This window comes from Lepidochelys kempii, chromosome 3, assembly GCF_965140285.1.
Source record: "Lepidochelys kempii isolate rLepKem1 chromosome 3, rLepKem1.hap1, whole genome shotgun sequence".
Classification (NCBI taxonomy): domain Eukaryota; kingdom Metazoa; phylum Chordata; order Testudines; family Cheloniidae; genus Lepidochelys; species Lepidochelys kempii.
The window spans coordinates 155,461,904-155,750,261 of NC_136382.1; the positions used below are offsets into that span (position 1 = coordinate 155,461,904).

At 43.8% G+C, this 288,358-nt stretch overlaps 4 protein-coding genes across 8 annotated transcripts in view; all 4 read left to right on the forward strand.

The window, feature by feature from the left end:
* Positions 1–11,588: 11,588 nt before the first annotated feature.
* PLB1 (phospholipase B1) lies at positions 11,589–147,720 on the forward strand. Of its 4 annotated transcripts, XM_073338612.2 has the most exons (58): positions 11,589–11,673; positions 17,490–17,548; positions 21,602–21,665; positions 22,534–22,592; positions 24,698–24,738; positions 25,868–25,911; positions 26,702–26,786; positions 28,133–28,184; positions 29,319–29,405; positions 31,544–31,606; positions 33,152–33,234; positions 34,579–34,657; positions 35,359–35,463; positions 40,468–40,563; positions 48,797–48,865; positions 49,394–49,474; positions 52,114–52,180; positions 54,828–54,886; positions 57,710–57,783; positions 59,857–59,900; positions 60,760–60,868; positions 62,482–62,533; positions 64,062–64,142; positions 65,702–65,767; positions 66,804–66,904; positions 69,039–69,120; positions 69,934–70,038; positions 71,564–71,659; positions 72,171–72,242; positions 73,584–73,706; positions 77,769–77,829; positions 78,615–78,673; positions 80,056–80,129; positions 81,672–81,715; positions 83,775–83,883; positions 90,151–90,202; positions 90,350–90,430; positions 91,712–91,777; positions 92,151–92,251; positions 92,880–92,961; positions 93,389–93,493; positions 95,536–95,631; positions 96,636–96,707; positions 100,143–100,220; positions 102,846–102,906; positions 103,646–103,704; positions 107,132–107,199; positions 108,097–108,140; positions 109,262–109,361; positions 110,392–110,443; positions 112,666–112,746; positions 114,807–114,872; positions 117,151–117,245; positions 118,801–118,882; positions 120,295–120,399; positions 121,660–121,755; positions 127,017–127,091; positions 127,607–128,704. In XM_073338612.2, exons 2-58 carry the CDS (start codon positions 17,507–17,509, stop codon positions 127,826–127,828), a joined length of 4,467 nt encoding a protein of 1,488 aa, XP_073194713.2. In that variant the 5' UTR covers positions 11,589–11,673; positions 17,490–17,506; the 3' UTR covers positions 127,829–128,704. The 4 variants fall into 4 exon arrangements, with proteins under 4 accessions (XP_073194713.2, XP_073194716.2, XP_073194717.2 ...); XM_073338615.2 differs by lacking the exons at positions 120,295–120,399; positions 121,660–121,755; positions 127,017–127,091; positions 127,607–128,704 and adding an exon at positions 147,211–147,720; XM_073338614.2 differs by lacking the exons at positions 11,589–11,673; positions 17,490–17,548; positions 21,602–21,665; positions 22,534–22,592; positions 26,702–26,786.
* A 32,293-nt stretch (positions 147,721–180,013) lies between these two features.
* Positions 180,014–182,275, forward strand: LOC144930387 (uncharacterized). Its single transcript, XM_078851944.1, has 2 exons — positions 180,014–180,875; positions 181,463–182,275. The coding sequence occupies exons 1-2, from the start codon at positions 180,293–180,295 to the stop codon at positions 182,002–182,004; spliced, it is 1,125 nt and encodes a 374-aa protein (XP_078708070.1). The 5' UTR covers positions 180,014–180,292; the 3' UTR covers positions 182,005–182,275.
* Positions 182,276–196,912: 14,637 nt separating this feature from the next.
* On the forward strand, positions 196,913–257,629 carry PPP1CB (protein phosphatase 1 catalytic subunit beta). Of its 2 annotated transcripts, XM_073338619.1 has the most exons (9): positions 196,913–197,199; positions 214,560–214,790; positions 219,371–219,502; positions 228,476–228,706; positions 229,078–229,182; positions 244,452–244,523; positions 250,261–250,412; positions 255,097–255,231; positions 255,872–257,629. In XM_073338619.1, the coding sequence occupies exons 3-9, from the start codon at positions 219,403–219,405 to the stop codon at positions 255,974–255,976; spliced, it is 900 nt and encodes a 299-aa protein (XP_073194720.1). In that variant the 5' UTR covers positions 196,913–197,199; positions 214,560–214,790; positions 219,371–219,402; the 3' UTR covers positions 255,977–257,629. The 2 variants fall into 2 exon arrangements, with proteins under 2 accessions (XP_073194720.1, XP_073194718.1); XM_073338617.1 differs by lacking the exon at positions 214,560–214,790.
* An 18,926-nt stretch (positions 257,630–276,555) lies between these two features.
* The window catches only part of SPDYA (speedy/RINGO cell cycle regulator family member A), a 16,134-nt gene continuing 4,331 nt past the window's right edge, over positions 276,556–288,358 (forward strand). The window contains exons 1-5 of the mRNA XM_073338621.1: positions 276,556–276,722; positions 280,590–280,836; positions 282,087–282,145; positions 282,439–282,524; positions 285,643–285,814. Of these exons, the coding sequence (XP_073194722.1) occupies positions 280,608–280,836; positions 282,087–282,145; positions 282,439–282,524; positions 285,643–285,814 (546 nt within the window). The 5' untranslated portion in view covers positions 276,556–276,722; positions 280,590–280,607. The remainder of the gene's footprint in view (positions 276,723–280,589; positions 280,837–282,086; positions 282,146–282,438; positions 282,525–285,642; positions 285,815–288,358) is intronic.

The window sequence follows — 288,358 nt, forward strand, 5'->3', positions numbered from 1 at the left end:
CTCACCTCCACTCCACCTCCTCCCCTGAATGCACCGCCCCGCTCTGCTTCTCTGCCCCCTCCCCCGGCTTCCCGCGAATCAGCTGTTCGGCGGGAAGCCGGGGAGGGCTGAGAAGCGGGTGGTGGCTTCCCGCTTAGGCCGAGGGTGGTGGAGGTCATCTGGGGCGGGGAGCGGTTCCCCTGCATGCCCCCCCAGCCTGGGTTACCTGCTGCGGCACGGGCGGCCCTCCTTGCCCCCCCCCCCGCCCGAGCTCACTTCTGCCTCCCTGGGCCTGAGTGGGAAGCCGCCGCTTGCTTCTCAGCCTGCCCTGGCTTCCCGCGCGAACAGCTGATTCGCAGGAAGCCTGGGGGGCGGAGAAGCAGAGCGGGGTGGCACGTTCAGGGGAGGAGGCGGAGCGGAGGTGAGCTGAGGCCGGGGGGGGGGGGGGGGAGATGCCGGTGGGTGCTCTGCACCCACCAGATTTTCCCCTTGGGTGCTCCAGGGCTGGAGCACCCATGGAGTTGGCGCCTAAGGCGCCACTTTTGGCCGGTTAAATTTAGAAGCCCTTTTAGAACCGGTTGTCCCTCGTGGAACAACCAGTTCTAAAAGGGCTTCTAAATTTAACAACCGGTTCTAGTGAACCGGTGCGAACTGGCTCCAGCTCACCACTGGGTACCTCCACATATGATACTTTTTGAATAATTTTATGTTTTTGTATTTCTCTAGCTCGTTCTGCTACTGCACATCCTTTATATGCTGCACTATGCTTTCCCACACAATTGCGGCATTTAGGTTCTATTTCTTCTACGCAGTTCTCATACGAGCAATTCCCTCCACATGTACTGCACCTCACTGTTCCCTTCCAGATAGCTGCCTCATGTCCAAGCCTTTGACAATTTTAGCATCTCATAGGGAGTGGGGACTATAAAGGTTTAAACCCAGAAAGATTGATACGCCATTTGGATTCTTTTCTTCTTTTTCCTGACTCGAGACCATTCCTTATACCAGAAGTGGAAGAAAGTCCCTAAAAGTGGAGGGGCCCCTGATGCCCAAACCATGGCTCTTTCCCCCGAGGCCCTGCTCCTGCAGTGCTCCCACTCCCTGAGCTCCTCTCCGCCCCATCACTCACCCTTACGGCCGGTAAATGGGGGGCCATGGCCCCCCTGTTCTGGCACCCCTGCCTTATACCCTACTTCTTCTCCTTCATAGTCCAAGGTAACTTCCTTTCCCCCACTCCTCCATGTTCAGTTTCAATGTTCAGCCTCATTTCAGCCAGGGGCCGCTGCAGTCCACAGCCCAGCCTCACCGTCTTCAGCCAGACACCAGCTGGCCCTGAACTGGTGAGTCATCTGAGATAATTGTGCTAGGCCTGTGCCAATCAACTAGGGCCCAACCAATCCGCAAGCAAGGGCCTAACCAGGTGACTCCAAGGCAGGTATATAGGCTCATTATGGAAGCAGCCACTTCAGTCTGCATAATGTTGCTACCTTGGTGGGAGAACTCCCATCTGCTTGGTAATTTTGACAGACTGCCCCAGCCTGTGCCTGCTCCAGCTATCCAGACGCATGTCTCACACTGAGCCGTAGGAAACTGAACCCACATTCCAGGCTCAGAAATGATTAGAAACTCACTTGTCAGCACTGAGATCCTCAGAACAAAAGGCTTGCAATTCTTCAGTGGGGAGTTCAGCAAGGTCAGCTGGCCCCTGTGCAGCACCATTTGTGAGGGAGCATTTCCTCACCCAGCATTCTGTCCACAGCCTGGCGCCCAGGGGCCACGTGTTTCTCATGAGTGAGGTGAAAGGAATGTGACACTGCTGTGGGTGTAGCTTGACCAGATAGCAAGTGTGAAAAATCGGGATGGGGGTGGGGGGTAATAGGCACCTATATAAGAAAAAGCCCTGAATATCGGAACTGTCCCTATAAAATCAGGACAGCTAGTCACCCTGTGTGGGTGGCCCATGTAACCTAGGCCGACAGGGTTGGAGACTGCTGTTTTTGCCCAGCACTGAGGGGAACTATGGTGACCCAGGAGGTTCCTGAAGTGTGGCTAGCTGTTCTAGCCAGTCTCAGAGAAGACAGCATCCAGACAGGCTGAACCCATGGAGTTACTAAGTAATTGCCTTCTCATGGGGGAGGGGCTTTAGGGGCCTTTCAACCCATTACTGCTGTCACACCAGTGCCCAGGGGCTCTGAGGGAGAACAGGTCCCCGTTGTGTTAAGCACTGCATATACACAGAGTAAGAAACAGACCCTACTCTGCAAGGCCGGCCTTAGGGAAAATGGTGCTCTGGGCAAACTTGTATTTTGGTGCCTCTAGCCCCCATGGGTGTGGTCCCCCCCATTGCTCCTGCCCCTGTGGGCACTCCCCATTTCCTGGGCCCCCATGGGCTCCTCAGGCTCCCCACCCCCTTTTGCCCATAACCCATGCACTGTGCCCCCATGCCTGCACTCCCCTCCTGCACCCACATTGGGAAACTGGATGCACAGAGCAGCTGGCATTGATGCTTGCTCCCCCCCTCAAATGCTGCTTCTTCATACACCCCTAGATGCTGTGTGGGGGGGGAGCAAGGGGAGTGACATCAGGGCTTCCTGCCTCCTGGTCACTTTCCCCACCAGGGCTGTGTAAGGGGAGGATAGGAGAGTAGCCACCCAAGTGGAGAAAGTGACCTGGATGCATGGTGCACTTGGTGTTGCTCCTTGCTCCTGCCTCCGCCCCCCTCTGCCACAGCTCCCAGAACGTTGTGGTGGGGAGCAGTCACGACTTGCCTCACTCCCACCCATGGTCCTCTGCCCCCAATGCGGGACTCCCCTTCCAGCTGGTAGCAACTTCTGACTCTACACCAGCAGTGCACACCTGTTGATCAAGATGCCCCGGGTGGCTCACCCCTAAGGCTGGCCCTGCTCTGAAGAGCTTGCAATCTAAACAGTCAAGGCAGACAAAGCGTGGGAGAAAGGAAGTCTATCCCCGTTTTATAGATCGGGAACTGAAGCACATAGAGAGCAAGTAACATGCTCAAGGTCATACGGGAAGTCTGAGCGCAGACAAGAAGGGACCCTAGATCTCCTGTGCCCTCTCCGGTGCCATAACTATAAGATCATCAGAGGCAGAAAGACTGGCTCCTTGTGCTATGCCATTGGTCTCCTTCCTGTCTGCCAACATGGTTCTCTCAAAAGCTTTATTACCAGAGGCTGAGTCCTCCGAGGCTGCAGAGAGGACTCAGAAAGAAGTAATGATGCTTGAAGTATCATTAATAGTATTGTCATTAATGGCCAATTAGATATCTGAGAGGCCAGTGGGGGATGATGCCGTGGAAACTGCTTGGTCCCTGCCTTTTCCCTGCCCACAAACCCTCAAATAACCAGCTTCTCAGAATGCACCCACAGTCAGACTGCTGCCTGGGATCCCTGGGTTCTGCTACTTCCTGGGCCTTCACACAGAGTAGTCTGTGCATGTCATAAGGTGACTGGCCCCTTTAAGAGGTTATGGGTGCAGCCCCACCTGTGCCTCACTCAGCTCTACTCCCCAGGTGGGGAACGGTATCACTGTCTCATGACAGGTAGGTCATGGAGCTTCTCTTTTACTAGACACCGTGGTAAAAGAGAAGCTTCCAAAAGGCTAAAGAATGAGAGAGAGGGTAGCCAGCTTGGAGGAGGCCTGCTGACCTCCTCCAGCGCAGGGGGGATCAGAGAGAGTAGAAAGGGGCCACCTTGCTGACGGAGCACTATAACTGGCTTGAGTTATCAGTCCAGAGCCTGGGAAGGCGAGCCGTGGGACTCCTGCGTGCGTTATCCCTACTGACTCCAGAAGGAAGAGAACAAAGGTTGGACTTGACTAATGTGACATACGAGACTTAACAAATGAGATCCCTCACAGGGGAAATCTCAGTTTAAAGTATTCTGGCCTGGGAGTGGCTTCTTACAAGAGGCGGACAAGGGACACGGAGGGCAGTGCAGCTGCAGGCCCACGCTGTGCTACGGGGGGTGTCGGAGAGATGGCTGTCTGTCACAGCACCCGTAGCTGAGCATCTGCTGGATCCCAGGGAAGAGCGAACAATATTGCCGAGGCAGCACTCCCCTGTCCCACACCCCCAGGGGGAGTTCCAGACGAACTGGGCTCCTTCTGTTCCCATAAGTGGAGGGGACAATTTCAGCCCTTGAGATTTTCTGTACTTGTGTGACTCTGAAAGGGTCTCTGAGCCCCACTGAAATAGACTCTCTGTGTGCATGGTGTGGCAGGGGACATGTCTCATTGCACAAGGTTTACAATTCCATCTGGGCTCAGGCTCCTGAAACCCCTGCCTTTGCATCACATGATGAATTATGAACAGCTCCACAAAGGGAAAAGGAGAAGTGGAGAGAGGGGAATTAATTAACTTTTCCCATCGACTGAAATCTCTGTGACCCCCTTATTTCCCTATTGGAGCACGTTGGGCGTGCTGCTTCAGGCTCCTCACACAAGGGACAGCGCCCAGTGGCAGGGGAGAGAGTGGAGGCTCCTGACACAGGATGTCTCCTCATGCCGAATGCCCCATCGGAGCCTTCCAAGAGTCAGATTTGTTCTTGTTGGCAAGTTTTTCCTCTGGGACAAATATATCAGGCTTAGAAGCAGCTCAAAAAGGCAATTAGGAGAGGCTCCAGCTTTGAATGCTGAGGTACTCCTGGCTCTCCCATGACTGCAGAAGCTGCAGTCGCTGAAGGGAGCGTGTAAAGGGTCTCTTGACTAGTAGCAGGTCCTACAGAGGGCAGATGAGCATCCAGTGGGTGAAGGAGGAAGCTTGCTCTGAGACAGCACCTGGTACATGACAAAAGGCTGCACTATGCATTCCTCCAGGACTAGCCTCACCCCTTAAATCAGTGTCTAAATGGTGTGAGGCCCTAGCCAAAGCAGCCGGTTTCTACACCTGTGGGTTTTTCTGTTTAGTTTCACTTGCTCATTAAAACTGGCGCTGAGGGTTGAGCTTAACTGTTCCAGGCCAATGATGGGGAGCTGTGGAGGTCTTGGGAGGAGGAGGAGGGCGTGAGTCCCCTATAAATAATGGTAGGGGTGGCTTTTTTTCCGTGGCGCCCAGTAACTGTTGCGATATTGCCAACCCTGAGTGTTCAAAAGTCATGAGCCAAGCCCTCAGAAACCATGAGACTTGAAAAAGAATAAAGTTGGATTCTTTTTATTTGCCTTCTGATTTTTGAGCCCTTTCAAGCTTTTTCTCTGCAGCCATGAGCTTTAGAAACTTTTTCTTTTCAGTGGTCACTGGGATTCTCCTATAGTCCTTTAACCACCACGTTTTTCAAGACTCATGATAAAATCATGAGAGTTGGCAACTCTGCCGAGTGGTTCTATTCTACACCATTTTGCAATGGCTGGACAATTCTTGACTCCTTCAGTTCCCATAGAGCATTCCTATTACCTCCAGCAGATGGTAGCAGTGTCCTTTCAAATGTCTCTTCACCTAAGTAAATTATTAGCCCCTCCTGGTTGCTGCTGAGGGTTCATGCATGAGGTTGAATACCCCCGTCTTTCCTTGGATCAAAGTGCATCACTTATCACTTGCATGGGATCTCTCAATCCTGGGTTCTGCTGTTTACAAATCATCCAGGGACACATTGTGGTCACTGGATTTACCCCCAGTATGTGGCATCACATTGTCAGGCACTGACACAATGTTGTGGTGCAAAGATTAAAACTGTTGCTATGTTGAGATAGGGTGATTTTGTCCTGTGAGTGGCTCACAGTGTTACAGCACTTAGCCCATTGTATGTGTTAGTGCAACAGACAGAATGATGATAAAGGAAAAGGTTTTCATAACAAAGAGGTATAAAATACCCAATCAGGAGTAGACTGTAGGCTTTGAAGCAGCTGAGGCACACACCCAGACCAGTTGTGTCTGCAAAACAGGTGCAAAACAAGCCTACCCTCTGCTTCTGCAATAACTCTCCTGTTGTGCTGATATAATACACTGGCTTAATGTACACAGTTATGTTGCCTCCTAGTCAGTGAGCCCAACAAGGATCCCAGGAAGCCTCTTACTCACAGCGCGAGCTGGTTGAAACTTGGAATTTCCATTTAGCCAGGACTAGGAGTGCCACCATTTCAGTTTTTTTGCTTTTGTTCCGAATCAGAATGAAAGCAGATATTTTTGAAATTTCCTGTGAAATGGAATGTCTGAAAATGTTTGGTTTTAGACCATTTTTGTTCTGGAATTTAAATAATTTTGTTTTGAATTTTTGTTATGGCTTTTTTCCTTGTTACATATTTACACTATTTCATGACCTGTCAGTAGTAGTAGTGTATAATAGGATCTAATAGTTGAAATAGTCTAGTTTTATTTTATTTTTAATACTTTTTATTTTGATGCTTTTTGCAGTGTCAGACCACTTCATTACACCACAAACAGGAGACCGCTCTGGAGCGGGGAGGACGATATGTCAATCACTACTAAGTAGCAGCTGCTTTTAATGATTTTACAAATAAAATAAAAATAAAATAGGTCAACGATTATGTCGTATTATGACCTGACAGTAGTAGTAATGAATATTCTTTTGTTTCAAAATTAGGGCCCTGCACACAGGCACTACTGTCATACAAATCATAATAGCATGCCCAAAACTAACATTCTGCATGCAAGATGGGCATTCTATGTAAGCACTCAAAAGTGAGGGGAGGGTGTTATCAGCAAGGTAGTGGGGACCCGTGAAATACATGGTAGAGGTAAAAGGGAAAAACATATTGACTTTCTATTACAAGAGGGGGAAAAGGCACTGAAACTGGTGGGCATGCAATTAATCTATCTATCTCAGTATTTATATGGCCCCATGACCTAAGCACCTCACAGTCTTTAATGGATTTATCTTCCCATTCCCATTCTGAGGTAGGGCAGTGCTGTTGTCCCCACAGATGGGGAACCAAGGTACAGATGATAACATGTTTCAAAAGCACTTCAGTGACTTAGGGACTGGGCACTACCAGGGAGACGGTTTTGGGAAGATGCGACTGGTGGGGAGTTGGTGTCACGCTGCAAGGAGTAACCAGGCTAGTGGACGCCATGGGGAGGCCATTGTGCTGTGAGCGTGCTACAGGTGGCAGGCCTCTGAGCCAAAGCTGCACAGCACAGAAGTAGCCATGGTTACAGGGCAGGTGCTGAGGTACACCCTGATTCCACCATTTGATGGAAACAACAAGCTGTACATATTTTTCTTCCCTCCCACAACTGTCGAAAGAACGTTTAGCTTTTGCGGATGACTTGTTAACCTTGTGGTGGCATTTTTTGTAAAATCCATGAATGCCCTCCCTGCCTTTCAACTGCTGGCACTTTGTGTGCAATGGTGGTCCCTTTCTGATGGGATTTTAAGTACACACAGCTCATGAAGGGAACTAATAATGAGACCTATTTGGTGTTGGCCTACTTCCTAGTGACACATGGACCCATTCAAAGAACACACTTGGCCTGAGTCTCATTTACACTTAGCACTCTCTTTGCACTACTCTGGCAGTGAAAAGGGGCCTTTAAGGGGAATAGGTTATAATTAAATGTTTTGTAACAGAGCAAGATATGTCTATCAAACTGAACTGCATCTTGGATTGTAACCTTCATTTTGAAGTGTAACCTCAATTTTGGATTACAATATCTGTTTTGTATTAAGGGTTTGGCTCCTAGTTGATTGACTGGCTGAGAAGCCATCACAGAGCAATCTCAGCTTGGATTGTCTCTCAACCACTGGCCCATTGCCGTGGGATAATGGACTCTCTCCACAGAAGCCTGTCTGGAGGAAAGGGCTGGAATTTCTCAGCTGGAGCACATAGGCCAAAAGGGACAGAGGTTGTATTTAAGTGGTAGTGGGGAGTGAATATGAGCAAGAGGACCAGATGACCACCAAACACAAGAAGAAGTCAGGAAGGACTGCTTAACCTATGGACACTGACCAAACCAGGACTTACTGAAGGGGTTAGCTCAGACTCAGGGGGTTGTGTTCATGGTTTTGTTATTCTTCACAGGTCTAGAACTCTCTAGGGGTTTCAGGAATAAAGTAAGATAGTCCGTTACTAATCTGTGTTCCTGCCATGTTGTCCCTGAAGAGTTTAACTAGAAAACAGAGCTCCCATAGCCAGACAGACTCTGGTAAAAATATATCTAAGCAACTGGGAGTTTGGGAGGGCAGAAGCAGTGGCTTAAGGTGGCTGGACTGTGGGATCCCATGGCCCAAGAAGGGTGTTGGACACAGGGTCTGCACTGGGAATGTGCCTGAGAGACCCAGAGTTAGGAACAGTGATCAGCCACTTCCCAGACCCAGCAGGCTTAGCAGCATAGCGGACCCAGCAGCTGGGTTCACTTACAACACACTGGAGCCCTTCCAGGGGTGGACTGGGTTGGGAAGACCTTTGTACTGCTAGAATGGCGTAAAAGGGACCTTAGTGTAAATGGGAACGAGGTCTAACATGTGTGGCAGTCTCTGAGACACCCCCCCCCCCCAGACTGAGTGGGAGCACGTGGACTGAAGTGAGAGGAAGAGGTCCAGTGGTTAGGGTATTGGCCTAGAAGTTGGGAGACCTGGGTTAAAGTTCCTGTTCCACCATAGATGTCCAGAGTGACCTTGGGGAAAGTCACTTAGCCTCTCTGTGCCTCAGTTCCCCATCTGGGGATAATAACACTGGGTGTTCTGAGGATAGATATATTGAAGACTGGGAGGCACTCAGATATTATGGCAATGCGGGGGCATGTAAGTAGCTAAGATATCTGGGAGAGAGAATTCCCCTCTCACAACCAGAAATGGCCCTGTGAGCTGGGTGGAAGCTCTTTGGCTTGCCCAGAGATGGAAGCAGTGTATGTCTCCACTGCAATCAGAAGAGTGACTGCAGAATGTGTAGACATATACAGCCTAGCTTCAATCTGTATAGCCTAAAGAATGATAGCAGTGAAGCTGTGGCAGCATAGGCTAACTGCTTGAGTACTTACAGAGGATCCCAGCTAGTACAGTGCGTGCTGCTATGGCTTTACTGCTATTATTATTGGAGCTAGCTAGAGCAAAGCTAGCTTGCTTATATCTACATGTGCTGCAGTCACACTTCTGATTGCAGTGGAGACATAACCTGCATTGTACCTCTTCTAGGGTACGCTTCGTTCTCCAAGGCGTACCTTTCACTATAATTTCCACAAACAATCTAAATAAAGTAAGGCCAAGATGAGGCTGCAAAACTTACTTGCTAAACTTGGAAATAATCTGACCAGAATAGACAGCAATGTTTAAATGATAGGCTGTTTAGGATAACTGACATCATTTACTGTGGTTCACACACCAGGGCAACTATATTTAGTTTACCTCTCAGAAACTTGACATTTTAACAAATTGCCAGCCAAACCAACTTTTAAGAGGAGGTTTGTACAGCTATCCTTGGCATACAATGGGTTAATCATTCATAGACATTTTTATGGTCTTGTATTTCATTGCTATGAACATTGATGATACCCTGTATTACTGCGGAAGTTAATCTATAAAATGTAATTACATGATATACTATGAACAAAGGACACCATAAATTCTAATGCCATGTACTGTCACTCTGAAAATGACATAGCAAAAATAAGTGTGATTCCCTATTGCAGTAAAACAGGTCTCAAAACAACTTGATCTGAAGAAGGAAAGAATTTGTAAAAGATCAAACAAATCTTTCTTGGCTCCTCATTCTCCTACCTTTCCCCATGCTGCCTTTTATGCTTGGGATAGTCTTCCATTGCCCATGTACCAATCAACCACCCTCTCTTGGTTCAAATCCCTCTCATCAATCACCATTCTTCTCAGAGGCATTTCAACAATACAAAATAATGTGAGCTTCTTTTTTGGTGGGTTAAACAGTTGTGCTGTTTCTTCCCCACACAATAAGACCAACAACGTTCTTCCAACTGAACGTGACTTGTTTTAGACTGAGGACAACAGCAATATGAAAGTACAAAAGTAAAGTTTCTAGGAGAGAGCACAGTTTGTTTGTCTTATCTGTAACAATTCTGAGAACAAAATGGCTGCTGGTTCTGCACATAGGCTAAGGGGATCCGCAAAGGGAGTCAGGTGCCTAAGTCCAACATTTAAACACCACTGAGATCCTCAACTCTCCTGCTCAGCTGCTTCCTAACTCAGTGGGCACCTAAATTCCACAGTTGCAGATGCGCCAAACTGTCCTGATTCTGCTGATCAGCTCAGCATCCTATCTCACATCTAAGCCCCGCCATGGCATTCACAAACTAGGTGTGGAACTGGGTCTGGTAGGTGTACCCAGTCCCTGTGCTCTGCAAAAAAATACAACTGGGAGCAAATGTATATTTCCTAATATAGCCAATAGCCCGGTGGTTAGCACACCACCCTGGGATGTGGGAGACCCAGGTGTGAATCCTCACTTTGCCTAATTTGGAGCAGGGACTTAAACCCAAGTTTCCCACTTTTCAGGAGAGTGCCCTCACCATTAGGCTATTGACTGTAATGGAGTGGGGAGGCAACCACTCTCATAACAGGCCTAGCTTAGGTGCTACTCAACAGTGGAATGTCTAAATCTTCTTTAAAAACAACGGGGAGTCCGGTGGCACCTTAAAGATGAACCGATTTATTTGGGCATAAGCTTTCGTGGGTAAAAAACCCCACTTCTTCAGATGCCTGGAGACATCCATGCATCTTTAAGGTGCCACCGGACTCCTGGTTGTTTTTGTGGATATGGACTAATACGGCGACCCCCTCTGATACTTGGTACCACGTAAGTCGTCTTAGTGGATCTAGCCCCAAGTTCTTAGCAGATTGTACAATGCTGTTGTCTTACCAACATTACTGTGTGCCTCGGCAACGTGGGAGGTAGTGGCATGCACAGCAGGACGCCGAGGGCTCTTCACCGGTGTTATTTGAGAAGGATCTTGGGAATTCATTGGAGAGATCATGTCACCAATGTGGCAGTGTTGTGTGCACAGGTCAGCAGGCTGTGGACTCAGTCATCAGACAGAGATAGCTATGAAGGTTTGGTCCTGTCATCAGGCTATCCCGTGGTGGAAGTGCTAGGTATGTCTTAGTTTGGATTCCACCTGGAGGGAAGATAGGCTGTGAAGGAGACAGAGTGACCTGCTGCAGGATAATTGAAAGGATGCTGTCCTTACGGAGACAAACATCTTGCTCTGTGCAGTCAGCAGTGGGGGGAAAATGGGTGGCCTCATGTGCCACTAGGCCCAGGAGATTTTAAGTCTTAGCAGAGACGTGGACTTCTTTATTTGCCTGTAAAGTGCTTCACACATCTACCATTATGGTGTATTATAATAATGTTACCTCTTTTGGGTCGAGCGGTTAGCCAAAAATTCTGAGTCTAGGAGATTGTTCCGGTTGGGAGTGGAAATTGGTGGTGGTGCAGTATTGCTTTGAAGCAAGTTTGTTTGCACACAGAACTCTGTACATTCTTTGTGTGTCTGAATGTGGAAGAAACCAAGACCAAAGGAGTTTTTTTTAGCTTACAGCCAGGGCTGGCCTTTGACCAAGGCAAACAGGGCAGTTTGCCCAGTGTGATGAACTGAGGGGGGTGCATTTGATACCTCCCACATGACGTGACCTGCGGACCGAGAGCCAGCTGGGCTTAAGGAAGCAGTCAGCCAGCCAGCCTGGCCAGCGCCAGGGAGATAAAAACACACATAGCTGGAGAAGGAGGCCTCAATCCGCAGCTTGACTAGGCACTCAGGTAACTCCTCCAGGTAGGAGCAGCAGCAGCTGCCCAGGGCTCCCCACTCTCCTGGGACAGAGGGCCCCCTGCGTTAGAAGCCATGGGGAGTGGGCAGAGCTGTGCTGAAAGGCTCCTGATCTGATGTCTGGGGTGGGTGGCTGACTGAGGAGGAGAAGGGATGTGTGCGCCAGCAGCTTATCTCTATATGTCCCGGCTGGGGGCTTGGAGCAGCCTTCCTGCTATCTAGTTTGTGTGTTACTGTAGCAGGCCCACCCCCATCTTCCCTTAAGAGCCCCACTTGTCCAGGAAAGGGCTTGCTCTTTCCCCTGGCACTGCCGGAAGGAGCGCACACTTAACTCTGCACAGGTGAGCACCACACGAACCGGGGGCGCTGCTGCAGCCTGCTCCCATCCATCCCTTCCTTGCAGAGAGGGGACACATGGAGGGCCATGCAGGGTCACATCCTCCCTCCCCCCCCCCAGTTTTCTGCCAGGGTTTCCCTGCTGAGCCCTCGCCCTCCCTCTCCTGCTTGCTGAAGCCCGGGACCGGGAGAGGTGAACCAACAGCACATGCACCAAATGGCTGGGAGCAGTAGGGAAGAGCTGCTGCTTCAGCGCGGCAGGGAGAGGTAGGGTTGGAACAGCTGCTTTCCCATAGGGCAACTGAGGGTTAGGGGGAGGGCTGCCTGGGGGCAGAGGGCATGACTTGAGCTGTTGGGGGAAAATCTTCAAATTGCACCTCCCACCCCCCGCATCAGCAGGTGAGGGTCCTCCCTGCTCCCCTGGCTCAATAGCTTCACTCCCTTGGTCCCAGGGGCTGCCTCCCCAAAGTCAGGCAGGTGGGTGCGCAGGAGAGATGAGCGTGAGATCAGCTCCCCCATGTGCCTCCCCCGCATCTGAACAGGAGTGGGAGTGGGGACCACAGTGGGTAAGGGAGTAGCATGCTGGCTCACTGCGCTGTGTCCTGTCCCAGGGATGTTCCCAACACAGTGATTCTGTAGTTTAGTTTTAATGGCAGATTAACCAAGGAGTTTCCTTATTCTTGATGCAATATAGAAATGTGCATAGCACTTTGCCCAACAGCTTAAGCAAGGCCCTGCCCCAGGGAATTTCAGTATACTGCTAAGTACAAGTACTGGAAACAGAAAGTTAAAAAAAAAAGAACCTGAGGGTGTGGATAAGCAATCAGGGATTGAATGAAAGGTAAGTGGGTTTCAAGGAGGTCATAGCAGGTAGGCTGACACCACGTACTTCATTTCTTTACTCCCATCTCTGACTTAATCCCATATTCTGCAACCTCATTCATCCCCTGGAAGTCCCTGGGGTTCCTGCTGTTAGTGTGAGGAAAATGTGTGGATTGGCTCTGCCACATCTCCTCTCCTTATCCCTCCCCCCACTTCAACCCTGCTGCTCTGGTGGCTTATAAATAGACTTGCTATAAGGCAATTTTTATTTTTTATAACTTTGATATGTAATATCAATTGTTTATTTTTAAGCTTTTTAGTATTTTTATAATTTTTACTTTTCAGTTGTGGGAAATTATGGGGGAGGCCAGATAATTTTTTAATGACAATAGAAGTTGAGAGTCAAAGAGTTCAAGCTTTGAAGCTGTTAAAACACAAACAGAGAGACAAGGGGGGTGAGGTAATAACTTTCTTTTGACCAACTTTGGTTGGTGAAAGAGAGAAGCCCTTTTGAGCTCCACAGACCAGGAGAAGAGCTCTGTGGGGTTCGCAAGCTTGTCTCTTTCACCAACCAAAGTTGGTCCAATTAAAGATATTACCTCACTCACCTTGTGGCTCTCATATCCTGATATCAACATGGTTACAACAATACTGCAAAAACCACTAAGTGTCAATATCGCACGTCAAAGACATACAAAATGAATATCCTAGAACCAGAAATGATTAGTTGATTTAACAATTCATTCACTAGTCCATTTGTAACAAGCCCAATTCAGAAGTATATTTCACTGAATTTTGACTCTAACAAGTTCTCAAGCCGCATTTTTCTTGCTTTCCCTATCTGCAAATATTAATTATTACTGATGGAAATATGGTTGTGGATTTGAGTGTGTATGGTGAAATCAATAGCTAATTTCTAAGTTATCTGCAAAAAAAAACAAACCCTAGAGTTTTTGGGTGCCTCAGTATCCCCTGGAATCACAGTAAAAGTTTGCCTCCTCCCTCCCCCACCAAAATCTGAAGAGGCATCCCTGGCGAGCTAGGAGTGGCCAGAGGGCTGAGCCACATGCTAAGCACCGGGCACCACAAGCCACTACAGCAGCGCAGAAGTAAGGGTGGCAATACACCATATACCATGCCACCCTTACTTCTGCACTGCTGGGGGTGGTGGCGGTGCCTTCAGAGCTGGGCCCCCCTCCAGCACCCACCAGTATCATGTTGCCTTGCCAGTGCTTAATTTGTGCCAGGGCTGAGCTCTGGCATCTCTTTCAATACAATTAAACACTAGGGGAGGCAGCAGGGCCCAAAGGTGGTGGGGTGGGAGAAACCCAGGGGGCCTGGGGTGATGGGGGGGAAAGGAGGGGGCATCAAAATACAAGTTCGACCAGGGTGCCATTTTCCTTAAGGTTGGGCCTGCTTGCAGCCCACAAGTCTCTACAGACAACACCAAACCTGTCTCTTTCTCTCTCTAGGTCTTTACAGGATCACACTGTACTTACAGGTTCCTGCTTGGGTTGCTTGCCTCTCCCTTCTTCTCTGTTCTTCTGTGCGTTCTCTCTCACGCTGGTCACAACAGTTAGTGAATCCCCCTCAGTCCAAACTCCTGGGAAGGTTCACAACTCCCTTTTGGCTTAGGGGTGAGTGTTTGGCAGGGGCGACAGGGGCTCCTTATTAATTCATCCTGACAGATATGTTATGAAGGATGTGTTCACACCCGATCTCCAAGAGATTTGTGATTTATGCAGTACCTTTAAGCATAACAATATTCATGCATTGGGTGAGTGATAGAACTACAAAGATTTATATATGGTTTTAACTGTCTGCCATGAATGTGCTTTTAACATGTAGGAGTAAGCGGTATTGTTATTTGGTATGGTATTTGTTATTTAACAAATGTTAGTTCCAACCATAGTACCCACATATTGGATTCAATGACTAAAACATACCCAAGCTGTACATATTATGATCCCTTGCTTTTGGTGGTACATGCAGCATTCTTATGGTTTTATATTGTCACCAGGAACCTTTCAGGGTAACACAGATAAGAGTATAGTTTATTTCTTGTACCTGCAGACTGAGAGAGTGAGCTACTTGATTCAGTGACACAGGTGGGGTACCAACCACTGCACTTGCCTGGGAGGGGGTGAACTGAGGATGAGCGCTGCGTCAAGAGACTGGGCAACTCTCCCTGGACTTTTAGTAGAGGAGGAGTAGCAGTACTCCTCCCGCCTTGCTCCCCCTTACTTTAACTTCCAGGTGCAATCATGTATAACATACAGCACACGTCTTTATTTTTTTGAAGTACAGCACTGAAATATTATCGTTATCACTTTAATTCAAAGGCTGGGTTTACAAAAGTGAGGAAGCCAATAAAGTTTATGGCTGCTAAGTTAGCAGTTTGCTGAAGTATAAAAGCAGGAGGAAGGAAAGACATTTTCATTGCTGACAACCCCTCCACCTCCCCATAAAGCCTAAGTGACATCTCTCCTAGAATATTCATTTCTCAAATAGCTAACCATGAAGCTTCTATCAGAGCTGTTCTTTCTTTGGCTGCTATCTTTGAAAGGTAAGGTCTTTGGACATTGAAAAGTCTTGTTAGAAAATGTGTGGAAGCTGATATTTTTCTAATGGTTGAAGTGCAAAGATCAAGTGAAAAGCAGACGCTTTCAAAGCAGAAAGATGAATGGTACAATCTGCATGTATGACTCTGGATGGCACACATGGCATGGTTATTGTTGATCATCTTAGGTAAATGTGATGGTGATGATAGTGTATGGTGTGTTTGTATCTTTCTGGAGACTGACCTCCCAGGTCTCATTCAGTTGGTGTACTGAAGTTTCCTGGAGGGAAGAACAGCACCAAAAGGTCAGACTATACATAATCCTTGTACCTTTGTGAATGTAGGCCTTAACGTCTCTGTGTTTTGGTTCCTCATCTGCAAAATGGGCAGAAGAATAATTCCTTTGTCATATCTACTTAAACTGTAAGCTGCTCAGGGCAGAGACTGTAGCTCACGGTGTGTGCACACAACACCTAGAGTGTCCTGATCTTGGTTAGGGCCCCTAGGCAAAAAGAAGGGTGTGCATCACACTTGTTAGAAAAAAGTTATCTCCCAACATTCTAGAAAGTATGGCAAAAATGTGTGTACGGAACCAAAAATAGGTAAAACACATGAAAACTGCACAAAGATTGGTCAGTCATATAAAACAATTCATGCTTTTACATGTAATGCCCTTATATTTGTCTAAGAACATGGATGGATAGCTAGACAAACACAAGTATTCAGAGGAAATTCTTGAGTTTCCTCTCTCTGTTGGACTCTAAAATGCTATTGTGCCAAACACAAGAAGACTCTAAAAACAGGCACCAACATCCAGGGGCTTGGAAGTTCAGACACCTGACTTCTATTCCCTAATCTCTTGGGCAAATCAGTTCACTGCTGTGTACTTCTGTTTCCCCGTTTGTAAAATGGAACCCTCCTGGGTAAAGCAGCTTAAGATATATGCATGAAAAGCATTATATGAGAGCTAAGTATTATCATGAGATTGACTCTACACTAGTGCTTCATAAGGAGAGGTGGTTCTGAACGCCCTTGAGTGGTTGGGAAGTGTAGATGTGGATCTAGATTCAAACTTTGCATCTAACCCCTATCTCATTAGAGCAAACCAAACCCAGGTATCCCATTCAATCCCTTGCCACATGAATTCTGAGAAATTCTGAATATAAACTGTTCTTTATTAAGAAAAGAGATTAATTTACATGGAAATGAATGTAGATGCAGTCAGGAGAGGGAGGACCTCAGTACTCTCTGGCTCCACAGAAACTCCATCCATTGAAGCTCTCCAGTGGCAGATGAAGTTTCAAGTATTACATCACCAGAGCAAACTTTCATTGGCTAACCATAACCTCATGGGATGACACTGTTGCTTGCTGACTGTGAAAGGAGTAGCCTTATGTAAATTACTCCTTTCTTGGGAGTTATACCATGTACCTGTTTGAAATATTAATCTAACTATTCTAAATGTGTGTGGAATAAACAACCAAAGGCATCTCATAATGTCATATAAATTAAAGGCTGACTCAGACATTGAAATGTATTCTGGGTCGCAAATCTCATTTATGTTCTTATGAGAGAATTATTTATTTATACAGTGCCCTAGGTGCTCATTGCACTTTACAAATCAAATAAAAAAAGTCCCTGGCCTGAGGAACTTATAATTAAATTCAAGCATAACACAGCAGGGATCTCAATAAGTAATGTGTGGTGGCTATGGGGAGGACAAAGGGTACAGAAGCTAATGAGATCTGTTATATACACAGATCATAAAGTTAAGAGATGAGATTCACAGCTGTTGTAAACGGCTTTCCAGCATTTATTTTAATAGTTATGCAGATTGCATCCACAGAAGCTATGGCCCAATATGTTTAAAAACAGAGGGCATACATTTGGTGCAGAGTGACAGGCACTGGAGTGGAGATCAGCTTTGGAAACTGTGTGAGAGAGAAGAGGTGAAACTCTCTCCCTTTCAGAAATAGACACATTTAATTGTATCTCTATCTATTGAGGAGTTTATGCATGTTAGCAAAGAGTGAGTGAAATTCATTGCTAATGGATTGTTGGATTTTTCTCCACCCCCATCCCCTTCCCAAGGCACTGCAGCTCATCCCATGATGGAAAGTAACTACCTCAAGAAACAAAAGAAACTGGAGGTAAGTCCCTGGCATGAAGAAAGCTTTAGTTTTTTCCATTCTCAATACCATACCTGCCACCACCTGATGTCCTGCTACATTGTTGTGATGTAACCCCTCAATGAGAGAGAGAGAGAGAGAGAACAGAACCCTGTGGTCTGGATTATTAGTAACTGTGCACAGGGCTGGCCTTACCATGAGGTGAACTGAGGCGGTTGCCTCAGGTGCCAGACTGTGGCGGGGGCACCACTAGGACCCAGAGTTTCAAAGTTTGGACCCAAGCGAGTGGGCATGGGAGCATAATTTGAGCTCCCCCCCTCAGGTGCCAAAATGTTGTGGGCCGAACCTGACTGTGCAGAATTAAATGCAACATAAATAAATACTCTTAATGTTACGTTAATGCTAGATCAGGCCCTGCAAAGTCAAGAAGTTCCAAGATAGCTTGGGCAGGGCTAGCAGCACCACCAATTTATTAAGGTTGCCCTACACTTCCCATTGTAAGACCCTGTTTGTAATTGCTTACAGCTGCCAATCTTGATTCGTTTGGACTGAGATTTTAAATGCGGCATATTTGCCCTAGGCTAAATTTGTCTGCAAGATTTCAGCCAAAATAGTTCAGCCATTTCCGGGAACAAGGTTTAATGTTGTTTTATCGTCTTAAAAAATGGAGACCTTTCCTTTGAAATGCTGCAGCACCCCCATGCTTTTGGAGCAGGGCCTTGAAATTTGGCAGGTGGGGTGGCCTTTGTATCAGGGATGTGCCCTTTTGCCATCCCCTTGCAAATCCACCCAAATTTACCCAAGACATTAAGTCTTTTTAAAAAAAATGCAGTTTGCACATGCTCTTACTAGATCTTAACAACTAAAATCTGAGACGATTCCATCCTCACTGAGCACAGTCTAATCTCTCTCAGCTCCTATGTCTGACTGAACTGTGCATGTGACCACCCTCCTACACACAGAGTGATTGAGCATGCTTCTGCCCAGGGCTTTGGGAGCTCAAAAGGACTTTCCTTGTGGGGTGCAGCCTGGTAGGAGAACTAGGAGCAGGGAGCCTGTCTCTCCTGTGCTGTCAGTGACCCGCCCTTTGCTGGTACTCAGGCAGCATGGCGGAGGAAGCCATCTAACTCAAATGCAGAGGGGACAAAAGCTGGACCTGGGGAGAGGGAAAGGAGTAAGTGGGACAAGGAGTGTGATGGGACAGGGACTAGAAGTTGGAAGGAGAGAGAGAGACTGGGACTGGTTGCAATATTGCTAACCCCAAATTTTCCAAAATCACAAGTCAGACCCCAAAAATCAAGAGATTTTTTTTTTAAAGTTTGTATTGTGTTTTTGGTCTGCCACAACCATAAGATCATCGGAAGCAGAAAGTCTGGCTCCCTGTGCTATGCCAGTGTTCTCCTGTGTGCCTGCCAGAAGAGCTCTCTCGGGAGCTGCATTACCATGGACTGAGCTCTCCAAGGCTGCAGACTAGTGGCTGTAGAGAGGGCTCGGCAGGAGGTAATGCTAACTGAAGTATCATTAACAGTATTGCCCACCTCAAGAGATCAAAACTCATGCGTCAGACTCCATAAAATCCATGAGATTATTATTTTAAAAAGATTATATTGTGTTTTGTTCTGCCTTTTGATTTTTGAACTCCCTCTGCCCACCCACAGGGCGTGTGTGAGACAATTAATGTTGCCCACTCTTCCAAATGTATTGGGTAAGGTGATGTTGGCCCTCGGAGCTCTCACCCTCACATTTGCCTGTCCTCTGCCAAGCAATTAATTCTGCCCCAACCCAAATCAGTTCTGCCACCCAGCCTCACCTCTGCTACTTCTGCAGGTACAGGGCTTTTCTACCTCTTGCCAGGCCTGGGTGAGGCAGTTTCAGAGGATCTTCACCCCCTCTCAACTCTTTCTTAGGCTTGGTGTTGCAGGCAATGGGGAAGAGCAAAGGAGCCATCCCTGTTGCTCACAGGGGAAGGAGAGAACAGAACTGCAGGGCTCCCTCCTCTCCCTCCCTTTCTGTGAGACTGATGTTGGTTCTTGAAGGGAGGGGAAAGTGCTGTCTGCTTCCTGAAGCAGCTTTTACTGGCTGCTCTTCCCCCTCTGACTAGCTGTTTTCCCCCTTGCCCCACCTCCTGGGATTTCCCCCAGACAGGGATGACATTTGCAAGAGGGCTGGAGCTTCTCCTGTCATTGGGCGACTGGCTCAATCACACCAATGTGCAACACTGTGGTTGGGCAGAGAGACTGGGATTAGAAACCAGAGCTGGGGAGACGGGGCCTGGAAGCTGGGGAAGGAAACAGGAGGACTGGGAGCCAGTTAGCTTTGGGGGCGGAACACTGAGATCAGACGAGGAGCTGGGGAAAAAACTGCACTGGCTGGATGAGGAGACTGGGACTAGGAACCAGTGTGGGGAGGGAATAGAGGCAGTACAGAGAAGAGCCTCATCTGACGGGAGCAGGGAGGAGAATTGGGACAAGAAGCCAGGAAGAATTTGGGGGTGGGGAAACTAAGTCTGGATGAGGAGTTTGGGGAGTGAGGTTAGGAGTGGGAGCCGTGTAGGGTGAGACAGATTGCGCAGGCAACCTTAAATCTGCTATTTCCTAACTTTTGAATACTGGACTTTGCTATATTAATAATATTCTTATAACTTAGTTTTTTGTGCATAAGAGATTTATGCTGTGTGAAACAGCTTTCGATGGATCCTTGAGTTATAGCTTGGTATTATGTTTCTGAAAGTCTGTAGAATATCTATAGATGAAACTCGCCTTTGTCCAGAGAGTGGGACAAAGTCTGTGCACCACCTAAGTCCTCAGACATGGCTTAGGTGTTGCACAGGTCTTGTGCTGGCCCTTTACACAGTGGTAAGCACACCTTATTGGAATAACCTATAATCCTGCTCTAGACCCACCAGCTCACTAACCATGCCAGGGGGCTGGGGAAATCCCTGCAAAAATGAACTGGGATCACATCTGTGCAGACTTTATGGTCGTCAACAAAAAATGAATCTGAGGACCTACCACTCCCAATGTACAGCTTACTCCAAAGGATGAAACTAATATGGTTCTTGAAATTTCTCTAAAAAGCTATAGAATTTAATAGAGAGGGATCTCATTTCTATAGATTTATTTTGGAACCATCCTACAGAATTCTGTAGCAGGGTGTAATTTTCCCCTTAAAATCCCTTGTTGTCAGAGGGTATGTCTACACTGCAATTAAAAACCCATGGCTAGCCCAGGCCAGCTGACTGGGGCTTGTGGGACTCAGGCTAAGGTGCAGTTTAATTGTGGTGTCGCTGTTTAGGCTTGGGCTGTAGCCCAGGCTCTAGGAATCTACAAGGTGGGAGGGTCCCAGAGCTCGGGCTGCAGCCTGAATGTCTACACCACAATTAAACAACCCCTTCGTCTGAGCCCCAGTCAGCTGGCATGGCCCAGACGCAAGTGTCTAATTGCAGTGTAGACATTCCCAGAGAGACGTTGGACTGAATGGGCCATGAATTTTGTACTAGTTTCATCCCTGTGCCTCTAAGGGTGGTGAATATTGGTGGGACAGTATGAGGGGAATCTGATTCTGCCACTAGCCATGATTAAGGCTGCAAGTCTGTCACGGAAGGCATGGAAATAATGGATTCCGTGACTTTCTGGGACCTCCAGGACTTCTGCAGCGGCTGGTGCTGACCCCAGGGCCACCTGAGTAGCTGGGGCGGCCCTGGAGCCAGCTGCACTGGCCACTGCTCTGGTGGCCCCAGGCACTGGGAGCAGCAGCGGGGCCCCGGGCCACCCCCCACCCATAGGAGCGGTGACGGCAGGACCCCAAGCCACTCCCCACCCCTCAGCACGCAAGATTTATTTAGGGGTATTTTTAGTAGAAGTCATGTGCAGGTCACTGGCTGTGACTTTTTTTGGTTATTGCCCGTGACCTGTCTGTGACTTCTACTAAAAATACCTCTGACTAAATCATAGTCTAAGTCACATGCTGTAACCATTTGGTGAATAGAGATCTTTAGGCCTCTTGATCCAACATTTTACCTTAGCCTAAATTCCCTTGTTAAAAAGAAAAGAACCCATCTGTTTGCTGTTACAGCCTCTGAGAAGATTCCAGTTTCCATGTGAGCTAGAGAAGCTGTCTCATTCTCCTGCATCTTCAGGTCTGTGTTTAAAAATCATCCTCTTGGAGGCTTTTCCTCCTCTAAGCTTGTAGAGAGACATTGACTCCACACTACAAGGTTAGGTTGACGTAAGCTGCTTTGCGTCAACGTAGCTGTGGGAGTGTCTTCATGTAAATTTGGCTCCCCCCAATATAAGTGCCTCTCTATGCTGATTTAGTAACACCACCTCTCTGAGCGCTGTACAGTCACAGTCAATGTAATAAAGTCGATGCAGTGTCAGTACAGACATTGAGTTGCTTAAGATGACTGTTACTGGCTTCCAGGAGCCATACCACAATGCCCCATGCTGACAATACAATTGGTAGAAGCGCTCCTGGTGAGGACGCACACCGCCGACACAAGCAGCCAAGTGTGTGCACACAAATGATTTAATAACTGTGGTGGCTGTATGCTGACAGAGGTTAGGTTGACATAATTTTGTAGTGTAGACATGGTTATGGACTGAGTTTGAGTCTGGGAGCTAGGAATTCCTGAGTTCTAATCCAGACGTAATAATAGGGCAAGTGACTTTACAAGTCTGCCTCAGTTTCTCCATCCCTGTATTGGGGATAATGATACCTATGTCAACAGCTCACAGGACTGTTGTGTGATCTTTTGTTATTTGCAAAGTGTTTTGAGGATGAAGGCTGAAATTTCCGAAGGAAGCTAAGAGAGTCAGGCACCCAAATCTCATTGAAAATCAATGAGTATCGGACTTTGGCTGCTTTAAAACTCCCAGCTGAAAAGCCCAATATAAATGCCAATAATGATTATAATTTACTCTGCTGTGTTTTCACATCGAAGAATGTAATTATTTTTTCAAAGCCACTGATCTTTCTAACATGAAGACCTTGATTTATCTCTGCAGTTCATACTCTGAGGCCATCTGACATTAAAGCAATTGCTGCCATAGGAATTTTGCAAACTGTAAGTATAACAGCAAGGTGTGTTGACTATAATACTTCACCGTTAAGAGCTCAGTCCCGTTTCTGTTGAAATCAGTAACAAAACTCCTGCTGAGTTGAATGGTGCAGAATGTGGGCCCTAAAGGTCTGTACTTGCTGGTGGTGTGATCAAGACTCAAAACTTTTCACATGTTTTTAAAGGTTTCGAGTAAATGGAGACAAGAGGTAGCTGATATTAACCACTTACCATACGATAGCTCTGATTCTATCAGTACCCAACTGACTTCATGCAGGAGGAAATGCAATCAGGGTCTATAAACACTTGCACAGTGAGAAGATATTTGATAAGAGGACTCTTTGCAAATATAGGCATAACAAAATCCAATAGCTGGAAGATGAAGCTAGAAAAATTCAAACTGGAAATGAAGTGCAATTTTTATCAGTAAATAACTATTGGAACAGGTTACCAAGAGATGTGGTGGATTTTCCATCATGTGAATTCTTTAAATTGAGATCGGATGCCTATCTAAAAGGGATGCTCTAGTTCAACCACAGAACTGTGGGCTTTTCCTGGGTGAAATTCTCTGGCCTGTTCTATGCAGGCATTTAGACTAGTTGATCATAATTTTCCCTTCTGGCCTTAAGAATTTGAGTATAAATCTATGGAAGAGAGTTGGACCTAAACAGGAATGTTTGATCAGAACTCCCTTGAGTGCTAGGGAAGCTTGGATACATATCTGGATCAGAATTTTGTAGCCCAGGCCCATAACTACAAAATAACAAAGTTGTTTGTCACAACTACCATATATTTCCTACTCTGTATTCCTAAATACTTTAGAATCAACAGTGAAGGATCTTGTGGAGGTGGTGAGTTTTTTTTTTTTGCTTCAAAACAAGATTGAAATCCCAGTTGCTGAAATATGAGGGAGTCCATTTGGGTAACTATCCTTCCTGTTGAATCTGAGATGCAGAATACAATATTGCTGCAGCACTAAGAACTGGAAATCCCTTAATTTCTTTGTTGTGCCCTAATCAGCCTGAAATTTATATTGAATGTGTGTTGTGGGATAACTGGAGATGCACAGAGAGGGGAAAACGGGGATAGGAGAAACCAGAAAGATTTGGGGGAATCTCAAACTTGTAGAAGTTTCACAAACAATTTAACATTTTAGGGTCTAATCCTGTGAGGTGATGTGCATCCTCAACTCCCTTTGCGGCTGGCTGTGCTTAGCATCTTGTAGGAAATACTTAGAGCCTCACAGAGTTGAGATACGTATTTGTAAAACATCTCAGTATTACCCATCTATCTGCCATAACTTCCTATAAGGTTTTGGGTTGCAGAACTCATGAATTTCTAACAGTCAGAATTACTGTATTCCTCCTGATTTCTCCCCTTTTGAGAAGAAATTATGACACTTGGTCTGCCCTAACTCTTGAGTTTCCTTTACCAGAACTAAGAATCCTTCTGTCTTCCCTTGTATCTCTGCACATGGTCTTCCATATTAAAAAGACTCTTCTTATGTTAATACCTTGAATGGCATGGGTGAGAGACGCTATAGAAAGAAATGTATGAATGGTTTGCATTTAAGGCATACAGCCTTTGGGAAAGGAGACATCTCTAGGTCTGTGTCGGTTCAACCAAAAGCCCACTGAAATCAGTGGGCATCTATCTATTTTAGGATTGTACACAGCCTCCCATAACTGTAGAAGCTGGGCACCTTCCATATAAAATCAATACTAATAGCTAAGTCCCTAGTGGACTTCACAGAGTCTTGATGACTTAAATGGACTTTGGATCATGTCCCCTGTTGGAAAGAGATTGGGCGAACAGAAACTTCAGTATAGTTTAAAAAGCAGTTCATTCAGCTATACAAAAGTGTGGTATTTCATCTTTTAAAACTCTTTTGATACATAGAATGCACCGTTAGAATGTACCAAAGAAATGGTCTCCAAACTGTAAGCGAACTGCAATAAGGAAACCTTAATTATGTGTTGTAATTTAAAATGCAATGGAGAAAAATGCTATTTACCACAGTGAATATCTGAAATACAAAACTGGACTATGACAGAGGTAGTCTACTATTTGCTTTATTAATAGCACTTTTCTTGTTCCATGCTTATTTACAGACCCCAGATTCTAGGATGGATCATGAAGATTTACTCGAAAGGTAACAGTGAACTTTCATTGGTTAGCATTGGCTACTGCTATGATGTCAATTTACACAGCTGCACATGACAGGGATGAAGACCAGATTCTAGGGAGTACCCAATTTTCATCCCATCCACAAAATTGTTCTTGTGCCTGGGTGTGCAAGAGCAGGGTAGCGGACTTCTTTGAAAAATTAGAATCTGAGCCATTATGTCCCTACTCATTCTTAGTCAATATAGTTTTTGCTTAAAGAGCACCTTTTACCCCAGGATGTCAGATGTTTTATAAATGTTGAGTAAGCCTCATAAAAACTATGATGAAGCCTGTATAGTTAGTGGTATCGCCTCCTGCTTACAGATGGGGAAACAGGGAAGGGACTTGCCCAAAGGCATGCGGGGAGTCATTAGCAGAGTGAAGAATAGAATCCATGAGTCCTGATGGCTAGTCCCCTGCGCTAACCTTGAGACCACATTCCACGGATGCTGGAATGATCCACCGTGCTCCTTGGCCATGTTTTGTACAGTTTTCCCACTTGTCAGGGTTGTTGTTACATTTGAAGTAAAATAAGAGTCTGACCCTCATTTGGTGCAAATATATTTAGCTTCATTGCAGTCACTAGAGCTATGCCAGTTTACACCAGCTAAAATTCTAGACTAAAATTTAAAAATGATACTTCTAACCGTGCATGTACAAACATACATGCTCACTCACTGGTGTGTGCCATTGCAGGGCCAAATGCATCAACTGGGCACTGAAATTGTTTATTTGCATGCATAAATGCAGCTACTTGCACGCACACTATTTATGTAAATGTTTAGCAGAGGGGTTTAGGTTAGATGGGAATAAGGTTGATAAGTTACAAACAAATACTGTTGGTAAAGAGTTGACAATTACTACTTCCTTTACCTTTATATTAAGCCCTGAAATCAGTGTTCTGTTGTGACTCAGCAACAGCGGGTGGCATTACTAAAATCTAGGGAAAGTGGGGGAGACAGATCCCATTCCGATGGGGGAGCAGGTGTAGTGATTTTATCAGCTGTTAGAAGAAACACAGAGCTCTTGAGAAGAAATCAGCACTGTGCTGTAACATGATTTTGATTTTTGAGAAATGTGACAAAAATCAACTCAGGTTTTTCTTCTATTTATAGCCCAGAAAGGACCCTCCTTCAGGCGAGCATGGGAACACTATCAGGTGTGTCTTGCTGTGTTGTTCTCAACACTGAACTCTAAGCAAATCCATTGCCAGGTATCATTAAATGTGTGGTTGGTCCTGCAGCTTTGCTAGGCTCTTTAGAGAGGGTGCAGCATCAGTGCGTAGTGCAGCCATAAGTGGGGTGTCAGAGTGAGCTAAGGGAGGGCCACTCTGGAGGCAGAATGCAAATCCCCTGGAGTGCAAGGGAATTTCACAGAATAGCTCTCCAGTGACCTCTCCAGCTGACATTTTTGGATAGCACTGATTTGCTGTGGAGAGCATTGTAGCCACCTCTCCTCGGGTGCAGACAGGATCACCACAACACTGGGATTAGGGAAGGTACTCTTTCCATCTCCCCAAAATCTTCACCCTAACAAGTTAATGTCTTCTTCATTTTCCATGGGCACAAATGGGGCTCTTTTTAATCTTGGAAATCCCTTCAGTGCTGGGGGAAGTTGGTTGTTCGTACTCCCTGTAAATATCCTCTCTTCCATATAATGCCCCATGGCGGCCTAAATCCTCTGTGCACAGCTCCTGTTGCTACAATTGGGAGATACCCAATACCCAGGCGGCACCAGGGCTAGAACAGATCATTCCAACTTCATGCCACTGTTTCAAAACTCATAACACAGAGGAACAACATCACTGATAAGAGCGGAGGGTCCCTGATGCCCACCAAGAAGCCTGAGATCCTAGCAGTTTGTGGCTGATTTGATTCTGTTACGGGTGAAGAGGCAGAGTGGTAGTTCCCAGGATCTGGGAATGTACTGACTGTGTGTGTGTTGTTCAGCTCTTGTTAGCAGGTTTAACCCCTCTGTACTGCATCAGCCACTTCCTCCCAAAACTAGCAGAACAGTGTCCGGAACCAAAGCTATGTAAGTTCTTTTTTTAGCTGAACAATGAATTTAGTGTTGGTGAAAGGTACAGGGCTGAAAGCCCCATGAGAATGAAATCCTTTAACTGTACTCAGAACATGTAGAGCAGGGACAGGACAAGCTTTCCTAACACCAAACCCCGCCAATGTGACTCAACTTTCTCGTATCCGGAACAGGAGTGACAAGTGGCTCTGTGACCCAGGGCTGGATTAACTCTCCTGTGGGCCCTGGGCTATTAGATTTTGTGGGGCTCCTGTATACAAGTCTTTTTCCTAATTTAAAACAAAATGATCACAATTATGGCATGGAGGCTATTAACGCTATACTAAACTTGCCCTTTAATTAACATAAAGCCGTTCTGTGGTTACATTTCAGTCTTAAAACATGTGGAATATAGTTACATTAGTTCAAAATAGCCTACTTCTTACCTTAGAACAGCTATTATATTAGTTTCTTTCTGGGAGGGAGTTTGGGTGCAGGAGGGGGCTCCAGGCTGGGGCAGAGTGTTGGGGTGCAGGAGAGGGTGAGGGGTGCGGGCTCTGGGAGGGAGTTTGGTGCAGGAGGGGATTTTGACATGGGGTAGGGGGTTTGGATGCAGGAGGGAGTGCAAGGCCACAGGCGGCTCCCCACTGGCGGGGCAGCAGAGCTCAGCCTGTTTGCCTGCCTGCCATAGCCCCACGCCGCTCCTGGAAGTGGCCAGCTGCTGGCACGTCTCTGCGTACCCCTGGGGGAGAGGGGGACAGCGTGTCTCCATGTGCTGCCCGTGCCCACAGGTGCCAACCTGCAGCTTCTGCGGGGATGGAGCTGGGGGCAGGGGCAGCGTGTGGAGCCGCTCTCGCCCCACAGGGGCTACAGAGACGTGCCAGCAGCCGGTCACTTCCGGGAGCGGAGTCGGGCCATGGTGTGCAGGTAGCCTGCCTGAGCCCTGCTGCGCTCCTGGATTTTTAGCGGCCCGGAGATCGTGATCAAGTGGCAGAGGCTCCAGGATCAACCAGTCGATCGTGATTGACAAGTTGGTGACCACTGAATTGTATATAATTATGGATTTATTTTTTCGGGGCTCGCCTTAGCTCAAGGCCCTGGGCTGCAGCCCGTAAAGCCCCTGCGTTAATCCGGCCCTGCTGTGGCCCATTTAACACACCAGATCTTTTGATTTCAGATGAGCCCTTCCTTTTTGCATCAGCTAAACAATTTAGTGGGTTGAATGGGGGTAAACAGATGCCTAGCAACCTGACTGTGTCTTTGGATTTGTACCTAAGTCCCATGCTGTTCTTTTCAATGATTAAATCTGCCAAAGTGTTCTTTAAAAATGACTTGACAATTTCTGCTTTCCTTTTGTGCAACAGAAGCATACTGGATCAAGCTAAAAAAATGGTGAAATGCATGAAAGAGAAGCAGGTATGTTTAAAACACTCAGCATAACAATGAACACCAGCACTTGGGGGTGGGGGGTGGAAAGGGGAGGAAAGAAATGAGAAAAAATAATCAAATTTCAAAACATTTTGAACTTCAAAATGTTGATGAAATTTTGAAGTTTAAGATATTTTTGACCAGTTCTATTGAACACAAAACAAAGGGTCTGTTAGATATGGAAAATGCTGCCTTAAAAAAACAAAACAAAAAAACAGTTACTGAATTCCGGTGTTTCTATTAAAAACAAAATTAGTCTTGCCATCCCAAAGAACCTACTGTTTGCTTCTGAAGACGTTTCTCCCTATTTGTCGTGGTGTTCAAAATATTTGGTTAAAGTTAATCCTAGTTTGCCTCCTGCTAATCAAGGATGCTTGATCCCTATGATGGCATGTGGCCTGCTTAGGAATCCTGCTGGAATATAATAGAACTCAGTAAGTCTCTCCCATTTCCTCATTTCACCTTAGGGTGGAATTATCACAAACGCCCACTGAGTCTGCTCTCACTAACATCAATGGTTGACTTCAATGAGTGCAGAGTTCAGCCAATGCTGGGTGCTCTGAAAATCCTATCCTGAAACTTCATGCACTAATTTCCTTGTATCCTGCCCCATTGTTTGGGTCTAAGCATTTGGAGACCTGTGACTTGGTAAAAGGGTCTTGGCCTAACTGGCAAATGTGATTGTTCAACTGACTCTGTGGCTCACTTACTATTTTCTGTGCTGGGAGCCCATGGTACTGCATGGTCCTTGACGTTATGGGAGCATGGCCCACAGGTGTTTGGGATTAGACTTAGCATAAAATTTGGTGAATTCAAATCTCCTGTCCAACTGCTCTTTGGTATGTCTTGTGCAGCACAAGGCTAATGTGGGTCAACAGGCCCCGTACACCCATGTTCTCATGTCTCATGGCATCTGCATCACTCACAAGTGTTCAGCTGACTTGAACTCAGCTGATTCTGGTGGTTTCGAGTTTCTGCTAGAGGCTTCACCTAAACCCACAGGAAAGAGGGCTAATGGTTGGTGGGTGGGGAATGCAAGTGATGAGCAGGGCTCTTATCTTCTCCCTAGTGCCATTGGTACACAATGCACCAACTGCTTTCTCTTGTGCTCTTTCCTTTCAGATGATAGATTTCCAAAATGACTGGAAGCTAATCACAGTTTTTTTTAGTGCTGAAAACCTGTGTTCTTCCTGTGCCTCTACCCACCAGGTAAGCTGCCCGGAGTGTGGTCTAAATCTGAGCAAGGAATCCCAGCTCTGACTATGGGACCTTGGGATTATTATGAGCACTGACCTAAAACCTCAGCCATACTAGAACCTGGAACCTGAATCTAAGAGTTACTCATCCAGTCAGGAAACAAACATACCATAAGACTCAAAACAACTTGAATTAAGAATATCATACCAGCTGCAGAGCAAGACTTACCTGCAGATGCTACCGGTGAATAATTTCAATAATGAATGAGAAGAGCATGATCTCTTTACACAGATATTAGAGTGATGTGAACTATGTAAGTACCAAATACATTCTGTGAGCAGAAGAGGCATAAATTAATTCAGTACGTTATTCATTATGAATTTCTTGTCCACCTCAACCCAGTACTCACGGAAGGAAAAGTGCTACTCACTAAATCTCCAACAGCACCTCCGACAGCATGGCTGTTTTCCTTAGGGATCTCCCATCTCGTCCAACTCAACCTAGGCTGTGAGAGCTGACAAAATTGAAGACCTAGATGGAATGGCTGAAGGTGGTTGGTATATCCAATCGTTTGCTTTGAGCAGCCAGTGTCCCAAGTCAGATTCTGATGTGAAAGCTAAATAAAATGAGATGTCTTGTGTGACTTAGGGTATGCCTACACTGCAGCGGGGAGAGGGTCTCCCAACCCAGGTAGACAGAAGTGCACTAGCTCTGCTTGAGCTAGCATGCTAAAAATAACCATGTGATCTTTGTGGCACAGGCTAACCACGTGAGTATGTACCCCTGTTGGCCTTGTGGGATAAGGGTTAAGGTTTGGTCTCAGGTGGACAGCAGAAAAGGAACAAAAAAACCAAGCAAACAAAAAAGTCTCTTTAAAAGTGTAAATATTTTTCTTTGCCCCTCATTTTTCATCAGGCTACAATGTTACCTTCTTGCTTCTCTTTTTGATGTCTTTATTCTATGTGGGTTCTGGTACCACTCTCATGTCCATAGTATCTGAGCACCATCTAGTAGCACATGTGACAGTTCACTGCATCTTCATCATCCTTCCGAGGAGTTTCACCATTTTGGGGCACTCTGTCCACTGCAGTTTTACATTTGAGCATTTATATTTTGAACTCACCACTAAGCACCTTCCTGCTTGCCCAGCAAATTCAGCTGAAAGGGGTCAAATTCAAACTGGAGAGATGAGTGAGTGGCAGATTCTCCTTCTTCTGGTGTCACTTGTCTCCTTGCTGAACCACCCCGGCTATTGAGTACTTTTGTTTCTGGCTCATAAAGATCCTTTGAAAAAGCAATTTCTCGGTGCCTTTGGTGTGCATCAGGTTGTATTAAATTGTCTGTTTTTTGTTTTTAAAAAAAAATCCCATGAAATGATAAAGCCTGAACCATCTTCTCTCCCCCAGGGCTTTAATCAATCCTCTGAAAATTACTCTATTCAAGGAGTGGAGAGGAGATAACAATCTATAAATTCTTGAGAGGCAGTAACACAAAAAGAAAGAAGGAATCATTGAAGAGGGTTAAGGGGGCATAATAAGGAGTGAGCTGAAAAGGGGAAATTTAACTACGAGGTCAGTTAGACTTAATGGAACATGTACTAAGGAAAGTCACACAAGCGCTTTTGCCAGAGGTGGCCAAGAGTGAATTGGATGAGGCATTTACAAGGTTAAAATAGAGGCATGCTACACAAGGAGTGGATGATCTGTGACCTGAGTGTGTCTTCCCGCAAGGAAGGTAATATCTGTATGAAGATCATTTTCTGTTAGTAATGGCTTTATTGAGGTAATCTGCTCCAAGGATGGCATAATAGGTCTCTTCCATTTCAGAGTCTTCAGATGAAAAAACTCTCTCTTTGAGTCTGTGATTTTATGTTTAAATTGTCTAATCATACCCAGTTAAATCATATTATTGGATCCTAGATTCCTCTTGCCTTAGGTGCTGGATAAAGCTGAATTTACAATGTGACTATTACCAGTAGTATCTCTGGTACATTAACTACATGAATGGAGCCCATCACTTCTGAGAAACATGTGACTTTTTTGCTTTTCCTGATGGTCTTGATGATGGCTTGAATGGTCTTTTCCAGCTCTGTGCCATGAGCACATGAATATTTCCACACACCCTGTTCTAAATTATTTCTCTCTTAACAGGATAATCGCTCACTGGACAGCATGGAAAGACTTACCGGAGTCTTGGACTTCTTGTGTCAAGAAGTAAGATCTCTTCACCAGGTTTAAGCCTGTACGGTACCTGATTCATTTGCCAGGTTCCCCCAGGTTCCCTTACTGAGCTACATGTACAGCTGCAAAGCTACTGGGTTGGATTTTCAAAAGTGGCTACGTCACTGAAGGTCACATATCTCTCCTTGAATTTAATGGGATTTGTGCTTCTAAGTCAGTCACTTTTGAAAATCCCACCTATTGTCAACAAATGTTTTATTCACATACACTTTATAGATGAAAAGACATTTAAAAATGGGGATATATACAAAGAGATAACTAGATGTTTGGGTGTCCAGCTAAGGCCTATGCACCACTTAAGCCCTGTTTTGACATCTTAATTGGTGCATTAACCTTGTGACCCCTCTGCACAGGAGTAAATTTCACTCCTGTTGAGCCAGGCAGTCCACGAAAATATCACCATGTTTATTCATTGATGTACATAATACAGGGTTATTGGGGACTAGTCAAACAATCAGACTAGCTAACACACAAGATGTCAATCCTCTAGTAATGACTGGTGCCGACCAAAGATGGGCGTCACCCATTTAAAAAGATCATGTTGAGTTTTTTTCCCTTTTCCATTTTCATCTGAAGACCACAGTGCAAGTCATTTCCTGCTTGTCCATCCACTGCTCCAGGCAAATCATTATTTCAGTGAAATATGCTGAACCTAGACCATACTGCTTTATTAATACAACTAGCATTTATGAGTACATCTCAATGGTAAATAGAACCTTTCTGTGTTTACTGTGAATCCTAGCTAAGGTATTTGTATAGCACCCATCAAGAATTTTGTTTTTTCTCTAAGGTCTAATACATATGCAAAAACTATTACTCTTTGAATGTATTGGGCCAAACCCTGAAGCCTTTTCATCATTTTTCACTCAAATCTCACTCCACAGCTCAGCTGTCACCAGTTTCAGTGAGAGTTTTGCCTAAGTCCCATTGGCTCATTATCATCAGAATCTCTTCCCTTCCCTTCTTATGTTTCTGTTCATGTCACTCACGCTCATAACAATGAGATATCTTTATGCACGTCCTTTAGGAAAGCTACGTCTTGATTTGGGAGAAAGGAGGTATGAGAGATTAGTACTCCAGTGTAACAAGGAACATTTCACCTCTAGGCCTTGCATACTTCACTATCTAAATGGTAATTCACCTGGTCAATTGCAATGTAGGTCAGTAATAAATGACAGCTGTCATCACCTGGTGGTCTTTCAGTGATGTATGTAAAATGAGTTGATTGGCCGCAGTTCACAACCACATCACAACCCATCTTCTCAAATTAATGTTACCCTGGCTGGCAGTCACAGGAGGAGGGCCATGGACTGAATCAGCCATGACTGAGATCACTGATTCTTTGAGAGGGTCCCTCCTGGTCAAGGGTAATGCACATTGATGAGTTTGAAGGAAGCTGTACCAGTTCTGTGAATAAGTAGAAATCTTCACAGGCAATAAGAGAGTACTATTTTAAAAATGAATAAAAAGCTCTAATTGCAAATACTGCAAGTTAATTTTCTACCTTTGTTGCTGTAGGTCCCCAAAGCCTTTGTAAACCTGGTGGATTCCACTGAGCTCACAATCTTCTCTCTTTCACACAGTGATCAGAATAAAATCAGGTAAAGAGATGTTCTTTGAACTACGTAAGGGCCATGATCTCCGTTTAGTGTTCCTGATTGCGTATTGCATTTCCACACACCCCAGAGACATGGCAACAATGCCTACATATTGACTGCGCTGGATGTACTAAGGTCTTGTGAGCAGTGCATTTTAAGTTTTTTCAGATGCCTTTAGAACCTAGCAAAATGAAATTCAGCACATTAACACTTGGAATGTTTTCCCTGCAGAAAATTTCTGATTAATGGCAAATAAATTCTAGATCCCAGAAGCCATGAATCTCTGAAAGACTCTAGGATTCTAGAGGCCACAATGTTCAAAAAGGAATATTCTTTGGATTAAAATATTTTATAAACAGCCGTAACTACTTATATAGCCATCTTGAAGTACTTCACAAGCTTGCATAGGTGACATTCCACCCATCAGTGAAATGCTCCATGCCAAAGGAGCGCTGGCAATTACATAACAGCTTAGCAATGCTACACTGAAGTTTGGGTCAAGAGCAAAGCTATTTAAGTCAAGAAGAGAAAGATCCCTTCTCCAGTAGAGATTGCAAGTGGAAATTAAGAAGGCAAAATCTAATGACCAACATTTGAATTTGGCCAGTACACCATGTTCTACCCCTCTACTCTTGTAAAAAGTGCCATGTGATCTTTAATAACTACAGCTATTCAGGACATCAGTTTTACATTTCACTCAAAAAATGGAGTAAATAGCCATTGCATAGAACTAGGCAGGTAGAGAGGCCAGATGTGCCTGCTTTAGCCACCAATGAGACTTCATTGAGTTATGGGTTGAATTTGGCACAGTGTTTACTAGCAGTTCACAAATGATAATCAGTGTAGTATAACATATGGTGTGAGAATAATTGCACAGCTTGAGGGCTGCTACCACAATATTAAGGCAATAGTTCCTGTGCAAAGTATTGCAAGAGAGTTCAGTTTGGTAATGCGACAGAAAATGGAAATGATTGAAAGCTAATGCTAAATTATCTGCGGCAGCTAATTCAAGTAGGAGTGTTGCCAACTTGACAGACCCTGAACTAAACCAAGCCTGGTGTATTTGCCATCTGAATAGGTTCAGAAGCCAAGAAGCTGTCCAAAGCATTGGACATGGAAACCAATAAAATTCTGGCATAAAGTGGAAGAGCAAGGTGTCCCATGTGGTTTCTGGTCTTTGTCAATATTCAGCCTTCTGCACTGATGCTTACTGGCCTTCAAACATGTTCTGACACATGACTGTCAGTGGCATATTAGAGTTCCAGTCTTGTCCTCATCAAGCGAAAATTGTTACCTGAAAGCTTGGGTTTATTTTGTTTCGTTTTGGTTTTTTCCCTCATTCTGCAGTAATGCATCCAGGAAGCCATGTAACTGTGTTGACGAAGACTCCAAACTTGATGACATCATATTGAGATGGTCCTACCAGGTATGGCTTTTTCCATGTTTCTTGTTTTTTGTTCTAGGGTGGTAAAGGTAGACTGCTATACTCATGTTCAAGGTGAGGGAGGTGTGGGGTTATTTGTCTAATACAAATTACCCCATAATCACAGCTCTGCTGACATCTATTCTGGCTCAGTAGCATGGGAGAGTAATATAACATTAGTATAATTAAGCAATCTCAGCACCTTTTGTAGATGCGAATTATTTTATAGCTCATAGTAACATAGGATTTGCCATATCTAATTAGAGCAATGGTCCTGCTAGTCCAGTATCTTATTTCTAGTACTGACAAATGTCGGATGATTTAGAGGAAGCTGGAAACTTTCTATAATACAAGTGGCTGAATGTGCTGCTGTCTCATGTTTCTCATTCCTTCTACAAGCTGCAGGGAACCAGTTTTTGTCCTTAAGCGTGAGATTTGATTACCTTCCTTAGCTGCTACTCTTTCTAAGAAAATGGTGTTAATCCAATGCAATTCTCTCAGAGCCACAGGGAGATTTCTAATTGTTGCATAACATGTTTTAATTGAATTACTCCTTTTGTCTTTGGCTACATCATTTGATTATCGTGGTTTATTAGGGATGGAGATGACCTTAAATTCATTTAAGCCATGGATAAACTGTACTGTGGTCTCTCCAGCCAAATGCTGGAGCTGATCCTGTGAAATCATTGTTATCTATCATTTAGAATGACTTGGAAAAGCTGCTGAAATCTGGGAGGTATGATTTGAGGGATGACTTCACCATTATTCTGCAGCCTTTCCTCCAAGAAATAAATCTGCCTCATAGAACGGTGAGTGAACATCAACCATTCCTTCCTTTCTGGATCACCTTTGGTGACAAAGACAGGAATATTCAGCTGGTCCTTTCCTTTCCTTAAAGGCCTGATCCTGAGATGTGTAACTCTGGTTAAAGTCAATGAAGGTCAGGCATATAGAACACACCTCAGGATTAGCCACTAAGGGCCTGAGTGTTAATCTCACTTACAACAATGTCAACCAGAAGTCACTCTGATTTAAGTCACTTGTGTAAAACAGGTGGAAGTGATCACAGAATGCACCTAGAGGCCTGATTTTCAGAGGTGATAAACCACCCTCCACTCCACATGTTTCACGGGGCACTCTTCCTCCAGGACTTACTATCTACATTGCTGCCTCACAGTCACGGAGTGGGGAGGAAACCAGGCCAAGACAGTGCATAGCTGTGGTAACTCTGAATGAGCCAGAGAGTAGCTTGTTGAGCCTGGTCCATGATCTGCAATCAAGTAGACAAGGAGGCGGGTGCAGTGATGGACTCCTGAATTTTCTTAATGTGTTAGACTCTCTGACCAATGAGACTTCCACTTTGTAAGGACATAGTTTTCAGCTCCCTGGCAGTGCTGATCATCCATATAGGGTAAAGGGCCACCAACGCTCTTGTCCAAGAATATATGAGCTGCTGTAGCAAAGGGATGTCCAGAGACCAGCTATGGTGCATCACCCCAGTCTGCAGGGATGGGATTTCTCCCCTGGATAAGAGCTGACATTAGAGGTGGCACTGCATATTGTTTCCTGTCTGAAAATGGGCCATCAGTTGCAGGTGTAATAGGTTGGTTTTGTTTGTCACAGCTCTCCTGGCGGACTTAATGGTCATGGCATCTTACCAAAGGTCTGGGGGAGTTATGTGTTATTGTATGGATATTCATCTCAAAGGCTCAAAGAGTTAAAGGTGTCTTTAGCCTCTCTCACTGTCCAGCATTACAAACTGATAGATAGGTTCCAGGTTGTTTTTAAACAGAAGCCTTGGTTTTACTCAGTTACATGGCAAACCCCCAAAAGCATCCATTCAAACTGAAAGTTTATTGATTAAACACAAAGAACAAGAAATTAAAACAAGCATTTATACTGAAAATGTGATTAAGTGTTTATGCAAAGCAGCTTAGTCAGACCTTATCAAAATCTTTCTCCTTTTTGGAGTAAAAGTATTGAGTCTCTTATTTTCAAAGCAACCTTTATTTGAAGAAAAGGAGCAGGTTAATTTTACCTTCAGTCCTGATGTGAAAGGCATTCACTCATCCTGTTTGTAACAGACAGACAGGATAGAAAAGATGGGTGAAACATGGCTTTTGTTGATTTTTTTTTTTGGCACCCTGACCCACTGGTTAGTTATGAGTGGATGCTTGGCTGGCAAGTAGACCACAACATCTACTGCTTGAACCCTGATTAGTTACAATCTGGTCAGGGACATCATCCGGTTGGACCTTTTGTACTTCGACAAGGCAGGTTTGGATGGATGCAATATGATTTGACTTCAGGATTCAATGAAAAGCCAAGAGAATGAGAAAGAATAGGAAGAAAGAAACAGTGGGGCAGAAAATAACCCAAAAAGGGAAGGGAATACAATACAAGATCATACATGCCTTCGAGGTGCTGAAAATTAGGTATCCCCCTGGATGGGATGAGGACTGGATGTCATGATAATGTGACGGCTTTTAGCACTCTCAGGTGAAAACAAAGTTCCTTAAACAAGAGGTAAGACAGCTAGCCTTCCTCTAAGGAAGAAAGTCTTTTAGATGAATCAAAACGAGTTGGCAGGTTGAAGGATGAGCTGGGATGCAAGGTGGGACAGGAGATGAGAGGGAGAGCTGAATTGCACTGATAATGTTTCTTTCAAAGACTCTTTTCTTAAGAAACCCAAAAAGGGGAAAAGTGGGTGGCATAGTTCATCCCCCTCATTATTTTGTCCACTGATTAGGCCTAATATCTGTCACACTAATTTTGGTCTGTTAACTTCTGACTCCACATCTTCAGTTTTTACCAAGCATGATTTCAGCAGTCCTGGGATTATATCAAAATGGCCTTTTTGCTTTAGACTAATCCAGCCTCTTTGTCTGGTTCTCTTGCACTTGTTAAACATTCAGTGTCGTAAACAAGTTGACCTAGTTTTCATGGTTATTTTAACATCTGATGAACTTCCACATACTTTTTACATTTGAGTTCACAATGCGGGTACACTTTGCAACCCCAATAGTCACAACAGTGTGTCATGCAGACTGGGGGCTGGTGTATAATTCAAGCAGCCATTAATAATATGCGTGGCTGAACTTGGTTCCGTGTTGACAAGCTCAGCATGGCAGCTGCTCCAGCTGAATACTGCTCTGTGGTCTGAGGGTGCAAACAGCAGGGTTAATGCAGATGTATGAAGGATTGAAGGGTCTGCTCCCCAGGAAGCTCCCCAATAGTTTTTGTATCAAGGCAGTGTCGGAAGAGAGCTTCACATTCAGGTGTTCCAGGTGAGGTTGGTATATCAGGCTACAACTGAGTTTTACTCCCAAGTATGTGACAACTGATTGAAATGGCTGTGGCTGCCCTTGGACACTGATGGAGATGGGTTGATTGGCAAGATGATTGTTGAGATGGAAAGTAGTTGCCACAGTCTTGGTTTCACTGAGATTTCTGGAAGAAAATGGACAAAGTATCTGTGTCTTGGCTGCGATTCCCTTCAGTTCTGTGGAAGTTGTACCCAGCGTTGGAAATAAGGCTGTCACCAACATACACATTGTTCTCTGCTTGTGTATTGGGAAGGTCGTATGTGTGTATTATTGAACAAAATGGGAGCCAAAACTGATCCCCGTGGAGGATCATTGTAGAGACGCTTAATGGGACTGATTTTCTGCTCGACTTGCAGGATGCATTGTCAGTTACTAATAATCTCTTAGATGAACCAGAGCATAGGCCTACAAGGAATCACTTGCAACACTTTGGCAATCAGGCTGATATGCCACATGGTGTCATAGGCTGCCATGAGATCAAAAAGGCCTGCACCAACTTTCTTTCCTGACTCAAATGCATGTTCCACATCTTGAGTCAAAGAACCTGATCTTGGGTGCACCATCCCCTCCTGAATCCAGCCTGAATGCGAGGCAGCTGGGGATAGATGACCTCATTAATCTACATCAGAATTAGTTTCTCCAGGACTTTGTAGGTATCACGTAGCAGAGACAGTGGTTGGTAGCTCTTGGGGCCTATCAGTGATTTACCTGGCTTGGGAACAGCTAGGATCTTTGCTCTGCACTGAACTTTTGGGGAGTCTGCAATCCTGAGTCCAATGATCAGAAACTGAAGCAGCCAACTTTTGATGATTTGGCCCGAGGTGAGAGACAAACTCATTGTGGATATTATCTGGACCAGGAGTTGATGTACAGCCCTGTCATGCTCTTGATTGGTAAAAGGAGCCATCGGGTTCATGTCCACTCCCAGAGACTGCCATCTCTCAGCAACCAACCATCATTTTAACTGCACAGCTGAAGGCTTTATCTCAGTTAGGAGTTTTGCCATTGGCCACTAGCTGGGATGCAATGGAGTTTTCGGTGATTGGCAATTCTCTTTTGTCCAGACTAGAATCTCTGTTCAGTCTCTTAATAATTTGCCAGGCTTTTGACCACAATGCATGAAGTTCAGTTTGGAAACAGTTTCTTTCTATTGCTATTGCCTGCTTTGATCTAGAAGATGAAAAAGGTCTCTACTTTTATAACCTTGTGTTCATTCTTGGGGGATTTAAATTCCTGATATAGTCTGGCTGCATCAGGTGACCATCTAGGAATAACTTCTTGATGGAATCCCTGAAGTATAAATGTCATTCATAGAAGATTAGGGTTGGAAGTAGGGTGACGAGATGAAACGGACAAAATATTGGGACACATGGGGGAAGCCAAAAAAACCCCCCCAAAAACAAAAAAACACCAGAGTGGCCAAAGCTGCAATATCGGGACAAATGGTGTCCCGACCGTGCATTGATTGGGACACGGGACAAAGAACTAAAACTCGGGACAGTCCCGATTTTATTGGCACATCTGGTCACCCTAGTTGGAAGAGACCTCAGGAGGTCATCTAGTCATTGCAGCAGCTAGAACTTTATCACAGAAAGGTTAGGAATAGGGAGGCTGTGGAATCCCTGTCATAGGTTTTTAAGAATAGATTAAATAAATGGCTATCAGGGATGGCCTAGATATATTTGGATCTGCCTCCGTGTGGGAAGGATGGACTTAGTAGATGACCTCTTAAGGTCCCTTCCAACTCTAAATTTTTATGATTCTACCACTGGAATTTGTGGTCTGTTGCTGTCTAGTTTTTAAATTTTCAGCCCTTTTCAGTTCTTTGACACACATGATTTTAAGAATTACACTGTGACAGCACAGGCTTTCCGATACTAGCTGTTTTTAAATGTAAAGCTATATTGCACTTGTTTTCTTCATTTGCTTTGATATATGACAGAGCTGCCTAGACCCACAGGATGTTGTGCATGAGCTACTAAAGTCTGTCAAACACTGTGGCTTTTACTTGAAAAATATTGCACAATATGTGCTATCAAAGGGTCAAGATCAAGTTCTTTAGGCCAATGCTTTAAAATACCTTTAAACATCAGCTTAGAGAAATAGCTCTTTATTCCAAAGCAGGCTCTGTTAATCCTATTAGCATATTCTTCTTCAACCTGCACATGTGACTCTCATTATCACTACCTGCTTTGCAGTTACTCTGATCTTCCTGCTATATCATAGAATGTATTGCCCTTTCAGAGCTGCCTCCTAGTACCAAGTACATCAGTCATGTCTCTGAACAGTGTCCTGTTCTGTCTCTCTACTCAGAAGCTGCAGTGGAGGTCGGCTTCTGGTGCATGTTTACTTGTTCAGATTATTTTATAACTGGGTTTTTCCAGTGCTGAGTATCATTTCATCCTCCAAGCATTGATTCCAGGCCTAATGCATAAATGAGGTAGCGCTGTTCCATCATGTCTTATTCTAAAATGTTTTCTCTTCCAGGGCTGGCAGGTTAATGGCAATTCCGTACCAAAGACACCAGAGGAAATCATTGAAGAGGAGTGCTCTGCCTTGGGCGTGGGTCTCTGGAACAACATGGTAAGAAGTGTTGAAGATGTTAGGGCTGAATAGGCTTAGCACAAATGCCTGGAACCAAGAAGCCAGCCAGTCCTTAAGTAGGGAGGGTTCTGCCATTAGCAGTACTGCGAGGAATGGGGGAAGCTGATGAAAGCTCCCTCATAGCTACCACCCTCAGACAGGTAGGGAGACTACTCTATATTTAAAGGTGTCCAGAATGACGCAGTCCAGAATGACCTCTCCTTTCAGTTACAAAGCTATGTACACTGCAGTAAGCATTTTGAAAATTCCCTGAGATGTCCTCCTTTCAACATCAGAGTCTCCTAAATATGGGGCAGGCACAAACACGCATAAGGGTACAGAAAAGTAAAGAAAAATCCCTTCTGTTGGTGAGCCTGACTTCTCTCACAGGGTCACAGATCAGCTACACAGAACCCCATCCAAGAGAATGCATCCGGGTCTTGGCCTGGCCTTCCAGTTCCTAAACGGATGTTATAACAGTTATAACACTACAGCGCTGAGCATAATGGAGTCCTAATCCGTGACTGGGGCTCCTAGGTACCACAGCAGTACAAATAATAATAAACCCTTTTATAAAGTTTTGCCAAAATGTTCCTATTTTGAAGGGGATGGTTGGTCTGGAGGCGCCTCCATTTCTGCCTCAAGGCTTGCATTGGATCCAGGATAGACAGACTCCTTACAGCTGCAGAAGGCTGAAAATGTCTCTTTCTGGGGACTGGTGCTTCAAAGAAATCCGGACATTCCTAACCCCAGAGCATAAGCACCAAAAGGCAATTCGCATTCTCAACATTTGTGCATGTAATTGAATTTGGGCAGAGCTCTAGGTACTTCCACCTCCAACTAGCTGATGGTGACTGCAGATCAATGAGTGTGAAGGACAGAGCACTCTGATTTGTGACTGCAGTTAATTTAATTGGGGGCAAAAATTCAGACACATTTTTTGCACCTGTCTAAAGTGAAGTCTGGTCCCAGTGCTTTGAAAATGCTCCCTTTAGTGTATTTGCTGTTTAGATGTATCTGATCTGTTACCAGAATTTCAGTTTAAGGCATTTCCCCCCTTTTTATTTAGAAATTTGCCTCTTCCTTCAAAATTTTCCAGCCTTCTTGTTTGTTTCCCTAGTCATGCCAGCAGCCACATTTCAACACACACACATATTTTTAAAAAGGATTAAATTAAAGCGAATAAATAAATGGTGGTTAGCAGAGCTATGTTAAAGAAAACCACAGGGATTTGTTTTGTTTTGTTTTCTGAGGAGCAGATATTAATGAATGAACCAGATGCTGGCATGTAAAATTAAATGTTGTAGAAGCTTTTTTTAAAACAAAGGGCTGGGGGAAAGCCAACAGGTGCGGAGGAGCACACAGTTCAGGTGGAGACATCCCCTAGGGATGAATTTATTAAAGGGGAAGCTCTATAGCTTAGTAAAAAGGATAGGAAAGAAGTTGGTAAAGTACAGGTGGGAACTAGTGAAGAAGAGTCAAACATAAGAGTCCCATTTAAATATAACACATGAAGGCAAAGAACTGAATATTGACAAAATGTACTCGTGCTTATATACAAATGTTAGAAGTCTAAATACTAGGATGGGTGAACTAGCGTGCCCGGCATTAAAGAACGATATTGATATAACAGGCATTTTGAAAACTTGGTGGAATGAGGATAATCAATGGGACATGGTACTACCAGGGTTCAATATATATGGGAATGACAGAGTAGGTTGGGCTGGTGGGGGAGTGGCACTATATGTGAAAAAAAGCATAAGTAAAAATCTTAAATAAATCAAGCTGTACCATAGAATGTCTATGGATAGAAATTTGATGCTGGAACAATAAGAGTATAGAAGTAGGAATTTATACTGACCACCTGCTCAGCATGGTGACTGTAAAATGCTCAGGGAGATCAGAGAGGGTACAAAGGCAGAAAATGCAATAATAATGGGGGGTTTCAATTATCTGCATACTGACGGGGTATGTATAACCTAAGGAAGAGATGCAGAGATAAAATGTCTAGACACTATAAATGATCACTTCTTGAGCAGCTTATCATGGAACCAACAAGGGGAGAGGCAATATCTTAACAGAGGCTCAAATTAAATGTATACCGCAAATAAAAAAATAAACAAAACAGTAAGAGAACAAAAAAAAAATCTGAGGAACTGTCCCAGATTGAGGTGTGAATAGAGGAGGTTTTTGAACAAATTCATAAATTAAACAGTAATAAATAATGAGGTCCAGATGGTATTCATCCAAGAGTTCTGAAGGAACTCAAATATGAAATTGCAGATCTAACTGTGGTATGTAACCTATTGCTTAAATCTGCTTCTGTACCAAATTACACCATTTTTTTTAAATGCTCTAGAGGTGATCCTGGCAATTACAGCCAATAAGTCTAATTTCAGTACCAGGCTAATTGGTTGGAACTATAGTAAAGAACAGAATTATCAGACACATAGATGAACATATGTTGGTGAACAGTCAAAATGGCATTTGTAAAGGGAAATCATGCCTCGTCAGTCTACTAGAATTTTTTGAGGTAGCCAACAACTATGTATACAAGGGTGTCCAGTGGATACAATGTACTTGGACTTTCAGAAAGCCTTTATCAAGGTCCCTCACCAAAGACTCTGAAGCAAAATAAGAAGTCATGGGATAAGAGGGAAGGTCCTCTCATGGATTAGTAACTGGCTAAAAGACAGGAAACAAATGGTAGGAATATATGGTCAGTTTTCACAATGGAGAGTGGTAAATAGCAGGGTCCCCCAAGGTTCTGTACTGAGACCTATGTTGTTCAAAATACTCATAAAATGATCTGGAAAAGGGGGTGAACAGTGAGGTGGCAAAATGTGCAGATAGTTAAGTCCAAAGCTGACTGCAAAGAGTTACAAAGGGATCTCATTAAACTGGATGACTGAACAACAAAAGACCGATGAAATTCAATGTTGATAAATGCAAAGTAATGCACTTTCAAAAAATAATACCACGTACACATACAAAGTAATGGGGGCTAAATTAGCTGTTTCCACTCATGATAGTACTCTGAAAACATCCACTCAATATGCAGCAGCTGTCATCAAAGTGAACAGAATTTTAGGAACCATTAGCAAAGGGATAGATAAAAAAACAGAAATATCATAATGCCACTATATAAATCCATGTGTGCAGTTCTGGTCAGCCCATCTCAAAAACAATATATTCAAATTGGCAGAGGTGCAGAGAAGGACAACAAAAATGATTAGGGCAGTTGGGCAGCTGCAGGGGGTCCCCCATCCACCCACTGCAGCTCAGTCCCCGTGCCTGCCACGGCTGGAGAGCTGTGGGGTCCCTCCACCAGGGCAGTGGCTGGGAGCTGCGGGGTGTGGGGGCTGGCTGGGAGCTCCAGTCCCGGAGCAGAAAATATCACGGAAGGCAATGGAAGTCACAGATTCCGTGACTTCCATGACCTCCGTGACATAATCATAGCCTTAATCGTAATCAGGGTTGTAACCTTGGAACAAAGGGGCTGCATCTCTGTTATCCATGAATGCTCATAAGGATAATGTCAAAGTTCATATCTCAACTCTTCTTTTACTGCAAGGCAGATGCCATGATAAGATGTGTTGTGCTCCGGTGTCATTGTGTTTGGCTCAGTTTCACTAGCTAAATTAATAGGAGGACTGAAAGCCAATTTAAGCACTGTCACATAGTCTGCCTCAGGTTCCTCAGGTTCCCCACCTATAAACCAGGGCTGATGATACTTGCCTAGCTCGCACAAATATTACCAGCACTAATTAAATGATTTGTAAAACATCTGAAGACAGAAAACACTTCCTAAACTAAATATTATTTTTGAATGGGTTTAAGTGCAAAACTACTGAGGTTATTCACACAAATATGAAAGAGTTAGGGCAAAAATCTGCCTTTCCATCTGCTAAGCACAATTTTTTCCCTGTGAAATGTCTATGAAAGAGCTTTTTTCCCACTGGGTGCAAATAATGAGTTTACTTGAAGGGGAGGGAGCTAATTTTGCCAATTTTTGCCACCAAAAATTGCACTTTGCTAACAGAAGGTGGAAACATTTTGTCTGGGATCGGCTCGGCCAATGTTTTAAGAATCCTGGATTTCATTGGCAAACGGCATCAGGTAGTGAAGCCATAGGAGATTCTTATTAAAGCCTTAAACTAGAATCCGCCTTCATACCTCTCATCCCCACCCCACATCTTTACTGGACTATGCAATTAGCATCTCAGCAGCTAAAATTAGAGAATGTATTAGAACTTTGTCATTCCTGGGTTCATGTGCTCATTGCATCTAGACTATTAAGCCTCCCTTCCCTCTAGTCTTTCCAAATCCCAGCTCTCCAGATTCCAGCGTGTGCAGAATGCCACACGCTGCTGTCTTTCTCACACGTATTGTACAAAGAAGTGTGACCTCTCCATCCCCATCCTGAAACAACTCTATTGCCCCCCCCCATTCATTGCAGGGTCCAGTACAAAACTGCACTCCAGGGGCAAAATCCTGGCTCCACTGAAGTCAATTTATCTCCGTATGTTCAAAGCTCTCCATGGATGTGTACACAGCTCCCAGACAAATCACTGCCCTCACCTAGCATCAAACTCCCCTGTCTGCCTTCACACAGTAATCTGGTACCTGTTGGTGGGAGAGCCTTCTTCTCTGCAGCTCAGGCCATTGGAACAGCCTCTCTGTATCACTCTGCTTCACTGACTCTCCATATAAATTCACATCTCTACCGAATACATATCCTTTATTTGGCCCCCTTGACTACACCTCTTAACACTCCCCTCTTCTGTAATTTATTCTTGTCACTTTAATTCTGGAGACATTTTGGGAAACTCATGTGTGTGTGGCAGACGTTAAGAAAAATGAAGTTGTAGTGTCAAAGATGGGCCTTTCCAGGATTTGCTGTCAGCTTCTTATATTTTTGGAGATGCCATTTGAGTCGATGAACTGACCTAAGGCTGTTCATCTCCATGCCTCTGCTCTTTCAACACTGAAATCTCTTAGTAAAGCTGGAGATTCTCAGAAAGGCATCTTTCTGAGTAGACTTTCTTATCTGCAATCCCTTTATGGTTGCCTACAATTGCATAAGACTATATGACAGGTAAGAATCTCTGGAGTTCAAAAGGCACAGAAGATTTCTTTATCTGATCAGCATCTCTGACAAGGGGAAGCTCTTACTATCATCAGAATAACATCCAGTGATATCTGCTAAAAAACAAACCCACTGCAGCAGGAGCTGATACGAGATATAAATCATGGCCAGTGTGGCAGTAAATACTCAGCAGAGTAGGAAGGAGCCGATTTTTTTGTCTCCAAAATGCTCTGCTCCTTCCACTTGATGTGTGAATTCCAGGTGCCCTGTAGATGTTTTTACAAAATACTTAATTGCTGGTCGGGAGCAAGGTTCCAACAAACTTTATATATTTAAGAAAGTGGTTTGTTAAAAATTGGCAGGTGGTTGAGAAAAGCTGTGAGTAATTATTTGTATATTTAGTCCACCATCACATTACCATGCCGATATCTACAATGGACAGTTTGATTAATTTGGGTAAATGCTTTGTAACATTATCTCTGGAAATATATCTAGGTGCTAAGTGCCCTTCATTTGTATTAAAGAATTTAGACAAGAAGCTTTTGCTCTTGTCCTCACTTATGATTCATGTAACAAAATAGACCATGAAAAGTCCAGCCCTACAAGATAGGGAAAAACAAGTCAGTAAGACAAGAACCCTAATTGGGTAGCGACCACAGAGGGATTTGTACTATCCATCATCCTCTATATGCTCATTAAACATTTTACTTCTATTTTGGGAACATAGGAATTGCCCAACTGGATTGGACCAGTGGTCCATTTAGTCCAGTATCCTGTCTTTGACATTGCCAGTAATAGAAAATTCAGGGGAAGATGAAAAATTCTGTGGTGGACCAAATAGAATAACCTGCTCATGGGATAAATACCTTTCTATCTCCCATCAGTTAAGGATTAGTTTATGTCCTAAAGTGTGAAGGTTTATATCCTTTCTAATATTTTTTAAATCTTGTCTAATGTAACTGTGGTTCTTCTCATTATCCATACAAATGTCTCATCCTTTCTTGAAATCTACTAACCTCTTGGCCATAAGCCTGTGACCACGTGTGCCACAGGCTATGGTGTGTAAAAATAACATTTCTTTTTATCAGTTTAATTAAATGGCTCCTCATTCTTGCTTATGAGAGAGTAAGGTGGGAGCTCCCAAATTATTTTTACTCTACATTCATTGTATTCTATATTTCAGTCATGTTCCTTCCTATTCCTCTCCTCTCTAAACTACACAGTCCTAACCTTTCCAAATGCTTCTCCAACAGAAGTCTTTAAGCATTTGTAACCCTGTCTCTGAACCCTTTGTCTTATTTCCTTTTAGATGGAATGACCAAAACTGAACATTCCAGGCGAGAATGTAACAATGACTTATATAATAGTATTATAATATTTTCAGTGTTTTCTGTCCCATTCCTTATGCACCCTTGCTTTTCTGACCATGGTTGCACATTGAGCAAAGACTTTCCTTGAGTGATCTACAACGGTGCCCAAGTTTATTTATTGAGTGTTTACAATGAATTTACAACCCAGCAAGGAGTAAGAGTAGTCCAGTTATTCCTTCCAATATTCGTCTTGCATCTGTCAATATTCAGTTTCATCAGCTGCCATAATGATGCATTAATAGTTGTCCCATCTTGTGGGAAGAGAAACAAGGGGTAGGAAAAAAAACAGTCCTGTATCCAGCCTTGAGGTGCAACACATAGTGCTTTTGTAACAAGCGGTGGCTGCGTGTATTAAAAAAATGGGAGTAAAAAGCAGTACCATCAAAAGCACAAGCCCCGCTCACCTAAGATAAAAGAGCAAATCTATTAGCTGTGATAATAGCAAGCTTGTAATTCTGTGGGCTTTGTTCCCCAGAAGGATGGTGCACATGCAGTAAGGGCATTGTATTACACTTCTGTGACTCTTTATCACAAAGTCAGATCACAGGGAGTGATTAAAAATAGCACCCAAACAAAAATGAAAGAATCAGGGTGGTGCCATTGCTCCGTCAGAGTTAAGATTGTGTTCCATTTTGTACTTAAATGGAAAGTTCAAGGCCCCCCCCCTTTTTTTACATTAAAAACAGTGTATCTGCCCAAATTTTCAGCATATAATCTCTCAGGAAAGCTTGAATTTTCTGAGCAGTTTCAAGAAAATCAGTTAATTAGTCTGAGCTCTAATCAATTAAAAATTGGCCCCTAAAAAAGGTTCACATTTTGAGTCTTGTGATTTTTGTGGGCTTGTGACAGGGGGTACCAGGCTTTCTCTGCCCCTTGCTGGAGGCGTTGCCTCCCTGACACAAAGGTGTCACTGGGGAAAAAGAGACCGTGAGTTTGCACCTCTGGGCACTGCTTAGAGAAGCCACTCAGGCTCTTGTACTGGTTGAGTCAACAGACTTGGTTCTCCAGGGGCTAAAAGGGTAGAGAGGAGGCAGTAGCCAACCAGGGCCTACTAGATGAAATAAGAAGGATTGCCTGCTTCTTCTGAGGGTGAATTCTGGTTGATGCTGGGACAAGAGAAGAGCTCCCTTAACCTAACCCAAAGAACCCAGGCCTGCATCAGGGCCGAATAATCCAGCTGATTTGCGGTTAAAGCAGGCAATAAACTGGTGGTGGTGGAGTTTGAAAACCCTAGGGGCCCTTTTGAGTTGAATTTCAATCAATTGATAAATGACTAGCAAGGGGTGCTGGCACGAAAGGCTTTGCTCCTGGTGAACTTTGACAAGGCCCCTTAAAAACTATTCACTGTAGAAAGCCATCCTGCCTAAACGAATGAAGTGTGATTTTTCCAGAATATAAGGTAGATGGGGGAGGGAGGGAATTCTTGGGGAAGTGTGACCGTTAATGGTAGTGGGGAGACTGGGGAATGGGGTTGGAAGGCTGGCATCCCTACTGGGGCAGAGTTAAGGAGGTGGTGTTAGCTCTAGTGCGGAAATAGGTCATCTCCAGGTGGAGGAGTACGAAGCTGGTTATGTGAGATGCCTTAACTTTTCATTTCCTTGCTTTTGTGGTTTGATGTTATGCATAGAGCCAGCTTAAGTCACACACATCACAGTGTTTTTGTGTATTGGTATGTGACAGAGATGGGTCTGCAGTTAAACTCTAGATCCTAACACACTTGATTTACGGCTGCATCCCCTTGAGTATAAGACACTTGTGTTCTGTCCTCTTCTAGATGGAACCAGTTGGGAAGAAAGAGCATTATCATTATACAGAGATGCTTCGGGCCCAGTGCCCATCTCAGGTAACAGGACTTTCTTTTTAATGTGGGATTTTAACTGCCTCTTACAGAATTTCCAAGTTATCTAATTGTTTATACAGATGGGTGCCTTTTTTAAGAGACTACGGCTCAGTCCTAAATGTGTGGGGACACAGTTCCTGAGTCTGCTCACAAAGCTTTAGGTTACAAATGGCCTCTAAGCCTCTTAAACTATTTTGTATTGTTAAAATGTTGAACCAAGGATTTTTGCCTGAAAACTGGACTTCATGGCAATGTGTAGTTAAACCACCTTGCCACACTGGATCTTTCATAGTTGTTCAGATGCTGGGTGCATCTCGTCTGAAATGAATAAAGTGAATTATTCTTTAAAGGGAGAGAAGTGTCTGTAGTTGGATCAATTTCAGCAGTAAAATGGAGTCCCACACAAAGTGAAGCACTTGGATGAGTGGTGACTTGAATCAATTTTTTGTCTGATCTGAAAGTGGCCAATTGTCTTCAACAGCAGCTGATTGTCTTTCTGTTATGGCCATTAAATGTATCTTCTCTCTGCAGGAGTATCCATATTTGTTCACATACAGAAATAGTAACTACTCGTCTTCCCCTCGGACATCGCAGCCTGAAGCCCTGTCTCAGGTACAAAAAGCCTTGGCGTAGCGTATAAATTAATACGTGACTCCACTGGGTGGGTGGGGTTGGTACAAGAGTGTTGTTGTCTCATGAACATTATTACATGGGGACACTTGTGAATCCAAAGCCTGAGACTCTTTGCTTCCATGCTGTGAATGGCTGAGGACTAAAAGACTTATACTGTTGCCACATCCTTACCTAGTTGGATTTTTGTCGCATGGGCCAAATTGTCTTTAGTCAGCCTGAGGCCTTGTCTTGGCTGCTAAAAAGGGTGTGTTTTTTATCTCAAGGTAACTAACACAGATGAGCTATCTTGAAGTAAAAACACAGGGAAGGCAAGAAAAGTTAGGTTTACTGCAAGATGAAGTAGGCAAGGTCAGCCTCAGGCTAACTGTTGTTGAGCTTAAATCAGGGGTAGGCAAACTATGGCCCGCACGCCGGATCCAGCCCATCAGAGCTTTGGATTCGGCCCACAGGACTGCCGCCCCTGTGGCACCGCGGGCCCCATGCCACTCCCAGAAGCAGCTGGCACCACATCGCCCCTAGGGGACAGCGGGCAGAGGGCTCTGTGCACTGCTGGAACCCCGCCCAATGGGAGCTGCGGGGGGTGGTGCCTGCAGGCAAGGGCAGCTCACGGAGCCCCCTTCCTCCCCTGCACCCCAACCCCTTGCCCTGAGCCCCTTCCTGCACACCGCAACCCCTCCCACATGCAGCACTCCCTTCTGCACCCCAACCCCCTGCCCCAGCCCTACATTCATGGCCCTGCATGCAATTTCCCCACCCAAATGTGGCCCTTGGCCAAAAAGTTTGCCCACCTCTGGTTTAAATTGTGGTCCAACTGAGTTGCCTTGTTATCACAGTGGTTTTACCTTGGGATAGCTCACTCATCTTAGTTATCATGAGGTTAAAAAAAAAAAAAAGAACCTTTCTGGCCACAAAGACAAGGCCGAAGTGCAGAGATCCTGGGCAATGTTACTACAGTGCTGAACATTGCAAAGGTGATATTATCCATTGTCACGAGCAAGAGTTCAGTGTGCATCATGGACCAGCACCCCTAGGAACCCACGTGAGATGTGGGCTGGTACTGCATGTCCTAGGTCTGATTCTCATCTCACTTACTTTAGTGTAATGCCACAGATTTCATTAGTTACTCCTGACTTACACCTGCATAAGGAGCAACAGTATCGGGCCAGTCACTTTTCAGGGTGTGCAGAGATGAGAAGGAACAGTATGGCATGATGAAAAGCAGACCTAGAAGAGAAGGATTGGGCAAGTCATAAGGCCAAAGCACTCTCACTCAAACCAGATAACTCCCCACTTGGTCACTGTACTGGAGAGATATAGGACACACCCATGCTGGAGTCTTGTCCCAAGGAAATACTCACACCTAGATGCCAAGGGTCAATCTAAAAGTTACACCCTGCTGAGTGGGTGGCGGGATCCCAGGCCTGTCCATCAAAACCTTTAAGGAGATTGACACTAAAGGAGGTAACCGGATGGATAGGGGGCACTACACAAGTTAAGCTATATAATTGTCTAAATAAATGTTAATCAATTTATTTTATCCTCCTAGTTAGCAAAAAGAAGCACAAAATTCACAATAAAGGATATATTTAGTTTCAAATCAACATATTTTAATGGTTATCAATCAATGAGGATCCATCTTTCTTTCAGAAAATAGCTAAAAAGTACAAATGCAAAACATGATTAGAAATCAGTGATTTAAATCAAGTTTTCCTGCTTGTTGATTTGAATCATTATTAAAATTGGTGATATAAAAAAGCTAGGATAAAAAACCAAGGGGGATTAACTTTAGGACTCTCACTATCAAAAGCACAAGCCCCTACCATTTGAGACGAAGGAGCAATTCCGTTAGCCAGGGGAGGCTCTAGCAAGTTTGCCACCCCACGCAGTCGCCACCGAATTGCCGCCACCACCACAGCCACGGAGCTGCCGCCCAGAAGCCTGCCGTTAGCTATGATTGAGTAGCAGGCTTTTAATTTTATGGGCACCATCCACCAGAAAGGTGGTGCATACACCCTAAGTCATCCTATAACACTTCTGTGACTTTGCCCTTAACTAGGGTTACAGTGCAGGAGTGAATACACAAAACAAACAAGACAAAATGAAAAAATCATGGTGGTATTGCACCAGCAAAGTTAAGGTTGCTTTTGGTTTTGCACTTGCAGGGGGAGTTCTAGCACGTGACTATGGGTGTTGATTATCCATGTTGGACGAAGGTTTCTGATACCCTGAGAGAGGGATTGGTGGTAAATGACCTGGTAGGAAGGCCGAGCCTTCACAAGAAGAAGGGGACCCCTGGACATCCAGAGGAAGCACTAGAGAGGTGGAAATTTAGCTTAGTCATGCCCAGGAGTTAGGGGATGCTCAAAACAGTGGGTCATCCCCTAACAGAAGCAAATCAGTTTTGAAGAGAGCCCAATATATAACTTGCCAAAAGCATAAGCCACCAGGTGTGCCTATTTATGTGCAATAATTAAATGGTGTGGAATTCAGTTTCACTCTAGGAAATTCAGGAAGATCTCAGTTTGTTTTTATATATAAATCCCTTGGGACACCAAACATTTATCACCATCTGTCCATAAAAAGCATCATGTAATGTCTCATACTGTGTGTACTTCCAGGAAAGGAGTTATGGGACAAGCATTCCCTGTTTTGATCAAAATCCCTCTAATACAGTTCCTGTTTCAGGTACAGATTTTTTTAAAATCTTTATTGAAGAGCTGTTTCAATTGATCTTAAAGGGACACTGTCAACTAGTTTTATGCACAAAATGTAACTTTTTTTGAAGTATTAAATGATTTCATTAATGTAAAAAATACTTCAGTAATAAAAGACGCAGCTTTAGGTAAGCTATTTAAAATTTACCCTGTGGTGTTTATAAAGCCACATACACAGAATTGGCCTTAAGTATAGGTGAACTACAAAGTGAAACTGGCAAAAGGCAGAAAATGAATCTAACCAGTCTGCCCAAGTAGTAGCATATGCAGTTATAATAAATCTGTACATCTTTAGCCCCATACAGTCAATGATCTCAAAGCATTCTCTGAACAGTAATGATTTAAGCCTCCGAGCGTTCCAATGAGTCAGTGAACTCTGATTATCCCCACTGGACAGATGGGGAAACTGAGGCACAGATAGCAGGCATAATGTTGCACAGGATAAGGAAGTAAAGGAACACCTAGGTATCTAACAACCCAGCTTACCCGCAAATGCCACCACCATCTCCAAAAAATTTAAAATAAAACAGTAAAAATGATGAAAAAAATTAGATATTTAGCGTTATTTCAGTTTAAACAGCCTAAGCTCAAGGAAACATATTTGAAACATTTTGGTTTTTGTAGTCCTTATCCCTTTACTTACAGGTAGTTTTCTCAGAGGTAGATGTGAATTACTGACAGATGCTTCCGGTATCACAGGTTTCTCTGACCTTAACCTTTAATGTGTTCTTGAGAGCTCCCCTGCAGACACAGAAGAGAAATGGATCATTGCAGACTCCTAGTATGGTTCCTGCTTTGCCACAGAGGGAGTTCTTTAGATAAGATTGAAAGACTCTTCAGTCAAATTTTGGTTAAATTATCTGGTTGGCTTAATATCAGTCAGGTTTGTATCTAAGTTGGATGTACTCTTCCCAGCTAAGTCACAGTTCACTAATCACATTGAATGGTCCACTCTGTAAAATACCTTGGAGTCATCAGCCTGCCTATAATTGCGGATGGTAGTGCTATCTAACAGTTAGTTCTGCTGACCATGGGCAAGAGAAATGGTAGTTTAATTTCCCCTATGTTCAGAACCGAAAGCGCTTTCAGGAGCCTGTAATGTTGTTCTGCAATTCAGAATTTACTGCTGTGATCTATTTTGTTCCTTTGGCAATTACAATTTTATGTGTTCTTTTTTCAGTATAGTATATTTTAATGGATAACTTTTCTATGTAAAGGTTCATTATGAAAGAAATAAATTAAAAAAGAGGCCAGTTATAGACCCAGGATATATATCACATTTTTAAGAAGTCAAGAAATAAATCAGATGAAGGGAAAACAAATGCTGTGCATATAGAAGATTTTTAATGTATCAAGGTCAATATATGCATATTGGTGCATTGCCTTATATTAAAATGAGAATCTTCTTTCAGTTTTATTTGTCTCACATCACAAATTGAAATATAGGTAGGCATGGCAAAATTTGACTTTTATTTTATTATTTAGACAGATATCTTTATTTTAAAGCATTTTTCTATTTTTATGAATTTTAAATGTTCACAGTTGTGCAAAATTATGGGTTTTAAGCATTTCACCCCCTATTTTTATCCATTTAAATTTTCACAGTTGTAGGAAACCACAGCAGGGGGAATCAGACAATGGGGATGGGGATCAGACAATTATTTTATAGTAGATGGTGAGATTTAAAGCTTTATAACTGTTAAAACGCATATCAAAATGTACCAAGTAAATATCCTTAACTCAAACTCTTAAGTTCTCAAGCTCCTTTTTTCCTTTGCCTATTGGTAAATTTCAACTATTGATGAAAATATTTTCTTTTGTCAGTTTCTGTGTACAGTGAAATTGACGTTTACCAACACTTACCAATAAAGATCTAATCCTTCCAAGCCTAAATGTAGGCCAGATTTTTCAAAAGAGCTCAGGGTTGAATTTTCAAGTGCTCAGAACTCACAACGGGGGTCAGATTTGCAAGAGAGCTCCGCTCTCATTCAGGCACCTAAATGTGGGTCATATTTTCAAAAGTGCTTAACTCAGCACTCACCATGCTGAACTCTTGAAAATTATTATTTTGTTGCCTAAATGGAAGAATGGCTTGCTTGAAAACCTGGCTTATAATGATAAGTTAAATGACAACCAGACAATAGGAGAAAATATGTGATACTTTTTCAGATCCAGCCTGGAATCTTAAGACTTCTGTGTGTTTCTCTCCCAGATGGATTTTGGTTTCCTTTTAAAAGCTGTAGCAATACCAAGCACCATTGCTGTCAGTGGAGCTGTGCCTGTCATCAGTCCATTTCTTGGGGCTTAATAAAAACCTTACTTTGGATAGATGTGGAGGGAAATCCCTTGGCCTTCTCACTGTAATTGGTTTGCAGCAGTGGGATCAAGACTTGGTCCAATGACTGCCCTCCTAACTGCTGAGTATTCTGATCAATGCCAGTATTTGTCAATTTATCATTCGAAGCATCTAGGGTCATGATGACCTGGCATGATGACCTGGCTTAACATGACTATTGAACTGGAGTCTCTAGAATGCTTCATACTTATCCCAAAGAAAAGTTCTTCCACTACAGTGTGATTTGACACTTCCCTTCTCCTCCCAATCTTTTTTTCCTTAGTTCACCGTTTGAGGCCGGCAGACATCAAAGTGATTAGTGCGCTGGGAGACTCGCTCACAGTAAGTGCAGATCACTGGATAACCATAGCTGAACTGAATGATATGTTGGGGGATATATGGGGGGAGGGATAGCTCAATGGTTTGAGCATTGGCCTGCTAAACCCAGGGTTGTGAGTTCAATCCTTGAGGGGGCCATTTAGGGAACTGGGGCAAAAATTGGGGATTGGTCCTGCTTTGAGCAGGGAGTTGGACTAGATGACCTCCTGAGGTCCCTTCCAACCCTGATATTCTATGATATGAGGACAGATGTGAATTCTAATGAAAGAGAATAGTACAAACACTGTTTTGCTCTGTTTGGCTACTCGTGTTCTCCATGCTGTCTTGTACCATGGTCCAACTATAACTGTTAATCATCTTACAGGTCTAATCTTTCTATGTGCAGAACTCCAATTTAAGTCAACAGGAATGCTGCACACAGAGAACTGGTGGATTATGCTGCACATCACATAAAAATGGTCAGGGTGAATTTGCTATAATTGCATACGTTTTTACAGCTCATAGCTAAAATCCCTAGATACTTACCTTCCTAACAAATAATAAGCAGCATAAACAAAATGTGCCAGTTCTCCAGATGGTATAAATTGGCATCGTTCCATTGGAGTCTATGAAGCTACTCCCATTTGCACCATCTCAGTGTTTGACCCAATGACTGAAGAGCCAAAGTAACATAGATCAGGTGTTGTGTATACTGCATCTCCGTGGAACAATAAGCAGGACTTCTTGTTCAGGCAGATTGTAACTGTCACAGTTCAGGGCAACTGTATTGCCCCATCCATGGTCTAGCAAGGGCACCCACTCTAGGCTCCCAGTTCATCAGCTGTCACCTCTCTTGGAAGAAGACCCGTTATTCTCTTCCTCTTGACTGGGGTTGTTCCAGGCTGCATGGTTCACTGCCTACACTGTGAGTTTCCCAAAAAGCCGGACTGCCTAAGCAGGCCTGCTTTGCTTTCTCCTCAGAGGCTATAAGCAGTGTAATTGCCCACAGTTATAAGGTACCACACAGCCCTTTCTAAGCAAGCACGTTCATTATTAATCAATACAGAGAAAACATATTACAAACAATACAAGGACATGCACTCATGCTAATAGACTTACTAGTGATCACTCCCAACTCAACAAGGACTCTGGCAGGTGATCTGTCTTTCAAACCCCACCAAGAGGTGTTTCTGTGGTTACAAGTTCATAACAGCTGTTACTCAGAACAAGCACACAAGAAGTAATTCTTCTGCTCTACTCCATGCTGATAAGGTCTCAACTGGAAAACTGTGTCCAGTTCTGGGTGCCACATTTCAGGAAAGATGGGACAAATTGAAGAAAGTCTGGAGGAGAACAACAAAAACGATTAAAGGTCTAAAAAACACAAGGAAAGATTGAAAAAAATGGGGTTGTTTAGTCTGGAGAAGAGATGACTGTGGGGTGGGGGACATAAATTTTCAAGTATATAAAAGGTTGTTACAAGGAAGAAGGAGAAAAATGTTCTTGTTAACCTCTGAGCACAGGACAAGAAGCAATGGGCTTAAATTGCAGCAAGGGCGGTTTAGGTTGGACATTAGGAAAAACTTCCTAACTGTCAAGGTAGTTAAGCACTGGAACAAATTACCTAGAGAGGCTGTGGAATCTCCATTATTGGAGGTTTTTAAGACAAACACCTGTCAGGGACGGTCTAGATAATACTTAATCCTACCTTAAGTGCAGGGGACTGAACTAGAAGACCTCTCAAGGTCCCTTATAGTCCTATGATTCTATGCATAGGTTAGCATTTTCCTTATACAGCTGGTGTCTTTGATATTCAGAGACTGCAAATAAGCAATCAGCAGACAGTGCTTTTCTCCTCAGAGTGTAGCATCCATAGCTTGGGTCTGGAGGTGGGAATTTGCACTTGCTTCCCTTGAGTATTTCCTAGGAAATCCACACAACTTTGTTTGCCCCAAAAGTTCCTTCTTGTCTGGCACGTTGTGTAAAATGGTCTTTTAACACTCATAACTAAGGCTGCGTGTCTGTCACAGAGGTCATCGGAGTCACGGGAGGGGTCTCAGGGCTGGGGCAGGGGGTTGGGGTGCAGGGTGGCACTTACCTTGGCGGGGAGGCTCCCCGAAAGCAGCTAGCATGTCATTGCAGATCCTAGCTGGAGGGACCAGGGGCTCTGCGGTCTGCCGCCTACAGGCACCGCCCCCACAGCTCCCATTGGCTGCGGTTCCCAGACAATGGGAGCTGTGGAGCCGGAGCTCGTGGCGGGGGCAGCACCTGGAGCCTCCCTAGCCTTCCCTCCCACTAGAAGCTGCAGGGACACGTGGAGCTGGGTAGGGAGCCTCCCAGCCCCACCAACTCTCTCCCCCCAGCACCACCAGGGGTCCCAGGCTGTGCACCACCACCTGGCTCCCTCCCAGCACCAGCAGGGGTCCCGGGCTGCATGCTGCCGCCTACCCCACCCCACCAGCAGGAGTCCCGGGCCATGTGCTGCCAGTGTATTTATTCCTTTTATCTTAAATGAACTTAGAGCTGTTTTGGAAAGTTTCAAAAAACAGGGACAAATTGTCCTTGAAAAAGTTCCCATTTTTGACAAGCTCTAAATTAACTTCCCTTAGAAGTCAATCATGTCTAATGTGGGTAACACCTCTGCGTCATCCCATCAAGAATAGACAGGCTAGATATGAGTCAGTGGTGTGGAACTGAAATACCCTCAATCCTTTTAAGAACAAATACTGAATCTGGAGGGTAGCGTGGCTCATTAACCCCCCTTCTAATTGCTTTCATTATGATCAGATAGAGTGGATGGCTTTATCTGGAAGGTCTGTTCACTCTCTCCCTTTCCCTTGGTAACAGGCAGGTAATGGGGCAGGGTCCAAACCAAACAATGTTCTCGATGTTCTGACACAATACCGAGGTCTCTCCTGGAGGTGAGTGCCCTAAAATTCTGTCCCATCTAAATGTTTGTTTTTGTGCTTGGGGAAACTGTCATGGTGTCTGAACTCTGGGCCCTATGGCTGCTGAGATACACTTCTTGTCTGGCATAAGAATCTCCCTAGATTACTACTGAAAACACTGGAGAGAGCTTGTTGTGACAGACTGACAATGTCTTCCTGAATTATCCTATTCAGTTAGTAGGTGTTGATCTTATTAGGAAATAGTTAAGTGGGTTTTCCTGACTTGGGTCAGGTGATAGTCACCTGCCTCTGAATATAAAGGAAGTGCTCTCCTGAGAGGATCTAAGGTGTGGGCTGAGCACTCCCAAGGAGCATCCCAGCTTGGGGAGGAGCCTTGAGCTAAACTTTGTTCTTATTCATTTCTTTGTTGATAAAGCCAAATCCAAAGAGGGGAGTGCGTTTGGCTTCACTCTCTGTGTGGACTTTGTTTTAAAGCAGGCTGGGAGTGGCACCTGTTCACGTCTGTATTCTTGATAGGGAATAAGATTTTTCATTCATTTGAACAAACTTCAGCCCTCATTCCAAAGCTCCAGCCTTGCATATGCACACCTCCCATGCGAAGTCAACGGGAGTTCTACCTGCAAATGGACTGCAGAATTGGGTCCCCATTGCTTCTCTCACTCCACAAAAGGTCAATATTTCTCCTGACCCTTTCCCCACTCTAGCTACATTATACAATCCGTATAGGCCTGGACTTTTACATCTGGCACTGGTATTTACTACACAGTTCAAAAGCGCCATATTGAGAATAACAATATTCTCTATTTTTTGTAACTATGAAAACTTTTATGTTTTAACTGTAATCTCAGCATGTTTTTCCCATCATTTTCACTTGTGCATTTGTAATTAGAAATATCAACTAGTGTAGTGTATTAAAATACCCTCATTCCAGATTAAAGGAACACTGTACAAGTAATATAGGCCCAACTTTTTAGGCTTTATTTTTTAAGGAGGAATTTGAAAAGGACATCTTTATAAAAATCTAATAACAGATGGATCTCCCTAATTTTTTTTTAGTACAAACACTTTTTAATAATGTAACATTCCACATTATTAGAAGCAGAATTACAGAAGAATTACTAGTGCAGGAGAAAGTGTAAATGTATAGAAACAGAAAGTGAAACTGACAAGTCTAGTTTCTTTCTTCAAACTGAGTGAAATAGAAAAATATATGTATATAGTGATCACTCTTTAATCCAGTAGACCCTCAAAGTTACAAACACCTTGGGAATGGAGGTTGTTTGTAACTCTGAACAAAACGTTACAGTTGCTCTTTCAAAAGTTTACAACTGAACATTGAGTTAATACAGCTTTGAAACTTTACTATGCAGAAGAAAAATGCTGCTTTTAGCCATCTTAATTTTAAATGAACAAGCACAGAAATGGACCTTGTCAAATCTTTTTTTTAAAACTTTCCCTTTTTTTTTTTTTTTTTTAGTAGCTTACATTTAACATGTACGGCACTGTATTTGCCTTTCTTTAATTTTTTTAAAATTTTTTTGGCGGGGGGTCTCTGCAGCTGTCTGCATACTTCCGCTTCCAAATGAGGTGTGTGGTTGCCTGGTCAGTTCATAACTATGGTGTTGGTAACTCTGAGGTTTTACTGTCTTTACAGTGTTACCTATTTACTAACATTACCAGTATACAGGCATAGTATGAATACTATAGTCATGATAATAACTCACAAAGGATAATTGTATAGATTTTAAAGGGGAACACTATAGCAGAAATGGTGGAAACTACATTCAGTGTTTAAAATTCTCTCATTTCTTTCACTTAAAAGACTTTGACATTCTGTTTACATGTCACCTTTGATTTTCTTGTGGCAAACGTACAATGTGAGGCATGCACAGAGAGTCCGTCTTTAACAAATTTTATAACCAACAATAAGGATCGCAGCCTGTAATTTTCTTCGTCTGTGTATATGTATATACGCATAGAAACACCGTTAGGGGACGCTCTATTACTTATTCCAATACCTTAGAAAGTAAATACTGTTGACTAAAATTTTTGAAATATTTTTGCTTGTTTATTTTCATATAACAGTATTGGAGGAGATGAAAACATAACCACAGTCACGACACTAACAAGTAAGTACCTGTTTCCCTAACGTTGGCATATTTTTTGAGCTGTTTAATAATTTAAAGAACAGACATGAAGAAAGGTTTGCAATTTTGCAGCACGGCACACTCAATCACTTTGCATTCATTATCCAGTGGTGAATAAACTTTGCTTAACAGCCACCACAGTAATTTGCTGTGCATGACATAACAGTATGTTTTGTAATTCCCTGGGATTTTGGATGGTTCAATATTATTCTCAGTATATTATTCTGTCTGAGGTACTTTTGGAATGGATGAATCAAATTGTCTCAGTCCTTAGACTATAGAGAATACTTACTTAACTTTTCTCCTTTGCCCATTAAAAAAAAAATCTTAAATAGAGCTATGCTGCAAGATTTGGAGTTCATATGCCTGAATGTTCAAGGGTGATTGGATTTGGAAGGTTTTCAGTTCACTATAAAAGATAAGATCCATTTACAAAATTCAGATCCAGATTAGCACTTTGGTTTTTAACAACTCTGAAGATCTGGGAAGTTTGGACATATCCAAACCCATCTCTAAATTTACAGTGAGTATGTAAGAGTTTGTAACTTGATTAATATTACATAGTCTTGTATTACTCAGCAAACTGATCAAAATGACATTGCCGGGCATACTGCCCATGTTGTGCAACCAGTTGAAATAGACATCTGAATTCATTAAACTGAGTAATCTGGAGGTGAAACAATAATTGAGTGGTGAGATTTTTGCACCCACAATATATTAACGACTACCTTCAAGTTATTAACTGGGATCTGCTAAAGTCCTTCTGGGGCAAGTTCTGGTTTTGGCTCCATCTCATTAGCCACTGAATTAAGTTGCATTTCATGGGTCTCTTCTTTTCCAGATATTCTTCGTGAGTTTAATCCTTCCCTTCAAGGCTACTCCATTGGCACAGGGAAGGAGAACTCACATAATGCCTTCCTGAATCAGGCCGTGTCAGGAGCTTGCTCTGAGTAAGTGAGGACAGATAAATACTTTTTTTTTTTTTTTTTAATGGGGAGTAGATTTTTTTTTTAAGTTCCAATTAGAGAAGTGCCAAACCTGGAATGTTCTTACAGGTCTGTGAATGCTCCAAATGTCAGTAGGTTTAGACATAAAATGGAATGTAGACACTCCTAATGTTTGATTTTGCAAACGTGGCCAATAAAGATGTGTAGAACCCAAACTCGTCCTCCATACTTCATCTCTAGTCTGACAGCTAAGAAATTTGCCAAGGGCCAGTGTGGCTTTCCTAATCATAGTAAAGGAAATCTTAGCAGTAACAATATAATATTTTGCCCTTCTCTAGCACTTTCATCCAAGGAGCTCAAAGTGCTTTACAAACATTGACTGATGAAACCTCATAGCCCTATGGTGAAATAAATTGTTATTCCCACTTGACAGAGGAATGTGTGGAAGGAGGGGGTGGAAGAAATCCTGGTCCCATTGAAATCAGTGGGAGCTTTGCCATGACTTCACTGATTTCACCCAGGGATACTAAGGGACAGAGAGGGTGTTGAGCTGCCGAAGGTCAGGCCATGGCAGAGTTTGGAATAGAACCCAGTTAGACTACGTTCAGTCTTCAGTGAAATTCATGTCAACCCTTTCTCATCTTATTGTAAAGGTTCTTTGTTTGTATTAATACATCCAAAGGGCTCGTAGTTCCTTTATTCTGCCCAGAGGCGGATTTTGGAATTTATTTTTATGTCAGTGTGTACCGCGCAGGTTGATGCCATATAACTTCTTATAACAGTAATCTCACAGAGGTAGATAACTCCCAGTAAGTGAGAGATCTCTATGGCTGCTATCACTCAAAGAGATTATCCTGGTCGGCTGTATCCTTCCAGTTGGCTGTAGGTTGAAACAAAATAAAATCGAAGTATAAAGAGGGGATTTTTTAAAAAAAGATGTAACTACAAGAAATGAAAGACTGTTTCTGGATGCAATTCACTGGGAGGCCATTTTTTAAATTCCCTTAAACCTGCACTGCTCACAGTGACCCATCGTCCCATTGAAAGGGGCTGGATTTCTCTCTCTCTCTATCACAGCTCATTGTCATTTTTCTAACAGCACTGGTCATCGGCAGGGATGATGCAAGGCAATCTCACAGTGGCACTTCCAGCCACCAATAGTCCAGGGAGGGTATGACTCAACTCTAGTCTTAAACTCACACACACTGCTATTTGAGGTCCTTTGGCATGGGTAACCTTCTGCCTGACCAGGAACCATCCTCTTAAAGCTAAAACCTTCAAATATGCTGAATTACAATAGGCCAGTCCCACCCCAAAGTCGATTCTAATGTATTTCTCTCTTCCATCGGGGATGGTGCACTATGTAGCCTTCACACAGCACCCACAGTGCCAGATGCCTGATGGATGCTAAATGTTTCTTCACTGTTTCTCCAACTCCAGATGTGGCTTATTTCTGTAACTATATTTAGTCCAATAAAAGCTGCAACTGGAGTCTTCAGTTCAATACCACGTTGTTTGAATGGGTTTTCATGGACTCTGCTCATTCATCTGCTTTTCTCAATGCCCTATTTATCATGAAGTGTTCATCGGTCGACTTCTTCTTTTTTAATATTTAGGAATGTCCCTTCGCAGGTGAGGAGACTGGTGGACCTGATGAAGAATGATACGGTGAGTTTTGGCTGGCATGAATATCTTTAAGTATAATGCAGCTGTCTTGGGTCATTAGTCTCTAACAGCACAACAGATCAACAGTAGATGTCAGGCAGAAATCTATGGGTAGGGCAGTGATAAAGTGAATAGAATGCAACATCCCTCTGTGCAGTGTATGTTTCAGCATACCATCAAGTTGGGCTTTTTGTCTTCTTTACATAAAGGGGTTTTTTACAGTGAGATAACTAATGCACGCTACTTACCTTGCTGTAAAATCCTAGTGGAGACAAGTTTTTACCATTAAGAAGTTAGGCAACTTGGTCTACGCGATACCCCAGCTGGTGGTTGACTTTGTAGAGCTTAATTCACAATACAGCTATAGCATCTTGTCTCCACTGGAATTTTACAGCAGGATAGCCAACATGTTAGTTATCCTGTGGTTTAAAAAAAAACCCAACTTCTTTGCAGTGAAGACATAGTCTGAGTTCCCACAGCAGTTGCCTCCAGCCATCACTTTCTTGGAGTGTTGTCCTGTTCTTCCCTCCTGCCAGACCGGGACCTTACATTGCAGACCTTTTCAATTGACTGTGATCACCTCAGCAGACCTGACCTGCAGCTGTATTCCCTGAGAGAATGACAGGGTTAGCCAGTGACCAGCCAGTTATCACAAAGTTTGTTTTATTCAGAACAAAAACAAGTCAGACAAAAGGAGTTCTTGTGGCACCTTAGAGACTAACAAATTTATTTGAGCATAAGCTTTCATGAGCCGATGAAGTGAGCTGTAGCTCATGAAAGCTTATGCTCAAATAAATTTGTTAGTCTCTAAGGTGCCACAAGTACTTTTCTTTTTGCGAATACAGACTAACACGGCTGCAATTCAGAGAAAGCATATCTTAAAAACAATAAACAGCTTCTACACATGCCTAGCTTAGTAGGTGGTCACCCATCTTCCACATGGAGACCTGGAAGATCTAAAAATACTTCAGGTCTTCTGCAGGGCCTGTGTCTGTGGTCACAGTCTTATGCCTGTCAGTTCTTGATAGTGTCTGACTCTCCCCAGGTCAGGGCTGCCATTCTATACAGATTCAAGCCCTTTGTGTGTTTTGAACCAGGTCATACCAGTGGTGTCTCTTCCTCAGGGTAAACTTAACTGACTTTTTATCTGTATTGTTTCTAATGGAGATTTGCATTAATTACCCTCCATTGCTTTTAGTTCCTGCAGGAAATTTACTTATCCATTTAGCCAGGAATACAATCACTAACAAGCTCATAAAGATACATAAAATAAAATTGAACAGCAGACTTTGAATATTCCATGATTCCATCGCATCACATCTGTCACCATAGTGCTCAAAGCCCCTCAGCCATGACCAGAACTCCATTGTGCTAGATGCTGTACAGACACACAGAAAGACATAGTCCATGCCCCAAAGATAAACATAATTCTCTTTTAACTTGTTGCAGGGCAATTTTTTCCTTATCTATCTTATCTTATCTTTTTTATTTATTTTATTTTATTTTATTTTATTTTTTCCCCTGAATACAGAAAATAAATTTCCAGGAAGACTGGAAGCTCATAACACTCTTGATAGGAGGAAATGACCTGTGCAAATTCTGCAACGATCCAGTAAGTCACGAGGGATCTTAGATCTGTCTCTTATGTGAACTTGAAATGTCATTGTTATTTGGTACATTTTGGAGAGTGGAATAGTGGAGCTCAGCTAGGTAGATTTAATGGACCAAACTGGCTAGGCCGCATATGGACAGCTCTCAGCATTCTTCTGAGACTTGACGGTCATTCAACCTGAGATTGAGATAAAGTAATGTAATACTGTTAAGAACGGCTACTGATTGTTTTATTGTAACTACTTTATTTTGCTACAAACTAAGATAACTTTCTGTTGATCAAGTTAGTTCTTTCCATACATAGATAAGATAATAAACTGTCAAGAATATTCCCCATTTCATCTTACCAGCTATATCTTTTTTCCCCCCCGCATGCTGCCAGAGTCCAACATGATGTGTATACTATGAGATACATGGACATGAGAGAGGTTCTATCCACAGTTCATGGCAAACTCCTGATTAATGTCCAGCCTCCTCTATGCACCTCTCACACAGTGGTGGTACCTTGTTGTTTTCCCTGTACACTAAGAGCACAATGTGTGCTTTCCATTCTAGATGACTGATTTCAGATAAAGGAAAATAAAGACTGTAAAGTATCCATGAAAGAAAGAGAGCAAACACAATGACTTACTAACATTCTGCATCTGAACTGAAACACAAGGTGGCAGGGGTCTGTGCAGGAGGGTGGGAGCCTCCTCTTCCATTCAGAGGAACATGATGTTTCCTTTATGTTACAAACTAGAATGTGGCTTGGTGAGCAGAGAAACAGGAAATACATAAGGGAAATGAGTGTGTTGTCTGGATTTATAGAGTGGACTAAGGGGGTGTCATTAGGAACAATGGGATGAAATTGAGCCAAGCAGAATTAAGGGTGAATATCATGTGATGGGGGTGGAAACACTTTTAACAATAAGGTCTTATTAGACTATTCCGTAATCTCATAAAAGAAGGGGTAAAGGCCCAATTACTTGATACAATTAACAGAGCTATTCAAGTATATTGTAGAGGGAAATCTTGCCCTGGCAGAGGGAAATGGACAAGGTGACCTAATAGACTTTATCTCACACTAATTTCTCTGTTTGTCCGGTACAATTTTCTGCATGGGATGTACTTGCAACTGAGATTTCATGGAACTCAAGGACTAAATGGGAGTCAAGTTGCTAATAGCCCACACACCTGACTTGTAAAATATTAAAGTATTTTCTATTATATGAGAAGAATGTTTCTTCAGACTGACCTCCATTGATGAAAGTCTTAGTGATGGGACAGCTGTGCTTCTGATACTACCTGATAGTGAATGTGGAGGAAGTTGTGACATCTTATCAGTAAGCCCAGTGGAACTGGCTCAGTGAATGGCCTCTGATGGTGGCCAAATCCTTCTTTCCTATGATGATACTCAAGAAGGGAACTGGGGAAGCAGAGATGCTCCAGGGCTACATGTTGTGCCAATGTACCCTGAACCAAGAGTCCAATCACTGTGGTCTAAGAGTCAGCTAGTAGCTTCTGTATATGCCTGAGGAAACAATGCCCAGAACTAAATTCAACCCTTTGTTTCAACAGGTGCATTTTTCTCCTGATAACTTCATCAACTATATAAAAATAGCTTTGGACATACTTCACAGAGAGGTAAAAAGAAATCTTTACTGCTAGCCTAGGGAGAGGGGTCCAATAGGAAAGACAAATTTCTTGAGCTTCAGTGGTTACTTCTGCATGTGTAGATGTTTCATAGAGTAATCTCTAATCCAGGGGTTCTCAAATTTCATTGTGCCGTGACCCCCTTCTGACAACAAAAATTACTACACAACACCAGGACCGGGGACTGAAGCCTGAGCCCGGCCAAGCCCCGCGACCCCAGATCGGGGGGCCAAAGCCAAAGCACAAGGGCTTCAGTGCTGGGGAGGAAGGGCTATAACCTGAGCCCTGCTGCCCAGGGCTGAAGCCCTTGGATTTTGACCCCGGGCAGTGGGGCTTAGTCTTCAGCCCCAGGCCCCAGCAAGTCTAACACCAGTCCTGGCAATCCCATTAAAATGGGGTCATGACCCACAGTTTGAGAACCGCTGCTCTAATCTGTAGGAAGAATTTAAGGAAGTATTTTACAGAAAGAATGGTGATTGCGGGGACTGGAATTCCACCTGATGTGTTGGGAGTCAAGTAATGTAAATATATTGACAAATATATGGTATTTCATGACAATCATGTAACTATGCCTAGCAGTAGCATATCTGCCCACTCACTGTACAGCACAGCCCCTATTATTTTTATTAAGGGACATATTCTGATATCCTTTTCCTAGTTGAAGCTAATGGGACTATTCATGGAGTACGGGGCTCCTCAGCATGAGTGAGGATATCAGACGCTTGCCTCAAGAGAGCAGCCGTTTTGGGATCTGGCCTTGTTAGAATCATGCGTCTCAGGGGCTGCAGCTCTGTATTTAAGGTAGAACAAACCCAATTTAGGATTTCCTGTTGAGATTAATACTCAGCCAGCCCACTGCAAACCTCTAGTGGAAATAGTAAAGGTTGTTTGGATCAGCAGATTAAGGTACATGTTATATTAGCAACAAAAAATCTGACCAGCCCCTGACCTGCTTGCCTGTGCTCGGAAGAGCAGGGGTGGCACTACTGTTCTCTGTGAGCTTTGACTTTGTTTATTCTCTTGGCAGGTTCCTCGGGCATTTGTCAATCTGGTGACAGTATTTCATATAGTAACCCTCCGGGATTTGTACCAGGAGAAGACCATTAACTGCCCAAGGCTAATCATGAGGTTTGACAGACTTATGTTCCAGCTCTCACCCGTATTCAGGAAAAGCTGTAAGATCTTCAGTGGAAGCCTTCCCCTTGAAGGAAAAGGATTACAATATTTCAGATAACTAAGTACTATTTTCCTGTGTGAATATAAAATACATACACAGTATAGATTATATTTTCAAAGCAGTGTTTAAAAATACCTGTCTCTCTTTCACTGTCTCCAGCTTGGACTACTGCTGATGGAACTGCCATTTTAATTATACAACAGCAAATTAGACTTCCAACTGCAAAATTGATTAAGAGCTAGCACACACAGATCAGCATTACATTGTTTGACAAAGGCAGCTAATTTTCAAAATTATTAAAATGAGAGTTTTAAAAAGCTGATTACGTTAACCCAGTTTTATTTAAATTGCAGAATTTACCTTTCAAAGTCTTTTGCTTTCACATATGTTCCAGTGTGAGCTACATTCTTTGAGCCCTAACCTACATTAGCTGTCTCTCACCAACTGGTGGTTGTTAGCTGGATTGTTAATTAGTCTTTCAATTACATTTGTGGGATGTTTAGTTACTCATTATGTTGCTTCCAGCAGTGGGGAGAGTAGGAGATCTTTCTCTCCCTGTATGCATATACTGAGTAACCAGGAGATGTGGGGAAAGAAAGGAGGTTCCTTCTCTGTAGTGTAGTTAGTAGCCATTTCCATTAGTGGCCAGGCCAGGATTTAGGGAGGCCCTGTGTGTTGACACTATGCAGCACAAGCCGTGACAGCCCGAGAGCTGGAGAACCACAAGATTGGTCTGTGCTCAGCACCCTCAGTAGCAATCCCTGTTCTATTCATTTCAGCTGCGTCCCTGAGGACATCACTCTGACACGATAAGGTGGTGGGAAAGATCGGAAGGGCCCTGTTGTTCACTGAGTGGAGTTTCACAGAAGGAACATGATGACACAGCATTTTGCTGTGATTTAGCGGCTCTCTGACTGTCAGTGACAAAGCAGCTCTTACAGACTGAGTGCTGTTGGCTTAGAATATCGTCTCTATTTTGCTGCAGTTTCCCTTTAACAAAGTACAAGCTTATCACAAGATCCTAATCACTAGGACAAGGCCAGGATGAGAGCCTGTGAGATTAGAGCTGAGTTTCTCTGATCCCTCAGAAATATATCTTTTACCTTCCCATCCTAACCAAATGTCCTGCTGTAGTACATTTGGGTCTCTCTGGCAGCAAGGGGATTTAGAGGTCTGGCAGTGAGCCAGGTATACAGAGGTTTAAATAGGCACAGTGTAGAAGGCTCATGAATGGCATGTTACTGACCTACATTTCAAAATACAACTTTGTACTATGTCTTTTGAACTGTATCCCAGAATGCCCTGTAGAGGTAAATAATTTATCTCTGTCTTGGCTCCTCTTTATTAGGACATATAGGCTAAGTGAGCATACATGTGCTGTTTCTTTAAATCTGTAGCAGGAGAAGGGCTTGGGCAAGGTTCTAGGTAGACACTATAGTGAAGCATTATTTATTTGTTTATAATTATAAATAGAGAGAGGGGGAGAGATTAGCTTTAGGGATTGTATCTTTTTCCTTTTTCTGCCAAAGTTCTTTTTCCAGTGTTAGAGTAAGCTACTCTTTCTGATGTTCTTCACTGTAGTGACATGATAGAGGGAGAAAAGAGATGTTTTCTGCGGAGATTTGTAATGAAATGGGGAGTAGAGGTGTTGCCAGGTGATAGGAGCAGCAGGGGTGAGATTGCAAGGAGTTACTGACAGGGCCAGCAATGGATGAGGGGAGATAGATACAGGTGAGGGGGAAACTGGAGCAAGTCTATAGAAATTTTGCTCTTAATTATATCTGTGCAATCCCTCTGAAGTGAATGGGGCTGCGCAGAATTTGGCCCACAGTGGCATATCTGGCACAGTAACAATCTCCTCACCTTACATGAATGCATCTATCCCTAATAAATGTGCTTAAACTTCAGTGTGTCCATATTTATTGGGAAGACCTAGATATTGGAATCAATGTTATCATGGATGAGCCTTTCACAACAATTCACCTTTGGAGGAGTCCATTACCCTTTGGGTTCTTGTACCTGTTTTCAGGGGAAAAAACCCAGTAGATTGCAGCACAAAAATAAAATATCACTTTCTTCCTGCAGGAATCTGTGTCCTTGTGTATTGAACTATGATGACAATTCCACTGAAACTAAGATGCTAGAGTCTTTTAATAGAAGGTATCAGGTAAGGCAGAGGAAAGTATTAAGAGATTTAGCAGAGAATTGCTTAATAATCCTTTTGTTCTTCTTTTTTAGCAGCAGTCTCCCTTTGTTCTTCTGGGAATAATAAATTTTTCTAGCAGTGATAATGCTTGAAGTGACTGACCCAGGGACCTGTCAAAGCCTAGAAACTACCAGATATGGGGCACAAATTGTGCTCACATTAGTCAGCTGCAGATTCATAGAAGTCACTCTGAATTGAGTTGGAGGGGGCAGGTGAGGATCAGGCAAGGAATAGGGGCAGATCTGCTGCTCAAGATCTTTAAAATGTGATTCAGAAAGGTGCTAAAACAGAGTGGCTCTTTCAGACGGATCAGAGATTCCGTTGAAGCAGCAGTTCTGGATACTCCTCTTGCTGGGAAATTGGATTAAATTGCGGAGCACTGGTAGTTCAAGAAAGAACTCTTGTGATGGAGGACAGCTGAACTGAAAGCATTTTAAGTGGTTCAAGAAAAATCCCTGGTACCCCATGATGGGAAATCCTATTAAAGTGGGGGTCTCCCTAGGTCAGTCAGCTGGCTTTTGAGCAGTAGGTCATCTGCAGCCTCTATGGTGCCTTTCTGATAAGGAACATCAAATGAGTAGTTTTCTAATTTGGGTTTTTGCAAGCCAATGTTTCAAGAAGCTCATGACTCACTAACTTGTACAAGAAGGGAGTCGCCCTTGGTTTCAGGTTTTGCATGTTCAGATGATGAGACTTCTGCAGGAGGGTCAGCCTGGGGCCTAATAAGCAGAATGGAAGAAAAGGAGCAGTGAGTGATTGTTCTGCCTTCTTTAGGAGGAAACCCACCAATTAGTTGAAAGTGGAAGGTATGACACCAAGGAAGATTTCACAGTGGTCGTGCAGCCATTTCTGCAGGAAGTGACCATTCCAAAGACTGAGGTAAAAAACCGTGAGCCAGATCCAGACCTGGTACAACTCCTCTGGATCATTAAACTTGAACCCCTTATACCAACTCTAAATTTGGCCCTCGGTATTCTGCTTTGTTAGTTTGTCCAGTTCAAGTGAGCCATGATCCAAAGCAGCGGGAAATGTTTTTGGAGGGGATAAAGATTGTTGGTAATACTGCTGAGTGCCCATGTAACCTTGGCCTCAGACATGGCAAATTGTATTAGTTGTAAGTTTTAATCATATTTGTAAAAGTGCTACAGTACTCTTTAGTTCTAAGTTAATGGCTTGGTCTGGCCCAGGATGGTAACTGCCTTGTTCTCAGAGGCCCTCAAGACTATTTTCAAGGTCTGGGGTAACGGAGTTTTTGTTGGAAGAAGAATGTGATAATACATCATATGCTGGCATTTTTGGTCATATACTTACCCCCAGTGGTGAGCTGGAGCCGATTCGCACCGGTTCGCTAGGACCGATTGTTAAATTTAGAAGCCCTTTTCGAACCGGTTGTTCCGCAAGGGTTCTAAAAGGGCTTCTAAATTTAACCACTGGCCAAAAGAGACGCCTAAGGCGCCGACTCCACGGGTGCTCCAGCCCTGGAGCATCCAAGGGGAAAATTTGGTGGGTGCAGAGCACCCACCGGCAACTCCCAGCCCCAGCTCACCTCCGCTCCGCCTCCTCTCCTGAACGCGCCACCCCGCTCTGCTTCTCTGCCCCGCCCCCAGGCTTCCTGCGAATCAGCTGTTTGCGCGGGAAGCCGGGACAGGCTAAGAAGCAAGCGGCGGCTTCCCCCTCAGGCCCAGGGAGGTGGAGGGGAGCTCAGGCGGGGGGGGGGAGGGGAGGCGCAGGGGAACCTCCCCACCCCAGCTCACCTCCGCCACCCTCGGCCTGAGCGTGAAGCCGCCGCCTGCTTCTCAGCCCTCCCAGGCTTCCCGCCGAACAGCTGATTCACAGGAAGCTGGGGGAGGGGACGGAGAAGCAGGTGGTGGCTTCACACTCAGGCCAAGGGTGGCAGAGGTGAGCTGGGGTGGGGAGGTTCCCCTTCCCGCCCCCCCCCCCCCCCCCGCCTGAGCTCACCTCCGCCTCCCTGGGCCTGAGCGGGAAGCCGCTGCTTGCTTCTGAGGTGGCTGCTCCCCCTCAGCTACGCTCCCCCGCCCCTAGGAGCCAGAGGGACCTGCTGGATGCTTCCTGGGAGCTGCCCCAGGTAAGCACCGCCAGGACTCCCCACCTCGCCCCCGGCAGGTGCCTCTGGCTCTTAGGGATGGGGTGGGCACCCACTACGGTGGCCCACGAGAACCTCCTGCCCGGTTCTGGGGGCAGTACGGGACAGGGGAGGGGGTGGATGGGGTAGGGGTCCTGAGGGGGGCATCAAGGAATGCGGGGGGGTTGGATGGGGCAGGAGTCCCGGGGGGCGGGGGTGGGCAACGACCCCCTCGTGGGGTGAGGAGGGAACCCGTTGTTAAGATTTTGGCAGCTCATCACTGCTTACCCCTCTTGTAACAGTACCTGTCTCTTTCCCCAGGAGGGGTTGCCCGACAGCTCGTATTTTGCCCCAGACTGTTTCCACTTTCACCAGAAGACTCATTCCCTGGCTGCTCGTGCCTTGTGGAACAACATGGTAAGACTGCAGAAGATATCAGTCTCTGTCTCTGTCTTCTCCACCCTGTCCTTTTGCAGCAAAGAACAATGACCCACTATGTAGCTGCTGAACCACCCTTCTTCTGTTGAGAACAGAATTGTGTTTCCTACAGGTGGGCAGTATTTCCCTTTGTAATGTAAAGTCACCTGGACACAAACTGGCTGTGTCAAAGAATATATCCTGGGGTATAGTCTCGTAAGCACCTAGGACCCTGCACCAAGAGATGATCAAAATGTGGGATATTGCATCATGCATGCTACATACGTAATATGGAAAGTAGCCAATTTAATATGTTTTAAATCTGATAAAATCCTGGGGCCCTGAGTTTTGTGGGTTGAGCTGCTATTTCAACATAGAGAGATACAGTACATAGCAAATTTTCTTGCTGTTCTACTTGTTTCCATAGGCTGATAATATTCAGCTGTTCATGATCTTCCCTTCTCGATCTCATTTTATTTCTTCTCTCCCATGTTTTCTTTCTGCCGTGCAGTTGGAACCCCTTGGGAACAAGACAGACGCACATTTTCTTGAAACGGTGATCACTCTCAAATGTCCAAGTCAGGTAGGTTGAAAAATATTCATGCACGTGCCACATGCCTCATTGCTCATTTGTGAAGCAGGGTTTCTTGTGCAGTGCGTTCCAGAGCAGTAGCTCCACTACCTTGGAGAGGGTGCTGGATGCTCCCTGTCCTCTCTCTTCCTTCCTCCTTTTGGGTAGTTAGCACCTAGGACATATATGCTTCCCAATGAGAGTGGACTGCAAGAGGGAGGAAAACTCCTGGCACCCGTGCCCTCACAGGCTGGCACAAAGACAGCAGCTTTATGTTAGTGCATAAAAGCTGGAAATCAAACCTGCTTAAACAGGCCAGTCTAAGATTTCAGAGCAGTAGCCGTGTTAGTCTGTATCAGCAAAAAGAATGAGGAGTCCTTGTGGCTTACAAGAGAGACTAGAGACTAACAAATTTATTTGGGCATGAGCTTTCGTGGGTTAGAACCCCCTTCATCAGATGCATGGAGTGAAAATGCAGGAGCAGGTATAAATACATGAAAGGATGGGGGTTGCTTTACCAAGTGTGAGGTCAGTCTAACGAGATAAATCAATTAACAGCAGGATACCAAGGGAGGAAAAATAACTTTTTGAAGTGATAAGAGAGTGGCCCGTTATAGACAGTTGACAAGAAGGTATGAGTAACAATAGTCAGAAATTAGTATTGGGGAAATTAAGTTTAGGTTTTGTAATGACCCAGCTGCTCCCAGTCTCTATTCAGGCCTCCAGTTTGCAAATTAATTCCAGTTCTGCAGCTTCACGTTGGAGTCTGGTTTTAAAGTTTCTTTTGTTGAAGAATTGCCACTTTTAGGTCTGTTATTGAGTGACCAGAAAGATTGAAGTGTTTTCCTACTGGTTTCTGAATGTTATGATTCCTGATGTCAGATTTGTGTCCAGTCTAACTTCACCATCCAAGCTGAGTATTTATTTTTCACACTTCAAACAGCATCAATGGGGAAAGTGAAGGGTCGGATTCTCGGCTGGTGTCAGTCCGCATAGCCCCACTGAAATCAGTACTGCTACCCTGACACCAGCTGGTCCAGAACGTTTAACAGCCTTTGCTATAATAATCAGATGTTAGTCAAACTGGTAAAGGGCGCTGAGAGTGTCCAAGAGCATGTGTGTGTAGTTATCATAACATTACCCATATATTTCAGATGTTTCCTTATTTCTATGGCTCATAAATATGTCTGCAAAACCAGTTAGAGAAGGGCAGGGCCCTTTTTAATTCCTGAGAATAAGAATATGCAGTAATTTTAATGGTCTATAGGCATATTTGAATTGGTGGCTGGGGAACAGATATCTCCATATATTCTTCTGCAGCTTCATGTTGACTCACATTTCCTTATTTCATAGGCTGAGTCATTCCTTAGGACGTACAGGAACAGCAATTATACGTATCCCAACCAAACTACGCCAGACATAACAACACCGCTACCATCATCTTCTAAGCCGACCCCAGCACAGGAACCAGATCAGGTAGAGTCTGCACAATCATTGATCACTGAAGGCATTTAGGAGGCTAAGGGTACAAAAAAAGGAAGGTAGCTCTAGGGCTGTGGAAAAGGCTTGCATCACCAACCACAGCTGCATGTATTCAGATACCACATTAATCAGCCAGGATTGCTTTTCCAATCTGAATAAAACTAAAGGCTCCTCTACATTTCAAATGTATTGTTTGACTTGTGTTATCTCACATTAAAAAGTGCCTTGCATCCACACACACGCTATTTTCTTGTGAATCATCTGGCCTTTTTAACACACATTAATAAGCACACTTTAGAAGTGGGTTTGCTGAGATGCAGGATGAGTTTACCCACAACCGAGTAGGTGCGGATACATCTCCATCCCGAAACAACTGGTGCACATCTACCATGTCTACCTACTAGAATCCCACACTGCTTTGCCAGCTACCTGTGTTGGTCTGTCTAGTCATCCTGAACATTCCTGTTTCAATCCTGGCATGCAGCGAGGTGCTGTCCTTGGCAATTCCAGCTCCAGTGGAGTTCACATATCCGTGGCATACTCCGGATTATTCAGCAGTCATGCTTCATGCTTCACTGTGGACCAATACTAAAATCCTGGACTTCATTGCCTTCTTGGGAGATGAATATGATCAGGCCCATCTGAAAGGCTGTCACACAGCATAGGTCTGCAAGCAGGGGCGGCTCTACCAATTTTGCCGCCCCAAGCAGTTGCCAGCAAGACAAATGTAAAAGAGGGGGGCTCTCCAGGACCGCAGTAAGGCAGATGAGCTGTGGCTGGACTATAGGAACGCTACGTGTAACAGAACCCCCGGGAGAGCTAGCACAGTCTGCTGGATCCATGAGGAGCTGGACCACATGCTGGAGATACTACACCCAACCTCTGCATTGTGTGGACTCCCTGGTTGACCCATGAACCCCAAGTAGACAGTCACGGATATCCAGGTTACCTCTTCCCGTGAATCACAGCCAGAGGATCAGCCTGAACCCTAAACTAGGGAGGGGCCCATTTCCAGTAAGTACTGAATGATATATTAAAATACAGCTGTACAGAGAGGGAGTTAAACAACTTAGCTGAGGATCCTGTAAGGGCACTGCCATGTTGATCTACCTTCTCTCTGCCTCTTGGGTTTTTAATCCCCTCCCCATATCCACCACTCAAAATGGCAGCCCTGCCAGCGACAGTAGAAACTCTCCCGGCCTTTTTTCCTATGACTATGCAAACGCGCACACACATCACTTAGTCTTGTCTCCCACGGCACCCCCTCCCTGTCAAACACACTGCTTGTTGGCCTCTTCCTCCTGCCCCACTCCCCCAGTGGTTAATCCATGCAGTGCCTCCATGAGGCTCTTTGAAGGACAAGCTCTTTTATTGTAGCAGCACATAACAGAAAATCAGAAGTTATGTGTCTGGCTCACAATGTCACTAATGCCTTCAGCCTTGAGCCCGCATGAGGTAGAAGGTAAATAGCCTAACTCACACTACAAACGTTTTCAAAAAAGCAAGACTGTAAGGCACTTGCTGTAAATCACCCTCCCTCCCCCCACTGTTAAGGTAGAACTCTATGAATTTTGCGGAGTACTGTATGCTCAACTGTAGGTGTTAAAAACAAGACATTTAAAAATAGAGCACTCTTTGGCTTGGCATGGAGATTGCACAGCAGAGCAGCTCTCTGGGAACTGTCCATATAACTCGTGGTTTCCTTCCACTCCTGCGCCAGTTTTGGGGCACCATCCCGGCAAACAGCCGCCTGGCATATCTTCCTTGGTTTCTGTTCAAAAAGACAATGGGCAAACTTCTCTGCCTTTTGGGAACATGCTCAGGGTAGCATCCTCCAAAGTGTGGATAGCCTGCAGATGTGCACATGCAATTATTCGCTTAACTCTACTGCGCCCTGTTTTAGCTAGCCATCCCACACAACCCACCTGACATTTATTAACCCTTCCCCAAAGTTTCCTCTCCCCTCCCTCGTCCCCACCTACCCCCCACACATAGCCACCTTCTCCCACTATATGCCTACACAAACCTGGAAGATTGCAAACTTCTAATGATTGCCAAGCTCCGCCAAGACTGGAAAGAGCCTGTGGGAATAAAATTCCAAAATCAAGGAAAAAGCAACATTTTATCACTCTCACAATGGAGACTACAATTTGGATAAATGTTCGTTTTTTCCTCTTTCCATTAACGTGAGGAAGGGGGAAAAGAGAGGACAGGCAAATGGCCAGCACAGCAGACACATCTGCTGTGGATGAAGAGGCAATCAAACCTCTGAAGCACATGGCCCTGAAAGTGTCTAATTTTGCACAGCTTTATGAATGTTCAATCAAGTTCAACTTGGTGTATTGATTAAATAGAATTGAAAATGTCTTTATGGTCATAGTTGAGTCTTGAATCATTCACTGAAATGTCCAGCATCAGTGTCATAAAATCCACATGAACAATAACATCAAAACAAGCCCTATTTTACAAGGCACACATAAAATGTACTCAAAATGCCCATAAACTGCTGTACGCACTTCAAGTATAATTAAATCCTTCTACCAGTACACATACAGAAGACATGAACAGTAATCCTGATAAATGCCTTATACAAAAGCATGTACATTCTTCACAAGTGGCCCCTCGACTCAGAGTATGAGCACAGTGTGTCCTCCACTCTGTGCCCATGAGTAGCTGCGTCATTTTGTAGAGACCTCTTATCTGACCAAAATTTTTGTTTTGTAAGTCTGCCCACCTCCAGCTCCTATCCATGTACGAGGCTCTCTTCCTTGCTGTCACAAAGGTTGTGCAAAACACAGCAAGCAGCTACTGTACCAGGATGTTTCTCGTCAGTCTCAATGTCAGAATCTTCCATCTACCTTTCAGGCTTCCAAATGCACATTCCATTATCATTCTGAAGCTGCCCAGGGTATAGTTACAATTTCTTTTGCTTAACCACGTGTCAAGTAAAAAGCTTCATAAGCCAGGGAAGCAGTGGGTAAGATGGGTCTCCCTGCATGAGTAGAAAAATGGCAACACCATCAGTGTCCATAGAGTTCATGGAGCAGAAGTTCTATTTCTCATTGCAGAAAATAGGCTAGAGTTTCTAAAGGTCCTGGCAACATGAACCTTTCCAGACCACTCTACATTTGTATTCGTGACCCTTTCATGGTGACCAAACAGGTTTGTAGCACCATGGAGAAATATCCCTTTCAGTTGATGAACGCTGAAGCCTGATATGGAGGACGGGAGCGGCACATGGATCCCATCAAAAGTCCCAGTAGAGTTCAAAACCCCAACTGTGCAAACCCATTAATAACCTCCTCTGCATTGCCCAGTCTTGTGACCTGGGGAGCAGAATCTTCTTGATAGCAGGTGACACCTCTATGACAAAAGCCCCAACAGCTGATTTACCTGCATCAAACTGGTTAGCTACTGACTGGTAGCAATTGGGGTGGCAAGCTTCCAGATGGCAATAGCCTCATACATTTTCATACTAAGCTCTCATGTAGGTGTTTTGCTGCCTCGACAATGTTTCTCTATGCTGCCTGGCAGTGCTTTGAAAAGGGGAATGGCTGGCTCTCAAAAAAACAGTTGGATCATGGGAATAAACAGGCAGGAATTATGAGAATTATGCAGTTTGACCTCAAGCCCCAGAATTCTATTGTCTGCCAGTAGGCATTGCACAAAGCACGGCCCAAAAAAATGCTAGAATGCATACAGCACAGCAGCAGAGCAGTGCACTGTGGGATGGCTGACCATAACACTGAGCACTTATTTTCTAACACTGCTGTGCTGTGCAGCTGCAATAATACCAGAGAAAGCTACCTTAATCGTGGCTTAACAAAGTGGTAGGCACTGCTCCCACTAGAGTTATTGCCAGTCACTTAACAGACACACATAACCACAACAAGTTTCAAGTGTAGACATGCCCTGAGTGTGACCGATTGAATTCAGTGGCCAACGTCTGCCTGATTAATTACAGACAAACAGGGATATGATTTATTACGTTGGCTGATACTATGTTTCCTGGTCTAACATTATTCTGTTCCTTTTGCCTGTCTTCTCTTCCTTTAGAATTATGGGAGCCAGCTTCTGTGTGAGGACAGGGCTCCATCCAGCTCTTCTCCAACTTCAGGTAACCTGGTCTGCTTGGGGTAGGAGATTCTTTCTTTCTCTCTTTCTCTCTTTCTCTCTTTCTCTCTTTCTTTCAACAGCATCTCAAGGAATGTTTCGTTCAATTGTGCTTAAATAATTATTGGACTGTGGAAAAATTACGCCAAGCAAGGACATTACTTTCTATAGCTAGTTAAGAGTTATGATGCCAAATCATCCTTGTAGGGACTAGTCAGACAAAGTGATTGCAGTTAACTTATTTACAGCAGATAACTCCTGCACTGTGCAAAATTTAAGGGCTGACACATCCTATAAATCGAGTGGTCTAGTGCTTGGGGCAGTGGATTTGGAAGCAGGACTCCATAGTTTGTGGTCCGATACCTGGTAGTATTCAGCTTTTTTTGAGCGTTGTGCCTTTTTTCATACTCTGCTCTGCCTTGTTGCAGCAGTTACTGTCAATGCCCCTGCTCTGTAATAGTGAATCACCCTATCCTCATTCTGGTCTCCATAACACTGGAGGTTGGTCACTGGCCTCCAGCAATGTGGCGTGACTCGCTCCTTGCTCTTCCCGATTTTGTCAGTGGTCTTAAGCAGTAAGAACTTGTTGCTAACTCCATGTGACTGCTCAACCCCGGCAAGACGAGCTGAAGAAGTCTCCTGTTTCATTATCTGGGCATTGCAAAAATAAAAATACAAAAAATGCGGGTAAATACACAAATACATAGTGGAATAATTTATATTTAGCAGTGATGGGAAAGCATGGTTCTGTTCCCTGTCCAGGTTTAACTGCATCTCTTTGCCTTACAGTGCATGCCCTCAAACCAGCTGATGTGCAAGTGATAGCAGCCCTGGGGGATTCTCTGACTGTAAGGAGCTTTGTGCTTTTTCTGTCTTGTTTTTTTTTTGTTTGCTGGTGGAACAACAAAATGTTTTGCCTCCTCAGACTGGGGTCGGGGGAGGAGTTGAGCTCTTGTTCTGAGCTAGTGAAATACTCGTTCATAGGCAGAAGACAGAGGTCTAGAGCAGGGGACAAGGTGTCAGATCTCCTGGATTCTAATCCTAACATTTCAACTGAATTGTATTAATTTAGGCAGGTCATTTAAGCACCTGTTAAAATCCTTTGCTGGACCTGGGGCCAGAGGGTAAGTCCCATTGAAATCAGTGGGGCTTAAGCACATGCTCTAAGTTAACCACAAGGTTGAGTGCTCTGCTGAATAGGATGGACTGCTGAATCTGTGTCTCAGTTCATTCTGCCTGATAATTATCTATTGCCTTCTCTTATGGTGTAGGGGTTTTTTTTTCTAGTTAAGTAAAATGGCTTTTGCCTGTTTGGAGATGAGTGTGAAAGAAAAGAGAGCCAAAATATTCAGACTCTTCATTGTGCTTGATTAACTGATAACCAGTTTCTTTATCAAACTCACCATGGACTTAGTCCTCAGTGAGGATGATCTCCTTTCATGTGTGTAGTAGGCATTTCACTTCCAAATAATGGAGTCCTAAGAATATTTGTGCACGCACACCACACAACTTTCTGGCAGGTATGATGTTGCAGATTTCTGCATCCATGAGCCCACTGAAATCAGCACAAACATTTGAATAAATACATACCATGTTTATCCCTACAGTCAGCATTCAACTACAGTTGCCATGTGATAGTATCAGATACTACCTGATAGTATGAGATACAGCAGTTGTTGCTGCTATTTTGGTATCTGATACCCTTGTGTAGAATCTCTGGGTACATTTAGTCTTTGGAGAAATAGCAGTTACACATACATATCTGAGGGCAGAGTTTGGCCCATTGCATGGCTGTTTTAATGTTCAGTTTCCTGTCATGTGGCAAAACTTACATTCAGGGGAAATATGTGATGGTGTGATACAGCCGCCCCGAAGGTTTTATTGGCTGGAGCTTGAGATGGCTTCATTACTTGTGAGTAGTGAAACCCTGAATTAATTATACAGCTCATCCAAACTTGTGCCAATACAACCTTTATATACTACGTCATGCACTCATATATTTTGTTTATGCCATGTGTACAGCAATACTATGTAAAGAATTTATTGACGAATTGGTGCTATTTTTCATAACACTGTTCCTGAAAAGCCAGGTGCCAAAATATCACAAGCCCAAATGTAACAGACTTTTAAGGAGAGACCTGTTTATGAAATAAAAATTTAAGATCACCAGAATATATGAATGCCCAAAATGTTAATAATTCAGTCTTTGTCTTGGTTCATTTTTTTTTAGGCTGGTAATGGAATTGGTGCTGACCCAAACAGTATCTTGGATATGAACACACAGTATCGGGGGCTGGCTTGGAGGTAAGTCATTAATAAAGGAAGTGAAGAAATATATTTTGTTTCTCATGAAAAAGGTTGTTTTTTTTCCCAATTGTCAAAAACTGGAAAAAAATATTCATTTGTCGGGTTTGGCATTTCTTTTGAAAATTTGTTTTTTGTCATAAATGCAATTTTTGTTTTTAAAAAAAATTCAGCAATACATTTTCAACCAACTCCAGTCACTAGCTTTTTGACTTCTATACACAGAGGGTTTCACACACTGGATGAATAGGTAGGTAAATAGATATCTCTCGCCAAAGCCAGTGAAAAATCACCAAGGCAAATGAATCACAGCTGCTGTCATTCGAGAGGGCTGCTCAAGGTTTGCTCTTTTTAAGCTTCTGTTAACAAAGAAAAGAAAAGGTTCTGTATAAAAACCACCTATTTGCTGCTGCTGTTTGGCTGGAGATCTTCCTTCCACTCCTCACCACCCTCATAGAGATAAAGGGCCAGATTTCCTGGTACAACTCAGCTGTGCTCAGTGCAAGACCAGAGAAGGGGCCAAGGAAGCTTTGTACTGTGTTGGCCCCCTATTACAAGTTAGAGCAGCCAAGTGCCCCCAGGCACAAGGAGTCATTCTGGCAGCTGAGAACCACCGGGGCATAAGAATGTTCCAGCCATTCTTCTCCCTGGACACGCTTCTGCTATGTAGAGATGAATAAGAGCCACTATAGCAGCTATCTGTCACTCAAGGAGTCCTCAACACAGGTAGAATCCATAGGGGGCTGGTTGAATTGGCTTTGGTGTTGCTTTGTACTGCTGGAATTGAGACTGATCCTTCCACCATGTAAGATTGTAACTCTTGCTACCATGAATAGTCCCATTGTCCTGTAGTGTTTGCAGGATCAGGCTTCTAGGTAGAACCACTCAATGGAAAACAGTCCAGATATAAATATTATATATGTATACCAAACTCTTTCCTTTCCTGTGTCCCTATAGACTCCTTAGATTATTACACCCAAATGAATGTTAACAGTCACGTTTACTTTTCACTATTTAAATTGTGTTTCACTCAGCAGCTTGGACAGAGATACTAGTCTGGCCAATTTCACATTAACATGTTCTTGTGTACCAGCCCAAAAATTCATAGCTCAGGTCATAAACACTGCAGGGGATGTTTAAATCCCTTTGACTTCTGCAGACCTGGGATGTTTAAATCCACCTGCAGTTTCTCCCCTCCCTAAAAAAGTGACTTAATTCCAACCACCCTCCCAGCAGCCAGGTGTTCCTGCATTCCCACAACTAATGACCTGAAGTCACATTCTTAGCTGCAAAACACACACATGAACCCTTCTGACAGCATCAGTGCTACCAAAAATCTCACTAAAGCCCTTAAACAAGCACTTAGACCCTGATCCCTCCACCCAGTTGTGAAACACCTCTAGTTTCCAAGTGTCATGGATCCTTCATATCCTCCAGGCAAGGACAGGAAATCTGTCTTAGGTACTTGTCATCTATCGCCTTATTGTCTGAGCAGCGCTAAAAGATTAGTGACTTAGCCTTTGCTTCTCTTTCCAATTGCAGTATTGGAGGGGATGCTTCTTTAAAGAATGTAACAACCCTGCCTAGTAAGTAGAAGCTTTGCTGTTGTCAAGATTCAAGGGAGAGAATGGACTGATTGGTACACCATGACTATGATGTGGACAGCAATTTACCATGAACTTCTCTTAACCTTTTAAAATCTATGTTGGGGTAATTCACAAGACTGGACATTCATGGAAATGGCCCATATTTTCACTGATCCCCTGGGCTGCCTCATCAGTGAAGCTGCGAGGAGGCTGCAAAAAAGCCTCAGTGAATATTAATTTGAATTTTTAAATAAGTTTGCTGTGACTGCTTTTGTGCCCTGTTTGTGTTAGCTTTCTGCAAATGCTCTTGCAAGTCCCTTTCCAGACAGGGATGTTTGCCAAGATCAGATATTTTAAGTCAGAGGTGGGCAAAGTACGGCCCATGGGCCACATCCGGCCCACGGGCCCGTTCTACCCGGCCCCTGAGCTCCTGGCCCGGGAGGCTAGCTCCCGTCCCGTCCTCTGCAGCCTCACCTCACTGCACCACTGGCACAATGCTCTGGCAGGCAGTCAGGAAGGAGGGGGGCGTTGGATGGGGTGGTGGGGGGCAGTTAGGGGCGGGGGGTCTGTGGGATGTCAGGGAGAAGGGGTAGTTGGATGGGGCAGGGGTCTGAGGGGGGCAGTCAGGAAGGAGGGGGGAGTGGAGGGGGCAGCAGGGGGCAGTTAGGGGCGGGGGGTCCAGGGGCAGTCAGGGGAAAGAGAGCAGGGGGAGCGGATGGGGCAGGGGTCCCGGGGGGGCCATCAGGGAACAGGGGGGTTGGATGGGACAGGAGTCCCGGGGGTCCATCAGGGGTGAGAAGCAGGGGGGCTCGGATAGGGGGCGTGGGCCAGGCCATGCCTGGCTGTTTGGGGAGACACAGCCTCCCCTAACCGGCCCTCCATACAATTTCTGAAACCAGATGCAGCCCTCAGGCCAAAAAGTTTGCCCGCCCCTGTTTTGAGTGAATATTGCTGAATATTTGCATGTCTGCACTGCTGGGAATTGTGGAACTTTCCTGTCCATCAACTTCACAACTATTCTCAAAACTCAGATTGGTGGTTTGGCACCTGCTACATCTGGCTGTGAAGTTTCAGCACATTTTTTGAATGACACTTTATATTAAGGTTTCATTTATAAAGGGCTAATCCATGTTATAAGCATATTACAGACCTTTGTAGTAAGTGTATAGCAGATGGCTAAAAGCACATCAGTAGAAGGAGTTCTAGAAGGTTATAAACCATGGTTGTAAACCATCTATTGATTTATGGCACACTAAAATTGATTTATCATTTATTAAAACTTTTTATTAATCCCTTTAAAATGATATATTTAAAATGAAGCCATTTATTAATCCTTTATAAACAGTCTTTAAATGGAACCCTTAATATAATTGTGTCTTTCTTTGTTTCGACTACCAACACATTCTTTGCCCCCACAGACACAAAGGTGTTGGGGGCGGGTATTTTTGAGCAACAGTATTAGGATAATGAACAGAGAGGGGTGTGAATAATTCACTGCCTTGCATGTAAGCATTTAATACACAGGTCTGCGATCAGAGCGTGATGTTGCATAGCTGTAAAGATATGCACAATAGAACTTCCAGCTAAGATAAGCTTCTCACGGCTCCTTCCAGATCAGCCAGGCCAAGGGCCCTTCTGGCTCCCTGACAGAATTGCCTGCTGACCAGGGGGTTTCTCATTCAAGCTTTAACCATGGTAATGTGCAGGATGGTCACATACAATGGGCCTGTACATACTCTGTCCACCTCTCCTCTTCGCCCCCCCTGATTGCACTTGATGTTAGTGGGATTGCACCAGGTCTGAGTCAGGAGGCAACTTGATCCAGTGCTGTCTGACAATCTACACTAAGTGGTTAAGCCTCTGGCATCACTTGACTGAAACAGCAGTGCCCAATATTCTGCTTCCCCTGGGTGGGCACAGCAAGGTAAGTGGAGAACAAGCAGCAGCCTTCCCCTAACACAAACCAAGAATCTAGGGGGGCATGGTGAATGCTAGTCTTCTCCCCTGTGTGATGAGCAAATGGGCTCACTCCCTTCTCATTATCCTCTTCCTCCTTCAGATATCCTTTGGGAGTTCAACCGTAACCTCACGGGTTACTCGATTGGCACAGGGGGAGCCAGTGAGCCGAATGCCTTTCTCAATCAGGCAGTTCCTGGAGCAGTGGCTGAGTATGCTGATTTTTTCCCCCCCTTTGGGGTGCTGGGATGTGGCTACTTCATATAACTTCCTTTGATGTGTCTCATGTGCTGTTATAACTTGCACTTAATAGCGAGCAAAACCAGTCTAGTGGGTACTTCAAGTTGGTGCCTGGCTCATGCTCCAGAGCTTCTGCTGTATTGAACATAAACTGAATGGCTCACTTGATTTTCATAAGATAGCCATATGATATAATGAAGCATGTGCCAGGACCCCTTGGATCACAACAATGGTAAGCACACCAGTGGAAATACCTTGTCCCAAAGGACAGCTTTATTGTACGATGAAAGAAGCAATACAGCTGGGAATACAGATTGGAGGGAACAGTGGGTTAGTGCATTAGCCTTTGACTTCTCAAGACCTGGGATCACCACTCACTGGCAAAAGTGAGTGTGGTGACCTTACCTTAGTCCACAGGAGGCGTTGCACAGTTCAGCACATTGTCCATTAAAAGCAAGAGAGGGCAGCAGCCCACCCTGGGACACAGCTTTGCTGGAAAAACCATTACAGGAACTGAACTGTTGTCTAGTCTTCATACGTGCCCCAGGAGCAAGAAAGTGAAGAAATTGTTTGGTCTCTTATAAGCTAAACGTTAGGGCACGAAGGGCTTTTGGGAAATGGTCTGCGTGTGGTAGAAAGTGAAAGTGTGTTGAATTTGCAATGAGCAGCTGGGGGAGAGACTGCATGAAATCTTCCATGATTAAGGCCTCAAACATTTGGAAGGGTCGGGAGGAGTGGTTGAGAGAGACAGCAAAAAAACAAAGCAACCAATCAGGCTGCTAGAATCTTATGAAGAGATGAGGACAGGTGACAGCCAGGCATAGGCTTTAGGCCAGTTTTAGACCTGGTGTAAGTGGCTGCAGTTCCTTTGATTTCAATGTGGTAGCAGCCTCATGCAGTTTGAATATGTCCTGGGAGAAGCAGCCTCATGGAAGGCGGCTGCATACTTAATCCCCGGTGTTATACTTTCTAGGAAGAGAATCCAAGTTTTCATCTTAGAAGTCTCAGCTTCTGATGTGGAGATAATGGGGCAGGATGGGAGGCTTAATACTGTATTTAAATAATTAAGCAGCTGGCCGCTGAGTTGGGCACAGCCACTGACGGTTTGGGCAGGATTTCTGGTTGATTGTGCTTGTATTTGACATTGGTAATTGGTTGTGCTAAAAAGACTCTTGTTTCAATCTTTCTCTCTCTCTCTTTTTTTTTTTTTAAATCCTCCATTTCCCCAGCAGCTCCACTTGGCAGCTGAATCGGGAAGCCAAGAAAGCTCCTGCATTTGCTTTCCCTAAGTGATGACTGTTAAGGTTTTATCAGTGATCAAGATCTTGTTTTAATGTTTCATGAGTGATTTCTCCTGCAGGTTGCAAGAATGATTTCTGACTCACCCTAATATTCACTGACAAAATGGGAGTCATTGGCTAGATGCTATGAAATATCTCCCTCTGCCTACTACTCCTGCAAAAGGAGGGATTTTCATTCTATAATGAATTCATTTTTATTTCCAAATGAAGTGACTCCCTATGTGAACAGGAAACTCCTGCAGGGTTTAGGGATCTAATATCCTGGGCTGATCTTACAGCATAAAAATCAGATAGCAATTAAACCAGCTGTCCCTACCTTATTTGGTGTAAAAGGCATGTCAGGTTGGCTGATTATCATAGGGGATTGGAAACAGGATAACAGAGTCTTTCAGTTCTAGGTCACCAGTGTGAATACAGCTCAGGTCAGCAGCAATCATGTCTTTTCCATCAGGTGTCTGTCTGGTAGCCCATCTGAATTGAGCTGATATGTGTCAGTCTAGTCCCTAGGGGACAGTTGTCCACATGACGACAAAGGCCATCAGTACAGCTGGCGCTAATTGGACCCTTGTGAGTAGTCTCAACTGGGATGCCAAGAGTGCCAGAGGCATAGAATCTGAGCTACCTTCTCTCTGGATGTTCAGTCCCTACAGTTCATGGCTGGGACCAAACTGTCAAAGCCTGCACTGCCAGAGAAGTAACTGCGGGGTGGATGAATAAAGAACTTCATTTTCCAGGGCTCTTAAGCCAGAACCTTTCAGGGAACATACTCTGGACCCTTAGATAAGTGAAAAACTCTTTGCAACTGATGTTAATGACCATCTCTAGCTTCCTGTGAAATTCAAGATGGTGGCAAATCTGAGTCAGTTACAGACACTGCTTCATTTGGAAGTTGAATTTGCAGCTAAGTATCTGATCCAAATTCAGATCTGGTACAAGAGGGTGCAACTTAATACTCACTGAAGATGAGATGATCACGATGGTCCCTTCTGACCTTAAAGTCTATGAAGACAGTTGAGCTGCATCCTCTTACATGAGGTGTGAGTTAGGTCCATAGTGTAAAATCAGAAACTTAAAAGGTACTAAGTACTTCTCAGGTACTTATACTGCAAAATTCAAACTCTTGTACAAATCTCGAGAAACAAGTGAGTTCTTGTACACTTGCTGGGTCACCGGTGTGAGGAAGTGAATTTCTCCTCTCTCCACCTGCCACACCAGAGGACCTGGATTGGGCAGAGACAGGAAGTAGAGCTGCTCAGCTTTCCCAGCAATATTTTTACTTTTATAAATGTACTTTTGTACTTTGTCCTTTTATAAAGGGGGTGAAGAAAACAACACTCACAGACTCCTTCTGGTTCTCCCACTGCCCAGCCGCGCCACGCCCACCAGTCCTTGCCCTTTCCCACCATCTCCTCATGTGGAAGGCCTATGACAGTGAAGGAAAGCAGCACATGAGTTTGTTTTCTGTATAAACAGACACTATCGTAATGTCCCTGAACTCTCAGAGGCACCCATCTTAGAGTTCATTTCTATCACACTTTATTTATAGCCTTATCGAAGGAGATAAGTTTATCTCCATGTAGTTCTCTGATATCACGGCATTGGACATAAAGAGGAAAGAATGGTTTCTCCTGGTTCAAATATGTGGCTCTATTTTTGTAATGCTCCTAAGGGTTCATTCTCGGAGCCAAAGAGATTCCTCTTCCTGTCATCCAGAGGTAAAAAGATGGGCTGTAAATGAAAGCTAAGGCCAAGAGTTTCAAAATTGAATTATTTGGTGTGCCTCAGGTTTTTGTGCTAAGCCACCTGCTGATATCAAGTGTAGTGGTGGGCGCTCATCAGTTCTGAGAATCAGGCTCAAAGTTTTCTCAGGCTGAGGGGCTAAAAATCAGTGGCTGCTTCTGAAAAGGCTGGTTTTAATGAACGTGTTGGGTATGTGCAGGCTTGGAAGGAATAGATTTTTATCAGTAAATGCCAGCACACACTGATTTCACCGCATAAGCACAAACCAATGAAAAAATTTCTATCGATAATTGAAATTCCAGTTAGATAAAGTAAAAAAAAAAATGTTGCTTGATAACTTATTAGTGTTTGATTTGAGGGTATTTACTTCATACATTTTGATGGGATGGTGACAGTTTGCATTTTAAAATTTATAAAGCTTTAATTTTTAATCATCATCTACTGTCTTTAATTATGTTTGTCCCCCCATAATCTCCTGCAGCCATGAAAATTTAAATAGATAAACATAAAAAATGCTTAAACCCCATAATTTTGCACAACCGTTAAAATTGAAATGGATAAAAATAGAAAAAATGCTTAAAAATAAAAGTTGATATTGTCTGTTGGAATTATAGAAAAAATAAAAATTGAATTCTGCCAAGCCTAGATACGTGGAAAGGGAGATACCTTCTTAGGTCCTTATCAGGCAAAAGCAATTAAGCATGTGCTTGACTGTAAGCTGTAAGCACATACTTAAGTCCATCCCTATTCAGCCACAACACTTAAGCATGTCTCTTATGTTAAGCAACAGAGGGGTAGCCGTGTTAGTCTGGATCTGTAAAAGCGGCAAAGAGTCCTGTGGCACCTTACAGACTAACAGATGTATTGGAGTATAAGCTTTCGTGGGTGAATACCCACTTCGTTGGATGCATCCGACGAAGTGGGTATTCACCCATGGAAGCTTATGCTCCAATATGTCTATTAGTCTATAAGGTGCCATAGGACTCTTTGCCACTCTTTTATGTTAAGTGTATGCCTAAGTGCTTTGCTGAATTGAAGCCTTAGAGGACATCTCAAATTTTACTTGAAAAATGAAACTAAAAAGTGGTCCTGACTCCTGACCACTTGTGGTTGGTTGATGGGACTACGGCAAGCGCACGCTATGGAACGTTTAGTCTGCAGTAGCGGTGTCCACATGTTCAGAAAGTGCATGGCAAGCTAGTGCACTGCAGATTTACACCATGGCTAGCCATGCACTAACTTGCTGTGTAGACAAACCCTTAGTGAGAGCTGTGTGTCAGATTGGGGGAAGAGGGGAAATACCTTTTGCTCCTATGATATATGCTGTACAGCAAAGGAAAACACTAAACTGGGAGGAGAGGTAGATACGCTGGAGGGTAGGGATAGGATACAGAGGGACCTAGACAAATTAGAGGATTGGGCCAAAAGAAATCTGATGAGGTTCAACAAGGACAAGTGCAGAGTCCTGCACTGAGGACGGAAGAATCCCATGCACCGCTACAGACTAGGGACCGAATGGCTCGGCAGCAGTTCTGCAGAAAAGGACCTAGGGATTACAGTGGACGAGAAGCTGGATATGAGTCAACAGTGTGCCATTGTTGCCAAGAAGACCAATAGCATTTTGGGATGTATAAGTAAGGGCATTGCCAGCAGATCGAGGGACGTGATCGTTCCCCTCTATTCGACATTGGTGAGGCCTCATCTGGACTACTGTGTCCAGTTTTGGGCCCCACACTACAAGAAGGATGTGGAAAAATTGGAAAATGTCCAGCGGAGGGCAACAAAAATGATTAGGAGACTGGAACACATGACTTATGAGAAAAGGCTGAGGGAATTGGGATTGTTTAGTCTGCGGAAGAGAAGAATGAGGGGGGATTTGATAGCTCCTTTCAACTACCTGAAAGGGGGTTCCAAAGAGGATGGATCTAGACTGTTCTCAGTGGTAGCAGATGACAGAACAAGGAGTAATGATCTCAAGTTGCAGTGGGGGAGGCTTAGGTTGGATATTAGGAAAAACTTTTTCACTAGGAGGGTGATAAAACACTGGAATGCGTTACCTAGGGAGGTGGTGGAATCTCCTTCCTTAGAAGTTTTTAAGGTCAGGCTTGACAAAGCCCTGGCTGGGATGATTTAGTTGGGGATTGGTCCTGCTTTGAGAGGGGGTTGGACTAAATGACCTCCTGAGGTCCCTTCCAACCCTGATATTCTATGAGTCTATGAAAACAAAGTTCCGATTACCATGTAAAGCATATGCATGTCAGGTTCATTAGTATCAGCAGATGTATGTCATGAAATGATGTACAGTAGTGAAGTATTTCTAGCAAGGGCCCAGAGGGAGGTGCATCTCATTCCAAAACCATGGAGCTGCCTGCAAGGCCAAAGCTTTCCATTCAGATTCTGAGCATATTAGAGGATCAACGTAATGATAGAGCAGCTAAATGAGGTCCAGCAGTTTAGTGTAGGTAACCTAGAATCCACGGCAAAGCTTTTTATAGATCTAGCATGGTTATTAAAAGGCTGTCTTGTTAGCCCCCTCCTGAGTGTCCTGGATACTTGCTTCAGTTTTCATCAGGGCCGAAAAACTTTTGGAAACATTAATTTGCACAATATAGAGTGTGAAGTGCTGACTCTGAGCTGTGATCCTGGGAATGTCCGATGTTTATTTCAATAGTTATTGTGCACATTTCCTTCGAATCAATGTAGGTTTGGAAATATTCAGTGCACACAAATGTTAATGCAGGGGATTGTACAGAGCTCTGGGTTTGGCGCTCCCTTGCTGTTTTAGTCGATAAGAAATAAACTGATCCAACAATTCTAATGATGCTGTCAGCTGACTAGCGGTTTGCTGCACCTGGCATCCGAAAAGCTGGCGGGGGTGGGGGATTTCTCAGCTGCTCTCTAGGGAGTCAAACAAGGTGAAGGAAGGATGGTCTTGAGGTTAAAACACTGGACAGGACTGAGATCTGGATTCAATTCTTTTCTGACACAAACTTCCCATGCGAACCTGGACAAGTCATTTAGTCTCTGTGTCTCAGTTCCCCATCTATAAAATGGAGAGAATGCTACCTCACAAGAATAGTGTGAGGATACATTCACTCATGAGTTTGAGGTGCCCCGGGGCCATATCGATATCTAGATAAATATTCTTCCAATGGATGCTGGTCTCTCCTAAGACTCACTAATTGTCTTTTTCCACAGGGAATTACCGGACCAAGTAAGAGCCCTGGTGAGACTAATGAAAAGTGATCCGGTGAGTTGACTGGAATGCAGCATGTTTAATCTCACAGCATGAAAAGGAACAGATATTGCTTCATGGAACAGATCTGCCTCCAAAGATACCCAGTGTGCACATCAGTAGGGAACATAATGAACTTACACTTTTTCTTTCTTTATGCAGAGAATCGATTTCACCACTGACTGGAAGATCATCACTGTGTTAATTGGAGCTAATGATCTGTGCAACTACTGCAAAGACCCTGTAAGTAGCAGGATTGAGGAGCTGGCATGGCAGCAAGGCTGACTGGTGTTGGTGTAAAAACACCAGTGTAAGGAGAGCCAGCCTCTGCGTCCCATGAAATCCAAGGTTGCAGGTAGGGGAAAGGAAGTCCCTGAGTTCTGAGGGTCACCCAATATGCCAGACAAAGCTGAATTTTGTGGAGTACTGTGGGGTCTGTGTGGAGTGATAGATACTCTTCTGGCAGTGCCTAGTTTTAAACAGTTAGCAGTAGCAGACTAAGATTGTTGTGGTCTCTGCTTGCTTGCTGTGGGGTAGGAACCAGCCATTATGTGGAAGTGAGAGAGAGAGAGAGAGAGAGAGAGAAGAGCCTGCCTTTCTTGACCATGTCTGGGGCATGAGGTGAGGGAGAGAGGGCGGGATTCTTTCCTCTCGGCTTTGGTGGTATACAGGGGCTGGAAAAGCCCCCCAGCTAACCAGGGAAGAATTGTCCTGGTTCAGCAGTGTGTTAGGCCACCACAAGTAGTCCAATACCGCCCACCTCACCTCGCCTCCCCTCCCCGCACAAGTCCTGGCACAGGGTGGTGTTGGAGGCAGGACGGAGCACGTTGGAAGTCTCTGTAATGGTCAGTGCTACAGAGATTTTTATGCTGCTTCAGACTGTGGCTGCCAGAAGGAGAGCGTGGGACCTCTCATGCCCCTCACCCCCAGTTCTAAACCTGGCTCTGAATCTCGGGTGTAGTCTCTTTTGTACACAATCCTTTTCACTACCACTAGCACACTGAGGTCCTCTGCCCCCCCCCAGGGTGCAACAGAGTGGGGGGATCCTTGTGGCTAAACAGGCCTAGTCAAGCTCCTGTGCTGCTGCCAGATGTTTATGGCTGGTGTGTCCTTGCCTGCTAATGATGTCAATGGATAGCAGTAGAATGACACACCCCGGAAACATTTGTGCCTCTGTTTTCATCATATTTTGGCTGACCCCATTCGAACACACTTACCACTTGGTTCTTTCCCTCAGCCAGAGATGAGGGGCCCATTGGACATTGACTCAGTCTGCTACAGCTCAACAGGGAGCTCTAGAAAAGCCAAGGTTGTACTCCGCCTATCTACATTTGAGGGCGGAGTAATGGTATAATTGAGCCACTTGGTTTCTGGAAGAGAGCAAGAACATTCCACTGACCACAGCCTAGCATGGCAGAAATAAGGGGATGGGAATGAATGCCCAGTGCAATATCTTTTTGTTGTCTCAAGCCATTTGTGAGACGTCATTGGCAGTAACTCCTGCTTCTCTTCTTTTTCTGTGAGGATTACTATTCAGCTGTAAATTTCACCAGCCGCATTCAAGAAGCCCTCGATATTCTGCATGCAGAAGTAAGTGGTTTTAGTAACTCATTGGTCAGCATTGCTTCTTCCTCCCCCAGTTCTAGTAGCTGTGGGGTAGCCCAGGGGTGGCCCCTTGAACCAAATGTATCCCAATGAATTCCATAATGCAGCCTACACTGCCTTCATCTCTAATGCTGAGAGAGAGCCTGACAAATAAGACACCAACATACAACCAGGGGCAGGAGGAGGGCGAGTTCAGTCAAGTGAGGTGGAGAGGAAAGATCAACAATTGGGAAGGACTGGTTGAGTAGTTAACCAGGGCAGAAAGGGGGAGCTGCACTTGTGCTCTGCACTTTAAAATAAAGGCATTGCAATTTGCATGACAAGCTCCTGCCAAGCAAAGCTCTGACTTTCCTTTCAGGTTCCCAGGGCTCTGGTCAATCTGGTTGAAGTAATGGACCTCCTCCCCTTGAGGCAGATGTTTCTGGATAACCAAGTACAGTGCACCACACATCTCACTGGGTAAGGCAGCTTTCGCCTACTCTGGCGTCTGCACTGACTCTCAGTGGGAGAAAAGACAAAATTTGGTTCCCTGCTTCCGAGGCTAGTAGGGCTCTCCCAGCGGGGATCAGGGTTGGGGCTGGAAGGGTTCCCTGGATTTGATATGGGTTTTGGCATTGGGGTTCTTTGTCTGGTGGAGTCTGTTGGGCTCCCTGGGGTAAGCCTAGAGTTATAGAGGATTGGACTCCACTGGCTATGGTTATGGGATACCAAGAGTTAGCACACATACATCTACCCAACTTGGAATTGCATGTCCCAGCTGCAGTGTAGAGAACACCTTTAGGTGCCCCAAAATAATGGGACATAGGGTGACATAAGTGCAGTTCATATCACCTTGATATGCTTAGCAGTTGCCAAACTGATATGTGAGCTGCACCACTCATGTAGGGCAAAGGGACAGGTAAAACTGTGGCTTGAGATTGTGCAAGATGGCAAAGGCCATTTGGCACTCTTATAGAAAGGGTAATATATAGACATCCAGCTCAGCTCCCAGGTGGCGTGGATGCTGAATGGCAATGGGTGAGTGTCTCTTGAATCTACACTCTTTGTTCTAATGCTGTTTCTGTCACTTCTGTAACCTCTTCTGCAGAGATCTGTGTAGTTGTGTTTTCCCAGTGACAGAAGGGTCACAAGAGCTAGCGATGGTGATGGAAGCTACCAGAGCCTACCAGGTACATCTGCCAGGATGAGTGCAGTTGCTTTGCCTACAACTGAGGCAGGGCAGAGGGTTTGCCAGCAATCTGTCTGTTGCAATTTATAACAACATATACAAAAAGTGCCCATCTACTACTCTGGGTACCTTTGTTATTATTTAAAATATCAGTGTGGCAAAATCAGCAGGAAAACTCTATCCCTAACACAAACCCATAAGTGGGACTTTCCTCACCCAGCCACCATCCCTCACAAACAATCACTCCCATCATGCTCAAACCTCTTCAGCCACTAGGGCAAAAAGATGGGTTTTGCCATGTGCCCTGAAGGTCTGTGATCCCTGATTGTGTCGGCCCAAGGGTGGAAGTGCAGCTACATGCCCTACACACAACTTAAGGATGACAAAGTGGTTGGTGGGTGGTTGATGGTCTTTTTTGTCTCTTACAGAACAGCACTTGGAAGCTAGTGGAGTCCGGCAGGTATGACACCCAGGAGAATTTCACGGTCGTACTGCAGCCTTTCTTCCGAAATACCAAGATTCCTCTTCTTCAGGTATGGCTATAGGTCACTCTCAGTAGTTAGGTTAGATGCATGCACTCACCCACCCATCTAGAGTATATGAAAGTATCAGGGTTTGCCAGGTGCTCTTGAAGTTCCCATATGAATATAATTTGGTTTGGGTATATTATGCTGTTGGAATTCCTTGAACAGTTACCAATACTTGGATTTACATAATTTGTTTTTATACCGATTACTGCTTTAACTTTTGAGAAATTATTTAAAGATTACATTTAAGATATATCTACACACACTTGTTCAGCAAGGGCAGGTGTTAGCTAAAAGGTGTTATTGTTATACTCTTATATAGTGCTTTTAATCCGTAGATTTCAAAGCACTTTGCAAAGGACACCAGTATCATCATCCCCATTTAATGATGGGGAAACTGATTAATCAAGCAGCATATGCAAATACACAGAGAGCCCTGGCCATAATGTTAGAGCTCTTAAAGCTGTCTGGCAATAACCCTCACTGTTAACTAACAGCGTCGTCATCTCTTTCTGACCCATGATCTTACTCTTCTATGCCTGTGCAGAGAGAGAGATCTACATAGTAATCAGTCCAAAATGTAATCTTAGGCAATCAGCCCTTCCCGCATCTTTGGCTGTAGGATGGGGCTCCAGTGCCTGAATAGTGACTGAAGCAAGCTAGTAAATCCAAGAACTGACACAAATCTTTTCTGAAACTTGAAAACCATTCACTGATTTTTTTCACACATCTGTGCTTCCTGATTTCAGCTGGAACTGGAAACAGATGTAGTCAAATTCCAAACAGGAGGAGCTGTGGTATTATAGGGCCAGAGGGAACCAGAAAATGCCAGAAATAACTGGTGACAAGTTGCAAACGTTCAGCTTCTTCTTCTAACAAACCTTTTCTGAGACTGCAAAAATTGGGCTGAAAAATCTCACAAAATCATAGGCTTTGATTTCTGCTCAGATCAGCCTTTGTTAAAAGCCCTTCCTGTGGGTTTTGACCCTGGCTAGAAACTTGTAAATGAAAAATAATAGATGCAATTTGTTTCTGAAAAATGTTTAGACCTCAAAAATGATTTTCTTCCAGTTTTGCAAAAAAAAAAAAATCAGATATTTTTCCATATTATATCCAAACTTGAAATGGGCCTGACCCAAAATCCTGGCTACAAACTTGGTGGAAGATCGCATACAGATCCAAAACTTGGCAGCGGGTCCTTACTTCTCTAATGAGCCAACTCAAAACACTTAATCAAAACATCCTCAAACCTTGAGGAAGTTCAGTTCTGGATCTAAACTCTGTGGCCTTAATCCATCTAATCCAAACTCTTTTATCCACCCCTAAAATCTCATGAGAAAACCAATCTCTTAAAACTTCCAAACCCAAACTGTTTCAGATATTACAAAATCAGTAATAAACTGGAGTTCCGCTCTGAAAGGTGACACTGTGGGTATACTCAGTTATGTCTGCTAACGTCAGTGACAAACAACTCTTACTGCTTTTTACTCCTGTTAGCCCTGCAGAACTGACGCTGCTGAAAAAGAGGGAGCTACAAGAGATGGAGTTTCTTCTTCTGTTGCTTCTTGTGTATCAACCGTAGACTTGTGTACTAACTTCCACCAAGCTATACCTGAGCAAACCCACTGAGGAGCATTGTGCGGTTTGCAGCACCCTTATTCCTGGTGGTGATGCATGAGAAGGAAAAGGCCCACCTTAACTCTCATATCCAAGCTGAGTTTGTGGCTGTGGCACTGGAGATCCTAGAGAGAAAGACAAAACACAGAACCCAACAATGCCATTTTTAGAGCCAGGATAGAACAGCACATTAAACATCTGAACTTTAGGGTGTTTATCCTTTTGGGGTTGGCCCATTGCTCGTACTTGGTGATCCTTCCTGGTAGTACCCCACTTCATCTCCCCAGATGGCCAGTAGGCCTTCCACATGGGAGTGTATAATGGGAATGCCAGTTACTACCAATAGGCTCTGCTCCAACTTCAGTGAACCAAAGTAATAAAGTATAAACGAACTTCTTGCACTCAGATGTCCTTTGCACTTTCCTTTTCAGGATGGGCGTGCAGATATCTCCTTCCTTGCACCAGACTGTTTCCATCTGAGTCAGAAATCCCAGTCTCAGCTCTCCAGGGCTCTCTGGAACACCATGGTAGGGATGGCATGAACTTGTATATCTGGCTCATCAACCAGAACTGATTCAAAGTATCTTTAAAATCATCTCCTTTGTGTAATAATTGCGGGACTGGGTGGCTCAGGCCACTGTTGAGGGGACCCAGACCATTCGTCTTGAGGTCACCTATTCAAATCCATCCCAGGTCAGTGTTGATTAAAGGTCTCTTCCATCTGTTGGCTAAGAGGTGAACTGAATTTGATGCATCTCAGTTCACATCCTGTTGGACAGGTGTCCACATCAACAAGAATGAAACCCATGGAATGCACTAGCTAACAGTCTCCATGAAAGAGACATTGAACACTGCCTGGGTCATGGAGACTGACTGACCTTCCTTCTCACCTTCCAGGTTGGGGCTGAGGCACATTTGTATAGCAGTGTAAGTGATGCTTGTACTGCTGTAGCCTTTGCTGTACCTGTTCTGTGGAGAAGCAGAGGACTGTAGTCTCCATGGCTGTCAGCCCAGAACCTTTCACCTACTCTAAATTCACTTTTTAAAAGGAGTTTAGTCAGGGAGGATCCCGAGTTTTTATCGAGGAACCCCTGCAGTGATGCTTATCTTTCCTTTTACTCACTGGTGCTATGACAAAAAATGGAAGATTTATCCTCACTGCCTGTCGCACTTTGTGGTTGATGCCATGTTTCAACGGAGACATAAAGTTAGACAAGGCCTTAGCCCTGGTATTCTGGTCAAATTCCAGTACAGCTACTTCTGCCTCCCTAAATTCCCCCAGCAATACAGTATGCTCCTTTACTTCCTGTTCTAAACTACTGCCTAGTGTTACTGTGCTCTGTGACACAGCTGCCACGTTCCTCCCAAGAAATGGCTGCATTTCAATCACATGCAAATCAAGAGCTATGCAATTACTGAATTTAATTAAATTTTTGAAGCACCTTTCAATTCTTTGGGTTTAAAATTGCTACAGAAATGTAAGATGAGACGACACAGCTACAAAACTAATCCTCCCCCTTTTTTTCCCCAGCTTCAACCTCTAGGGGAGAAAACTGACTTCTTTGACCTCAAGGCTAACATTACCCTGAGTTGCCCAACTCCGGTAAATTCTGTACCATTATGGAAGCAAGGGGTTGGGATGGGTGGGTTCTTGGAAAAGATCCAGTATTTTTGGAACAAGTCTGCTAAAATTCTGCTTCTCTGTTAACTGTATGTGAATATTTTCTTGCATAATAGCTCTTCAGTGTTTCTGAGTCTTATACCGTCTTACAAAAACTGACTGATAACATGGCTGAAGCGGTTTTTAGATCTTTGGCCAGATTTTTAAAGATGCCTAAAGATACAGATAGGTACCTAGTGGAATTTTCAAAGGGATTCAGAATGGATTTTCCCTTTGAACTCATTGGCAGTTAGGTGCCTAGATGTTTTTGGAAATCCCACGAGGCACCTATTGGTGTCTTTAAATGCCTTTAAAAATCTGGTCCCTAGTGACTAATACTGAAGAGGTTGCATGTATGCTTTACATGTGTATGTAGCTTTCCCCCATTGGGTGTATGGATCTAGGGAGTTTCATGTTTCCTTCAACCTCCAACACATGCATTTGTCATTGCACACCAGCTCAGCAGTTTCTTCTTTCGACAATTGGACAGCTGCTTCTCTCCCTTTCCCCCAGCCCTTTTTCTAACTTCTTCTTAAAAATTTGTGATGTATAAACTCTACTCTGCCGTGAGTTTCAGAACATCAGTGCATTCATGGACTTTTGAGCTGCTATATGACAATAGAGGGAGATGCTACTAGTTTCTTTCCTCCTTGCCCTGTACAGCAATTACCCATCTATGAATTTTTCATGTGTCTATCACCATCATCTGTGTTTCTGTCTTTCTTACCTACCTTCATTACATGAGTTTGAGCCTCCAGCCACTATTTAGTAGTAAAATCCCTACAGAGAAATCACTAGCATAGCTGATTGTCTGGAACATAACAGGAACTGCTGTAACAGATCAGACCATCTGTTCACCTGATCCAGTATCACACTTTGGGACATGACCTATAGCTGATGTTTTAGGTGAAGGTGAAAATAACAAATTTGGCCAGTTGTGCAATGAGTGAGGATTTGGGAAATTCTTTCCTGACCTCTGAAGAGATGAGCATTGAAGTTGGTGATTACCTTTATCTTACCAAGGATAACTATAAATGCTGTGAGTCAAAACTTATCCATTCCTTTTTTAAAGCCACTTCCGCTTTTTGTCTTCACCCCCTTTGACACTTTCTCAGGGTATCCAGGATTATGAGTCACCTTGTGACACCCATGCCTCAGTGAGAGAGACACTTGCTGGTGCTTACCTGGGTGTCAGCTCTTTGACACCACCACCTTGAGGCTCTGCCAGCCCTTACTTTGCCTGGCAGGTTAACCATAGGTGCACCTCAATCCCTGAGCCCCCTCGAAGCAGTCCCCTGCAGTGCCAGCCACTGGACACGTGCAGAAATTACCAGGTAAACTGCCCCCAAAGGAACAGTGCATGCGCCAGCTTGTTTGATTCAAGTGAGGATCAGCTCCAATATAGCAGCACAGCACTGAGATATGTTTATAGTGAAAATAATCCTATGTTTATTATCCAAGGCTAAGATTTAAGGGATAGCGAATAAGGATAACAATGGAAACAGAAACAGTTACATATCAAACAAAAAGTAAGTAACTTTAGACTCTAAGAAGTGTGTTATAAACAGGCTTAACCCCTCATCATCTAAAGTTGCTTTAGGTGAGAGAAACAATTTCCCAGCATCTCCAGCCAACATGTCTGGGATCCCTCTTTCATGATTGCAAAAAGCGCTGTCCTGTTTTCTTCCTCTCTGAAAGATAACAAAATATCTCCTTGCATTTTTTTTTATATTCTTCAAAGCTCATTTCTGAGCCCCAGAGACAGGACAACCCCTGTTGGTTTAGTCTCCAGTGTCTTCTCATCCCCTTGTTGACCTCATATGTAAATTGAGCTCATATTATGTTGGCTTACAATGCTTAATTTACAGAGATAGACAGGTGAAAACACATCCTAACTTCTCTCTGGAAAAAACTTGTTTTTCTCTTTGGTTGGTGACAGACTTTAAAACATATGTTCAGTACATATACACAATTACTTAAATATTCTCTCTACATACATGATGCAATGATTGAGGATCAGTATGACATATGCTTTTATTAGAGACTTCACATGATATTCTATATGGATAAATACTATGAAAGCAGTGTGCTAGGGTGGTGAGTGTCAGGCCTGCTAACAGTTGTTGTTACAGAACAGTAAACCCTTGGCCAGTTGGCATCAATGGGCTTCTGTGTCACACCCCTGAGACAGTGGGTTCCACAGATTCACTATAAACTGTGGGAGGTATTTCCTTTTTATCAGGTCCAAGTTTACTTGGTATTAATTTAATAAGGCGACCAGTTACTCTCCTTTTGCAGAAGAGTGAAAATGAATGTTGGATTTGTTTTTCCCTACATCCCTTACAATCTGATATTCAAAACGCCCTGGAAACTGTTGCCTTGCACTGTTGCTGTCTATTCTGGACCTATTCTGTGGACAAACAGGGTTTTGAAATGAGTCTTTAACATGGCAAGCCCATAGCACTTTGTGGAAGCCGTGGGTACGTGCTCATAGTGGCACTTTCCCTACTGAGACAGCTCTGATGTGAAGTCTTCATAATTGCAGTACAGTAGCTAAGTTACACGAGAGGCTGTTTCTGGGGAGTTCCATCTGTCATTTAGCATATCTGTTATTACAGAAAATGACTTCAGATTCTGATGTTCATGGGCTCCATCTGTTCCGTCCCTTTGCTTCTCTAACTCAACACAGCAGATGTTGTGTATGTGTGACTGTCATATGTGCCAGGCTATAGAGACGAAAGGTCTATAGCAAACCATTTATAAGCATAATGGGTTAATTTAAAGGATGAAAGTCTGCAAGTGAGAGGGGGGTGGATTTCTGATTTAAACCATTTGGAATAACTCTGCTCTTCCAGTAGGAAAGTCTCTTTGACCCTGCGCCTTCAGATTCTGGGTTCTGTATTACTAGTGTATTAACAATCGTGCAATTCTCATTAGGGAGAAGCAAGCCTCCTGGTAGGGGTGTTTAATCTATGAGAGTCCATGTTTCCTGAGGTAGATGCTGGGTACCAAGACCACCATCCAAATTATACAGCCACTGTGGGAAAAGGGTGAGCCGTGCATGCCAGGCTCCTCCCCGCTGAGGCAGACAGAGCTTCCCAAACTTCTCCACTCCCTAGACTGGAGTGGATAACAGATACAAACAGCCCTGCACTCTTTGAAGGGATCTGATGTGTGCTGGTGGGCTGGACCAAAGCCCCCAGATCTGAATACCCCTAAATTTTAGGGGAGGGAGTTTGTTTCAAAATCCAGATCCACACTTTGTAGCTCAGGCCATCTCTAGTTATATTATCTTTTGGCAGCAGAAATCCTGATCTATTTGCTGTCTTCTATGTCCTTGTTTGCTGCCTGATCTGTATTTCTCTCCTCACTCATCAGCACAAACCCTTCCTGGGAACATACAGGAACAGCAACTACACATACCCACCTCTGGAACCTACTAACAAGCCAATTCAGGTAATTGCCTGTATCGCTTACTGTACATTACACATACACACATGGATGCAAAATTGCTCCTGTCTAGTGGGTGTTTTCACATCATTTGGAATTTGTAAATGGTAATTTCTTACTAGGCTTTGAACATACAAATCTCCTCCTATGTCAACAGGTATTTAAACACTTCATTTTCAAGTGTTTTTTTGCTAACACAATTGTACCAGCCAGTGCGGACTGGGAATAACTGTATTAAAACTGTTCTCAACACTAAGTCATGACAGTAACAAATCCAGTCAAGGGACACTACTGTAAGTCAGCTGCTCCAAATATACACAGTATTGGCAAGAGAACTTAGGACCTGTCAGCCCCAAAAATGCAGGCTTAGGTCACTTGTTTTAAAGGAGGGTTTATAGCCTCATCAGGCATCCAGCCACTAGAGGCAATGTAGACGGAAGTGGTGATAACAGTATGTTACATAAACTTGCAATATGTCTCCAGTTAAGATCTACTGCCTCTTAAATGAAGGCTTTACATTGCCCCATAGCAGAGAAACTACAGCAGAGGAGTTAGCGTAACCAGTACACAGCTAATTCCGGGTAGGAACTGAAGAAATGTGGTGGGAACCTGCGCTTGCCACATGGCTGGAGGAGGTGTGGAGGCCTCCTAAGATAACTGAGCAGTTCTGTTGGTGTGAGTATGGCTGGGGAAGATGATTGTCCAAAGCAGTGGTCTGAGTGGCTAAGTTAGGCCTTCTTAATGAGGTCACTGCTGTTGTATAGCTCCAAGTAATGCCCAGCTGGGACTTAATTTCCAAACAAAATAGAGTGAATCCCTGCATCCATTATGGATTATAAATAAGGCTAAAATTTTGTCACAAGTATTTTTAATAAAAGTCATGGAAAGGTCACGGGGCAATAAACAAAAATTAACGGCCCCTGATCCCTTCTTGACTTTTACTATAAATACCCATGATTAAATCTGCTTTGGGGGCCTCAGGGGCTGATGGCTGTCCTGTGCTCCAGTGGCAGGGGCTGATGGCCACCAGCCCCCGCTGCCCTGAGGCTCCTGACCCCTGCTGCTCCAACAGCCTCTGGAGCGGCCCCCGGGACCATTGGTGCTCTGGGGCCGCTGCTCTGGGGCTGCCCCTAGGATCCCTGCTGCTCTGGCGGCCCGCAGGGCCACTGCACTGGGCTTCCCCAGCCTCAGCCGGTGTGGCTGGCCCCGGAGCCAACTGCTTGGGTGGCCCTGGGGTCAGCCGCACTGGCTGCTGCAGCTGTAGAAATCATGGAGGTCCTGGAAAATCACAGAAGCCATGACTTCTATGACCAGACTCGCAATCTTAGTTATAAAGAACAACAGGTGATACTAGCAAGTACTGCTTCAGACTGTAACTGAAAAGGAAACCACCATTCCCCCTCCCGGCTACAGTTCACAGCAGCACCCGGGTTGCTTCTAGAAAGCTAAACAGAGAACTGGAGAAAGCCTTCCAGTTCATGATTCTTACACTTCAGTGGCCAAGTTGGAAGGATACCATGGAAGAGGGCAAGAGAGCGGCAGTAGAAGGAAAAGGAGAGAGTGGAAACTGCTTCTCCCCCCGACCCCAAAAAAATTAAACCAGCTGACCTGTCTTGGGCCTTTATAACACCCTCTAACTGGATTGTAGTCTCTCTGAGCCACACCACTGTGTTAAAGATGAGGGCAGCTACATTTGACTTGAATTTTTTTTCTGCAAATCAGGTGATACCCTCAAACTCTCACACAGCCACTGGTCAACATGGCCTTTGTCTGGGCAAGGAGTGGACACCCTTGCCCCTTATGGGACTTGCCCACTGTATCAATTTCTTTTCCTCACTGGCACATCTCTGCTTCTCAGAACACACTGTTGCTGACGTTGAGAGGCAGTGTGGGTAGAGAAGTGGGCACAGGACCATGACTCAGGCATTTCTAAGTTCGGTTCCAGGCTCTGCTACTGAATTGGCACACTATGTGACCTCTGGCTGACTACCCATCTGTGACATTTCAGAGGATAACACCTATTCTGCTTCACATGAGTACTGTAAGCATTAATTAATTGGGTTGACCGGACAATGACAATTCCATTTCATAGCAACTTTTAAGGTTTTTGAATTTGGTTTCATTCTGCATTGGAGTGAAAACAAACCATTTCAAGCATTTTGCAAAAATGATAGGGCACTGGTTTGGGAGACCCAGGTTCAATTCCCTGCTCTGCCTGATTCAGGCCAGAATTTTTCATCCTAGACCACTCTCAGTCAGGCAGAGCAAGGACTCAACCCTAGGTCTCCCACTTTCTGCGTCATTGCCCTAACCACAAGGCTAAAGAGTGTGGGAAGTTTTCTTTTCTCCTCTGCCCTCCCTTCCTAAAATAAACTATGTTGAAATCAGTACATCTCTTGACAAAACAGTATGTTTGGGTGAAATTTCATTTCACCAAAAATATTCCGACCAGCTGAATTAATCAGTATTTGGACAGCATTTCAGGATGAAAGGCAAGAACTGCCGAGCTCTCACGTAACTAGTTTGGAACACACTGAACGAATATTACAACCAAATCAAAATCCAATAAAAAATAGTTCCTAAGTATACTAATATCTCCTAACCATATGGCTGTTTGTTTTGTTGTTTAAGAATTGGGGCAGTGACCTGTCATGTCCTGCACAGAATCCATCTGAAAGTGTCCCAACATCAGGTGAGAGAGAACTTGCTTTGGGCTGAACCACTGAGAGGAGTGGTTCCTAAACTCTGTGCTTTTTAAAAGCAAAATCTTAAAACTGTATTACCGCACATGTTCGGTGAAAGGAAAACAACCAGGTTAGGCATTGTGTATCCAGCAGATAGCAAGGGCATTCTACTTTGTCAAACCCCGGCATCTTCACCAGCACAGCGGCTGCATTCTAATGGACAGACAACAGCTTGGCTGGCTTGATCTAGCCAGATGTGCCTGGTACATTTGCAGCAAAGCAGCTTTGACCAACCTGGGTGTACCTGCTTGATTAGCAGAACAGGTGTATTTTGTCCGGACATAGCCGGAATGCTTTACATCTGAGCAGTTAATAGGAAACCTATATCTAGACTTAAAGCCAATTGAAAACTGAACAGAATGAATATATGCAATTTTAAATCTATCTAATCTATTTTGGGTTTTTCTAAGGTGACATGTGAAAGGCAGTGTTAAGCTCTGTTTACTTCCCTATTACTCAAGCACATGATTTGGAGCAAGCCAGGAGGCAGAAGTGAATTGCAAGAGTTTATTCCTCAGGCTAGTTGATGACTAAGTTTGTGTAGAACCCTGGGCCCACTCCTCCTGAAGTCAGTAAAGTTTTTGCCATTGTCTGCAATGGAAGCAAGATCACCAGGCCCTTCATCCAGGATAAGATTTTCCAATGATCACTGGTAACCCTGCTTTTTTTCTTTCTTCTTCTGTCTAGTACATAAGCTACGGCCAACAGACATCAAAGTCGTAGCAGCGCTGGGAGATTCCTTGACTGTGAGTAGTAGTGCTTCCCCTGAGCCTAGAATGGGATGGGCAATTCTAGTCTCCCTGGATGTTATGGTGTCAGGCACCATCCGATGGAGAGCAAATTGTTGTGACTTGCCTAGCTGTGTCCATTTGCAGCAACAATATCTATGAGTGAATCTGGCAATTGCGAAACTGAGTAATAAATAGCCCGGACTAAAGCCAGAGGTGAGACCCAATCCTGCCAAGGTGCAGAGCTGCCTCAACTCCCCTTGGCTTCAGTAGGAGTTGAGGGGACAGAGTAACTCAAAGGGTCAGGCTCATATTGCAGATGAGGGTTCTACATGTTTCACCCTTTTGAGAGCTCTGTCGATCCATTTCAGTCTTGACCTACGGGAACCTTGGCTACTCCCACACTGAGCCTTGAGCTTTTCTTGGAGGACCTCAGTCCTGACCTACAGCACTCCCTGCTTTTCCAGCCCCACGCCCCTGAACAGGTCACTGCTTGAATTTTCCCAGGAAATCTTCTTTTTGTTACTTTTATTCTCTTGATTCATGAAACGTTTCAGAGAGAATGGAAAACCTACCCTATGAGATGAGACTCAAAGAGCGTGGCGTGTTTAACCTAACAAAACAAAGGTCATGGGGAGATAGGATTGCTCCCTATAAATACATCCGAGGGATAAATACAGGGAGGGAGAGGAGTTATTTAAGTTAAGCTCCAATGTGGACACAAGAACAAATGGATATAAATGCCATCAACAAGTGTAGGCTTGAAATTAGGCGAAGTTTTCTAACCATCAGAGGAGTAAAAAGAAAAGGAGGACTTGTTGCACCTTAGAGACTAACCAATTTATTTGAGCATGAGCTTTCGTGAGCTACAGCTCACTTCATTGGATGCATACCGTGGAAACTGCAGCAGACTTTATATATACACAGAGAATATGAAACAATACCTCCTCCCACCCCACTGTCCTGCTGGTAATAGGGGAGGAGGTATTGTTTCATATTCTCTGTGTGTATATAAAGTCTGCTGCAGTTTCCACAGTATGCATCCGATGAAGTGAGCTGTAGCTCACGAAAGTTCATGCTCAAATAAATTGGTTAGTCTCTAAGGTGCCACAAGTCCTCCTTTTCTTTTTGCGAATACAGACTAACACGGCTGTTACTCTGAAACCATCAGAGGAGTGACGTTCTGGAACAACCTTTCAAGGGGAGCAGTGGGGGCAAAAAACCTAACTGACTTCAAGACTGAGCTCGATAAATTTATCGAGGGGCTGGCATGATGGGACTGCCTACAATGGCACATAGCCAATCTGCCGCTGCTAGCAGCCAATATCTCTAACGGCCGGTGATGGGACACTAGATGGGGAGGGCGCTGAGTTACTACAGAGAATTCTCTCCCAGGTGCAGTGGCCCTGGAACCCTTTTAATAGTTGGGGTGCTGAAAGCCAGCCCCTTGCCCCTGTTAACCCCTCTCCCCCAGCTGGGGCCAGGAGCAGTGCTGTGTCTCTAGGAGGGGGAACCCAGACAGGGGTAAGGGGACAATAGTTGGGGGCAGGCATTAGGCCCGCAGCCAGGACCCTGCGTGCGGAGCCAGTATAAGAGCTCTGGCCACAGGGCCGGCAGCCGGGACCTTGGGAGCAGGGGGGTGAGTGCGGGGCCCCAGGCACATGGGGCCAGGGATCGGGGCTAGTGCCCCAAGAGTAGAGCCCTGGGCACAGGGCTCCGGGCACAGGGCCAGTGGCTGGGAAGAGGGCTGGCAGCTGGGACCCGAGCCCCGGGCGTGGGGCCAGTGGATGGGGAGCATGGTTATTGGCCAGGACCCAAGCCGTGGAGTGGGGAGTGGAGGCCTGGGCATAGGGCCAATGGCCCCGCGTAAAACCTGGGGGTGCTGCAGCACCCCGCGTACCCCTACTTCCCGTGCCTATGTCCAGGTGTCTGGCTGGCAGGTCTTACCCACATGCTCAGGGTCTCACTGATGGCCATATTTGGGGTCGGGAAGGAATATTTCTCAGGTCAGAGATCCTGGGATTTTTCCACCTTCCTCCACAGCATGGGGCACGGGTCACTTGAAAGTTTAAACTAGTATAAATGGTGGATTCTCCGTAACTTGCAGTCTTTAAACCATGATTTGAGGATTTCAGTAATTCAGCCAGAGGTTAGGGGTCTATTACAGGACACGCTTCCATCCCTGCTCCGCCCCCAGAACAGCTCTGCCTCCAATCCCCTTCAGCCCCCAGTCCTGCTCTGCTCCAGGCCCAGCTCTGCCTTCATTCCCTCTCTGCTCCTACTGCACCTCCATTCCTCCCCCTGCTCCGGCCCCAGCCCAGCTCTGCCCTCAGCATTCCTGCTCCACTCCCAGACCAGCACTGCCTCTAGCCCCCACTTCTGCCCCAGCCCTGCCTTCAGCCCAAACTCCACTGCTGAGTAAGCCTTGGCTGTGTAGTAATGGAGGGGGAGCATGGACAGATTCCACTACTAGTAAAGGAGGGCACAACTGAAAATGTTTGAGCACCACCAGCCTTGAAGACCCAGCTAAAACACTGGGTCAGGCAGTGTCCTAGGTGTCAAGTGGATAGTGAACCAGAGTTTAGTTTTCTTGGGTGATTAAAAATAGTGTGAATTAGTAATGGGGATGTCTTGTCTCTTACTCCTCTGTTGACTTATTCAAAACTAGAGCATGGTGGGAATTTTTTCCATCAAAAAAAATTTTTGATTGGGAAATGTGATTTCACCCACCCCTCAGGAAAATGACAATTTTGCTGAAGTTTGTTTTATTTATTTCCATCAGGAAAATCAAAATGTTCATTTAAAATCTGATCAACATTAACCTACACCCCTCTGAGCTGCCACAGTGCCTCATGGAGTTGTAGTTCTGGAGCTTTGTGTCCCTATTCTCCCCTATGGGCTGACTCCTCGACTGGACTACATCTCCCATGGTACACCACAGTCTCCTTCTGGCTCAGCTACCATGGTACATCATGGGAGTCTCATGACCACAGTGCATAATGGGAAATACAGTCCTGCCAGGGAATCTGGTGCTTAGGGGACAATGGGGGCATAAGGCATCCAAACTACAATTCCAATGAGCCACTGCAGTGGCTTAGGAGAATGCAGAATAATATGGAACTGAGCCGAAACAAAATGTTTTAACATTTCAAAATGAATTTTTCTAGTTTTCATTGCACAAAAATATTAGCTATTTTGACTTTTCTTTCTGATTCAGGACTAAACCAAATGTCAAAATATTGGAATTTCCTGTGGGACAGAAATTCTGGTCTTTCAGCCAATTCTATTCAGTACATTTCAACTAACCCTTTAAATGACCCATTCAGTAGCAACAGCGTAGGCCAGTAGAGCTCAGCCCACGGGAGGACAAAGCCATTCCTGCTTCGCGCAACTTCCTCTGCTTGTCATCTTGCCATTTCATAAATGATTCTCACTGTCCTTCCAGACTGCTGTAGGAGCCATAGCAACCAGCCTGAATGACCTGCAAACAGCCTGGAGAGGACTTTCCTGGAGGTGAAACACACAGCAGCTCTGGGTGGAAGTGCGTGTATGTGAGAGAACGGGAGTTTGCCTGGAATGTGCGTGCGCTGCCGTGGGTGGCTGCTTCTGGATGAGTGTGACTGTGCCCGTAAACATGTTGGGAATGACAGATTTAGAGGCATTATTCTACAGTCCATATAGCAGAATCCCAGATAGCTGCTTGGCAGGCATCAGTGCAATCTGTGCACCTTGAACAGCTGCTCACAAATACAGTAGGTACCAGTGAGGTTAGACTGCACAGCTCTGATGGGGCAGTGTGCGACTTGCCTCTTTATGATGGGCAGCATCAGAATAAGTGGAAAATAAGTGCTCTGTTGGCAGTCTATAAGGCTGTCTACACTACAACCTGTGTCGGCTAACTTATGTTGCTCAGGGGTGTGAATAAACCACCCCCACGATTGAGATAAGTTACACTGACATACGTGCTCATATGCACAGCGCTGTGTTGGCAGGAGAGCTTCTCCCACCGACATAGCTTCTGCTGTTCAGAGGTGGGTTTTTTATGCCAGCGGGAGAGCTCTCTCCCGTTGGCATAGAGCGTCTTCACCAGACACACTGCAATGGCGCAGCTGCATCAGTACAGCGGTGCAGATGCAGCGCTGCCCATTTAGACATGGCCTAAGGCTGTGTGCACTGCCTCAGCTGCAGCCCTGTTTGACTTGATCTGAAATCTCCCTTTCAATACTTTCCCTGAATTCACACTTGACCTGTGGTTTATCCCCTTATTCCTGGTTGAGGCTTTTCTTTTTTTTTTTTCTCCCTGAGCTGATACAGCAGCAACTTATGGTGACCAGACAACGGATGGTATGTGCTTACAGTATTAACCCCGCTGACTGTTTGATTCTGTTCTTTCCTCCCACCGCTCTGTAGCATTGGAGGTGATGGAACTCTGGAGGCTCACACGACTTTACCCAGTGAGTATTTTGAAAATCCCCAAAGTTGGGAAGGGGAAAGGCACTCTTTGCTCCAAGACTGGGCCAGGCAAATGCTGGAAAGTTTGTGCTGGCTTCCCACCTTCCTTGGACAGGACACAGGATGCACATCTGTTGTGGATCTGAGGAATTTATTCATACCCCAGGTCAACATTAGGGAGAACTCCTCTGCTAAAAGTTTGAGTCAGTTCCTCCGTTTGACGGTTCTGGATGGGGCTGTAACATCAGCTCTGCTGAACAGATGAGGGACAGATTACAGGAGGAAATGACTGACATGACACAAATCCAAAGCAGATGCTCTTCCTTTATTTCTATCTGTTGCCTCCAGTGACAAAGTGGAAACCTTGCAGGAGCTGTGGGCTACTGATGCACTACAGAGCAATTGATGGTCCATGGAGTGCTGGTCACATGATGATGGCTCACCCTTATTTCCAGCTCCTAAACTGGTCTAAAAGAAGCTAATAATAATTTAAATATTTATCTAGCACTAGTATTATTCTATGTACGCAATTGTTGTAGTTGCCATGGAGATTACAAAAGGGAGGGGAAGTGGTCCTTGTGACCATGAATTGGAGGGAGCTTGGTCCATGACAGTTCTTCTATTAATATGCGATCCATGCTCTGGAACAGTCTGACAATGCCTGAGAGTGTGTAGGATTTTATTTCAATCATTATCTTATATCCATGTGCCATGGGCATCACTCAGTTTTAAAGAAAAATTGGAGTCTGTTTATACTGTGTGAAGTATTGTAAATGTACTGCTAACTACAAAGAGGCTTTGAACTCCACCTACTGCATTATAGACACAGTAACAGTAATAATAATTTGCATATATAATACCTTCCAGCTGAGGATCTGAATCAATTCTACAAACATTAATTAAAGTATTGTTTCACCTTTGTGAGATAGGTGTCATTACCTCCAATGTGTATATGGAGAAACCGAGGCACAGATAGGTTAAGTGCCCAAAGTCTCAGTGAACATGTCTTGACTTTTAGCCCCATGCCTCAACCACAAGACTGGCATGTGGGTTCTGTAGGAGGGGATGCTGATCCTTGCTCGCAGTGCAAAGGATAACCAGCATGTCTTCTCCTGTCTTTAAGATATTTTGAAAAAGTTTAATTCAGAACTCTTCGGCTTCTCCACTGGCACTGAAAAGGAAACAGCCGGGTTCAACTCAGCCGTGGGAGGAGCCAAAGCAAAGTAAGCATAATCACACCCTAGTCAGGGAGATAGTGGGATGTGGAGCTGGTGGACTGGCAGCATCCCAAGCCTGTGGTCACTCTTGAGTTAATACTAATTATCAAACTTTAAAGGCTGATCCTATCTATACTGTACATAAATCTCTATGGTATAATATTCTTTCTTCTGAATATTTGAGGAGTGTGTGTTTGTTTATGACTTTTTCTACATGGGAGAGATGTCATCTTTTGACTAGAACTTCCTATCCCATATCTTCCGAGTCCAATACCGGTGCTTTAACCACAAGACACTCCTTATTCCCACAGTGAATTTTCCCATAAGTCTTTTACATGTAGGTCACTGGCTCAGTGTCAGACCAGGGCGGTAAAGACCCGAAAGCCACTGCCATCTCCCAGCTGTTGAATGACTTCTGGGTAACGAGATGGAATGTCACAGCCCAGTGCCTAATGAATAGGAGCCCATTATCAGCATTAAAAGCTATCCTGGCTAGCAGCACCAGCAGAGCAGCAGAGGATTGAATGAGCTATGGAGACTGAACTCCCCTAACCCTGGAGAATGACTCCTTCAGAACCACTGATAGGTAAAATGTGCAGGCAGCCTCTATTGCCACTGCACCCAATCTATGGCTACACAGAGGACTTCAGTCTCCAGGACTGTCGATCCAGTGCCTTTCACCAGCACTCCATTTACTTGAAAGCAAGTTAGCCAGCAAAGCTCGCATGGATGTGAAATACCTTGTCTCCAAGAGCAGGTTTGGGAATTGAATGTTTTCTTCCAAACACAATCCATTTGCGCCAGTCCTTCAAGAAGAATAACTCATCTCAGTCGCTCATGGCTGGAGCCCTTGCAGCTCAGATTATTCTATAATTGTTCTCTCATGTACGCCATCACTTTCCCTGCGTGGCCCTGGTGGTCCTGAAGTTCCATAAAATGGGGCCAGGAGGAGAAATCGAAGCCTTCCCAAGTTGTGTTCATTCTGCTCATCATTTCAGAACAAGGATCTGAATGCTCTTCTTTCCTGTCTCCATAGCAGTATGTCAACCCAGGCGCGTGAACTGGTGGAGCTAATGAGAGGCAGCTCAGTAAGTGCATAGCTTCTATAACCTGTGTAACATGTTTGGGTGGTGGGGAGAGGCGGGTTTCACAGCTGGAGAAAGGGTAAAGGCATTTCTCACTGGTGTCAAGGTGTGTGTGCAGTGCGTGGATCACGGCAGCCAGGAAATTGTTACTCCGTTCTCTATATTAACCCTGATCGGGCCTGGGTTCCCATTGCACCAGCTGCTGAACAACCACATAGGAAGATGCAGTCCCTGCCCTGTAGAACTAAAAATGTCATTTAAGACAAGGTGCAACAAATGAGTGTAACAAAGAATAGGAGAGAGATGGGTACAGGACCCAGAGTTACAGAGGTGAGCAATGGCCTAACTTAATGGTTCTGAGCCATTCAAAAGTTGGAGCAAGGAAGATGGGAGGGTACACAGGTAGGTTGGAGAAAAGGGAAGGGACTGGGATACTAGTATGAATGGTGGCCAGGGGACTGGAATGGGGAGGAGAGAGTTAAGAGCAGGGGCAAAGATGAAAGCAGGTGGCCTGGTGAGGATGTGGAGTCAAAAACCTGTGAATTAAAACAGGCAGAAGCAGTGAGCCACGTGTCTGGTGTAGAGGAACTGCCCCTCACCCCTGGAGTCCCTGCCCCGAGGAGCTTGGCGATGCTGGTATGCTGTGCTGGTGAGGGGATGGCTGTAGCCTGGCCAGTAGGTCAGGCCACCTGAAGCTATGGTCCTGGCCAGCTGAGTGACACAATACTGTGCAATGTGTTGGGGGAGGGGGAATCCTGAGGATGTCACAGGTTTTCTGGAAGCATGAGGTGGCCAGCTGCTCGTTCCAGAGTGGCTACTGTTCCTGGTCCAATGGGAGCTGGGAAGGGGATTGAAGGGCTCCCTGGCTTTTATTAAAGTCATAAGTGCTGCTCTTTCTGGGGTGTGTGAAAGACAGGAGACACCTGTTGGTGGGGCCTACGTGGGATGCTGGGTGCTGGGAAGAGACTTGTTGGTCCAGGAAGATCACCATGAGAGAATGGGAGTGCCCAGTGCTCCCTGGCTCCTGCTGGATGGTGGGTCAGAGTATTGAAAAGGCAGGGCTCTCCAAAGCATGTGTCCCTGTGTAGCCGCACAGATGCCTTGGGCCAACGTTACTGTCTGTTATTCTGCATTATTAATTTTTCATCAGGGTGTCTTCCTCTCTGAGAAGAGCTGAGTGGAAAAACTGGCATTTGAGCAAAAGACTAAATTGTTCTCAGATTTAGCAGGGTGTGTTTCCAATCATTCACCCCTTTAAAAACAGGGGGCAGGACTTTGTCCTGCCTGGCACCCCACTGGAGGGCAAAGGGGCGGGAATGAGATGAGAATTTAGCCCTTCGGTGATTCCCAGGCCCTTCCTCTATTTGTGGGATAGATTCACAGCCGTTAGTTATGTAAACTCTCTGCTCTAAAAATAGATGCCTTCCATTCCTTTCTTTGTACTACATGTTACAGAACGTTTTCCACTGAGTTCCAGCTCTCAGCAGCCCCTATTGTTGGCTGGTGGTGACGTGGATTTAGCAGCTGCCCTTATGAGCCCAGTAAAGTCACCAGCCTCCTGGACTCTTCTGTTTTAATCCAAATGTCTATCCCCACAGAGCTTGCCTCTCTCCTTTTCGGCATTCCTGGTAGTACTCACTCAGCTGGCAGGGATTTCCAGTGACTCATGTTCCACTGAAGCAGCTTTAGTGCATCATCGTCTAATCCTTTTTCCCTCCCCTGCTTGCTGCTACACTGCACCCAGCATTTGGCACTAACTGGTAGATCTCCCCATCCCGACCCCTGCTGCCAAAATCCATTTAGAACTGTGGTCTCTGACTCCCAGTAAACAGAACTTTGTACAGCAGCTACCCTGACAACCTACCAGGCAGCTGCTAATTCCCCTTTCTGTTGGGAATTTCATAACAAAAGCCAAGATGTATTGCACCCACCACATTTTCCCTCGGGGAGACACACACACACACACACACACACACACACACACACACACACACACACACACACACACACACACACACACACACACACACACACACACACACACACACACACACAGTTTCCTGACTTCACTTTTCCCATTGTTAATTCCGAGTGGCTCATTTTCATTGTTTTGACACTCTTGATATATACCCCATTTAACTGTATTTGTAAATGTTGCCTCTGCGTCCCTAAGCAATTTCGAGCTGTTAGAACATTGCACTCTATTCTTTTTTATGTGTCACTAGAAAATTAACTTCAAGGAGGACTGGAAACTGATCACTCTCTTCATTGGAGCCAATGACCTGTGTCAATACTGCTTGGACAGGGTATGTGTTTAGAAACTGGGCACATAGTTCTGGGTGCTTGGCGGATGAACAAGGTGAGCAGTCCGTTCATTTCCCCTTTGTCAGACAGTCAATGCCCTTGTACCTCTAAAAAGCAGTAGGAACTTGTGTTCATTTAATATCTCCCTTATCTGAAATGAGTGTGCTGTTTTTACAGTGGGAGATTGGCACTCCAGACCAGGGCTTCATTGGTAGTAGTCATTATTTAAGAGCTAAAGATCTATCCAGCACCGTACAGTGCAGGAGAAGAAGAGACAGTCCCTGCCTTGAGGAGATTGCAATCTAAATAGACGAAACAATCCAAATGTGAAAGGCCACATGTGTATTCTTACTGGGACATTGAAATGCCATTGTGTTCCGGAAAGCGACGCCATAAAAATGCCATAGGGGGATTCCATGTTTCTGGTCTGTCTTAGTTATACTTGCCAACCCTCCAGGATTGTCTTGGAGTCTCCAGGAATTAAAGATTAATCTTAAATTAAAGATTATGCCATGTGATGAAACCTCCAGGAATACATCCAACCAAAATTGGCAACCCTACAATGGCACCAGAGCAGGGGTGGACAAACTTTTGGCCCAAGGGCCACACTGGGGAATAGAAATTGTATGGCAGGCCATGGATGCTCACAAAATTGGGGTTGCGGGTGTGGGCTCTGGGGTGGGGCTGGGGATGAGGCGTTTGGGGTGTAAGAGGGTGCTCTGGGCTGGGACCGAGGGGTTCAGAGGGTGGGAGGGGGATCAGGGCTGGGGCAGGGGTGCAGGAAAGGGTGCAGGTTCCAGCTGGGGGTGTGGGCTCTGGGGTGGGGCTGGGGATGAGAGGTTTGGGGTATGGGGTACAGGAGGGTGCTCTAGGCTGGGATCGAGGGGTTTGGAGAGCAGAAGGGGGATCAGGGCTGGGGCAGGGGGTTGGGGCATGGGGAGAGGCTCAGGGGGTGCATGCTCCGAGCAGCGCTTACCTCAAGCAGCTCCCGAAAGCAGGGGCATGTCCCTTCTCCAGCTGCTACATGGAGGTGCGGCCAGGCAGCTCTGCAGGCTGCCCCATCCGCGGGAACCCCTCTGCAGCTCCCACTGGAGTGCGTAGGAGCCGGAGCAGGGCCATGACACAGCTTCTAGGAGCTGTGTGGTGCGGCCCCCGATCCAGCACCCCGGCCGGAATGCCAGAGCGGGTCCTAGCCATGTGGGCCGGCTTAAAATGGTTTGTGAGCCGTAGTTTGCCCACCCCTGCTCCAGAGCAAATATGATCATGTTACAAGTAGAAATGTCTTTTCCTAACTACCAGCCATACAAGCTTACCATGCTGATCTGAGAGTCAGCCTGGGTTCTTTCCTTCTCACATATCATCCCCAGTAGTAAAGGTTCTGTAGGACAAACTATCGGCCTGAACCAACACTCACTGATATAAATTGAAGTCTTTCCATTGACTTTCAGTGAGGCCTCAATCTAGCACCATGTGTCCAATAACACCCTTACAACTCCACGTGCAAAGTGGGGTTGCATAGGTATCACTCAGTACCTAATTTGGCTTGCAGAAACATTTATTACTGGAGATTATGTACTGGAGGAAAGAACCCAGCTTGATTCTGAGATCCCAGTTTTAATTTCCAGGGCGGGCAGTTAGGAAAACAAATCCTTTTGTAAATGGAGCAAACTTGATCTGCAGTCAGTGAAACACATTAAACATGATTTATTCATTCATTCTTCAGAGTAAAAATGCACCTTAAAAGAACTCTGACAAGAATAGTTATAAAACAAGATTGAATTTGGATTAAGGGGTCAATCTTGTCACATGGAAATGCCACAATTACTAGACAAGCTGCACATGTGTCACAATAGGAACAGAACTCAGTAGCTATCTGCTCAAAAAATACAGGCCTCTGCTATTGGAGATAAAAAGGAGCATTTGGTCAATAGTATAGAATCTAACCTCTTGCAGTCTTTGCTAGGGACTAGAGGTCATAGAATGGACCCATTGGTTTTTTTTTTTCCAGCTATAGTTTCTTGCACACTGGAAAAATGACTGATCTAATTTTCCTTTTATACAGGAGACCTATTCAGTAGAAAATTACGTAAAACACCTTCAGGACGCTCTTGATATTCTACACCGGGAGGTAAGGTTTTAAGATACTCTAGCAGGCTGAATTCTTGGCAATCACACTCAGATATTTCTCACCTCTGACAGAGTATCTCTGATTATGTTTCATTCAAGGCCTTTCTCCAGATAGCTAGAGTAGCAAGGTGAACACTGACTAATAGTCCAATGACCTTGCTAGCTAATGGGCAGTAAAGTGGTGGGCTGCTGCTTTGGGGAAAACTACAGCATAGGGCTCCTTTTGGTACCAGGAGTAATTCCCACATGTGACTGGCATGAGCTGGGGAAAGAAAATAAAAAAAGAGAATGAGCAAAAATGTCATCAGATCGTGGACTACCTAGCTCAGTTGAATTTAGGAGATGTTTCCTGAGGAATCAGACTTCCCTGTATATGTCAGATAGTGCCTCCCTCACCTCTCCAGAGAGAAAGCACAGGAGCAGAGGAAGAACTGGCTGTTCTTGATTTTCACATTTCAGTGAGGGGAGGGAGGGAAAAGGCTACACTAACACTGCAGAAGCTGAACAGTAAAATTATGGGCCCTATACATGATGCAATCATGCAACCACAGGACTTCTACAGAATCCTTCTCTTGCCTACTCTTCGCCTTGGCATTTTGCTCCAGAATCTAAACCATTCTTTTAGGGTTTGGGTTTTTTTTAAATTGCATTTCTAGCCCTTGTGATTGTGAAAATAACCATGAGAGGACAGAAGAAGAGGTCAGTGGTTAGGGCACTAGCCTAGGACTTGGGAGAGATGGGTTCAATTTCTTACTCCATCCCAGACTTCCTGTGTGAACTCGGGCAAGTCACCTAGTCTCATGCCTCAGTTTCCCATCTGTAAAAAGGGGATAATAGCACGGCCCTGCCTCATAGTGGAGGGGGGAGTAGTGAGGATACTTTAAAGACTGTGAAGTGCTCAGCTACTATGGTCATGGGACCATCCAAGAACTGAAGAAAGATATATAATTGTTTGTTTGTGAGTATATACGTTCCCTGAAGAATATTTTGACTTAAAGGCAAGGCACTCATACACAAGCATATAATACATTCACAGACCTCTGCACACTGATCCCTACACACTCCACTACATATGAACCTATAACCCCATATTCTCACACACGTACCCACACATAATATTGCAGTGTCTAATAGATAGCATCGGAACCGACTGTAACACAATGGCACCTGATCTCTGCTACAAAGAGCAAGAGGTGACCATATGGCCTATCTGTACCATTCCTGGGTTTTTTAGTCCAAGAAAACACACTAAATTAGCTACTTAATATTTTGGCTAAGCCATGAGGGTGGAGTCAAGTTGCTGCAGCTAATCATGGGACACTATCCATATTCTCCATCATCAACATGAGGAAGAAACTTTCCCTTCTGACTCTGCCCTGGGCTTAATGCTTCAGAGTCAGAGGGTCTGGACTGGAATGCCTATTGCTAGTAATGATGCAGAATGCTGTGTGGGCAAGTCACACAGACAAATTCTGAATACCACAGTCAAAGGGTTAATAACATCAATGAACCATATATAGGGCCAGATTGTGATCCTTTTACATGGGTGTAATTTCTTGGACTTCAGCAGAGTGACTCCTAATTTACAATGATGTAACAGAGAGCAGGATCTGGTTTGTTGCTTTGTCCCTCAACACCAGCACTGGCCAGGCAGGTGAAGAGAGATGGTTTTAATCCTACTATGCCTAGGGCACAGAGGTGTGTGGGACCTTGGTTGAAATGCAGGTCAGTGCACCAAGCATTTCTTCTCTGGGCTGACTCCAACTTAACTTACAAATTATGTTTAAATGGTTTTCTCCATCAAGCCCCCAAGAGAGATTTATTCACATCAAAAATCTGGCACAGCTGGTGGTATCCACTCAATGATAGTTCAGGATTAGCACAGGAGGTGGTGTTGCTGGTCAGGTTGGAGATCCCTGGCAAAACCATGTCGTGGCACAGGGCAGGAGTGCTGCAAGTCAAGACTGAGCCTTACATAGATTCAGCACATACAGCACAGCCCTACGTACCATTCTGACTGCTAAACAAAGTGGGCAAGCCTCTATTTACTGTAGAGCAACAGAAATGCTCCAGTGAGTTAGGCTGCAGTGGCAGCCAGTGAATTTGTTGATTCATATCCACTGTACATCTTCCTCACTCCTCTACACTGCCCTTGTATGTTACTAATCTCTCTCAGTGCAGCCTGTACTCACTCTTTCCTACAAGTAGCCTCCCTGCCTTGTTATGTAACTGTATTGTGCTCTGTGCATTAACATGCCTGATTTTTTTGAACTCTGCAGCTCCCTCGAGCCTTTGTCAACCTGGTGGAGATCATGGAGATCGCTGGACTGCGTCAGATAGAAAAGGAAACTTCGAGGTGTGTCGTTCCAGGGACGTAAGTGCGCAAATCAAATATCTATTTCTACTGGATGCTATTTTTAGGCATAATCAATATCACTGGTATTAGTAAGGCAACCATACAGGGCTTAAAAGCCTCTACCTTGTTGGATTTTATTGAACCTGGGAATGATGATACTACAGATACTATACATCATAATGATGATATTGAGTCCAATTCTTCCCTCTCCCATTGACTTCAACAAAAGTAGCACGCACTTAAATGAGGGCAGCATCGCAGTTACCGGATTCCTGTTTATTCAACTATAAAGTTAGCTTTGGGCTGAAGCCACAGAAGATGAAACTGGATCTGAACATCATCAACATCCAGGAACATTTGGAACTGGAGTTCTGGCTCTGATCCATCTCTATATAACATTTTATTTTGGCAGAAACTAGATCCTCAATCCAGCAAAGCACAAACACTTTATCTTGTTGACTCAAGATCACTGAACTAGTCAGTATGGGAACACTAAAGGCTAAAGTAAGTCTAGGCTTACAGAAACCTACCTCACTGTTAAAAAGCTTCTGCACTCTAGTGAACATCAGCCAAACATCACCACCTCTCTCCCCGGTACTCAATGAAGCTGGGCAACATGCCACAAACACAGTATAATTTTCATATTGCTAAACTTCAAAGCCCTTTTGCACCTGCCCCAATTCCAGATCAGGGTCCTACAACAGTCAGTGGAATCCCCAATGCCTGAATCCACACTCAGCTTCATTCCTTACCCTGCTGGTAGGACCAACAATTGTAGTGCAAAACCCTGCACTCAGTTCTTTGCAGGCAAGTAAATAAGGAACTGGCTTTCAAATCAAAAAGAGTTTATCAAAAAAGATTGAGAGGTGACTTGATATATGTGTATCAAATATAGAAGTATAAGTAACTTCACGGGGAGAAAATACCTGGTACTGAGATGCTCTTTAATCATATGGAGAAAGGCATAACAAGGACCAATGGCTGGAAGCTGAAGAGAGACAGATTCAGATTAGGAATTCGGCACAAATTAACAGTGAGGGTGATTGACTTCAGGGGAAAAAACCCCAAGGTAAGTGGTATATTCTTCATTACTTGACGTCATCAAATCAAGACTGGGTGCTTTTCTGGAAGGTGTGTTTTAGTCAAACACAAGTTACTGGGTTCAATACAGGGATAATTTGGTGAAATTTACTGGCCTGTGATATACAGGAGGTCAGATTAGATGATCTAATGGTCCCTTCTCACCTTAAACTCTATGAATCTATGAAATGCTGCTTTAACACGTATTTGTAGATTTTTAAAGTCTAACACATGTTGTCTGCTACTGCTATGTCATGTTAAACAGTTTGGATCTGATTTTCAAAAGAGTTGAGCACCTGCAACTCCTGTTGACTGCAAGTGGAAGTTGTGGGTGTCCAAAGCTCTTCTATCTACCTTGAAACTAGTCTAGTGATTTAATTTCTGCATTTAATAATTTAAGCCATCTTGAGCTTCTTGGAACTACACCATGTTATTAATGAATACACAGGCTGTCTAGGGTTGGTGTTGATTTTGGTTTTTTTTTTCTTTCAAGGACTGTTTGCCCATGTTTCTTAACCCCCCAGGAAAGCTCTCCTGAACTACAAGAAATGAAAATAATTAACAGAGATTTTCAGGTATCACCTGGATTCTATTTCCTTAATTGTTCATCTCTGCCCTGCCCCGCCACATCTCCCCTTTTTGTCATGTGTCTCATCTTCCACATAGAACTGTAGCATATTTTCAGATGTGGTTGGTGATGGCGAAAGACCCCATTTTGATGTATGTGTAGACTGAAGACCCAGCTACTGTCTGGGCAGTGGTGATGCAAGTCTCCTCATGCTTCCCTACCATTGTATTTCAATGGGGGAAAGAACTGGCCTAATTAGACTTTGGCTCTTTTGTTTGGACTGCCAGACAAGGGCTAATTATTGCCAATGTAGTGGTGTTTATTTTGGGTTATGTTCATTTGTCCAGTATTAACTTAACTAAGATCTAGTCAGATTTCACACAGGCCACCCAATAGCTATTAGATGAGAAGAATTGTCAGTCATTATTATGAAAATAGGAATTACCATATCAGATCAGACCCAGGCTCCAACTAGTTCAGTATCATGTCTCCAAGAGTGAACAGTATCAGATGCTTCTGAGGAAGATGAATGAATCCCTATACCGGACGATTATTAAATAATCCACCCATAAGGGAAAATTCTCCCTAACCTCAGGAGAGGGGGAAGATACAGTTGATCTGTGACTGGAAGCATCAGGATTTATAACCATAAACTATTGTCCTATCTAACATAATAATGGATATTCTCACTTTCCATATAAGCATCTATGGCCAAAATTTTCATAAGTGACTACTAATTTTGGGTGCCCCAATTTTTGGGTGCCAAAATTGACACCGTTATGGGACCTGATTTAAAAAAAAATAACAACTGAGCATCGACCCTTTGAGAACCAGGTCTCTTTAGATGTGTCAGTTGTGTGAGTTGAGGCACTCAGACTTACTAGTCACTTTTGAAAATGTTGGCCCTAACCCTTTTTTAGAATCCTAGAATATCAGGGTTGGAAGGGACCTCAGGAGGTTACCTAGTCCAACCCCCTACTCCAAGCAGGACCAATCCCCAACTTTTGCAGACCGACCCCCCGGCCCCAGCCCTTTCCGTCCTCCCCTCGCAGAGCGTGGGGTGGGAGTCCGGGTGGAGGGGGCAGAGGCAAGACGGGCCCCGGCCTTTCAGCCCCAACACAGATGACTGATGTCATTTAGCGCTAAGTTGCACAAGTTAATTTATGCATTGTGTTTATTAATAGACATAAAATTTCTTTTTATCCACTTCAGAATCATTTATCTTTGCACATTTAATCTATTCACATTCTCCTTCTATGAAAGTCTCTCCACATGTTCAATAGTTTTCTTTGCTATCTAGGCTGGATTTATACTAATGATCTAGAGAGGTGAAAGGCTCATATTTTATAACCCTTGTTTGATGGGGGAGATAAATCTTGTAAATGACCTTTTTGTTTTGCATCTTGCAAACCCACATAGATCAAAAGCATGCTGACGGCTAACAGCGGTCGCTATGCACAGCGTGAGGATTTTACTGTTGTGGTGCAGCCTTTTTTCCGAAATACCATCATCCCCCTAGACAGCGTGAGTCCTGTTTCATTACCTACCTTTTTTTGAGGCCAACGTGAAGATTTATTTTGGACTGTAATATCTGTGGGGCAGGGACCATGTCTTCTTTTATGTTTGCACAGACTCTAGCATATTATGGGCACTGCAGAAATATAATAATGAAAAGATGAAAGTAGGAAAGAGTGTATTGCTTGTGAATCTGCTGGAGACATCAAGTGACTTCAGGAAATATGTGAGCTGGGAATGCACTGATTGACGCCTCTCTAAAAAGCCATCGACCAGCTCTCTTTCCATTCTTTAACCTTGTATCTTGCATGCAGTGGTAGTTAGGAATGCAAAAACTCAGCGTGAAACTCGGCACAAACCAACCAGTTTTGCATAATATCTACCCTTTTGCCTTATCCCCAAAGAACTCCAGCACATTTTAAGAAGTGATCTTAGGTTCTACTGAAAGGTGCAATATTGACATCTGGAGACCAAAGAATAGCTACCATGTTGGCAGTAGTAGGGCAAGCTTGCCCCACAAAACCTTTGTGCTTCCACTGTATCGATCCACAGTCTTGGGTGTTCACTTGAAAAGCAGCCCAAATTTGCCTGAAAGGTTTAAGAAACTGAAGCCGAGCTTCAAGAATTCAACAAACAATAATAAATAGTTGCAATCTTTCGAACTTGAATGAGATTCAGCATTTGGGTCGATACTGCAGTGATTGGTGCCCCTATGATCTCCTCGATAGTTAGATAGTTAGTTCAACCACAAGTTCTTGGGTTTTATGCAGAAATTACTGGATGAAATTCCATGGACTGTGTTATGCAGGAGATCAAACTAGATCTTTGGTTCCTGAGATGCAATCCATGAGCTGCGATGAGATGCTACTTAGGTTGGTTTACAGCATCAGAATAAGAATGCGTTATCTCCACACTGATTAGAATGACTAAATTGGTTTGCCAAGTATTTCTGGCTTTTAAGTGTGATATGCTGGGTCTCAAAGTCTGAGGAACCGCTCGGGTCAGTTATCATGATGAGCCCTTCTGGCTTTAAATATCTATGGATGTTACGCAAACAAGCACTGCCTTTTGATTGGTTGAAATTGTAGGTTCTGCTTTATATGGACTAATCATGTGGACTGTGGCCCCCTGGAGGTGGAATCAAGATGTGTGTTTGCCCCCAACTGCAGGAAGAAAGGAGCCCAATGAGGCTGAAATAACAGTCTCATTTACCAGGTGGAAAGGATCCTTTGGCGCTGGGGTGAATTATTACATTTTTTTGAATTGCAGAATGAGAAGCCAGACCTGAGTTTCTTTTCCATGGATTGCTTTCATTTAACTGAGAGAGGCCATGCTGAGATGGCCATAGCGCTCTGGAATAATATGGTAAGAGGTCGTAGAACAGATCCATATATATATATTTTACAGAGAAGCCCAGAAGGTGCATGTGAGAAAATGCTCAGATACAACGAGGATAAATGAGGTATAATTGGATAGATCAATAAGTGTTTAACTTCGTTAATGACCAGGACTCCTTTCTGCCTTTCTTGGCCTGCAGTCCTTGGCAATTGCCTGAGATAAAGCAACCTCATCCTAGCAGATGATCCTTCTTCTTTCTTCCAGAGGAAAATGAGAAATCCTTATAGTCCTGTTAATATGCCCGGCAGGAAAACGTCTTCCCAATTGGGCAACCAAGGTTCATTAAAGCAACATTGGTAAACATTTGGTTCTGTATATCTGCTAAGATTCTGTTTCTCTTTAATGGGTATTCCCTTCTTTCAGAGAATGGGATTTCCTAATGAATCTGTACAAAACCTCTTTAGCTCCCCAGCAGCCGGAGTCCTGCTTTCTGTAATAATAAGAACGTGTTCCACCTCACATTGCAGAGCTTATGCCCCAGCATCCTAGATACTGCTGCTATCCTGCTAGTCATGACAGCTACTACTTTGGAAGTTCGGATTTTACTTCCCTGCACTGCAGGGGCATTCACCCCTAGGGGACGCGCAGGAGATATTTATTCTTCTACCCTCCATCAGCCTAGTTTTGCTGGGGGAATGGCAGGTTTAGAATTCTGCGGGAGTCCCGTCAGCAGACACTGCAGAAGGAATGTGCTGAACGAGCCAGCGCATTCCCCGTTGCCCAGAAGGTTTGGGGCAGGGCTGTTCCCCAGGGGCCCTGGGCTGTGAAGAAAGCTGCGGACACTTTGTTCCACCCCCACATACCCCCGAGAAGACTTTATGCCTGCAGGGGTCCTGCACCCTTGTTTATGCCTACAGAAGCTGGGATAAATCAGGGATGAATCTAGGCCATTCTAAAATGAAGTTAGACTTGGGTTACATAATAAGTAACTGTGCAGGATCCTCTAGCATTGAAAGTAATAAATTGATTCTGGATGTTTGCTGCAATGTGGAAAACCCCTCTTTAGGGGCATTCGTAAGTTCCCACTGCCCCTTATTCATTACCCAGACATGATTGCCCTTTACTCCACACTACCAGGGTTTCTCATTCTGTCAAGGCTGCTACTCATCTCCTACACAAATTAGAACAAACCCTTCCACGGGGGACAATGAGCTCTTATTCTTTTTAAAAAGAACTGATCTGGGGGCTAGATCCTCAGCTACTGTGAATCAGTTCCCCTGATATCAACAGAGCTTTGTTGATTTATGCCAGCTGAGGATCTAGCCCTTTGTTGTTTTATATTAGTGGTGTTCTTGTAACCCCTTGTCCCTGCACTCCAGTGCGTGTCTGTGTACGGAGTGGCTGTGTGTGATTCTTGTAAGAGAGTATTGTTTTTCTGTTCTGCTTTGCTCAGCAGCCCTGTCTTGTTCCCTGAAAGAGCTCAGCACGCTGCTGGCCAAATGAGAGGAGTTCTCCTCAATACACATAAATGGCCAGATTGTCTCTAGCCCCACGTGTGAGTATGCAGGGATGGGGCAGGCACAAGAAGCCCTCCGCATCCCTTGTGTTCTGTCTCTCCTGCTCTGTGCAAGGGCTAAACTCGGTCCCAGTCCCTGTGGTTGCAGGGGAAATGTACAGGGGACTGCTCCTCCTTCACAGGGAGATGTAGGAGCCATAGTCCTAGGACTATTTCCCAGTGCCCATCCCCAGACTATAAGACTTTATACAGCTTTGGGATTTGTGAAAGTAGAATGAATTATATTGAAATTATAATTCATTAAAGAAATGCTACTTGAAGGGTTTGTTGAAATATAGTTGTCAGGAAGAGAAACATTAAGGCGCGTGAGACAATGGGTCCTCAAACTAATTAACTTAGGTTTCAGAGTAACAGCCGTGTTAGTCTGTATTTGCAAAAAGAAAAGGAGTACTTGTGGCACCTTAGAGACTAACGAATTTATTTGAGCATGAGCTTTCGTGAGCTACAGCTCACTTCATCGGATGCATACCGTGGAATACATACATACATACGGTATGCATCCGATGAAGTGAGCTGTAGCTCACGAAAGCTCATGCTCAAATAAATTCGTTAGTCTCTAAGGTGCCACAAGTACTCCTTTTCTTTTTTTAATTAACTTAGAGCTCCTTCTGAGCTAGGAGATTGGTGAACATTAGTATGCAAATAAGATATGTATGTATATTTGTCAGTTTTTGCTTCCTTTTGTCTCTTATGTTAAATTGGCTTTGGCTTAGCTGTATAAATAAGTTATCTTTAGCCTCAGAGAGGGGCTCACATCTGGGTGCATTGGCAAAGCGCTTTGCTAATAAACAGAGTGGTCTGACAAATTATGTGAGTCCTGAATCTGACTTTGACAGATATTTGTAACCATTTTGGAGGGGGTTGTATATTTTTCTTTTTATTCTCTCTCCTGATTAAATAAAGTACCTCAATTCTGTTATGGAGAGGTCAGTCCTAGAGCTGACAGGTTAGTTCAATTCAACCTTGGCTTGTACACTGCCAACGAAAGGAAACTAGTTAGTAGAAATAGCTTTGGTGATGCTGGTAGTCTTCAATGGATACACAGATACTTTGGGTGTGTCAGTGAAGGCAGAATGTATCCTTTCATTTGGAACTTTGTTTTACAAATCTGTGGCTAAAGCCACTTTTGAACCGTATGTACTGTCCATATGTACTTATATGGCCTCCAGTGAACTCAATGAGCTATACTTGTTTACATCAGCTGGGGAGCTGGTACTGTTAATCATATGGACAGGACAAATCCTGTGTGAATAGTAGGTGGCTGCATTTTGGTTTATAAATCAGGCTCTTAGTTACTGTGAACATGTTCGTTATATAATTGGCCTGCGTAAATAAAACTCAACCCCTATAGTCTCCAGCCCCAGAGGATTATGGGATAATGAAAAACTAAACTAAACCAATCAACTGAAGACATGGGGGAGGGAGAAAATGTAGGTCTGGGTTGGGTTTAAAAATAGTTGAGTACTAGTTTATGAGAACACAAACAGACTATGCTCTCTTCAGTGTTTCCATCAGGAAAATGAACTTTGGAACTACTTTAGAAATGGAAAACATGGTATTGACGTTGAAACAACAATAAGCAGCTGTTGCCTCTCTCCTGCACCTGCCTGTTACTCATAGAGAGTAACATCTTAGAAGGGCCGGCTGACAGCTGATAGAAGGTCATGAAGGAAGGGGGACAAGGGTAACCCTTATGGAAAAGTCCGATGGGGATGAGGGCTATATAAGAAGCAGACAGATCTCATCATAATCTATTACACCTTACACATTAACTCCTTTTCTTAAATTGCATGCCAGCTGTGCTTTAATCTACATCACAGAGCTGGAAAGAGTAAAACTTTGATGGTTATAGTTTACTAGATAATATTGCGCCATAGCTAGTGTGTTCTAATTGATTTTATCACCATGTGACAAATCGTGCACAAACAGGTTCAGGCAGTACATAATAAAGCAAGCAAATGGTCCCAAATGTAGCTGCCATCCCACAGTGTACAAGAAGACTGGCCTTATCCTCAAATATTAGGATGCCTTTGGAACGGTTTTTGGAAGACACAACATAGTTTTTTCTCCAAGTGGCTGAAGTTGCTGGCTGTGGCAGTGCACTAGATCAAGTCCCACAGGGAAATCATTCTGCTTCCTGACATTGGTGTCTTTCTCCAGCTAAAGAAGGGCCAAAACAAGTGGGAAAATGTCAGGAGCATTCAATCTACCGCTTTATTATCTGTCCTTTTTTTCTATTTGCAAAATATAGCAAAGTTAATATACTATATGTAAGGGGTGAGACAATAACTAACTTTTCACTGCTAATGGTACTGATTTGACTGTGTCTCACTAATGTAGAAGTTACCATGCCATTGCCAATCATTGATCTATCAGGTCTACAACCTCGCTCACCTCACCTCCACAAGCACACTGAGATGGCCAGTGGCATGGCAGAGAGCAGGCTGCTATCCAGAGGGTTTGTTCAGCATGTGCACTCTCTCTGCATGCTGAGGAACTCAATGGGAATTGTGCCTCTCCCACCCAGAGCACACCTGTAACATAGGCTGGGCCTTGGGAGTGCTATCAGGCCCCAGGTTAGCAGGCTGGAGCTCCAATTTCACAGTGAGTGACAAATGTGATATGGATCTGCTTGCTGAAAATCTCCACACGTGATCAGCCCTTGTTCTTGACTCCATGCCAGATTCTTTCCCACCCTGGCACAGGAAGTACCAGGTGTACAGATAGCCAGGGGACCGCAGACAGAACACCCACCATGTAGGTTACAGGGAACTCCCCTCGGGATGCTTGCTGCCCTCCCCCAAGGCACAGAAAAAATAACCTATGCTCCAAAGCATGCACCAGTAGGCAAGCCAGAGGGTTTAGACTCCTGTGTGATGCTGGCCTTTACCAGGCAGCAGAATTCCATGATAGTCAGCAAATCTTTGAATTCATTGGTTCGCTTCACATCATCTCTGCAGGGTTTTTGTCCATGTAGCTTTCTCCTCTGCTGTTGTCATCAACACATAAGGCACTATCTCCTGCACCTCACATGTTCCTTGGCTCACCTCTCTCATCTTGCCTTCAGTTTCTACTTTTACTTTTTCACAATACCATAGAGCCAGGAAGCACTCCCAGTATTAACATATCTGAATCTTATTACTGGAGTCCCTTTCCCTGTCTCCTCTCTGGGGCTATAATGATGTTATGTCTCTCTAGCATGCAATTGGCACTTTCTTCCCTCCCGCCTCTCTCATCACTTGAGGTCAATAGATGCAATACTAGGTGGTTTAAGGGAGTGGCACATTCACCCTGCGCTGGTTTTTATTCTCTCCAGAAACTGCTGCAAGAGAAAGTTCTGCCTCTCTTTATGGACCAAAGCCTGCAGTCATTACGTAAACAAAATTCCCAGTGAATTCCTTCTCTGAGTAAGGGCTGCAGAGATTGATCTATTCTATTCTATACCACTACTATCCCCTTGGTATCTGAGCACCTTCCAGTAGTGCATTGAATGAGGTAACTAACATCTGCCACAGATAGGACAGTAGTTAATTCTTTTGGTCCCGGACTTGAAAAATGGCAGAAAAATTGTCCTGTGACCCATCATATTCTAGAACCCCTTGAGGGTGCAAAGGAGTGTGTGATTTGATAGAACAGTATAACCCACCAAAATCAGGAGAGTTTTGGAGGAAAACATCACTTTTAGGTTTGCTATCCCTCTTCTCTCCCTCAGCTGGAGCCAGTTGGTCAAAAGCAGAGCTACAATAACTTCTCCCATGACAGATTCAAACTCAAGTGTCCAACCTCAGTAAGTAAACACCACACTATAGCCTCACCCATGTGGCCCTTTTGTTTTCCCTTTCCTTCTTGCCAGCAATATAATTCAAGCATATTAAAGATTGCATTTTGCGGGGGGAGGGGTTTAAATAGCACAAAAACATCTCTGGTTTTCTGACAAAAACAGGTTTTCAGGAAGGTCTGCTCATTGGGATGTAGTGAAAAACTGCATCATTGCCCCAGTGAGAACCTCTCATTTCAACCAGTTTTATTTTTTGCATTTGGTTATCTACAATAAATGGGTTCAGAAGCAATGCCAAAGCTGCAGTGATCTGAAATGTATAAAAAGGAACACTTGGGGGCGGGGGGAATATAAATCTGTTCAGGGAGGGGAGCTTTCACAACAGACAGAATGTAGAAATGGTCAATTTTTATTGCTAAAGAAATAAGGACTGTCCCGTCTCAATAGGGGATGGGTGACATATAGACTGAATGCTGCTCAGAAGTGTTTTGTGGCCAGTAAAGTCCTCTCTCCTTCCTTTGTAGGAGAATCCATTTCTTTTCACATCCAGAAACAGTGGATTGCAAAATACAGCTCCAGTACTGGGAGCAGGTGACCCATCGGTACCTTACTGGGCTGTGATTTTGGCAGCAGTAGGTGGAGTTCTGGCGGGTTCTGTACTCATTGGGGTTTTGATGTCAAGAAGACTCAAGAAACACCAGCCTGGGAGAAAGAAAGCAACAGAAGTGAATTTAACAGCTCTGTAAACCAGATGTATATAGAGAACTTACATCTTCCTCCACTGGGACTGAGGTGATGGGGAGAACAGGGGGAAGAGCAGCTTTTGAGATCTAACTTTTTTTTTTAAGCTAATCAAACTTGCCAATTTAAAAATGGAGGTACAGGTATTGGCCAATGATTCTCTACCCAGTCACCATGATGACAGAGGACAGTACAAGGTTTGCTTTACCTGGCAGTGTCTGCTGCACATTGGCCATGTCTAGGAAGGAAACAAACATTTCTTAATGCATGAAGTCTTCCTCCTTCGAGATGCACTAATTCTCTGTATGACTGATATTGCTTGGGATGCCAGTTCCCTGCATGGAGTGAGAAAACTATTCATGTATGCTTTAGCCTTATGAAGTTCATGCTCCCCACCTGTTTTGTGAGGGACACTGGGTTGAATATAATGGTTGGGCATCATTGTTAGGGACTGTTAACCATTCCCCCCAGTAGGGTAATACATTCAAAAAGAAAGGCAGCAACATCTTTTGTTGGAGTCAAGTGAGACCCCTGTGTTAATACAATAAGACTCGGTGTTAAGAAAAAGGAAGCTTTATTCAATCATTTTAACCTGGCTAAAGGTCCAAATAGAACTGACTAAACCTTTCTCAAAGGACCTGTTTCAACATGCGCAAACCCCAACCCGGAATCTTTGCAGTCTGTTCTTTATTGAAGTTGTCCAGAGATTCAGATCAGGAACATGGAGGAGATCTTCGGTGGACATTACAAAGATCACCTGTTTCACTGTCTTGTACTTTTCTAACATAAGGGAGATGACTGAGACAGACTGTCTGGGACCTTGTTTTCTGACATCCCTGTAATTTCCTGTTATCCGTTTTAATTAAGAAATTCTAATTTTATGGAAGCCAAAGAGCACTTTAATTTGCTGTGTTTTTGCAAGGGATGTATTGTTCCCATGCTAGGAATCATGAATACTGGGGGTGAGGTGTAACTGGAATGGTTCCCAGTGCAAAAGGTGTGCAGCTTTGGACACTCAGTCTGTTCATCATTCACCCAAAAGATACTTTTCCAGACACACACAGATGCCCTGATTTTCCCATCTCATCCCTGTGTGATCTTTGCAGGGATGGAGATAGGACATGAAACACACTGGGATAATCAGGTTTGCAGAATCACAGCTCCACTAACGCCTTCTTTTAGTCTGTTCTCAAAGCTCCTTATTGTGAATAAGATTTGTGTGTTTGTGAGTCTCCTTGCTAGGAATTTCATCTTCTTTGACAACCGTTTATGCAGCTTCGCAGCAGGAAGCATCAATGCATTTGAGATATAGACTAGAAGTAGTTGTGCCTCACTTGCACGAAACACAGAAACATTGTAAGTGATCAACCAGTGCTATGCAACATCACCCCTACCCTCTTGCTTGGTCACCAGTAGTCTGTCGAGTCCATTATCAGGGCTAGATCAGGGAACAAAATGGGGCCCTTAGTTTCTCTTTGGTGGAAATACTTCTTGCAGATTTCCCGTGTGGACTGAAGTAAATGAAGAGCTCTACTGACAGTTAAAAAACCCCAACGCTCATACAGTTTGCAGCTGTTTCGTGTGCAAAACTGTTTCGTTGCAAATATGAACGCAGAACATTCTCTCTGTCCTTGTTAAGCGGAGGTAACAGTCAGCTGCAATGAATGACAAATTGTTCATGTTTGGCTCTTAGTCTGACTGCACTTAGGGCAGGGGTGGGCAAACTTTTTGGCCCAAGGGCCACATTGGGGAATAGAAATTGTATGGTGGGTCATGAATGCTCACAAAATTGGGGTTGGGGTGCGGGAGGGGGTGAGGGCTCTGTTTGGGGTGCAGGCTCTGGGGTGGGGCTGGAGATGAGGAGTTTGGGGTGTAGGGGGGTGCTCTGGGCTGGGACCAAGGGGATCAGAGGGCTGGAGGGGGATCAGGGCTGGGGCAGGGAGTTGGAGAGAGGCTCAGGGGTGCAGGAATCGAGCGGTGCTTACCTCAAGTGGCTCCCGGAAGCAATGGCATGTCCCCTCTCCAGCTCCTACATGGAGGCGCGGCCAAGTGGCTCTGCACGCCTCCCCGTCTGCAGGCACCATCCCTGCAGCTCCCACTGGAGCACTGGAGGAGGCCATTGGAGCATGTAGGAGCCAGAGCAGGGCCATGCCGCGGCTTCCAGGAACTGTGTGGTGCAGCCCTGACCCTGCACCCCTACTGGAGCACCAGAGCGGGGCCGAGCCGCATGGTGTGGCCCCCAACCCAGCATCCTTGCTGGAGTGGGGCCAAACCGCGTGGTCTGGCCCCTGACCCAGCGCTCTGGCTGGAGCGCTGGAGCAGGGCCAAGCCGGCCCGAGCACCGGAGAGGGGCTGAGCTGCATGGTATGGCTCCCGACCTTGTTCCCCAGTGAGAGCTCATGGGCTGGCTTAAAACACTGGCCTGCGGGCCGTAGTTTACCCTCAGTGACTTAGGGTATAATCTCTGCTTGTGACATTTCTCCATTTACCACATCTCCTTCATTTTTCCTTTAATAATGGTCCATGTGTTTAGATTACCCTTTAGCATTTTACCTCATTGGATCAGCTAAGTAGACAGACTGGCCTAGTGAAGCAAAGTAGGATGAGAGACTTTGGACGGACGTCTGAGTTTCTAAACGGACCCACCAGAAATTAATGAAATTTTAGTTAATTCTGACCCATCAAGCCACTGAAATGTATTTCCTCATTTACAGTGCATTTTGAATTGTAATCTTATGAAGGACAAATTTTACAGATTCATTCCCTTTGGAGGGCCCTTAACATCCCGGTGCTGACTGCTTGTGCGTAGTAAAGATCCCAGGACGCTTTTTTGGGGCATGAACTTTGCTGTCTACATCAAATTCCAGTGTGGGTAATTATTATTTTCTGCTAATTTAAATTGTCTGTGCAGTTCAATTGGATATAGTATTTGTCATTTCCTGTCCTGAACTTTTGTGTAGGGTTGTTGAGTGCTGTTGACTTCTAGGATGCTGGCTAGCCTTGAGGAGTAGTCCCATCTCCAAAATGGAGATAATACTATTTATAAAGAAAAGTTGTGAAGCCTAATTAATATTTATAACATAGCTATGGGTAGTCAATGGCAGAGGTGGGAATGGAACTTAGGGATTCTAGACTCTGAGGTCTGTCTGTTCTGCTATAATAGCCGACATTTTGCTATATATGATCAGATGGTTCAGTGGAGTAACATTAGGGATAAATTTGGCCCAGAGTCCAAAGCAGGTGCTCATTTAAGTTGGGCAAAACACAAAAAGAAGGGAGAAGATTTAAAATAGTTGAATTTATAAGGGCACCGGGGATTGGTAGTGGATGTGGCCCTCTCACTTCCAGATCACTGGATCCGTGTAGATAGTGACTAAAAGTTACCACCTTCTAATGGCTGATAAATGGCCTACGTGAAATGTATAAAGGGTTGTGAGAAGCACATTGTTGTAGACTGGGAAATCTGAGAGGGTTTTGTGCAACTTTTGGGGAAAAGTTTGGCCAGAGGCCTGAGGTGAAACAAGACTCCTTTGGAGATAGGGAGCTTGGGAATCACATCATTCAGACATGGATGATATGTAGATTTTCACAGCTGTGTAATCAGGATTTAAAAGCCTTTGTAGGATAGCACATTTTCAGCAGTTGCTCGTTTTCAGCCTTTCCTGCATTGAGTCTGTTCCTGCCTACGCTCATTGAAGCCAAAGCGAGTTTTGGGTTTTAGCAGCAGCCGAGCCTGGATGAAACCCTTTCCAGAGGGTGATTCGTAGGTTACCTAAGGGAAATAGTGAGTTCTTGGGACAAGGTGATAAAAGTACAAGCACCATCCCACATTAAAACCACTCCCGTCACAAGTATGAATTGTGATGATCCAAAGAACTGAGAGGAGCTTCAAAGGGCTGCAAAAGATGAGGCTGTGTCAGCCCTGCACGTGAAAGGAAGGTGCACAGCAATGTCAGCAACTAAGCCTTCATCACCGCTTAATTTTCATGGGTACCAGATGTCATGCCATCTTTTCTCTGTGTAATGCATATCTTGATTCACTAGGCATCTGACACACTTTTTCCTCTAGTGCTTTTTATTTGAGGATCTCACAGCACTTTATAAATGTTAACAATACACTGATGAACAAACTATATATAGGGACTGCTGAAATGATCGTACATCATTGAAATGCAGCTATCTTGGCACTAGAATATGGCAGCTGTTTAACATCTCACAGACAAAAGACACCACAGTGCAGGATAAGAAGCAAAGGAAAAATCTATCTACCTGAAACTTCAGGGGGATTTTAAATCAGCAGAATTTTAGCCCTAGTTCCCCCTGAATCCACCAAGAGGCACAATGGAGACCCTAAAACAGGGTGGGAGGGAAAAATCGGGAATGAGCAAGAGGGCAAACAGCCATCAGCAAGGATCAAACCCACCATAAGCCCCTAACACTTGAGCAAAAAGAGTAACTATTAGGTGTGAACAATGAGCTGGCTTTCTCTTTCCTGGAACCAGCCACTAGAGGAAGAAATGCTCACACACTGAGCCGCTGAATTCGATATGGACACACCTAGATGGATTACATGGCCATGGCCAAGTTCTGAGGCAAACGAGGCAAGTGTCTATTTGGGGCTTTGCACTTGGAGGTGTAGTGGGCCAGAGCAAATACCGCAGCAATTCACGGTTCAGCACTCTGTTTGCCTCCCAACCTGCTGCTGGAGAGGGAGAAACTGCCACCAGACTCCCTCCCACATGGAGATAAGAGACCCCACTTGTTTGAGGGTCCTATGGTAGCTTGAAGACCTGGAACGCTCAAGGTTGGCCCTGTTCGTGGTCTCCTTAATCCTACTCAAAATGTTACCAAACACATTAAGCCGATTTTACCTCCTCCCTCTTGTCCCCAGGAGAGCAGCTGCCATGTCCTTCCAGGTGGAAGGCACGGGATTAGCATGATTGGGCCAAAGGCTTAAAAGCCTAGGAACCATCTCACTTTCACATGCACACATGAGTGCTATGAATAGGCTATGATTTTGTCATGGAAGTCACGCTTCCAGAGACCTCCGTGACTTGAGCCCCCAGCACCTGAGAGCTGCAGGGTCCCCCACCTCCCCTGGCAGCTGGGAACTGCAGGGGCGTGAGCTCCCAGCCTCAGAGGGAGGCAGGGTTGACCCGCAGGCAGCTCCCAGCCAGGGCAGAGGCAGTGGTGCCTGCAGCTCGGAGCCGCCACAGGCATCTGAGGTGCCCTGGGGCTTGGAGCCTCCGCGAGCACCCCAGAGCACAGAGCCTGCGTGGGCAGCACGGAGCTTGGAGCTGCCGGTGGCAGCCAGGGTGCCCCAGAGCTCAGAGCCCTGAGCTTGGAGCCATTGCGGCTGGTGGGGGAACCCTGCACCTCCAAGCCAGTCCCCCCTGGGTGATGTACAGAGCCTGCAGATCCCCATTCTGTCACACATATTTTTAGTACAAGTCACAGACAGGTCACGGGCTTCCATGAATTTTTCTTTATTGCCTGTAGGGTGACCAGATGACAAGAACAAAATATTGGGACATATGGGGGGGCAGCCACAGGCTCCCCTCCCCCACCCCCCACGAGGGCCGGCTCTAGGTTTTTGCCGCTCCAAGCAAAAAAAAAAAAAAAAAAGCCAGAGTCCCGCTGAAGCAAAATATTGGGACAAATGCCATCCCAACCATACATTGGTCAGGACACAGGACAAACAACTAAATATCGGGACATCTGGTCACCCTAATTGCCCGTAACCTGCCCGTGATTTTTAATAAAATATGCGTGACAGAATCTTAGCCTTAGCTATGAACCATGGCTATCTGTCTGTCTGTCTCTCTCTCAGACACACACACAAGTGCATGTCTCCTCACACTTTCCCTATGGCATGGGCTGAACGGTTTCTGCTGCTCTTGCTGCACCAATTGAACAACCTGTTCACCTCTTCGCCAGCTTAAGCTGCTTCCTCTGTGTAGCTGCCAATAATCTGTCTTGCAAAGTACATAAATACAGCAGTCTGCTAATTAGAACACGTAGCCAAGTCGCATTCCCAGAGCTGCCACTTGTTTATGCTCAACAATGACATACTCAGCTTTTCAATAACGCCGTTGTCTGAGGATCCCAAAGCACTTTGCAAATGCTAATGATTGTAATTATGCATCCCAACACCCCTCTGAGTTAGTATTTTGACATTCATTTTCCCGGTGATGAAATGTAAGCGCAGAGAGGTGAAGTGACTTGCCCAAGATTACACAGTGAGTCAATGGCAGAGCAGAAACTAGACCCCCCGCCAGCAGGCCTGATTCCACATGTGCACACAGCCCAACTTCCTGCTGAGTAACTACTGCACAACTTGCGTGACTAAACCAGGCAAGATACCAGTTTTAAGCATGTTTTTCTCTTAGCTGGTTAATGTAAATACAACAGAACATCCTTAGTCAGCAGCAGTAGAGAAGAAAGCAGGAAGCTGCACTCTATGAAGCTTGCACATGACTGAGAATCAGAGCAGTGCTGATGTCACATTCCCTGGGAGGGAGCATTCAGCACTCAGCAATGCTTTGGAAGAGGTCCAGCCTAATTACAATTATTGCAGGGTGGAGAGGAGAGACGCAGAGACATTCAGTGGCTGCTTGTCATGCTCCCACTTGCTTTACCCACACCCCAGCAGTTACTTAGCCAGCATCAGCCTCCTGTCAGCCAGAAGGCAAAGCTGCAAATGGCATCCTCATGGGGCTTACTCAGTGCTGGAGGGAGTGTGGACTGGTGTTTAGATCAAAGAACTGGGGACCAGGCACTAGTAGGGTCTGCACCTAGGTCTCACTGTGAGGCTAGAGTGGGATGAAAATGTTACAGGAAAAAAACGTTGCTGGTGGAAAATGTGGTTTTGTTGAAATATCCTATTGGAAAATGTCACTTTGTATTTTTTTTTCTAGTTTTCCAGTAGGGAGAGTCAAAATAAACCAAGTCATTTCAAAATGTCACTTCAAAAATTATCTTTGGAACAAAACTTGTTTAGATGTGCAAAATGTCCTGATGTGCTGACTCGCTTTGTTTTGACTGAAAATACGTTTTTAAAAGGTTTTGATATTGCCCAGTTGACACTGATCTTTTGACTTTCTGTGCTGCTTTGAAATGGAAAATTATTTTGAATTGTTAACATTTCCCCTCAGATGAAAATTCCATTTTCAGAACAGCTTTTAATTTCATTCCAGTGTGCAAAGCGCTTTGGGTGCATCCTCACTGCAGAGTTAACTTGAGTGATTTATAGTTGGGTGACTTTGTGTTGGCAACTCTCACTCATGCTAGGCTGCAATGACTTGTATCCACATTGGTGTTGCACTCCTTTGTGGGGTGCACAAAGACTTCTGAGGGGCATATCGCATGGTTCTTAGTGCTGCACTTAGCTGAGCCACTCTAGTCATTATTTCCCAGTATTGTGGGAGCACTTGACTTTCCTTTTTGAGTGTGTGGATGGAAGTGGTGTTAGCTTAATTCATTAAAGTCAACCAATTCCACCTCTGAATGCTCCAAATTTCTGTCCAGGGCCTTCGTTTTAATCAGTGGTAAAGCAGGGATCCTAGTCTGAGCAATGACCTGTGCCAAATGTTGGCATTCATGTCAATCTAATTTTGGAAAGAGGAGGCAGGTTCAGGGGTCTGAGGTATGAAAGACACATGGATTAGCTGTGGTAGGGGTATTGCCCTTTCACAGAACCAATTTCCCTACTTCCACCCAGGTTCCTGTTGCTGCTTCGGATGCACCGAATGGAACATATAGTAAGAAGCTATATATACATACAGAGAACGTGGAAGTTGCCATACAAAATGTAAGAATAGAGACTAGGAGTGGCTGGGTCATTACGCAAATTGAATCTATTTCCCCATGTTAAGTATCCTCACACCTTCTTGTCAACTGTCTAAATGGGCCATCTTGACTAGCACTACAAAAGTTTTTTTCTCCCGCTGATAATAGCTCATCTTAATTAATTAGCCTCTTACGGTTTGTATGGCAACTTCCACCTTCTCTGTATGTATATATATATATTCTTACTATATGCTCCATTCTATGCATCCGATGCAGTGGGCTGTAGCCCACGAAAGCTTATACTCTAATAAATGAGTTAGTCTCTAAGGTGCCACAAGTACTCCTTTTTGCGGCTACAGACCAACATGGCTGCTACTCTGAAACCTTACAGTATGTGGGTGTGTGAAACGGTGTTACTGGCCAAACATTTCACAGTGTGTCTCAGCTGCAGCCCAGAACAAATAAAGATGCCTTTCCATATAAGGCTGAGTCCCAGCTGCCTGTCTCATCAGGGAGCATCTAATCTCAGGGCTCCCATCTTCCGACAAGCCACCCCACGTGACCTAGTTAGCAGGGCCATCCTCAGCCCATAATCCTGCATTATGGAAGTAGGAAAGTATGAGGCATTCTGGTTGCTGGTCTGTTCAGAGGAAGGGAGATCTGCTTTAATGGTTACCATAATGCTCGTCCCGCCTAGCCTTTGACCTGAGAACGGAGGCTCAGTCAGGGAATTACTCCTGTGTTTTCTATAACCCCCCTGCTGCTGTGTGTTTGGTGGAAACCTGATACATCAAAGGCTTTTATTGTGTTAGATCAGACTTTAAAGGAAAGCACTCCTGAGATGGAGGGGATCCAGGCAAGGGCCCTGGAACAATTTTTACAGTGGGGATGCTGATGATAGAAACCACGTATTTGGTGTTTGTTAGCACTATTTCAAGCCGGGGGTGCAGCAGGACCCCTAGTTCCAGCACCATTGGATCTGAGTGACTGGAGTTATGCCTGCATCTATCAATTATTCAGTCATAAGCTTGCGTTATGCACCAGTGTCCTTTCATGCAATCATCTTTGGAGCCTTACCACACTCCCCTTCATTATTACATTCTAATTATAGCTTAGCTTGGCTGCTAGCAGAAGCGGCCTTTGGTTTCTTTTTTTAATTGAACTGGGTAATTGAAAGTTAGGTCACTCTGGAATCTTTCCCTGTATAAAGCCAGAGGAGTCCAGAAACCTATTCGAAATGCATTAGCTTCCTCCCCCTTCCGCCCACCCCTTGGAGCCCATCCAGATGGAACACAAACAAGGAGAGGACAGATGAGCAGCTCTCTCTGCCTCTCTGAAATGGCTGATGTCAGCTCCCATGAAGTGGCACTTTAATCAGCACACGAGGAATGGTTCTCCCGCTCTAGCCTTTCCCAGCAATTCTTGGTACAGAAAGGCTGGGAGGGAGGGTTTGTTTTTTTAATTGCTTTAAAAACAACAACAAAGTTGCGACTTTGTTAGTGCTTTTGTGAGATGCTAACCTGGCAGCCCTGGAGACTGAAATCCTCTTTTTTTATGCACAGAGCTGGTACAGCATGGGCAGCAGTAGGGCAAGCGCCTACCACATAGGCTCTGCCAATACATCCTCAGCCTGATCTGAGAGACCAACCTCAGAGGTGAGCTGCTGGATCAGTCACTTTAGTGTCTGGACAAACGAAAAGCGCTAAGTAATACAGTGCAGGGTACACTCCTGTGTTAGCCAGGGGATGGATGGACTAGATGGCTTAATAAAGCTTAATGAGACATGAAGGTAGCAGGAGGACTGAGCGTCATTGGACCTGAGTTCTGTTCCTAAGTAACGTAACAACTCTCTGCCTCAGTTTCCCCATCTGTGAAATTGGGCTAAAACACTTATATAGTTCATGGTGCTGGGGTGAAAAGGCTTAATTCATTCACGTTTGTAAAGCAGTCTGAGATCCTTGCATGAAGTCTGCAGTAGAAGAACTTGCGATGCTGTTGTTATATAGTTTTCTATTTAGATTTAGTCCAGACTCTTTCCTTTACAACATTTCAAAATGTTTTTAGTTTTTTAAATTTTCCCAGTGCAGTGAGAGAGCGCCTGGGAAGCAGGTGTATGATGCATCCAGCATCTCGTGGCTGTCTGCCCAGAGGTGTGCCTGCAGGTAAACTGCCCTACTGTTTGCTAGCTTAATGGCTGTGGTACTGGACAAGCTGGGGCAGATCTCAATGGTGTAATTTAAAGGCAAATTTTCAGTCTCCAGGTGCTGGTGGATTACCTCACCCCAGACATTTAGAAGCATCCCAGAAAAAAAAAAAAAGATCAATAATACTAGCAGGCTAGTGTCTGTGTAAAGGCAGTCAGCTGGCCTCATCAGCTGCTTTTAATGGGCAGCCTGCTTCACAGTTAAGTGGTTTCCTAATTACAGTCTACACTGTATATTCCCCATACTGCACAGCTATGCATCATCCGTTGCTGCTGCCGCCTTTATGGCTGCTGTGGCCCACTTCAGCATGGCACTGCCTCAGCTTTAATGCTTTACTCACCAGTGCAATTAAAGGAGGATTAGAAGTGGATTTGTGGCAGCTACCTTCCTAACTTCCTCAGGCCCTCTGCATCTGGCTGCTCATATGTCTCTTCTCACGAGGCCTGGAAGTGGCTATGGGCCTTGTGAGACTTTTTAAAAATAGCTCAGCGAGCGATGCGCTTCACAAATGCCTGCAGACAACGCCGGGGCATGTGTGAGAGAGCTCACAAAGCCTCAGGGGGATTTAAGGCTCAGGTAGGATCCACCCCACTCTTCCCCCTCTCACCCCAAAAATGAAAAACGTTGGGATACCTCAAACAGATTGTTTTGCACAGCTCAGTCACCACCTCCTCTTCCCTTCACTTCTTGCCAGCACAGACTTCCCTTCTCAGCCCCCTCAGTCTCATTCCCAAATGAAGAAATCTAGCCCAGGCAAGCTGCCAGCAGCAATCAGCTGCAGTATTGCCAAAATCAGGTATCCAAAAATCCTGAGTCTGGCCCCCCCAGAATCATGAGATTTAAAATTAATAATAAAACTGTTCAGATTTTTCTTATTTACCTTCTGGTGTTGGAGCCTTTGGTGTTCACATGTTCAAGCTTTTCTCCACAGTCATGAGGGGCAGAAACATTTTTATTTGGGGAGGGGGCACCGGTCTGTGATTGGTTCTCCTTCCCAAAGCTCCCAACTCATTGAAATCCACAATTTGGGGTATTTCTCTCGTGCGCCCTTCCCTCCAAATTTCTTTGATCATCAAGGAAGGAAGTCAGTGACCAGAAGTTGAAGGTGAGCAGTTGAAATGTCTTATTCAGGCAAGATTCCCCACCTCAGTCGGCTCCCACTTCCCTGAACTTCTGGGGAAATGAATGAACAGGCAACAGGGCTAGAGCAGTGCAAGGGAAAATTACCTATGCTGTACCTGTTCTGTGGATACAGCTGGCTTCACTCTTTCCTGCACCTCTTCTTCTGTGTATTCCCTATCCATTGGCTCAGAAAGTCCTGAGATCTCCCCATCAACCACCTCCTGGCACTGGTCAAGGTGGCCATCCATCTGTTCAGGAGGAGGAAGTTGGATGTGGGGGAAGGGTTTCTTCGCAACTCTGGGGCCTTTTGCCAATCCCTCGTTTGTGCACATATTGGGGCAAAGTTCCTCTGGGCAGCATCCACTGACTCCTTAGATTACTTCTCAGGGCAGTAGGTGTTGTTCAGGGTTCTCTGCTCAAGTCCCCGTCTGGATCCCTTGTTTTGACACAGTGACCTACACTCCTGTCTCTGTTTTTCATTTTTGTTCCCTGCAATCATTTATCTGCTGGATCCTTTGGCCCCTTCCAATGGGCCTTTTGTTGCTGATGTTCTAGTGGGCTCTGCCCATCATCCCCGAATTTAAATAGGCTGTTTTTCTTCTTTATTAAACAAAGATGAGGAGAAACCAGAACTGAAGCTAATGTCCATCTAGGCATCTCTACAGAGCCTGAAAGTCTTAATCCTTCCACAACCTTTTCTAATTGGAACGGTATGTAAAGGGCAGCTGAGTGAGACTTGACTTTCTGTAGAGGATCCCACCACAAAAAGCATGTCACAGACACTCTGGTGTGTTATTTTATTCCACCGTTGTAAGGTAGCTGTGCTGGAAATAAGCAGCAGCATTTCTATGCCCTGTTGTACAGTCCCATAGCTATACCCTGCTATCCAATGCCACTGCTATAATAAAACGTAGCCCATAAAGTGCTTCTCATCTTCAAAAATGCCTTACAAGCCCTTACAACCCTCACTCATGCATGGGGAAGCCCTATTTCACAGATTGGGCCCTGGGTCTGAGTTTCCCAATCTCTTTTTGCATTATTGACATGGGCCTGTTGCTGTATAAGGTCATACCACCGGTAGCCTACATTATATATGCAGAGACTACTTCTTGTCTGAATGGCTAAGAGCAAACGGTGAAGCTGCACTTCTCCAACCACTCTGCTGCTGCACAAAAAGCCACCATGTCAGAAATTTAAAAAAACCCTCTGACTGTGGCTGCTTAGCAAGAGCTGTAGTTCACATATGTTTTGCGTTACAGACTGTAGACTTTCTTCTAGCTGAAGCCAAACAAAGGGATCCCAGCTGTGACCAATTATGGTCAGAGAGGCATTTAGGTTAGAGTTTAAAACTGGTGTAAGATTTCAGGCTCTCACTCTAGCTCAGAGAAGTAGCTAAATCCCTGTTTGGGTTATACCAGGTTTGAAGACTTGGGGCCTGATTCTGATCTCACTTTCATTGGCTTTACCCTGTTGTCACTCCATTGACTTTAGTAGACCTACTCCTGATTTACATGGGTGAAGTCATTATCAGGCCCATTCAGTACAATATACCAAGGTAATCTGGAGGGATTGGAGCTCCCTTAACATTGCCCCTGTCTCGTGGCAGATACGAGTGGTAAGGCTTGAATCTGGATCCAGATCCAGCCTTTCTGAACTGTGGGGAAGTATTCACATCCAAGGACTTGAGTCAGAGTCCATCTCACCATCATTTTTCTGAGCCCTTTTGAGAGGCTTGAGGGAACACCTGCCCTTTGATCATCAAATCTCTCTTTCATGTACTTGAGGAGCTGTAGAAATAATGGTTCTGAAAATGTATTTTAATTGCACAATAGACTGTTTAACATGCCATTTTCAAAGGGGCTTTGATCCAGCCTCTATACCTAGGCCCTGATCCTGCAAATACTTACTACCCAGCAGAATTCTTACAGTCATGAATTGCCCCACTGAAGTCAGTTGAATGCACCCCATGGCAGAGACCACAAATTCCATTTGCAAAGGGTCTGCAAAGTACCCGCATAGATTCCCCCAGGGAATATCCAAGAGGCCTTCTGTGAGAGTTACTGAACTGGCTTTGTCCCCTTCCACCTTGGAGAAAGCCTTGGCACAGGAGCCAGTCTGGGACAGGCAGGAGAGTGTGTCGGGGAGGTGGGAGAGGGATTGGCTGGGGCATTCTTATGCTCAGGAAATTCTGTGCTGCTGCCATGGCCCCTGGGGCAGCAGGGTTGCAAGGTAAGGCAGCCCTAAAGGCTACTTTAGTCTACACTGGAGGACTGAGCCTGTCCCTGGCAGTCCCAAACCAAGGGCGACACAAGCTGCCTCCCCTCTATCTCTCTTTCTGCCCGAGACTTAGCACTGGTGCAGGGATGAATTTTGTCCCACATCACTTTCTAAAACTGCACCCCCATGTTGCTGCAGAAAATGCACAGCCAACTGTGACTTTCAAAAGGGACACAATCAACTTGCATTTATTGAAATGGACTAATTTTTAAAAATTCTAGTTTCTTATCAATCACCCTTTAAATAACCTGTTCTGATACTTTTTAAAGTTATATTTTAAACAGATGGTATAGGTTTACCTTTCCCCCTGTTGATGTTCATAATAGTATTTTCAAAAATGAAGCAAATTACTAATGATGTGATGATGCAAGGGGAGCAGTGAAAGTGACTATAAATGCTCTCAAAGTGTAAAAAATAAAGGACCCAAAAATAGAAACAAATCCTTTTGTACATACACACCTTTTTTTCCAGTCCAAAATGTGAGTTTTCCAAGCTGACTGTGCCTCCAAGAGTTTGTTCTGGTGTATTTCTTGAATACAATGCAAACACTGAAAAGCAAGGAAATTATAAGTTAGAGTGACATTCACACACAACACAATAGAAATCTCTAAGCATTAGCTCACTACCATCACAATACTCAACCACGTCAGCTCGCTGGGGACGCTGAACTTATCAAGCAAAGTACCTTAAGCACGAGAGTAGTCATAGATTCCTAGAGTTTAAAACCAGAAGATGTCCTTTTGATCATGTAGCCTGACTTCCTGCATAAGGCAGGCCCCTGATCAGTATTGAAGTCAGTGAGACTACTCATGCATAAGAGCTTTGTTGGATCAGGGCCACGTTGCAAAATCAAGCCCCAATACCCCCTGTAATATACTCACTTTCAGTTCAACAAGGCTGTTACTTACCCCCATGGCACGTATCAATGAACTGGCTGGGGGGCTAGTGGCCAAGGGAGTTTTCCAAGCTGTTCAGCAGGGTCAGTGCAGGAGCTTTCCTCCCATGGGCTTCCCAAGTTACAGGAGACAGATTTGGGGAACAGGTCTCTGCTTATAGTCTCAGAGCTTGTTGCCTTCTCCCTCAGCTTTCCCTGGCATATGCGAAAACAGCTGTGTTGAGTAACAGGAATAACTCTTTCCTTTTTTTGATGGTAGATTTTTTTTTTAATTACCCTGGGTGGGTGGGGGGGGGAATCTCATGAAAAGTGGTAATAAATGTTGAAAATCTGAAGTCTACATTGTGTTTCTTATGCTATAGGACTCTGAAAACATGTCAGAAAAGGAGTGATTTTTACAAGTGTGTAGAATAGGAAAAACATTGATTCATTTAATATAATTGTATAGGTAATTGAGTGTGGCTCTGCTAAGTAACTGTTGTATTTGGTGATTAAATGTGTTACAGTGAGATTTAAATTCCTTCATTTTTCATTAAAATTAAGAGAAAAAGTCTGTATAACAAGTGATGCGTCCATAATACATTTGTAGCTACAACTGTACTGACAGTTATATGACATCAGTGAGGGCAAGATCAGACTCTTTTTATTTGTTACATGTTGCACATACATCAAACACCCTGGTCCTGAACCTGCAACTCTTACTTGCGTGAGTTGGTCTCATGTGAATGGTTTCCTTGAAGAGAATGGAATCAATCATGTGAGTATGGACAGCTCGAGTAAGGACTGTAAGATTGGGCCACATTTAATGATTTTGTTTGCTGCGTATTTGGGCACATTAATTGATGGGATTACACTGGGGACAAATTGGGTCCTTTATGAGTTTATCTGAATTTATTGCAGGAATGTAAAACAGATTTGCCTGGTATATTCCTAAAGCATGCGCTCTCACGGCAGCATAACGTTTGTACTATTTTGCCAGTTAACCTTTGAATACTATGTTCTTGTTTTTTCTTCTGGAAGAAGCCTTTAGCCGCTGCCTGCAGTGTTTTTTAACGAACGACTTATCATTTGAAACACGCACCGTTTAACTTATGTGCTTCTGTCCCTGAAAGCATGGAATATTGATGTCCTGCTCTGCTTGTACATTGCAGACAAAACCAAAGTCATTATGGCTAAAGAGATATTAAATAAATATTTAGAAAGCAAACAAACCAACCTTGCATGCTACCCATGTTACATCATGTTGCTAAGAAATGTGTTGTATTCATATTTGCCTATATGAAGTCATTCTATTGGGCCATATTATGCAAGAGAAGCACAGCCAACATACTAATCAAGAGACAATGGCGTTGAATGGACTAATGAGAAGGCAGGAATAATAATGCTTGGCCTTTCTATAGCACTCTTCAGCCCTAGATCTCAAAGGAAGGTTAGCTGTCATATCCCCATTTTACAGATGGGGAAACTGAAGCACACAGAGGTGAAGTGATTTGCCAAAGCTCAGACAGCAGGTCAGTGGCAGAGCTAGGAATAGCACTTAGGTCTCTTGAGTCCCAGCCCAGTGCTCTATGCACTGAGCCATACTGACTCCTGCTCAGTTGTTGTCCCAGCTCTGACACTGGCTTCTTCCGTGTCTTCTTCCTGCATCTGCAAAATAGGGATAATATTTACTGTACTTGCCTCCCTCCCTCCTTCTCAGGGATGCTGTGGGGATGAACTCATCAGTGTCCAAAATGTTGTATGGATCTAAAGCCCAGTATAAGTGCTGAGTGTTATTAAATATGTTGATAATACATTTGTAAGTCTTACGTATATTTGGTATGTATAATTAATGACAGGTTGGAAATATAAAGGAGAATTTGCTTTTCTACAGCAGTTTTCTTTGTCAGGGTCGCTCAGTTTACATTTAGGGAGTTAGTACCAGATTCTTTAGTTTGCTAAGGTCACTTTGCAATACCTAAGTAACCCAAACTGACCTAAAAGACCTGGGGTGGTGATTAGGGGAGAATTTCCCCTGTGCTGGGTAACTCCACCCACAGAAAATCGGTGGAAACGGTTCTCTCCTCTGGTATGTCAGCCACCTCATCATCTTGATGTAAGCAAAGGGAGAAGGTGTGTGAGATTGTTCCTGGGGTACCCAGGACGGTGAGTCACCTTGTGACCATCTGCCTCTAGCAGGAGGGAATCTTGCTTGTGGTAACTGGGTATTAGCTCCCTAACACCACCAGACCTTCAGTCACTCAAACACTCTCTTCTGGGCTAAGCCAGCCTTGTCTTTGCTTTGCAGGTTAACAAGAAGTGCACCCTAGTTACCAAGTCCTTTTGAAGCATTCCCCTGTGATATTCAGCACCTCACACTGGCTACTCACAGAAATCCCAGATCCTGTGCCCCCAAAGTAACAGGGTGCCCCAGTTTACCAATTTTACTATAAACAATCATTTCTTATATCATACAGCACTTGTAACGAAACAAAGGAAGGTTAATTTAAGAAAGCATAGTGATTCCCCTAGAAACAAGAGAGAGTGATGGAAACAAATGGTTACAATGGAAAACAAAATCAGAAAACAAGAATTAGGGCCTACACTTATTAATAGTTACCATTCCTATCTAATACACTAGGCTTTCCCCTCAAAGTTCAGTCTGTTGCAGAGCTGGCTGGTTTCACAGGAACTAAGATGCAAACTTTCATGATGTCTCCTTGGTGAATGGATCCAGAGTACCTTTCCCCATTCTGTATTCTACGGAAACACTTGTTTGTCTCTATTCATAGGCAGGGCAATCCCCTGTCTATTGTAATGGTCCATTTTTACCTCCAAGTGGCTTGGACTGTTTGCAGGTGTCTTTGATGGTTTGTCATTGACTCTTCTGGGATGAGGCAATGGAAGACAACTGAGCCTGGCATTACCTCACCAGCTAACCAGGGAGGAGTGGCAACTCACTCCTGAATGAACAAGCTGTCACCGAGTAATATCGCTCTCTGGTGATGCCATTTAACCTTAAGACCGTAAGGGCATAAACCTCAATATAATTACATTATTCCTTACATACCACCTGTACCTACATCAGACCATGATAGTGAACATTGATAAGTTGCAAGCTTTCAACAGAGACCTTTCATGTTATTCTTTGTGGATAAATACCCTGTAAGCAATGTACTTGATGTAGTGAGTTTGTCAGGTCCGAGACAAGAGTTGTTTGCAAAGAACAGGGGACCCTTCCCCTGGGGGCCTGTGTCACAGCATGGCAAAGGCCAAAGCATAGGTCAAAGAGAGAAAGGTGGGGAGAGGAGGTGGGGGTGGCTTGGAGCTTTGCTACACTTGATTCCTCACAGCTGCAACCAATGATTCTCAAATCTACTTCTCTGTTCCACATCTGTCTCCCTCTGTCCAAATTAAAATCTTGGCCTCTTTTTCCGACAGCTCCTTGTGGAAGTCCAGCTACCAACCTAAGCTCAATAGGGCCAATACTAAGCTCTTGATTTTCCCCCACAATCCCTCTCTTCCCTCCTTTCTTTGTCACTATGGTCTACACTTCCACTCACCCAGGCCTCTAATCTACTCAAAATGCTACTGCCATAATAATTGTCCTGTATTGTCACTTTGACCACCCATCTCCTCATGCCTCCGCTGGCTACCCCTGCACCATTATCAAACACAAGCTTCATACCGTCACACTTACAGCCCTTCAAAATTTAGCTCTACCTAACTTAGTTGTTCTATTAATCATCATGATTCAAACACCACTCTCTCTCTCTGCCAGTGCTCCCAGGCTTCAGTGCCCACAAACACCTCCATGTTTTCTTCCAGACCTCGCTATATGCATCAGAAAAACTGTTACAAAATCCATCTAGCCACCACTGAATCTGACTTCAAATCCTTCCATAAAACACCTCTCCCATGATGGCCAAGACTTCACCCGCTGACAATGGTGAGCGCTGACTAATGCTCATTTAGCTCAAGTTATGCTTGATTTTACTGTTACCTCATCCTCAACCTCTCCTCCCACCCTGCCCCACATGCGTCTGTATTTGTTCATGTCATCCACTTGTTGTATTCTGTTGTAACCTAGTTCGTGATATGTTTGGGGCAGGGATTGTCTCTTTAATGTGTGTGTACAGTTTCTTGCACAATGGAGCACTAATTCATGGCAGAGGTTGCTAGGTGTGTTACCATGTACACATAAATTATTATTAATAATAATAATTAATAATTAATATATACAAGCATATTAACCAAAATTGGCAAATGAAGGTTCAATTAACTCCATCCAGGGGCTGTTTTCAGGGCAGTGCCCTTTCAGTAATCTTGTTGGGTCTGGCATTGCCCCATAAATTACTCTGGCACTTCCCTGTCAAAATCTGACTCAGTCCCAGTGCTCTAAGTTTGACCAGGGGCTGGATGCAGTGGTCCAGCCAAGCTGGCTCAGCATAGGATGAGGGACAGAGGAAAAGGTGGCTTTATGTTACCTTTCTACCTCCCTGATCTTGGGGCCTCAGGGCTGCCCTAAATTGTACCTGGTTGCCCACAGGCCCCATGGGCCATCCCAGCAGCCAGGGACAGCTGCAATGCAGTAGCCATGCACTCTTTTCCACAGCCTTGCACCTTATGCCACCCAGGGTTCCCCCTCCTCTGGATGAAAATTTAGGGGTCGCTAGGCCAGATTTATGGCTCCTTTGTGCTACCAAAGTGGTGTAAAAGAGCAGCAATAGGACCAGGGATCTGGCCCCACATATAAGTAGGAGTAATTCCACTGAAGCCAACTGAGCGGCACCTGCTGACACCTGGTCTGATCTTGGCCCAAAGCTTCTGATTCCAAGTCATGCACAGAGTGAAGGGAGCAAAATATCCTACAGCAAAAGGGTTTTACATGAGGACACAAGTGGGCTGCTGTATGGAATCGGGGGGACACTTTAGGATATCATGAATACCGATATTGTAAAATTGCAATGAGTTATGTCAGATATGCCGTGTAAGGTATCTGAAAAAATGTTATAATTTGCCAGGTATTATAATCTCGTTTATATCACCTTTGTATTGTAAGTAGTATGTATGATATGTCTGGAGTTCCAAACTTGTGCTGTGCATTTGGGTGACCCCTCAGACAGATTGCCATTAGCTCTGCCTAGCCTGCTTGATGGCGCATCAAGGGACATCAGCTACACAACTGACCCATTGAGAGAAGGCAAGGGATACACCTTATGACTCAGCAAGGTATGCAGGGACATGCCTATGGACAGAACTCTGAGACTTCCAGGCCATGGGCTGGGCAGCTTGTGTCTGGAACAAAGAAAATACAAGCTGCATGGAAAAAGAATATAAAAGGCAGCTGCATGTTCTCCATTTTGTCTTTAGTCCTGCTTCTTACCTCTGGACTAACCTTTCTACAAACAAAGCTCTGAACAAAGGACTGAATGACCTTTCCAAGCTTCTAAGGGGACTTTCAAGCCAGCAAACTCAAGCCAGCAAATATTTTCAAGCCAGCAAATATTGCTAAGAACCTGATATATGGACTTTGAAGTCTTTGTATGTATGTGACTGCTTTACCATCTAACAGCTGTTTTCTTGTTCTTTCTTTTTTCTTTATAATAAACTTTTCATTTTAGATGCTAAAGGTTTGTCTGGCCATATGGTATTTTGGGTACGATCCAACCTAATATTGACCTGGCAATGTGGCTGGCCCTTTGGGGTCAGAAGAACATTTTGTATATGTGAGAAGAGTTTTTTAAATAACTTCTCACTGTACTGGACCTAGGTGCTGACTGGCAGCCAGAGAACTGGAATGCAATTAAGGGGGCTGTGTGATTTCCTTTTTGCTTCTTGATAACCAGTGTGGGGATTAGAGGCACAGTTTGTGACTGGTTGGGGAATTTAACTTCAGAGTTACCCATTAGTCTTGGGAGGATTTGCTCTCCCTTTTGCAGCCTGCCCTGACCTTGGCATTTCCAGTGAGGGCTGCTCTAGGCACACCGGGTCACAACAAACTCATGCTATTTGACCCACAGGCAGGTGCTGCTCCATCACTGAAGGTTCATGGCTCTCCATTCCAAGGTGAGTCACAGAGAAATTAGGCTGTTGTATATGATAGACACTTAGAGCACTTAAGTGCTTAGTTTACTTATTGTCTCTACAGCTGGGAGACTATTGTAGAGACAAATTAAATAATTAATTGCTAATTGCCTCAGACAATGCACCCTAGTTATCTCAAGGAGCTCACTGCATCCTGGGCACCACAAGGAGTGGTTGAGACCTAAAAGCATAGCAGTAGAAGGTAGGAAAGACCAAGATCTACCGACTCCACTCCCACTGTAATTGCTCACATCAGGAGGAATTGGGTATGGTGTATGACAGGAGTGTGGGGGGAGGGGAAGGGTGTGTGCTGGGGGAGGGTGGAGAGGAAGAGGCATGGGGGGGATGGCATGTGCATATGGAAAGTGGAGGAAGGAGAGGTAAAGAGAAGAGAGTTTAGGGTAGGAAAATAGGGGTGTGTCATGGGAGGAGTCAGGACTTGTGTCTACACCGGGGATAGAAGAGGGCTGTGATGGCTAGTGAGGGAAAGGATGAAGGGCATTTGAGTAGTAGGTTGGGGGAGTGATGAGCATGTTCACCTAGGTATACTGGGCAAGGGTTAATATGGGCTTGAGAGGCCAATTTACCTGCCTGCTTGCACCTGGAGGGTGGGCCAGGCCTATATAGAAGTAAAGCCCAGCTGGGGGAAGAATAGAGCTTGGTTCCATAAAGAGCTGGGTGAGGTAGCTTGGGGGAAGGAGACCTAGTGGAGAGTTTCCTCTCTTTAATAAAGAGCTGAAAGAAGGCTGAGAAGGACCGCACAATAGCCAGGCTAATCTAGGGGAAAGTAGAAGTCTGAGTGGAGGCAGGGGCCCTGAGGAGCTGTCGCCTGCCTGGTCATTGGGACGGGTGTGCCAGCCTTAGGGTGTGGGGTTGAGGAGTAGAAGCCTGGGGTTAGACAGAAGGACATCCCAGAGCAACAGAGGTATGCCTAGGGGGAGATGGTTGCTAGTTGGGCTGAAGGTTTGGTTTGCAGGCAGTTCTGTTGGGCTTTGGGTAAAGGATTTGGGGGGGCAGGATGCCCAGGCCCTCTTGCCCAAGCTCTGATGGCTGCAGTAGGTCATAGGAAGTTGCTGGAATACTACTGGCAGCCAGGGGCCTTGAGGTAGCAACTTGTTCACAGGGAGACACCTCTTCATCGCAGCTGCTTCTGTCTCTACCTAGTGCTTACCTTGTGCCTTCCAAAATCACTTCAAGCATATGAGTGATCTTAGCCCTATGCATTTTACTGTTCTTCATTTGCCCAATGACAGCCTTCAAAAATAATTTTAATAAAAGGCAGGGTAGTAGGCAAGTGTTGCTGGTAGAAGCTGCACAGGTGGGTAGGTATATCAGTTGGGGAGAAAGAGAGAGAAGCATCCCAAGAAGTCTATAAACAGACTTGATCAGGCTGGTTTGCAGACTATAGTAATGATAATTAAGTCCTGATCCTGCAGACCTTTAATCACATGTGTAAACTTACTCATGTGGGTAGTCTGACTTCAAGAGGACTAATCACATGAGTAGCGTTATGAACACATTTACAGTATCAGGGCCCTAATAAATAATTTTCTGTACATGATCGGCATTTATTTCTCCCTGGCTCTGAGATTATTACTCTTCTGGGTAAATTGCAAAATATATCTGTTTAACATTGCTTTTTACTGTGGTGAGGGCTAAATGGGGAGAATCTTAATTTTTGTGACTGGGAGAATTTTTAGTGGACATCATGTCACTCAGATGTATTTGTAAAATGTTTCCTTAGGAACTGTAGATGGACCTAGTGCATCTTTGACAGGTGCATTATACAAACTGAAATAACAACCAGGGATCTAGGCAGTTGATTTGCTTTTATAGACAGATGTGATGCTGTCAGGTGGGTTACCCAAGAGGTAGTGCAAAAGGAAGGGGCTCTTGATCTGGAATGGGAAGTGGGGGACAATGGAAGTTCCCTTGGGTTGGAATGGTCTCTATAAGAGATGTAGATCAGCAGGAGAAGCAAGAACTCATGTTTTCCAAGTTTCCTAAGACCCTGTGGGCCCTTGTGTAAATGGTCATAGTTCAGCTGAAATCAAGGGCTCTGACACTTTACACTGGCTGGTGATCTGGACCAGTATTTATTACTTCTTGTTGGTGTGCATCTCTTAGTGTCATCAGAAACCAGTCTAGTCTGAAGCACAACGCTTAGCAAACAGGTTTGTAAGTCTTGTCTCTGCTGTAATCAGTGAATCTTCCATTGCAAGCCCCTGGGGCTGCATTTTCTTGCTGCCAGATACTGTAACTATGGAGATCTTTGGTACACAGTTTGATATTTAAAAATATGACCTGGGAGACACTTCTTTCAATTCTGAAAATGAGCATATGCCTTCTGTAGATTGGTGTGAGTCCACAATGTCTGAATTTCTTGATAATCCCAGGAGATGCATGTGTGATGTCCTATTTGGCTAGTAAACACTGGAGCTATTGGAGTGTCCCACCTGCAAAATCCTGAGAAACATTATTTTAATTCTCCCTGCATCACACAAGGAGGTAAGTAGTTAGTATTATTACCCTGTTTCCCATTGTCTCCCACCTGTAAAGTGAATGGCCTGAGGTCATGCAGCAATTCAGTGGCAGAACCAGGACTGGGGCTCAAAGGCTCCTGTGACGGATTCAGTCACAGAGAGCCCCTTGGGACTGTCACCTGATGTGCTGAAATTACCTCTGAGCCCGTTTTCTTTGCCAGCTTGGGACTCCCGAACCCTGTCTTGTTGTGCCAGACTCGCTAGCCTGCTGCAACACAGACCAGGGTCTGAACCACACCCCCAAAGCTGCAGAGTTAACTGAAAACAGCTCAGCAAGTACTCGTCTCCAGCACCCAGCTCCCAATGGGATCCAAACCCCAAATAAATCTGTTTTACCCTGTATAAGGCTTATACAGGGTAAACTCAAAAATTGTCTGCCGTCTATAACACTGAAAGAGAGAGATGCACAGCTGTTTGCTCCCCCAAGTATTAATCACTTACTCTGGGTTAAATAATAAACAAAAGTGATTTTATTAAGTATATGAAGTAGAATTTAAGTGGTTTCAAGAAATAACAGACAGAACAAAGAAAGTTACCAAGTAAAATAAAACAAAACATGCAAGTCTAAGCCTAATACATTAAGAAACTGAATACAGGTAAATCTCACCCTCAGGGATGTTCCAATAAGCTTCTTTCACAGTCCTTAATGTATTAGGCTTAGTCTGGGCCCAATCCTTTTCCCCAGTACACTCCTTGTTAGTTCCAGCTCAGGTGGGAACTAGGAGATTTCTCATGACTGGCAGCCCCCTTTGTTCTGTTCCGCCCCCTTTGATCGCTTTGGCACAAGGCGGGAATCTTTTGTCTCTCTGGGTCCCCACCCCTCCTTCTAAATGGGAAAGCACCACAAACCTGGATTTGTGCTGGAAATGGCCCACCTTGATTATCATACACATTGTAAGGAGAGTGATCACTTTAGATAAGCTATTACCAGCAGGAGAGTGGGGTGGGGGGATAGAAAACCTTTTGAAGTGATAAACACCCATTTTTTCATGGTCTGTGTGTATAAAAAATATCCTCACTGCATTTTCCACGTTTATGCATCCGATGAAGTGAGCTGTAGCTCACGAAAGCTTATGCTCAAATAATTTGGTTAGTCTCTAAGGTGCCACAAGTCCTCCTTTTTTTTTTGCGAATACAGACTAACACGGCTGCTACTCTGAAACCAGGTTTAAGATGGATTCCAGTACCTAGGTGACGTGGTCACATGTCCTGTGAGACCCCAAGCCTCCATTCTTCCCAGCCTGACTCACAGGATTGCAGGAAGGCTTGATGGAGCCATTTACAACCAACTCTGCTAGTCAATGGGAGCCATCAAGATTCCAAGCCATCATTAATGGCCCACACTTTGCATAATTACATTAGGACTTCAGAGTTATACTTCGTATTTCTAATTTTAGATACAAGAATGATACATACATACAAATAGGATGACCACACTCAGTAGATTATAAGCTTTGTGCATTACCTTACAAGAGACCTTTTCCATAAAGCATATTCCAGTTACACCATATTCACACTTATAAACATATTTTTATAAAGCATATGGAGTACAACGTTCACAGCTCCTGAATGGACTTCTCAGGAAATAGTCTCTTGAAAAGACCATCCCCTTTCTCACATAAATGACCTCTCTTGATGCATGGATGTGAAAAGCAGTGGGACTGCAAATCACTGGCTGTATTTTTAGTTCCAGTGACCCTCTCCCTCCACCCCCCAGACCACTGGCGTTCATATTAAAGCCTTGGAGGATTTTAAAGCCATTGACTCTGTGTGTGTGTTTCCTCTTCCTTAAAATGGAATAGTATGTCCCTGTCTCACAGGGAGTTCTGAGGCTTCATTCATCAATGTCTGCCAAGCCACTGAGCTCCTTGGATGAAAAGTGTTATAGGAGCGTGATGTCTTGCCATTAAACAAACAGTGACAGCTGAACAGTGGGGCAGCTGCTGCTTTACGTGTTGTCAGAATTAATTAATGGTTGCAAAGAACTCTGACGTTTGAAGCATTGTATAAAAGCTGCATGTTATCAGGTGCCAGTCATGAGTCTCAGACTGAATAAAACAGGCCTGGACGGTGAGGTGGAGGCAGTAACATACTCGCCCGTTCTGCAAGCGGTAGGCACAGCTGGCACTAGGCATTTGCAGTGCTAGTCACCAGTGTGAGACCTCCCCAACAATCGGAGTGGGATTGTCAACTAACTTGAAATTTGGCTTCTTCATGGCTCTGCCCTCCAAATCTAGGATTACATGTTGCAACCCCTAGTTCTGTTGATTTCATTGTTACTGCTCATGGAGTTAGATACAATGAGTAGCAGTGGCAGAATCTGCCCCTTCATTTATTCTGCAAACTAGATCCTAAATCGATTGTGGGTTTCAGCACATTGCATACGGGGATATGACCCCATCATGTAAACTTCCTGGTATATAACAACGGGGCTGAGTTAGAGGGGGCCCCAAAATCTTAAAGCCAGTGCTGCTGAGGGGTACACTGCCACCCATCTCCCGCACGCACTTAGAAGCACCGGAACATTTCCAAACCAACGTAGCTGTCTCCAATTGCTCATCTTAATGTTTTCAGTGAAATGTGAACTTTTCACAGTCGATGGTAATTCCAAGGTCACTTGTCTTTTGCATCTAAGCCTGTGTGATGACTCACTTTCTACTCCATTTACCACTGATGAATATGTCATTGTTAGGATTTTATTCTCCCTGGAGCTTTCTGGAAGCTGGGCCCCAGGTAATTAATTTTTATTAGGACAATAAATTAAAAAAGATGGACCATGTCATTCTTTTTTGGCAGTATTTTTTCCAGAGATGACAGAGCCATCACTTACAGGCATATGGAAAATTCGTAAACGTAATCAGTGGACTTGCTGTGCTGGGCGGATGGAACAATAATAGTGGTGCTAATAGATTTAATCAGTGGAGTAGCATGCAAGCTTTAACAAGCCCTTAAGTCAACATTAGGGGCTGTACTGTATATTGGATAGCCATTTGGACCTCGGAGCTCACACTGAAACCATAAGAGACTTTTAAAAGGGCTAGCTGCTCTGTGCACCATTGTAAAGGATCTCTCTTCATCTATTAACATATTTAAGGAAGATATGACTTGCCTTACTGGGTGGGACCTTTAGTCTGTCTAGTAACTGGACTTGAATACTGGTCAATTATGATAGATGAAACAACAACAAGCAAACAAAAAACCTCACCAACAATCTATAATTCCCCTAACAATTGTGGCTTGCTGTACGTGGGCAGGAAAAATTCCTTCCTGATCTCTCTGGTGATCAGTTTCCACCCTGAAGAATGAGATTTGATTACCCTTACTTTAGCTTATACAACTGCAGATGGCTCTGGTAATATTATCTAGCCTCTCTTTTTTTCCCCCTCTGTCTGTCTAGAAAGCTCTAATCACCCACCCCCATGTATCGAAATAGCATCATTTCTATAGTATCTTCCATCAGAGATGCGCAAGGAGTTAGAGACATTCACAAACATGGCCTCGTAACATTCAACTGCTTCACAGAAGTGTTACTTATTTCCTCATTTTTGCAGACTTTGAAACTGAGAGAAATAAATCAAATATTTGAATGTGTGTTTATTTTTTAAGACCAAAAGGGACCATGAGAGTCCTCTAGTCCGATTCATGCATAGCATAGGCCAGAAGATTTCACGTGGTAAGTGCTACATCAAGCCCAACAGCTTGAGGCTAAATAAGAGCATATGTATTTAAGACATCCAATCTTAATGTAACCATTTCAGGGAATGGAGAATCCCCTCCCCACCCCAAAAAAAAACCACTGGTAAACTGTTCCAGTGGTTAATTACCCTCACTATTAGGAATTTGGGAGAAATGAAGTGGTTTGCTTGAGGCCACAGGGTGAGTCATTAGCAGAACTAGGATCTGAACCCACATATTGTGATTCCAGTCCCATTCCTTATGTACACGAATATCCTTCCCCTTGAGACTCAACCATAGTATTCACTGAAGGTATGTCTATGCTGTAATTAAAAACCCACAGCTGTTCCATGCCAGCTGATGCGGACTCACAGGGCTCCGGCTAAGGGGCTGGTTAATTGAGGTGTAGATATTTGGGCTTGGGCTGCAGACTAAGCCCTGGGATTCTCCCTCCTTGCAGGGTCCTGGAGCCAGGCTCCAGCCTTAGCCCAAATGTCTACGCCTCAATTAAACAGCCCCTTGGCTAGAGCCCCGTGAGCATGAGGTCAGCTGGCATGGGCCAAAAGCAGATTTTTAATGGCAATGTAGACATACCCTCAGTCACAGTGAACTCCAAAGGTTCTTTTTGTTTGTTCTAAGAAACCTATTAATTTCATCCAGAGCTGCCTTTCTCCTCCGATTATGTGGCATTTGCATTGTGATATTTTGAAGCACGATGACTACATCACACTCGATCATATTGCTGTCACAAATAGACATGTGGTGATGTTGCTTTTAACCAACAGATGGTTCTTGTAAGACTCTTAAAGCGACAAGCCACTTAGTGTTGGGAACAGGAGAGCACCTTGTCCAAGATGAAGATTGTCCTTGCAAAATAGTAGAGGGCGAGGGGTACTGTGCTGCTCTTGTTAGCCTGGACTGAAGTCTAGTAGGCATGGCTACACTCTAGAAAACCAATGTCCACTAGCAGGGGCACAAGATAGAAGTTGTTCCCCTATTTTGTCTTCCTACAGTGCAGAGGCTGATTCACAGGCCTCCATGAGAGGAGGCATTCTGGAACATTGGGGCTGTGATTTGTCTGTTTATATGTGTGCCGCCCCTAATGTGGCCTCTAAGCACACACCCCCATATAGACAATTTGTGCTCCTGGCACTGATAGCCACATGGAGGGTGCTGTATGCATGGCACTGCTGGCCAGAAAACAGGAAAGCATTGGGTTCCATCCTGATCCTTTCATTCTTACTCAGGCAAAACTCCCACTGATTCAGGATTTAGCCTGTTAACACTGCTTTTGGTGCACATGTATTGTACCTACCCATTTTAAGGGACAATATGTGGTGTTCCAGAATTCGGGCCATAGGCTTTCAGGAGAAAAGCTGCTTAGTGGTTAAATTATTTCTAAAACTGCTAGTAAATGTATAGAGACAAAGTATGACAGATGCACACATGTGCCATTGAGTGAATCATTACACACACAGAAGAATCATCCATCACAGTCACATGTTCTCCAGTTCACATGACTCACTTGTGGCTTTTTTGGCACTGTCCTTGAGACATCTACCTTCAGTGTTTTCCTACTGTGATGCTCCTAGTTCTAATCTTTTCCCTGGCTGGTGTTGCAGTCTTCCTTTTACTGGTGCTGTGTTTAAATATCTGCCGCACGACCATGGTAAGGAACCACAGAAAGAGTCACTTTCTTCTAACAAAGAACTCGGATAGAATCAGGAAAACAACATATTCCCTAAAGATGTGCTCATGCTTGCTCTCTCTCTGCTTTGCTACAAAGCTTCTAGAACAGTGGTTCTCAAACTTCCATGCCCAGATCTCCCTTTCAAAGGGGTGGATTACTCCCCACTGCCGCATACCAGAGCTCTAGCTGGGACCTTCCCCTTCCCATTTACTTATATGGGTAGGGTAGACACAACCCCCTGACAGCTGGTTGTGACCTTCCAAAGGGGTTGCCACCCCCTGCTTGAGAGCCCATGACCTAGACTCTTCCCAGGCCCACTACAGCCTGGCTTCCTGCTACAGAGTTAAAGAAACAGCATACATATTATTGGAATTGTGGATGCTCCAGATGTCTAAGTTGGGCACCCAAAATTAGATGCAACTTTCAGAAATGTTGGCCTCAGCATTTAGACCCAAGGAGCAGAAATTCTGCTCTCAGCTACACGGAGGCTGGAGCCAGCACCTGTTTGGACCTGAGCAATCTGGACAGAGCTGAGATATCACTTACTTTCTGACTGTACTTTTTGCTGTAAGCGCCAGATGTTCCAACTTGGCACAACAGGTGCTGTACCAATGAGGGGCTTTGTGGGCCCTCATTTTCAACCTGAGGTAGAATAATTGTTCTCAGAAGTTAACTTATGGTACCAAATCCTGCACTCGTGCACCTAAAAGGAATCTGAGATTGGGCCTGCTGGAATATTACAGACAGACGCTGCAGGGTAGGCTAAGCATTATTATATAGCCTTCGCTTTCTCCAATAGGAAAACAGTGTCACCGTTGGAGAGCAAGCTGCACCTCTCTCCCCTTTATGGGCTCCCTCAGTTGTGCCCCTTCAGGTATCAGGTCTTGTGCCTTTACTTACCCCAGGGTGGAATTCCACCATTCCTCCACTCTTAGTCCAACCCGGGGTTACAGTACCCTGCATATCAACCATGCTTCCCCAGCATGTCTGAGTTCACGTACGCCCAGTTCTTCCCTTCGGGAGTCTGTGACGAGTGATTATAGAATGATCAGTCAGCCTGTATAAACCAAAGCACTGTTGATTTTGCAGTAGGGACAAAGCATGTAGAGAATGCCACAGGCTGATCTCTCTTACCCAAAAGTATACCATCTCCTTATGGCAATCTAGGCAGCCCTAACTCCTTCCAACACCTCAGTGGGTGTTTCCTCCTAGTTCCCCTAAACAGCTGCCTTCTCTCTTGAGCGCGTGTTCCTTCTTAAAACTGCCACAGTTCTTTGGATCTCGTGTGTCTGTGGACCTCTTCAAACTGTTTAGTAGGTTAGCTAGAAAGAAGGGAAACTCTTCAAAATTAATACTCCTGGAACTGTCCCCTAAATACGCTCTGAAGGGATGCTTACCCTGAGCCATTCTTTCTCCCTTCCACTTATTCCCTCCGCCCCTTCCCCCACCAACACATACACACACAATATCCCCTATTAAACTAAACCAATATATTCATATGGTAAACATCCCAGTAACCAGGTCAGCATGCAGTGTTCACAAATGAATGCACAGCAGCTCCAAATCCATCATAGCAAGGTATGTATAACTTCCCCCACAGAGGCAGCCTCCCCAGAGACAGTAAGGAATTCAATGTACTTTCTGAGCTCACCAGTCCCTCTAGGAACACACAATTAATTGTACTCCCTGGTATGGCCGGCTGACAACCATAGAAAATAGCGCTCAGAGGAAACTGGCACTCTGAAAAGCTGAGCTCTGGTGCTTTTTCCTGGCAGGGATGGAACATCAGTCCTTCTCCCTGTTCTTGTTTCTCTTGACCAAGAAAAATAGGGGATCATGATTGTGGAGGAAGTAAATGAGAAAGTTTGAAGAAATACAGTTAGAGTTTGAGCCACATCCCTATGAATTCAATGGGAAGATGTGCTGATTTCAAGAGTTTGGATATAAGAAGGCAAGGCAGGAAGGGAAGAGACCAAGTTGGGGACTGATCAGACTCTCTTCACTTCTCACTCCTCCTTTACTCTATCTATTCCCCCTTATTAGAATTATTTGTATTGAAGTAGCACTTCGGAGCCACGCTCCCATTATGCTAGGGACTGTACAAATTTTGAACAAATGAGATGGTCCTTCCCCTAATGGTTTACAATCTAAGGGCCTGTCTACACTTACATTTTATAGCTCTCTAACTTGGTGGCTCAGGGGTTTGAAAAATTACCCCCCTGAGCACAGCAAGGTTGAGCACTTTAAAGCTCTACTGTGGACAGGCTCCGAGAGCCGCGCTCCTAGTGCTCGGAGCTATTCCCCTCGTGGAGGTGTATAGCATTCATGCAAGGTTCATGCACTTGGCAACATTCAGGGCACACCCGGAGTGTTGTGTAGGAGCAGTGCACACATGGCTCCTCTCAAGGGCATGAACCTTGGAATCTCGCCCAGATGACATGAACCATGGGAAGCCTCCCAGGACTGGGCTCAAGGCCCGAGAGCAAGGAATACGGTAGATAGAAATTGGTAAATAAGAATGTTAAACAAAGCCAGTGTATTCCTTTTATCTGTTGGAGAATGTAATGCGCTGGGAGAGAGAAAGAATAAAGGAGAGGGTGGAAAGCTGACAGGAGCAGCCCGTTGGCAGACCAGCCTGCTTGCTTGCTTAAAGCTTGTCCTGTCTTGTATTTGAACTGCAACAACTGGCACCCAAACGTGGGGCCCTCAGCACTCACCTCGCCCAGCAAGGGTTTCAGATGCGTCACTCATCCGCTTCGCGGATCCCAGTGAGTATTTTTCGTTGTGGTAAGTATGGGAAGCTCCCTCTCTGCTTTGCAAGTGCAACACCGCAATGAGCTACAGTATTTGCTGCGTAAGGCTCAGCATGACTGCCCGGCTCGAGAACTCACTCTCCTGCTACAGGAGGTGAGTGCCCAATGCCCGTGGTACCCTGAAGCCGGAACCCTTAAGCTAGCGGACTGGGAGCGGTTGGGCCAGACATTGCACAAAGAGCCTCGGGTGCCTGTGTAGGCTTCACATGCCTGGCACCTCTGCCGTGACGCGATACAGTGTGTCGCCTCGGAAAGGCCCTCCCTCGCGCAATAGAGAGGCTGGTGATCTCGCCACTCCTGTCCACTCCTGCAGCCATCCCCCTCCTGGTGATGCGACACAGTGTGTCGCCTCGGAAAGACCCTCTCCAGCGCCAATAGAGGGGCTGCCGATCTTGCCACCCCCATCCACTCCTGCAGCCATCCCTCCCCCTGCTTCGCCCCCAGTGCCTCAATTACTGCTGCCTCCTTTGTCTTCCCCTCTGGAGCCAATGAGTGGTCACCATCCCCCTGTGGGGTCCCATGCTCCGGGGCCCCCCGGGGGTTGTCCGCGTCTGCTCAGGGGCTTTCGCTGGTGCAACAAATGGTTCACGCAGCGAAGACTCGCCCAGATCTTAGAGCAGAGGAATTAGCTGATCTGGTCTCAGTTTGCCCTGTGACCTGGCAGGATGATGGCCAGGGCAACCAGCTTGCAAACTGGGTCAGTTTGCCTTCTCGGTGATCAGAAAGGTAAAGAAAGCGATTCGCGAGTTCGGCCTCACTAGCACGTATGTACGTGGTCTCCTTGAAGGGCTAGGTACTGGGTACACCCTGGTCCCTGAAGATTGGAAGGCGCTGTTGTGCATGATGCTGACGCCCAGTCAGTATGTTATTTGGCTTAGTGAGTATCAGCAGATGGCAGAACGCCAAGCCCAGGTATATGTAGCGCACGGTGTCACTTATGAGCAGTTAGCAGGGGAGGGCCAGTTTGCTACCGTTCAGATGCAGTCTCAACTCCCTCAGGCCGTCTTCCCCATTATTTCCGCCTGCGCCCAGCATGCTTTCCGGAAGGTCCCGGATTCAGGCAAGCCTACCAAAAGCTTTGCCAGTATCCGTCAGGGTGCATCAGAGTCCTTTATGGATTTTACCAACAGATTGCAGGAGGCTATCCTCCGACAGGTGGATAACCCTGCGGCAGCTCAGGAGATTCTGTTAAAAATGGCGGTTGAAAATGCGAACGAGGATTGCCGCCGTGCTCTCCAGGCGGCACAAGCCGCTGGCGTTCTAGAGCTGTCGGACATGCTGCGGGCATGCCAAAACATCGGCACACAAGCACATAAAGCTGGGGCTCTGGCCACCGCCCTGCAGAAAAGCAGGAAGGAGGGGAAGCGTTGTTATTGCTGTGGTAAGGGGGGTCACTTTCAGCGGGAGTGCCGCTCATCGACGGCGCCCGCCCGCCGCTCAAAGAAGTGCCCCAAGTGTCGGAAGGGCTATCACTGGGCTAATCAGTGTCGTAGCGGGTCGGGAAACTGCATGACGGGTCTCCCCCGAACCCAGGGCCAAACGGGGGTGTTTCCCACTCAGACAACTGTTCCTCTGCCTTAAAATCCATAGATTCCATGAGGGCGGCGACTGCCGGAAGTGCAGGGCTTGATTTGATTATGCAGGAGGACGCTGATTTTCAGTTGCCGGGGGAGGTTTGCGCCATACCTACACAGGTGACGGGACCTCTCCCTGCCAGATTTGTGGGTCTGGTTCTCCCTCGCTCACACGCTGGGAAACAGGATTTTTTTGTCATCCCAGGGGTCATTGACGCCGATTACACCGGTGTTATTAAGGTTCAGGTGTGGACCCATCTTCCGCAGTCCCTCCCGTGTGGACGGTCAATTGCACAATTGATTTTAGTCCCCTATCAGGTGCCAGCCGCAGAGGATCGAGCCCAGGGCGGAGGCGGCTTTGGATCGACGCTGTCTCAGTTGCTGCCTCACGACATGTCCTCTCAATTTGTTGCTCTAACAATGTTGCTCCGCCCCTCGAAACCTCAGTTAACACTTCTCTTAAATAATTTTCCTTTTACAGGGCTGGTGGACACTGGAGCTGACGTTACGGTGATTCGTGATCAGGACTGGCCGGTCAGTTGGCCAACAGTTCCTTCTAAAGAGTTGTGGGGGATCGGGGGTAGTAAACCCAGGCGCCAAAGTTTGTCTTGGGTCACGGTCTCTAAACCAGGAGGCCGTGCCCTTGCTACGATCCGCCCTTTTGTGCTCCCTGTCCACCTCAATATTTGGGGCCGTGACTTATTTGTAAAGCTGGACACCACCCTCGATATTAATATATAATGGCCCAAAACCCTCCCCCACCCACCTTGCCCTCCGCATTACCATTGATATGGCAATCCTTAGAGCCCGTATGGATTGACCAGTGGCCCCTCCCCCTAGAAAAGCTGAAAGCGCTTCATTCGCTTGTGCACCAACATTTGCATGCACAGTGCTTGGAACGCTCCACTAGTCCTTGGAACACCCCGGTGTTCGTTATTAAGAAAAAATCGGGTGCATGGCGGCTGTTCCATGATTTAAGGGAAATCAATAAACGCATCCAACCCATGGGCCCCTTGCAGTTTGGGTTGCCAATCCTCAAACCGATCAGCTTTGTGTGTTAGATTTAAAAGACTGTTTTTTCACAATCCCCCTTTGCCCACAAGATCGTGAAAAATTTGCGTTTACGGTGCCAGAATATAATAATCAGTGACCCTCTCAAAGGTATCAGTGGAAGATCTTGCCCCAGGGAATGCAAAATAGTCCAACCTTGTGTCAATTTTTTGTGGATCGGGCCCCCGCCCCTTTTCGTGCCCGATACCCCACACTAAAGGTCTCTCATTATATGGATGATATTTTGCATAGCAGTCCCCAGGTCACAGCACAACAGCTTGAATATTTGTCTCAGATTCTTGGCCAAAATGGCCTGTTAGTGGCACCAGAAAAAATTCAACGCTCTTATCCCTACCAATATCTCGGGCATAAGGTTTTACAAACCTATGCTGCCCCTGTTCACCCGGAAGTGGTCCTACCCCAACCCCTAACCCTTGTTAAATTACAGCAAATTTTGGGTCATTTAAATTGGATTCAACCCTATTTCCGTCTCCCCACATTGATGCTGCAGCCGTTGTTCGAGCTCCTACGTGGAGCTCGGGCACCGGGCGCAGTTATTGCCATCACTGAGGAGCACATGACCTGCATTTGACAGATCAATGCAGTGTTGAGTCAGCAGTTTGTGGATAGACTCACTGAGGTTCGTCCCCTGCGGTTAGTTCTCCTTGCCACCCCTCATATGCCTACTGCGGCTCTGTTTGTACCTCGTACAGACGCAGCCGTCTCTATTATAGAGTGGCTATATTTGTCTTCCACTCCTCCTCGGAATATTTATCCTTATTTAGATGCCCTCTCCAACCTTGTTCGTAAAGCCCGCCACCGTGCAGTGCAACTCATGGGCACTGATTTAGTTGCCATTGTGTTCCCCTTGTCACGTAGTGAATTTGATTCCTTGTACCACACCTCCTTGGCCTGGCAGGTTGCTCTTTGTGATTATGTGGGAGAGATTTCTTATAATCCCCCAAAAGATCCTCAGTTGGTGATCACACAAAAGGTGCCACTAATCGTACATCGTCTTAGCCGCTCTCAACCTATTGTTTCAGCTATCACCTTTTTTACTGATGGCTCTTCACATCGCGGTGTTGTCACCTATCAATTAGGTGACCCCCCTCGCTGGCATTCTCGTTTTACGCTGCCTCAGCGTTCTGTGCAGCACTCAGAACTGGCTGCTGTTATTTTGGCCTTTCAATTTTTTGCTGATTGTCCCTTTAATTTAATTGTGGACACCCATTATGTTTATCAGGTAAGTGATCATTTACCCCTTGCCCTCATTACCCCTCAGGTCGATGCGGACCTTCTTCGCCTGTTTTTGTCCTTACAGTATCTCATCACCACTCGTAATTTCCCTTATTTTGTTGCTCATATTCGCAGTCATACCCCTCTGCCTGGGCTGCTCACTGAGGGCAATGCGCGCGCTGATCACACGTTACATGGTCAGGTAAATTCCCTTTTTTCTGACCCCATCGAAAGCCATTCCTTTTTTCATCAGTCTGCCTCTGTTTTGGCCCGACAGTTTCACATTCCTGCTGATCATGCACGTTCTATTGTTCGTTCCTGCCCCCACTGTGCCGCTGCTGCCCCTACCTTTTCTTATGCCATTAACCCCAGAGGTACCGCAGCAAATCAGCTGTGGCAAATGGATGTCACTCACGTGCCACAATTCCGCCCCTATTCGTTTTTACATGTTTCCATTGATACCTATTCGGGATTCCTCTGGGCGACCCCACAGCGTGGGGAAGCCACTCCCAAAGTTATTCACCATTTGCTAACCTGTTTTGCTGTTATGGGTCACCAGAGCCAGATAAAAACGGATAATGCCCCAGCCTATTGCGCCACAGCCCTCTCCACCTTTTGTGCCCAATGGGACGTCCATCTCAAACACAGGATCCCTTATAATTCCACAGGCCAAGCTATTGTTGAATGTGCAAATCGCACGCTAAAAACCTTGCTCGACAAACAATTAAAACAAGGGGAGCTGCGTCTCCGAACCTTAGGAGACATTCAGCAACAATTGCATGTCCTTTTGTTTACTTTAAATAATTTAACACTGAATACAGATCAGCAGACCCCCGCGGATTGGCATTTTCATAAGTCCGAGGTACTGGAAAGACCGTGTGTCTATTACCATCAGCTGCCCACTCCGCAATGGTTGGGCCCAGTACCTTTAATTACTTGGGGTCGGGGATATGCTGCTGTGTCTCTCCCTGCAGGACCATTGTGGGTTCCGGCCCAGTGTGTGCGACCGGCACTGAAACAGCATGGCGTGGCACCAGGGGCTATCGAACCCCATACCGGAGCTTCAGCTGACCTTGGAGGAGAACGCGGTGCCTCCCGGGTCGACAATGGCGGGACGGAGACGGAGGAGACGTAGCGTCCCAAGCCAGCCCGTGACATGGGGAGCAGTGAAAGCATTGGTCGCCGCGGCTCAACGAAGACTGGCAGCAAACCAACAGCCAGAGACTCCTGAGACTCTGTTTGTGGCCATTCTCGCCCAAATCACTGCTAATTCTGTATTGATTGCGTGCCCTATGTGCTTGCTATTTCCTGTAGGAGTTGACTCGGGAGCGTCTCCTCCGTTACGGGCCCGAATGACATATAACCTATGGGAAAGATTGGCTTCAATAGCAAATGTTACCCACTTTTGTTTATTTGATTTTGTAGCAGCTGAAGAATTGTTAGGTACGGGCCTTATTCCAGTATGTCATCACCCTGAGGAAATAGGGAAGGAGACGATGCTCGCTGCTTACGCGAATCTCTCTTCCCAGTACTCTAGCATGGCTAATTGGGGCCCAGTCAATTACACTTTACCTTCTTGGGCTTATTTTTTGCTGTTGCTGTGTGCAATGTATTTCCTTTTTGTTAAGGCTTTGTCGAGACCCACCCTGGCAGGCTCCATGAGTTATGACCTTGTCTGTCCGGGAGTTAATTGGCTTGCAAAAGCAAATTGTTGGCTACCATGAGATGGCCGAGCACAAATAAACAAAAAAGGAGGGGATGTAGCATTCATGCAAGGTTCATGCACTTGGCAACATTCAGGGCATACCTGGCGTGTTGTGTAGGAGCAGTGCACACACGGCTCCTCTCAAGGGCATGAACCTTGGAATCTCGCCCAGATGACATGAACCGTGGGAAACCTCCCAGGACTGTGTTCAAGGCCCGAGAGCAAGGAATGCGGTAGATAGAAATTGGTATAAGAATGTTAAACAAAGCCAGTGTATTCCTTTTATCTGTTGGAGAATGTAATGCGCAGAGGGAGAGAAAGAATAAAGGAGAGGGTGGAAAGCTGACAGGCGGAGCAGCCCGTCGGCAGACCAGCCTGCTTGCTTGCTTAAAGTTTGTCCTGTCTTGTATTTGAACCGCAACAGAGGTGGGTTACCAGGAGCGCGTGACCACATTCACTCTTCAAAGCCCTGCCACGGGAGCACTCCTGCCGCAGCACTTTGAAGTGTCTAGTGTAGATGTGCCTCAGTGTTGCGCTCTCCTGTTCACACGTGTGGCATAGGGTTGCCAACTTTCTGACCGAACAAAACCAAACACCCTTGCCCCACCCCTTCTCCGAGGCCCCGCCTTGCTCACTCTCCCCCACCCTAACTCACTCTCTCGTTTTCACCGGGCCCTTTGTGACTGGCTGTTTGGTTGAAAACTGGACATCGTGGCTCCTCACAAGAGGTGAGATGAAATCTCCCTCTCTCAGATCTCCCCTGCAACATTACAGGTAGTTGTCTAGGGCTTTGCCCTTTATCTCAGACCTTCTGGGCAGCATTACAGGAGCTACTCAGACCTATGCTGCTGTGTTACAGTCGTTCCCTCATGCCTTTCTTCCCGTTATGGACACTGTAGTTCCTCAGTAACACAGCCAGCCAACAGCAATGCCTTTCCCTGAAGATTCAGGACAAATTGGGACATAATCTGTTTGTATAAACAAATGAATTTCTTTTGGCTGAGATTGGATAAAAGTCTCCTTTGTTTTCTTATTCATGCAAACACTTTATCTGCTGGAGCAGCTTTCTTTGCCACAGAATAAGAAGTTTATCTTCAAGCCTATGAATACTTCACATTTTCCTTACTCCAAACTGAAATTTAGTCTAGGTGAAAATGTGTCCTGCTCTGTGTTATGATCGTCAAGTTTTTCAGTTGCATGAGCTGAACTGTTTTCTTTCTTGAGGCCAAAGACCATTCTGTGTTTCACCCGATTTCCTCCATGGTTTTGGGAGCACTGAAGCTTGCTAAAGCGTATAATTGCATAGCACTGCTGCCCGTGTGGCTAGTAAGCGTGGAGTCTCTAATCATAAAGATGGGTATTTACGGAAGAAAATGCTGCTTGAAAGCCCTGCACTTTACTTCAGTAAATCAGTCACTGGGAGCCATAGTTGCTAAGCTACAGGGAAAGTAGGGCCGTCCGCGATAAAGAAGCGTTTTAGGGTGATCAGTCAGATTACTTGACATTAAAGTCAGTAGATAAGTGGGTGCTCCCCCCAGAGAGAAGCATTTCTTTGCTGAAGAAAGGCCTGTACGTGACGTTAAACCATTTAACACTGTGGATCAGATGAGCTGCTTTGGGTTTTTTACGTCTTGTGTGTTAAAGACTCTTAGGAGATAAAAAGCTACCTGGCACCACATTAATATTAATGGGAGTTGCAGAAATGTGAAAGGGAGCCTGAAGCTTCTTGCTCAAGGATGCAAAAAGGCACATCTGGTTACTATTTACTACTCTGATTTTGGTTGTTGTTTGTTTAAAACACTAACAGTGGAAACTAGCCAGTTATCCTGGGACTGTGGAATATTAGTTCTTTGTTGTTCTGTTTTTCTTCTTCTGTGAGGAGGAGGGACCTTCCCTTTACTGACATTGTCTCTCCTCACCCTTCCTCAAATATCCTGCTGCACTGGAAGCTCCTATTCACTTCTTCCATTTGGCTTCAGTGGCATTATGCAGGCACATAATTTTGTCCATAATGCCTCCAACACGGTCAGACATAGGTTTCGTTCCTGCTTCCCTCGCCCACAACTCAAGCTATTGGAGGATTGTGCCCTGTCTCAGGCTGGGGAGATCTAGCACCCTAAAGGGAGGGGGAGATTAGGGAAACACTGAGTAATATTCAAGTTTAGATCAGTTTTTTAACCCCAGAAAATCTGTCTCCAAACTATGTATAAACCCAGACCCTACTAATTATGTATTATAACTTTAAATTACAGGTCAGTAGTTACAATACTCTGTTGCTTTGTAGTATTAAAAAAACCCTGCTGTGACTAACTGAATGATGAAGCAGGGCGTGAGAAGATTTTATTCGTTCATTTCATTAATCAAAAAAGCTATTTATTATGTGTGCCAAACAATAGAGATTATTGTTTTTCAACAAGACTACAATACCTTTCCTTTCCTTGAGAAGGTTAGAAAATTATCTTCTCCATATATCTCATAATGTATAGTGGCATATACGGCTTTTCTTTAGGCTTTTGGCTGACAATGAAGTGTAGTATAATATTGTTTAATACCGAGCAGTTATCTCATAGGGGACTATAACCTATGTGTCCAGTAGAATGGACTGCATGATCTTTCTAATAGGTCTCCTTCATCTATATATGGGAAATCCATAGAGTTTTAATTTAACTGTAAGATTGTGAATAGTGTGATAAATTCTTTTCATAGCTACCAAAGGGTGAAAAGTACAAAAGTAAAAGGACTTGTCCATGGATTTATGGAGACATACACACCCAGAACAAAACTTTAAAAGCATTAGTCAAGCAAAACTGACACAAAATCTAAAATACAAAACAAATTACTAAATCCATATACATTGTTCAAACACATGGAAACCTGAACAAATGTCTGAATTTGCGATATGGCATATCATCCGGGTGGAAAAAGACATTACATTCAGTCATTGTGGGGGGGAGGGGGAGTTTTAAACTATTTTATATAAATAGATCCACTTTTTTAAAAAAGTTATATTTAAGAAATATATGTAGCACTCATGAAAGTCCTCAAATTGACAGCTTGACACACCGGCATTGTGTGGCAGACTCCCTAGCTAATGCAAATGCTCATTGCTCCATTGAAGTCAGTGAAGTTATGACAATTTACGCCTGCTGAAGATCGGTCCCTGTCTTTTTATCCATAAAACAGGCAGTGGCAGAGCAAGCTTGCCCCACATTGCCATAACCTCTCAACCCTTATTGAAAGTCATTACCTCTAGGACAGGGTTGCAAGAGGTGTTCACTCTCCATGGCTCATTCAGTTCTTGCTTGGTGCCTCTGCTGAGACTGACAAAAGGTGTCCCTTAATGCTGACTACAGTGGCAATTTTCTCAGGTTGTCACCTGCCCACTAGAAACTGGACTGAGAAGCACCAATTCTCTACCTAGGCCATCTATCAGTCATCAGCTAACCTTCCGCCATTACTGACCTGCCCTGGATTCAAACATTACTGACTGGAGAGCAGAACTTTGGAATCTCATGACTAAGCAAAATGAGTCACCCCATCCCCCTGAAAATATGTTGCTTAAAAATATTCACAAAAATTACAGTGTTATTTTAATATAAGGTTTCTGCCTGTTCACATTCTTCATTCTTATTATGTCCCCTTTTAGAAAACATTTCATCATTACTATGATTATTATTTATTATCTCTACTGGGAAATCAATTTGTGCTGCAGTTGAAGATGCTCACATGAAAACTTACAGCAAAAGAGAAGGTTCCTCCCCTATGGTGATATAGGCTGGCACTGATAAGTGGTAAGTACATGGTCAGAGACATCCCCACAGTTAGCCTTTCAGGAATGACAGTAAGCAACTGTGCAGCTCTTTATATTATTTTCACTTCAGTCTGCCACCAAAGCAGAAACAGCTGGGTGCTGGAGATGTGTAAGGGGTTAGATGCATTAACGCCACTTCTGTTTGTTTTCATTAAAATGCTCTTGGGTCTGCTTGCTTAAGTAGCGAGGTAAGAATTTCATTGTTTAGTGTAAGACCCTTGGATTGAAGAAAGATACTAATACCAGTAACTCCTGTATTGTTCCCTGTTGTAGAAAGGAACTGTGACAGGATCCCCAGGGCGCAGCCTGGGAGTGTGGGACCGCTGTGCTCCCCTGAACTCTCTCCAGCCTGGGCTGTCTCTCACAATGCCTTGCTAGTGACCAGCAGCAAACCCCTCCGGGCGCTGTGATCACTCAGTACAACAGCATATGGAGCCCCACAGACCCAGCTAGATTGCATGAATGCTCCCAGAGCCATTCATGAATCTCACAGAGAAAGGCACCAGAGCCAAATCCCCCCAGCTCCCAGCACTGTACCTCAGGAATATACTGTCTTGCACTGCTCAAGATGAGCAGTGCAAATTTATTAATTGGTTCACCACTTCATCAATGGAAAATGGATATACACTAGACTTTGCAAACCTGAGCACATTTGCCATACACTTCAGGCAAATTCACTGGTAAAGATAAACAATAAAAGAAGTTTTTGACTACAAAATATAGATTTTAAGTGATATTAAGTGATAGGCAAAAAGTCAGAGTTAGTTACCAAAAGGAATAAAATATAAGCATGCAGGCTAAACTCTCAATCCTAATAGATTGGGCTACACTTATATTAAGCAGTTTTCCTCAGCCCACTGGATGTAGCAGTCCTTAATATACAGATTTGTCCCTTAAATCTGGGTCAGTTTCCTCTGTTGGAGTTTTCAGTCTTCTCAGTGTCTTTATTGCTTGCAGCATAGGTGGGGGCAGGAGAAAGGCCCTGCATGTGGCCTCTTTGTCTGTTTTATAACCTTAGTCCCATGTGCTTGGGGAACAGAAGTCCAGGAATATCTGGGGGCAATGCTGAGTCTCCAGGCAAGGTTGAGCAATTCCCCTGGTGTGGCCTCAGGTCTCAGGCAGCTCCCTTGCTGGACAATGGTTGTTGATGGGTTGATTGACACCCTCCCCAGGTGGCTACTTTCCTTGCTGTTGCCTCTGGGAAGGTAATATCTGGCTGATTCCTCAACTTACAGCGTGTTTCAGTGACAACTATACAACACAATTCTCATAACTTCATATGCATTAATGATACACATATATAGATAAATGACTTTCAGCAGATCATAACCTTTCCCCTGATACCTTACAAGGCATGCTTTATATGTAAGATCATGATTACATAAAAATGAGAAATATGGGGGTTCCAGGATGCTCCCCCAAGGTATAGGATGTCACAGGAATAATACTAGCATATGTAAGGCCCTACTTGAATTGCAGGATGATTGTCAAAACCTTGTGGCTGAGTTGCGAACAAGCCATGGAAAATTGCAGAAAAGAAATAACAAACCTTATTATTTATGATACTTCTCTGCGATTTTCCGCTGTTGACTGCCTGGGACTGAGAGTGAGGGTTCCTGCTGTCAAAACTTCAGTGGAAGCCTAATATTGCAGAATCTGCAATTTCCACAATATTGCAAGTTAAGTAGGGCCTTAAAAATATACCAGTCTGTCTGCACTCCCCATTCCTGGCAGGCCCATCTACTGTGTCTAGCATATATCCCATAATTTATGGTGACGTGCTAATGTTCCATCACAAGTCTGGTCAGTACTTGGACTTCAGACCTCCAAGGAAAACTTAAGTTGGTGCAAGAAATGGGACTGATGATTCAGGAAATGGCACTCTTCCCTCTGAATGATTCTGAATTCATGTCCTCACTGTGACAATTATGGTAATATCCTCAATTAAGTATTTTAGGAGTCCATTGTATTAAAAATGCAAATATTTATATATTGTGGGATTGCATGGGACTTCTTTAGGAGGACAACAGGTTGAATGCATTGTCTGGGAAGCATTGTGGGCTTCCAAAGACTATGATGAACAATGTAACCAACATGAATGACCTTTTGGGACTCTACATGGGAAGTGGAATTCCTGGGAAGTACTTGGGAGGAAGAGATTGCAAACTCCTGCCTGCAGACTCTGCCTTTGGAGCTTCACCCTGAGGGGGAATCTTTTGTCTGCTGATCGCTTGCTCCAGGAGGACAGTTCAAAGACAACCGGTATAAAGGCATAACTGACTTACTCATGAGTGTGCAGATTCTGAGCTGATGCTGTGAGGAACTTGTGACCACGGGGAAAGCCCTGTATGGGGTTTAAAGGACTGTTCACCAGCCAGAGTCCTTGTTGGAATTGGGGGTGATCGTTGGTAAGTCTATTAGCATGTATGTAGATTATTTTATTGTTTTTAATATGTTTTCTCTGTAATCTTTTTACCTTAAGAATACATGTGCTTGCTTAGGAAGAGCTGTGTGGTAGCTGAGCTGTGGCAATTGCTCTGTTTACCATCCCTGAGAAGAAAAATAAATCAGGCTGGCGTAGGCTGCCTAACTTTACTGCAGAGGTCACAGTATAGGCAGGGAGCTGTACAGTCTGGAAATACCTGATCAAGAGGGAGAGAGACGTGGGTCTCTGCCCAAGAGACTGACTGCTGCGAGGCCTTGAGGAGGGAAGACAGGTGCAGTTGCCCTGAACTGTGACACAGGCATTGTTTGGAAGACTTCCATGCTGCTGGAGGTGCCCTCTTTCAGGTAATTATTTTCTTTATTATTTGTACTGAGGTAGAACACAGAGGTCACAATCAGGGCCTGATTGTGCTAGGTGCTGTACAAACTCATAGTGCCCTCAAATGAGCCATAAAACCAAGAAACTGACCAGTGTGTGGGTCAGATCCCATAACACACTTCTACAATAATAGATATGGGATTCCCTGTCCTGTCTTAATTCAAGTTTGAGTAGTTACATTTTGCACATCCAAATTTTCCAGTAGTTTTAACTGGATGCATTATTCTTCTCTTACTGGTGCTGTACAACTGTTAAACGGTGCTTAAATACTCTGTGACACCTATTATAGAAATAGCTAACACAGGTAGATTTGATTAAACAGCTGCCACCTTCCACCCAGAACTCAATACAATTCAGTGATAGATAATTGCTTATGTATATTTAGAAATCCTGATTCTACTCCCTTTGAAGTGAATGACAAACTCCTGGAAGCAGGTGCTAGCCCATAGTTATTAAAGAAGAGTGTTGTGCTCCTTGTGGATGAAAGGTGGGTTTTTTTTAATGCAATATAAAATAACAATATTCTATGACTGCTTCAAGTCCTACCCCTGGCAAGTATAAGTCTTCTGTCCTTCATTTTCTAATGAACAAACAGTTGCATCCTGGAAGGGAACCTAGCAACAATCACGAAAGATAATATATGTTTCTACATCTCAGCATGCCCTGCAAAGAGTTATTGTTGACTTGGCTTCAAAGCAGAGGTGGTTAGTTCTAACAAACTTTACTGAGATGGCAGCAAAAATTAGATACAATGGGGACAAGTTTGGAGTGAATCCAAGGCCTGGTCTAAACCTAAAACTTAAGCTGACCTACTAACTTGGATCTTCTGGTACTCTGCATATGGTATATTTTATACCAACTTGACTTCTCTGTCTAGACTACAAAATTTGACTGTTTAAATATAACTATGAAAAATCAAGTTAGATGACCGTGATTATATGAATAGGTAACATGATGCTGAACATGGCTTTCCTGGCCTTTCACTGTTCCCTCCCACCTAGGGTGACCAGATGGCCTGATTTTATAGGGACAGTCCTGATTTTGGGGGCTTTTTCTTATATAGGCACCTATTACCCCCTACCCCCTGTCCTGATTGTTTACACTTGCTATCTAGCCACCCTAATCCCACCCCCCCACCCAGCCCAAGCCAGTGGCTCACCAGGCTGACACAAGGAAGTGATTGTAGCCAGCATGACATCCAACTGCTTTTGGCTCCCCTCAACCTTATATATGCCCTCTGAGTTTGGCCCACAGTATCTTGTGTTGAGATATTAATATTGCCATATACAGAATTTAAAGCAACTGCTAATATTGTGGTGTGGCTCCTCCACAGGAAAGCCACTCATGGTGTTACATTTGATAGGCTACTGTTTTCTAAATAAGTTTGTCTTCCTCAAAAAAAGTAATCCCCAATCTCTTTAATGTTCGAACAAATTCAGATAAATTCCATAGCTACGTACTTGCGCTGGAGCGAGAAGGGAAACGTCAAATTTTGGAGACCAAGTTGTGACAGAGGAAAAAGAAATGCTTGTGAATGCAGTGAAAGCACAGACAGGCATGTGTGTGCAAGCAAATCAGGTAATTACATGACATGGAAATGGCACTTAGGCCTGGTCTACACTAGAAAACGAGATCAGTTTAACTACATTGGGCAGGGGTGTGAAAAATCCACACCCCGGAGAGTCTCCATGGTGACAGCGCTAGATCAGCAGAAGAATTCTTCCATCAAACCTATACAGGGCCTCAGGGAGGTGGACTACCTACAACCACAGGAGAATCCCTCCCCTCGACAGTCTACGCTGAAGTGCTCCAGGGGTGCAGCTGTGCTGCTGTAGCTTTCTAATAGTGGACTCTCCCTGACCTCAGCGGCAGATGGACTGTTCACCTAGCTGGGGGATGTAGCCTTGGATGGTGTATGTGATATACTGCGTCAGCCTCTGTAAGGCAGGGATGGTGGGAGACAAAGGGTAAATGAAAATCTAATATAAAAAAGTGTGCTCATTATCCATTGGAAAATTCTAATTATCTTAGCAAAACTTGATTCAAAAATCTTCTGGATCTCTGTGAAGACATAAGGCTTAACTAAACACAGAAGTTACTCTAGTTTGTTTAACTACAGGAGTGATGTTGCACCAGTTTAGTTAAACCAGTGCAACTCTGTGTCTGGGTGGACACTATTACGCTGGGTTAACTTGCCTCTGTTAAATAAGGGCTTTGGGTGCAGTGGGTTAGTATGAGCCTCTTCTCTTCTGGAGCCTGAGGTCAAATCCTGACAAGCAGCAATGGGTTGGATGGTCTCCTCCTCGTCCCCATCTGTGCACTTCACTCAAGTCAATTTCATTGACAAGTCTCTTATTCCTGAGAGCGACAGGGTAACTAAGGTCAGGTTTAAAGTCCATTAGCAGAGCTGTGCAGTGGAGCTTGCACACTGTCTGCCTGCACTCTTCTTGGCTTTAGCCCCTGCTATGGCATGAGCTTTAAATTCATTCACACAAGTGTGTGTGTGTTTGTGTGTGGTGCGGGGGGGGGGGGAATATCTATTTTTGTGCTTCTTCCATGCTACCACATAGACATTTGGACTAAAGCAGGGAAGAAAAACAAAATACATCTTTGAGCCTAGATGCTATGGTGATTGGCATCATAGAAATCTACAGATTAAATGAGAGAGAAGATTGTTTTGATCAGTAGTAGGAGCCTGCGAAGAACGTGAAGGGAAAGTCCTTTATAAAGTTTCAAGTAAAGATAAACAAAATTTGAGGCAGAAAATTAACAAGGGAAAAATAAGTCTCTGTTCTTCTGACTAACACGAAGCAAATGTATCCAGTTGCTTCCAGAGTGGGCAAGGGAATTCTACATTTCTTAAACATGGGACTGCTTTGGAAAGAGATGGGTAATGGTGTATTGATGGGCATGCGCAAGGATAGAAAGTGTGCAAACTTTTTATTAAGGGGTAAGATCAGAGGTGCAAGTAGGGTGGTCTGGTCCGGTACACCGTACCAGCAAGATATTTATAGCTGGTACGGTGTACCGGAAAGACACAGGAGGAGCAGAACGTGGGGCTGCTAGCTGGCCCCATGCCGGCAATTCCTCTGGTGCAGCTGTACTGCCCTGAACCCTTCCACACAGGGTCTCCTCCGTCTGTACAGCAGCCAGCCCTGCTGGAGGACAGGGCTGTGTGGGGTGGTGTTGGGGGGTGGTACAGCCGTGCTGGAAGAGCTGCTGGCATTCTGCCCCTTTCCCCGCTGCGGTTCCCGGGAGAGCCCTGGGAGGAAAGGAGCAGAACGTGGGGCGGCCCCACACACTTGCACCACTGGTATGCCCACTGTTTGCCAGCTCTGACTAAAAGCTTTACATAGCAAAGCTGAATCTCCCAGGTGAGAAAGAGCGCTGATTGTGATCTGAGGATATCTTTTTTCTCCCCCTTGCACTTGTATTTTGTTCTTTAAATCTGTGTACAGCAAAAAATAAGGCATTAGTAGCTTAATCGTCTTCTGTTTGTCTTCAGTAAAATCCAGGCTCTGCAACAAGCTTTTCTCTGAAAGCTGTGACTAAGCTTGAAACAATTTTGCATTTCTTTATTTTTAATAGCATATTCCAATGTAGTGCTTGACCCCCTCCTTCTGCCTTATCTGTTGCCAGTCTGAATCAGACAATAAAATCTGCTGGCAAGGACCTTTCTCACTGCCCAAGGCTTTCCTATAGAACCACCCAGCAATATTAGCAATTGTTTTTTTAATTGCATATATGATGCTAATATACAAACACCAAATGCAGTGCATTTCTTTAACAAGCTCAGTGATGTTTATTTAAATGTCCCTTATTGGATTTTTGTATATCCCAAGGGACATTTTCTCAAACTACACCTCTTCTCAGGGCAAGCCGAAACAAAGAAATTTCTCACAGCCACACTGCTGATCATAATGTGCGAATGGAGACTCTTACTCACTGGTACTAAGTTTTAAAGCACCATCTCCCTAGATGTGTTTTGAAAGGTGTTTGCTCCAGCTGGTAGCCCTTGTGTAACAAGTGTGATGCTGACCTTAGGCAGAGTGAGCTGAGTGCCTATCACAAAAGTCAGAACAGCTGAGCAAATGTACATAGGTGCTGGAACTAGGGGAGCAGGGGGTGCTGCAGGACCCCCTGGCTTGAAGTGGTTTCCATTATATACAGGGTTTACAGTTTGGTTCAATGGCTCTCAGCACCCCCATGGTATATATTGTTCCAGCATCCCTGCAAATGTATGGACTTCTGCCATGAAAGAGCCTCTGGGAACATCTCTCTGGGAGAGAGAAGAGATTGTCCCTCCCACTCTGGCATACAGAGAGTCAGCTGATCTCTCTGCCTCCCAGTGGCAAAAGACAATGCTAGGCCTTGCCACTGATGCTGCAGTGGTGAATACGGCACTCATGAAACAATTAATCAGATCACTAATTGCAACCTAACAGTGTCTTGCCCTCGGGATCACTGTTAGCCAATGGCAGTTTTTTTCTGATGATGTAATGCTTGTATTTTGCCTTTCAATGGATGAATGGTGTGGGGGGACAGGTAGGGAGAGTTTTGGTGGATATATCTAACTGGACAAAACTGTCACTAGCGGTCTCTCCTGTTTATGTAATTTGAATTAAGTTACTTAATAAAGCAGTCAATTTTTTAGATTCTTAGCTACTACACCAAAAACAACTTCCCCCTCTATTTCAACCCCTATGAAAATCCTGAAAATGTGTTACAATCAAATTTCAGAGTCTCTGTTAATTAGCTGTATGCTCTAGATTCACAAGCTCTATCCCACTAGAGATGTGTTCCTAAATGTTAAATTTAGGCTAACTGGAGGCACTCTCCTTTAATTTAGGAAATTGAAGTTACTAATACAGATGGAAAGATAAAAATTAGCAGTGGAGATGAATACTGAGCCCTAAGTGATAGCGTAACCTATAATTACTCAAATTCTACTAATAGTGAATAATTCAAGTTTTAAGAGATTTCAATAGTCTAAGGGGCTGTAGTTATTTCCAATTTATATTACCGTTGCTAGGTTTCGTCAAGAAACCAGCTGTATAATGTAGCAGCAGAAAACTAGTGTTTTTAAGTTGTCAACTGGGATTCAAAATATAAAATTTAAATTAGAAAGCATCCAACACAAGGATACCAAAGCTAACTGAATACTAATATTTGTGTCTCTTAAATACTACACAGATCCTATCATACGATGATTCAGAATACTTTGCAAACACTAATTAAAGCTCCCAACATTCCTCTGAGGTTTCTAACTATTATCTCCAATTTCTAGGTGGGGGAAGGGGGACTGAGACACAAATACAATAAGTGGCTTCCTTGAGGTCATACACTGAGTCTGTGAAACTCAGGAGTCCTACCCTAGCCACTAGACCATACTCATCCACATCCTTATGGGGAGTTAGGCACCTAAATAACTTTGAGGATCTACATCTCGGTTACTGAAGATAGGCCTAACTATAGCAAAGCACTTACGCTCATGCTCAGTTTTAAGTTCTGATGAGTCAGAGGATCTACTCACATGCCTGAAGTTGAGTACATGCTTAGGTGCTTTGTTGATGTGTGGCTTGTTTCAGTATGAGAGGTATCAATCTTTAACAGTCAAAGGAATATGGTATATCCCAACTTCTGCTCTATTGTCCCCTGCAGCTTTATATTACAGAAAAATCCCCTGTTTTAGATGCATCTAGCATAAATTATATTAACTGATAATGAAATCAGTGGGTAAATACATAGGAATGATCTGTTACAGCTCTACAAATACCAAGTTATGTGATACATTGTGACTTTTAAAATTGGATGTTAATTTCTTGTGATTCTTCTCGTGTGCTTAGAATATACATGGAAACATCGCTTCTCATGAGCAGGTTTAAAGACTAAAATGTTCTTTATCTAAAAAAAAACAAACAGATAATCTTCTCTGCTCCAGTGATTAATTTTACTCCTCATATCATTTCAACTTTTGAATCTAAAGGGGATTTTTTCTAAACAGGCTAAAAATATTGTGATCTCTAGATTTCAATAGCTAAAAGCATTGCAGCCTGCATATTAATAAACCAAAGCAGGATCAAGAGATATAGGTAAACATTTCTTTTTTATATATATATTTTTTTCTAAACATTATATAAGTGTCTGTGCTTTCTCCCCACTTCCTTTTTATGTGAAATAACATATTACCTTTGACACTGAAATACATCAATATTGTAAATAAACATCTGCTGGTTAACCAATAGCAATACTCCATGCAAACATTGTACATGTTCCCCCAGATTATCATTATATAACTGTATACAATAGAAAGACGTAATTCAGACTTTTAAAATGCAGAATATGAAGAAGCTAGACCATTTCAGTAAAAGTGCCTTAAAGTTTTGTATGATTCATAATAGTTCAGATACCCCTATCCGTCTTCCAAACTTTTATATAAATCTTGTATTCTTTACAGTATACCTAACTTTTCTCTACAGACTGAAAATGTATTTCTAATGGTTGCTGCCCTGGTTTGCTCCTGGATTATTATTGTTCATTACAACACCTAAAAGTATGCTGGGCAGACTTTTGAATAGAGGCTTTCACTGAAAAGAGAGGAAATAGAAATTCCTCCCTCAAACCCCATTTGTATCCAGCAAAGAGGACTGTGATTCAGTATTCTTAGATTTGATACCCAACTCTGATGATTTGCACTGTGTGACCCTGCCAAGTCACATTACTCTCTGATATTTTTTCAGGAAAATATATATAGTTTATGTACCTCTCAGGGTTGTAAAGTTTAATTATCTACTATTTGTGAAGCCGTGTGAGAATTGCTATATTGGTAAAGAGTAAGTTTTTGTCAAGCATGAAAACACAAGTCACTAGGTATATAGACTCCTTCATGCACCTAGCACCTTTCACAACTGCCACTGGTGATTGGGTTTGAGGATTGCTTGCAAATCTCTTTCGTGCAGTATAAAACCTCTGAAAGGGAACTCAAATTGCCCAACTATGTTACCATGCTATTAAAAATAATGGCTTCACTTTCCAAAGTAATGGCCTGGGCACACAGATGAGGACAGGGCACACAAGGGATTAAGTAGCAAAGAATGGTTTAAAACAATACTAAAGAAAATTGCCTAGGGGTTAGTGCTGAGGACTCAGAATTGTGACACACTGTATAATGGTAGGTAACTCCCTTAACCTATCTGTGCTGCCTTATATCTTTCTTACAGCTGGATAAACTAATACTTAACTACTGTTAACTAATACTTAACTATAGGGCTGTTGGAAAGTTTGATTAATAATGTATATGAAGCACTGTGAGATCAAAGGATAAACATCGCTCACATCGCTGGAGCTTAGTCCCCAAATTTAAAGGATTTCTTTCAGAAGCTCACCGTACATTTAATTTTTGTGAAACTATAGCTGCTAGTGTCAAATGCCAGCAAATTTGCAGCGCATAAACCATCTGTTTTCCCTGAAATTGACTATTCTTACATTTACATAGGAAAATGAATGCAGACACTTTTTCGGTTCCCACAGCTGTTTGTTCCTAGGAGATACAGCAAGAACACTTTTCTCTGATGCAAAGGAGTGGTATATTTGAGTATCATGTCATGCCAGAGACTTGGTCTGAGGCCAGAATCATCTGTCATGTTTTGCTTCAAGAGCCCATCCCCCAGCCTGGGTTGTGGAATAATGCAGCAGCAGGTGTCCTTTATTTATGACAACCGGTGGGCAATAGGACAAGTTGGCAGAGGAACTCAGAGTGTATCATAGTCTAATAAAAACCCTCATCACACTTTTAAATAGTTCTGACACTGACAGCTGAAGTAGTCTGACACACATGCGGTTGTGTATGCCTTACATATGAGTTTTTCACTGTTTTTGTAGGGGACTCCTGAGAGACTTTATGGTCTCTTCAGGGCTGTGAGAGCCCTGCCCAATCTCTATGGGTATATTGGAAATACTGGGATATAAGGCTGCAGCTGATGCATGATTCAGTCATTGGCTTTTTCAAAGCGAGACTTACTGATGTGTTGCTTAGGGGAGCTCTACCTCTACCTTTTTTACTCTTTCATCGTTGGTCCTTCGTGGCTACTGTCATTCTGCGAATGTTCCATAGCAATTAATGGAATGTCTAGACATACCTGAGGCCTGTGATGGGTTTTTAGATGGGGTAAGATCCAAGTTACCCGGGAAAGAATTTTCTGTAGTATCTGGCTGATGAATCTTGCCCATATGCTCAGGGTTTAGCTGATCGCCATATTTGGGGTCGGGAAGGAATTTTCCTCCAGGGCAGATTGGAAGGCCCTGGAGGTTTTTCGCCTTCCTCTGTAGCATGGGGCATGGGTCACTTGCTGGAGGATTCTCTGCTCCTTGAGGTCTTCAAACTACAATTTGAGGACTTCAATAGCACAGATATAGGTGTGAGGTCTTTTTTAGGAGTGGTGGGTGAAGTTCTGTGGCCTGCATTGTGCAGGAGGTCAGACTAGATGATCATAATGGTCCCTTCTGACCTAAATATCTATGAATCTATGAATCTATGATTGACAGCAAAGTACGTGGCGCATGCAGTAGGAGTAAAGGGGCGATGATACACACCTCTACGACAGATAATGTCGTAACTCATGTTGTGGGGATAATAAATACTTGCCTTGTGTTTGAGGATGTCTGTTTTAAACACAACAGGAGATGCCAATGATAGAGGTGTATCCGAAGCACTGGCCTTCTCAGCCTAAAGCTGAACTGCAGGGAGGCACCTCTGCTAGCAATCCACAACTGGGAATCCTCTCCTGGAGTCCGGTCAGGAGGCTTATGTGCCTGAGGCCATGTCTACACTAGATAGCTTAGCCCTGGTCTACACTAGGACTTTAGGTCGAAGTTAGCAACGTTAAATCGATTTAAACCTGCACCCGTCCACACAGTGAAGCCCTTTATTTCGACTTAAAGGGCTCTTAAAATCGATTTCCTTACTCCACCCCTGACAAGTGGATTAGCACTTAAATCGACGTTCCCGGCTCGAATTTGGGGTACTGTGGACACAATTCGATGGTATTGGCCTCCGGGAGCTATCCCAGAGTGCTCCATTCTGACCGCTCTGGACAGCACTCTCAACTCAGATGCACTGGCCAGGTAGACAGGAAAAGAACCGCAAACTTTTGAATCTCATTTCCTGTTTGGCCAGTGTGGCAAGCTGCAGGTGACCATGCAGAGCTCATCAGCACAGGTGACCATGATGGAGTCCCAGAATCGCAAAAGAGCTCCAGCATGGACCGAACGGGAGGTACGGGATCTGATCGCTGTTTGGGGAGAGGAATCCGTGCTATCAGAACTCCGTTCCAGTTTTCGAAATGCCAAAACCTTTGTGAAAATCTCCCAGGGCATGAAGGACAGAGGCCATAACAGGGACCCGAAGCAGTGCCGCGTGAAACTGAAGGAGCTGAGGCAAGCCTACCAGAAAACCAGAGAGGCGAACAGCCGCTCTGGGTCAGAGCCCCAAACATGCCGCTTCTATGATGAGCTGCATGCCATTTTAGGGGGTTCAGCCACCACTACCCCAGCCGTGTTGTTTGACTCCTTCAATGGAGATGGAGGCAATACGGAAGCAGGTTTTGGGGACGAAGGAGATGATGATGAGGAGGAGGTTGTAGATAGCTCACAGCAAGCAAGCGGAGAAACCGGTTTTCCCGACAGCCAGGAACTGTTTCTCACCCTAGACCTGGAGCCAGTACCCCCCGAACCCACCCAAGGCTGCCTCCTGGACCCAGCAGGCGGAGAAGGGACCTCTGGTGAGTGTACCTTTTAAAATGCTATACATGGTTTAAAAGCAAGCATGTGAAAGGATTACTTTGCCCTGGCATTTGCGGTTCTCCTAGATGTAGTCCTAAAGCCTTTGCAAAAGGTTTCTGGGGAGGGCAGCCTTATTTCGTCCTTCATGGTAGAACACTTTACCACTCCAGGCCAGTAACACGTACTCGGGAATCACTGTAGAACAAAGCATTGCAGTGTATGTTTGCTGGCATTCAACCAAAATCCGTTCTTTATCTCTCTGTGTTATCCTCAGGAGAGTGAGATATAATTCATGGTCACCTGGTTGAAATAGAGCGCTTTTCTTCAGGGACACTCAGAGGTGCCCATTCCTGCTGGGCTGTTTGCCTGTGGCTGAACAGAAATGTTCCCCGCTGTTAGCCACAGGGAGGGGGGAAGGTTGAGGGGGTAGTCACGCGGTGGGAGGAGGCAAAATGCGACCTTGTAACGAAAGCACATGTGCTATGTATGTAATGTTAACAGCAAGGTTTACCCTGAAAGAGTGTAGCGACTGTTTTATAAAATGTGTCTTTTTAAATACCGCTGTCCCTTTTTTTTTCTCCACCAGCTGCATGTGTTTCAATGATCACAGGATCTTCTCCTTCCCAGAGGCTAGTGAAGCTTAGAAAGAAAAAAAAACGCACTCGCGATGAAATGTTCTCCGAGCTCATGCTGTCCTCCCACACTGACAGAGCACAGACGAATGCGTGGAGGCAAATAATGTCAGAGTGCAGGAAAGCACAAAATGACCGGGAGGAGAGGTGGAGGGCTGAAGAGAGTAAGTGGCGGGCTGAAGAGAGTAAGTGGCGGGCTGAAGACAGGGCTGAAGCTCAAATGTGGCGGCAGCGTGATGAGAGGAGGCAGGATTCAATGCTGAGGCTGCTGCAGGACCAAACCAGAATGCTCCAGTGTATGGTTGAGCTGCAGCAAAGGCAGCTGGAGCACAGACTGCCACTGCTGCCCCTCTGTAACCAACCGCCCTCCTCCCCAAGTTCCATAGCCTCCACACCCAGACGCCCAAGAACGCGATGGGGGGGCCTCCGGCCAACCAGCCACTCCACCACAGAGGATTGCCCAAAAAAAAGAAGGCTGTCATTCAATAAATTTTAAAGTTGTAAACTTTTAAAGTGCTGTGCTTAAAGTGCTGTGTGGCATTTTCCTTCCCTCCTCCACCACCCCTCCTGGGATACCTTGGTAGTCATCTCCCTATTTGTGTGATGAATGAATAACGAATGCATGACTGTGAAGCAGCAATGACTTTATTGCCTCTGCAAGCGGTGATTAAAGGGAGGAGGGGAGGGTGGTTAGCTTACAGGGAAGTAGAGTGAACCAAGGGGCGGGGGGTTTCATCAAGGAGAAACAAACAGAACTTTCACACCGTAGCCTGGCCAGTCATGAAACTGGTTTTCAAAGCTTCTCTGATGCGTACCGCGCCCTCCTGTGCTCTTCTAACCGCCCTGGTGTCTGGCTGCGCGTAACCAGCAGCTAGGCGATTTGCCTCAGCCTCCCACCCCGCCATAAATGTCTCCCCCTTACTCTCACAGATATTGTGGAGCACACAGCAAGCAGTAATAACAGTGGGAATATTGGTTTCGCTGAGGTCTAAGCGAGTCAGTAAACTGCGCCAGCGCGCCTTTAAATGTCCAAATGCACATTCTACCACCATTCTGCACTTGCTCAGCCTGTAGTTGAACAGCTCCTGACTACTGTCCAGGCTGCCTGTGTACGGCTTCATGAGCCATGGCATTAAGGGGTAGGCTGGGTCCCCAAGGATACATATAGGCATTTCAACATCCCCAACAGTTATTTTCTGGTCTGGGAATAAAGTCCCTTCCTGCAGCTTTTGAAACAGACCAGAGTTCCTGAAGATGCGAGCGTCATGCACCTTTCCCGGCCATCCCACGTTGATGTTGGTGAAACGTCCCTTGTGATCCACCAGAGCTTGCAGCACTATCGAAAAGTACCCCTTGCGGTTTATGTACTCGGCGGCTTGGTGCTCCGGTGCCAAGATAGGGATATGGGTTCCGTCTATAGCCCCACCACAGTTAGGGAATCCCATTGCAGCAAAGCCATCCACTATGACCTGCACATTTCCCAGGGTCACTACCCTTGATATCAGCAGATCTTTGATTGCGTGAGCTACTTGCATAACAGCAGCCCCCACAGTAGATTTGCCCACTCCAAATTGATTCCCAACTGACCGGTAGCTGTCTGGCGTTGCAAGCTTCCACAGGGCTATCGCCACTCGCTTCTCAACTGTGAGGGCTGCTCTCATCCTGGTATTCATGCGCTTCAGAGCAGGGGAAAGCAAGTCACAAAGTTCCATGAAAGTGCCCTTACGCATGCGAAAGTTTCGCAGCCACTGGGAATCGTCCCAGACCTGCAACACTATGTGGTCCCACCAGTCTGTGTTTGTTTCCCGAGCCCAGAATCGGCGTTCCACAGCATGAACCTGCCCCATTAGCACCATGATGCATGCATTGTCAGGGCCCATGCTTTCAGAGAAATCTGTGTCCATGTCCTGATCACTCACGGGACCGCGCTGACGTCGCCTCCTCGCCCGGTATCACGTTGCCATGTTCTGGTGCTGTATATACTGCTGGATAATGCGTGTGGTGGTTGATGTGCTCCTAATTGCCAAAATGAGCTCAGCGGCCTCCATGCTTGCCTTGGTATGGCGTCCGCACAGAAAAAAGGCGCGGAACGATTGTCTGCCGTTGCTCTGACGGAGGGAGGGGCGACTGACGACACGGCTTACAGGGTTGGCTTCAGGGAGCTAAAATCAACAAAGGGTGTGCCTGTACATCAAGGAGTATTTCAGGCAGGACTGCACGGAGGGTTCCAATAAGAAATGGTGCACCTAAGTTATCGTTGTTATTGGAACAAGGAGGTTAGCCTGCCCTCTGATTGATACATGGCTAGATTTACCTCGCTGCGCCTTCTCTGTGAGTGACTGCAGTGTGATCTAGACAGGGGAGGAGGAAAATGAGTACAAAACAAATCTGGTCTATTTCTTGTTCTGACCCACTCCATCTATCTTTTACATCTTTGGCTGGCAGCAGACGGTGCAGAAGGACTGCATGCCATCCACATCTCATGGCTGCTTGGCAGAAGATGGTACAGTACGACTGCTAGCCATCTTCATCTCTTGCCTGCCTGGCATAAGATGGTACAATACGACTGCTAGCAATCCTCATCTCTTGCCTGCCTGGCAGAAGATGGTACAGTACGACTGCTAGCAGTCCGTATCGCCTGCCCGCTCACCATAAGACGGTTCAATAGGACTGCAGGACTAAAGAGAATGACCTGGTCAAGTCACTCCAAATTTAGTCCCTGCGCCCATGTCTGCCCAGGCGCTCCCAGCCGACGTGGCCAGGAGCACCTCGGACACGACGAGGATGACTACCGATCGTACTGCACCGTCTGCTGCCAGAAGGCAATGGGTTGCTGCTACTGTGCAGCAAAGCCGTACCGCGTCTGCCAGCACCCAGGAGACATAGGGTGACGGTTACCTGAGCTGGCTCCATGCTTGCCGTGGTATGGTGTCTGCACAGGTAACTCATGAAAAAAGGCACGAAACGATTGTCTGCCCTTGCTTTCACGGAGGGAGGGAGGGAACGGGGGCCTGACGACACGTACTCAGAACCACCCGCGACAATGTTTTAGCCCCATCAGAGTGCTCCATTGTGAGTGCTCTGGACAGCACTCTCAGATGCCCGATTGTTTGCCATTGCTCTGACGCTGGGAGGGGCGCTTACAGGGTTGGCTTCAGGGAGCTAAAATCAACAAAGGGGGTGGCTTTACATCAAGGAGTATTTCAGGCAGGACTTCACGGAGGGTTCCAATAAGAAATGGTGCACCTAAGTTATCGTTGTTATTGGAACAAGGAGGTTAGCCTGGCCTCTGATTGATACATGGCTAGATTTACCTCGCTGCACCTTCTCTGTAAGTGACTGCAGTGTGATCTAGAAGAATGAGTCCCCTAGACAGGGGAGGAGGGGAAGCAAATCTGATCTATTTCTTGTTTTGATCCACTCCATCTATCTTTTACATCTTTGGCTGGCAGCAGACGGTGCAGAAGGACTGCATGCCATCCACATCTCATGGCTGCTCGGCAGAAGATGGTATAGTACGACTGCTAGCAGTCCGTATCGCCTGCCCGCTCACCATGAGACGGTTCAATAGGACTGACTGCAGGACTAAAGAGAATGACCTGCTCAAGTCACTCCAAATTTAGTCCCTGCGCCCATGTCTGCCCAGGCGCTCCTGATCGACCTCACAGAGGCGACCAGGAGCACCTCAGACATGACGATGACGGCTACCAGTCGTACTGTACCGTCTGCTGCCACAAGGCAAGGGGTTGCTGCTACTGTGTAGCAATGCCGTACCGCGTCTGCCAGCATCCAGGAGACATAGGGTGACAGTTACCTGAGCTGGCTCCATGCTTGCCGTGGTATGGCGTCTGCACAGGTAACTCAGGAAAAAAGGCGCGAAATGATTGTCTGCCCTTGCTTTCACGGGGGGGAGGGAGGGTGGGAACGGGGGCCTGACGATATGTACCCAGAACCACCCGCGACAATGTTTTAGCCCCATCAGGCACTGGGATATCAACCCAGAATTCCAATGGGCAGCGGAGACTGCGGGAACTGTGGGATAGCTACCCACAGTGCAACGCTCCGGAAGTCGACGCTTGCCTCGGTACTGTGGAAGCGCTCCGCCGAGTTAATGCACTTAGAGCATTTTCTGTGGGGACACACACACTCGAATATATAAAACCGATTTCAAAAAAACCGACTTCTATAAATTCGACCTAATTTCGTAGTGTAGACATACCCTTACAGAGGCACAGCTGTACCGATGCAGCTGCACTGCTGTAAGATCCTGTGGAGCCGCTCTATGCCAATGGCAGAGATATCCCATGTTGACGTAATTAAACCCCCACCAATGAGCGGTGGTAGGGTGGTCGGTGGGAGAGCATCACCCATCATAGCGCTGTGCAGACAAGTGCTTATGCTGGTAAAACTTTTGTCACTTAGGGGAGTGTATTTTTCACACCATTGAGTGACATAAGTTTTGCCGACATAAGTAGTAGTGTAGACATGGCCTGAGTCAGACACCTGTTTCACTCCACTCAAAATGGCCAGAGGAAGAGGAGGTGGTGGTGCCACTCCCACCACGCTTATAACTTTTATCATAGTGATTAGAGCATGAATGAGGGATGTGGGAAACTCAGGTCCATTTCTCCCTTTGTCTGATGGGGAGCAAGGGTCTTCTACCTCTCAGGAGAGCACTCTAACCACTGAATGATGGGATAGTCAGATGTGGGACTTGCTCAGTCTAGCCTGTTGAAGCCGTTCCACTGAATATTTAAAAATCCTTTGGAGCAGGGGCATTGTACTCTGGGGGTGGGGTATGTCTATACAGCAAAAAAAACCTGCAGCAGCAAGTCTCAGAGCCTGAGTCAGTTATCCTAGGCTTGCACCAGAGGGCTGAAAGTAGCAGTGCAGATGTTTAGGCTCAGGCTGGGAGCCAGACTCTGAAACACAGGGAGGGTCTCCGGGCTTGAGCCTGAAAGGCTGCACTGCTATCTTTAGCCCTGGTGCATGAGCCAGGGGCGATGGAGCCTTCCCAAAAGTGGGTGTGGGGGCCCCCATACTTTCTGTGGCCCTGCCCCTGCCCTGCCTCTTCCCCCAAGACCCTGCCCCTGGCCAAGACAGAAGCTGGAGCTGGAGCAGGGCTAGGGAGTCTGGCCCCCAAGCCCAGGGCACATGGGTCCAAGGCTCCCCACAGGTGCCTGCACAGCTCTTACCCCGACCTGGCTTCAGCTGGGGAGGCGGGGCCTCGGAGCCACAACCCAGGCATGGTAAGAACCATGCGGGCAGCTGTGGGGAGCTGAGGACCACCTGCCTTGGGCAGGAGGCCAGGGGGCAGGCATCTGGGCTGGGGGCTACTCTCAGGCCCCCTCACCCCAGGCACGTGGAGGGTCTGTGGCTCCCCACAGCTCCAGCTGCCAGCCTGGCTGGGCGGGGGGCCCGGGGGAGGGAAGAGGAGGGGCTGGGACGGAGCCCGTGACAAAAAGTGGATGGGCTGGGCCTGTCCACTTTCAAAAAGTGGGAGGGCCATGGCCTCCTGGTCCTCCCCTGTTTCGGTGCCAGTGGCGTGAGCCCTGTAGTCCTGAGTCAGCCCTGGCCCAAATTTACTTCTGTGTAACGACATCGCTCGGTGGGTGAATAATCAACTCCCTAACCGACATAGTTATACCAGCTTAGCCCCCCGTGTAGACAGTGCTATGTCAGCGGGAGAGCTTCTTCTGCTGACACAGCTCCCACCTCTCAGGAAGGTGGATTAACTAGGCCGACGGGAGAGCGCTCTTCCGTTGGCTTAGAGTGTCTGCATGAAAGGGCTACAGCGACGCAGCTTTGCTGATACAGCGTTTTAAGCGTAGACCTGCCCTCACTTGACACAGGCTCTGAGACTTGAGGAGGTGGCACCAGCGTGCGTGGGGTGTTGTGTGCTGTGTAGACATACTCTGAGTCTCCCATGAGGCTACAGAGTCAGTCTCTTTCTCAGGCCCATTCACTCTAAGTCTTTCTCCAAAGTGGAACAGATTTAACAGGAGAGATGGCGGGATATCCCATGGTTCAGTGGTTAATGCACTCTCCTGAGAGGTGGCAGAACCCTGTTCAAATCCTTTGTGCCCATCAGACAAAGGGAGGAATTGAACCTGGATGTCCCAGGTAAGTGCTCTAACCACCAGGCTAAAAGTTACAATGGAGACAGCACCACTACTTCCTCCTCCAGCCTGATTTTGAACAGGACCTGATCCAACATGTCTACTGGATTGGGCCCCATGGTAGTGGTGCTGAAACAATTTTTTAGTGGGGATGCTGAAGGCGGAAACCATGTATTTTGCGTTATTACTACTTCAAGCCAGGGAGAGTGGCAACGCCCCAGCACCCCTAGTTCCAGCACCTCTGCCCCATAAGTAAAATAAACTTCCCCAGTTTGAATTATGGATTGCACTGGGGTTTAGGCAGGAGATATCTATGAACAAAATCCGGAAAGTCTCAATCCCAATCATCTGCTGTAACCACTACACTGCCTCTTTAGCTCTTTGATGTGGATAACAGAAGTATAAAATGTAGGTAGAATATTTACGGTTTATTCTCCTACAGTAGTTTAATAGACTGCCACTAAATTCTTGAAAAAATCCTGACTTTAGCTGGGCATCTATAATCTCATGTAAGGTGTGCTTTCAGAATGAGATAGTGATGTAATGTATTCTGCAGTGCATCAGAACAATTCCAGAACAGCTCTCTGCTAATAAAAGCAGACTGAGGAGGAAAGGGAGGAGGGGGAGAGAGATGGGAATGGGAATACAGCTTGGTAGCTGGAGGGGGGGAAGAGCAATGCTTTACAGAAAGTCAAGGTTTAGGTGTTGTTTAGTTTAAAATAAAATACTACTGTAGCAAAAGGTGCTAATGGTCACTGATTTTTGAGCACCACCCAGGATGAAATGCTCCATAAAGGGAGTTAAGGATGTCATGTAGTAAATGCAGTCAAAGAGTCTTTAAGGGTAATATATAGCTTTAAAGGAATCCTCTTTGCCTCAGTCTTTAGCTTCTGAGCTTCCTTTCTGTTGCAGAACAGATATCTAGAAGATTAACAGTCAGGGCACCTTTCCACACCATTTGGCCTGAGCGGGAGCCTTGGACTAGGCATTTCCCAGTCCATATATAAAGTACAGGGGCTGAGGGAGGAAAAGGACAGAGTGGGTGGGTGGCTGTTCAGGTAAGCAGTTAGATCTGTTTTGAGTTTTGTGTTAACCCTGGACAGAGCTAGAAGCACAAAACAGGTGTTTCATTCTTGGACAGGGGAATGGTGCCATATCTGAGGTTTCTGCAAAAGGCATTGCCTGTTTGCAGTTTGTTACCACCTCTGTTCAAAGAAACAGGGCTTGTATACATAGTTTTATTTATTTACAAAAAGAAAGCAACTAACTCTGCATCACTGATTTGTGTTCCAAACAGGAAACTGACATACAAGGGCCCCAAAATCTCCTTTTGCTCAGCAAAGGGGAAACAATAGAGATAATCTGTAGAGTTTTGAACCAGCTAGTAGAATGCTGCTGTATATCCTTATAAGGCAGACAATAACAGACAGGGTTAAGGGAACAATGCTGCTGGGGCTGCTGCCTTTCAAGTAGCAACTGAGAGCCTGAGTAAATACAGTACCCTTAGAGAACTTGATCTTGGGGTGATTAATAACTGCTATGTCAATAAGATAGTGACTGACTGGGTGGGCCAGTGTAGTGTTGTTCCGAATGACTAGAAGTAGTTTGAGAGGTTGAAATAATGCTGTGAAGGTGGGAATGGGGTCAGTCTCATGCTATTTACAATAACATGGAAGCTTGAGTGTGTTGAGGACAATATTACTAAGACCCTGTCTACACTGACAAGTTTCTGCACAGTAAAGCAGCTTTCTGCATTCTAACTCCCAAGGTGTACACATTGCCAAGCCACTTAGTGCGCAGAAACTGTAAAAAAAAGCCATCCGGCCGAGAGGCGTACAGCTTTCTGTGCAGGGGGTACAGCACCCTGGTCGATTACAGCACTGCGATTAGCCTGCGGAAGGTGTCCCCAATGCCTGTTCTTGCCTCTCTGGTCATCGGTTTGAACTCTACTGCCCTGCCCTCAGGTGACCAATCGTCATCTCCACCCTGTAAATTCCTTTGGAATTTTGAAAGTCCCCTTCCTGTTTGCTCGGTGATGTGTGCACTGGTCTCAGCACATCTTTCCAGGTGGCCATGCCTGCTCCATGCACCAGGTGATCCCCCGCTTGGAGCAATGCAGTCTTTGAGAAGACCCTCCCTTGATTCCCTGTTCACCCTCAGAAGTGAGATATCTTCCATAATGAACACAGCTTGTGGAAAATGTGGGGACAGGAATGATTATCAGCCCCTCCTACAATGCTGGCTCTACCCAAGAGCCACGTGCCCAGTGTACAGTAGGGTCCAGAAACATTGATTTACTCTGCCCCTGCAGCTACTCACCATTTTGGGGGTCTTGTGGCTCATGTGTGCTGGCCTAGGGTCAGCCAGTTAGTGACAGGTATGTGAATACTGGCTATGTTTTAAATCACCGAATCAGTGTTCTGTGCGTTGCAACAATACTGCTTCTGTAAAATGTTGCGTTTTGGCTTCACAGAGATGACCTTGGGAGCCCAGCCTCCCTCTTTGTTATTGCTGGCTGAACAGCTGCACAGAATTAGAAAGTGGCCAAGAAGAACTAAGGAGGACTTTCTGCGTGAGGTTATGATGCACTCTGTGGCCAAAAAACAGGAATTGAAAGAGTGGTGGGACAACGGGGAGAGGGACCGAAAAGAGAACACGGCACGCCAGAATGAAGTCATGGAGCGGCTCTTAAATGTTATGGAGAGCCAAGTGGACATGCTCCAGGTGATACTAACACTGCAAACCAAGCAGCTCCGTGCCCGCACTCCGCTGCAGCCGTTGTCACAAAACTCTTTCCCATGATCCCGTCCAGGCACTGCCAACACACTCTTATCAACCTCCTGGCTCCAGTCTGTACCCGCTGCATTCCACTCCTGCCCCGTCACAGTCCAGCACTGCGGACTCCCAGTACCCACTGCACTCAACACCCGTCCCTCTGCAGTTTAGCCCTGTTGGAAGTACAGTACCCGCTGCACTGTACTCCAAAGCAGAAGGTTGGATATGATCCCTGGACATACACAAATCTTCAACCATCCAGGACCCCATCTCCTCCTGGGACCTTCCCTTCCCCCAATCCCCCGCAGTGTTGATATGTTTTTTTTGTTTGTCTCTCTCCTCCAGTTGTTGTTTTTTAATAAAAGAATTGTGTTCATTTGAAAGCAACCTGTATTCTATTAATTGAAAGCAAACAGAGCCCTGGAAAGCAACAGGCAATTTTCTTAAAGCTTCATATTGCATCATCTGCACCAATCACAATCACCTCCTAACATTACAAGCACTGCACTCCTGAGCATAGCAACAAATATTAGTGGCTTTCAGTTTCAAATTGCTGCCTCAAGGCATCCCTGATCCTTATGGCCCCTCTAATAGCCCTGGTCTCTGGATGTTCAAATTCAGCCTCCAGGCACTGAGTCTCAGCGTTCCAGTCCTGAGTGAAGCTTTCACCCTTCCCTTCACAAATATTATGGAGCATACAGCACGCAGCTATAAGCATAGGAATATTGTCATCGGTCAGGTCCAGCTTCCCACATAGGCAGCGCCAGTGGGCCTTTATATGGCCAAAAGCACACTCAACAGTCATTCTGCACTTGCTCAGCCTGTTGTTGAACTGCTCCTTGCTGCTGTCAAGGTGCCCTGTGTATGGCTTCATAAGCCACGGCATTAAGGATCACAATGGGCATTTCGACTTCCCCTACGGTGATCTTCTGCTCTGGGAAGAAAGTCCCTGCTTGCAGCTTCCTGAACAGGCCAGTGTTCCAAAAGATGCATGCGTCATGCACCTTTCCAAACCAGCCTGCGTTAATGTCCGTGAAATGCCCACGATGATCCACAAGTGCCAGGACAGCTATAGAGAAATACCCATTCCAATTAATGTACTTGGTGGCTAGGTGGTCTGGTGCCAGAATTGGAATATGCGTGCCATCTATCACCCCTCCGCAGTTAGGGAAGCCCATTTGTTCAAAGCCATCCACAATGTCACGCACATTGCCCAGAGTCACGGTCTTTTGGAGCAGGATGTGATTAATGGCCCTGCACATGTCTGTCAACACGAGTCCAACTGTGGAGTTTCCCACTCCTAACTGGTTAGCAATCGATCGGTAGCAGTCTGGAGTAGCCAGCTTCCACAGTGCAATCGCCACATGCTTCTCCAAGGGCAGGGCAGCTCTCATTCTCATGGCCTTGTGCCGCAGGGCTGGGGAGAGCTCCTCACACCGTCCCATGAATGTGACTTTCCTCATCCGAAAGTTCTGCAGCCACTGCTTGTCATCCCAGACGTGCATGATGATGTGATCCCACCACTCAGGCCTTGTTTCCCAAGGCAAAAAGTGGCGTTCCACTGTGGTCAGCACCTCCGTGAATGCCACAAGCAGTCTTGTGTCGTAGGTACTACACATGGCGAGATCAATATCTCACTCCTCTTGCTTTTGTAGCTTAAGGAATAATTCCACTGCCATTCATGATATGTTGGTCAGCGCGAGCAGCATACTGGTCAACAGTTCAGGATCCATTCCTGCAGACCGAAGAGGCAGAGTGCGCAGTGCAAAAACCATTGAAAGATGCCACCAAATGCGGACAGAAGCACAGGGATTGTTGGAATGCGAAGCAATGCATCACAGGGCATTGGGACAGGAACCAGGATGCCCCATGTCCCCCTCCCCCCCCGCCTTCCCACAACTCTTAGCAGCAGAAGAGGAAGAGATGCTCCATGGGATAGCTGCCCAGAGTGCACCGCTCCAAATACCGCTGCAAGTGCTGCAAGTGTGAACATGCTATTGTGCAGGCAGCTGTCAGTGTGAACACACAACAGCAATTTCCTTAAGCGCTCTCTGAATGGTGCTGTAACTGCCGGCACCATAACTCTGCCAGTGTAGACATACCCTTTGGAACACCATTTCCCCCTGAACCCTCTTTTGTCCATCTCCTTTAAAATATGAGTCTTTCGTAAGCTTATAAAGTCCCAAGTGCACCATGGCAAAACTATATGATACTACGGGGAAGTTTGCTGACCAGAAAGGAGAAGCAGGGGGAAAAATAGACTGTTTAGGGTCAGTGGTAATGAAGCTGAGAAGGGGAGAGTAAGGAACAAAGAGAAGTGTGGGATCAGTGCAGGCAATTTAAAAATAATAGGAAATTAACAAAGGGGAGAAAGATTAATGGGAATTTACATCAGTATATACTCAGTTCCTCCTTCCACACGAAAGACCAGTAAAATATCTCTGCTCTGCATCCTTGCTTGGCAGAAGTGGCTAAGCACATCTCCTTGATCAATGAGAGTTAGAATTGCATAAACTGCACCTATGGGCTTTTTTTTTTTATTGTTTAACCAAAATTAATAAACTTAATAGTATGCAAAGTGAACTCTGTGATTCACAAGATTTTTTGGCATATTACTGTTTAATTTTAAATGGTACGTCACAGTTACAAAGTTAGAGTTAAATAACTTTATTCTCTGAAATTAAAAAAATCTCAGTTTCATTGTACTGTGTAATAAATGCATAGAATTCTAACTTTCTCCCCTGTAAATTTAATTTCCTTAATTGAGCCATAATACCACCAGACAATTATTTTCTTTCAACAAGCAGATTGAATTTGTTTCCCTTTTAAGACCAAGCATTTTTTTTATGGAGTCCTTAATGAACCATGTCGCAAAATGCTTCCTGTATTGCAAAATGCTTCAAATTATTTCATGTAACTATATAATATACCATGATCTGTGCTGTGTTTGATATAACTTGAATTGTGGTTGCCAAGATTACGGTTTGTACAGTATGGATTTTTAATGTCCCTTGTACACACAGCTACCACACAGTTTTGCCCGGAGCAACAATCGTTTGCCATCTTTTGGAGTTTGTGATGCAAAACGATTTGTATCAGTGTCACAATGCAATATCACTACACACCTCCATCCTGTCGTCGTGCAACATTCTATCACTGTGCAACATCATCATGCCACTGCACAATGTTGTGTTGACTTTCAGGGCAGTTCAATAATGCGGGACTGATCCACTGAAACTGGGATAATGCTTTAAAATTCAGGATGGGTAGCATATCTACTACATTGGGCAGCGCTGAAAGTCCTATTTTTAAAAGCTGAATAGTTACTTTTTCTAACTTGACAAAAAAAACTAATGTCCAAGTGTCGTTTAGCTTTTCACTGTTTATGGAAAAGACTGATAATGAAGAGAGTTTGTATATGCATATAAACTTTTAGCAGATGAGTTGGAATTACATTTTGGTGTCTATCTCCAACTGGGAATACAAAGTCAAATTTTGAGCCTTTTTATGGGCTCTTCTTTTCTTTTAGTACAGCCAAGTGAAACTTTATCATCACCCCACACATTTTGAAAGAGCTCTTTCTCACTTTAGTTGCCAGGCCCCTTAACATAGATTCCCACATATTCATTGAATCATTCAAGAACTTTTAAAGCTTTGTTCATACTAGTTTTTCCCTGATCGTGACATGAAAATGAGTTCTTGAAAATCATGTAAGATTACATGGGCTGTGTGGACCTAGGCAAAAATTCAGACTTGGGCTCCTAGAGCTAGGAATCTAAATCTGCATCTATATTTAGGTATTTATGTGGCCTGATTTTTCTAGAGCAGCTGCAGTTTGCACAGCACCAGTGACAATCAGCTACCTTTTAGCATCCTACATACAATTGAACATATTGGCCCTACTCTTGAGAATTTTTAACTGTTGCTTTCAAAAGTATTTTATGTCCATTCGGGAAAAGCACCAGTTGGCAAAAGCACATACATTGAAATGGTCAGGAAGTAATGCTGAAAAATATTTCAGGAATGAGAAAAATAATAGTGTTAAAGATCCCATCCACACTGGAGCATAGACTAGCTGAGCTAGAAAATCATTCCTGACACCTGCATTAGAACATGGGTGTAGTGAACACAACTTGGTATTTCAGTGTGGACAGTTTGTTTAAATAAATTGGGACCTAAGACCGGTGTGGTTTCAGCAGGTGGATGCAGTGGTGAGCTGGATCCAGTTTGCACCGGTTCACTAGAACCGGTTGTTAAATTTAGAAGCTCTTTTAGAACTGGTTGTTCCGCGAGGGACAACCGGTTCTAAAAGGGCTTCTAAATTTAACTGGCCCAAAGTGGCGCCTTAGGCGCCGACTCCATGGGTGCTCCAGCCCTGGAGCACCCAAGAGGAAAACCAGCAGCTCCCCGCCCCACGCCCAGCCCCAGCTCACCTCCGCTCCGCCTCCTCCCCTGAACGCACTGCCCCACTCTGCTTCTCTGCCCCCCGCCCCAGCTTCCCGCAAATCAGCTGTTCACGCGGGAAGCCAGAGCAGGCTGAGACACAAGCGGCGGCTTCCTGCTCAGGCCCAGGGAGGCAGAGCGGAGGTGAGCTCGGGCGGGTGGGGGGCACGAGGAGGGCTGCCTGCGCTGCAGCAGGTAACCCGGGGGCGGGGGGGGCGCAGGGGAATCGCTCCCCGCCCCAGCTCACTTCCGCCACCCTCTGCCTGAGCGGGAAGCCACCGCCTGCTTCTCAGCCCTCCCCGGCTTCCCGACGAACAGCTGATTCGCGGAAAGCAGGGTTGGGGGCGGAGAAGCAGAGCGGGGCAGTCCGTTCAGGGGAGGAGGCGGAGGCGAAGAGGAGGTGAGCTGGGGCTGGGTGTGGGGCGGGGAGCTGCTGGTGGGTGCTCTGCACCCACCAATTTTCCCCATGGGTGCTCCAGCCCCAGAGCACCCACAGAGTCGGCGCCTAAGGTGCCACTTTTGATGTGATCAGTGGGAGAGCGGCCGCTCCCCCTGCTTCCCCCCCAGTTACGCCCCCCCGCCCCTAGGAGCCAGAGGGACCTGCCGGATGCTTCCTGGGAGCTGCCCCAGGTAAGCACCGCTGGGACTCCCCACCTTGCCCCCTGGCAGGTGCCTCTGGCTCTTAGGGGTGGGGTGAGCACTCACTACGGTGGCCCACGAGACCCTCCTGCCCGGTTCTGGGGGCAGTCAGGGCACAGGGGAGGGGCATGGATGGGGCAGGGGTTCTGGGGGGGCATCAAGGAATGCAGGGGGGTTGGATGGGGCAGGAGTTCTGGGGGGTGGGGGTGGGCAACGACCCCCTCGTGGGTTGAGGAGGGAACCCGTTGTTAAAATTTTGGCAGCTCATCATTGGGTGGATGTCTGGTGGGAGGCTGGGTCAGCCTATTTGAAACATACTTCTAATGAAAACTGAGCTTCTCAAACGTGGTCCCAGGAGCTGGGCCTTTCAGACAAGCATAAACGAATGTGATGCCACATCAGATCACAAGAGCTGCTAAGGGCAGGTGTGAGCACGTGAGTTACAGCTGGGAAAGCCTGGGGATGCCTGACAGATTCCCTGCCCGGGACCTGACTGCCAGTAGGTGCCTCTCTGACTACATGACACTCAATATTCTGGATTCAGAGTAGCAGCTGTATTAGTCTGTATCCACAAAAAGAAAAGGAGTACTTATGGCACCTTAGAGACTAAAAAATTTGTTTGATCATAAGTTTTCGTGAGCTACAGCTCACTTCATCGGATGCATGTAGTGGAAAATACAGTAGGGCGATTTCATATACACAAAGAATGTGAAACAATGGGTGTTACCATACACACTGTAAGGAGAGTGATCAGGTAAGGTGAGCTATTACCAGCAGGAGAGAAAAAAAGTCTTTTGTAGTGATAACCAAGGTGGGCCATTTCCAGCAGTTGACAAGAACATGTGAGGAACAGCAGAGGGGGAAATAAACAAGAGGAAATCGTTTTACTTTGTGTAATGACCCATCCATTCCCAGTCTTTATTCAAGCCTAGTGTAATGGTGTCCAGTTTGCAAATTAATTCCAATTCAGCTGTCTCTCGTTGGAGTCTGTTTTTGAAGTATTTTTGTTGTAATATTGCGACTTTTAGGTTTGTAATCAAGGTGACCAGAGAGACGGAAGTGTTCTCCGACTGGTTTTTGAATGTTATAATTTTTGACGTCTGATTTGTGTCCATTTAGTCTTTTACATAAAGACTGTCCGGTTTGGCCAATGTACATGGCAGAGGGAGAACCCGTCCCTGCCCCCACCGGACTCCAGCTCGGCCCGGCCCCGCTTCCAGCACTGGGAGGCCCAGTTGGTTACTAGACCCGGGGCGGGAGTGTTGTGGGGGAAGGAAAATCATCTCAAACCTATGCCCACCTACAGGAGGGCCTGAAGTGCAGCAAGACCACCCCGTTGCGCCTGCGCAGTAATATTGGCCTAGAGGAGTCCTTTGCGCCTGCGCAGTTGCTGAAGTTCCGAAGCGAAGCAGCCACGGCCGGGGGAGCGGGGTTGGCGCATGCGCAGTGGGGGTAGCCTGATCTCTGAGGCGGGGAGGAGGCGCGGGGGTTGATCTCCCCCATTTAACGGAGCGGGACCGAGGCCGGCGCTTTTGGGTGCCAGCGCTGGAGAAGCGAAGCGCCCGGCGGGTTTCTTGGGGCGAGTCGCCACCTCCTCTAGTCCGTGAAGCCCTCTCCACCCCGCCTATCCCCGCCCGGGACTACTGAGTCCGGTGCACACAAAATGGCGGACGGGGAGCTGAATGTGGATAGCCTCATCACCCGGCTGCTGGAAGGTGAGCGAGCCCCACCCCCCAGCACGTACACACGGCGGGGGGGGCGAGGCAAGAGATCCCCCCCCCCCCCCAGGCGAGCACACACACACCGGGGGCCGGCATCCTTCCCAACCCCACACCCGGGAGGGGCGGGAGAAGAAGGGGGTTAGGGGGCAAGGCGGGACCCTTCCCAACCACACGAGGGGGAGGGGGGCGCAAGGCGGGACCCTTCTCAACCCTATGCGCGCGCAGCGGGAGATGGGGCTGAGGCTCTTGGCCCCGTGGGGGAAGGGAGAGCAGCGGCGAAGGAAGGATGGGGGGGGGGGGGGTCACTCCCGCGGCGCTAGGTGCGCTAAGCTATTTCAGTGATGGGCTGAGGGGACACCTCGTACTGCTACATACTTCGCTGCTGAGACTGAGAGGGGTGGGGGAGGTAGGTAGGTGATGTCCTGGGTGCACTGGCCCCTTCGCCATCAGCGTGTGCTGTTCTGTTAGAGGGGCCATCAAGGGCTAGTGCTTTGAAACATTATATTTGCACCAATATGCAGGAGGGGTGTGTGTGTGTGTGTGTGTACACGCGCCCTCTTGGCGGGGTCTCTGTAATGCGAATGCCTGACTCGTATCAGTGTTTAAACCCCAGGATTGTCCTGCTAAAGCTGCCAGGGTGATGGGTGAGATAGAAAAGCCTAGCTAGTGGGAGGTCTCTCCCTCTTTCCCATCAGGTTAGTAGCACTTTTTCATGGCTTACAAAAATTGACAAATGTTAGGGATGGGTTTTTGGTGGGTGTGTGTAAGGGGAGGCAGAAGGAATTTTGTCTAATGCAGTTCCTCTGCCCAGCTCTGGGGTTATTTCTAATGTGGCTATAGTGTGAGAATAATCGGTGAAGGGGTCAATATGCCTTTTTTCAGTATTACCAAATATATTTTTTGTTAAGGTAGGGGAAAACAGTTGACTAACTTCCCATTTGCCAAGGAGCAGGATACTACTTCTATCCTTAGCATCATCATTTGATGATCTTGGATTGGGACTATCCAGTCTTCCCAGCCTCCTCCTCTTGCCCCCGACAAATATCTGGTCAGGGAAGAGAACGGGTACGGATGTGTGTGGTTCCTTTTTAAAATGGATGTAACTTCTGGATTTGGAAGGCTACCAATGTGACATTCATACAGGTTTTGTTTTGGAGTGGGGATTCTTGGCCTGGAAGAGAGAAACAGAAGTTTAATAAATCTGTTTGAATTTTGTATATCCTCTAATTTTTGGGTGGTATCTTGTTTAACTACATTGGTAATGTAATGTAATATATAGGTTTGTGAATATCCTATTGTAGTCATTCTTCCATCCTTCTGAGGGTGAAATGGAGTGGTAATGCATTACTAGGATGTTATCGAGTGTATAATGAGAACTTGCAGGCACCTGTATTTATAATGAAATGTAGGTAGATATTGTTGTCTGTTCGGCATTAGGCAAGAGTTCATTTCTGTGAGTGACTTGAAGCTTGAAACACTGCTAACAAGTTTTAACAAGTCACTTTTACCAGTGAAGGCCGTATTCTGTTTTGTTTTTACTCCTATAATTACAGATAGGCCCATTTGTGACCTAGTCAGCATTCACTTCCTACCATAAGCTCAATTGTGAGGGTGGGGTGTGTGGGGAAAATGCTCTGGCTCAGATCTTTGTCTGGGATAGCACTTTCTAATATGTTTTAATTGTTTTCACTTTATTCATCTATAAATTGTAGACTTGTGTTTTTAAAAAGTTGCTGTTAGTGTCTAAGCCTGCCTGTTACCATTTATCTTAAAATATTAGCCTATTAAAACAATAAAGCTAAAATCTTGTGTATATGTCCAGTAATTGTTTTAATTTATTTGAGCATGAGCTTTCGTGAGCTACAGCTCACTTCATCAGATGTTTACCGTGGAAACTGCAGCAGACTTTATATACACACAGAAATCATGAAACAATACCTCCTCCCACCCCACTGTCCTGCTGGTAATAGCTTAGATAAGCTATTACCAGCAGGACAGTGGGGTGGGAGGAGGTATTGTTTCATGATTTCTGTGTGTATATAAAGTCTGCTGCAGTTTCCACGGTAAACATCTGATGAAGTGAGCTGTAGCTCACGAAAGCTCATGCTCAAATAAATTGGTTAGTCTCTAAGGTGCCACAAGTACTCCTTTTCTTTTTGCGAATACAGACTAACACGGCTGTTCCTCTGAAACCAGTAATTGTTTTGTTTTTTATCTGAAGTTCATATCCATATTAAAGTAGTTTATAAAATAATACGAAGTGTTTCAAGGGTGTATGTGACTGTTAGTCACAGGTCACAGCCACCTTGTAGGTTACTTAGATTCACAGTCAAGACTGTATTGGGGAAATTCGTGCTTAAATCTTTTCACAATATTAAAATGTGTGTGATAAGGCAAATTTTAGACTTAACTGTTCAAATTTGTGCAAGTCTTTGTACAGACAACTTTTTCTAAACCATCTTTAAAATCTAAGATTTGGTTTACTTTTTGTTTGACTTGAGTGTAAACAAAACAGATTTTCCTTAACTTTGAACCAGAAAGATTTTTTTTTCTTCACTTACCTCCCACTAAGTTTAACAGAGAGCTTGTATAACCTCTCTCTGCATCAGAGGGAAAATAGATTCCTCTATCACTGCATTGTTCTTGTGTGTGTGTTTAAGTGTCTCCAAACAGGTGTGGGGTTTTTTGCTTTAATTTAAATTTTTGCTTATATTTCACATCTTCCAGTTTCTGCACTATGAATGTACCATAGGATGAATAAAAGCTTGAGTACTCCAGTTTTAACTTTAAAGTTTCTTATATGTAATCAGATACTTAGCAATTTATAATTTGTTATGGCATTGCTTCTGCTTTGGTAAAGTTGCAGTGTAGATTTCAAGCAAAAAGTAAGCCTGTTAATTCTCAATCTAGGAGCAGTATGTTACATATTGTCAATTGTCTTTGCCATTTCCACTTAGATGGCCAGAAATAGTGGTTTTATAGTGTAAAAATGTTATTAAAAGCTTTAAGAGAATCTTATTGCAGTGTGAAGAAAAGGAGTACTTGTGGCACCTTAGAGACTAACCAATTTATTTGAGCATGAGCTTTCGTGAGCTACAGCTCACTTCATCAGATGTTTACCGTGGAAACTGCAGCAGACTTTATATACACACAGAAATCATGAAACAATACATGTGTGTTGCAGTGTGTTGGTCCATAGCATGTTCTAGGACCTTCTGCTCCCTTTAAATGAAATGGATGGTTTTAACTCTGAACAGCAGTTACAGTAGTCTTTCAATAGCTGCTGCTTACAGCTCATTTTGCAATGTACTAACTCAGGGTTTCTCAAGTATCAGGGGGTAGCCGTGTTAGTCTGGTTTCAAAAAAACAACAGAGTCCAGTGGCACCTTAAAGACTAACAGATTTATATGAGCATAAGCTTTTGTGGGTAAAAACCCCACTTATTCAGATGCATGGAGTGAAAATTACAGATGTAGACATAAATATACTGACACATGAAGAGAAGGGAGTTTTTACCCACAAAAGCTTATGCTCATATACATCTTGGTCTTTAAGGTGCCACCGGACTCCTTGTTGTTTTTTTTCAGGGTTTCTTAAACTTCATTGCATTGCGTCCCCCTTCTGACAACAAAAATTACTACATGATCCTAGGAAGAGGGACTGAGCTCACCCAAGCCCTGTTGCCCTGGGGTGAGTGGGCCAAAGCCCGAGCCCTACTGCCACGGGAAGGGTGGGGAGGGGCAAAGCTGAAACCCAAAGGCTTCAGCCCCAGGCAGGGGCCATGTAACCTGAATCCCGCTGCCCAGGGCTAAAGTTGTTGGGCTTCGGCTTTGGCCCTGGACAGTTTGGCTCAAGCTTCAGATTCGTCCCTGGGCAGTGGGGCTCGGGGTTTGGCCCCTGGCCTCAGCAAATCTAAGCCAGCCCTGGTGACCCCATTAAAACGGGGCTGTGACCCACAGTTTGAGAGCTACTGTACTAACTACCGGTACTTATAAAAATAGCAGCAGTAGCTATTGAACCAAGAAACTTCTGCCCTCTTTAGGTTGCTGGATGACTACACCTGTTTTTGAACATTAACCTAGCAGTGATGATCCATGCACTTTAAGACTGGATTACAGTACTATAATTGCCTGTGCCTTAGTCAATCAAGGCCAATTAAACTCTGTCTTGTACAACACAGAGCAACCTGTCTCTCTTGATCAGAACTAGCTGCTGAGAGCACATCAGTTGATTCCACCCTCCACTTGCCTCCCTTTTGTTGCTAGGTCCTAGTTCTCAAAGATCAGAAGCATACTACCTCTGAGAATGCCTTACCATCTGAAGCTCATGGACACCTGCACTCATGACCACACACACACTCATTTCAGAGAATGGAAACTCTTGAGATCTGGAAGGCAAGCTTCTTAATGCTGGATTCTAGACTAAACACTCCTCTTGAAGAGATCAGAGCAATTCTTAGATTGGCTTGTCAGCGACCATTGCAAAAACCCACCTTTTCATAGCATTAGATTCCCATACATGCTAGAGAACTTAGATTCTTCGCTCCCCTTTTAAGTGGTGAACTCCAGGATGCAAAGAAGAGCCTATTTTGAATTCACTTTCTTTATTTGTAACTTGTCCAGAATATAAATGCTACGGTTGTTGGTGCCTTAAAACGGTGGTTCTCAACCAGGGGTATGTGTACCACTGGGGATATGCAGAGGTCGTCTTGAAGGTATATCAACTCATCTAGATATTTGCCTAGTTTTACAACAGGTACATAAAAAGCACTAGTGAAATCAGTACGAACTAAAATTTCATACAGACGACTTTATACTGCTCTATACGCTGAAATGTAAGTACAATATTTGTTACAATTGATTTATTTTATAATTGTATGGTAAAAATGAGAAAGTAAGCAATTTTTCAGCAGTAGTGTACTCTGATACTTTTTGCATTTTTGTCTTTTTTTATAAGCAAGTAGTTTGTAAGTGACATGTAACTTGGGGTATGCAAGACCAATCAGACCCCTGAAAGGGGTACAATAGTCTAGAAAGGTTGAGAACCACTGCCTTAGAAGTACCTATTATATAAAGAAAACAAGGAGAATGAATTCTGCATCCAATGAAGTGAGCTGTAGCTCATGAAAGCTTATGCTCAAATAAACTTGTTAGTCTCTAAGGTGCCACAAGTACTCCTTTTTTTTTTTTTTTTTTTTTTTTGCAAATACAGACTAACAGGGCTGCTACTCTGAAACGTGCATGCTATGAGTAAACTGACTGGTTTACAAATTATGCTGCTAGCACAGAACATAGCAGGCATGCCTTGTCCTTTGTCTTGTTTCCCTGCCCTCCAGCTCCTAAGAGCTGGCAGACGTACACCCCTATTCTTCTTGCACTGAGATGGGGAGAGAGACCCTCTGCTTTTTCACTTAATGCTTGCAGACATGTGCCATAAGTCTGGTCTTTGAACCTGGTGGCTGATATTGAGTTACAGCGACTAGATACAGGTTGTGTGTTGATTAGGGGGCTGCTGAGAATCAGGGCTGGTCTAGACACAGAAGTTGTGTTGGTCTAACTTAAAGCAGTTTAAAACTTAAGCCAGTACAAACCTCTCTGTGGACACACCTGTTTGAAATTGATTGTTTGTATTGTAGTAGCACTTGGGAGCCCCCATCATAGAACAGATCCCCTTTGTGTTAGATACTGTACAAACACAAAATAAAGACTGTTCCCTGCTTCACAGGTAGCTTCAGCCTGTAAATTTACTGAAGTAAACTAAACATAAGAGTTTCATAGATCATAAAGCCAGAAGAACATTGTAATCACGTTGTCTGCCATCCTGTGTAACACAGAGTATAGGACTTCCCTAGATTAATTTCTGTTCAAACTGGAGCATTGAGTATATCACTAAGGTATGCTTTTCAATCCTTTAATCCAGTGGTTCTCTGAGTGTGGGTCGGGACCCCATTTTAATGGGGTTACCAAGGCTAGCGTTAGACTTGCTGGGTCCTGAGGCTGAAGCAGATGCATGAGCCCCACCGCCCAGGGCTGAAGCCCTTAGGCTTCAGCTTTCTCTCCCACATCCCTTCAGGAGTGGCAGAGCTTGGGCAGGCCGAGGCTTCAGTCCCTCCTCCTGACAACAAAAATTACAATACGACTGGAAGGGGGTCGCGGTGCAGTAAAGTTTGAGAACCGCTGCTTTAATCATTCTTATGGCTCTCTTCTAGACCCTCTTCAATTTTCAACATCCTTCTTGAATTGTGGACACAAGTACTGGGCATAGTACTACAGCAGTGGTTGCCTCGGTGCCAAATACAGATGAATTGTAACTTCCTACCCCTGTTCGATATTTCCGTGTTTATGTATCCAAGGATTGCATTAGGCCTTTTGGCCAGAGCATCACCAAACAGTCTTAAATCAATATAAGGCCTGATCTACACTTAGGTTTGCTGGAATAGCTATATTGGTCGGGGTGTGAAAAATTACACCCTTGAGCTCTGTAGTGAAGCTGACCGAACCCTGGTCTAGACACGGCTAGGTCAGTGGAAGAATTCCTCTGTTGATCTAGCTAATGTTGCTCAGGAAGGCAGATTAACTACAGCGGTGGAAGAAAACCCTTTGTTGCTGTAGAAAGCATCTACAGTGTGGCGTTTACAGTGACACAGCTGCAGTGCTGTAGCTGTGAAACTGTAGAACCCATAATGTAGATCATAGGTAATCAAGAGGCGGATTGCAGGCCAAATCCAAACTGCCAGGTGCTTTTGCGTGGACCATGAAGTCTTTTTGTATACTTATTATTACCAATATTGATACTGTGGTATGAAAAATGTTTTTCTGGAGTCTGGACCTTAACTATAACTTGACCAAGAAATTTGGACCTTGACCGAAAAAATAAGACTGTTCCCTGGTATAGACATACTCTGTGTGACAATTTTTCTTTCTAAACTCTGATTTTTAGACTAGGCATAAGAAAGCTTACTAGTTCTGTTAATACTAATTCATCAAACTGTCGGTCACCTGATAAGTTGTGAAACCTTATTCCGTAAAGTCTGAGTGTCTCTTAACTTATTACCTTTGTTCAAAATTTATGTAACATTTCAGAAGCTTACAGTTTAAAGAAAGGTAATGGTCTCAGCTGGTTCCCTCTCTGGTAAAATCTGAGACGTTTGCTGATATAAGACTTGTTTCCATATTCAAGAAAAACTGCAAGTGCCCAATCAAGTGGAGAGAACTTACTTTAGCCTCCTATTTTAAAAATTGATTTTTTGGGAATTTGACTTCATTGGACAGTTGTAGCTACTTGAATGTAGAAGCAAGAAAGTCTGCCAGTAACATGAAACTCAAACAGCCTCTCATATAGTTCTGAGAGAGAATTGCAGCCAAGGTACATTCTTTAGAAACAGTGTCCTTTTCAGCAAAAAATTACAATTGTCTGTTTATCTAAAGGTTACTATAAGATTGGTGGTCAAAGGTCTCTTCAGCTTTACTTGGTGCATTTGCAACGCTCCAAGCATAGCCAGCTTCCAGAGCAGCAATGGGAAGAAACATTTTTTTAAAATAATAAATTGCATGTAAAAGCACTTACCTCCCAACCCCTTATGCCATGTAGCAGTAGTTTCAAATTCTTTGAAATAGGTGAAAATCTAGTTAGTGATGTCCATTTGTTTTGTGGAACTGTTAACATTTTGTGTAATTAAGGTTCAATAACAAATATTGAAAAAACAAACTAGGTTACACATGGCTTTAAAATCATGTCATTTAGACTACTCCATCCTTTAACTACAGTTTCATCAAGACTCTAGGAGTTCATGAAGACACAAGTATAGAGAGAGACACAAATGTTTTACTATTGACAGAATACAAGTTTTTATACACTATACAACATTGGTTCTAGCTCAAACAATTTTTGAGGTAGAGGTCACTAAAATCAGTTAGGAATTGTAAATATGTAAGGGAGAGATTTTTAAGCTGTACATTACAAACCCCCATAGCTGAAACTAATCCTTGGAAAGATGCAACTCCAAACTTTCTAATTGCTGCTGTTAGTTTCCATCCCTGGTGGCGTGAGATAATTTACTTAAAATCACTGGTTCCTCTGACTAGATTTAAAAAAAGAAAAAAAAAAAATACAGGCAGTCTTCAGATTCTTAGTCATTCTTGTCTAGTCAGCCCTTGCTACACAGTACCAGTAACTTGAAAAAAAAACTTCTTGCTTGTCTAGATTTACACCTAAGCTGCCATATTCTGAAGTTGTTACATTTTTGTCTTTTATATTTGTCATAGTAAAATAGTGTGCATTGTGCAATATTTGTACTATGCAATGTTGGGACCTAACCCTACAAGGTACTAAACATCTTTAATTCTTGTTGATTTCAATAGGAGGTAGACACCTGGCACCTTGCAGGGTCAGGTTTTCGTGCAAAACTCAAACTAAAGGCTGAGATTGGAATAGTTCCAAAATGAAAACTAAGCTAAATTCAAACCATTCAGTATTATGGAAGAAAATGACAAACTGTTTTGGTGGTTTTGAAAGATCACTTTTCTTCCTTTTCACAAAGCACTTAAGCATAAAGGAGCCACCATGCTTTTTCACTCTCTTCTCTCGTACATTATTGCTCCAAAAATGTTTTATACTTGGCTTGTGGGGAAAATAATTTGGCAGTCTGGGATAATGCTGTTGTATGCCATATCACAGAATGGATCGTCATAGATGTGGGAAATGAGGGACATTCTCAGAAAAGAAAAAGAGAACTAGAAAAGTTCTATCACAAGGATACACAAACAAATTATGAAAAATAGACTGCAAGGAACAAACTGTCATTTTTGATTCAGACATAAAGTATCATAGATACAGCCGAGGGAGGGAGGGAGAGTATAACAAGGAAAAAAGAAGCAAGATACCAGTTTGCTTTATCTTCTCCCCCTGAAAAAGAAAACTTCAGAGACAATTGTAATAGTGTATTCAGTTTCAACTGATAATATTGGGAGGGCAGGCGTATCTTGAAATTAATATTGGGTGTGGAGGGTAACAAAAAGGTGGGAATCATATTGCATTTTAAACATCAGTCCTGAAGGGCATTAAAATCATAAACTAGCCTTTTTTTAGCAGTCTGTAAATCCTGGAAACGTTGAATTGGGGGGGAGAGAGCATGCTAAAAAGCTTGTCCATTTGGATGACCTCATTATTGTAAAATTAAGGAAAATTTCAGTTTGCTGGTTTTGTATCTCATTAAGGTTGTAACAAAGTATTGATCATTTAACATATCTTTCTGTTTATTTATTCTATGGCATGTAAATAAGTTTTAGCCTGAATCCTTCAACTTTCTTGCATTCAGAGTATAGCTACATTTTAATAGAGGTGAGGAAAAAGTAATTATTTAATTTTAATAGAATGTGCTTTTTAAGTGGACAATTGAGCTGAATTTTTTTATTTAAGTCAGTGACCTGGGATGTGGTTGTGGATTTTAGAAAAATTCAATCAATGCAGTTAGTACTGTGTGTTCTAGCTAATGTGAAGCATACTATATTTGGCAATTAGGGAGGTCAAGTTTCATATGAAACTGACCTCATGGAAGAACATCAGATCTTACTGATTAACAATGTAATGTGTAACATGTTCCTTCAGAATTTTTAGGGTATTTGAAAAACTTCATCTTAAGCTTGTCTCCAAAGCATAAGGGATTTTTTTGTGTTTTTTACTTTTGTAGTACAATTTCATGCTTTCCTAATGTAGACTAGTTCCTTTTAGTATTTCAACAAACCCCACAACTCCTAAAAATAAATAAATAGCAAGTTAAAGAAGTATGGGCTGGATGAATGGACTACAAGGTGGATAGAAAGCTGGCTAGATCAGTGGGTTCTACAGGTAGTGATCAATGGGCTCCATGTCTAGTTGGTAGCTGGTATCAAGTGGAGTGCCGCAAGGGTCAGTCCTGGGGCCGGTTTTGTTCAATATCTGTCTTCATTAATGATCTGGAGGATGGTGTGGATTGCACCCTCAGCAAGTTCGCAGATGACACTAATCTGGCAGTAGTGGTAGATGTGCTGGAGGGTAGGGACAGGGTACAGAGGGACCTAGACAAATTGGAGGATTGGGCCAAAAGAAATCTGATGAGGTTCAACAAGGACAAGTGCAGAGTCCTGCACTTAGGATGGAAGAATCCCATGCACTGCTACAGACTAGGGCAGGGGGTCTCAAACTCAAATGACCACAAGGGCCACATGAGGACTAGTACATTGGCTCGAGGGCCGCACCACTGACACCCACCCCTCTGCTGCCCCAGGCCCAGCCCCCACTCCACTCCTTCCATGAGGCCCCACCTCTTCCAACCCCTTCCCCAAAATCCCCACCCCCAACTCCTCCCCCTCCCTGCCCCCAGGGGGTGCAGGAGGTGTGGCAGGGGGCTCAGGACAGGGTGCGGGGTGCAGCAGGGGGCTCAGGGCAGGGGGTTGGGGGTGCAGGAAGGGTGCGGGGGGCGGGCTCCGGCCCGGCACACACCGGGGGCAGGGCAGGTTCCCTGCCCCTGGGCCACTCCGGGAAATGGCTGGAACCTGGGGGAGGGAGGGCAGAGGGCTATCTGTGTTGCCCTGGCTGCTCCTCCCAGGTACCTCCCCCGAAGCTCCCAATGGCCACGGTTCCCTGTTCCTGGCCAATGGGAGCTGCAGGGGATGGTGTCTGGAAGCAAGGCGCCGCCAGTGAGTGCCGGGCTGAAACCGCTCTAAGTAAGCGCGAGGGGGGGGGAGGTGCGGGGAGCTGGCAGGCCGCAGAAAATAATCCCGTGGGCCATGTGTTTGAGACCCCTGGACTAGGGACTGAGTGGTTAGACAGCAGTTCTACAGAAAAGGACCTAGGGGTTACCATGGAAGAGAAGTTGGACATGCGTCAACAATGTGCCATTGTTGCCAAGAAGGCTAACAGCATTTTGGTCTGTACAAGTAGGAGCATTGTCAGCAGATCAAGAGACGTGATCATTCCCCTCTATTCGGCATTGGTGAGGCCTCATCTGGAGTACTGTGTCCAGTTTTGGGCCCCACGCTACAAGAAGGATGTGGAAAAATTGGAAAGAGTTCAGTGGAGGGCAACAAAAATGTTTAGGGGGCTGGAGCAAATGACTTACGAGGAGAGGCTGAGGGAACTGGGATTGTTTGTCTGCAGAAGAGAAGAATGAGGGGGGTTTTGATAGCTGCTTTCAACTGTCTGAAAGGGGGTTCCAAAGAGGATGGATCTACGCTGTTCTCTGTGGTAGCAGATGACAGAACAAGGAGTAATGGTCTCAAGTTGCAGTGGGGGAGGTTTAGGTTGGATATTAGGAAAAACTTTTTCACTAGAAGGGTGGTAAAGCACTGGAATGGGTTACCTAGGGAGGTGGTGGAATCTCCTTCCTTTGAGGTTTTTAAGGTCAGGCTTGACAAAGCCCTGTCTGGGATGATTTAGTTGGGGATTAGTCCTGCTTTGAGCAGGGGGTTGGACCTCCTGAGGTCCCTTCCAACCTGACATTCTATGATTCCATGAAATCTTAACATTAAATAGTTAGCTCTGCACATAGTATGTATGCTTAGCTGACTTGCAAGCTACATATCAAACTAGCAGGTTACAGACAACTAAGTCAAAGAGCCACAGGAGAAAGTTTAACTAACAAACCTTAGCTTGTATTTAAAAGGTGTCAAGAATTTTTTCCCTTACTTTCTACCTTCTAAAAGATTAATAACTTTAATTGCTGTCTTTCTGTTTTGTAGGCATTGTACTCTCGCCATTCTCTAAAAATGGAGCTGCAATTATTTTTTTTTAAGCTTTGAATTTACATATTACTTGGTGAGCTTTTCATGCAGTAAGGTAATGGGGAGGGAAGTAAGCCAAAGCCAATAGTAATACAATTAAGAAAATAGAGTAAATGCAATCATAGAGCAAGCACTAGATTAGAAAGTTAGACTTCATAATTGAGTTTGTGTGGGGTTGGCCTTGAATGTGATGAACTTCTCCCATCTGGTGAATTAAGATTTTTGTTTTGATCACTAAAATCTTGATTATTGCATACCTGTCTCCAGTTTAGTTTTAGAAACTGTCAAACACTAGACTGCAGAATTGGGAGTGGCACATCATTGCTTTTACGCTAAAAGGCTGTGGTGTGTATGTGTAAGGGCCAGGGTCCATTTGCAGTATAACTGCATTAGCTTGACTCCAAAGTTGGAGATATAGTTATAAAAATGTTTTGATGCAGATGTATTCTAACAAGTTAAGTGGACTTGGGGCATGGGTGAGAATTTTTGATGCATTTACTAGCCAGTAATCCTAGAAAAGAAATGGTCAAAATCAGTCTTCAACACTTTGCCTGATGTCTCCAGAATTTGTATCCCCTTGCACTAAAATGGTAGCACCCATCAGAAGTCCCACAGATAACATTCTTGTTGAACTATAGAACCCACCCCCCCTTTTTTTTAAACCCCCCCAAAAAAATACTCCTTCCCTTTAAGAATTTCTTCTTTTTTGAAAACTAAAATGCCAAAACAGATCCCCCACTCCTCAGCATGTTGGCATAGAATCACAAAGAGTACTCCTTTCCATAGGATAAGAATACTTAGTGTACTCATGCTGTCTAACACATGTATGTTGCTGAGGTTGGGGTTAAAATTGTTGTTGTGTAATTGTGAAGAATTTATGTTTTGACTGTCCATGTTGGTGTACAGGATTTGTATAAGGACAAAGTCAGTCAAAGTGGTTAATATGGTGTGGAGGGGTTGTGGTATGTTAAAGGATATCTAGCTGGACATTTCTCTGCTTTTATGGGTTTGCTTGGGTGTGTGATTCCTTAAGCATCCTAAATTGGCTTTAAATGATTGTTCTTTGTAGGAATAAATGAGTTCTGACAGACAGATCCATTTTCTTAAAATTACAGACTTAAATTCTACTCATAAAGAACATCTTGCATTCTTTCAGTAAAACAATCTTGCTCTGAATGCCTTCCTTTTCTTTTTGATTGTGAGTTTACTGTAGGCTTGGATTCCATCCCTACCTCTTCCACAAATCTATTTAAATCACCTTTGTCCAACAGTGGCCACTTGGTTTTTCAGTAAAATGGGGATAATGCTATCACCTCACAAATCTCTTGTAAAGATTGATGTTTAGAGTACTTGGATACTATATTGTGGTGGTTCATAAATAAAGCCATAAGAACATTAATCTGCATTCAGTGTAGGGTATGGATGGTGTGCAGTAAATAAGGCATAGGGTCACATGGTATATAAACAAATGCTGGTTGACAGTTGTCAGTCCTGTGCTCTGAATGAGCCAAGAATTTTGAGAGGTGAGGTGGAGGGAAGAGAAAGTGGTATGTGATCATGTAATTAAAGACTCTGTCATGCCTACATGAAAGAGGGCCAAGTTAAGGTTGCTCAAGTCACCATATTTCTGGCAATCCTAATTTTTAACTGCTTGACTTTGCAGCTTTGACCCTTTATTAAAAGTTACATTAATATAGGCCAAGGACACTTAGGATGACAATTGTACAATTTGTTAAAATAACATAAAAATACTGATGTTTGGAGGAGAAGCTGTCATGCAGTAGGGAAAAACTCATGTTCTCAAGTGTCAAGTCCTGAGTAGTGAGGTGTAAAGCCACTGTAGATGCTGAAACTAATCTAGTGTTGGTCTCCATCCCAAGCCTGATTTCCCAACACTGCACCACTTTATATTCTTCTAAAACTAGAGGATGCAAGCATAATATAATCCGTTTTAACCCTCCTCCCAGTGACCTTTGTTTACTGTAGTTTTTTGCTGTTTAATGCAGATGAATCTCCTTGGGGGCAGGGATCTATTCTTAGCTGTCTAAACACCATGCACATGCATAGCATTACATAAATAGTAATCTGAGTCCCTATCCTTACCTAGGAACTTCTGAAATATAATCAGTGCCTTGGTACTGCACTGGTCATTATGTATAAAATAACACCTTTTTCTGATTCAAAACCATGTTGAAAAATGTTTGCTTAATCCTAAAGCTTTGTATTACAGTACACCTGGGAAAATGGCAATGGTGGATTACTGTTGTGGATTACTTTCCTAGTGTAGTTGGAGGTTTCTTGTGTGTTTTTATTTCAATTTAGAAGGCCTCTTCAAGATTTATAGTATGTAGAGCAATTTTAGTTTCGTATGGCTCTTTGAGAATGATTACATAGTTAACTATTTTTTGAATAAGTTTGAAACTTGTGTTTAAGTATAACGAAGCTTATACTCTTGATTTGGTTGTTTTTGGGCACTTTTTGAGGTTAGCAAAAAAAAACAAAACCAAACATTAAAACTGGATCAAAGCTTTTGTGGTCATATCTGGAATTCTTGAATTTCCTTGAATCCTGTCAGCGTGATATTGAATTGAAATTGCACTAGTACAGGGGTTCTCAAACTGGGGGTCAGGATCCCTCAAGAGGTCACAAGGCTATTACATGGGGGGTTGTGAGCTGTCAGCCTCCACCCCAAAGCCCGCTTTGCCTCAAACATTTATAAAGGTGTTAAATATATAAAAACATTTTTAATTTATAAGGGGGGGGTCACACTCAGAGGTTTGCTGTGTGAAAGGGGTCACCAGTAAAAAAGTTTGAGAACCACTGCACTAGACACACAGTTCCATTTCCTAGTGAAAGATGAGGCTAGTGTCCCTGTCCTGATAGACTAAGGGTAGGCCTTCACTGCAGAGTTAACTGTGGTAATCAGTACGCTGGGGCTTACCCTGCATTGGCCTAACTTGGGTGTGAGTGGCAGCTTCCACAGTGGTGCTGTACTTGTGTGAGGTGCTAGGACTTCTGGGGTCCTATTCATGATTCTTAGTTCTGCAGTGAGCTGTGCCACTTTGATTCCCCCCCCCCCCCCCTCGGTGAATTGTGGGAGAGCTTGTCAGTCTTTCCAGGCACATGAAGGGAATTGTGGGATGGCATTGGAGTACTATCAGCAGGGCCATCCTTAGGCATACACAGAATACGCAGCTGTATAGGGCACCATGAAATTTGGGGCACCAAATTTCATGGTGCCCTACACAGCTGCGTATTCTGTGTATGCGGCAGCGCCAGCAACCATCCCCATTCCCCAGCTGACCCACCTATGTGTTCCTACGGGAGTGTGGGCCCAGGGACAACTCCCTCCGCCCCTGCCCCTCCTCTTCTCTCTCCCCCACCTCTTCTCTCCCTCCCCTGCCCATTTTCCACCCCTTCTCCTAAGCCCCCTCCCCCAGCGCTGGCCTGGCACTGGCAGCTGGGGTCATGGCTACCCACACACTCACTGGCGGTGGCGGGAAGCAGAGAAACCCAGCTCGCTCTGCTGGTTCCCCGCGCTCCACTCTGCTGGCTCCCCACTGTGTCGTTCTGCTTCCCACCGCTGGTGAGTGCGGCAGGAGGCGGACCTCTTCCCCCGAGCAACACTGCTGGGGCAGGGGGAGCGTAGCGGTCTGGGCTCGGGTCGTTCTGCTTCCTGCTGCTGGTTCCAGGATCCCCGCTAATCCTCTGGCCTCTGGGCCCCAAAGTGACCCCCCCACAGCTTCTGCCTCTGCGGCCCTGCAGGCCTGGAGCACAGCCCAGACCCCCTGCAGGGGAGGGAAGTGGGGAGAGAAGAGCAGGTGTTTGGGCTGCATAGGGCACCATAATAGTTAGGGCTGTCCTTACCAGTCAGCATTTGAGTGGTTTAGGCTATGCTCACAGTGTAAAAGAAGGTTACCAGCCTGAGTATAAGTAGTGCTCAAGCTTTAGCCTGTATTCCAGGATTGGCCAGCTACTTTGACTATACAGCACCACAGTCTTGGGTGAGGTTTTGTGTGTGGATGACTGTAGCAATTGTACTGTAGATACAGCCGGAGTTAACTCTGCAGTGAAGACCACTCTTGGATGTGTCATCTGCTTTAAATTCCACTGCTTATGAGGTGTTGATGCAATTGTGGTCCTGGGTAGATTGGTCTCTGAAAAAGTCTCATCCTTTATTCTCTGAGTCCTACTTCTTCCAAAGAAAGAACAGTGATAAGTCTGTCCGAGAGCCCTTGTGCAGAGTTTCAGTCTATCCTCTAGCACTAGAAGCTGCTTTGAAGTAAGGCTACAATTTTGTCATGGAAATTTTAGTAAATTTCACAGCAGGAGTGCCAGATAAAAAGATAAGTAATTGAAAGGTCACCAAATGATGTAGCTTCACAACATTAGCTTACACGAGATTGTAGTGGGAGTGCTGAAAGGTGAGGCCAGGGGAAGGCAGGCGGGCAGAGTTTTGGAGAACGAGCCTATCCCCCACCTGTCTTGCAGTGGCAGCTCCTGTCTTTTAAGGCTGGGTACAGATCACCATTCCAGGCGTTGACCCTGTACTTCAGGTTGCAGTGCCACTCAGTTTGGGGCCTAATCAAAAGTGTTTTACAGATGTCACCAGACTTTATTCAAATTCATGATTTCAGTGACAAAACTAGCCTAGGTAAGGAGATAAAAGGAGGAGTCTTCAGTGTGCTGAAGATGCTCAGCTCCGTCTCCCCCTCATGTCTGACTCTGCATCTATACAGTGAAACAGATAGTGCAGTGCCCATATGAGGTCTGTATGTTTGGAAGGTTGCCAGATGGTTGAAGCCCAATCCTGCTAAAAACTGTGTTAATATTGGTAGGCTCTGAGAAGCAACAAGAAATGGTGAGAGTCATGCTGGTACCCAGTTGGATGGATTAGTGTGTAATTTATAACTGTCTAAATGGGCCATCTTGATTATCACTACAAAAGTTTTTTTTTCTCTTGCTGATAATAGCTCATCTTAATTAATTAGCCTCTTACAGCTTTTATGGCAACTTCTGCCTTCTCTGTATCTATCGATCCATTCCATTTTATGCATCCGATGAAGTGCACTATAGCCCACGAAAGCTTATGCTCTAATAAATGTGTTAGTCTCTAAGGTGCCACAAGTACTCCTGTTCTTTTTGCGGATACAGACTAACGCGGGTGTTACTCTAAACCAACCATTTATAACAGATGTACAGTTTAGGGGTATTAGATCCAAGATTGCTGTTAGATGTTAAGGTAACATGGATGGCAGTACCCCTTTTCATCTGCATCTGGTAAGGCAAATGCAACCACTTTTTTGGGAGTGGACTTTGCTACCGATATCTGTGTCTTTGAGCTTGTGTGTAGGGAAGTCTTATACTGGTATAAGGTATGAATTCAAACTGTTATACCAGTATAACTCTCCATGTGGGGGGACAAAGTATGAGTGCCTTTTTCCCAGTTAGCTTTTATCACTGGTGGAAGGTAGTTTACTTCAACCTGCTAACTTGAGTTGAACCTACAAAGCTGCCTTATCTTCACTAGGATTTAATTTCAGTTAATTAACTAGTTTGCTAACTTAAGTTAAGAATGCATCTTTTTTTTTGTAGAGCCAATGCCTGAGTGATTTGGTACCAGATGACCTCAGATTACATCTATCCATGCTTGTATTGCCTCACTTGGTCTCAAACTAAAGTTTTTCTCAACTGTAAATCCATGGAGGCTGCTGGCAGCATATTCTTCATGAAAAACCCTGTGGTTCTGAAGTTTGCTTTTTCCCCTTTCCAGTCTTCAAGAAGCCCAGACCTTGTAAAACTGATAGGCATTGGTCTGCTGGGCAGGTAATTAATGAGTTAAGAAGTTTGACATTGTATCTGGTTTGATACTGTGAATTACATAAAAGCTTACTGTGTTTACATATTTAAAAAACTCCTTTTTGTGGATGTAATAAGTGCCCAAAGAAATGGGCAGTAGATGTGCTTAATCTACAGAGGAGCATATTTTTCTGGTTAGGATATAGTCTCATGTGTTTTTGCTACATATCTGCTCTTTCAGTGTTATCTGTAGGATCATCAGCATCATCAGTAGATGAAGCAGTATACATTGAAAATGAGATAAGAACATGCCAAAACTCTTTTTACTCCCAAACTAGAAAAGGAAGGGAAAATTAGACTTTAACATTCTTGACCAGGCAAATTAAATCAAGAGAAACAACAGTTTGTTGAAGGAAAGTGCAGTTCAAGCTGTATGCAGCCTATGACTCAAACTATAGTCATTGATCTCATTCTTGGACAAGAGCCTTGTAGGTAGAGCTTCAAAATTAATTCTTAATAGCTTTTCTATTTAAAGCCAACCATACTTTATTGAAGCTTTATAACTTTGTAAATTCTTCAGGACAGGAACTCTTTTTTTGCTGTGTTTATACAGTAATTCCTTAGTACAGGTCAATACTGGCCCATGACTTGGGGTCCTATGTGCTACCACATAATACAAACTACTAAAACTACTTGCAAACTGAGCAAGCAACACAAGTGCAAGGGCTGTTAACTGCGAGACCTTTACCATTATTCATCACTTCCTTTGGCGGGAATACTTGCAGAATGTGTGTTTACATAAAATGCTAAAGGCAAACATACCAAAGAATACTATTCAGCAAGCATTCTTAATATGTTCAGAACTGGAAGCCCATACACCCCTGTGGCTCGTGACCCACCTCTTGTGTTTCGCCTCTGGCCTTGTCGTTACTAGGAAAAGGTGGTGTTAGCACATAAACTAACAGATTGGGTCATGTGCTAAAACACTTATTCCTAGTGAATGCAAGATCTGAGTTGCCTGTTTATATTTTATTTCTAATCTTAGTATGGTTATGTGACTAAAAATTCTAACTAACAAGATGTGTGACATGTTGGCATTGTTCTTGTCGATTAGTATAACAGCTGTCGTGCGTCAATAGAACAAAGCAATTTCTAGCTTGTGTTTGGGCCATAGCATATTTAATCAGTTTATTCAGCAGTTTTTTTTGACCCAGGAGCCTATTGTTGTAAACTTAACAGTCCAGTTGTCCTACTCCCAGTCCTGAGGTCTGAACTATCAGCAGTATAATACTATGGTTACATCTACACAGCTCCAATACCCAACCACCCCCATGGCAGTGACACTCAGAACCTGGCTCAAGTGTCTGGGCCTTGCATTACAAGACTGAATAGCAGTGTAGACATTCCTGCTCGGGCTGGAGCCCGGCTCTGAAATCCACCAAGAGGAGTGAGGTTCTTAGAGCCTGGGCTCCAGGCCAAGTTGGAATGTCTACTCTGCTATTTTTAGCCTTGTAGCTGAGTCCATGTCAGCTGATCTGGGCTCTGAGATTTGTTTCCTAGGATTTCTTTCTGTTGTATAGACATACCTTTTGATGATTTTCAAAACAGCAGCCAAATAGGAAAAATCTGTTCTTTTTAACCAAGTATTATATACTTAAATATTGCAACTTAAAAATATGCGTATGTCTATTATAGGAACATAATAGAAAACAAGTGCAGTGAAAATTAGTGTTTTGGTGTTCACGGAAGCACTGGACTTCACTAAATGTACAACATAGGAATACTGTTCTCCCAACTATACTTCAGGAAATTTTTGAAATCAAACTAAAAACCTGTTTTGAAAAGAATGAATTCCTTTTGGTACGTACTTGAAGAATAACAGCCTTGGTTTAACACTGGCCTAACTAATCTTATAAGACTTGGTGAATTGGTATTCTTTAATAGCTTGCTTCTGTAGCTGTATTCTTATGTGTAAGTTTATATACATATAGCTCTGTGTAACATAAAGGGACAGTGAGTCATTCATGGCCTGCGGTCTTTAGGTGTGATCCTGTAAGGGAAGGGCTCTCAGCAAATCAGAAAATTAAGTCCCATTAAAGAATGCCAAGACTGTAGCTTCAGTGGGGCAAAGGTATGGTTTTTAGCTAAATGTTAGCTAAAGTGTAAAATGCTAGTGGAAACAAGGTACAGACTAGTTTTACCTTGATGAAACTAGTAGAAGTGAAAACTGATATTTGGAGTGTGTGTGTGTTGGGGGCAAGGGGTGTCTAGGATTCACCTCATCTAACTACATCAAAGTAAAACTACCAGTGTCTTGTTTCCACTAGCATTTTGCTATAAATTAACTTTTTTTTTTTAAAGCACCTTATTTTTTAGTGTAGACCATTCCTGAGGAGGGAACACTTGTGAAGGTTAATGTAGACTGTCTCCCAAACACTTATTTCTGGCTACTTTAACTTGGGAATCCATTAACTAGACAGTCATGCCTGACCTTATTACACAGAGGACCACACAAACCTCAGCATGACCTTGTTCGATCCAGACAGATTCTACATATTTTAATAAGATTTAAAGTTAACTATTGATATTTTATATTCATCTTGTTTCATATGTATTAGGTTATTTCTATATGCAGTATTATCTATACACGTGTAAACTAAAATGATATAACATGACGACAAAACTCTAATGAATCTGCCATTAGTGTATTGTGCTGAAGCAAGTCATGGGCCTTACAAAATGCTCTGACAGGCCGTAGGTTAGGCACCTCTGAAACGTAGACATATGCTAGTAAAACTGTTAGAGTAGAACCTCAGAGTTATGAACAACTCGGGAATGGAGGTTGTTCATAACTCTGAACAGAACATCATGGTGGTTCTTTCTAAAGTTTATAACCATTGAAATAATACAGCTTTGAAACTTTACTATGCAGAAGAAGAATGCTGCTTTTAACCATCGTAATTTAAATGAAACAATCACAGAAACAGGGCTTTGGAGGACTTTTGGCATTCAGGGTTTGGTTTGGTTTGTGTGGGGTGTTTTGTTTTTGTTTTTTGGGCCTATGGCTTCACTGCAAAGTGGGTGCATTCCAGCCCTAGTTTAAACTGGAGGTGGGCTCTAATCTATACCCTCATCTTAAAGCACCTCTGAACCTGGGGCAGAGGCTAACCCTGGGCAAACTTCAGTGAAGACATACCCTCAGAAAGCCGGTGTTGCTCTTCCACTATCCCTTCCAGCAAGTGATAGTCTTTTGTCACCTTCCTCCCTGAGCTGTTAGAGAAAGAGGCCTTCAACTTTGTCCCTTCCAGCCCCTTTGATTCCACTTAAAAATAACCCCATCAGTATTGACCACCAGATATTAAGGGGCTTTCAGCCCCTATCTTTGTATTCCATATTCTTCATCAACTATAGGAATATCCTTTAGCCTTGTTTGCATCCACTTTTGATCTACCATTGAGTACTCTCTTACCCTACCTTACTAGAACAGCTATCAGTTTCCTCTGGTTTCTGGATCCTGCCCTTGAAGATAGGGTGAAATATTCCTTGTTCTAAACTACATATGGAACGCTCTGTAACCTGTCTGGTTAGTTGGTTGAACTTGCGAGGCCATAATGTCTTGATATTTTTCTGGCTAATGTGATAACTCTTTATTGGGCATGTGATCAATCCCAAAATGTATGGAATGTTCTAGGCATCAGTAGATAGAACCCTATTGATTTCTGGGGAAATCAAAACCCCAAAAGAGGGGAAGTAGGGGACATGAGTGCCTTTTCTCTGTTTAGTAAAGCCACAGCTTCAAGCTCCCTGCAATTGTCTGCAGATCAAAGAACTGGCTGATAGAACTCCTTATTGCCTTCTGCTATCTCACCTCTGCCCATTCTCCCAAGAGCTGACTATATGGGGAAGGGGCAATGGTGCTGCACACCCAATTGCTGGCATGGGTATTGAAAATTGGGGGGGCGTGTTGGTGGGCACAACACATGGTGAGGGGAGAATGGGGTTCACAGTAGTTCTCAGGCATCAGGGAGAGAACATGGGAGTTGCAGGGACTTGTGCGATAGAGAGAAATGGGAGGATGGCACTCCAAGGAGGATGGTGGGATGCAAGGAGCCCTGATGTGTACAGGAAAGAAGTTAAGTGTTAGACTTCTCCCCAGTAGATATTATTTCATAATAGCAGGAAATAAGCCAGCTCTTCAATAGGAAGTGGAGACTAGTCAGACATGTTTGTGTGATACACTTACTTTTTTTTTTTTTTAAAGGTGAGTCTTGGCCTCTTTATAGAAGTTCCTCCAATTAATCTTTCTAATGTTGCTTTAACACAAACCATGCTAGAACATAATTTGTTTCAGATAAAGGTTAAAATGAAAACTAAATTGTTAAAGTTCTCGATACAGTAAGGATGTGTGTACTCTAAATACTCATGTCCCCCCCACCACAATAGTCTAAACATATAATACATTTTATTCCTGTAATACACTGTAGTGATGAAAGTAGTATAAATGTGTGGATAAAAGGCCAGTCATATGGCAGCTAGGCGTCCACTGTGCAATCCTCCTAAACAAAAGTATGTTTTGGTGATATTTACATGCAAAAATTTTGTTTCAGTGCGAGGATGTCGTCCTGGCAAGATCGTGCAGATGACAGAAGCAGAAGTTCGGGGCTTGTGCATAAAATCGCGAGAAATCTTTCTTAGCCAGCCTATTCTCCTGGAACTGGAGGCACCCCTGAAAATTTGTGGTATGTAAATTAGGTATATCTTGTCTTATATCTCTAGTTGTATACTTCAAAATTGGCATTTTATTGGGGATGGTGGAAACATAATAAATTGAAGATGGTTTTGTGGTGGTTTTGCATCTTTGTCTGAGTGACATGCCAAATGGCCTTGGGTAATATGGATTGCAAAAACGGCGGTCTTCACTAGCTAGATAAGAAATTACGTTGATTGAATACTGAAGAGCTTATTGACAGTTGGTAGAGCATTTACTCTGAAAGACTGTCAGCATTTAGGGTGGAGTGTGGTTAAATCTAACCGTCTGTAGTGAAAATTGTGTGGCTCCACACCTAGAGGAGGAGAGCCACTAGGCTGGGGTGTTGATCTAATTTCAAGTGTATTTCTGTAAATTGTGAGTCACATTAAAACACAGAATAAACACTTATATCATAATACTAGAACATGTTCGTTTCAAAATATATGCAAAATGCAAAGTCTTTTAACCAACATTCATTGCCACATTTAATTAATTCAGTTGTATTCTCAGAATGGATTCCCATTCACTTCAAGCAATTTAAATGAAATTTTAAAATTCCCTGTCTTATGTAATTACACTGGATGTGTGTTTTTAAACCAGTTTGATTTTGTTCTACGTAATGAACTCTTCAAGCTTTGTAGAAGACTTTGGCAGGTCCTTTCAGATAAATATTGGTAAACCTAGAATCCATGTAATTCCTTATTTAACTCTTTATAAAATTAATGCTGGATATTTTCAAAAACAATACTTCAGTAATTATTTTTTTAAATGGGAGTCTTGCAGTAATTGTTGTACAAGCACAATATCGTTCCCAATGCTGGTTAGTAAACACTCCACAGTTTTTGTCAGCCTTTTACATAGGGCGGAAGCATTGCATGTAATGAAAAGGCAGCATCATAGTATTGTTCAAATCCTGAATTTCTTGAATTAGGTATTCAATACTGAAGTGTCATGGTTCAAATTTGCTCATGTGTGTGCCCAAAGACTTTCATGGGCCATCCCATCCCTTAGATTAGACCAGTCATGCAGAAACCATCAACTTTCGTAATTTGTGCTATATGATTACAGGGGTTTTTCTAATTACCAATATCCTAATATTAATGGCAAACTCATCTTAAATGGCTAGGTTTTTTTTCCAAAGCATGTCCTGTTATACGGATCTTAAAACTGAAGCTTAATCTAGTTTTGCTGTTAACCCTCTGTACTTCACTTGGTATGAACAATAAACTGAGTTAAAAAAAAAGCCAATGTGAAACTAATGAAATTATGTACGGGAATATTTTAAATCCAAACTGATTTTAATTGAAACAGAAGACACATTATACTAGGCAAATCTGCACCCATGCCCCTTTAAACTAAATTTTGGATCTGATTTTTCAGAGGATGTTCTATGTAGAAAATGATGAGGCAACAAATCTGAAGCTAAACTTTAGTAGTAACTTGCAGGAGAACATGAAATAAGCATTAGGATGTTTCTGATGTTTAGGGAGCTTGAGCCCTATGTATGGGGACTAAGAAAAGCTCTTGTCCAGGTAGAAATAATTTTTAAACTAGTCTTAAATAAAACAATGTGCAGCTACACTAATGATCTGGCCTAGTAATTTAATTTTATCTCAAGACAAATCAAAGGAGCTGCTATGGGATGAGATTTTATACTGTCAAATCAGATTAAAATGTAGAGCTAAATTAACTCATACGTTTGGGATTTATGTGGGTTACATAAGCCAATACCTTTCATATAACACACTTTCATTTTATGCCAGTTTTCTCTTTAAAAACAATGTAGTTCTTGTTCTGGCAGGCTTCAGATTTGACTTGCAGTTTAGCTCAAAACTTGTATCTATCAAGCATCTTGAACAGATTACTAAATGTGGAGTCATGGCCTACTTACAAAATGGTTTCTGCAAAATATTGTCCAGTTATCCTCTTTCAACACTTGACTGTGGGTCTAATCAGTGATGAGCTGCCAACAGCTGAAGAACCGGTTCCTTCAGTCACTCTGGGTCTTCAGTGGCACTGAAGGACATGCTGCCGAAGACCCAGAGCGAGTGAAGGACCCGCTGCTGAAGTGTCGCCGAAGACCCAGAGCGCCGCCGGGGGAGTAAAAATTAAAAAGGGATTCTCAGGGGAGCCTCGCCAGCCGAGAGCTCAGGTGGGCTGGACAGGATGGTCCCGTGGGCCGGAATTTGCCCACACCTTTAACAACCGGTTCTAAACCGGCTTCAAAATTTAACAACCGGTTCACACAAACCAGTGCCAACCGGCTCCAGCTCACCACTGGGTCTAATTCCAAACAAAATATAATGAAACGTTACCCAAATATTTTATTGATTATCCATGTAATATGCTTAGTTGGTGGCTGACAGTTAAGTTCCATATCCTTAGTTACGTTGTTAAATTAGGCTTATTGAAAGTATGGATAGAATATGTATACCCATTCACCTAATACTACTCTGCCCTAAATATTGGTCTGAAGGAGCGTTCTGCTCCAGTTTATGCCCTAGTGGCCTACAAACGTTGTCATCTTTGCAGCATCTTTGTGATCTTTGTCAGATGCTAGTTCTAGTTCAATATGCATCTAGGTATTTGTCTACAAGGTACCAGGCTGTAAAGGAAAACTTAAACAAACAAAATCCCTCTCTTCTTCTGTGACCATTGCCTTGTATATCTAAGGGAAAGACTAACTGTATCAGTATGCACTGTAAGAATTTGCTTACTTTGGCTTAACCATCTTTCTCTTTAAAGGAATCAGTAACTAAACTAGACACAAAGTCAAATAATAGAGTTTGTCTAGTATTATGACAGATCCAGGATAGCAAGTGTCCTCAAACACCAAATTGGCTTCTGGGCCCCTCTTCATACAAGCTACGTAACTTTCTCTGGAATAAGCAGCATAAATGTTTAACCTAGTGAATTGTGTACAGCAATAGCTTTAACTCCATACGCTAGTTGTTTTAAACCAGTGGTCCACGGACTCCGCAGGGTCCACAGACTAAGATTTCCTCCATTTGAATTTTTTTAGGAGTTTTTTTTGAATTTTTGAATTTGTGTCCGCAAATGAAAAAAGGTTGAAAACCACTGCCATACACCAAGCTAATAAGCTTGTATTCTATTACATTTTTTTTCTTCAGTGGACCAGGGACATGGCATGAAATAAATATAAATGACTATCTTTCTTATAGTGCTTCTTGAACATTTTAAGAGGAATAGCCAGACTGGAACTCATTTGAGGTCCATCTAGCCTGTCTGACAATGACCAGTACCAGATTCTACATTTCACAAAGATCTCTGAAGGTGTGGGATAATCTGCCTTCTGCATTAGGTCTCATCCTTATCTGTTGTTGTTAGAGACTGGCTTAAACCCTGAAGCATAAGGTTTAATGTCCCTTTAAAGAAAAATTATAATTCTAGGACAACGTTCCCTTTTTTAAATATCCATGTGCAGAATGAATTTTATTATGTGCATCACTGTGGAGGTGATGTGTGGTGGGGGTAGGTCAGAGGGGTTTGGAGTGTAGGAGGGGGCTCGGGGCTAGGGGAACAGGGATGAGGGTTTTGGGGTGCAGGAGGTGGCTCTTGGGTGTGTGGGGGTGGACCCAAGGGGTTTGGAGTATGAGAGGCAGCTCAGGGTGGGGATGCAGGTTCTGGGGTGGAGCCAGATATGAGGGGTTCAGGGTACAGGAGAGAGCTCTGGGCAGGGGTAGAGAGTTTGGATCGGGAGGGGGTGGGTGGGGTGTGGGAGGGAGTTTGGGTGTAGGAGGGGGCTCAGGGCTGGGATAGGGCATTGGGGTGCAGTCTCTGGTGGGGATAAGGGGTTTGGGGTGCAGGCTGCCCTAGGTTGTGGCGGGAAGAGAGGACTCCCCCCAGCTCTCACTGCAGCAGTGAGATATCCCATCATGATTCCCATACCTATCTGATCATGTTGTGGATCACTCCATAAAATATTATATTCTCTACCTCTTACATTATCCACCTTCTCTGTTGCAATTAGTGTTCTGATGCATGAAAAAGGAAGATTCTAAAGAGATGGGTGTGGTTCTGAAGTCCTGTTAGCTTCTGCACTTTTTGGGGGGAGGGATAGCTCAGTGGTTTGAGCATTGGCCTGCTAAACCCAGGGTTGTGAGTTCAATCCTTGAGGGGGCCATTTAGGAATCGGGGGCAAAAATTGGGGATTGGTCCTGCTTTGAGCAGGGGGTTGGACTAGATGACCTCCTGAGGTCCCTTCCAACCCTGATATTCTATGATTCTATAACTTAAAACAGAGAAGGCAAAAAGACATGGACCTAAGCATGTAGAGTATGGAGAGGAGCTTGGGCTTGTTTGTTCAAAAAGCCTCTGGAAACTGAGACTGGATTGCAGTTAGCAAGAAGCATCTTCGCTTGACCTCTGTAGGAGGTACTTCACCATTTTGCCAGCAGTCAAACTAGATCACATCGAAGTGTTCTACAAATCAGTTAAAACATAAATGGATCAAGAAGTATAAACTTACACTCTTTAAATCAGTCCGTAGTATGCTTATGTGATGAATGCTGCAAATAGCAAGGGTACATAGCTATTTTAACAGTAGGTCTCAAAGGACTCAAAACAGCAAAAATTAAGATGTTTGTACACTAATGCAAGGAGCCTAGGTAACAAAATGGAGGAACTAGAGTTACTGGTGCAGGAAGTGAAACCAGATATTATAGGTATAACAGAGACCTGGTGGAATAGTAGTCATGACTGGGCTACAGGTATTGAAGGGTATGTGCTGTTTAGGAAAGACTGAAATAAAGGTAAAGGTGGTGGAGTAGCACTGTATATCAATGATGAGATAGAATGTAAAGAAATAAGAAGCAATGAAATGGATATGACTGAGTCTGTCTGGGCAACAATTAAATTGGGGAAGAAAACTATTAGAGCCTCCCCTGGGATAGTGCTTGGGGTGTGCTATAGACTGCCGGGATCTAATCTGGATATGGATAGAGCCCTTTTTAATGTTTTTAATAAAGTAAATACTAATGGAAACTGTGTGATCATGGGAGACTTTAACTTCCCAGATATAGACTGGAGGACGAGTGCTAGTAATAATAATAGGGCTCAGATTTTCCTAGATGCGATAGCTGATGGATTCCTTCAGCAAGTAGTTGCTGAACCGACTAGAGGGGATGCCATTTTAGATTTGGTCTTGGTGAGTAATGAGGACCTCATAGAGGAAATGGTTGTAGGGGATAATCTTGGCTCAAGTGATCATGAGCTAATTCAGTTCAAATTGAATGGAAGGATTAACAAAAATAAATCTGCAACTAGGGTTTTTGATTTCAAAAGGGCTGACTTTCAAAAATTAAGGAAATTAGTTAGGGAAGTGGATTGGACTGAAGAATTTATGGGTTTAAAGGTAGAGGAGGCCTGGGATTATTTTAAATTAAAGCTGCAGAAGCTATCGGAAGCCTGCATCCCAAGAAAGGGGAAAAAATTCATAGGCAGGAGTTGTAGACCAAGCTGGATGAGCAAGCATCTTAGAGAGGTAATTAAGAAAAAGCAGAAAGCATATAGGGAGTGGAAGAAGGGAGGGATCAGTAAGGAAAGCTACCTTATTGAGGTCAGAATATGTAGGGATAAAGTGAGACAGGCTAAAAGTCAAGTAGAGTTGGACCTTGCAAAGGGAATTAAAACCAATAGTAAAAGGTTCTATAGTCATATAAATAGGAAGAAAACAAAGAAAGAAGTGGGACCGCTAAAAACTGAGGATGGAGTGGAGGTCAAGGATAATCTAGGCATGGCCCAATATCTAAACAAATACTTTGCCTCAGTCTTTAATAAGACTAAAGAGGATCTTAGGGATAATGGTAGCATGATAAATGGGAATGAGGATATGGAGGTAGACATCACCATATCTGAGGTAGAAGCGAAACTCAAACAGCTTAATGGGACTAAATCGGGGGGCCCAGATAATCTTCATCCAAGAATATTAAAAGAATTGGCACAAGAAATTGCAAGCCCATTAGCAAGAATTTTTAATGAATCTGTAAACTCAGGGGTTGTACCGTATGATTGGAGAATTGCTAACATAGTTCCTATTTTTAAGAAAGGGGAAAAAAAGTGATCCAAGTAATTATAGGCCTGTTAGTTTGACATCTGTAGTATGCAAGGTCTTGGAAAAAATTTTGAAGGAGAAAGTAGTTAAGGACATTGAAGTCAATGGTAAATGGGACAAAATACAACATGGTTTTACAAAAGGTAGATCGTGCCAAACCAACCTGATCTCCTTCTTTGAGAGAGTAACAGATTTTTTAGATAAAGGAAACGCAGTGGATCTAATTTACTTAGATTTTAGTAAGGCGTTTGATACTGTGCCACATGGGGAATTATTAAATTGGATAAGCTGGGCATCAATAGGAAAATTGAAAGGTGGATAGGGAATTGGTTAAAGGGGAGACTACAACGGGTCCTACTGAAAGGTGAACTGTCAAGTTGGAGGGAGGTTACCAGTGGAGTTCCTCAAGGATCAGTTTTGGGACCAATCTTATTTAATCTTTTTATTACTGACCTGGGCACAAAAAGTGGGAGTGTGCTAATAAAGTCTGCAGATGATACAAAGCTGGGAGGTATTGCTAATTTAGAGAAGGACAGGGATACCCTACAGGAGGATCTGGATGACCTTGTAAACTGGAGTAATAGGAATAGGATGAAATTTAATAGTGAGAAGTGTAAGGTCATGCATTTAGGGATTAATAACAAGAATTTTAGTTATAAGCTAGGGACGCATCAACTAGAAGTAACGGAGGAGGAAAAGGACCTTGGAGTATTGGTTGATCATAGGATGACTATGAGCTGCCAATGTGATATGGCTGTGAAAAAAGCTAATGTCGTCTTGGGATGCATCAGGAGAGGTATTTCCAGTAGGGATAAGGAGGTTTTAGTACCATTATATAAGGCACTGGTGAGACCTCACCTGGAATACTGTGTGCAGTTCTGGTCTCCCATGTTTAAGAAGGATGAATTCAAACTGGAACAGGTACAGAGAAGGGCTACTAGGATGATCTGAGGAATGGAAAACTTGTCTTATGAAAGGAGACTCAAGGAGCTTGGCTTGTTTAGCCTAACTAAAAGAAGGTTGAGGGGAGATATGATTGCTCTCTATAAATATATCAGAGGGATAAATACCAGAGAGGGAGAGGAATTATTTAAACTCAGTACCAATGTGGACACAAGAACAAATGGATATAAACTGGCCACTAGGAAATTTAGATTAGAAATTAGACGAAGGTTTCTAACCATCAGAGGAGTGAAGTTTTGGAATAGCCTTCCGAGGGAAGTAGTGGGGGCAAAAGATCTATCTTGCTTTAAGATTAAACTCGATAAGTTTATGGAGGAGATGGTATGATGGGATAACATGGTTTTGGTAATTAAATATTCATGGTAAATAGGCCCAATGGCCTGTGATGGGTTTTTAGATGGGGTAAGATCCAAGTTACCCGGGAAAGAATTTTCTGTAGTATCTGGCTGATGAATCTTGCCCATATGCTCAGGGTTTAGCTGATCGCCATATTTGGGGTCGGGAAGGAATTTTCCTCCAGGGCAGATTGGAAGGCCCTGGAGGTTTTTCGCCTTCCTCTGTAGCATGGGGCACGGGTCACTTGCTGGAGGATTCTCTGCTCCTTGAGGTCTTCAAACTACAATTTGAGGACTTAAATAGCACAGATATAGGTGTGAGGTCTTTTTTAGGAGTGGTGGGTGAAATTCTGTGGCCTGCATTGTGCAGGAGGTCAGACTAGATGATCATAATGGTCCCTTCTGACCTAAATATCTATGAATCTATGACTTTACAATGGGAGTATCATATTCCCATTTTACAGATGGGGAAACTGAAGCATAGCAAGATGAAGAGACTTACCCAAGGTCACCCAGTAGACCAGTGGCAAAGCCAGGAATAGAACCACAGTCCAGTGATCTATCTTGTAAGCCTCACTGCCTTCCTATACACAAGTAATTTTAGAGAATTCTTTAGTGTTTAAGTTTCTATTCTTCTTCCATCACACCCATCTACACAGTTATAGTTAGCCAGCCTCTGTGTGATATAGTATTCTGTGCCAACTAGTAACCATAGAACTGTTGCACCATGCAGCCTGCCTATTTTTTTTTTGGAAGTGGCCCGTTGTGGAATATATGGTAAGTGGTACGTGAATCTGGCTGAATAATTTGTCAAATAATACTTATTGTAGCAGTTTTTAATTAACTACTTGCAAGTTTGCTGGATATCTTTTGTATAGGATATGATTTTCAAGAGTTCTGCACCATGTGGTATAGCAAATTACACGCGCGCACACAATTCCATGAAGGAAGGCACTTAGCCAAGCTACCTTGTCCAATGACATTGTATAATAGCTGTAATATTGCCGGGGTGACCAGCAGGTCAACTGTTATGACTTTGTAGGGTATAAAACAAATTTAGAATAGCTTAATGCAGCACCTGCCTCTATTGATTTGTCCAGTTTCTTTACTGATTGCTTTTGGGAGGAGAGCAGAGTGTGTGGTAGTTGGCATACAAACCTACAAGTTGCTTTGCTTTTTAAAAATAGTTAGACTTGCCACCTTCTACTGTGTATTAGTTGCATCAAGCCAGCTTTCTTCTGAATTTAAGTTTTTAAATTTGTACAAATAAACTGGAATTTCCCATCTTTTCTGGGGACTACTTAGGTAAATTGAAAGGAAGATTCGGTACCCTTCAGAATGTTTCCAGAACTGACGCTGCAATTCTCTGTAAATCTTGTGGGCAATTTCCATAGATTGAGTGCTTCCATTTTGGCTTTCTTTATCCTTTCTCAACAGACCATCTGAAAGATCTTGCCAGAATATCAGTCCGTCAACTGCCTCTCAATTCTTAACTGACCCTCTAAAATGAGTACTAATTCAATGTCTTGGTTTCAGTAAGATATTTATAATATTGTACTAATCTTTATTTCTTTAAATTTACCTTACTCAGGTGACATTCATGGGCAATATACAGATTTACTTCGATTGTTTGAGTATGGAGGATTCCCACCAGAAGCCAACTATCTTTTCCTGGGAGATTACGTAGACAGAGGCAAGCAGTCTCTGGAAACCATCTGCTTATTACTGGCATACAAAATCAAGTATCCAGAAAACTTCTTTCTCCTAAGAGGAAACCATGAGTGTGCTAGCATTAATCGTATCTATGGATTCTATGATGAATGTAAGAAAACCTTCTAGTTCTCAAAAGTTGCTTCTATTTAACAATATATTGTAGGAGTAGAAAGTAGATTATTTTTAACCAAATAATGTCTGTTTTTCCTTGCAAGAATTTATCAAAGCAGTCTGTAGGAAAAGCTTTCCATAAATTATTTTGAAACATACCTTATGTCTCTTAATACTTAGTTTTACATGTGTGTTTTTACTTGAAGTAAACTTACTGTGAAATGCCTTAACAGGTGATCATCTTCACAGGTTTTGTGAAACTTGAATAGTTCAGCTTTCAGACTTTACCTACATCTTTGTGCAGGGTATAATACACATTGTAGGTTGGCTGTATAATTCCTTTCCTAATAGACTATTCTGTTCCTGCAGGCAAACGGCGATTTAATATTAAACTTTGGAAGACATTCACAGACTGCTTTAACTGTCTGCCTATTGCAGCCATTGTGGATGAGAAGATCTTCTGCTGTCATGGAGGTAAGATAATTACTTCAATCTGACGGTGAATGTAGTTATATTTTTCCTATCCATTGCATAATTAGCATAAATTTCCAGCCCAGGATCAGACTAAAACATTGTCCTATGTTTCATACAATAGCAATTAAATTATTATTGAGAGTAACTTTAATGGCACCATTAAGATAACTGTGGCTTATTCCTGTTCGGATCTTATCATCCTCACTCTCTGTTCTCCCTTATTGTTGTGCTCAGGAACAGGATCTTTGCATTTATCTTCCAATATGCCTAAGTCCTTGTGCAAAATAACAGAAAAGACAGACCAAAAATTGCACGTTTCTTCTTCAGAATCAGTCTGAAATTTAATGTGAGGTCAGCTTTAAAGAATTGACTTACATGCTGATTCCCTCCTCCCACTCCCAAAGAATTGCATAATAAATTGTCCAATTGTGGGATAACAAACTTGTTTGCCTCTGTATTTGACAAGTTTGTACAGCTTTTTGTTCCCCCCCCTGCTCCTGTGTCCAGTCGTATGGACCAGTGTATTTTTCTCATCTATATGAACATTCAATGGCTTACAAGGCTTTTTCTCCCTGCTCATATCCATTCCCTCCACAGCTAGCTTCTTTGCTTTCTTCACTTTTTCTCACTGGATCCTAGGCAGAATGTAACATATTTACCTCCTTGTAGAATGATCAGCCATCCAAGTGAGCACAGCCACGCCTGTAGTGTTTTGTGCCCAAACTGCTCCAGCTATGGGCGTCATGGTGCTGCAGTTATGCCTCCTGTACCTCCCTCAAGGCTGACTGGAGCAGGCCCGGGCTCTAAATTTCCTTCTGCTTTCTTGGTGAACAGGAATGCTTCTTACAGCAAGGCAGTGGTAACAAAGTAGGAGGCTTTGGCTCAGTTTTGCCTCAAGATTCAGGGAGTGAGCGTAGTAGCCCCTGTTTTGCCCAGCAACTGGAGGCTGCCTAAATTGGAGCTCAGACTTCCATTTTCCCAATCCAATGTGGGGCATGGGACCCGCAGCCTTTTGCAAGAGCTGCTGAGCAGTTGTCCAATCCTGTTTCTTAAGCACTTCCCCTCCCCTTCTTGGGTCAGTAGCATCTCAAAAGAGCCATCGCTCTACTGCCACCTGACTTTTAATGCCTTTGCTTACTTCAAGTCTCTACCCTTCTTCCCCTGATGGTGCAGAATAATAAAATGCTGCAGGACTGCAGCCATGGCACATCACAGCTGTTGGTGCTCCAGCCCTCTTCTAATAAGGATTATCTTCTCTTTGCAGAAGCTGAAGACTCTGGCAACCTCCATAACTTTTGTTTCCCCTCACAAGAGCAGTAGGGGAATATTACTTATAGACCCTAACTCAAAAATATGGGTCTGTCATAAATATAAAGGGAAGGGTAAACCCCTTTAAAATCCCCCCTGGCCAGAGGAAAAATCCTCTCACCTGTAAAGGGTTAAGAAGCTAAAAGTAACCTCGCTGGCACCTGACCAAAATGACCAATGAGGAGACAAGATACTTACTTTCAAAAGCTGGGAGGAGGGAGAAAAACAAAGGGTCTGCGTCTGTCTGTGTGATGCTTTTGCTGGGGACAGAACAGGAATGGAGTCTTAGAATTTAGTAAGTAATCTAGCTAGGTATGTGTTAGATTATGATTTCTTTAAATGGCTGAGAAAATAGCTGTGCTGAATAGAATGAATATTCCTGTCTGTGTGTCTTTTTTTTGTAACTTAAGGTTTTGCCTAGAGGGATTCTATGTTTTGAATCTAATAACCCTGTAAGGTATTTACCATCCTGACTTTACAGGTGATTCTTTTTTACTTCTATTAAAAGTCGTCATCTTCCAAAAAAAAAAAAAATCAAAATCCTAAAAAACCCAAAAACTAACACTTTTGTCTTCATGCAGCTAGGTAGAAATCTCCTCTAGTTGCTCTTCGGTCTGTGAAGACTTGTGAATTTCCCTGCAGGAGGTTAACTACTCTGCCTTTAGGAAGAGAAACTGCAGCTCCCAAAGACAATTCCCTTTTGTCTCTGCTCTGGCCCCAAAGCAAAGCAAAATAAAAAAAACTTCCAACTATTGCCAGTTGGAGACCTGCTTTCTAGCAGCACAAAGGATTTTAAAAATTTCCTTTTAAAATCTGTTTTTCTGGATCAAAAAATCTCAGATTGATCTCAATGATTTCAAGTTAATCCCACCGCTCTGCCACCATGTCAAGGTTCCTTCCCCACTCTGAACTCTAGGGTACAGATGTGGGGACCTGCCTGAAAACCTCCTAAGCTTACTTTTACCAGCTTAGGTTAAAACTTTCCCAAGGTACAAACTATTTTACCCTTTGCCCTTGGACTTCCACTGCCACCACCAAACTTTATCTGGGTTCCTGAGAAACCGTTGTTTGGAAACATCTTTCCCCCCAAAATCCTCCCAACCCTTGCACCGCACTTCCTGGGGAAGGTTTGGTAAAAATCCTCACCAATTTGCATAGGTGACCACAGACCCAAACCGTTGGATCTTAGAACAATGAAAAAGCATTCAGTTTCCTTACAAGAAGACTTTTAATAGAAGTAAAAAAGAATCACCTCTGTAAAATCAGGATGGTAAATATCTTACAGGGTAATTAGATTCAAAACATAGAGAATCCCTCTAGGCAAAACCTTAAGTTACAAAAAAGACACACAGACAGGAATATTCATTCTATTCAGCACAGCTATTTTCTCAGCCATTTAAAGAAATCATAATCTAACACATACCTAGCTAGATTACTTACTAAATTCTAAGACTCCATTCCTGTTCTGTCCCCAGCAAAAGCATCACACAGACAGACGCAGACCCTTTGTTTTTCTCCCTCCTCCCAGCTTTTGAAAGTAAGTATCTTGTCTCCTCATTGGTCATTTTGGTCAGGTGCCAGCGAGGTTACTTTTAGCTTCTTAACCCTTTACAGGTGAAAGGATTTTTCCTCTGGCCAGGAGGGATTTTAAAGGGATTTACCCTTCCCTTTATATTTGACAGGGCCCTAACTCAAAAATATGCCAAAAGGGTAGTAAGGAATGCTTTCTGTGGGAGTTCACTCTAACTGCTGTCCTTAGTGGATCAGCTCCATATGCTTTACCTTCCCTCTGCTGCTCCCCTTCTTCGTCCTGTGATTATTCTTTCCAGAACCAGACAGTAAATGTAAATCAGGGTTGAAAAGGCAAAAACTCTGAAAGGTCAAGGGTCTGCCCCTAAGAGAAAGCCAAAGGCATTTGATAAGGAAAAGAACGTGGATTTTTTTAATTCTGATGACCTGATTAATAAGCAAATTAGTAGGGTCCAATGCCTTAGTACGATTTGCCCTTGAAGGGGATTGTTAGGACAAAGATTCCTAGGGGTTTGAAAGGGTGTGGCTTTGTCTCCATTGGGGATTTCAGCCAGCAGGGTAACTGCACTAGAGTAAATATCTGGTGTAGACAGGCAAGCAGCACTCATAAGTTGCAGTTTTGCTTCTACTTGAAACTGAGGTAGATAGTGCTACTTGTCTCTACACTTGGAGTTTATACTAAGTATAGGGACAAATCCCCCATATAGACAAGTCCTGCGAACATTTCCCTTCTCCAAGAAGTTGGCCAAGATATACTTGGAGAAATCCAGAATTGTCTGTTCTCCACAACTCCAGGCTGTACATTTCACAGTCTCCCACTGGTACTGCAGAAAAGTGATGGTCCTCACAAAGATTGGCCAAGTGGTCACAGTCTGTGGAGAGTCTTCCATCCCATTAGCCTTTTAACTTACCCCTATCATGGATATGGAAGACAGAATCTGGACTCCATCTTGAGGAAATATCATGAATTAGGACATCTATAAGTTCAGAAGGGACTATTAAATCATCTGTCTTACCTTTATAAGACAGACTACAGTACTTGACCCAGTATACAGCCTGATAACTTGTTTGACTAAGGTATTCCTTTCTAAAAGATGCTTAAAGACTCAAAAATGGGGATTCCACCACTCGGTAGTTTGTTTCAATGGCTAGTCACCCTCATTGTTAGAAACGAGACAAAATTTTTAACTTGATTTTGTCTGACTTCAGCTTCCAGACATTGGTTCCTCTTATGCCTTTTTCTGTTAGCTCAAAGGTCCCAGTAGTATAGAATCATAGAATATCAGGGTTGGAAGGGACCACAGGAGGTCATCTAGTCCAGCCCCCTGCTCAGAGCAGGACTGATCCCCAATTAAATCATCCCAGCCAGGGCTTTGTCAAACCTGACCTTAAAAACTTCTAAGGAAGGAGATTCCACCCGCTCCCTAGGTACCGCATTCCAGTGTTTCTCCACCCTCCTAGTGAAAAATTTTTTCCTAATATCCAACCTAAACCTCCCCCACTGCAACTTGAGACCATTACTCCTTGTTCTGTCATCAGCTACCACTGAGAACAGTCTAGAGCCATCCTCTTTGAAACCCCATTTAAACAGTTGAATGCAGCTATCAAATCCCCCTTCATTCTTCTCTTCCGCAGACTAAACAATCCCAGTTCCCTCAGCCTCTCCTCATAACTCGTGTTCCAGTCCCCTAATCATTTTTGTTGCCCTCCGCTGGACGTTTTCCAATTTTTCCACATCCTTCTAGTGTGGGGCCCAAAACTGGACACAGTACTCCGGATGAGGCCTCACCAGTGTTGAATAGAGGGGAACAATCATGTCCCTCGATCTGCTGGCAATGCCCCTACTTATACATCCCAAAATGCCATTGGTCGTATTAGCAACAATGGCACACTGTTGACTCATATCCAGCTTCTCGTCCACTGTAACCCCTATGTCCTTTTCTACAGAACTGCTGCCGAGCCATTCGGTCCCTAGTCTATAGCGGTGCACTGGATTCTTCTGTCCTAAGTGCAGGACTCTGCACTTGTCCTTGTTGAACCTCATCAGATTTCTTTTGGCCCAATCCTCCAATTTGTCTAGGGCCCTCTGTATCCTATCCCTACCCTCCAGCGTATCTACCTCTCCTCCCAGTTTAGTGTCATCTGCAAACTTGCTGAGGGTGCAATCAACACCATCCTCCAGATCATTTATGAAGATATTGAACAAAACTGGCCCCAGGACCGACCCTTGGCATGCTCCACTTGAAACCGGTTGCCAACTAGACATGGAGCCATTGATCACTACCTGTTGAGCCCAACAATCTAACCAGCTTTCTATCCACCTTATAGTCCATTCATCCAGCCCATACTTCTTTAACTTGCTGGCAAGAATACTGTGGGAAACAGTGTCAAAAGCTTTGCTAAAGTCAAGGAACAACACGTCCACTGCTTTCCCTTCATCCACAGAGCCAGTTATCTCGTCATAGAAGGCAATTAGATGAGTCAAGCATGACTTGCCCTTGGTGAATCCATGCTGACTGTTCCTGATCACTTTCCTCTAAGTGCTTCAGAATTGATTCCTTGAGGACCTGCTCCATGATTTTTCCAGGGACTGAGGTGAGGCTGACTGGCCTGTAGTTCCCAGGATCCTCCTCCTTCCCTTTTTTAAAGATGGGCACTACATTAGCCTTTTTCCAGTCGTCCGGGACTTCCCCCAATCGCCATGAGTTTTCAAAGATAATGGCCAATGGCTCTGCAACCACATCCGCCAACTCCTTTAGCACTCTCGGATGCAACGCATCTGGCCCCATGGACTTGTGCACGTCCAGCTTTTCTAAATAGTCCTGAACCACTTCTTTCTCCACAGAGGGCTGGTCACCTCCTCCACATGCTGTGCTGCCCAGTGTAGCAGTCTGGGAGCTGACCTTGTTCGTGAAGACATAGGCAAAAAAAGCATTGAGTACATTAGCTTTTTCCACATCCTCTGTCACTAGGTTGCCTCCCCCATTCAGTAAGGGGCCCACACTTTCCTTGACTTTCTTCTTGTTGCTAACATACCTGAAGAAACCCTTCTTGTTACTCTTAACATCTCTTGCTAGCTGCAACTCCAGGTGTGATTTGGCCTTCCTGATTTCACTCCTGCATGCCTGAGCAATATTTTTATACTCATCCCTGGTCATTTGTCCAATCTTCCATTTCTTGTAAGCTTCTTTTTTGTGTTTAAGATCAGCAAGGATTTCACTGTTAAGCCAAGCTGGTCGCCTACCATATTTACTATTCTTTCTATACGTTGGGATGGCTTGTCCCTGTAACCTCAATAAGGATTCTTTAAAATAGTAACTGGTGTTTTTTTCCCCCATAAAGGTACTTAATACCATAAACAAGTCACCTCTTGATCTTTTTGATAAGTTTAATAGACTTGAGCGCCTTAAGGCTCACTGTAAGGCCATTTTCCCAGTCTTCTAATTTTTTGTGGTGCTTCTCTGTACCCCATCCAGTTAAACATCTTTTTTTTTTTTTAAAGTGGATACCAGAACTGTACACAGTAATCCAGGATGTCTCCTCAGTGCCATGTGGAGGTGAAATCACCTCACTGTTTCTACTCAGTACTGATAATACATCCAAGGATCACATTAGCCCTTGCCATAGCATCATACTGGGAGATCATGTGGTCTTGTGCCTGTCTTTTGTGTCCCCATAATCTTCTTCAGATTCACTGCCTTCCTGAATACAGTCCTCCATTCTGTAGGTATAACGTGAAATCCTTGTTCCTAGATGTATGGCCTTGTAGTTGGCTCTAATAAATCTTAGTGTTTCTGTGTGTTCCTCACTGCTGATTATCTGTTGTCTTATAAGACTCTTGGAAGCTCATTTTTTGCCTGCCTAGAAAGTTAAATTAGACCTCTTTCTCCTTGCCAACCAACTTGGGATACATGTCCTGGTAATGACAAGGCAACACTGTTACCCATGGCCTTAGCCAGAGGAACGTGACTTATGACCCTATCCTGGTAGGGGCATCACCTCTTCAGAAAAAGTGTGGACCAAACCTTGAAAGTCCTGGCTGATTTCAAGATGTTGCTTCCTTGAGACTAGCCCCGAAAGCCTGACAGCACCTTACCGAAGTCTGCTAGGAATGGAGTGTCCTCTTGAAGGTCCCCTGAAGGATTTCATTCAGGTTTCAATATTCCAGATGCCCCATATTAACTTTTAAGCTAATAGGATCCACAGATCTCAAAGGGCTGCTGAGCCAGTACCCATCTTGCTCTAGAGGCTCCTTTGTTAGAGGGAATGAGAGGAAAGTGCTTCAGTCTGCAGTGGGTCCTGTCCATAATAGCTATATATTAATTTTCTCCACTTCATCTGGTTCAGTCCCTTCTTATCTTCACATTCTCCTTTCGATCTCCCAATAAAAAGCCACCAGAAGCATACTTTCTCTGATTGCCGTTAAGGCCGCGTGCATAGCTTTTCAACAAAAAACAAGAAGAGAATTCTGTAGTTATGGCCTAAAAGGTTCTCAAAAGTTCATTTCTAGATCATCCTAGCTAGATGGATAAAGGCCCCCTCAACCTCACAGTAGCCATTGGGAATTACCTGCATGCACTCCAGCTGCATTCAGTGTTTGCTATAGCTGTGCGGAATGGTGGGGGCATTAGTTGGAACAGCTTGGTAGAGGGATGATTATGATATGAGATCTGAATTCCCCCTCTTTCCCCGCCCCCGCACATATGTGAAAAAGATCAAATGAAAGAGATGCATGTGTACCTTGAGGGATCCAGTATGCATAATTTCAGTGCTAAGTTGTGTAGGTTGTCCATAGCAGTGCACAGGGGTCATCTCGTGGTGCTGATTGTTAGCAATGAGGTGGGATATGAGAGCATCTGCATGGGTAATGGTGAAGGATTTATAAAATGTAATGAGCGGTTTGTTTCTAGTGTGTGGGTTCAGTGTTTGGGTGTAGAACAGTACCTGTTCAGTACCGCTTGCCTGAAAACAAGTTTTTTGCCTTAGCAAAGAGAAGGTGTTACTCTCTTACAGATGTCAGTGCTTATCGCACACGGAATAGGCATATGTCTTCCAAGGTAGAGTGTGAGTATGTGTTCCTTTATCAACCGCAGGTGTTCAGCTTCTGTCAGCCCAAAGTGGAATCTGCTAAAGACTTGCATAACTTTCAATTAAAGCCCTTTTTCCTTTTTTAGCTCATGAAGCATCCATTGCTTTAGTAGTAGAGTGGCTGAGTCTTGCTAGGGTAAGACAACTCAGCAGCTTTATATGCTGAAATACTGGGCTCTCTCTCCCGAGTTGGGGAGCCCTTGCACACTGCTACTTGGCATTGGTCCAGGTTGTTAAATGAGTAGAAGCAGATTTCACTACCTATAGTACAGATTTTTTTCAGTGAAATCTTCAGGTTCTCCCAGCATTTTATTTTGATCCTGAGAATTACTAGCTTTTTAAAAAGCTACTCTCTGGGATCGTCTAATTTTTCATAAGTGTGTATGCCAACAGTGAATCCAAATGAAAGAGTAGAAGCAAGCCTGTAGAGCAGGGGTGGACAAACTTTTTGGCCTGAGGGCCACATCGGGGTTGCAAAACTATATGGAGGGCCAGGTAGGGAAGGCTGTGCCTTCCCAAACAGTCTGGTCCCCACCCCCTGACTGCCCCTCAGAACCCCTGACCCATCCAACCCCCACTGCTCCTTGTCCCCTGACCGCCACCTTCCAGGGACCCCACCCCCATCCCCCCCGGACTCCACCTCCATCCATCTCCTATGTCCCCTGACTGCCCTGACCCCTATCCATACCCCTTGCCCCCTGACAGGCCCCCCAGGACTCCACCCTCTATCTAACCCCCCTATTCCCCATCCCCTGACCAAGTGTCCCCTGACTATTGGGATCTCCTGCCCCTTATCCAACCCCCACCCCCATACCATGCTGCTCAGAGTGGCAGGAGCTTGCAAGTGTGCGGTCTGTATGGAGCCAGCCACGCCACCCAGAGTGCTGGCGGCGCAGTGAGCTGAGGCTGCGAGGGAGGGGGGAACAGCAGGGGAGGGGCCAGGGGCTAGCCTCCCCAGTCAGGGGCTCAAGGGCCAGGCAGGGCTGTCCCGCAGGCCAGATGTGGCCCATGGGCTGTACTTTGCCCACCTCTGCTGTAGAGGGAGTGCATCTGGGCAGAGTGATAAATTTGGAAGCTGGTCGCTTATGACTAGCAAGTTTGAACAACAGAAGGAAAACCATTGGTTCAGATTGTTGAATGCATTGTCAAAGAACCTTGATTTACAGGTATTGAATCTCTTCCAAATAGTTTAGGTATGATACTTAAAAGCTTCTTAAAACAGCATATAATTGAAGGTTTTTGCTAATCCCTTTAGGGGAGATAGCTACTCCAGATGACAAGATTTACTCTCCATAGAAATACTTTATAAATTGCATTGATACAGAAATATCATAATTTCTCTGTGAACTAGAATTCATAAGATGTGCAGAAATATTTCCCAAATCATGACACAGATATCAGTTAAACTCAGGAAATAGGCAGTAACCAGTGAGGTGGTGGTAGGGGTATGTGGCTTGTGCAGACCCTGTTACTGTTGACCTTAGACTAAAAAAAAAAAAAAAACTTAAGAGCTTGAAGTTCTGCATGTATTGTACTTGGGAACAGGGGCCCATGAGAGAATCCTGGAAGGTGATTTACTTCTGGAAAACAAATATAAGGTGTAAAGATGCTTCCCTTATAAACATAATTGCGGATTTAAAAACACATCTATTTTCTCTTTAAAAAGTAAGAAGACCCCAAATTCTGTGTACTGTTTAAAGGGTATTCTAAGAAACTTGACTAATCCAATAACTTTAAAAACAAATGCCCCTTAAGGGGGCCCCTTTAAGACTTGTAACGCTTCCAGAGAGAAGCAAAAGTATTACACTATTAAAGCTGATTTGCAGATATGAAAAGCTTAGCAAAATGTCCTGAATACTTCAAAATAACAAGCAGCTCAGGGTGGCACTTAGCACATTTGAATGGTAAACCTTGCCCTCTCTTCTCCTCCCCATCCCCTCCAAACTGCTTTTCAGGTCCCCGAAGCTATGGATTGTCAGCACCTACTCATGATGTTTGAGTCTGTGTGTACTGTACTGGTAATAACACAAACCTGCTGGAACTCGGAGCCAGCTTATAGGAGTATGGTATGTGCCTTTTTTACTATATTGCGTATTTTTGCATAGTTTATTTTTAAAACCTTGCCCTCTGGGATATACAATAAAAACTTTGCAAAACCGCATGACATAGTAAACAAAAGGCACCTCAGACTTCTCCAGTTAGGCAGCATGCTAAAATCCTGATTTCACACCCTTGTTCCTTTTCTGCTTTGACTTCTGCAGTCCTCTTCTCTTTGCCCCGCCCACATCTGATTATATAAACCAAATCTCCTCTGCTACAGTCTCTCCAATATGTTGCTGCTGAAATTATCTTCTGTCACTGACTCAGATGTTCCCCTCTTTGAATCCCTTCACTGGCTTTTTGACTGCACATGAAATTCAAGTCTCATCCTTGCTTTTAGGGTCTTCCATAGCTCTGTACTCACTTCTTCATTTTACCCTGTCTTTTTGCTTAAATTTAGCCTAGCTCTTAACCATCCCCAGTTTCCTCCTTTCACTCTTTTTTTCTTTGGGTCCTCTTCCATGCTGCTCGTTGCTTCACTCTTCTCCTCATGAGTGAAAGGGCTTTGCTGCTTCAGAGCCACTCTTTCAGGAGGCCTTCCAGTGATAACTGCTGTTCACCTTCTGCACTGCTAATTTCATATGGTCACCATGTCTACTGCCAGAATAGTTTGTCTGCCTGAATTAGATTTTCATCTCTTGAGGGAGGAAGCAAGATCTTCATGTGCAACACAAAGCATAGAAGTGGTGTTTCAATGGTGGGAATTCTGTGATTGGTGTGATACTGCTCAGCATAGCGTTGGGGCTTCCTGTGAGGGGAAGCATCAATATGGAAATGGTAAAAGATGACTTGAGAATACCTGTGGAGAGCCATGGGTTAAATTCCTAATTTGCAGAGTACCCCTTGTGCCCTTTTTATCGTATGATTCTATATGGGATGCACTTTTTCCTTGAGTAAAAATCTGAGACAGCCAGCAGGGCTTTCTCAGTGCTCTTCTTACTATTTATAATGTTCTTCCCTTTTTGATTCACCAGTGCTTGGATTTGATGAGGACAATCAGGCCCCTTAAGTTCCATGTTTTGATCTTGCTTTGGCTTAGACTGAACATGCACCTGTATAATCCTTTTAGTGCATTTAAATTTATAAAAACACTTGTCTGTATCTTGTTACCAGCAAATGGCTGCATCAGAGGACCAGGCTTGTAACTGTTGCCATGTCACAGGTTGCAGTCTGGAAACTACACTGTTGGATAAAGATGGTAAACTCTTAATGCACAAGGTATTGAAGTTTACAAGTTATCATTGTAGTGGGGCAGTTTGACAGTAGCTTTTCTAATTTGTATTAAATCCAGATAGTATATGGATCTTAACCCTTGACCACTCTATTGCTCAGAATAGGAGGAGGTGGGATAAGAGGCAATCTCAGCTTCTTGCAAAAGTGATCTTTATTTGCAGATGTTCAAATTGTATTTCAGCATTTAAAAAAATCCTTGTGCTGCTATATGCTGCTATCTTGCACAATCTTCAACCCTGCATCCACTGGACTTACAACACTCTGCTGATCCAGGTAGCACACTTGTTTTAAAGGCAATTTGTATTTGTTGATGGTGTTTTGAGTAGCTTTGGATGCTTTGAATATCTTTTTTTCCTAGGAGTCCACATTGACTAACCTCTGCACGTGACCCTGCCTTGTACCATATTGCACAATGATTTTGCTGGATAAGATTTACGAGACAAATCCAGAAGAGATTTTAAATTGATGTAACTTGCATGTCAGTAGGTCAAAAGAGGATTGTGGAAGGATAAGTAACTGACAGGAGGGTGTCAATTAAAGCTGACTAGGGCCTACTTTTACATGACTACTTCCTTCTTGATGTGTAGCTAACAGAAATTTAAACTTGTTTGGACCCAATTTCGAAGGTGTAATTTGCACCAGTTTACATATACCTCTTTCTTTATATTAAGCCAAAGAACCAGTTTTTCTTAAATAACAAGATAAAACTGTCTTATTAAATGCTTGGAATATTGAACAAAAATAATCAGTCTTAAAATAGATTGAAAATTAGTATTCATAATAGAAGGCTCTTACTGACATAAAGGGGTGTTCTTGAATAATACAGCTGCCACCATCTGTCAACTCTGAAATTTCAAGTGAAGTCAAAATTTAAGTGACTTTTATAGTGAAAGATTCTTCCTGCCATGTGAACTCTTTAGAACATTGGACTGAGCAAAATAGACTTTCTTTTAATGTTAAGCCTATGTAAGGGAAAGGAGTTTTATTCTGTTACAGCTCCTAGGTTCTGTTCTCAGCTTTGTGACTGATTTATGTGGTTTTGGACAAATCACTTAACTTCTGTAGATGAAACAATCCTTTGAGGGTTTTTCAAGGCCCTTTCATCCATCTTAAGCCTTGCTGTGGGGCTGTGTTAAAGTAAAGCAGCCTTGTAGGTACTCTTCTAAATCCCTGCATGTCAAGGAGAATGCTTCCATGTCTGCACTGCTTAGGCTAGTGTGGAGAGGGACAGTGGGAATCACAAACTGTGGCTGTAGTGACCCTAAGGGCTTGTACACACTACCACTTATGTCCGTATAAGGTGTGTGAATAAGGAACCCCCTGAGTGGTGTAAGTAGGGTGGATTGATTTAAATCAAATTGAGTTAAATCACTATTCAGGAAGATTTGATTTAATCATGGATTTCTACATAAAAGTGCATTCTTGTTGGTTGTTATAACCGTATTACATATTCTTCACAACTCAGAGATAGATGTAGGTTTCATTTTTAGAAGGTACACTATACATGTTTTAAGTGATTTATTTTGAAAACTTTTCAGATTGGTTTTACAGCTATATCAGAAAACAAATGATTGGTTATTTCATTTACCAAAGGTGATTGAAGCAGATATTTATGAAGTCATTGGGAGGTGAACTATTTCCAATTCAACAGGTTAATCATTAATATTTGGAGGATTTTCTTGCCATGCTGTATTAGGGAGGAGAATATCACCAGACATTTAAATTGTTTTATTTAACTAAAACAACAACATTATGTATTCTGGATTTTTTTCTTCAACAACAAACACATAATATTTTAACAAAACAAGCATATGAATTTTTGAATTTAGTTAAACATTCAAATTTTTTAAAATCAGGTTTGTTTTTGTTAACTAAAATGATTTAATTTTTGGGTTAAAAAAACGAAAAAAAAAAACAACTGTCAACCAGGTCAACATGAGAAACTTAAAATATTGACTTCTGCAGCTAACTCAGTCGTCTTCACCTTCATTTTCCTGTTCGTTCATAATCTGGAAAAGAAAAACAAGCTTTCCTGCTTTTTCAGGTCCCAAATAATTTCTCAATTTGGAATGAATTAGTCCAAAGGAAGAAAATATTCTTTCTACACTGGCAGAAGAAGCTACTGCTGTTCAAAGTGAGATAATCTCTTCAGCGGTGTCTGAATCCAAGTGCTTAAGTGATTTCTACCAGTTCACTGGTGTGACTTTCTTTAAAACATCAGCAAACATATATTTCTTGAATGGTTCTTATTCCCAAACTGTCTCTTTTATGACCTACTGCCATTATAGGTTTTCCCTTCTAGTGAGAATGGTATGGTAGATATCAAATCAATGAAGGCTACACTCAAAGACCTCAAGACTTCTGGAATATGCTGCTCAGACAGTTTCACTTTTGTTTCTACTGCCTGTGCCTCCCTTCTCACATTTATCTCTAGACTTCTTGTTCAGATCTATTCTGCCCCCAACAATCTTCTATTCACTGACATTTTTGAAACTTTGGGCTTTTAGAGAGGTAAGGGATTGACTCTCTGTACACAAATTTGCAGAGGGACAATAGGGTTGAGGCCTGTTTTTTCTCACATCTTTATTTATTTTATTTATAAACAACATGCTTGTTAACAGCAAAAATATCTCTGGAGACACAAATCCACAGTTTGAGAACTGCAAAACTAAGCATCTCTGATGGGATCTTCTAGACTGAGCACTGAGTCCCGGGGTAGATAGAAAGATTAATCTAAATAATCTATACAGAAGCCTGTGGAACCCCATAAGATTGGGTTCCTAATCCATGAACTGTTAGAATTCATTTACAAAACTTTTCTTAAACATTACATGAATATATTGTCTCATACTATAGAATTAGAATTTATAATCCCTATTCCATGATGAGATGCATTATAGCTCAAAGATATCTTAATTAAAACCATCTTTAGATAAGTTTTTTCCTCAAACATTTTATCAAAAAAATCAGATTTAAATTTAAAAAAAAAATACAACTAAAAAAAATCATTGATTTTTATCCACTCTGCTTGTAAGTTACGCTGACCTAAGCGCTGGTATGGACAGTTATTGCCTCTCTCAGAAGTGGTTTTATTATGGGAGAGCTCTCGCCTGTTGGCGTAGAGCATCTTCACCAGACACACTACAGCAATGCTGCTGTAGTGCTTCTAGTGGAGACTAGCCTTCATATTCTGCACAAGTGGTGTGCTGCAGCTTTGCATCCTGACTATAGCATGGAGTATGCTGTTTAAGTTAGTTTTCTCAATGAACTTTGCTTCACAAGTTACTTGTGCCTTATGCAGATGAAATAAAGTTCACCTGCCTAAGTTTACCTGTTTGTGTAATGGGTATGAGACTGACTTATTTTGCAGTTCAAAGTTCCTTGAATGAGAAGGTGGCATACAAATAAATAAGTACTACAGCATAACCTCAGAGTTACAAACATCTGAGTTACAAACTGACCAGTCAACCACACACCTCATTTGAACCACAAGTACGCAATCAGGCAGCAGAGACAGAAAAAAAAAATACTGCGTAGTACAGTACTGTGTTAAATGTAAACTATTAAAATAAAGAGTTTAAAAAAAATTAGACACGGTAAGGAAATGTTTCTGTACTTATTTCATTTAAATTAAGATGGCTGAAAAGCAGCATTTTTCTTCTGCATAAAGTTTCAAACCTCTGTCAATGTTCAGTTATAAACTTTTAGAACAACAACTAACTGTTTGTTCAGACTTACAAACATTTCAGAGTTACGAACAACCTCCGTTCCTGGGGTGTTTGTAACTCTGAGGTTCTACTGTAGTCCGCCCATTAAGTGCTGTTACAGTCCTAATGCACAAACCAGTTGTCTTTTAAGTGGTGTCTAGAAACCTCCTGATTTTTTCACTTTATCTTACAGTGAAAATGATGCATGCTCTATCACCTTGAGCCTCCAGTTACGCATTTCCTGGTACCCTTTTAAAAGTAAAAATACAGGAAGCTTAGTTTATCTATTTTATATATTTACAGGACTGTCACCAGATCTCCAGTCAATGGAGCAGATTCGGAGAATTATGAGACCCACAGATGTTCCTGACACAGGTAAGCCATACACAATTTATTGTATCTTTATATGTATCTTGCTGTGATGCCAAAGCAAACTTACCAGTGGCATTAGAATATCAGAACCAATTTCTATTTATGCAGTTCAGAGTCCTGAAACAGTCTAATTGTGCTTTAATTGTAATCTTCAGTACCCTATTCCTGTTCCTACCTAAGATCCCAAGGCTTTCCTGGTGCATACTGTGAATTGTGCTTTTTGTTAACTGAGTACTTGTTTTGACAGAGCACCTGGGTGTTTGTTTTGCACCCTTTGGCTGCTGCTTGGCAGAATTACGAAGTTTGTATTCCTTGTTTAAGAGACTGGACTGTAGTGAATTATCCCAAATAAATAAAACAAGGCTTTCTAGAAAATCAATAGAATATGAAAGTGAAATGAGAAACTAAACTGAAAATACAGGTTCTCTCTCCCTAACCTTGGTTAAATAGGGCCCAAACATTTACAATTATTCAAAATCTATTGAAAATAACCCACATTTCTAGAGTTCTCTTGGTTTCTCAGGCCTCTGCTTCTCATCATAGCATCAGAGTTTAAATTAATCTCAGGTTAGTAGTTATCTCCATGCTGTGCAGGCTTGTCAGTTTTTTATAACCTCTACTGCTACTTTTCTGCTGCCAGATGTTGAGCTTGTTTGTATTAATGTTGTAGCCCTAAAGTTCACTTTTCCACTATCCTATTAATATTGCATAAATACATTTTATGGGGGGAGCAAATTGATCTGTCCTTTTTACCACTACAATAGCCACTTCTGTATCATTTTTATTGAAAACTACCCCCTTCCCCAGAACTGTAGGAGATGGAATTAGTATTTTGTTCCCTAGTATCAAAGAAGATCCTTAGCCCTGCATAGGTGGTGTCTAGTAATGTATGATCTTGCTTTGAGTAGTTGGTTTGAAGTCAATTTGCGTGTTAAGGGAGGTCTTATGAGAGGGTTATCTTTTTCTATCAGTACACCATCTCCTTTAAGTCCAAGATTTTATTATAAAGCTCCTTTTTCACAGCTGACTTCAAATGTCAGTCTGTATTAATTTTATTGTGTCGATTTAGGAGTGGGTAGTGTCCTGTCCATCACCATAAGCAAAATATATTAGGGTGCAAGTTAATACCTATGTAATTTGCATCCAGATGCAGCATGAGGCAAGTAGTGAACTTTCACAACACAAGTGTAAATTACAACACTAATTCATACCTAAAATGTCTCCTTACATTGTATTCTTTAACTGGATTTTTAAAAAAACATGAAAAGAAGAAATTTAAACTTCAGTACTTGGCTTCCATCAGAAAGAGTCTTAAAAAAGGAGGGGTTTTTAACCAACGTGTCTGGTGTCATTGCTAGAGCCAATCCATCTTAAGACTGCCTGCAGAATTATTTGATTCTAGTTCACAAGGACACTTTCTTCTGAAAATCTTGTACCTGCTCTTGTTGCAAACGACCCCCAAAACTACTGTAAGTGGAAGATTAAAGAAACACTTTTTTCTTTTCAGTTTACTTGGTGCATTTGACAGCACTTGTTCAGTTTCACTGTTCTGTTGCTGGGGCTGCCCTTGCCAAGCTATAAGACAGTGTTGACCAGCAACAGTAAAATCAAAGCTGAAACTGAGGAGGTTGAAGAAAAAATATGTGAGTAGAGAGCGAGAAAAAGGAGGGTTGGTCTTCTAAGCATCAACAGGGAAAATCTACTTAAATTCCCCCCTTGCCTCCAAAAAAAAAAAAAATTATTTCAGATATCTCTGAAAAGTGTGGTAGATTCCTAATAACTTCTTTAAATCATGACCGGCTGTTTCTCCAATCTAGTTCAGTCACAAATTATTGGGCTTGATGCAGAAATCATTGGGAAAGATTCTGTAGTCTGTTGGTAGGAGGTTAGACTAGATTATTATAGTCCCTTCTAGCATTAAATTTTCTTCACAAAAGCCTATGAAATTGAATTTTAACATAAAGTTGCACACCTTTAAGTTGGCAATATTGTGGGGCTCTGGCTGTTAAGTCTTTTTTCCCTGCGGCCTACCTCTATACTCCTGTCTTCAGTAATTTTAAATAGTATTTTCACCTTCATACACTTGATGTGATAAAACTGAAGTGGCTGGTGTAGTCTGACTATGAATTGAGTGTTTGGTAATCAGAATGGTCATCGGAAAATTACCACTGTGCTTTCCTATTCCAATGTCTTCAGAATTGCGTGTATTAATTTTATTGAGTATACTAAGATTCAGTCTATATGCTGTTTTCGTGGTGTTGGGAGATCATGTTAGCATACCATTAAACATACAGTGCGGTAGTACGATTTAGTCTTAATTGTATAGATGAAACCAAAATATGTTGTGGAGTTTTGTTATAGCACTGTAAATATCATGGGCCATATTCATCTAACATATTCATGACACTTGTGTGGAGTCATAAAGGAAAGGTCATATGATCCCCTTCATCAGGGGACAAGTGCAGCCCAAAAAGTGAGAGCTCCAGAGTACTTTCTGTCAGCATGTTCCTATAGAAATCTTTCTGTCAGCATGTTCCTATAGAGAGAACCATCAGGGAGGGCAGTGATGCCACCTTCTGCCCCCTCTCAAGGTACGTCCAAACCTAGAATTGAGGGTCTCAATCTCTTGCAGGTTCTTTAATATTTTAAAATAGAGTACTAACCAAAAAGCAAGCTTTCCTGGTAGATACAAATTGCTGAATGCAGGCAGTACATTTTAGTATTTCAGGTGGACTAGATGTTTCCATGCAGTCTCTAGCTGTACCTTGTGTTTTGGATGACCTGTCAAAATAGACAAGTAAACTTTAATGTCTGTACTTCATTTGGTGGGGATGGGACAAGTTAGGACAGAGCACAGTGACTGTGAAAAGAAATTGAAGACACCTTCATGGAAGATTATTAAACACTTACCAGAAACTCTTTCAGACTCCTCCTTTTTCTGGTTCGTTTGTACTGTAAAACAGTTTTGTTGTGTTCATACATCTGTTATCTATCTAAGGGTACATCTACACTGGAATAAAAGACCCATGGCATGGCTGCTTTGGCCTGGGTCAGCTGACTTGGGCTCGGGCTGCAGGACTAAAAATTGTTTTGTAGATGTTCGGGCTTGGTCTGGAACCTGGCTCTGGAACCCTCCCCCCTCAGAGTCCCAGAGCTTGGGCTCCAGCCTGAGTCTGAAAATCTATACAGCAATTTTACAGCCCTGTGATCCCAAGTCAGGCCAGCCACAGATGTTTAATTTCTGTGTAGATGTACCCTAAAAGCTCTAGTTAAAATGACAAATGTTAGACTTTCAGATTTGTCTATTTAGTTACATTTCAAGCAGGCAAGAATTGTTAAAACAAAGCCACTGTTTAGAAGTACAGATGAAAAGCGAATGGCTTACACACAGTGTGTGTCTACACAGGAGCCGGAAGGTATAAATTACAGCTTGGAGACATCTGATTGATGCTAGTGCTCTAAAAAAATAGAAGTGTGTCTGTGGTAGCATGAGTGATGGGAGAGGCTAATCACCCTGCATATAGTCCTATCTGAGACCTGTATGGCTCCTCAAATAGGAATTGACATTTTCCAGCTCTAGTGTAGACAACCTCAGATTTCAAAATGGTAAATGGGTTCTATGAAAAGTAGTACACCACAAAACTAGTGTTGCGGGGGGGGAGAAACAAATTGACTGAATCAGTATACCAAAATTTTGCCTCATAACATTTTATGGCAAAGTTGCATACCTGAAAAGGGTTTTGTCTGGGAAGAAATGAAGTAACTTTATTTTGGCAGAGTGAATAACTATTATGGGCACCAAACTGGAGTGCTGAATGCAGAACAAAAGGAAGAAGTGTGAACTGTTTTCTTTATAAATACAATGTTTTTTGGTATTTGATTAGTAGATTTATGAAGTAACATCCACACAAATAAGCTCATATGGCAAATTTTCAGCTTTAAAGTGTACAGTAGCATCACTTGCTTCAATCTAGATAAGACACTGAGCAGTAACTGATCATTTTAATACTGTCAATAGCTAGATTTATTTTACTTAATAGTGTGTTTTTCTATAACAGAAGACTAGCGCATTTTCATATTTGTAATTGAGTACCTACCTAGAATACCTGATTCACTTAATCCTACTATGTAGTTTTACTGTAACTACACTTGAAGCCTGACTATAAATGGAGGAGGTTTAAGAAGTTAAACATGTAAATTGAAATTATACATCTAGAGTCAAATGTCATGGCTGTTGTGGAACTCTCTGAAAAACTAATTGGGGCCTGGATGTAACCCATTTGACTGCAGCAATTTGTAACTAGGAGTACTAAAGTGGTGGTCTTGACTAGATACTATACAGTGTAATTAGATACATTTCTTGGTTTTTAGAGGTTTTGAGTCAATGATTCACAAAGATGAAATCCTTTTGACACTTCATATCAAAGAACGTACTTGCCAGCATGACTGCTGTACTACAATATTGTGGAGAGCCATCTGAGACTCTAGTTCAGAGACTGAACATTGATCTGTGGACCCCAATCAGAGTTGGTTGCTGCTCTGCAATTATGGATGTATAGCAGTACTCAAGAACTGCTCAGATAATCACAGTAAATGTGCTGATCTTACTATGTAGTTCATCTAAATGTTTTTCAATCATGTTCCACCCAAAAACCTCCATAAGCTTCTTACTAATCATATTCTATGATACTACAGCTTACCAGATCCCACAGGCCTTTAGCTGCAAAAGGTCACGGCCTGGCCCCAGTTCTACAATCTTGCTAGTTTGGGTGATAGCATTTGTGGATCTGTTGAGGCAAGGTTGGTTGGCTGATTTATTTATTTAAATAAATAAACTCAAATCAGCCATTTAAATCACCAAGCAGAAACCCGTGATGCAGTCTCATTGATATAACCATTAAAACGTGTTTGTTTACAACTAAATAGAGCCTTTATTCTAGATTTGGTTACATTTTTTTGATGTGTAGGAGGGTACACTATAAATACATACATTTATTTAAGCGATTATAGCATAGTCTTTTCAGATTCTTAATTGTACATTTTTAGTATGTTAGAAAATGTTATATTTCTTTACTGTATATAGTTTTTGCTCATGATTTGTGTCAAGCTGCTGTTTAATTAAACACAATAGCATATGTTAGCGTCTCTTATCAAAACATGTTTCATATCTACAACTAAATGATTTATTAAACAGATTAACTGTAGTCAGTGAATCAAGCTGATTATTTCAGCTCAAACTGGATAAATTTTTAAATATGCCTAAGTGAAACTGACTGGAATTTAAGTTCCCACTTGCCTATATCTCTCTTGAAAAAGAGTTTCCTAAGTTACTTAGGCTGACCTCCTTGTGCTGTAGTAATTAAGCTTGACCTCAAAAGTAAATTTTTTACCCTGAATTTCTTTATATAAAAAAGCAGCCTTTAACTCAAAGTTTTCGATAGGGGCTCATAGATGCAGCAAACTTTTTTAATGTAAATGTGGATAGAGATCAGAATAAGTTTAGGCCTTAACATATTTTGTGTTAAATTCAGATTTCACTTTAAACAGGTTTATTTTTAGAAAGAGACTTACTACAATCCTTTTTTCCCTCTCCCTCAAAATATTTTTTTATCCACCCTGTTTTGAGGAGAGCTTTTCATCATATTTGCATAAGTAATCACTGACTATTGATCCCCACAATTATAGGGTTTTTTTTAAAAGGGAATATTAGGACACTTTCTAAGATTACTGTCTTTCAAAGGCTTGCTATGTGACTTGCTGTGGTCGGATCCAGACAAAGATGTGCAAGGATGGGGCGAAAATGATCGTGGGGTCTCGTTCACTTTTGGTGCTGATGTGGTCAGTAAATTTCTCAACCGTCATGATCTGGATTTGATCTGTCGAGCTCATCAGGTACAAACTCTACTATCTTTGCTAATTTAAATCTCCACTTCTAGTCTTACTTTGAGGTATTAGGGATTGAAAGAATTATCTTCATTTATATTTAGAATATCACTTGCAGGTACCTTAATCTGCAGAATCCATTTCCCAATCTAGCATTTACAGTTTGACCGGATGTAGTTGTCTTGGTACTTCTAGAAGCATCAAATACAGGGGTGTTCCTCAAAAAACAATATCTAATTCCTGTCACCAATATTTTGTAAATACTTATTTCAGTTTCAACAACCATGAAGTCATGCCTACTCCGCACCCCCACATTATGTAATTGCTGTGACACTCTTGTTCAGTGGAGCATGTGAATATTTTACAAGAACAGTTTAGGTGCCTAGGCTTCAAGAATGGTGTAGACTAGTGGCTTAAAAACAGGACATGGAATCAGAGGCACTGAGCAATACAGCTTAAGCCAAAATTTAAGTGACACTGATTTGGGTGGTCTATGTTTTTGGGTCTCCAACTTAACACCTACATTTTCAGAGATACTGAGCCCCTTTAAATTGTGGAAATATAAACAAATGTAATGTGTTGAAATCCGCATTCCAGAGTTGCTAACTTTATTCTGGTTCCAGTACATAGATAAATTTTCCCATGGAAGAATCTATTTGTGCGATTTGTTAAAGATTCTGAAACTGCCTAATGTAATGCTTAAGTATGCAGATGACTTTAATGTTATATTCCTTTTGAATAGAAACATTTCATTAAGCTTCGTAGACTAAGAATTAACCTCTTGAGAGTGGTTCCCATCTTGGAGTTTAGGTTTCACTACTTGTACTGGTTTTTTTAATCAACTTTTTCTACTTCTGGAAAATAAAAGGATGCAAGTTTTTACTGTATGTCTTGCACTAACAACATTTTGCACAGGCACTTTGATTGGACACTCATGGATGTGTCCCCACTGATGCAAGTCACAGATCTTTTCTCCTGCAGCAATAATTGTGACGGACAGTAGGTGTTTTAAGATCTGTACCTTCAGATGGCACTGCTGCCAATGTATCAGTTATTCAGGCAGTCTCTTAAAAAACCTGCAGTGTAGTTATAGCTTTGTTGATCCTAGGATGTTAGACGCAAGATGGATAAGGTAATATCTTTTATTAGACTAACTTCTGTTGGTAAGAGAGAGAAGCTTTTGAGCCACACAGAGCTCTTTAGGTCTGGGAAAGATACTCCCAGCATAATAGCAAGATGCAAGGTGGAACAGATAGTTTAGTATAAGTAGCTGGCACATGCTGGAAGGGACCATTCAAAGTAAAGTAGTCAGTTAACACATGCAGTCATAGGACAAAAAGGTGTATTAAACTGTTGTAATGATCCATAAATCCAGTGACTATGTTCAGCCCATGATTTTTAGTGTCTAGCAGAGTAATGAATTTAAGCTCCCAGGCTTGTCGTCTGAAAATGTTGAGTAGTTTTCCAGTTAGTGATCAAACCATCAGACAAAGAGGTGCCTTTGTAGTCCTCAACCATGATTGTGTTAATGAGGCTCACTGACAACTTTCTGATACCACTTATTATAAAGAACTCGAAGATCCCACTCCACAGTTTACCCAGAAACATAAGCATATCCTCAAATCCTTCCCCAAACAATTCCAAGAGAAACTACAAATTCACCCCCCATGAACCCATCCCAGGGACCTTCTACATGCTTCCCAAGATACACAAACAAGGGAACCCAGGCAGAGCCATCAGTAAACATCCCATGGCTAGATATGAAGAAATACTGGGACCCATAAAAACTATCCTCAAAACATTCCCCACACAAAGGGCCACCTTCCTCCAGGACGCTGCAATATTAAAAGCCTCCCTCAGAACACCATCCGCACCACGATGGATATCACTTCTCGGTACACAGAATCTCTCACAATGATGGTATGGCTTCCTGCCTCAAATATTTACAAGACAATGGATGACCCTCAGATGCCCACCCCAAACACGTCACCAAACTCATCCATTTCATCCTCACCCATAACGATTTTATGTTCAACAAACTTTGTCCAAACCATGGGAACAGCCAGGGGTCCTAGGATGGCTTCCCAATATGCCAACCTCTTTATGGGCCACCTTGAAGCAGAATTTTTGGACAAATGCACCACAAAACAAATGATACCTGAGATACATCAATGAGATTTCCATCCTCTGGACAGACCGCTTAAACTCCCTCATAATTTCACCACAACTTCAACAACCACCACCCATCCATTAAACTCTATCTGGAACACTCCCACAGTAGCATCCACTTCAGCCCTACAGATCACTACAGCTACCTTCATAGATCCAGTAACCACCGCAAACATACCAAGAAATCTGTTAAATACAGCGAGACATTCAGATACCACAGTATATGCTCCAAGGGAAAAGTCTAGGATATACACCTTAACACATTTAAAACCGCCTTCACCAAAGACGGACACTCCACCAGAGAAGTAGATTGCATCATGGAACAGGCAACCCAAGTACCCTAAGAATAACCGCAAGTACTACTTCGATACAGAAATGAAACCCCCTTCTGACCACACTCCCCTAGTTATCACCTAGCTCGCCACGCCCATAGAGGGTCTCATCAGACTACAACCCATACTTGAAGGGGACCCCATCCTGAAAGAAATCTTTCAGGAACCCCCACTTCTCTTCAAACCATCCCCCAAGCTCTTCATCAAAAGCAAGCTCCACACAGACCAGGAAACACTAACTCAAAGCTGCACCAGACCCTGCCAGAAGAGATGCAAAATCTTGCAGATATATCTCCACTGCTGCAATGATCAACACCCCCTCGCCCCCAACACCTCTTTCATGATCCATGGATCCTACACATGCCTATCGCAACATATGGTATATCTCATCCAGTGCACTAAATGCCCCAATAACTCTGTGGGTGAAACCAGACTATCTCTGGGCTCTCGAATAAACTGTCATAGGAAAAATAAGACAAATAATATCATATCACCTGTGGGTGAACACTTATCACAAAGGAGTCACTCTATATCTGACCTATCAGTCCTCATCCTCAAAGGAAACCTACACAACATTTTTGAAATTCAAGTGTAGTAGCTTGAATTTATTATTCTTCTATACACTAAAAACCCATGGACTGAACAGACCCTGGATTTATGGCTGCTTATAACAATCTGTAACCCACTAACCCCCTTTTTTTGTCTTATGACTGCAGAGGTGTTAATGGGTCACTCTACCTTGAATGGCTCTTTTGGAGTATGTGACTCTACCTTGAATGGCTCTTTTGGAGTATGTGCCAACTACTTATGCTAAACTATCTGTTCCACCTTACATTTTGCTGTGATGCTGGGAGTACCTTTCCCAGATGTGAAGAAGAGCTCTGTGGTGTTCAAAAGCCCCCCCCCCCCCCCAACAGAACTTGGTCCAATAAAAGATATTACCTCACCTACCATATCTCCTTAACAACATCCTTCTAGGCATTATTGTTGCAAAATAACTTCAGTTTTATGTCTGGACTATTTTTATAGATTTTAGACAAACAATGATGTTAAGAGAGTACTTGTGGCACCTTAGAGACTAACAAATTTATTTGAGCATAAACTTTCATGAGCTACAGCTCACTTCATCGGATGCATTCAGTGGAAAATACAGTGGGGAGATTTTATATACACAGAGAACATGAAACAATGGGTGTTACCATACACACTGTAACAATAGTAATGGTAATACCCATTGTTTCATGTTCTCTGTGTATATAAAATCTCCCCACTGTATTTTCCACTTAATGCATCCGATGAAGTGAGCTATAGCTCACGAAAGCTTATGCTCAAATTTGTTAGTCTGTAAGGTGCCACAAGCACTCCTTTTCTTTTTGTGGATACAGACTAACATGGCTGCTACTCTGAAACCTGTCATTATGAAAGGTGTTAATGTAACCGTTACCCAGACAATGAGGATTAGCTGCCCATGGAAGCTCTTTTATTTTAGGCGTATATTACTTTGTCTTCCATTGCCCCATGGTATGTATGTGGTGGTGGTGGGATGCAGCATGGAGATCTGCCTTACCTGGGAACTGGTCATTCTTGCACTATAGTTTGAGCTGAATTACTGCTTTCTCTTTAGTAAAGAGAATCATCGATATCTCTGGCAGATGCTAATTCTTCTAAGTACAGTAGAATCATTTTCATGAAACCTCTCTTTAGAAAATGGGAATTGTAACATGTTACAGGAGTTTGTATGAATGGCACCGGAGTATAGTAAGAGAATATGAGATGCAGTAGTAATGTGGTGCCTTTTAAAAATATTAAACGTTTGAATTATAAAACTACTTTTGTACTCAGCATAAGGTTTCCAAATATTTATCAATTGAAAGCATCGTCACCAAACTTCAAGTTTGAAAATCTTAATCAAATGTATCCGCATGTTAGCAATAGTTGTTTTTAAGCTATTTCATTTCAGATATTAAATTTTTTTCTGATTTGGCACCACAGCCCAGTGTTCCGTGTAGTCACCTCTCAATCATTAAACGTTGTTCCTTTCACTGCCTACTTTTCACCACCATAAGATAAGCAATTGGTGCCTGCCTAAGAACTCGAGCTTAGGTGGTAGTATGAATCTAATTCCTACAGGGTTTATCATCTCAGTAGATCGCTGTATTGACTTAAAATTTTTCCCCCCCTCCCGTTGACAGGTGGTTGAAGATGGATATGAATTCTTTGCGAAACGACAGTTGGTCACCCTATTTTCAGCTCCAAATTACTGTGGAGAGTTTGATAATGCTGGAGGCATGATGAGTGTTGATGAAACTTTGATGTGTTCCTTTCAGGTATACTATGCTGCTAGATTAAAGTTTAGTCAGTGTTCTTTTTTTAGTAGATAGGTTTATAGAAACTATAAATTGGCACTGAACATGCACCACTAAGGGAAAATAAGCTCCAGAAGATAGTACTACACAGCAGGCTGGCATCAAACCAACTTTGCCACAGGGAGCTCTTTAAGAGGCCTGGAATTCCTGTAAATAAACTTGCCATATTCCATAGCTGCCATATGCTAGATTCTTGTCTGCATTCTCAGTGCACATTTAGAACTGGATTTAATCTTCCTTCTGAGTCCAATTCTGGGCAGCAGAACAAATCCTTATTCAGAGATGATGGGATCCTGTACTGTGACTCCTCTCCTCAACTAGTGTTTTCTTTGTGCTTCAGACGAGTCACATACTAGCAGATTCTGTTTTTTACCCAGCTAGAATGGACACAAAAGCAGTTGGAAATTAAGTCAGTCTAAAGAGTAATATGTGGAGACATGAGTGGGATAAGGAAATAATCAGGGTGGTGAGGTTTATATTTTTTGCTCATCAAAAGTAACCAAACTACAGTCAAATTTGAATTGTCACATTGATTCATAATATATGAAACGTATCTCAATTGTCATGGACTTACTAAAAATGTTTCCTTGTTTTTTCAAAGATATTGAAACCATCTGAAAAGAAAGCCAAGTACCAGTATGGTGGATTGAATTCTGGACGTCCAGTCACTCCACCTCGTACAGCTAATCCACCGAAGAAGAGGTGAAGAAAGGAACAATGTCAAAACACCATCAGATCTATCAAGGACAAAACTCCATATTACAGTATATAATAAGTGTGCACTGTAAAACCATCCAGCCATTTGACACCCTTTATGATGTCACACGTTTAACTTAAAGAGACGGGTAAAGGATCTTTACTAATTTTTTCTAGTAGAAAGATGTGCAACACTGTATTGTAACAAGTATAGCTCCAAGTTCTAATATCCAACGTAGAGTAAAATCCAGATTTCAAAAATATCTATTGAATTACATATTCACTTATCACGGTTTTTAAAGTTGACCAACATCCCAGTTAAAACTTGATGTAATAGTTAGACCAGATGAGAGCATGATGTTCTGTTTGTGTAATGTGGTCTTATAGTTGCTTGATTGCTTTTACTTTGGTTATTTTGTAGCTAGAATGATGCAAGTATGGTATCTAGTCATGTTCCCTGGCTTTTTTTTTATTTTTAACGAAATACGGAAGGGGCTTTTTAGGACAGCCACTGATTTTTTTTTCTTTTTTCCCCATTCTTTCTAATCTTGCTATTTAAATGTGTGCCCCATTGTAACAAAAAGGTGATAGGATGGTTGTGAATAAAAAAGGCAAACTGTCTAAACTAGTGACCCAATAAAGCGCCCTGACTGCCCACCCTGACGGTCAGCATTGTTTGAGGGACCGAAAACTGTCTTGGTTTTTAACTTAAATTGCCACAGAATGGATTTGCGCACTACACTGTTTTAAATTATTGACATTACACTGTGCAGTGGCACTTCACTTAGAACTAAAACGGTATTGCCTATTAGTTGGTAACGTGATTATGTGGTACCTTGGCTTTAGGTCTTATTAGCACAAAACACCTTTGGCATGCTTAGCTTCCCAGTAACATACTATTTGCATCAAAATGCATCTTGCGTAGCTCCACAAAACATGAAGATCCTTATTTGATAAGCCTTGGAAAGCTGAAGTTTTTTTTCGTAAGAGGGTGTATTTAAATGGGTGTTAACCTACTGTTCACTGATCAACTGACTAGTGATGGTCGAACTGTCTAATATTGCCATGTGAATGTTCTACATGATTGTAAGGCTTATGTCACTAAAGAGTATATCCTGGATTTTCATGATCAAAGTTCATATATTGTATAGACTTTTGCTTTGTAGTGTACTATAGTAGCAATAATTTCTGTACATGATCAAGAGTTATGCAGTATTTCTTTTCCTGTTCTCTCCTTTCTTAAAAAGGTTCATATTGACAAATGGCAAGGTGTAGGGGAAGTTATAAAGTTGTTAGTAGGGTAAAAATTGTAAGACACAGATTTGATGTTAGGATGTAACACTATTGCATATGATTATAAAAGTTTTTATTGAACATGGCAAATTTGCCAAGATTCTTTGGGGGGAAAGCTTCAGATTTATACCATTCTAAATGTGCAACAGTAGATGTAAAACTCTTGACTTTAATATTGTCTTTGAAAATGTTAAATTGAGGATTCTGGCAACTTACATTCTATGAACCGGCACAGTATATAATGCAAAATGATTTCTGACACAGTGGGAAAAGTTCTTTAAAATGGATTTAAGTCTTTTTTCTAATTCCATTTTGTTTTAAATGCATATTTTAAATGTAGTTTTTCATTTAGTAAAAGTTGTCTAATTGATTTTAGAAGTCTGTCTGGTTATTATAAAACTTTTCAGTTGCTACTTAGCAATTTATTTTGTTAATACTTATCTTTCGGTCCTTGGGGCAGACTGGATCAGCTGCTATTTGGACAGTGGCTTAGTCTTTTCTGAGGCGAGCGCTGATTACTTGGTTCATAATGTTACGGTATTGTAACATCAGGACAGCCATACTATGCTTTTCTGAGTTGATCAGTGATGACTGTATCAGTTCACGTTTGGAAAGGCTGAATTTCTGTCCAGGCATTGGTCTCCAAAATTTCCTCCTCCCTCTCCCACCCCCCCAAAAAAGGGGGGAAATCACAATATCAAGTAGTGAGATTAATACTTTCAGAATCTAAGCAAAATTAGGAAATGCTTTAGGTATTTTAGAATACCAGTGTCTAGAGTTGGATAGTATACATTGTGTGCTCACTTGCATTGCAAATGTTTCCTCAAGGTGATCTTCAGAAGAGAATTCAAGTGTCTTCAGAGAGTGTCTGGCTTAGGAATTTTTAAAAATTCCTATTTCCTTTTATAATAGAAATTGAGGTAATGTTTTTCCTGGAGAACTATCATCGTACACTGGCAATACCATACAAGTGAAATCTGACTGAGGAGAAGTGATTTTTAGACTGGGTAGGGGATGGACTTAACATCTGTAACTAAAATGCCAGAATAAATTGTCTTAGACCTGAATACCCTGCCCAGTCCAGGGCTGACAACTCCTCTTCCACATCTAAAACATTCAGCAAAACAAGGAAAGACCAGTATTGATACTCTCGATACTTTAAGGGCAAATACAAACCTAACTTAAAAAAAAGTGGTGAATACAGGCATTAGTTTTAAAACGAGCAATTAATATCTTAATGCATTCTATGATGATGCAATCGTGTGCTTACCAATGTTGAATACTACTTGTCAGTCTTTTTTTATCTTGACATGAATGGGGTGATGTGTAACAAATGAAATTTATCATAGATGTCCCCCCCTCTTATGCAAAAAGTAATAGTGAAAATAGAACGCTTAACCTTTTACTGCACTGAAGGGCAAAATTTACTGATGCAAAAGAGCTTTCAGATTTAGTCCATACATCAATGTCTCATAATTTCACTTGCTTAGAAATGCATTGGGTGGTTTACAGGTGTGGAGAATGAGTGGGATCCCAATTTTCTTGGAAGATCTGAAGATATTTGGTACCATAAAAGCACTGTCCTGACTCATGGTGAGATTTGAGGGAATTAAAGTTTCTGGGGCCTACATTAGGGGGCTTCTTAACATTGCTATAATGTGACATTTGAGTTAATCTACTAAGTATTGAATTTGGGGAGTTTATTATGGTTGCTCACTTTTTATATCTATATATTTTTAGATCTCAAAGCACTTTACAAAGGAATGGAAATAATCTCCATTTTACAGATGGACAGATTGAAGCACAGAATTCTCAAGTTTAAAAAAAGGGGGAGAAGTGGAAAGACTTATTTTTTTAAGTGTAACTGAAAAATAAGTCACTAAAGCAGTGTCTACACTACAGAAATTTGGCACGTTACCATGGTGGTTATAGCACACTTCTAATGTATATTTTGTCCACACAAGTGCTCATGATGCTATAATAAACTTTTACCACAGTGTGGTCCACCATTGTCAGTCTCCACTGGTGCAATGTTGGTATGGACAGATTGCTGGTGTAACTTCCCCATAATTGGCCTATAGAGTGCCATGCAGTACTTAGGTGGCCAGTCTGGTCTACTTTCTGCGTTTCACTTTCCAGGCATCAAGCTGGCAGCAGCCACCAACTATACAAAAAAATATTCACTGTGGAGCAAAGCTGCATGAAGCTTGTGCTGGGAAAACTGCAGTGATTAATTTGATTCAGATCACCTGCATGTCTCCAAAAAGGTGCTTTCAAGCATTCTTCCAGCTGGCCAAAGGCAGACATGTGGACACTGGTAGCTGAAGAGAGGTGATTTAGGATCAACTGAATTCTCTGCAGTATTTTAGTGCAGTGGTGTTCAGCTAAAGGGCCAGTCATACATTAGGGGAGATACTTTTGGCCTGCTCTGCTCCATTTGTCATATTCAGGTAATACAAGAAGAAGCAGAAACCATCCCCAAATCCCCCTCAGGGGATTCCATCAACGTGAATGAGGCCTTGGCAGAATATTCAGCCCCTTTTATCTTCCTCCCCACAGTGTTTGGTGCAGGGATCATGTTGAGGGCAGGAAAGGTGAGTGGCTAATGTGTACTACCCTCTGGCTATCCACAGCTGGTATATGGATCTTGGTAACCATTTCCAGCTGGGCAGAGAATCAGCCAGTTGTAACTGGTTTTTTGCCTACAGTTTTTTGTTCCTCCTTGAGTGCAGGGAGGAGGGGAAGCTGCCCATTGCTAGGGGATCCCCCTGAACTCAGGCAGAGCCACTCAAGCATCTGTCCTTCTCTCCTGGGGTTCTTACAGCTTTGCAGGTGATGGAGCAGCCAGAACCATCTTCTCCTCCCTCCCCAGCAAAGCAGCAGGGGAGCTGCTGATCAACTGCAGCAAGCAAGAGAGCAGCTTCTCAGTCCTCCAGGCTTTGCAGAGGAAGCAGTAAGAGGCAGTGTCCCCTCTGCCTTCTTGTGGTCACAGGGCTGATTGACACTTCAACTGAACTACTGAGTGCCATTCCAGGAGCACATTTTTCAATACATAATCATTACAAATTTTCTTAAGTTACCCTCAAGGGCTGCAAGTTTGTGAACTGCTGCTTTAATGCATTGGTTCTCAATCTGGTCCAAAGAGAATGTGCAAGTGGCTTGCAGAGCTCTGGCTTATCCTATAGTGCTAGCTTTCCTTGTTTCTAGCTGCTAAATTGCATAAAACCGCTGGAAATATTTCTTCCATATAAACAACTTACGTTGGTGGCACAAGGATATTCACAATTGCAAATGAAGCAAGGTGGTTCACAGGTTAATTCTAAAATACGGCCTACACTAGAAAAGATTTTAGATGCTCTTTTTGTGTGTGTGCAGGCATTACTTGGGGTGTCAAGCAGTAAAGCAAGAAAATTAAGAGATGGGTCTTGTATAGTAAGCCCTGGGACAATAAACTAGTCAGATTTACAGTGGAAAATTCACCCCTTTTGCAAAGAGCTGGCCCGAGTTTTCAGGACTTGCATTTCTATCTAGCCCAAAGTGTTTTTGGATAGCATGGAGGCATTATGGATTGTATTGGTAAGGGATGAGGAGGATATAGATACAAACAGGAGAGACAGATCTCCCAGTATCTGCAAAAGGTAGGTGAGATTCCTCCACAGTAAAGACTACACACTCCTTCAGGGTTGGATTGTGGCCATTTCTGATTTTGTTGGTAGATTGCTATATACCACATGCCATCTCTACCATCTTTCTCCGAGTGCAACAAGATGGGTGAGTTAATATCTTTTATTGGACCATCTTCTGTTAGTGAGAGAGAAGCTTTTGAGCTTTAAGACACTGATTCAAGTTTCAGCTCCAAGTCAGTAGTGAGTGAAAACTCTTACTATCTGATGGACACCTAATTGTCTGCATGCACTGATTTTATTGGTCTAACTCACTTTCCAGTGGACAGGTGTTTATATCACATTTAGCTTCCCTGCTGGTGGTTTCATTAGGGAGGGTTAAGACTGAAGGCTGGTATACAATACAACAGGGGTTTCAAACTTCATTGCACTGTGGTCCCTTCTGACAACAAAAATTACTACACTACTCTAGGAGGGAGGACTGAAGCCTGAGTCTGCCCAAGCCCCATCACCCTGGATGGGGGAACGAAAGTCAGAGCCCCGCTTCTCCAGCTGGGGAGAGGGCCCAAGGGCTTCAGCCCCACATGGGGGGGCCTGTAACCTGAGACCTTCCACCCCAGGCTGAAGTCCTTGGGCTTTGGCACTGGACAGTGGAGCTCAGGCTTCAGCTTTGGCCCTGGGCCGGAGCAAGTCTTAAGGCCAGCCCTGGCACCCCCATTAAAATGGGGTGGCAACCCACTTTGGGGTCTTGACCCACAGTTTGGAACTGCTGCACTAGAAAACTAGATTGACCCAGCTGCATTGCTCAGAGGCATGACAAATCCACATCCCTGAGTAACTTAAAAAGCTGCGACTTAAGTGTAGACCTGCCCTTAGACTAGACTGCTTTTTGCCTCCCAGTTTCCTATCCTTATTTGTCCCCAATTCTGAGTCTTAATTTTGCACACTTTCACTGCAGTGAGTTAATATGATAGTTCTGTGCAAGGATCCATAGTAGTCTTATTGTTTTTGGTTTGTTCTTCCGGTGACTTGTAATTTTCAGTTTGCATGGGATTGGTTGCACCACTGATGAGGAAGAGAAGGTTGCTGAGCCCCTGGAGTGATGATATATATGTGGCTCATTTTGTTTGGATTTAGTTTTTGATTTTCTAGTACTTGTTGTTTAATGTGTATCATAGTAACACCTAAACACTTCAGCTAGGGTGGCCCTATTGTGCTAGGTATATAAATGACAGTCTCTGTCCCAAAGACTGTTGCGGTGTTGGAAATGTTAGTGGCTTTGGTTGAGATCCCCTCAGAAGTTGAACATTTTGTTGATTAGCCAGAGGAATCTGCCTGGTTCTGCTCTTCAGCTGTTGCTACTAGTGTATGTGGATGATTTGTTTGCAGTATTGCAGATGTGGAGAATTCTGTTGGGGTTTTACCCCAATAGTGTGAAGTCAGTTGTTAAATTTTGACCCCAGATTTCACACACCTATATTAGAATGGGTTGGACTATTGCTGGGTTGAATAGTTCAAGCAGAAGCTTACCTACTGGGTTGTGTATCTCTAGTGGCTTTATTTTATGGTGTGGAAGGTCTGTAAAGCTTTTGATTTGTAATGGTTTAATAACTGATCTGAAGCTCTGATGCATGTTTTGTGAGGACTAGGTGTGTATAATTTTAGGGTGTGTTTAGGCTCTGTCTTTGTAATATTTTGGTTTTGATTTGATTCCTTCCCCCTAGTTCCCCAGTTGACCTTTAGAGTCCATGTACTGGAGTAGGTTTACCTGGAGACCATCTTGCATGGGTGATCGTATGTCTATCATCTATTGTGACAAAGTTCCTCCTCTACCTTGGTGGGTCTTGCGCTTATTGGCGGATTTGCTCGCCTTGGAGCTTCACAGCAGCCCACAGTTTGGCCATTTTCATGAACCCACAGTCCAGGACAACTCCTCCTGTGCCCGACCAGGAGTTGGGAGGTTTGGGGGGAACCCGGGCCCGCCCTCTACGCCGGGTTCCAGCCCAGAGCCCTGTGGTATGCAGCTGTTTAGAGTGCCTCGTGGAACAGCTGTGCAACAGCTACAACTCCCTGGGCTACTTCCCCTTGGCCTCCTCCCAACACCTTCTTTATCCTCTTATACTACAGGACCTTCCTCCTCGTGTCTGATAATGCTTGTACTCCTCAGACCTCCAACAGTCCGCGTTCTCACTCTCAGCTCCTAGTGCCTCTTGCTCCCAGCTCATCACATGCACACCACAAACTGAAGTGAGCTCTGTTTTAAAACCCAGGTGCCCTGATTAGCCTGTCTTAATTGATTCTAGCAGCTTTTTGATTGGCTGCAGGTGTTCTAATCAGCCTGTCTTAATGGTCTCCAGAAGGTTCCTGATTGTTCTGGGACCTACTTAGCCTGGGGCTAATATCTGCCTCCTATTACTCTCCTATAGCCATCTGGCCTGACCCTGTCACACTATGTACAGCAGGTATTTTAATCTAAGTCATTTAGTGGTGTCCTGGGCTTGAGGATTGCTGCAGTAGGGATGGTAGTTCACTGAAACACAGGTTGAACAAGATCTGGTAGAGATTGCCATCCCTGTTTTGCTCTTCCTTGAATATTCTTTCTATCCTCTTCTGCATATGATTTTTTTTTTTAGATTCATAGTTTCCAAGGCCAGAAGGGATCATTATGATCATCTGGTACAACAAAGGCTATAGAACTTCCCCAAAATAGTTCCTAGAGTATAGTGTTTAGAAAAATATCAAATCTTGTTTTAAAAGTTGTTGGTAATGAAGAATCCACCACAACCCTTGGTAAATTATTCTAGCTATTAATTACTCACTATTTTATTTATTTATTTAACAGTATGTCTTATTGCCAGTCTGAATTTGCCTAGTTTCAACTTTCAGCCATTGGATTAATATATCTCTCTGCTAGACTGAAGAGCCCAGTATTAAATTTTTGTTCCCCTTGTAGACACTTTGTGTAATCAAGTCACCTTTTTGTTAAACTAAAGAGACTCAAAGAGCTCAATCACTATAAAGCATGTTTTTCAGTTCTTCAGTCATTCTTGTGGCTCTTCTTTGAACCCTCTCCAATTGATCAAGATCCTTTTTGAATGGTGTACACCAGAAATGGACATAGTATTCCAGCAGTGGTCTCACCAGTGCCAAATACAGAGGTAAAATAAGCTTTCTACTCCTACTCAAGATTCCCCTTTTTATACATCATAGGATCATGTTAGCTCTTTTGACTACAGTGCCAAACTGGGAGCTCGTGTTCAGCTGATTATCCACTGCAACCCCCTGATCTTTCTCAGAAGCATGCTTCCTAGGAGAGTCACCCATCCTGTCAGTATGACCTGCATTCTTTGTTCCTCAATGTACTGCTTTATATTTAGCTATATTAAAACACATGGTTTGCTTGCACCCAGTTTACTAAGCAATCCAGATTGCTCTAAATCGGTGACCTGTCCTCTACTATTTATCACTCTCCCAATGTTTGTCATCTGCAAACTTTATCAGTGATTTTGTTTTCGTGCAGGTCATTGATAAAAATGTTAAATGGTGTAGGGGCAAGAACCGATCTCTGTGGAACCCGTCTGGAAACACACCCACTCGATGACATTTCTTGTCAGGTTAATTTTATGGAGACAAGGTGGGTGAACTAATCTCTTACTGGATCAACATCTGTTGGTGACAGAGACAAGCATTCGAGCTTCCACAGAGCTCTTCTTCAGGACCTGAAGCTTGAAAGCTTGTCTTTGTCACCAACTTCTGTTGGTCCACTAAAAGATAATACCTCACCCACCTTGTCTCGAATATCCTGGGATCAACATAGCTACAGCAACATGACATACATTATTTTATATCATTCTAATTTTGTAGTAGAAACTTATGGTACCAAGTCAAATGCCTTAGAGAAGTCTTTCACATCAACACTATTACTTTTATCAACCAAACCTGTAATCTTATAAAGAAAAATCATAATTCATGCAAATCAACATGGGTTTATGGAAAATAGTTAAACTAACATTACCCTCTAATTCTTTATTAATCAAGTCCTGTATCAGCTGCTCCATTAACTTGGCTGGGAGTGATGTCATGCTGACAGGCTTATAATTAGCAAAGTTTTTATCCAATGTTTGATTGGTAGATTGGTTTAATAAGGTCATATGTCTTCTGATCAGTTTTATTTAGCAGCAATTTAAGGTTCAAAAGGTTCAAAAAGGTACCTTTAAAGTCTATGAAACTGGCAAATATTTCCACGTTTTTGCTTTGTCTCCCCCCAATTGCTGCCCTTCATCTGTTTGTGTATATAGATAAATCTGTGTATTCTAGGTTTTGTGTAATCAGGGAATGATTTCATTAACAGTGGTAAAAGGGGGTAGGCAGGGTTACCCAGAATCAGGGTGACACACTTAATGTCAATATTGAGTTAGGCTTGCAACTGGACCACAGGATGAACATCCTGGGCAGAAACCAACATGGTCATCAGTCAGCTGCCCTTCCCCTCTTGGTACTATTCTACCCATTATCTGCTCACATAACTTTGGAGGTTGAGCAAAGCAATGATACTAGTCAGTAACTTTTTTCGGAGTTAGGGTTTTTATGTGGTTCGGTAGTACAACCGTTTCAGGCTGTCTTCACAGCCTGGGTATCTACTTTATCTCCATACAAGAATTTGTCAAGCAGCAACTTCTGTGCTCTTGTCCTGACATGTAGTAGTTCTTCAAAAAAGCAGGCACACAATGATTCAAGGCATCCACTGCTTGGACACATTCCAGCACCCAAAAGGCTGAAGTCTGGATAAAGCAGGAGTTCTCACCTTTTTCTCTAAGGCACCCCACCCCCAAACGTGCTATAAAAACTCCACAGCCTAGCTATGTCACAACTGTTTTTCTCCATATAAAAGCCAGTCCAGCATTAAGGGGTAGCAAGCAGGGCAATTGTCCGGGGCCCCACAAAGCTAAGTTGCTCAGGCTTCCGCTTCATCCCCAAGTGTTGGGACTTGGGGTTCTGGGCTGCTGTCCTACATGGTGGGGTTTTGGCTTTCTGTCCTGGGCCCTAGCAAGTCTAACACAGGCCATGCTTGCCAGCCCCCTGAAACCTGCTTGCGGCCCCCCACAGGTGCTCAGATCCCTGGTTGAGAATCACTGGGATAGAGCTCTGCCTCAGAAAATCCCTTACCCCAAAATACTAAAGCAAAAGGCTACAGAGAACAAAATGGAGGGAAATGCTGATGATCTTGAAGAACCTGGTTCCTTCGGAACTCCTCCCTCCAGGCACTGACCTCAAATGAAAACACTGGTGTATTCGAAATCAAGTGAATGCTGAAATGGCAAAAACTAGTGATGATATATGACCAAGTGAAAGCAAAGGAATGACTTCAAATGTGAAGAGCCTAGGGAAGCAGTTGCATTGCATCAGGCAGCGTTCCCCTGTCAATATCTTGTATTCCCACAGAACTATTCAAGATAAGTGATAACACCAGGTCTTGGCTGTGGTTTTGGAGCTGCTGCTGCTTATCAGGTGCAGAGCTTGCCTAGCCAATTTGTGGCAGCTTCATCAGTGAAGTGTAGAGTCCTCAGACCACCATCAAATCTGGTCCGAGGATGGTTGTCAATGACGTGTGATGTCTGTCTTTGGCCACAGTAGCATGTGGGATTCTCTTCTTGGCCTCAGGAGTGAAGGCTGACTGCACGTTGACCCTGGCCTGTTCTAAGTTGGTTCAGAAGGGCCAATGAGTGGTGTGGCAAATCAAAGCTGGGTCCATCCATGGTCGGGTCAGTTACAGGAGACTGGTTTCTGACATCAGCTGCAGACCATTCTTCACACCACGACATCACAGAGAAATCTGAGCTGGACAAGTGGCCTCACAACAGGTGCCTCGACAAGCGTGCCCGTGGGTGTCAGAGAGATCAGTGTATAGTGGTAGGCTTAGGTTTGCCCTGATCGTCTCAATCATTCTGGATGTAACATCCTCACGATGGAAGTCTGGAGAAGTGATTTTGCTTAACACAGGGAGCCAAGGTACTAGTGTGGGTCAAATCATCCCAGTTATAATGCTCATGGTTGAGTGTAGTTGTGTATTAATCAAATTGACATGAGATTGATCTGGCTCTGTTCGAGCACCGTATTGCTACAAAGTAACTGAGGGCTAAACCAGATTATTGGAGAGTTTGCTCCCCATGTTTGCTTAGAAGGTTGTTACATGACCTCACCTTAGCAGCAGTTTTCCTCAGGTGGTTAAGATATGAGAGAGATCTATCTAGCGTTACCCTGAGGTAGACTAGGTGGGATTTGTGTGTTCAAGCGATGACCACTGAGAAAAATATTGTTATTGGGCTGCTCTGGCCTTGTAAAGATGGAACACACTCAAAACTGTCTTGGTGGAATTTACAACTAAATGTGACCCACTATAGTATTTGGCCATCTTAAACAAGTGAGCATTTAGAGTGTCTTCAAGTTCTGGGAATGACCTTGCTTGGATGCCTAAGCAAACGTTATCTGTGTACATGAACCTGCAGGAGTGGATAAGTGGAAGGTCATTTGTGTGCAGGTTAAAAGAATTGGTGCCAGCACAGAACCTTGGGGTAGATCATGCCAATAAGCTATGATGAATGTCAATATTGCACAGTGGTAACATAGGACCCCAATGTCCACTCTTGAAAGTCAAAGCCTGGCCACCACCCTATGTCCAATAGTCTGCTACTATGCCTAGATCACTACTGAGTAGTACCTTTCTCTGCTAATGTAATCCTAGACTGCTGTTTTTGTAGTGTGGGGGGGAGGGGGAGGCGGTGGACACGGCTGGCTTGGGGAAGGAGAGAGAGAATGGGCATATGGGTTCCTTCCGCTGCTACAGCACAGGAAATGAATCCCAATTGTTTAAAGTTCTCAGTGATCTCTGCCAGCTAGTTCTCAAGTCCCTGCAACATATGAAGAGCATATGTTTGGGCACATCTCACCTAATCAGTTCCCTGCCACTGCAGGGGCCTCAAACATTGGTGGCAAGTCAGGCTCTTCTGTTCTCTGCCAGTGGCACACAACAGTTGATTCCCCATGGAGTTAAAATGTTTTAGTCTAACCCAATTTATTGGGCTGGATAACAGGGTGAAAGTTAATGGCCTGTTATATACAGGTCAGACTAGATGATCTAATGGTCCCTTCCAATTTAAAATTGGAACTCAAATTGCCACATAAACCTCCACAACAAAATGAACTTTCCTGACCTGTACTGGTGCTCTACTGACCAACAGTTATCTGGGATAACTAGGTTCCATAGGGTAATTCATGGAGAGTGGAACTTTCTTTCTGGTGGTGTGGTGTTGGGGCTAGCTCACTACAGAATTAGGAAGGAGCTTTTCTGTAACTCTGAAGTTCAGCAGCCGTTGCTGCTCATCCTAGAACTTAAAAACAATTTTGTTCTTCCAAGCTGCTCATGGTTCAGACCCAAAAGTTGTGCTCCTTCATCCTCAAGTTCCACACAGACCCAGTTTCTTTGGGGTAAGGGATATACAATCATTGCAGGAACACCTCCAACTATTGCCTGCCTGCAAGATCAAGAACAGCTTCCCCGTATTGCTGCAGTCACCATGCAACTGCTTTTCTCAAGCTCTGGCAGAAACCTTTCTTTCTGAACATTCACCTTGACCTCCATTTTGAGAAAAGTCCTAGAGGAAATGGTGCTGGTACCCGAGGATTCATGGGAGTTTCTCTCCTTCCATAATTCTGTCGGCCTCCTCAAAAGTTTCCAGAAGTCTCTCTGATAGGTACCCACAGGGCAATGCAACTGCAGTACTGTAATTCAATCCATGTGTCGATGTGGGGCAAAACTTAAACACGGATATGCTGTATTGTCGATACTCAACTGTGCTAACCAATCAGTTCAACTACCAATGATTCAGTTTTTCACTATAGACACAGCCTTTTTGAAAAACAGATAGATAGCATTGTTATGCTTGCTTTGGTGCAGCAGTGAGTTCAACATCATGGTTTTAAGAAGGAAATCATATTTTTAAAGGAGATACTTAAAATATAGGGCTTTTTATAAAGAGTACACACCTTTTTAGTGGCTCATTTTGTCAATGTTCTTAAATTATCTAGATTCGGATTCCAAGAGTTTCTGAAAATCCATCACTTTGTATAATCTGTGTTACATACTTAGGCCTGGCGATATTAAATATTTTCAGGCATAACATCTATCTTTCTTGTGCTTTTCCAACCATTTGCTGATCTACTGCATCTTTCTGACCGGATCCCCCTCGTGCTTCCTCTGTATACCTTTCCATTATAGAGAATCATTACAAGGTACTGTTCCAGTGCCACTTTGCCCTTCTCGAATCAAAAATATTCAAAAATGTAAATGTACAGACTGAGGGAGATATTGCCTTGCACAACTAGTGGAAATTTTGGAAGTGGCCAAATTTTCAATTTGTATCTTGGATTTAATCTTTAAAACCACTCAATCCAGATTGCCCTTGGATACTTCAGTGATATTTCTGGGTCTAACTGCAAGGAAATAATTAATTAAAAAGTTCTAAGCTTATTTTTCAACTCTTAGAAGTAGCAAACTTCTCCCTAGCCACCTATTTGGATACAAGTGCTTGGTTTAAAATCATCTGGGACTCATTTATTATGGAAAAGCTTACAGACAATACAGAAATAGTTCCTGCATAATTTGCCTCCCTTTTTTTAGAACAAACAAAATAACCATATTTATTCAGCTTGTTTTAATAGACGCTGAATAGGGATTACATGCAATGCTAAATCCAGTGTTTGACATTTAGTAGAAACTGGTTTCCTGCTCATGCTCAATTTAAATTGAAAGGAGTGCAACAGTGCCCCCTGGTGTCTCAGTCAAACACATGGTGAACAAACAAGAAAACTTCTTGAAATTATTTGGACTATTTTTTAAATTGTATTTTACAATATGTTTAAAGGACCAGTTGCATTGTATTGTGTGCAGGGCATGTAACTTGATTAGTGTTTTTGTTACTATGGAGTAACTTGAGTGTAACAGACCTTTGACTTATAGCTGAGAATGAGAAGAAAAAAAATCCTGTAACATCTTGTTGCAGAACCATCATCCCCTACAGTGGGTAAAAGACAAAAACAGGAGTGGTCCATTTGGGATATATGTGGGAACAAGGAACTGCTACTTGTTCTGTACCCCAGCCCTCTTAAGTTGATTTTTATAGGTGAGAGCTGTAAATTTGAAGCTGCAAAATAAATGGTGCCTTAATTTACAAATATCAATATGTATGTATTAAACTTTTAAAAAGCACTGTAAATACTAGAGAGGAATTATGCCTTCTGCATGGATTAAGGTATGAGATTAGATAAATTACTTAACCTCTCTGTGCCTGAGTTTCCAAGGGTAGTTTTTTTTAAGGGTAATTTTTAGCTGCCAATGTATGTGTGAGGATGAATTAATTGTTTTGTAAAGTGCTTCAAGGTCCTTGGATGAAAGGTGTCATAAGTGCAAAGTATACTGTACATTTTAAACACTTTTCTGGGCCACACAAACTGCAGGCAGGAACTGATGCAGATTGATTCAACTCAAATACAGGCATGAAAAATGTACAAGAGTAAACTTCTGCCCGGTTGACTTAGGCTTATACTGCCAGTATTCCCCATTTCAGCCTCTTCTATGCAGGTTTATAGCTAGCAATTTGCACACTGACTGACCCATTTGCCCCCTGCCTACAGTATACATATGATCTCCAGAAGCCCACATGCCCTTTCTCACAATGTGATCACTGTCTCCGTTTCTAAGTGTGTCAATCAAGTGTACTCCAGTTCCTCTGTGTTCAGTAATTTGTCTTCCCACTTTATTTTCAGGATCTTGTGCAGGCATCTCCTGTTCAATCTCCTGATGTCTAGCATATGTAGCCCGCATTTCTGAACCATAAAGCACGGATGACTGCATGCAAGTCTCACAAATTTGCATAGTCACCTTAGTCGATCATTTGCTGTTTATTCCAGGCATGTTTCTGTAATAGGCCAAAATTCTTAGCTGCTTTTCCAGTTCTGTTAGTTAATTAAATCTGAAGGGCAATCTGATCATAGAACCCAAGTAACAAAAGCTATCAATGATGCCAAGAGATTTACCTTGCAGAGGAATGTCAAACATTGGTTATTCCACCCCTTGGTACATGATTACAATCTTCTTGAAACTAATCATCAATCCAAAGTTCTTGAATGCTGCAGAAAATTTACCCAAGAGATTTTGCAGGGAAGATTCACTGTGGGCAATCAGGGCCATGGTATCCACAAACAGGAAATCTCTCAAAAGCTGGTTTCAGAGTAACAGCCGTGTTAGTCTGTATTCGCAAAAAGAAAAGGAGTACTTGTGGCACCTTAGAGACTAACCAATTTATTTGAGCAAAAGCTTTATTTATCAAAAGCTGCTCTTTCACTGTTTTTCACTCTAATCCTTGCAATGTTAAACAAGCTTCCATCTAGTCCAGTTCAAAGATAAATGCTATCATTGTTGCCCTTAAATGCATGAAAAAGCAAGAATGAAAAGCAGGTGTTAAAGCACAGGGGCTAAAACACCCGTTTCACCCCATTGTTGATATTAAAGGCATTTGATTCTACGTTCTCATGCACTATAGTTGCCCTCATACCTTGATGTAATGAACAAATGATGTTCAACAACCCAGTTTCTTCAGAATAAAAAGGCCATGTCTGTTGACCATATCGAAGGCTTTCCTCAGATCGATGAAGGCTATGTACAGTGGTATTTGTTTCTCTACACTTCACCAAAAATATCTATTAAAGTATTAATAAGACATGGGGAGAAAAGGACAAAACTCCTCCTTGTTGCCATAAGAAATGATGTCCCTGAAGGCATGCCTGACACCACCACTGCCTCTATTGGTCTGTACCGTGGAAAACAATGATGCCAAGTGTTTCTTTCCATACTCCAATAAATCTTAAGTTTTGCTATAAAACAGACAAGACAAGAATTTAAACCAGAGTTTTATTGCTCAATATTTCTTGTGGGATTTAATCTGTGAAGAAAAAAATTGAACTAGTGAGATTCAGCTTTATTAGGGGTTCACACTCTTGTATAGTGTGGACCACAACTCAATAGAGTGTCTTATGGACCTGCTTCCCTCTCATTTGCAATCAATATTTTTGGGGCAACTAAGGTAATTGCATGCATGGAACAGTAACATTAGGATATTGTTTATGTATTTTAACTTTTTTTTTTAAAGTGCACAGTGTCTTTCTTCTTTTCACCTCCCTCTCCCATCTGTTATTTTTCTCCTTGAAGAGGCAGTGCTTAAAAGTCTTTGCCCTGTCTACACTACTGCTTCTGTTAGGATTGGTGGAACTTGCACCACTATAGAAAAATACACATTTTCCCAGTGTAGACACACCCCTCATGGCTAGCACTCCTGTTCCACTGGGCCACCCTACTGACAATATTGTCAACCCCAAGTGTTCAAAAGACGTGAATTGGGCACCTCAAAGTTATTAGATTTATTTTCAAAATCTCACTATTTTTAAGCCAATTCAGGATTATTTTATTTTCCTTCTAGGTTTGTGTTTTCAAGCTTTTCCCTGCAACCCTGAAAACTACCGACTTGAAAACAAAACTGCTGAGTGTCTTATGTAATCACATGGCACCAGGAGCTTGGGCTTTTAGGAAAAAAAAAAAAAACACCAAATATTGTGAAACTCACTATTAGAGTTTGAAATTGTTTTTACAGATGGGAACACACAAGCACAGAGAAGTAAGATGTCAGTAGAACCCAAGTCGAAGAACAGAATCTACACAATGGGGAGTCAGGAGAGTTACTGTCCCAATGGGTGCTCTAAGTAAGGTGTGTGCACTCCTGTCCGCCTTTGATCAGAGATTTTTTTCATCAGAAGCGTCTGAGAGGCCATGTCTACACCCTTTTGCTCTGGACCGAGGATATAGGGAGGGGAGACCTGCTGCTGCTCTAGTTCCTTCTCAGCTGGCTGTGGCTAGAGTTGGAGCACTGCAGCATCCATTAGCAAAGCCTGCTATCTGACCCTTTACATTTCTATTTAATGTTCTTTATTTTTACAGTTGTTTATTTCTTTTCCTGGCAGTTTCATGCCATGGGGTCTCCACGCCTCACTCCTTGGTTTGCTACAGCTAGCTAGGGCATTTGCCATCTGAGCCTTTCTTCTGCTCAAAATTCCAGGCTTCAAACCCTGCCAGACCTGTCTCAGATCCTCCCCCTCCCTTAGGATCAGTGGAGCATTACTGAGAGGATCCAGGTCAATGGCGAGAGGGAAGGAGCAAAATTCATCCCCAAACCACACTGCCTCTTCTTCTTGCGGTTACATGAGCTTCATGTATAGACTGGGCTAACGGCATCCTTATTGGGAAATAGGGGATAAATTCTGCATATACCATTGGTCAGCAGCACGCTCTGTGTTGGGATTAACTTGCTAGTGCAGTCATGAAAGGGTTTTTTAAAATGTTTTTAATGGGATATTGAGGTAATAGTGTTAGTTGATGGAAAAGAATCCCAGTAGCTAGTCTGAATTTTATAATGTGTTTAACATGTTATTAAGTAGGCTGAGGTCTCCCTATCAAACCCTGGACCTTGTTTAACACTGTTTAATATTAGACAGTGACTGGATTATGTTAACACCTTTGGTCTATGTATTATATTTAAACTAATACAACAACTCACACAAGGTTTGTGTTGGGATCCCATTTTCATGTCCACCTCCCTCAAGGATCATCACAACAAATGCATCCTTACTAGGTTGGGGAGCTCACCTTAAGGACTCCCTAGGGCAGGGTAAATGGATCCCTCTAAGAATTGCTGCTCCACATCAACATTCTTGCCCTCAGGGCAGTCTGATACACATGCCTCCACTTCCTGCCCAGGATCAAGTGTCACAACTGACAACAGTGCAATGATGTACTAGATCAACTGCCAAGGAAGAGCAAGATCTCAATCTTCATACACAGAAGCGATGAAGCTCTGGAATTGGTGTCTGACCCACAAAATCAATATCTTAGCTGCCTACCTATTGGGTCTGCAGAACACCTTAGCAGACGCTCTGGACAGGCATTTTTACCAGGATCACAAGTGGGAGCTGGGCAATCCGAACTCTTGCAAGATCTGTGCCTCCCTACAGATAGAAATCTTTGACACCATCCAACATGAAATGCCAGCCTGCTGCCTCAAGGGGAGGACTCAGCTGCAACTCTCTGGGGAGATGCCTTCCTCACATCTTGGCCTTGGATTCTGTTTTATGCCTGTGTTCCAACACCACTCTTCCTCAGAGTCTTGAAGACACTGAAACAGGAGAAAGTGGTAAACTCATAGCCCCAACATAACAGACAGGTTGGGTTCCCGGACCTGATTTGTCTAGACCTCCTGACCCAGGAATCTGGCCATGTAACTCAGCCCATTCTCTTCTTGTTACATCTCCATGCGTGGCTTTCAGGCCTACAGCAGGATTGTTCTCTTGAGATGCAGTCTGTGCTGCTGAAGAGTAGAAAACCCACCACAAGGAAACCTACCTGCCAAAGTGGAAGCATTTCCAGCTTTGGTGTGCACAGCCGTCATCTCTATGTGAAGCTCACCTCTGTCATACTTGGCTACATGTTAAACTTAAAAACCCTTGGGTTATCATTCAGCTCTATCAAAGTCCACCTAGCTGCCATTTCAGCCTTTTACCAACCAGTTGAAGGGTTTTCAGTTTTTGTGCATCCTACTACAAGATTCATGAAGAGACTGATCAACCTCTTCCTCACGTAGGACAGCCCACTTCACCTTGGGATCTTCATTTAGTTCTCAATGCCAAGAGAGCCCCCATCCACCTTGAACCCTTGGAGTTGTTTCCTTCTGCACTTATCCTACAAAACCATGTTCCTGGTAGCCATTATTTCAGCCAGAAGGATTCGTGAATTGGGAGCTAGTGATGGGGTTGTGGAATTGCAATCTTTTTCCTGCTATTGGCACCTCCTGTAGGTTACCAATCTCACTAGGTGGGTCTTCAGTGACTCAGCCCTCTGGCCAAGTCAGACAGTCAAGAATGGACACTTCAAGGACAGCAAAGAGCTCACCTGTCTGCCCTCACCAGGGCCTTCAGTCCCATCTCTGGGCCGTTTAACCAGCCCTTTGCTCAGGTTTGTAAAGAAGCCTTGTCCTCTTCTCTGGGCTTAGTCCACTTTGCCAGTGGAGGGAACCTGGACCTGCTCACTACTCCAGGTTCCAGCCCAGGGACCCTATAAACAGCAGCCACATACTGCTTCCATCAATTGGTTGCTGCTGTGATCCCTAGGCCTCTTCCTACCTGGTCCCTTTGCCTTAGTCCATTACCTGGGTTATAGTTCTCAAGTCCCCTCCCCCTCCCAGATCAAGAGTATGCAGTCAGTCAAGCTCCTTTGGCCAGGGAGTAGAACCCTTCCTAGTCTTTCTGTTCCCAGCCAGGACTGCCTTGTAAAAGGCCTGCAGCTTTTTATCTGAGCCTGCTGGGCTCTGATTGGCTGTTTCTATCAGGCCTCTCTAGGCAGGCCTGGAGGACCCACCTCTGCTGCTCCCTCCTGGAGCAGGGTTTAGCAGGACTGCAGGGCCTCCAGCAGAGGACCCTGTCACAGGGCTTTTGTAGCTGATCCACTGGACATAGTATTCTATCAAGACAAGGTGACTCTTGTTCCTCATCCTCATTTTCTATCCAAAATTATGTGAAAAATAAACAAGAATCAGGACATTCATCTACTATTATTTTTACCCCAGACCTCATACTTTAATGGAAGAAACCAATCTACATACTCTAGGAGTGAGAAGACCACTTGCTTTCGATCTCAACAGGACCAAATCCTTCACATCCTCTCCTAGGCTCTTTGTCTCCATTGCAGAGAGAATGAAGGAGCTTCTCTTTCCACGCAAAGACTGTCTAAATGGGTCTTCAGGATGCAACTTAGCCTGTTACAAAGCTTCTGAGGTGCACCTTCCACCTAAGATGACAGCTTAATCCACTTCTGTAGCCCTGCTTATAAACATCCCCATTACAGACATTTGCAAACCTGTCATCTGTACACACCTTTTCCCAACATTATGCTGTCGTTCATGCCGCCAGATCAGATGTGGCCTTTGGTGAGGCCATTCTCCAAACTATTCTAAACTCAATTTCTCAGCACCCTCCTCCATAATTGAGATATTGCTCAGGAGTCATCTAACATAGAGCACTCACAGGGACAATAGCTCGAAAAAGGAGACTATTTATACGGACACTGGAGTTCTTGGAGATGTTTTCTCCCTATGAGTGCGCCACTAACTGCCCTTCTTTCTCCTCTGCTTCGGAGTTCTCTTCTTCAGACTGTGTTTAAGAAGGAACTGGAGCAGTGGTGGTTCCACCCTCCCTATATACTCTCGTTCTGGAGCATGAGGGTGTGTACGGCACAGACCTGTGGACACTGCTGATGAAAAAAATCTGATTGAAAGCTAAAACACATGGGCACTTCTAATATGGAGCAGCCAGAGGAACAAAACATCTTGAACTCCAGTTACTATACAAGTACCTGCTCCTTTTTTATCCTGGGCTCTCTCCTCTGTTTCTTTCTTGAGTGTAGTTGCTTGTCTTTCTCATCATTTTTCCAGTGTCTGATATCCTTCTGATTTAACTTTTATTTTTTTTACAGCCAACCTTCCTCTATAGAGTGGCTTGCCCCTTAAAGGCTAGAGATCTGGGATCAGCCAACTCTTATTTCCAAGTTGGCACACCTGAGCAGGAATCAAGTGATTCCCCTATGAGATCGACAGGAAGTTACAGAGAAGGGGTTGGAGTGTTGCACAGGGAGACTGGGAAGTGAGACTACAGGCAGAAAAGGCATGGGAGTGCCTCAATAAGAAGGTAAACAGATGGACTTTGAGTTTCATTTTAAGTTTACTTTCTGAATAAATCCAGACCCCAAGAAGCAGTGTTGTGAATAGACAAAACAGGTATGTGAAGTTTATTTGAAGAACCAAGAGGAGAAACTGAGGTGAGGGTCCACTTACAGGTCTGCTCTGAGGTCACCAGGGGGTGCTTGGGAGGATTCTACTCAATTACCATCTTTCTCTCCCTGTCTTGCTCCAACCCCCTGTCAAATTTCTGTACCTCCCCACCTTGGATCTGCTATCCCTCAGATTTCTTGTCCCCTTCATTCTCTTAGATCAGTGGTTTTCAACCTGTAGTCTGTGGACCCCTGGGGTTCAGCAGACTGTTTAAGATTTCCATAGGGGTCCACCCCTCCATTTGAAATTTTGTAGGGGTCTGCAAATGAAAAAAGGTTGAAAACTGCTGTCCTAGATGCTCTTTACCCTTTTTTGCTTTTCCCCTGTATGCTCTCTCTTCATCTTTTCAGTGGGTTCCTTCTTCCAACCCCTCTCTACACAGATTTCCATTCTTAGATCTCTTTCCTTTTCCCCCACATAACAAAAGGTCTCCCTCTCTCACCCCTCCTATTAAGTCTCAGTTCCCACACATCCTTTGTGTTTTCCCCAAACTGTAGTTCCCTACTTTACTCTGTTTGGACTCTCAACCTCACTCAAATCTCAATAGTGCCCTGCTCCCTTTTACATCAAATCCTCTGTCCCAGCACCTCCCCTCCCCCCCCGCCCAAACCTTATTGAACAGCAGCTTCTGCCCCTTGTATCCCAGCCTCTAACTCGCCCCTTCTGTCACTGGCACTTAGTCACTTCCCTGTTCTGCCCCACTATGCTGCACCATCTCTGTCTTAGTCCTTAACACCCAGCCTCCAACCTATTCTGCCTCTAGCACCTCCTCATTCCCCCTTGCACCCCTAACCAGTGGCACCCCAGTAACCCAGACTAGATGATCTAATGATCCCTTCTGGCTTTAAACTCTATAAACCCCCATCTTAGCCATTTTCACCTATTGCTCCTTGCAACCCCTAAGCACCAGCCACCTGTTCTCCCAAAGGTCCCTAAGTATTACACCCTCGACCTCCCATCCCCCTGCTCTGCCCCAGCCTCTCATCCGCGTATCCTCTGCTGTCACCCAACCTCCCTGCACAGGATCCTCGTGGCTGGTCCATTCTTCCCTGCCCCAGCGCCCATGAGCTGCCTTGGGCTGGAGAGGCTGAGCTGGGCAGGGGCAGAGCAGGAAAAGGGAGTGTCATGATGCCCCCTGTCTACTAGGAGGAGGAGCTGCAGAGAGTTGCCCAGAAGCCCCTGGGGCGGGCACTCTGGTGTGGGGGTCCCTAACTCTGTCTACAGCCAGGGCCTGGGAGACTGGCAAGGTGGGGCGGGACTTGACTGTGGCCTTTCCATCTGCAATCCTGCCTAGCAACAGGGCTCTCCCTTTTTTTGATTGGGTGACACTAGCCTCTGCCCCCCCCCCCCCAGGAAAGGGCCTGAGGGGAAACCAAACCGCCTGGCGCCTCGGGATGGCATGAGGCCGAGTCCCTCGTGTTCTGATTGGCCGAGGCTGCTCCTATCCTTGCCCGGATTGGCTATACAAGGGGTGGGCTGGGCAGCCTCCAGCCAGAACATCCTCGGGCTGGTCTCTGCGGTGAGGGTTGGAGGGAGGCTGGGAGGCAGCTGGGTTCCCCACCTCCCCCTCCCGCTTGGGGTGCCTAGCCTGAGGTAACTGTTTCAGCAATCTCCGCCCTGTCCCCACTCGGAACAACGCCCCCACCCCACAGTACCCCCGGGAGGGGGAGGGTCACCCCCGCCTCCTGCCCCTCCAGCAGGCAAACTCAGCCCTGGAGTCAGGCGGTCTGGGGCCTCGGGCACAGCACACGGCCAGGCCGCAGCTCACCCTGCACAGGGTCCTGGGGCTCTCGTGGGGCCCCTTTCTCCCGAGAGCAGCAGGGGCATGGGGCTCCTTTAGTGTGTATGTTGGCGAGGGCAGCTGGGCTGGGCCTGCTGCACTTTTCTCCTCCTGCTGCTGGAGTGGCTTTGGCAGGGCCCAGCAGAGCACTGGGTCTTGGTGGCTACGTCCCACTGAGCCGCACAGGGACATTCGCACCCTTCTGAGCCACTGTCTCAGGCCCTCTGTAGCCTCGAACATACGTCATCACATCAGTGAGACCTGGGCCCCAGGCTCCAACTTAATTTCATAACCACCAGGCTAGAAAGTTACTTTAAAAAAAAAAACACTCATATTCTGATGTAATCGCATGACTCCAGGAGCTGAGGCCCTGCCTGTGTCTTATTTTGGTTCTGCACAAACTGCTCTTCTAAGAAATCTCTGTATTTTGTGCAGGGATAAATCTGAGAGAAGAGGATTATGTTGGGGGTAAGGGAGAGATGGATAATTTCTCTTGGGTATTAACACCCTCTCTAAAGAACACTTCCCTCCCCTTGTGTTTGCTACCAAAGATTGCTCCTTTCTTTTCCTATAGATTAGCAGTCCCTTCTTCCTCCTATTGCGGTGATTAACAGACCATTTCACCTCTCCCACCCCCAATTTTTTTTTCTTCGCCAGGTTATTACACTTCTCTTTCTCTCCAACCCTCCACCCAAGAATATTCTGCTCACCTTCACTCTGGTATCTTCTTGAAGCTGAAATTGTATGCAACCTCACTTTATTGAAAAGCTTGACTTTCTTGATAATCTGTTTAAGGGGGAGTTTTCTCTGTCCAAGCTGTACTTGCAACACTTCAGAAACAAATGTTATAAAATAGTTCAGGACCTTACTGTTATTGTAACATTATGTGGTGCTTGAATTTAATAATAGTTTGTTAAAATTGCCAATAATTTAATTCCATTGGTATTATTTATGAGCACACAGTTAAGCTAAAGAACAATGTTGGGAAAAGAACAAATGGATATAAACTGGCAGTGAATAAATTTAGGTTGGAAATTAGAAGAATGTTTTTAACTGTCAGAGGAGTGAGGTTCGGGAACAATAGTCTTCCAATAGGAATTGTGGGAGCAAACGATTTAACTAGGTTTAGATGTTAAATCTAATTTCACCCCTACATCATTAATTTGAATTGGTACAGGTAGGTAGCATCCAGCTGAAATGTTTTAGTCCATACAAGTTAAATTGCTGATCTCAGTCCAAATTCTAGTTGCAAAATGTATTGACAAATCTGTATACAACTTAATATACCTCTAGCATTCATGAGCACATATTTATATTTACACGTAAAAACTCAAGTTTCAAATTCCAATCTTTAATACACACAATACTTATCTAGTACAGTCACATATTGTGCAGTTTAATACAGATGACTTACAGGGAAAATATTTATTACAAAACTTCATATAAAGTTGAGAGAATCTTTGACTATGGGCACTATAATGCCAACTATTATTTTATTTTCACAAGATGACCACACAATCTGCGTGGTACAGAAAAGCAAAAATAGAATGTGCATTATATTGCTCACTATACCACATTGTGGCCCCAATCATGCGAATGCTGACACCCGAGTAACGTTATGCATGTGAATTGCCACAGAGTTCAGTGGGACTACTCGTATGTAAAATTGTTTACATTAGTGTTGGCAGGATTGGGACTTATGTTATTAAAATACAACTATTTTGTATTTCATCTTCCATACAAACTATACATGAAAATGCTTAGGCTAAATAATACAGTTACAGAGAGGGAGTCTGCAAAGCAACTGTGTATGAATTTTTTGTTATATCTATGGTTTCTCATGACACCAAAATGGATATAGAAAAAAGATTTATTGATGCCTTTTATTTTGCAACTATTCTATATCATCTGTATTGTTAATATTGTCTTTTTTTATTTTAACAGGAATCTTCAATTACAAAAATGAGACATAATCTGGTCTGTCAGACACCTCGCACTGTCACTGTTCATATAAAGTCGAGTGCATCTAGATCACACCAGCAAAAAAAATCGATTAGTCTAAAACGTCCTATTTTTAAAGACAGCCAGGAAAATTGTGAAAAAGATGTGCACAGTAATAAGTCTAAACGTCCAAAAGGTGCATGTCTAGTTATTCAGCGTCAGGAAATGACTGCTTTCTTTAAACTATTTGGTAGGTTAACAGTTATATGTTTTGAGTAAAATGTGTTGATTGAACGCTAAAATACTTTTTATAAGCAACTATGTTTTCTAAATATAATAACTTGAGAGTGCTTCTCATGCATACATTAACAGCCACATCCTGGTCTGAATAAAATCTAAGGCCAGAGTGAGTACTCAGACCACTAAACTGAAATGGCTGAATATTATTCCTCAGTTAACTGAAAACACTTCCATTCCTCCACCACAACTGTTATATTTCAATGTATAAATATTTACATTTTAAATAAAATATAACTACAAAAGGATTGTCAAACTGCTGAAAATACGTTGCTTAAAGATAAAACAAAAATCATTTGACCCTTCCTACACATCTCCTTCCTTTTCCTTTTATTTCTTCCTTCATCCTGATCCCACCCTGCAGGTCAGCAAAGCTCTTTTTGCCAATATACATTTGTTTTACATTATGTTTCAAAACAGATTTGAAAGAGGCTAGATTTCCCACCACTGTAAGCAAATACATTATTGTGGGAAGAAAAGTCTTGTAGTTATGTATGGTGGAAAGTGGAATGAAGGTAGAAGGAAGAAAGGAGTTTGGAGAAGTTAGTATTTTTCTCTCTTCCATATAATTTTTGTTGTTTTTTCTGCTTCATCTGAAAAATGTGAGAAATAGAGGAAAGCTGTTTTGTTGCTGACTTGAAAATGTTGAGTATAGGAGTCAATCAGACCAGAGAATTTATAGTAGCCAATTACAGTAAATTTTCATATTTGTAGAATGGTTATTAAAAGTGGTACACTGATCGGGCAAACAATCAAACTTGTCTTGCTTATTAATGGTTGTCAGAGTGCAGAGATTCTCAAAACTGTATGGTTAATCAGAAATAATTGTAAATTATAGTGTAAATTATATACAACCCATTAAGAGTGCAGGGAATAAAATAAACAGAGACAAACACTGTACAGTGGCTTTCAGTTGAGTTGCACTCATTAATGTTAACACAGAATTTGGTTCTTTGTGTTCTCCGCTTTGCCTTTGTTATGGCTTCTCTTTTTGCTTTTGTTCAGATTTTTTTCTAAGCCTAACGTATCTCTTCTGTCAGCTGCTCTGCTCCCTACTGATCAGTCCAGCCGATATCCTTTTCTTTGGCTTGATAAAATCCCCATCTGTATCTATATCTGTAGAAACAAATGCTTCCTCCCCTCCCCCCCCAATAAAAAAAATCATTTTTTCTATTGAAATATCACCGCTGTTTTTTGTTACAGATGATGATCTCATTCAAGATTTCCTATGGATGGACTGCTGCTGTAAAATTGCAGATAAGGTAAATTTGGTATTGTTTTGGTTTGTAGGCCACTTTTTGCGTCTTTTACTTTTAATCACTTGATATTGTAATATGAACATAAACCATATTCTGCTTTCTAATGTATTCACATAGCTTCTGGCAAAGTAATACAGGAAACGATTTACACTTTTCTGAGGGTGGGAAATTAATAAAATATAATCTTATGGTGATGTCAGAAACAGATTTAAAAGATGCTACATCCTTTTAGGAAATTTTATACAGAAAACAAAAGAATACTAATGTTCTATTTTAATATTTTGTTTTTCTAACAGTATCTTTTGGCAATGACTTTTGTTTATTTCAAGAGGGCTAGCTTCAGTATAAATGAGCACACCAGACTTAATTTCTTTGTTGCTCTGTAAGTATTCTTGAAATATTTTTTTCATTTATTTAGTTCTGTGTTTATTCCATTAATGATTTTGATTTATAAACTAGGATTCTATAGGGGATAGGTTTCACATCACAACCCCTCCCCATATGAGCGGGCTAGAGAAAAATACATTTAATTTCCCCAGGTTAAAAACTTCTTGAAATCTTTTCTTTGAATAGCACCCCCAGGCTTTGGAGCAGGGACTTGAAATTTGGCAGGGGGATTGCCTTTGTATTAAGGGAGTGCCTTTTGCCATCCCTGTGAAAATCTGCTCAAATATGGCCAAATTATAAGCCTTTAAAAATTAGAGTTCATACATGTTGTTCAGTAGACACATCAATGTTAGCACCTGTAATCTCCAAAAATTCTGCTCTCATGAAGCAAGCTCAAGATTCTCACAGCTCCTAGCTGACAAGACTGCACCTGCATCTTCCCCACAGAGCAACTGAGCATGGTGCAGCATAGGGCTACAGAGCCTCAGAACAACTTTCCCTATAATGAAAAGGAGTACTTGTGGCACCTTAGAGACTAACAAATTTATTTGAGCATAAGCTTTCGTGAGCTACAGCTCACTTCATCGGATGAAGTGAGCTGTAACTCATGAAAGCTTATGTTCAAATAAATTTGTTAGTCTCTAAGGTACCACAAGTACTCCTTTTCTTTTTGCGAATACAGATTAACACGGCTGCTACTCTGAAACCTTTCCCTATAATGGCTCCTCCTGGCTTGGGGGTAGGACTGGGTGCTGGAACTGAGAGGAAGGGAGTCTGTCTCGCTCCTGTGCTCTTAGCGTGCTCTTCCCCACCACTGCGTCTTTATCACAGTGCCATTCAATCTGTTGGGACCCAGGCAGCCTGGAGAAAGATGTCTGATTCAAATGCAGAGGAGACAAACCAGACCTGGGAGAGGGAAGGAATAGATTGGGACAAGGAATGCGTGAGACTGGGATTGGAACGGGGAGAGAAACTGTGACTGAGAGTTGAAGGTGGGCAGTGAGGACTGGCTGGGCAAGGAGATTGGGAACCGAAGAGGAGAGAGCAGGCTCGGACTGGTTGAACTAGGAGGCTGGGATGGATTGGGCAAGCGGACTGGGAACAGGAGCCTTTGGGGGAAATGCTGGGGGACTCGGAGCCAGTTGGCTGGGGAAAACGCTGAGATCAGATGAGGAACTAGGGAAAGCGGGAGACTGGGACTGGCTGGACAAGGAGACTGGGACTAGGAACTAGTTGGAGGAGTGGGAGCAGGAGGTGGAAGAGAGACAGATCTGACAAGGAGCTGGGGTGTGGAAGGAGCATTAGGACTTGCTGGGCAAAGAAACTGGAAAAAGGAATCGGGGACAGGCAGAGAGAGAGACCAAGATTAGATGAGAATCCTTGGGAGGGAGACTGTAACTTGGATACAGCGGGGAGGAGGGACAGACTGGATGAGGAGCTGGAAGGGGGAACTTGTATTGCCAGGGCATGGGGGTTGGGGGTAAGGAGTTGGGGCTGGATGGGGGAGAGCTGGGACTGTCTGGGTAAGGAGACTAGGGTAAGAAGCCTGAGGAGTGGAGACTGGATTAGGTAGACAGGGTGAATGGCACTGCAACAAGGATCCAGTGGTGGGGAAGAGACAGACAGGGCAGAAGGGGTCAAATTTCAGGGAAATGGGCAGAACAGTCTGTATCTTCTGGAGCACACTCCCTTCCAGAGCCTGGAATGGAACCCATGATTCCTGTGTCTCTCCATGACTCTGCTGTCAGCAAACGTGTGAAACCAAGTGGCAAAGATGGCAACAGTTACTGGAGTAGGGGGACTCAATTCTGGGTCTCCCACAATAGTGCCTTATCCTCCAGGATATAGAATCATTCTCACTCTCTTTCTGGCCTAATGACTATTTAAATATTTATCCAAAATGGACAGCTTCAACAGGAGAAACTGCAAGCAACCCACATCAGAATATCCCCTAGGCTAGTGGCTAAGACACTCTTCTGAGAGATGGGAAATTCCTATTTAAATCCTTTCACCTGATCAGGCAGAGGGGAGAATTGAACCCAAGTCTCACATCCAGAGTGAGTGCTCTAATCCCACTGGCCCTGCAGTGAAATAGGCAGGGGAACACTTATCTTCACCTGGTTAGAGGATGTCACTGGGACTTAGGTGTCCGGACACCTAGAGTGAGGCAGCAGTGTGCATGTCCAGAGGCAGAAACTTAGGCACGTAGAGGACTTTTACAGTGAAAATTTACATGCTGAGTGAATTTAGGTGCTTATTGGGTTAAGTGGCTGCTGAACCAGGGGTTTTGAGGACCTCATTGGTGCCTAAATTTTCAACTTAAGCACCTAAAGTGAGGAGTTAAGTGCTTCGGTCCTTTTGTGGACCTGGATTTCTATATCTGGACTGCTAAACATTCATGACCCTTTAGCAAGCTGTACTGATAGCTGATTGTGGTGGTTTTGTGGCTCTAGATAGGAGGTAACAATATTTGCCTATGGTCTGGAGGGGATAGGAGGGAGAAAACCAAGGAACAAGATATATAATTTTCTGAAAGAATGGAGAAATGTGGATGTTAAAAAAGTGGGTTCCCCTTACAAATGGTGGTGTACCTATTGTATGTTTTTATTTATTTTGCTGCTTTCTTAATGTTTAATATTTTTTGCTGCCTGGTTTCTAAACAGATGTGGTTTAGGAAGTACAACTTTTACATGTAGACGAGGCCTGTAAGGCCTTAGTTTTGAAGCAGATCTATCACTGACATTTTCTTTAAACTTTTAAACCTCAGACAATGTATTTGTGCCTCATATCCTAAGGAGTCAATCAAAAACTATTCATTTTAATGTGAGGATGCCCTGTTGATTTGGCAAAAGCAGTGAAACGGGATTATATTTCATGTATGTGCCCATCTAGTGGACGTTAGTACAAAGCCAATTTTTATGACTTTCACATGCGTTTGTATTATATAGATTGAAGTAAACCAGAAAATTCCTCTCGTCCTGGGAGAAGTCTAAACTTTGGTAGCAAATTTCCCCAAACTAGTGGAAGTAAGGAATTATTTTAAAGGTGTATAAAGTTAAAATCGTGTGATGTGATGACTCAAGGTTGGAGATCCTTAATATATATTTTTGTAGGTATCTCGCAAATACAGTTGAAGAAGATGATGAAGAGTCAAAGTATGAAATTTTTCCATGGGCTTTGGGAAAAACCTGGCGGAAGCTTTTCCCTAATTTCTTAAAGTTAAGAGACCAGCTCTGGGGTAGAATTGACTACAGGGCTATTGTAAGCAGACGTTGCTGTGAAGAGGTAGGTAGGCTTTTCATGCATTCGATTCTTGAGCTATTTATACCAGTTGAGGATCTGGTCTGATATATATTAAATACATTTTCTTTAACAGAAATGTATTGATAAACCAGGGATTAAGGAGAACAAAGCAGTTGAAATTTAATGATTTGCCTATTCTGTTTTGAAACTGATTATTTTCCTTTGCATTTAATATGCATTCTTAGGAACTCTGGCCTGGCTTCAGAAAGGGACTTAGGCTTGCAACTATGAATATCATGGCACCTAACTTCTAGGTGCCTGTAAAATCACAGGAATAACACCATAATCCGCAAAACCTAAATTAGGTGACTAGGGTCCCTATATAATGAATAGGAAGAGATAGATACCTTAAAATACAATCGACAAAGCTAACATGTTAGATGGGGAGCTGCCTAAGCTAGCCAATGAGAGGGGTATGCAAAATGGTGTCATGGAGATAAGTGCCTAAATCTGGGCTTCAGGGAAGCGCCTATCTCTTCCTAGCAATCCACATGTAGGAACCTGTCTCCTAGGAGTCAGGTGGCTTAGGTGCCTAAATAGTTTTTGGGAGGAATGAGTTAGGCACCTGCCTCACTCTACACAAAATGGCCAGAGGAGGAGATGGTGCTGCTCACCTTATAACTTTTATCACAGTGGTTACATCACTCACCTGGGATGTGGGAAACCCAGGTTCAATCCCCCTCCCCCCCCCCGCAAGAAGGGAAGAGAGGATTTGAACAGGGCTCTCCCACATCTTTTCTCCCACTCTGGCAGAGGGAAGAATTGAACCTGAGTCTCCCACTGGGTGCTCTTACCACTGAGATAAATGTTATAAGCCAGGCACCACTACCACCTCCTCTGGTAGGTGGCCTATGAGCACACCTTCTAGATTGGGCCCCTCACATGATTTAGGGGGATGAATGTATATTTTCCCCTAGCTTGCAAATTGCTCTGGCACATAGGTAGGAAACAGGTGCCTGGATACCTAGTGTGAGACAGCAATGTGCATGCCCAGAGACAGAAACTTAGGCACCTCGGGAACTTTTACCCTGAAAACTTAGATGCTGAATGAGTATAGGCTCCTACAGGGCTTGGTGGGAGTTTTGTGGATCGCAGCGGAGCCAAAAACTGGGACTGAAGCCATTAGGTGCCTAAGTCTGGGGTTTTGTGCCTAACTACCTTTCAGGTTTCAGAGTAACAGCCGTGTTAGTCTGTATTCGCAAAAAGAAAAGGAGTACTTGTAGCACCTTAGAGACTAACCAATTTATTTGAGCATAAGCTTTCGTGAGCTACAGCTCACTTCATCGGATGCATACTGTGGAAAGTGGAGAAGATCTTTTTATATATGCTTTGTGTGTATATAAAAAGATCTTCTACACTTTCCACATACTTTCCACAGTATGCATCTGATGAAGTGAGCTGTAGCTCACGAAAACTTATGCTCAAATAAATTGGTTAGTCTCTAAGGTGCCACAAGTACTCCTTTTCTTTTTGCTAACTATCTTTGTGGATCTAGGCCTCTGTTAGGGTAAACTCCTGTTTCAAACTCCATATCCAAATTTTTAAAGATTTGCCCACATAGGCAGTCCACCTTGTACTTGGAAAGTTTTACGTTGTGCCATTGAGCATTCACTACCAAAGTTGCTGCATGAGTTTTTGCTGACCAGAGTGCTTGTGTTTTATATAAATACCCTATTTACTATTGGTCCTGAATGAAGGAATTTGCAGCAAAGAAGAAACTGATTATGGAAGTCACCTCATTCAGTTTAGAATTATTTCATTTTTCAAACTACTTGGAAAATTGTCAATTTTCATTATTCGATAAAAATCCAATACTTTGGGTGAAATCCGGGCCCAGGTGAACTCGACAGCAAAACTCCATTTGACTTCAGTGAGGCCAGGATTTTACCTTTTATTTCTAAAAATTAAAGCTGTTTTAACAACTGCTTAATTGCTTTTACATTATTTCATCCTGTTTTCCAAACCTGAGTTTAACAGAGAAAAAAAAAAGTCACCCTGAAAAATACTGTTTCTTAGTATTCTGTCTGGATTTATTCCTACTGCCAGGAAGGGCCCTGTTATGACATGGGGGATTGAACTGTAGAAAGCAGTGAAATACATTTTGTTTGGATCTGGAAAAGATGGGAGCTTATCTATTTCCACTAAATATTGTGAAACTGCACAGTTACACCCTAGCACAGCGAGAACTGATACCAGATTTAAGACTGAGGAAACAAAACAATTCCCCAAACTACCTACTTTTTCTGTTAGGAAGCTCCATATTGAAACTATGGCATCATCAATTGTTGGAAAGCATGATACAGGTCACACTGGATAAGTGGAATGGCAGAAGACTGTTAAACTGTAAAGTTAAGGGAATTTTAATTGTCATCCAGAGCGGTTCAGCCAGCAAAGTGCACTTCTAACTTCCCTACCACTCTAAACCAATGATGTGTATTTCTCAGACACAGATATGATGGAAACTGAGTGTGGCTTTTCTTCCCTGAATCCCTACATCAATTAGAAATTAGTGATTATTCGGTCACC

Excerpts from the sequence above, each read along its gene's own strand:
- PLB1 (XM_073338612.2), top strand. The coding sequence starts at position 17,507 with ATGATGGAAAGTAACTACCTCAAGAAACAAAAGAAACTGGAG. Across the intron at positions 48,866-49,393 it reads GGGCCCAGTGCCCATCTCAG|GAGTATCCATATTTGTTCAC; the intron begins GTAACAGGACTT and ends TTCTCTCTGCAG. Across the intron at positions 71,660-72,170 it reads GTGCCTTGTGGAACAACATG|TTGGAACCCCTTGGGAACAA; the intron begins GTAAGACTGCAG and ends TCTGCCGTGCAG.
- LOC144930387 (XM_078851944.1), top strand. The coding sequence starts at position 180,293 with ATGCAGAGCTCATCAGCACAGGTGACCATGATGGAGTCCCAGAATCGC. Across the intron at positions 180,876-181,462 it reads AGGCGGAGAAGGGACCTCTG|CTGCATGTGTTTCAATGATC; the intron begins GTGAGTGTACCT and ends TTTCTCCACCAG.
- PPP1CB (XM_073338617.1), top strand. The coding sequence starts at position 197,148 with ATGGCGGACGGGGAGCTGAATGTGGATAGCCTCATCACCCGGCTGCTG. Across the intron at positions 228,707-229,077 it reads CTATGGATTCTATGATGAAT|GCAAACGGCGATTTAATATT; the intron begins GTAAGAAAACCT and ends CTGTTCCTGCAG. Across the intron at positions 229,183-244,451 it reads GATCTTCTGCTGTCATGGAG|GACTGTCACCAGATCTCCAG; the intron begins GTAAGATAATTA and ends ATATATTTACAG.